Genomic DNA, 218,571 nt, shown 5'->3' on the forward strand with positions numbered 1-218,571 from the left:
ATATGACTTTAATAGGCATTTTATAGACTTAGCAGTAGATCCAGATGCTTTTCACCCGAGGGTGCTAAGGGAATTGGGGGGGTCATAGCGAGGCACTGGCCAGGTACCAGACAATTGAAAAAGGGCCAATGTGGTCCCCATTTACAAGAAGGAGAGAAAGGAGGACACCGGCAATTATAGGCCAGTCAGACTTACCTCGGTCCTTGGGAAGACCTTTGAGAAAATTATCAAGGAGCACATCTGCAAGGGCTCCGCAGGGGAGGTAATGCTCAGGGGCAACCAACATGGGTTCACTGAGGGCAGGTCCTGCCTGACCAACCTGGTTTCTGTTTATGAACAGGTCACAAAGTCCCTGGATGAGGGTGCTGGGGTAGATGTCATCTTCCTGGATGTTAAGAAGGCCTTTGACACAGTTTCCCACCGCATTCTCTTAAAAAAACTAAGTGATGGCGGCATTGATGCCTACACAGTCAGATGGGTGGCAAACTGGCTAGATGAGTGAGGGCGGGCAGGTCATTTTTGACCTGGAGGGATGTGGGCAGTGAGTCCCCCAGAGCTCGGTCCTGGGGCCTGTACTGTTCAACATCTTTATCAGCAATCTGGATGTGGGTGTGGAAAGTACGCTGTCCAGATTTGCTGACGACACCAAGTTGTGGGGCGGGGTGGGCAAGCTGGAGGGGATGGACAGAATCCAGCTAGATCTGGACAGGTTACAGAGGTGGGCGGATGAAAACAGGATGAAATTCAGTGCAGACAAGTGCAGGGTGCTGCATTTAGGGAAAGAACCAGCAACACACGTACAGGCTGGGGAACACAGTCAACACGGTGGCAGAAAGGGATCTTGGAGTCATTGCTGACTCCAAGATGAACATGGGTCACCAATGCGAGGAAGCGGCCAGGAAGGCCAACCGCACCTTGTCATGCACCCACAGATGCATCTCGAGCAGGTCCAGGGAGGTGATCCTCCCCCTGTATGCGGCACTGGTCAGGCCGCAGCTGGAGTACTGCGTCCAGTTCTGGGCGCCGCACTTCAGGAGGGATGTGGCCAGCATCCAGATGGTCCAGAGGAGGCCACTCGCATGGTTAAGGAGCAGCTGCGCAGGTCCTATGAAGAGAGGCTAAAGGGCCTGAACCTATTCAGCCTCCATCAGAGAAGGCTGAGAGGGGATCTGGTGGCCATTTACAAACTCACCGGGGGAACTAGAGGGAATTGGGGGAGGCTCTGTTCCCCCAGGCACCACCCAGGGTTGCTAGGAATAACAGCCACAAATTGTTAGAGAGAAGGTTCAGGCTGGACATCGGGAGACATTACTTGCAGTTCGGGCTGCCAGGCTCTGGAACGGGCTCCCAAGGGAGGTGGTGCTTGCTCCCACCTTGGGGGAGGAGGCTGGATAGATATTTGGCTGGGGTGATATGACCACCGCACCTGCTCCTGCCTGGGGCAGGGGGTCGGACCTGATGATCTGTTTAGGTCCCTTCTGACCTTAAGCACTATGAAACTATGTAAGCGATCTAGCAAGCAAATCCTTATGCACTTTACCCCCTGAGTTCACAACTCATAGGAAGCAAAATCTGGAAGACTGTGCCCCATAGTGTTATCGCTAATCACTACCATTTTTCTTTTAATTGATCAAATGCACACAGCGGTTGAAATTCACCCATATGCAGAAAGCCAACACAGGGGTGAAACACCTCTCTAATCAAAGTGGGACTTACCCAGTACACTGGCCCCTAGTACAGGGATGAATTTTGCCCACTTTGAACAGAGGGGCATGCCAGTCTTTGTGTAATAATAATATGTTGTTCTTTTTCAGCCCTGGCCTGCCAAGAGTCTTCAAGCACTTTAACTCATTTATTCACATTGCCTGCTTCATCCCCGGGCATTAGGGAAGTCTTCTACTGGTTGAGAAAATGAAAACAAGTGAAATTAAGTAACTTGCTCCAGACCACCCAGCAAGTCTAAGGCAGAAAAATTCAGGTTTCTCTGGATACAATTGCTCTCTATAAACCCAGGTTCTCTGCCTCCCAGACCTTCCTGCTTCATCTTACATGTTTGTACACTCCTACAAATTAATGAATTAAGCATTCCCTGTCCCCACTGAAATGTAACGCAGCCTTATGTCTTTACAAGATCGACTAATCGATCGCCTAAACCGCTTACTATCTGAGCCGAGCATCTAGTTAATTAACGCAAAAGGGGCATTCATCAGAGCCCAGATAATCGCCTCTTCCTTCACCGCAGGCTCCTGCCATTGGAATGAAAGATTCGAGCTGTCTGGTCAGCTCTTTGCTCATTCCAGTCTCAAGCTGCTAATTTGAGGCTTTAGTCTTTAGGGCCTGCTCCCGGCAGACTGCAGCCAGACCAGGTCTGAGGCAACCAGCTTCTGCAGTCTTGTTTTCTTTGCTAAAGGTTAAAGCATCCCAAAGACAAAAGAGCAGCCAAAAATAACAAGGAGCAGCACACAGCGCCTGCAGTGTCACGGGGAAATGGAGAGGCCTCTAGCCTGTGCTGCCGTCACTGGAGCTATCTCATTAAGGTCGGGGATACTGATGTGTGCTCAGCAAAACAGACAAATTCTGCTGTCAAGATAAGGAATTGCAGAGCTCTATCAGGATGTGGCATGAACCGGCAGGAGCCCTGGGGGAGGCAGGTACTTCCCCCGGGTAAAATGTTAGTCACCTTACTTCCCATGTATGAGAACAGACATTAATGCAAAGGAGAGGATGTAATTTTAACTCTTTCAAAGCCCAAAAAGGGAAAAGGCTGGAGCCTTACCACGTACAATTGGGCACACAGGCCCAAGAAATAAAGAAGTGGGGTCACTGAGGGTGATGACAGGGTCAAAACTAAAAGTCATCCAAGTACAGTGTGGCAATGCAACAGACACTTTGCCTCAGTTTCGGATCGCGAGGTTGAACATGGGCAGGGTGGCTATTTGGAACGAGGCTGGATTAGAGGAGTGGGAATAACAACAATCAAGACAAAAGCAAAGCTCAACCAAGTTGAGCTGTCATGTCAGGGGGGCTGGATAGATTTCATCCAGCTGTGCTGAAAGAACTGGCATGTGAAACTGCACATTTAGGAGCAAGGCTTTTTAATACATCTGTCACAGAGGTAGTGGTACCATCTAAACTGGAACACACCAAACAAAGTGCCTATATTTAAGACAGGAAGAAAAAAAAGAGGTGGACTAACGGATTTTCTAGAACCTCTGTTGGTCCAGGAGCAAGCATTTCTTTGGGCTAGAATCAGGGGCAGGCAATTATTTCGGGCAGAAGGCCACTTACTGTGTTTCGGCAAGCCATAGAGAGCTACATGACAGGCAGCCAGAGGCAGACAAATATTAATTTTCTAAATTTTTTAGGGGCCCCGCGGGCTGGATAAAATGACCTGGTGGGCTGCTTCCAGCCCACAGGCTGCATTTTGCCCACCCCGGGCTAGATCCTGGCTAGATTTCAGTAAAGTGTTTGGCTTGGTATCATATGGGAAATGACTTGTTAAGCTGTACAAGGTCATGATTAGTATAAACATTGGTACGTAAGTAAGGAACTGTCCTCAAAGGAGGTGACCACAGGGTTGTGCTGGAAGGGAAGCCATCAGGTCATAGAGAGATTCTAAGATACTCAAGGACTGATGTTAGGACCAGTTGTATTTAACATACTCATTAATGAGCTTGGCACAAGAGGTAGGAATGTGCTTATGAAATGTGCATGGCTTGAAGTTGGGAAGCATCATCAGTGCAAAAAAGGATCAGACTATTGCTGGGAAGCACCAGATGTCCTTGAGGACTGGAGTAACAGAAATGGGATGACATTTAATGATATACAGTGCAAAGTCTGATACTTGGGAACTGATATCAAGAATTTCCGCTTTCAGCTGGAGGTCTGCTACTCAGAAGGACAAAGAAGGAGAAAGGTGTCGGCATATTACTCAATCACTGGATGACTGGGAACCACCAATGTGATACATCTGCAACAAAGACCAGTGCAACCCAGGATGGATCAGTATTTCTGGAGGAGATAAAGTGGTCTAATGCTATTCTGCAAGTCACTGGTAAGACCCCAGCTGGAATACCATGCACAGTTGTGGAGAGAAGGGCTGTTGGAATGATCTGAGGAGATTAAAAAACAGGCTTGTTTGGCCAAAGGCTGAGAGGGGATATGATCGCTCCCTATAGACATATCAGGGAAGTGAGCACCAGGAAGGGAGAATTGCTATTTCAGCTGACAGATAATGTTGGCACAAAATTAGATGGGGTATAAACTGTTCATGAATAAACTGAGGCTAGAAATTAGAAGGTTTCTAACCCTTGGAGAGCATGGTGCTGGAACAGCCTTCCATTGGGAGTGGTGGGAGCAAGAAGCCAAAATGGTATTAAGATAGATCTTAACAAGTTAATGAACAAGATTATATGATGAAATTGCCTGCAATAGCTGGGCATTCGACTCAGTGGTCCAGGAAGTCCTGGGCCAGGGCATGTCCTGTGTCCCTGTACACCTTTGACTCCCTGCTTGCAGCACAGAAGCTGCTCTGCCTCCAGTGATTTTCCTGCTGAATTACATGGGGAGTTACTAGTCTCCAGCCTACATCTGAGCAACTTCCCAGTATCACCCAGAGCTGTGCGTGCAGATCAGAGGAGAAACTGAGCCCACTGACATGTAATGTTGTGACTACTAGTCCAAAATACTACATTCCCAAAATGCCAAGTCTTTGGTGCCTCAGCCTGTAGCACAACAGATGAAGGTGACTAGGGTAGATTTAGACTCTGCAATTCCTAACACGCCACCGTAACTCCACCATTACACTAACATGTGGTGGACTATTTGTCATGGAAGCAAAGTGGCCAACAACCAGTGCTGCTGTACTCAATACCTGCCTCCCTTGGGGCTTATGTCCTAATCCAATCACTCTGGGCACCAGACGGGGGATTGCCGGCAGTCACAGCAGCCATATGTTCAACCACTGCCTTTCTGTGAATCGGGGGTATTCGTGGGAGCAGGGAGTTGCTCACTTGACACAACTTCTCAGTATGAAAGGCCCCATTCAAGCAGCCAGGTGGATAAGGCCTGTGGGAAAACACCCTGCCTGTCCTACTTCTGCAAGGAAGTTGTAGGGACTGCTAACTCTGACATGGCTGCAACTGGAGAAGGCTGCAATTTGGGCAAGGAGGTGTATTGGAACGTGGGTGGGTGAGATGAAGCGAGGAGTTATTTAGAAAAAGGCTTATGAGGGGATGTAAAGCAACTGGGGGGAGCAGGAGAAGGAACTGGGTTCAGGTGACAGGATGGAGAAGAGAAAGAAAAGAGATGTGGCTGACATGACGAGTGAAAATGCTGGGTCCTTTGCTATCCTCTGACACATTCTGTCCCTCAATGGGCAGTCCCCATACATGACAGGCTGTTGCTAGCCATTTGAAGGTAGTGTAGCCCAGTGGACAAAACACTGAGATGAGACTTAGGAGACCTGACTGCCCCTGCCTCTGGCTTACTCAGTGGCCTTGGGCAAGCCATCTCCCTTCTCTGTGCCTTTGTTTTCCCACCTGTAAGATATAATCATGGTACTGATGACCTTTGCAGAGCACTCCGATCTCCCGATGTAAAGCAGGATGCAAGAACTAAGCGTTACTATTAATGTGCATTGCTTAGATGGTGCACGGTGTTCTTAGCCAACCAGAGAAGTTAACTCTAACTCAAGACCCCCGCTTCCTTTTATGAAGAAAAACTTATTTGTAGGAGAAAAAAAATACTTAATTAAACTCAGCTTCTGAAAAGACTTTCTAAGCTGCACCAGGGGATAACAAAGCAGAAGCCCTCTCTGCAATCCTGCTCTTTCATCTCTCAGGAACTCCTTCCTGTCCCTTCTCTTCCCATGTGTGTTGTGATTGTGAAGGGAAATGAGAAATAATTTCCACTTAAAAAAATAAAACAACTGATCGCTGCAGAAGCCAAGCTGGAGGGAGCTGAAAGGAAAGAGGTTTCAATGAAACCTCACTGTTGAGGTAGGGTTGGAGGCTGGAGCTCTTCCAGACACCATCATTAGTCCAAAGGATCCACTTTATATATATGTGCTCTGGGAAGAGGCAAGCAAAGCAGGGACCCCCTGCAAAGCTATTGACTTGGGGCTATATTCTACTGATCCATTGCACTAGATCAAAAGACTCCTACTGATCAGCACAGGCTTTAGATTGGGCTTCAGAGGCCAAAGCCCAATATTGACTGCATGACCCTCACTCTGCCGTCTTACCCTGCTTCTGTGGCGTGCAGCTAGTAAGGCTGGGTGCTTCAGAGACATACCTCTTGTATCCAGAACTCATGTGTATGCTATGAAGGAGCCAAATTCCAGAGGTGCGCCCCCGAGCCAGACCTGCGAGAAAGGGGGAGCCATCCCGATTCCTCAGGGAATGCAAATTGCCATGGGAGAGCTCTTCTCAGCAGGTTGTGCCCCATGCTGTACAGCTGTGGAGAATGAGCAGCAACATCACACTAGCAGTTTTCAGTCCGGGCTGAGATGCAGGCTGTGATCTGCCCAGAAGGCCCCTTTCCTGATGGCCCAGAGTTCTCAAAGTTTATGGGAGCAGTGGGCACATCCACAGGCCCTGATCCATGACACTGTCACCCCCTAGGAAAATGCTAGTGGGTTGGGATGACATTTAGTGTCTAATTCAAAGATCACCACACAGGGACCTCAGAAGAGAAGCTGTGTAGGGGAAGGGAGTGGGAAGAAAGGGTACTGCAGGGAAAGAGCATGAGCATGGGGACTGTGGGCAATGGGGACAGGGATGAATGCAGTGAGGGGAGAAGCAGAGATGGGAGCATGTAGGATAGGGGCACAGGAGATAGGAGCCAACAGAACAGGTGCACAACCGTGAGGTCCAGATGGTAGCACTTAGGCTGACATATGCAGAAATGACCTGTTTCTGCACTGAACATCTATATTTCTCTTCGTTGCAAGCTAGCTTGGATACTCACATTTCCTGGCCTGACAGATAAAAAAGGCTTCTCCATTAATCAGGAGGCCCGGAGAATGGGATCAACGTGAGGCGGGCACGCTGTGAGTTAATCTGCTTTACTCCACTGTGATAGATGGAGCTCATTTCAGGCACTAATCAAGCCTGTGTGAGTGCTGGGCAAAATGAATTACAGCCTACGTAGTTGCTAGAAGAGTTTGTGGAGCACTGGGGCTCTTTCCTCCATGGTCTGTGAATAGCCCTGGGAACATGGAGCTAAGTAAAACAATGCCAGCCAGTAGCAAGGAGCAGTGTCCTAGTGGAATGAGGCTGGACGGGTTAGCGCAGCCTAGGACAGAGGCAAATGGAAATGTGTAAGAGCCTTTTGGGGAATGTCCTTAAAGGAGCTCCTTTAAGCTAGGGCCACATGCACTCCCTCCAGAGCCAGTCACTAGAGTGGCAACATGTCTACCTGGAGGTGGGCACTATTTGGGACATGGCATATCAGGAGAAGGTGAGCACTATCTGGGATGTGACATATCCCTGAATGCTTTGGGGAAGAGCCCTTGCCTTATTCAGGAGGCCCTAAACATTATAGTTGGAATACTGGAATTCCCCAGGTGCTTCCTGGAAGCAGCACTCCCATCTCCAGCACTAGTCATGCTCAGGATGGAGTTGTTTGGGCTCTTATGGGAGGCCTGAATGCAAACTAGGCCTCCGTTTCTTGGGTGCAGCATATGTAGAGAGAACTACTAGCTGTGTTAGTTTGAAGTCAGGCAGAAGGCAGGGGAGAGGTGCACCTTATTGACTAACTCAATAAGTGTGAAAAGACCAAGAGTACTTACCAGGAGCGGGCCCCTAGCCAAGGAATTTGCCCAGCTGCAGCGGCAGGACCACGGTGCAACAGGATCTCCCTACCCACCCCAGCACCGCTTTATCACCTCGCCGGGTGAGATAGATTGGCTTAATTAAGTGGCCAGGGGGTATTTCCGGCCCCAGGAGTCTAGAGGAGAGGAGAAGAGGACAGCGAGAGGACAGCGCAGGCAGATAGGGTAGATACCCGTTTGCTGCCTGAAACTGAAGTCCCCAGGAATGGGGCAAGAGATCTGCTGGGTCTTGTGAGCTCGGAGGAGCTCACACCTAAAAACAAAGAAAAAGAGAGGAGAGAGAGATGTTTCTGTGGTAATCGATTGCCGCGGGCAGTCAGTTAAGCCGGCGTGGTGTCAATTATCACAAGTGAAAGGAGAAAAAAAACAACCCTGCTTGCTTGCAGCTCTGGCGATCAAGCACTTGTTGCTTGTAGGCAGGGGGCAAGAGAGAGGCTGCCTCTGAGTTCCCTGCAGCAGGAGAGGAAACACCATACAGACAGCAAGTTTTTTGTTAATTTTATTCTTTTTTGCAAAGAAGTTTGTTGCATACCTGGTCTGGTCCTGGGGCAAGTGCCAGTCAATGCTAGGTCGGGGAGTCATCCCCCCTCCCCACATTAATTAAGTCATCAAAGTCGTAGCAGACAAGATAAGAGCGAGGAAGACTGACCCAGCTGTGCCAACTGGCACCAGCCTTGGAAAAGAAGAAGGCTGCTGATCTTCCAACGTAAGATATATAGAAAGCATGTTTTTGTGAACTTGACCATGCCACAGCACCTGGTGATGTGAGTTCAAGTTCATGAAAGCTTATGCTTTATATAGGTCTTAGTTAGTCTGGAAGGTACACATTGACCCTGCCTTCTGCTCAATGTACATGTTAAAATAAATGGTACAGCTGTTCTTTATGGTAGTGAGAACAGGAGTGGGCTCACTCTAATCAAGTAAGAACCCACTGGAGACGTGTAGGGGGTGCATGTGGGCGCCTGTGCACTCCTTGAGATAAGCCGTGCACCCCCTGGAAGTGCTAGCCATGAAACTGGAAGTGCACTGGCTCCTTGATTGGCCGCTGGGGGACCCCGGCCCCCAGTCTGCTATTGCCCCCCCCATCGGCAATCTGGTGCCCCTCCAGACTTGGGAGGCCCCAGTTGTCCATGTAAGAACCTAGCAGATCTGCCCATGGCTTTCAACCTGTGATGGGGCCTCTTGCACCTACAGAAACTAAAGACTATCCTCCACCTTGGAAGGCAGGGTCTGGACTGTAGGGAAGTCAGGGCAGGGCAGGCTCAGTTATGAAATCTAAAAGAATGAAAACTTCCTTTGTGGTACTGAGGAAAGCAGCTCTTCCAGCCAGACCGAGGCCTAGAGTGCAAGATCTGACCATAACCCAGGGTGAGGGAGACACACAGCACAAGAGAATGAATCAAGGTATCATCCCCAGAAACAGGACCAAGGACATGCCAGACTGGAGTGGGCTGAAAATAAGTGACATCGCTCATGCCGAAGAGAGGATCTTCCCTCATCTCTAATCCTACTGGGCTGTGAGCTATTTCTGATATCACTGGCCCCAAGTGGACACCCCACAAGTGTTGGCTTGAGTGCAGGACCATCACATCATCACACCCAAACACTTTCTTACAGACAACGCAAGACAAAGCTCACACACAACTCCTCACAGTTGCCAGCCTACAGACTTCTTGTGGATTTACCCTGATACATGCAGGCTCAGTTATATGAACTAACAGGGCATTTAGGCCAGTGAGAATGATCCTAGCTGCATATTCCTAGTGGAAGGCCCTGAAGAGAAGTTCAGGCCTGATGTGAAGAGGTGTAACTACAGCTAGCTCCCAGCAGGCCTCTCCATGGGCAGTACCTGGCTTAGGAAAACCCAGATGTGCTCTTGCTTCTTAACTACCTTCCATGTGTAATCCCAGAATGCTTGCTCCTGTCTCTGCTTCTCTTGCAGAGGCCACAGGGTAAACCCTGGCATATATTGCCCGTACACGTCCCGAGGGGCAGCTCTTTCTGCCAAAAGTGACGTTTGGTGGTATTTTTGCACCCTGCTGGGTGGTGGCTGTAGCTTATAATATCCTCCGACAGTCCAACAAGTCATGTTTTCATATGATTAATTAAACTTCGCCTCCTAACAGGAGCTGATAAGCCCCCAAAGTACCTCATGAAAACAGAATTGGGAGTTGAAGCCAGCGGCTTACGGAATAACAAACAGCACGGGGATGGAGAGCGGCTCGCTGCCATGTCACGGGATCAGGGCAAGCTTCTCTGTCCCGCCTTCAGACTAATCCAAGTGGAAGGGGACCCTGCCTTTATTATCGGGGTTACAGATAATTGCCTCTGACCTTCACTTGGACAACCGGTGGAACTGGATGTGCAGAACCTGCGAGGCTCATTAATAGACATTTTCTCTCCCCCCGTCTCTGCCTTCAGTGCAAAACCCAACTGACATCAAAGCAACAGAATGTCTAATCCTGTTTTGAATCAGTGCAAGCACATGCAGGGAATGTTAAACAGGGAATCTGGCAGCAAAAAAAAGGGGGGGGGGATTATCTTTAATTTCCTGAGAGAGCGAGTGAGCAAGGGAGACAGAGGGAAAGAAAGGCAAGGAAAAAAAGGCATACGGAGAGAAGCAAACGACTGTCGACTCAGACAGACTGACAGATGAGTAGTGCAAGGAGAAAGCCAGGCAGAGAAGAACAGCAAAATCAGAGAGAAAGAAGTCCCAGAGATATGCTGTGATGGCAAGGTGAGTCTGAGCAGAGAGACTTGTAGAGCAACATGGAGCCAGCAGCTGCAGCGCGGGGGGTCTAGTCCATGCCCAAGGGACATGATCAATTGCCTGCCATACACTCGGGAGTGCCTGCGAGCAGTGCTTGGTTCCCTTGAGCAGAGCTGGGTTTCAGAATATACTTCCTGATGATCCTGGCCTGGTTTTCTTAATGCAAGTTTGGCCGGAGGAACCAGAATCCTGCCTGCAGCGAAGCAGAGGAAAAGTTCCAGATTGCTTTAGATCAGGGGCAGGCAATAATTTCGGGTGGAGGGCCGCTTACTGAGTTTTGGCAAGCCATCGAGGGCCACATGACAGGCAGCCAGGGGCAGATAAATATTAATTTTCTAAATTTTTTAGGAACCCCATGGGCCAGATAGAATGGCCAGGCGGGCCTCATCCAGCCCACGGGCTGCATTTTGCCCACCCCTGTTTTAGAGCATGACAAAGGGCAGACTACAGTGCTGGATCCAGAGGTGCAGTGGGTGGTGTGGGACGGGAATGACTTTTTGCTCTACAGGCCTTTAGTTGGGCACCAGTTTCCCGAGCAAAGCTTTCAACACCACTGTGAAGTGGATGGAAGCAGCTCCCTATCCTTGTCACCAAGATGACTGTCTAGTTATATTCTTCCATTAGTGCCCATCATTGCCATATTGCCTCAAGTTCCCCAGAGAGCAGTCGTCCAAACTTTGTGCAGTGGTTGGGGCTGAGTGGAGTCCTGCATGGCTGGAGCGAACAGGGCTATTTTTGGCCATCGGGAGAGCAGGACTGGCGCTGTGACTCACCCCCGTGCAATCTGCCCACCTGAGCTGTGAGAAGTGGCTGGAATGGATGTGGCTTGGTGGGGCGGGTGGGGGTCGCATCTACTGGATTAGCCCTAACACACATCTACAAACATTCAACTCCTGGAAATGCTTCCCCCACATGGGACTGAGAGCAATGAGCCAGCTCAGGGCTCATCGGGGATTAGAGCTTGGTGTGTCCACGTGGAAACCTGTTAAGCTGGGGAGAATTCCCGCCCGGGTTCCTTCCCTTGCAGTTGCTGGTTTTATCAGCTGTGGTTGGACTGACTCCCCAGGGAGCTGAGTTTTTTATCCACAGCTGCCAGGCAAGCTGTCCAACCAACATGACTCGCTTTTGTCCTGGACTCTTAACCAAGCCGAGACCTGAGAGAGGAGCTCAGTCTCCACTGCCCATTTAGACCTGGGCACCTCTGTCCATCAGTGCCTATTGCAGAGGGGCTTTTACAAATGACACTGGTGTAGCAAGTGCATCTGGGTGCCACACAAACAAGTCCTTCCCTGAAGACCTCAGAGCCTCAGGGCTGAGTCTTCATCCTTGCCTATCAATAAGGGATTTGCCATTGGCTTCATCAGGCGCAGGGCCAAACCCCAAATGAGATTAGAAACCCACACTGGTGGGACAGTTGGGAAGAAAAGGGTGGGGGAGATGGTTGGGGTGGGAAGGCAGGCTGAGCCCCTGCCAGACTTGAGGTTTTGCAGGGGGGTGAGGCCTTGATGAAGCCATAGGTATGGGGGCCACCATGAGTGAAAGCGTGCAGAGACAGGCGTACAGGGAGAGATGGTGGGAAGGGATCGTACAGGGCCTCACAGGCCAGTGAAGGGTTTGAATCTGTCTATTGAGACACTTGAACTGCCAGTCCATGGTTGTCTTCCTCTGGGACAGGGATTTTCAGAAAAGGAGCTTTCCTTCTGAACTTTACTCCCTCCTCTTGGTCAAGCCAAGCCCAGCTGGTCCCTTGCAGGCTCTATTATAATAGCTCCTCAATTAGGTTTTCACTGGGGCTGTTGGGAAGAGACAAGGTTTGCCAATTTAGGTGGAGTCAGGAGTGCTTTACTGCTGACAGGCCAGTTGATCTATCTTATACCATATCTTATGGTTCGACTGACAGGGCAGTTGACCATATCTTATGGTTCCTCTAGGAAATGTGAATTGTCTGCGTGCCTAGAGCTTTGCATGGGCTTCTTCTTTAAATCTGAGCAAATACATAGGACCAGTTGTCCACTGCAAGGCTGGCACCTCTCTCCTGCCTTTACCAAGGGCTTGAAGAGGTGTCAGGGCCCCAGTTTGACCCCAGCAGTGTCCCAGAGGGCTCTCTCCTCCCAACATTGCGCCGCCAAACTTAGGGAGAGGGCAGTGACTGTGTAGCGTGTCTGTCTCTAAAGCTCCCAAAGATGTATGTGGCAAGGAGGGGAGAGTCATAACAATACTGGTGAGGACACTTTTTGTCTTTGGAATGGACAAAAAGGCAGCAAATGGCAAGGATTTAAATAAAAACAAAGGTAGAAGTCCTCCTGGTTCCCGTAATGGCCTCTTTTTATCCCACCCACTCAATCTCTTCCTGGACTATGGCTGTTGTGACAGCTCATTGTGACACTGCAATGGGTTGTTTTCAGGGTGTTGAGGGGGGATCAGCATTTTCAGCTAGTGCCCTTAATCTGTCTGTTTGGCTGAGTGGTGCTCCTGCCTTCCCAGCCAGTCCTGGTTATAAGAAAGGATTTGATTTAAATGCGAAAATAAATGAATTCCCCAGTCCCTTCCTGCTCCCCTCTGAAGCACAGGTAGCCCTGGGGCTTACTGCAGGGCTTAGCTCACAGAGAGGTTTTTCTGAGAGCACGACTGTGTCTGAGCTGAACCTGAAAAAAAAATGTGTCTTTGTCAGGCTATTTCATAACATACTTAAAATGTTTTCAAAGTTTGCTCTCAGCCCTCATCCTAATCTCCTGGGCTCCTGCAGGCCGCTAGGCGGAGCTAAAATGGCCCAAGACATTGCACGTTTAGCAAACGGGAGAGATTTCTGAGCTTTGCACTTTGCACTTAAAGCTCGTTCTTGCTCGGTGCTCTCCCCTGGGGCCAGCTGTGACAGCTGGAGGTGATCTGCAGGGCCCTGGGCACCCTGCTCTTGGCTAGTAGGCCTGGCTTTTGTTTTCCGAGAGCAAATACATCATTTTCTTTTGACTGTAGGGAAAAAATAAAGTGTTAGGGAATAATCCCGGGAGAGGACAGAGCAATACGCAGCTACTGAGACCAATGGGGCAACAGGGATGAGTTAAGGGCATAAATCAGCTGCCAAAGTTGTGGGGCTATGGAAAAACTGATAAGCGTAGCTGGGCCGAGAGGAAATCTTGCAGCCCTCCGTATGGGCTGTTTGCTGCTTTTGGGACAGCTGAGGGTTGCATTAGCCAGTGACGGGGGTGGGTCAGATTAAAGGGCTGATGTCTTTAGCTCCTTTCATAGCTTCCTTTAATGGTTGGGAGGGGTATCTGCTTAGATTCACTCACGGGTGCTCAGCTCTGTGTCATGGGCCTTGTAGTGCTCATGGAGTTCCCTGTAGCGTCCACAGCAGGGTTGTGCTTCTAAGGTGTCCGGCATGGGAAGCGGAAATCTGTGGCCATGCTGACCCTGGGCAATGATGTTTGCTAACTTCAAGCTCCCATTCTTGGTTTGCAGATAGCAAAATATTGTGGGAAGTCCTATCTCCCTCAGAAAAGCCGGCCACAAGTGACTTCTAAACCCCTGGCATTATCCTGCAGCAAGGAGATAGTACTGGTACTCGCCCCTAGATGGCTGCATTGACCCAAATTAGCGAGAGCTTATGGAAGTCCTTGATTCAGTTTGAGCTGCACTGTCCCATACACCCAGAGCTCCCAGGAAGCCAAATTCTCAAAGGCATGGAGTAGCCACAGCTCTGGCCAAAGTCAGTGGGAGCTGCACCTCTAACATCCAAGCCCTGAGAAAGTGCAGACTCAGGCTGGGGTGAGCTCTTAGCTGGGTCCGGTATGTACTTTTCCTCCAGAAGCACAGGAGTGAGGTGCGTTCAGCTCTCACCTGCCACCCAGAAAGAACAAAAATGAGCTGACCATGCAGGAGAGGGAGTGCGTGGCTTGTCTTGACTGCTGATCGTCCCGGTTTGGAATCTGAACTATGGATGCTGTAAATCAGACATCATAATCCTATGTCCTCTGCGTGTAGAGAGTCCCATGTGCAGAAACAGCAACAGCTCTCTTCGCTAAATGATCACAAAATAGACAGATTTAATCCCCAAGGGTTAAGTGAAATTCTGTGTGGTTTACTAATAGGAAATCAGAACTACTGTCACCTAATCCCTGCTCTCCCCTGGAGCTGCTGTGGGCTTTGGGCAAGCAGCTCAAGTCCATTTTTTCAAACTTGGATACATGAAGTCAGGAACACAAAGACTTGGCCTTAGTGTTCAGAGACTTCACTGGGAATGGCTGAGGTTCAGCAAATCAGGCCAGGTACTTAATCAACAGCTTGCTTTAAAAATATAGCTCCCGATTTGGTGTGCTTTAGAATTTGTCTCCATGCAAAAGTTATATTGCTTTAAGCACAGTGGTATAAAGTGATGCATCCCTCTGGTGGGAGATGGGGGCACAGTTACACCGGTTTGAAGGTGGATTATACTAGCATAGCTTAGTCCCTAACAGGAAAGGAAATACACTGTCACAGCGTAAGATTCCCGTGTCCCCATATGACTGAATCTACAGAAGGGCTTGTTCCAGTTTAACTATAGTGGTAGAAACTTTCCTCACTGGTACAAACCCCACAAGTAAATCAGTACTCAGCATCCCCATTTGCAAAGCTGGTTTATCTGCTTCCCTGGAAGTTGTGAAGCTTAATTAAGATCCTGAAAAGGACAAAAGGTGCTACGTCAATTCAAGGGATTATTATAAATGTCAACGCGCTTTATACGCTCTGGCAAAATCACGCAAGGAATAATGAAACCTTTAAGTTCATGTTGCTCCCTAGCAAGATTCTTTATAGCGTCACGCTTCAGAATAGCAGCCATCAAGTGATGGCATTTATCATCAAACATGCATAATAATCTCCTTATTCAGAAGAAAGAGGCAGGGTGTATCCCAGAGCTCCTGATCCTCCTCCTCATCAAGCCCTGCCATTTTCCTCTCAATTTCAGATGCTGAATACACCATAATTGGTGTCATTTCACAGGGCCTGATCCTGAGGTCTCACGACTTCCCCAGAAGCCTCTGGGTTGAGCCATTAGAAACAGTGTATGTTTTGAATGTGATTGGGCATTAACAGTTTAATTGAATAGCAGCTTTTAACTCCCTGCAGTGGGGCTCCAAAGAGGATGGAGCTGGGCTGCTCTCAGTGGTGACAGGTGACAGAACAAGGAGCAACGGGCTCAGCTTGCAGCAAAGGGAAGTTTAGGTGAGATATTAGGAAGAACTTTCTCATGCGGAGGGTGCCAAAGCACTGGAACAGGTTACCCAGAGAAGTTGTGGACTCTCCATCCTAGGAGGTTTTCAAGCCCCGGCTAGACAAAGCTGTAGCTGGGATGGGATGGTTGGGGATGGTCCTGCTTTAGATGACCTCCCAAGGTTCCTCCCAGCTCTCATTTTCTACAATTCTGTCTATGGAGAGTCAGGGCTGTCCCACAAACTTCCTTGAAGTCCCTACAGCGCAGGGTCCGGGGCCATGAGTGATGGCAAGGGACTGGTACTATGAACTCTGCATCCTGCCAGGGCAGGGGTGGGCAAAATGAGACCCATGGGCTGGATGCGGCCCGCCAGGCCATTCTATCCAGCTCGCGGGGCACCCAAAAAGTGCAGGAAATTAATATTTACCTGCCCCTTGCTGCCTGTCATGCGACCCTCGATGGCTTGCCAAAACTCAGTAAGCGGCCCTCCGCCCGAAATAATTGCCCACCCCTGTGCCAGGGGCTCTGCCTATCCCAACAGCCGCTCCAGGATCGAGGCCCAAACCTCACACGCACGCACACAGTGCTGGGAGGCTGCTGGGGAAGGAGGCCAATGCCCTGCACTGCATGTACAGGGCAGGACAACTCCAGAGGCAAGGACAGCAGTTCAACCCCCCCCAGCTCCCCTGAGCCACGGCTCGGGAGTGCAGGTGGCCAGTGTTTAACCAAGGCAACCTAAAACCGAGCTGGCTCCAGCCAACCCCTCGGGGGGGGGGGGGGCGGGCAAGCAGCAGGAGCCCAGAGCTTCCAGCCGGGTTTCCAACCTGGCAGAGCGACAAGGCTGAAGCTGGTCCCGTCTTCCTGGGTCCCGGCTCCTTATTCCTGGATAAGGAGCCAAGTTCAGCCCGGTTACAGAGAGCGGGGCCGCTGCGGGAGAGGGGAGGGCAGGCAGCAGGGCGGCAAGGAGCCGTGCGGGGCCCGCCTGGGGGGAGAGCCCGGGCCCCGGGGGCGAGACCGGGCAGGTGGAGGCTGGAGCCGGCGGCCCTGCGCGGGAGCGGCGGGGCAGAGGAGCGGGCCCGGCCCGCACACACCTGTGCCCGGCCCGGCCCGGCCCCGGCCCCGCCCGCGGCTTGCAGAGGGCGGAGCGGGGCGGGTCTCCCGCGGGCCGGGGCGGCTCTTGGCGGGGAGTCGCGGCGCCCCGGGAGCCGGGCGGGCGCAGGGGCCGGCTCTGCTCTGCTCTGCTCTCGCTGCCTCCCCCGAGCCGCGCGATCAAAGGCATTGCGGTGCCTGCCCCGGCTCTTCTTGCACCAACTTCGCGGCGGGCGGGGAGACCCCGGCCCGGCCCGGCCCGGCCCGACCAGACCTGGCCGAGGAGGCACCGGGGTTGCAGCGCCGCCGGCCGGCCGGGGGAGCCGAGGAGGTGAGTGGGACCGAGCCCGAGAGGAAGGAGCCGGAGCGGGAGGCGCGGCCGCCCGAGCCCGACTTTCGTGCTTCTCCTTCTTGGGGCAGTCGCCTGGCGGGCGGGCGGGCGGCCCCTCCCCCGCGCCCAGCCCCGCGCGCTCCGGCTCAGCCTCCGGCGCCGCCGCGCGGGTTCGAGCCCAGGGAGCGCGACGTCGCGCCGCCGCCGCCTCAAGCCGGACTGAAGCGGTTCCAGTCACCCCTCAGGAGTCCCCTTTCCCTCCCAAAACCCGAGCCCGCTTCTTGGCCCCCGACTCCCTCATGGCCTCGAGCCAGGCGGCGCCTTGACCACCCCCACCTCCGCTTTCCCCCGCTGGGCAATGGGCTGAGGGCCTGCCCCGAAGAGGTCGGATGTGGCCTCCCGCCCGGTGCCTCTCTGCGAGGTGTTTGGGGCAATAGCTTCCATTTCTTTGCCTTTGTGAGGGCAGCTCCCCCCGCCTCCAGCAGGCTGGGCTGGCTTTATAGCTGTGCAGCATCCTTGTTCCCCCCTTCTGTAACTCAACTCCTCTCCGCCGCTCTTTGCTTCAAGTTATTTGGTGAAGGAATATTTGGGATACCTGCGTCCTCCAGGTGAATTCCTGAGCGGGCGGCCGGGGTCTCCCCGCGCGGCGGGGGCTGCTTGTTGCCGGCGATGCGGCAGCGGGACGCACACCAGGCCGCTGCCGGTGGGCACGACCTGGGCCGTGGAGGAGGGAGAGAGGAGGATTACCTCCGAGGCTGCTGGAGGCGCGGACGGTTAACGCTTCGTTGCGCAGCATGGCGGACGCTCGGGAGTTACTTGGCGGAGTCCTGCGTGCGAGCGGGGTCGGAAGCTGTGCTCGGGGATCAGGCAGTTCCCCCGTCTTGGTCGATCTGACTCTTGAACCGGCTCCAGCGCTCACGTTTTTGGTCTCTGAAGTGAGGCCGGAGAAAGTCAGTGAATGGTGGGAATGAAACAAAGCGGCTTTTACGCCGGTGCAGTCAGTGAGACTCCAGAAGGGGATTGCTCGAGTCACTGTAACGTTTGTGTGAGGCAGGTCTCCGGGAGGATGGACTCGAGCATTAGATTTGAGCCGAGCGGTTGTAGTTTGATTTTAACTTGGTAGCTAGGAGAGGCCTGGCTTGGCACTGATGGAAGTGGGGAAGCGACAGGAAACCTGAATGGATGCCATCTTCCCCACTTCTGGTGCGCAAATCCAGAGCAACCGGGCTGCCCAGAACCTCAGCAGCTCTGCTAAACCCAAGGCCTGCCCAGGGAGATCCCATGTCTTTCCCTGAGTGCCTGGGCAAATGTGGCCCCTTTGGCGCAAAAAAGTGAGTTGGCTTTCAAGTGGCAGCGACGGACATTGTCCTGTCTCCTAATCTTTGGGGTTTGGCAACTCAGCAGCTGTCCCTAGATAACTTTTTTCCAGGGATTATTTATCCTGTATGTATAAGGGGGCTGGGGCTAAGGTGCAAAATAGTTTCTCTCCCCGTCCTGCCTCTTCGGTGTGCAGGTCCTACTGCATCCAGGGAGCACCTGAGATGTGGCATGGCTCTGCAAAAGCCCTGGGAGGTGCCGTTCTGGAACTAAATGGACCCGAGGTGTCTGGGTCACTCCTGTGCAGTCCAGTTTCCAGCAGGATGGAGAAAAGAGATCATTCTGATAGTTCCCCTTTCTCTTCCCATGGTTTCAGCTTGTCTTGTCAAGCAGCGACCTCCAATTGCTTAGAGGAAACAACACCCAGCTCTGTATAAACAGCTGAGGATGCTTCTCAAGAGCTTTAGGAAAGGGAGATCAAGGAGGAGGGCATGGCCCAAGTGACTAGGGGTGGAAACCAGAGCCTTTTCCCCTAGATCGCGGGCTCTAATCTGGCCTAGATCAGAACTGCTGGAGAAGTGTTGCTATTTGATGTCAGCTTGTATGAAACTTCCTTATCTGCTCTTCCATGCTCTTTTTCTCATGGTTTTGTGCGGGGGGGAAAGAAACTGGAACCTGAGCAAGGTCTGGAAATGTCCAGAGTGCAATCCTAAAATCTTGGTGTTAAGCTAGTGCGAATTCAGAGAGAAGGAGAAGTGGGGAGGGCCTCTAGTGAGGCAATGTGCTAGGGGGTAAAAGTGAGTGTGGTGGGGCTCCCACAGTGGGAGGGTTTAGGGGGAAAGCCCAGCATGTGAAACGAGACCTCTGCCCTCTTTCCAAGGGCCCTCTGCAGCTGGATGGAGACCCAGTCAGCCAGCAGGCATCTGGCTTGCTGGGGGCTGAGTTAAGTTTGATCCCCCTTGCTCCTCTGGATACCATCATGCTGCCAGCTTGCGTTCAGCTCATTACCTGAGACAATGATCAGCCTGACAACGCTCGTGTGCTAATAACCTTAATCAGAAGCCCTCAAATCCCAGCGTGCTGGAGCTTCCCAATTAATTTTGAGGGCTAGTACATACATTGGCACAGCGCGAGGGGCGTGGAAACATTCAGCGTGGTCCAAGTGGGTCTAACTAGGACCCAGAGGCTGAAATGGATTCATTGTAAATGGCCCCTAACAACGGCTTCCCAAGGAAAGGGCTGGACGCTCCATAATTGGGAACATCTTAAAACTCAACTGGGCATTATGTCCTCTAAGCTGGGTCACAGCACCTATTATGAGGACGCTCCTGGTGCAGGTCCTTCCTCTAGCCCTGTTAATGTGGGGATGGCCCAGCTTCTGCTCCTACTAAATATAGTCCAAGTAGTTATTCTTCACCATGGATGCAAAAGCAGAGGGCTTTCACAGTCAGGCAAAGTAAATAGCCTTTGAAATCTGACTCTGTCGTTCACGTTTGCAGGTACTGGGAACGCTGCTCCAGCCTCTCCCCAAGGGCTCTGCCAGCGAGGCTCTGAGATTGCAGGCCAGAGAGCAGGGGCTGGCAGAGACGCAACGGTGAGGAATGCCGGAACGAGGGGGATAACGCAGACCAGCACGAGAGCGAGAGGATCTATAACTTCCAGCTGGAAAGGAGCCACTAATCCCTTCGGGAAGGGCTGGGGGCTTAGCAGCGCGGTCCGGCCTAGCGAGGGAAGCAAAACACGACACCTTTGTCTCTGTGAGCTTTACGCATGTTCAGTTAAGAGGGCAAACTCTCCTGGCCCCCTCCTCCGGGCTGCCTGGCTTTGTCTCACAGGGCCCTGTTGCTGCCGGGAGTCAGTCCCCAAGCTCTGAACTATTTTTTTGTTTAATTGATTGCTTGTTCCTGAACCAGACTGCATCTCGGTCTCTGTTCCCCTTAAAAGGAAAGTGACTCCTGGCTGCGGTTGTTGTCATTAGCAGAGCACTCTTCTTCAAGATTTCTTTTTCTTTTTTTTATGTCCCGTGGAAACTTTAACCAGCTCCTTTGCTGGGTTTTTCCCTCCATTCGAGTGTGCTTTGCAGAGTTGCGCACACACGCATGGCTGTATAAATCTGAGGGATTGGAGGACTTCTTCCTTTTGCTGTGCTGACGCTCTGACTTGTCCATGATGGGGCGAGAGCAGGAGATGATCCAGGCTGTGAAAAATGGGGATGTGCCTGGTGTGCAGAAACTGGTGGCCAAGGTCAAAGCCTCCAAGAGCAGTGAGTACCCTTGCCTGCCTCTTTACACAGCAGCGGGAAGCTAAGATTTGGGCACTGCTGCTTGCTGCCCCTCTTCCAAGCTGCTGTGAATTTAATGCTTGCTGAGGGGTCTTGGGGAGGGGGAGGAAGTGTAAATCCCAGTCCCAATCCTGGTGCCCTGGGCATGCATTGTACCCTGTTCACATGTTGGCATTGTGAATACTGGCTCTGGTATCCCAGCATGCTGGTTACTCGGTAGTTAGAGGCTGAGGATTTCGGATGAACTGATAAATGACACTGGTGGCAGCCTTTGGGCTGGAGGGTGGGGGGATAGTGAAAGGAAAGAAAGCAGCAGGGGAGTAGCAGGGGGGGCTGCTGCCATGAAGGGTCCTTCAGTTATTACCACTCATTCCTGGTTGTATTTATCTTGTGAAAAATTACCAGGCAAGCCAGTCAACTGGAACCAATTGTCAGGCCTTGAGATTCAGACTCTCAGTCTGGTAATGTTTAACCCTTCGGTCGGATCCTTCTCTTCCATGTATATTCTGAAAGATCAACTACAGGACTGAAGTCAGAATAGGCTTAAGGCCAGGTCTAGATTTAAGACTGGATACTGGCCAGGCTGTGATAAAAGGAGAGACCCTATCGCTGCGGTGAAGATATGTCGGGGTCGATGGAGGCAGCAGTTATGCGCGTGCATTGTTAGCTTGTTGCACAGGATCCTAGTGGGTGGGCCGTGCAGCCTTTGAGGGGTTGAAAAGCTCTGGGAGGAAATGTGGAGGTGGCAATGGAAAAAGCAGGTGAGAGCTGGGTTGCTGTGTGCAACCGAGGCACAGGAAAGCCAGATCGCTGGGAGAGGGAGGGATTTAGCCACGTCCCTTCATATGAAGGAAGGCATGATCCAGACACGGCAAAGGGATGGAGTGCCCCAGTCAGAACTGCTTTGACCATGTATAAACTCTGCAGAGACCAGGGCATGAGAGATCGTGACCTGGTGAGGAAAGGAGAACAGCCCTGTGAGTTCTGGCCCCCGTGATGTGGAGACAGACAGACTGGAAGTTTCTGATGTTTGAGGAACTGGAGAAATAAAGGGACAGGGTGGCAAGGGGATGCCTATTGGCTTCTCTAGATCAGAGATCTGGTAGGGAAAGAACTGGAGTAAAAGGCGTTGAGAGTGTGAGCTTCGTTAAAACAGCAACCCCTGTGATAAAGTTGAGGCCCTGAAGGTGTCTTATCCCTGATTCAGGTCCTTACTAGTTGTGAGGCTCTTCCTGAAGCAGATGGGACTTGAATGTGGGAGATGGGTCACATCCCAAGCATCTGAGGACACTGGTGTGTTAGATTAGGAGAAGAGAGATGGAGCTAGCTAAAGGAACAGCTTGCAGGAAAGTCAACAGAAGCCAGGGGAGGGAGAGTGGAAAACGACCCAAGCTAATCTACTGTGTGAATAAGGAAGCCATTAGTGCGAATAAGTAAAACACGACAGTCTAAAGAAAGCACGTGAGAGATCTGAGCCAATGCCTGACTTCTGGTGTCTCCGACTTCAATGGCCTGGGTTGATTGTGGAGTGGAAGGGGGTAAAGAAACTGCGCTGGATCTGCAGAGCCATCCTGCTGAAATCTTTCTTTAAGGTTCCTTTTAAAATGCTCCCCTTTTCCCGATCTGAAAGAATATGCATTTAAGCTGGATGCTGAGGTCATCTGAGGGGAATGGGAAAAGAAGAAAAGAGGAAAGTCGATACTGGGAAAGAAGGTCTTGGATCCGGTCCCCCTAGAAAGGGATTTGCATCAAAAACCCACCACCATCACCCGCACGCTACACAGCACTCTCTGCAGAGGAGCTGAGGATGGACCAGGCCAGGGATCTACAGCTGCCCGTTCAGTCCAGGAGGTAGTCTGCCCTAGACCAGGTCAAGGCACAGTGTGGAGGAAGCTCTCGCCCTCCTGCTGCCTGTGCTGTGAACACAAGACTCCAGCTGCCAGGTCTGTGCATTTGGCACTCCTTGCGCATGCAAAAGAATTCATGTGAAAGCTTCATAGGAGAAAAACTTTGTGGGGGGAGGGATAACGGAGAGTGACTTGGCAAGACGAGGAGCTGCTCAGGGCTGCATGCTCGGTGCCAGGAAATCCAGGGGAGTGAGGCTGGGGATTATAAAAACAAGGGGATCTACTTTGCTGGGTCAGACATTGCAAATCTGGAACTGGGAGAACGAGGCTGGGGGAGAACGAGGCCAAAACCCTTAGAATCCATAACACCGGGCTGAAGGGCCCAAAACATTTTTGCACCTTGCACGGTGGTATGGACTACAAGTGAGGGAGAACTTCCAGGCCAGGACAACATCTGAGCAGAGCCCCACGTGGGGCATCCTGATTTCAGGCCAACTCGTCTCAAGGAAAAGAAGAAGGTTGCATTGCAGGGATGACCTGAATGACACAGGTTATTCTGAGGGTTTGGAGAAACTAGGTCTGCGCTCTCAAGAGAGAGAGGCGAGAAAGATATCTGGCTTTCTGACAGAGCATCCCCCAGTAATGTGGAGATGAGGAAGGGCTGAGAATCGGGACAGCCCTGATTCCTGTACATAGAGCAAGCAGCATATGGAGAAAATGGTGAGGTAGGAACTGGTGCCGCTGGCTTTAAAGGGGTATAACGTGCGATGGAGCAAGAGCAGCCTCATGCTGGGAGGGGTGGAGTTAGGTTGGCTTGTCCTTCTCCACCCTAGTACCTGAGTCACCTGGTGACTCTGTCTCAATCCACTGTAATTGGAAAATGTTGTGTGCTAACCTTGCTCTGCCTTCGCCACTTCCCTTGCTGCCAGTCTGGGGGGAATCAGCCCCAAGCAAAGTTGCTGGCTGGATAGATTGGTAGGAAGTTCCCACAGCTACATGAAGCTCGACCCCTTCAGCAGAGAAGGCTTCTGCTCCCTATCGCTTGTGATTTCTCCCTTTCTCGCTTTCTTCCTGGCTACGACGCCATCTGAGCAGAACTTTCACTGCATTTGCTGCTCATTAAAGCGCCCTTCTGTATGACAGACTGAGATGCCGATTTTTTTTTTTTTTCTCTTTTAAATCCCTCTAAGAGTCCTTCTGCTGTCTCAGTGGATTCAGAGCTGCATCTCTGTGATTAGCCCTTGGGGATCTCCTGTGCCTAAAAAAAGTCACTGCACATAACCAAGAATCAAGCACAGTCCCAGCAGCAGGAACTTCAGGGACACGTCACTTAATATTCACCGTGCATCTTCTTGGTCGGTGCATGTCTTAGAAAATGTGGCTGCACAAATGGGTCACAGCACCTATTATTGAAAGGCCTTGGGAGGGCATTGGTAATGTTTCCCCTGCAAAAAAAAAAAAAAAAAAAGCAGAAGTGAGAGCACATCCATCCTGTGGCTAGACAGGGGAGGGCTCAGCAAGATATTATAAGGATGCCCTTTTCCATTGCTGCTTCTGCAGCGGGAGAGTTTCTCCCTCAAACCATACATGTCTGGGGAGAACCCAGGCCATGCTTTGTCAACCCCAGTGGGGTTGTCTGTCTAACCAGGAGTAGAAGAGTCCCTCTTTTTAATTTCCGTCTCCATCGCTGCCTCTCCTCCTCCAGCGTCTGAACAGTGCAGAGTTTAATTGAAATTGTTAAACGACCCGTCACGGCTTTGGCCTTTCTCCCTGGTGATCAATCACTTCCCTGGCTGGACGCGCTTGTTAACAATGAGCCAGTTGGTTGGGCTGGGGTGAGTGCCATAAAAAAAATAAAAATAAGGAGGCTGTGAGATTAGATTCCTAGGGGAGGAGATGGGCAGAACAGTCAGGACTGTAGTCATTGTCCCTTGGAAAGGGCAAAGTTTTACAAACTCTGCAAGCCCCTTTCTGAGGGGGAAGGGAGAAAGCAGGCCTCTGATTCCAGTGCCTGTGCCCAGGTTCGAAGGGCATAAAAGAATCCCACCCTGACTAGCAAAGTTTGCACTCGCATAGTCTTGCTAAAACACAGCCGCTTCTGAGATGAATCAGACAACTATAAGGCAGCAGGCTACCAAGCTGCAAGGCAGAGGAGCTGTTTTAGGCCAGGTCATGCTCTCAGGGAGACAGAACCTTAATATCCATGGGAAGTAGGCAGGACCCCACATTTCCACATGATGTCCAAAGGCATGAGGATTATAGATATTACTTACCTACTTCATGCGGGTGGGAGTGGAATCATGGGCACACAGTGCAGTGAGACCCTTGGTTGGAGGGGAGCAAGTTGGTATCAACTCTTAGGTATAAAGAGTTGAGTTGTCCCTGCTTGGATTGAACCCTTGGTTCCATGGGATCTGGATATTTTAAGCCCACTGGGACTTGCTGGGCTCTCAGACCTTGTGCGTTGCAAATGTTTCTAGCTAGGACACACAGCATCTCTTTCATCTTTCCTGGAGTCTTTCTCTGTTTTTTCCCCCTATCCTTGATATCCTGTGGCTGTGAGTTCCATGGTTTGTGGAAGCATCTCTTCTCAGTGGTTTTCAGCATTGTCACCTTGTCCTACCATCGTTTACAAGAGATGGGGAGAACAGAGCTCCCCGCCACCTTTTACCAAGCCATCCACTTTTGTACAGACTGGTGTTTCTCAGACTCGAGTCATGTAGCCTCTGTGTACCCCAGTCATTCCCTGGATAATAAAGCTGCAACGTTCATCTCTCCAGCCATGCTTAATCTCTGACTACCTATAGAACTTGTCTACATGTCTTCTTCCTCTTCCTCCACTTCTATTTTCTCTTTCCCTTCGGCTTTCCCATGCCTTCCTCTCACATGCTTTAGGAGTTGGCCTCCTGGGTTTCCTCCCTGGCTTTGGCATTGTGTGACCTTGGACAAGTCCCTTCAGATCCCCTGGCTTCAAGAGAAAACGCTTGACCTCCTCTGTGAAGTACTGATAGCCTTTCTTTCCGCAGGCTACAGCTGTGTGAAGCATTATTAAGTCACAGGGATCTCACTAATGTTTTGAGTGACTGTTTCCCAGTACACTGAAACTCCATTGCAGGAATGCACAGACCATGAATTCCCGTAGAAGGCTTGGGCTGGGTGGGAGGGGGAGAAATGAACTTTGCAGGCTTCTGTATTGGCTTCTTCCTGCTCATCACCCACTGCTTGCAGCAGAGTAAGTGCCTATGTGTGGCAAAGGGTGGTTAAATTTTAGTCCTCCTTTCACATCCACACCCCCCACCATCCCTCCATCCCATCCTAGCCCCGCGCCTGCCATGGAGTTTGCTTGGCACGTTCTCTCCGTGTCGGGATCTCTGGCATCCCAGCTGCCTCCTGCAGTGGGCAGGGTCTTGCCAACAGAAGGAATGTATTCATCACGCCTACTACTTGCTGGAGTTGAGAGTTCAGCTATTTGAGCTGGGGATAGTTTTTAGCCCTCCTTTCCAACCCCTTTCTGGCTGTCAGGACAGAGGTGCAGGGAGCAGCATCAGAGCCTGCAAAAGGAATCAGTTTACTGTGACTATGATTTGGTGGTTGTTTTTTTTCCAAAAGCTGGCCTCTGACAGTTGTTATGCTTGGGAAAGAGCCATCACTGTCCTTGGCTAGTGGTGCCCGCAGCTGGGCTGCCTTTGGACCTCAAGTTAGCAAAGCTGTAGTTGTGCTCTGTTAGCACAAGGAGATAAGCCTGAAGCAGCAAAAAATAGAGTGAAGAGCAATAAGGGTATGAGTTGGGAATAGCCCGGCTGCCTGGGAGAAACCCCTCTCAAGTGGTCAGCATGTCCCTGGGTGGTTGGTAAGGGAGATCTGTGCTGCAGGTACCTGAGGTGCAGGAGGGGGAGTGCACCCCTGGTTAAACGCTGCTGGGGTACATGTAGATGGGGAAGAGGCTGGCAACCCATACAGAGGCTTCCCTTCCTGTTAGTGCAGGAATTCAGCTGCCAGCAATGGAGGGCAGGAAAGGAGCAGCCTAACCTGGTGTCAAAAGTAGGACTGGAGCTTGACTTTGAGTAGGTCAGGCTGCACCTGGGCACCATGCCAGCCTGCCTGTGGCCCTGCAGGGGAGGAGCACGTCACTGGCACGTTCACACTGATTATAGTACTGCTGGGCCCCATCTAGATCCTGTCCACACTCCCATGAGGCAGCCAAGAGCTCCTCTCCCAGAGAGAGGGACCAGACCCCACTCTGTCACGAGCCCTTCTGCAACCTGCCCAGTGAATAAACAGGCCAGGGATGAGCAGCCAGCATCGCACTGCCCCAGACTAGGTGGTGGTGGGACTAATTTGGGCCACTGCAGTAGCCTGAACCCAGCATTTGCTATGTTTGGGGCAAGATCACTGTATGTCTCCTATATCCCATACGTGCTCTGCAGTGCCATCTCACTCCCCTCGATGGTTTCTCTTTCCCTGCACTGTTTATCAAATGCCAGAAGTCCTGGCTGATAAGGAAGGGCTAGTTCAGCGAAGCAGCTCTACAATGTGTCCCTGCCCTGATTCCTTATAATACCAGGATATGGGCTTCATCCTTCCCTTCACGGACCCAAGCCTTGCTGTGTGGCAGAGCCTGGGGGCCATGCATGGGCTGGCTGAGCTTCCTGGGGCCAGGGCAGGTGCACTCAATTAGAGCATGGGGTTAGCCAGTGGTGCAAAGAGATCAGGTGGCACAGCCCACGGCAGAGTCACATGTCCCTAAAAGTTGCATTGACACTAGCCTGCAAGCCTGGTCATTGATCTCTTGGAGGGGCTGTGCCAACGTGGGGGAGGCAGGAAGAGCTTATCCTGAGTGTGGGCAGCTACACAGGATCACTCGCTGGCCACGTTCTGCCTGGACTCTCTCTCTCTCTCAGCTGTGCTGGATCCCTGGTGTGAGCCAGTATCTAGCAGCACAATGCCACAGGCTGGGCTGGGGGGAAGTTGGGGGCTCCTGTCACTTGGGTGTTTCTAAGCACCTCCTGCAGACACAGCTACAGCCACTGGCTAAGCTGGACGGAAACCTTCCCTCCCTTTCCCCAAGAGCCAGGCCAACGGACGGGCCCCGAATGCAGTGTGGATGCTGATAGCTCAAAGTCAGGCTGAGGGGAAGGCTCGAGCCTGTCGGAGTCTCCTTGTGACAAGAACAGCCGCTCCTGTAATGAGGACAGACCTCCTGAGGCCTGAGCATGGAGGGATGGCAAGAACTAGATTGCTTCCTCTGTGCTCCCCATGACTGTCTGGTGGGCAAAGGGGTATGCGTGGGTAACCAGAGTGGGGTTTGCAGGTGATGTTGGCAAGGCTGCCAGCTAAATGCTGCTTAGGAGGACATGCAGCCTGTGAGCACCACAGACTTAACAGCATGCCCGGCCCAGCACAGGCAGGAGGCTGGCCATTGGGGTGGAAGGATGCAGTTTTCTCCAGGTACTTCAGCAGCCTGTAAGGCAGTGAAAGAAGGCAGAGAGGTCTGGGAAGATGAAGCAGCTAGGCTCACTAAGCCAGAAGTCTCCTGGGATGTTAGGCTTTTACCTGGCTGTTCCCTATCTCCCCAGTTCATTTGTAAGAGGGTGGGGCAGCGGGGCCAGGACTGAGTCATCTCTTTTCTGCAGAGTCCAATCACCTTTCCCCCATTGAGGGCTGGGGGCAGTTTGGAGGTCTGGGTACCCCTGAGAAAAGCATTTGCATAACAAAGCAGTTGTCCAAACCCCCCTGTGTTATCTGGTCCCCTCACCACAACCTCACCACGGCCCTGCTAGCCATCCCATGCATAGTGCTACTGCCCCTTTTCTTCCTGTAGCCTGGCCAGCTCACCCCCACTCCACCTGCAAAAAGCAGCGCTGGCTCCCAAACCCTTCCATGCCTTCACTCCAGCCCTCCAGACAGGCACGTGCAAGAAAAGTCAGCCTTGAAAAGTAGGTCCAATGTGACTTGTCCAAGGCCTGGCATGATGCAGTGGCAGAGCTAGGGGTAGAGCCCAGGTCTCCCAACGTGGGCAGTGCTCCATGTGCCAGTGTGCACAGGAGGAAGATCAGCAGGCCTCATCAGAGAGCTCCTCTTCCCTCCAGGTAGAGCTGCTCCCCTCAGCAGTTTTAGCTGCATCTCTAATATATGTTCCTCCCTGCCTATCTCAGCTAACACAAGCCCCAGTCTAGTGACTGCCAAGATGGCTAAAAACCACAAGAGTGGGGTTGACAGGCAGCTGCCAGACACTGACAGGGTTGGGGTGATGCAGCTGGAAGCCTTAATGATGGAGCTGTGTCCCTCATTCACATTTGTTATAGAAGCATCTCATGCCGGAGCCCCAGGCAGCAATCCAGGCAGCAATCCAAAGCTGTTGTAATGAGATCGGTATTTGGAAGCAGTGACCCTCAGACCACAGCTCCTGAGCCACAACTGGCCCTTCCACTTACTGCCCGTGACGTGTTAGCCAAGATTTTTATGCAAGGATTGAGTCTGTTGTTCCTGCAATCATGAATAATGCACTACCTGCCTTGCTCAGCCGTGGAACAAGCACGGTGTTTCCCAGCTGGAAGTGTTTTGCCACAGTTCACCTGGGTGGCTCTCGACTTAGTCCGGACTGAGTGTTACGGGCCTACTCTATCATCTAAGTTCATGAACTGTGCACGGATTCTCATGCGTGTTAAGTTTCCCCCCAGGGGACCATGGGCTGAATGCTGCTCACAGCTCCCCTGGTCTAATGCCAGAGATTTCAGATCAGAATTTGGCCTAAAGTCTTATCCAGGGAATAGGCTTGATATTCCAATGGGTCTTTTCCCATTCTAGTTCTCGTGCTCCTTGGTTAGGGATGTGGTTAGGCAGTGACAGCAGTCACTCCCTGATTAACATGCAACTGTGTTTCCATCGTAAGCTGTAATTTTTTGTCTTCAGCTCAGCCCAAAGAGGCTTATTCACCTCACAGTTGGTTTTTGAGATTTGAGGCTGAGAATTGACTCAGAAAAGGGATTTCTGATTCATGGGTTCTTGCTTGTGAAGTTCACCCTTAACTTTGCCCTTCATGGCTTTCTAAGGTACTTGAAAGGAAACGTTCACCCAAAGCACTGATCTGCAGCTGCAACCTTCTCTCCAATTAGCTAACAGTTTTATGTGTGGAAATAAGTATGCTTGCCATCGCTGGCCCTCAAGTGTGGGTTAGACCCTGCCGGGATAGCATCTGAAGCAATTTCCACACTGTGATGTCTCATCCTTCCAGACAGCGGTAAGCTGTTGATCCTTCTTTCTCACCTGGGCTCTGGAAGTCAGATTGCAGCCAACAGCCTTTGGGCTCCACTCAGATTTTGGTGTCTCCGCTGCTGTTGCAGCCTTGTGGCTTCTCAGAGTTTTTCCCTTCCTTTTTCTGAAGCTGCTCAGTCATCCACTGCATTTACTTTCTGCTAACCAAGAAAAAAAAGTCACTAGACACTCAAGAAACTTGCTTTCTTCTCTTCCCTGACAGTTGTGCAGATTTGGAGCTCTCCAGCAATGCCCTAGAAAGACTATCTAGGGCGCCCTCCCAGGATCATCCGCCTCTTACTCTGTTGGCGGAGGAGACCTCCTTCAAAGGGGCCTGTCTTCCAGCTCCCTCTGTGCCCCCAACCCCCCCCCACTTCCCATCATCATCTTTCTTCAATGGTTCAGTGGGACCTGCCAAGGGCACCTGCCCATGTGCATCTACAGCCTGATCCAAATCCCACTGGACTCAAAGGGAAATATTCCTATTGACTGCAGTGGGCTTTGGACCAGACTCTCCAACAGGATGCCTAACACAAGGTGCCTACAGGGGCAGGGGGAGTGGGACATGCATCGCAGGAAGAGGGTGCTGGACGGCAATGTCTTGGCCTTCATGCCTGTCCCAGCTCATAGATTCTCATAGTGGAGCTTCATGCTGCTCTGCACGTATGACCCCATCTTGGTTGCCTTGCGAGTCTTGGTGAGGCCAAAGAGAGTAGAGCGACCCAGACTTGTCCCTGCCTCCCCACGCACCTCCCCTCTCCTCCATGCCAGCATTTGGGGAGGGGAGTGGGGCCTCCGCTCTCACATCAGGTTCTATTTTATTATTGAATTCCAGACTTGATTGACAGCACCTCCTGAGGAAGATGGTTTCCATCTGGACCAGGGGGTCTGGAATGTGCTGGGCAGGGTCCCCAGCCCTCCTCCGGGGGAGCCTTGGAAGAGTTAAATACGCTGAGTCTTTTTTTTGTGCCGAGTTTTGTTTTTAAAAGAGCCCAGCCTGCCCTGGCCCGATGCCAGGCCTGGAGCCGCTGGCGGCAAAATCCAGCATGAAAGTATGAAAGCGCAAAAAAACACCTTCCCTGGCTCTCCAAGCCGGCCGGGGAGGGAGGGCAGGGGCTGCACCCCAGAGGTGCAGGACAGCCAAGCAGGGTCCCCCACGGCTGATCCCCACGGAGATCCAGGGGCTCGCTTAGAGTTGGGCTGCTCGTGCAGTATGGCTCTTGCCTGCCTCTGTAGGTGTCCCAGTGATTCACAGACCTGTCTGGAGATGCCCGATGCCTCCCGGCAATGACTCTGGTGGAGCAGCCTAATCTCCTGGCAGAGGGTTAGATTGTATCATCCTGATCCAGGGTTTACAGGGATGCCAAGTGATGGTGCGGCTCACGTGGCAAGCCAGGGTGTGTGCGCTCGGGGCTGTTGGCAGCCAGGCATAAAGGCTTGCATTGCAAGCCGACACCATTTGATGGAGAGATAAAGGAGCAGGACTTTCTACTGTGAATGCTTTGCCTGGGTACCAAGGATCCTACGGGTGCTAGGGCATCGTGCAGGTGCAGAGCTGTGGTCTGTAAAGTCCTGCCGCAGTCTCTGCTTCGCAGCCTTCAGTCGCTCTGTGTAGCTCATGTGCAGACGAACAGGCTGGTTGTTAGCCTGAGCTCTTGCCCGGCTGTCCCAGCAACTGTGCTATCAAGTGTGCAACTTTCTTCGAGACAGTGATGTCCTGAGTAGGGGCAGCAGCAGCTGCAGAGCAGGTGATAGGTCACGTAGTGACTGGCCCCTGAGGCAAAACCCTGCCTTTGGGGACGGAAGAGCTCCCGGGGTTTCCTAGCACTGCCCTTCACCTCCGCTTATGGGTGCTGTTATCTCGCGGGAGTTGCATCATGGGTTTTTGGCTCACTCCTCTGCTTTCGCAACAAGTCAACAAGCGTGTGGCATAATGCCTCCATGATTTTGCGAGGAGCTGCCTGTGTGTGTACACAACAGCGGGAGGGGAAGTGGGCCTCAAGGACTTCTGATCTGTAACCATGCAGGCTCCAACCCTTGAACTCCTGGGCAGTCTGGGAGCCTCGCACCCTCTTCCCCTGGCCTGCCTCGCACCCGCCTCCATGGTAGTGTGAGCCTGTGGGATGCCTCCTGCAGAGCAGGGGAGATGGGAGGCTGCCAGGCTGGCACTGCCACTGGTATTCCCTTCTCCTGTAGCAGCACCGACACGAGAAGGGAATACCAGTGGCAAGGAAGCCATCCTGGCCGATGTGCACAGGCTCTTACAAGGGGCACTCCCATCCTATTGCCTTGCTGTTCTCACCTCTGCTCTCTCCCTTGCTCCCTCCTCCAGAAACTCGGAGAGGTGGTTCCCAAGCCCATTTATCCTCTTTGCAGAGAGGCAGGAAGTGGACTGTGAATTGGGAAACCCGGGGTCTGCATCTCTGCCCCTGCCTGGCTTTGTGATGCAGCATGAGTCGCTTTTCCTCCAGTGGCCTCCCCATCCCCACCTGCATGCTCAGGGTGATGCTTAACGTGAGAGGCGGATTATGAAGCACCTTGAGGTCATCTGCTAGGAGATGCTATTGATGTGAAGAGCAGCGCAGGTTGCAGGACTTTGTTTCTGGCCTACTACGACTCCTTCCTCCCTTTCTGCTCCTCCGTCTGTGCCTCTTATCTCCTCTGAGCCACACCTGTCCAGTCCCTTCCCAATCCCTCTCTGCAGCTTCTTTTCTCCCTGTCCTGCTGGTGGCCCTCCAGTGTCTCAGCCCCCAGCACAGCCCTTTCATTTCAGCTTCTGCATCTAGGAGAAATCCCTAAGCCCTGCACGTGTCAGTCTCCCTGATTCTTGGCTCCGGTGCCGTGCCTCCAAGCATCCTGCTCCACCCTCCGGTTAGGCTATCCTGAGTCATCTGCTCTCCCGAAGGACGTGTGTGGGACATGCTCAGCGCTCACCAAAATTACTTTAATGCTGGGAGTGTCTCGTCACAAGGAGACAAGTAAACAGAGGGTGCTATTTGTGCGCCCTTGGTAGTGCACGCTCCTGCTTGCTGCTGTCCCGTAGGCTGAGAAGAGGCCTCGTGACCTTGAACTTGTGTACTGCTTCCCTCCGAAGTGGGCCAGAGTTCTCCTATGCGTGTTGACTAATGATTACCTAGGAAGGGAGCTGTTTATCCTCTGAACTGCATGTGCTCTCCATGGAGAAACACTGGTGCTACAGCAATCAGGGCAGAGAGAGCTGCTAACCGAGGCATTGTAACTTGGTCCTTTGGCTCTATCTGCAGTCACCTAAGTTAAAATGCCCTGGTGTTCCTGGCTTGGAAAGAGTTAAATGGGTTGATACGACACTGCAGGGCAGGGGGCTGGGTGTCCTCGCTGGACAAAAGGAAGGCAAGGAAGAGGAGAAGATCCAGGGTGTAGGCTGACTAGGGCGAGAGTCATAGGCCTGGCCAGTGCTGTTGGGAAAGCTGGAGCTGAACTCTACCACGCTGCTGTTTGGGCCCTTTGTTAATAGATCCAGGAAGGGGGCAAGGTACTTACCACGCATGATGCTTGGGCTTTGTATGAGGACAGTTTGGGAAAGGCTTCTGTATACAGCTTGGCTGTGGAGACATCACTCCTGGCACCAAACCTCTGGGTCCAGATGCTTTGGGCAAGACCCAGAGCTGCAGCCAGCTGCAGGAGCACATCTAGCTTTCAGTCTGTGCCAGCGTCACCTCTACTATGCTAAAGCCTTTCCAAAGAGACTTGCTGAGCCCCAGCTACTGCCAGAAAAGGACTAGCACAGAGAGTGTGGTCTCAGTGGGGTGCTGAAGCCTGGCCATGAAGTATCTGGAGCCATGTCGAGGCTTCTGCTTGTGGCACATTCCTCCCTGTGTGGTTATATCTTGTGTCTCGCAAGAGCCGATGGACCCAAGCCACATCCTTTTGACAGCCTCACAGCTCCTTCTGTAGCAGAGGCGGCTCAGCTGTAACCTCCCTGACCCCCATCCCTTTAGGTACAGACCTGATGTTTTGGCCCTCTAGCACAGGGGTAGGCAACCCCTGGCATGCAAAGGCATTTTGCTTGGCACATGCACCTTGGGATGGACAGCAGGGGAGCCACAAGGGGCCTGATCCTTGTTGTGGCAGTGCAACCCCAGCCCTTTCCCCACTGCCTGCCTCAAGGTGCACATGCACCCGCTGCCGGCAATGAGCCAGGCTGGGGTTCTGCAGGCAGCTTTTTGCAGCCTCCCTGTTACCTGCTACGAGCAGCCTGGGCTTCGTGGCAAGCAGCAAGGGCCTGCCCAGAGCCTGGGCTGGTTGTGGCAGGAAGCCAGGAGGCTGCAAGTGGCTGCACTGGGGTCCGTGGAGCCCTGGTCTCATTCATTGTAGGCAGCAGGTGCACATGTGCCTTGGGACGGATGTATGGGAAGGGGCCAGGGCTGCACTGCCACAACAAGCATCAGGGCCTTTACAGCTCCCCTGCCACCCAGCCCTGGCATGTCAACATGTTGCAAGTCGTTTTTGGCACTCTGCCCAAACATGTTGCTGACCTGTGGCCTAGCAGGAGCCAAGGTGACTAAGGCATACATAGCACTGGCCTATTTGCTGCATAGGTTTGCTGTCCATTTGGCAAGGGATAGGGTTTCAGAGGCAGATGCAGAAGAGGCTGCTCCCTAGACCAGACTCCCCACCCTTCAGGGCCCCTATGTTCTTGCAGTGCAGTGCAGCCCATTGTAGCATTGCCCTGCTCCAGTTGGAGCTCCAGTCCAGATGTGGAGCCCGGCTGTGAGGAGGTGCCGGTGCCCATTCGCACATGTCTGTGTGTGTGCCTAGAGACGCTCTCCTTTGAGCTTGAGCTCAGCCCCAGGAAGGGAGCGTGCCGTTTCCTTGTGTGCTGACAGCTCTCTGAGCTAATGCTCTATTTCTCCCCAGTAACCTCATAGCTCTGTGTCTCGGAGCATCTGTTTCCTTGTCTATATTTAGCTGCGCTCGCTGGGCCGCACATGGAGGGGTGTCTCGGAGTTACTGCTGTGTTCTTGTCACCCCGAGTCTGGACTCCAGGCAGGGAGTTTCTGGCCCCCGCCCCCATCCCATGTGTTATGTCTGTGCTCCATCCACGCTGCATCGCAGAAGCTTGGACCTCTCCGCTCCAAGCACCGCCAGCCTGAAGCCCTGAGAATCATGAGCCGGGTTTCTTTGTCTCCAGCTAGTTGTCTCTAAGCCGAACGCTAACTGCCTGCTCCTGGGTGTAGCCTGGGTCATGGCCTCAGTCTGACCGTGCTGGTGAATGGGAGATGGTGCTCTGCTCTGACCACTTCGTCGTTGCCCAGAGAGCCAGCCAGCAGCTCTGCTTGTGCTTCCTTCTGCAGATTGCTCATGCCCCATCCCAGCCTGCAGTGGGGGGGGGGGGGATTTGTGTAACTTCCAGTGCTTGGTCTGTGAAACCCCCTTTTTAGAGACATCCAAGAGAGCTTGGCCAGAGTGGGGACAGGCAGTCAGACGACCCCTCTGCCCGTGGGGCGGGTGTGAGTGCCCTCTGCTCACTGATGCCAGGTGGAAAGCAGCTTATTGGGTGAGCAGGACTGCAGAGCTGCGATTCTTACATGGTGCAGGGAGGTGAAAGGTAGGTACCCGATGGGCCCTGCTGGCTCCCTGCTGTCCCATCCCTGGTCCTCCCCACCCCCAGCCCAGAGGATGCCGCTCTTCTTTCCACTTGTACTCAGCAGTTTTGCCTTGCTAAGCTAGCAAACCCAGCCCCCTCATCCGACTCGACTCGGGCTTGCCGGGGCTGTTTTCAACAAGCACCTTCACTACTCCCCAAAAGTGTAAACAGATCAGGTTCCTGGCAGGGGAGCCAGACAGGCCTCAGCTTGAGTCCCGTTGCCTTTGTGTTGGGTTGGCGTAGGTGAGGTGGGAGGAAAGAGGGGCAGGGCTCCTTGAAACCCTCCTTGGGTGTTTGTAGCCCAGTGAGGGGATGCAGCCTTCAGGGGGGAGGACCTGGTCCAGACTTTCTGAGACCCACCTCCAGGCAGGGGTGGAGGAGGGTGCAATCACAGAGAGGGACTAGGGTTTGGGCCTGATCCTGCCACCAACTTGCCCAGTAACCGTGATTCAGTGGGTCGTGCCGACCAGTTCTGGGAGCCCCCGGGATCAAAAGGGCTGTGGAAGGGCAGGGCTTGCTTTGGGCCACAGTTTGGGAGAGAAAGGTTCAGCTTACTAAAGGGATTTATCCCGCCAGCGTGCTGGGCTGGATGAAAGGCAGGGCCACACTGACTAGCCAGTTATGCCTCACAGGCTCAGGACTTTTGTTGGCCTGGGCTGAGCTTGGGTCCGTTGTGTGCGGCTCTGCTGGTCTGCAGCTGGACTGGAGGGGAGGGTGCAGGGGCCAGGCACCTTCAAAGGGAGGTGTTGGGTTGCCACCAGCTGCTTCCCGGGAGCGCAGCAGAGTCCTCGCAGCTTCCCAGCTGCTGGCAGAGGACGAAGGCATGAGATGCTGTTTGCAGCTTAGGCCAAATTCTTCTTTACCTTTTGGTGCCAGCCTGCCCAGCCCTCCAGCGTGTTCACTTGGCTTGAACTCCTTCACACAGCAGGAACAAACAGATCCCTCCTTTTTCTTTCTGGTGGCTTTTCTTCCTCCTTTGCACTAAAGATTTTGAAAAGAGGTTCCCTCCTCCCCTGTCTGTCTGAGTCGGCATTTGCAGCATCTCCCAGGGTCCCACCTCCCGAGCCAGCCTGCTGCTGGTTGGGGAACCCTTGGCTGTTCCCAGAAACACTGCTGAGAAATGGGGATGTGCAGGGTCATTTGCCGAAGTGCATTTTTGGTATCAGGAAGGAATGTTACCCCTTGGCCAAGTTGGTATAGACTGGGGGATGATTGCCTGCCACTGTAGCAGGGGGCATAACCCTCTATCGGGGATCTCTTGACTGTAGATTAACAACCTGGGGTTTCCTGAGTGTCGGTACTCTGCTCTGAAGGGTGGTGAGGTGTTGTAGAAATACAGTTGCCCTAGTAGACCGTGTTCCCGTCTCTCTCCCTCCCCACAGCTGCATGTGAGTGGGTCTGGTGAGCTGCTGGGAATTAGTCAGATCTGAGTTTAGCGTGGGGTGGGGAGGGGTCCAGGCTCCCCCGTGTCCCACCAGAGCCATGTTCTGAAGTCTCCGACCTGCGTGTAAATCAGCAGCTGTCTATTATGTGGTATTCATTGGGGGTGGGGGTCCCCTCCCACTTCAGCTGGTCTCTCGGCAGCTGTCAGCCCTTCCTCATGCTTCCTACAGATGGCCGGCTCAGGATACAGCATATGGAACAGTAAAACTGGGGCTGGACAATGAGAGGAACCCAATAACATCTCTCTCCTCCCCCTCCCCAAGACAGCAGGTGTTTGGCAGGAAGGAGGAAGGGAGGCTCCGCGGGTCCCAGAATAACTCGGCCAATGCAGCGCCATGCCTTGAAGGTGCCGAGAGAGAAGGCTGCGGGGGAGTGTGAAAGCTGGGGGGTTGTGGAGAGATGGGAGGTAGAGCAGGACCATGGGGCCTGTCTGATCCATAGCCCATTGCAGCAGAGGGGAAGCCTTTCAACAGGCTCTGAGTCACGCCCTCGAGCTGGCAGGAGGGAGCTTCGCTCTCAGCCGGCCGTGAGCCGCATACGGGATGGTAACAAGGAGAAGTAAGTGGCACTTAGCTCCTTTCTTGGTGGTCCAGTCAGTTCTAGAGCCATCGCCGGTTCCACATCCCACCATGGTAAGAAAGAGGGTTCCTTGCCCCAAAACCCACTTCGCTGAGAAATCCCAGTCCTCTGGTGTTAATCAAATCCTACTTCTTTCCAAAACTCAGTCTCATCCAAAATCACTGCTGCCCCACCATAAGTGCAGAGGGTGGATCCAAGAGGCAGGAGTTCCAGCTGCGCATTTCCGAGCCAAAATTCCCCGGAGATTGGGGTGTTTAGATGTGGAGTTTTGCTTCATTCCAGGAGGGAGATAGGGGCCAAGGGATAAGAGCCTGGATCCAGATTTGCCCATGGAATGGAACCGCTGTGATCTGAGGTTTGGTTCAACCCGGTCACTAACTGCAGCCTGCGGCCCGTGGTTGCCTGAAGCTGGATACAGAAAATAAGCTGCCTGTTGTTTTATGTGGGTGCCACTAAGAAGAAGAGGGAGCAGCAGCCTCCCTGTTGCAGGTGAGTTTGCTAGGAAGGAAGAGGAATCCTACCTTTCACATGGGAGTCCCTTTGTAAACCGCCTTTCCCCAACACAGGAGGATCCTGGCTGCACATTCCTGAGCCAGGCTGGCTGCAAGGAGGATAAACCCCAGGGAAGTCAGAGTTCAGGAAAGGCATCTGTGAGGTATTTTTAAACACTTGTGACTTCAAACCCCGTCAGCAATGCTGCTGGCTGGGAGCAGTGGTTTGAGGTTAGCCCGCAGTCCCAGACACTGTGTTATGTGCAGGGCAGTGGCTGCTGAGAGGGGTGATTTCAGGAAAATTTGGCTCCTGGGTCCCAGGTGCTCCAGCACTCAGGCCAGGCACCCAAGAAAGAGAGAGATTTAATGCCAGTACTTAGCCACTGGCCTGTTGTGTGACCACAAACAAGTTGCTTCACCTCTCCATGCTTGTTCCCTTCGAATCCTGTGTCTGTCTTGCCTCTGTTTAAACTGCCCAGGACAGGAATGGTCTCCTACCCTGTGTATTCAATGCCCTGGCTCAGCAGAGCCCTGATCTCTGCCAGAGCTTCCAGAGGAGACTATACCATGGATGCTGCTGCTGATCATAGCTTCATCTGGGCAAAGCACGGGACATGCCAGGCAATCCTCCATGCACCACAGGGCAGCAGGTAAGGATCGGTGCCCTCCATCTATAAACTGGGAGGTACAGAGAAAGGTACCTGAGGCTGCATAGCAAGGTCGTGTCAGAGCTACAGTTAAAACTCTGAGGTCCTGGCTTCTAGTCTGGGAGCCTCTTTCCTTCTCTGGGAACGTTACCCTCTCGTCATGCGGATCTGGGCTGAGGTTCCCTGCTGCCAACAGGACCTTATGCTGATTTTGCAACCCCAGCTAGCAGATGCCAAGAGCTTCAGAGCCATGCCCACCCTGTCTGCCCTTAACTTCCTAGTGCTGTGCCTGGGGCCTGCTTACTTAAAGGTGCGACTACAGCTTGAGCTTTTGTCTTTTGTTTCATAGATATCAGCAATGGGATTAGGCCCAGAGCGCTCAGCAAAGCTGTCCTTGGGTTCAGCCTCAGTTTTTCCTGTTATAATTTTATCCATTGTTCCTGGCTAGACCCACAAAATAACAATCCCCCCCCTTTAAGTGTAAAAATCCTTCAGCTAACTACAGACCAGTGGTTCTCAACCTTGTAAGGCTCAAGGCAGCCCTCAGCAACAGCCAACCCTTCACTTTCCCTAATTGTTTTGACTGTGCAAAACTAATAGGGCAAATCTTCTGTTGCAAAGCACTCCCAAAGGCCACAGCAGGGCAGAATGGTTTTGACACGGTGGGTTTCTATTTAAAATCTGCAGATTTGTCTTGTGAATTATGTGTAGGTATGGCACCCTGGTTGAGAATCACTTCTATAAACTGTTATGTCCCCACACAGCCTTCCAAGGCATTACTTAGCCCCACTAGACTTATTGAATGCTCTTGATCTTCCCTAGTAAGCCAGTCTCTCCAGCTCCCTGCTATTTTCCGTTGCTCAGCTCTGAAATCCTTCCATATAGCCAGGCTCTTTCCAGCAACAAGGGTCCCCGAGCTGCGAATGCGATGACTCTGTGTGTGGTAGTAGCAGAGCTGTGTCTTTCCCTGTACCGGGCTGCTTAGCCTCTGTTTATGCAGCCCCGTCCTATGGTGGCCTTTTCTAAAATTGCTGATTTCATTGCTCACTCCTGCCACCTCTTCTGTTCCCCTCTCTGCAAAGCCTCTCAGCATCCTGCCTGCCCTGCTTCTTCCTCCCGTTGAATAGCGGCCTGTTGGATTAATTTTCCCCCCAGATGCTGTAGTTTGCAATTTTCCCAACCTGAATCTGCTTCTGTTTATTCTCTGCTGTGTTCCTAATCTCCCTAAGTCCCTTTGTATTATTTCTGTGGCCTCGTCAACGTCCCAATCGCCTCCCTGTTTAGCATCATCTGCTGATTATATTAACGCATCATTTACTCCGTCTCACATTAATGAAAACAAAATCAGCCCCAGCACTGACCCTTGCAGTGCCCCGCTGGACATAGCACCTGCACCTGGGTCCTTTGAGGCACAGCAGCACCCGAACCTCCCAGCCTGCTCTCTAAGCTGTTGGGCAGCTCAGATCCAAGCCAATCCAAATGGGTGTCAAGGGGTTTTGTTGAGGTCAAAGCTTTGTTACTGCTCTGTGCTACTTGTGGATTGTGGCTCTGCTGACCCTCAGGCTACCTGGGGATTTCTGTCTCTTGTGGCTGGGCCCTGGGGGGCACAGGGTGGACCAGATACGGGCAGGTAGCTTCTCACGCTGTATGTCCAGTGAAGTGGCCTTTAACCTGTGAGGAGGGAGTTGCGCTGGTTGTTAGATCCTTTGTCTTATCGCACTGATCTCTTCCTGCCCCGGGAGGTGTCCTGTCCTTTCAGAAGCATGGGGGAAATGGAAAAGACTCCACCTCTTCCCTGCGCAAATAAAGCTCCACTGAGTTCATATCCTGGAGAGGGGAATGGCCAGATCCCAGAAGAGCTGGTTACTTCACTGCCCGGTAACGTGTTTCCCTGGCCAGCTGGGAAAGGAGCTTTCCTATCTGTGAAGGAACCGCCTGACTTCCCCCATCCAAAGGCTTTAACAGCTGTTTCCAAATTGAAGAGGATGAGGAGTGAAGCTTTCAGCTTCCGTAGGGAATGGGAGTTTCCTCCAGCTCCTAGCAAGATGTCGTCAGCAGCCAGAGCCCTTGGCTGGGGGATCTTGTCTATTGTCAGTTTGTCAGGGAAGCTGTAGGGGCCAAATGCAGGGGACCTCTCCCTTCCTCTGCATGTCCTCTTGGTCTGGAGGTGAAGGGTTTTCACGTCATCCAGGATAATTCTGGAGCCTCGTGGCCAAGCAGTAACTCTAGCCCACTTCCTCCCCTCGGGGAATGTGGGACATGGTGCTCTAGATCGCTTTCTAGGTCCAAAAGGGTCTTAAGACTACGAGTGCTTTCCTAGTCTGTCTAGTCTGGTGTCTAGCAGGATCAGAGCAATGGTCCAGCTGCCTGAACCTCCAGACACCAGTGGGGCTATACTGTTTGTATGGGAAGAAGAAGATCCTCCTGTTGGGTTGCTCAGGTTCAGGCTAATCTCACAGACACACACCTTGATTCCTCCGACCACTGTGCAGACGGAGTGGAGCTGGAGAGGTTGAGGCTTAGAACCAGGGCGTCCCTTCTGGACACAGAGCAAAGAGAGAAATCCAGCCATTGTTGGTTGGCCTCCTGCCCCATCTTCAACAGCCAGGCTTGGGAAAAAGTATCAGCCCCCATCACGGCCTGCTCTGGCCAAGAAAATCACATTGTCCCTTTCTAATGACAATGATGCTTGAAATCTGTTCTCTGAGAAGGTTCTTGCTTGGTCTTCTTTACCAGCATTGGCTCGTGAAAGATAGTGGGCAGTGGTGCCATAATCGAACATGGCATTGTTTAGCCATTAAGACCAAAATCCAAGCAGAAGGGAGTTTGGGGACACAGTAAAAAGGAGCTAAACAGATTTTGTTTGACAATGAAACACCTAGAGCAGTGGCAAGCAATTATTTTGGACGGAGGGCCACTTACTGAGTTTTGGCAAGCCATCGAGGGCCGCATGACAGGCAGCCCAGGGCAGATTAATATTACTTTTCTGATTTTTTTAGGGGCCCCGCGGGCTGGATAGAATGGCTTGGTGGGCTGCATCCGTCCCGTCGGCCACATTTTGCCCACCCCTGAGCTAGAGTCAACCTTGCTGGTACAGTGGCTCTGCACTACTCAGTGCAGTCCTCCCCACGGGTAATGCCATCCAAGCCCCTTCTCTTCACATCCCTGTCCCTTGGCTGAGCTATTCCCATAATAGCACAGCAGGACCAGATTGAGACATGCAAGCTCTGTATTACCCACTGCAGGAACAGACAGGAATGGGGTTTCCAAGTTTCCTTTCCTTTCATTGTTCTGTTGTGTGTTAGTTTTAAGGATCTCTGTTTTTTTCTGCTCTGCTCTGCTCTGGGGGGTTTTCCTGGTGACAATTTGGTTTCTGCTGGGAATAGCTGAAGGACTGTGTTGCCAGCTGCATTTTAGCCAATACTGGAGTTGCCCAACACTTTGGTTTAATAATCACAGTGTGGCTGTGCAGATCAGCAGGGACCCATTGTTCCTTCCTTTATCTGACTTTCAGAAGGGCTGATGGAGGCAAAATAACCCAGAACAGCCCTCCGGCATCTGCCTCTTGTTTCTAATCTCTTTAAAAACTCAATTCTGTTTCACTGGTTTTCTTGTAAAAGCTGAAGGGGAAAAAACGTCCCAAAAGTTTCCACTGTCCACTGCCTTTGGTGCCGCACTCCATCTCCTCCTCCCAGCCCCAGCTCGCTTCAGAGATCAGGATGTCTCACTAAGCGCGCACATGCATCGCAAATCTACCACCTCTGTCCCCACCCAGGGCTAGCCAAAGGTGGAAGGCAAATGCTTTCAGTCTCACAAGGCCCTGTTCACCCCCAGAAAGCAGCACCTTCCCAGTGTCCTGGGGACCCAGTCCTAGTGCAGACTGGCCCAAGGGTAGGCAAGGAGTGTACCCCAGCCACTTTACATCCCTCTGGGAACAGATGAGCTGCTACTGTATTATTTATCAGTGGCTGCAAGCAAGATTAGTGCAGTCTAGGTGCTGTAGAAGCAAGCTGAGCAACGCCCATCTCTGCCCCAAACAACTCATGTCTTGTCTCTCCAAGTTGTAACAGGGAGAAAGAGGAGGCAGAGCGTGGGGGAAGCAGCAAAGCAGATACCCTGTGCAGGAAGCAGTGGTTAAGATCTGGCTGCCAGCTGGCCAAGCTCTGTAGGTATTACACAAAGGTTAGTGTTAAGGAGGGCAGGGGTGATGGCTTTGCAGAGCCAGTCTGGGCTCTTTCCCACATGGAAGGAGAAGCATTGTGCTTTTCCACACACTGCCTGTGAGAGAAGTGGATGTGGAGGTGATCAAAGATGCATTGTGCATAGGCTGGCACAGTACTGCTGTAAGCCAGTGGATTCAGTTGGTAGGGCAGGTCCAAATCCTGGAGGGCCTTGAAGGTTTAAATAAGGCAGTTGTTTGCAGTGGAGGATGGAGAGCGGGTGCCAATATACACAGGACATCAAGCCAGGAAGGTGAGCCTAGGTGTGGGTTTATTAATAACCATGATTGGAGCAGCATTGGAGCAGTCACAGCCAGAGATTCAAGGAGTCAGCTTGCAAGATGATGAGGCTAGCCAAGGGCAGGCAACTTGTATGGGCAGACAAGGACAAAGTGCTCCAGAGGCAGCAGTCTCTAGGTCTCAAATGTGATAGCTGGTGTCAGTGCAGAGCATCTGACCTGAGCAGAGTTACTGCAGCCTGACACCAGTGTCACTGAGGCCAAGAGCTGAGCTGGTGCCTGGTGGGCCTGGAGCAGCTCAAGAAGCACTGAGGCATGCACTTCCCTGCCCCGATCAGGTGCAGCACTGGATGGAAAGGCTCCTGTGCCATCAGCAGCTTCCTGGCAGGCTGATGCTGTCCGCAGAGCAGCCTGCATGCAGAGGTCCTGGACTCGTGCAAAGGGAAGATATAGACCAGCAGGAGATAGCTTCTAAAGAAATGGGAGCTTGCACTATGGGGAGCTTCTCTAGGTCCTCATCAAGTTCCTTTTTGGAAAGGACAGTGGCTGGAAACATGGGGGTGCTGGGACCCTGCCTCTTGAGGGTATGGGCAGGAGAGCACTAGTCCCATCGCTCTCTCCAGGTACTTGCTGCTCTTCTGGTCTGTGCCTCTCAGACTCTCCTGTGTTGCCTAGAGGTCACTACGGTGAACCCAAACCAGCATCCTGCCTGCCTAAGAGGCCTGACTTCCATTTAACACAGCAATGACCTTGTAGCGTGGCAGCTACCTCCAGCCATAATGACACCCACCCTTAATTGCCTCTGAGGCTGGACTCAGCAGCTGGGTTTGTGGGGGACATGTTTGTCAGTGTTTGTGGTGAGCAGGATGGTTTCACTTGTAGGGATGAACGGGATGGAAGAGACCTCAAGCCAAGGCACTGGCTGCTTGTGGTCAGTGTGGAGCCCATGGTACAAGAAGTGGCTGTGGTGTCCCGGTTTTAACAGCCTAAAGGAGATAATATTTCCCTAGCCCACAGGGTTGGGGAGGGGGTGCTCCAAAGCTTACTGTTAAGTACTAGAAGAGTCTGGGATATGTGAAGCTCCTTCTGTAGCCTGTGAAGTGCTTTGGGATGGGAGAGACGAAGGCTTTGCTCTTCCACAGCGTCCCCTCACCTGGCCTGCATGGCATCATCTTCTAATTCCTTATTTTCTGAGAGCCCCCCAGTCTCTCTTGGGTGTTCTTGGATTCCCCAGCCTTCATAGAGGATGAGCTTTTTCCTCCCTGTGTCCTAAAGCAACAGAGCAAATGGTCCTGCTGGGCATCCCCAGACCAAATCAAGGTATGACTCCCCCTCTGGGATTGTTCCTCTAAAGTGGAGGCTGCAAAGCAGAGTCAAGCTGACCCACCCTCTTGACTTCCCTGTCTCCGACTGCGGGCAAGCCACAGGCAGGCAAGGTGTAGCACAGAGCAGCTGTGTGTCCGTAGGATGGAAGATGATTAGCTCCTGCAGCCAGTTTATTGGCTTATCAGCAGCCTCCCCCTTGCTGTTTGCTTTCCCAGAGCCTGTGCACACAGCGTCTGTGCTCCCAGAAGCTCCATCCATCAGCCGGGAGCCTGGGTTCTTTCCCACACCAACTTTTTAACCCCTTCCCGCTGCCATCGCAACAGGCCTGTGTCCGGGCAACAGCTCCCCGTGGAATGTCCTGTCCGTCCAGCGGAAGAGACTGGGTCTATGCGTCCGCTCCTGAAGTGCGGCTCTGGGATGCAGTGCCTTGGGGAGGCCCCGTGATCCTGCATTCAGGGCCCCTGTGTCCTGGCACAGAGGAGAGGGGAGGGGGTTCCAGGCCATGAGGCACAAGTGATAGATTTGCCCTATAAAGGTGTTTCCCAGGCTGGGCATGCTTTTCAGTCTGTGCCTCATGTGAATAGTGGTGGTGAGAGAGTCCGCAGTGAAAGGGCCCTTTCCCCAATGCGCTGGATGCAAGGAAGGGCTACACTAACCAGGCACTTTTTGTGCAAGCCACTTATTTCCTGGGACACAGCAGAGGTTGCTTGTTTGGGACTCAGGACTTGTGTGCAGATGAGCATAACATGCTGCAGGGACCCCTTTCTCCGAAGGCGCCCGGTGTGTCGTCCAGTAGCCCAAGTTGATAGTTTGGAGCCGTTCTGAAGTCTTCACCTGACAGGTGGTGGCTAGGAGGGGAATTAACGTTCTCCCTGCTCCTTCCCAGTTGCTCATGGCTGGGGGGAAGCCACTGGCACCACCCAAGCTGTGGTTGTCTGCAAAAGTAGGCAAACCCCGTGAATGCTTCTCCCACGTATACCGCCTCTGCTGCCCAGGGGCTGCCTTGTTCAGCTCAAACTTCTTCCCAAGTTCAACTCCTCTTTCATCCAAACTTCTTGTGGGCCAAGTGCTGAAGTCATTGATGGGTTTATAACCCTGGAAGAGGGTAGAGGATGTCCTGTTTTCTGGACTCAAGGCTATAACACTCCCTTTTCCAAACTGGGGTGCTTTTAGCCCTTTGAGGCCACTGTTGGCCTTCCCCAAGGCCAGACAAGGGCTTGGCATTAGTCAGGACTTTTCTTGGGATGCCAGGGTGGGCAGGGTGGAGGACATCATGTCCCAGTGGGGGAAAAAAGAGAATCTTTTTAGAGCCAACCACAGGCATCGGTGAAAAAGCAGTTTGCGTAGGAGCTATTCTTTCCTGTTCAGGGTCACAAGTAAAAGGTGCTTGCAGATCGGTCTGACTGGGGGAGGGGGTGAAAATAAGATCTGGGAAACCTCTCTTTTTAAGACACTGTGCAGTAAGGACTGCAAGAAACCTGAGGAAAGGCACAAGTGGGCTGTGAGGGGTTAAATCGGGGCAGGTGGCAGGAGGTGACTCACTCACCTAGCGTGCCTGCTCAAAGACCAGCCTGCTCATCACGCCCATGGCACTAGGGCTAAGGCAGGGCACTCCTGTCTTTGGCAGCTGCCAGGAGGTGGCATGGCGCCGGCCCTGTGGGCGTAGTGCCGGAGGGAGGTAAATACGAGTTCATGGTGGCGCGCCTGCCAATAAACCAGAGTGAGGTGCTCCCCCGCCCCAGCTCCCCGCAGCCATCTACAACCCGGGGCACGCACGTAACTAACTGTCGTGTGATGACAGTACTGATATGCCGAGTGCCAGGTGCCTTTGGAAAGCCTGGGCTAGCTAGAGCCAGCGTGTGCAAAGCAGCCGGCAAGCATGAGCTCTGGCAGCATAGTGGTGCCCCCCATAGGGAGGGGACAGGATCCGCATTCCCATTTACCCATAGAGAAACTGAGGCACGAGTTGAAATGGGCTCCCCGAGCTTGTGGGTGGGTTGAGACGGGCCCATCGAGCTATGGCCGAGCATCCACAGCCTTCTTCCCTCACTCAGCCATTGATTCCCCTGTCCCAGCCAGATTCCTAGGAACCGCAATCTGCTCCATGTCCCCAAAAGAGCCCCATACCCCAGGAGAGGGGCCCTGGGAAATCTGCCAGCAAAACAGGACCCAGAACTTTTGCCTCCTGGGTGCTCCCGTAAGATAATGGGCAGGCAGCTGAGCTCCCTTTGAAAAGGCCACCCCATTGAGCACGCGAGCTACTGATTTGTAAGCAACCTGCAGGTACTCGGGGAAGGTTGGCAGTGAGTCTGACCCTACGCAAGGACTGGTCCTCCCCACCCCCAGCTCCCCAGGGCTTATCTAACCCGGGCACCTAGACAGGAATGGGAGGAGAGGCCAGCGGCTGCAGGGTTCAGAGCCGGGGCAGAACAGAGCACGTGAGCAGAGTAAAGGAGACGTTGCTTTGGAGCCGAGCCCCTGGGAAAGAGACTCCAGGGCCTGGCAGGGGAGTGGAAGGAGGAATCGAAGGCACCGAGCACTTGTAATGTGGAGGGGGAGCAGTGACACAAGTGTAGGAATAGCCCCTTGGGGCGGCCATGTGTCTGAGACTGGATTCTCGTTGGTGGGGTAGAGTCTTCTCGCGCAGCATCAAGAGAAAGTCCTCTCCAACCATCCCAAGACAGTCCTGGCTTCTCCCCAGACCTTTGCTTCACCCATTTCTAATGCCCCCTTGGCCTTTTATCCTGCCCTGTTTCATTCCCAGGTGCTTTTGGGGCGTGGGACAGAGCACAGGTCTCACGTACCTTTCCTATGCAGGTCTGTTTGGGGAGAGCATCGGGCAGCAGTGACCCTGCTGGTGGTGGCCTTCAGAGGCAGGCAAGCCCACGGCTCTGGGATTCCCAGTGGGTCTGACCTTGGTTTGGTCTGGACTGGACTGGAGTCTGTGCCCTGAGAGAGAAGGGAGCGGCGCAGCGTGAGAAAGTCTAGCCTGGAGGGCTTTCAGTCCTGGATGATGGCCTTGGGGAAGCCAGCGGCATGCCACCTAGGGCTCTCGTGTCCCTCGGAAAGGTCAGGCAACCACATCACAGCAAGCGGTCACTGGAACACGCGGCCTACAGCTCGGCAGACGTTTCCCCATGGAGAGCCTTGCCAGCTCTGTGGTCGTGGAGGCCAGTGCCGAGCCTCCCAAATAGCCGGGTCTGAGACATGAAAGGCCCTTGCTAAAACTCCCTCCACCACACTCCAAAATATCTCCATGGGAAGCAGCTCCGCGCCTGTCAGCACCGCAGGGAAAATGGGTCTCAGGAGAAGCAGGGCCATGGAGGCTGACAGGCCTCAGAGCCTGCAGCTTGGAAGGGTAGATGGGCAGAGCGGGAGGGAAGGGACACACGGAGACGGGGACAGAGCCAAGGGAAGGATGGGAAGGGAGAGGGTAGAGCTGTATGGTGGTGTATGTCCTGTGCCGTCTCATGTCTCTCGCAGGAGGAAGGTCTGAACTTTATACGGCGTCCCATCACCTCCCCCTGCAGCAGATACCAGGTTTGGGTTGCAAGCACCTGCAGACGGGCACCCCGGTGCCTGCCCCTCTCTGGGGCTCCAGTGATTGCTCTTTGAATGAAGGGCTGCAAAGACAATACAGCCCGCCTGGGACTCCTGAAAGGAAGCCCCCTCCCCCAACAGGCCCCTCTGTATGAGGCAGACCAGCGGGTGGGAGCTCAGCCCAGTGAGCGCCTCTCAGGCCTTTCCCTTCCCTGGCATGGCTATTGTTTGAGTCCATGACATCAGAGCCCTCCGAGTTGCTCCGGTGACATTTCTGCTGTGCTGCAATGAAAGGCAGCCAGGGAGAGGAGGGGGCGTTGGGGAGATCGCCGGCCTCCGTGTGCTGTTTTGCCAGTGCCTGGCAGACGCTGGGTGTTGCGGAGTCCGCTTGCTCGTTATCGGAGGCCTCTGACCAAACCTCAGGTCCCTTGGAGCCAGAGACTGCCCCAGACCGAACCCTCCCCACCTCAAAGTGAGGGGTAGCCGTGCTCACAGCTCACGGTGGTGGGGCCTTTCCTCCTCTGACTCCTATTTCATAGTTTCATAGATTTTAGGGGCTGGAAGGGACCTTACAGATCATCGGGTCCAGCCCCTCTGCACATGGGCAGGAAGGACTGCTGGGGTCAGATGACCCCAGTGAGATGGGCGTCAAGATGCTGGATTTCCTCCCCTCCCCTTTACAAGCAGCTCTGGCCCTCTTACTGGACCAAGCTGTAGGGTGAGCTCCCAGGCTACCTGAGTTAGCACGTATGCTTCTCATGGGAGGGACTAAGACAGAGTGCTCACCAAACAGCAGCAAAACCAGCAGCCATTTAGGATACGCTATAACCCAACGCCAGCTGTGCCGAGTCTACTCAACCCCCTACTCCCTGCTTCTGGGACTGCCCTTCTTGTATGTATGGGGGACAGCCATCCTGGGCCTTTGAGTTACAGCACAAATACCAGGAGGACGAGTTCTCGTGTTGGCCCAACTCAGCGTTGCCAAGTGCAATCTCCCGTCTCAGGATTGGGGCAGTGAGGGAGGGCTCTCACCCACCTCCCATCTAGCACAGTCCACACTCGGGGCTGGGAGCACACCCTAACCTTGCCTGGACTTTTGATTCAGCAGGACCTAGTCCCCTGGCTCCTACGGAGGCTGGAGGGTAGAAGGCTGCTGTGCATGTGGGGGTGGTATTTGATGCCGAGGGCTGTTGTATGCAATCAGGGAGCCCCTTACAGCTCCAGTTGTCCCTCTTTTCTGGCCTGGTTAATCCAAGGAGCCTTAGTTCCCAGGAGGTTTATTGTCAGGGATGCCGAAGGCTTGGAAAGCAGTGATAGATCTTTCCCCCACCCCCTCTCTTTCCTGCATCTGTCTGCACCCTAGCTTCCCCTAAGCACTGTGGTCTTTCGCAGGAGCTCCTAATCCCCGAGGTAGGGGAGAGCTAATCTTTTGAAAATGGGAACGAAATCTCCTGTAACCTGGCTGATTTATGTGGCAAGGGCAAACAGCCCTCTCTATCTGTTGTATGTCATCTCGGCCCATCGCACACTTGCATAAATAGGGACCCTCTCTCTCCTGGGAACATCCTTTGAACCAGCTGTTCATGAGGGAGCCAGCTCTGGCCATGGATGGTATAAGGCCTGAATGAAGAGGCAGAATATCTTTGACTGACCCTCTGGTATGCATCCCTCTCCTGTCTCTCTTTCCTTTGCTTCTTCAGCTCTTGCTGCTGCTTCCCCTCACCATTTTTCTGTCACTCCCCACAACCCCAAGAGTCAGGTTGCCTGCCTAGGTTGTCTACCAATCCTAGATCTGCCAGTGACTGTTCACATCACTAAAGCAAGTGGCTTTGCCTCCCTGCACCCCGGTTTACCAGTCCAGGCAGTCAAAATACATTCTTTTCCTGCTTCCCTGGAGAACGTGAGTCCAGCTTCACTAACGCTAAAGGAGTGTAAGTTATTAACACTTCTTTGTTTTGTCCCTCCTCTCCCAGCTGCGTTCCAGCTCCGGTGGCCTCCCCCCCATGCCCCAGGTCCCCGGTGCTGTTCTTAGCCCACATGTGTGCATTGCTGTGCTCGAGCAGGGAGGGAGCTTTGAGGAACTCTGGAATGAGGAACGAATTGAGGAATTCTCCTCTGTGCGGGGAGTTGAGACGTAGGAATTCTGCTTTACAGATGTTGACAGCTGCATCCCAGGGGAGTAGGGGAGAGAAGCTTGCATCATCTCAGCTCTGCTTTTCCAACCAGGCATCTCCTGGCCATTTTTCCTTGGAGCTGCTTTGGGAGTGGGATTTCAGGGGATGGGTCTGGCTGTCTGAGCTGGAGGGGATGCTGCTGCCCTCCATGCCATTGGGGTCTGCAGGCTCTTCCAGGTGGTTTCACCAGAGAAAGATGCAGCAGTGTCTTCCATAGTGTATAGATCATGTTGAACAGACTGTTACATTTGCTTGTGTGCTATGCTCTGCTCCATGGATCTGGCATCAGGTTGGCATGGGATCCCATTAGAAGAGTCGGTGGGCCTCCATGGATGTCTCAAAGCAGCTGAGTTTGAGATGAAGCTATTTTTCTATAGAGTTGGATGAAGAGCTTAGGGCTGAGGGAGAGAGAGCATCATTCTTCTTCTCTTGGATATTCTCTGTATCTTGCATTTCATGGCAGCTCCATATTTGTCTCAGTTCTGCTTCACTCACTCCTGGAGCAGCCTCCCAGTCTGTTTAGACCACCACCTCCTACCACTTCTAAGACAATGAACAACCCCACTGAGCACTCGCTTACGCTGTGAGCCTTTCCAGCGAGAGTCATTCTAGTGTGTGTAGAGTGCATAAAGATCCCACCTTCTGGCTGGGCTTTTCCTTCCATAACCCCGTTCTGGCATCAATTAGCACCTAGAGCTAGTGGGAATGTGCTCTCGTTGGGGTCGGGTTCCTATAATGTGGGGAATCTTAGCTCTGGAGGTTTGGACCATAAGCTTTGCACAAAACTCCAGGGCATAGCAAAGCACCCCACAGTATCAGATGAGCTGCATGCCCAAACTCAACAACAAGAGAACCAGAAATTGTCACTGACTTGCCTGGCTCCTCTGAGTGGCACGCTTCTCAAACTGGGGCCTGTGTACTTATGCATGCGAGTGGCAAACTTCTAGGAACAGGGGAATGGAAGAAGGGAAAGGGGAAATACAAGTAAAGGGAAAGGAAGGAAAAAAATGAAGAACAGCTGTATCATGTCTCCTAGTCTGTCAGCGAGGTTACAGCATGGTTGAGTGATAAAGAGTGTTACTTCTTCTGTATCCATAATACAGCATCTTAGGGGTGGCAAGCAGGATAACAGAAATAAAAGGGGGAACGCTGCCCAAAACAGTTTGAGAATGACAGTCCTACGGCAGAAGTAATCACACAGTATAACGCCTGATGCATCAGCATTTCTGTGGCACCAGTCAGCATAGGTTTCAAGTTGAGGCTGAGCCACTTAAGATCCTACTAAAACTGGTGAAAGAATCACCTATTTTCTGTGATTTTTTTTCTAATGTCTCCTCCACACCACCCAGATCCATCCCACTCCCTGGCCTGCTTTAGGAACCATTGCAGAAGTGGAAGATGGTCCAAGGGCTACTTGCTGTTTTCCTGGCTTCTTCTGCACTGCTAAAGCACTGGTCCGCTCCAACAGGGACTCTGTAAACCTGGCACCGCAGGGCCTCTGTTTATTGTCTCACAGTGATTCAGATCCAATGTGGCCAATTTACAAGTGGAACCTTATTTTGTCCTAAGTGGCGGTTGTGCAAACACAGCCTAACATCTTCGTGCCAAGCTGGATGTTCCTTCCCATGTTTCACTACCAGCAGTAAATGGTCCATGAGCCAAATGTCATGCCCACTGGTACTTGCAGAACCTGAGAGCCCTCCATGGGATTGCCGAGGTGCAGCCGATGGGAGCCTAGTCATTCTCCTGATGATGTACAAGAAGGTATAGACTTCAACTCCCTCTCTCTCAGCCCTGCTGGCTCTACAGAAATAACAGGATAAATCAGAACCAGGATAAATAAAACCATATTTTTGTCATTAACTTTGGCAGTTCTGAGTGAACATCCCTGGGGTGTAGGTCCCTGGAGTAGAGGAGAGGGCCTCACATACTCACTCTGAAATGTAGAGCTGCACATTAATGGTTGTCTAGCGCTTTGAAGATGAAAAGCCCCTAGAAGTGCTAATTATTATGCTTCCATCTAGGTCTCTCCTGCTTCTTCTGTGCTGGGGTGACTAGTCGCGCATCCTTTGCAAGCAGCCACTCAAAGACCATTTTGCATGAGTTAACCTGTTTACAGAACATTTTAAACTGCAATAATGACTCGAACGAAAACCACCATTCCACAGTTTCCTTTTAATTAAGTATTGGCAGAAGGAAAGGAGTCTGGCCCTTATTCAATTCTCTTGCTTCCTTTAGTAGGGGTCCCCTACCTTTCCTGTCACAGAGCATATGCTTATGGCATTGGCCATACAAACAGTGCAGAGAAACAAGGAGAGGAAGGGCGAGAAGGAGAGAGATCTTTAGTGATGGAAAGTCGAGAGGAACTTGAATACAAGGCAGCGGGGCCATGGAAGATGACCAAAGCTGCGAGGGCGAAGGTGCTTTCTCCCATAAGTAACCCAGCAAAATTTCAGCTGTGCTTTTTCCAATTATTGAATCCCAGCTTAAGAGTATGGCTCTTCTGGATCCAAACACCCTATATGAAACAAGGAACCTAATGAAAAATAACACATCATAGGCTTGAAGATGCAGCCACCTTGGATGAGAAATAGGTCCTCAGAGTGGCGGTATAGAGCAAAGAGTGATTCAGTCTGACATCTGCTTGCAGCAAAGTCAGGGGTAAAAATGAGCCTAGAAATAATTAATCCTTTGTCCCCCGTCCCCCACCTCCCAACCTTTAAATACATTGTCCTCTTTTTCTTGCCTTTTAGCAAATAAATTCCAGAGATTTTAATCTTCTCTCAAGCCCCCAGATGAGAAGACAATGTCCTTGCTCTTTGTGGGAGGAAAGAATTAATTTGAATTCATTGCTAGAGGGAGTTGGGATCTTACATGATCAGTCTTGTGTGTGCATGTGTATGTGCGTGTGCACACATTAGGAGGACGGGGTTCTGGTCTCCACATTTGTATGGTTCCCCACATCTCAGAGTCTCCAAGAAACAGCGGGGCGTGCGCAAGGGTAAAGGAATGCCGAGACAATGCAATTCCTACATTCACAACCGTGACCTCAGCCTCTGCCCAGGCAGCAAAAATGCCAACCATCTGGTCCGTGGGCCATCCCTTGGCACACTGAGTGGGGACAGAGCTCAGGGGTGGAAGCAAAATGTCCCATATCAGCACTCGTCAAGCACCAGCCCCTATAAATATGAGTGTCCCCACAGGAGAGCTGAACAGCAGTGCCATCCCGTTGGGCAAAGGCCATGGGACAGATCCTGCTGCTCCCTCCTTATGTAATGGGAGCTTGAGGGCTGCAGAGATGCTGGAAGTGGAGGCAGTTGGGCTGCGGTGGCAGGTGGAAAGCAGGAGGGTGGGTGAGATGCGCTAGAGTCTGCTGGGCTCTTTGGAAGAGGGTATGTGGAAGTGTGCGGAGAAGAAGCTGGAGTGAAAGACGGAGAGGACGACAAAGGGATGGGTCAGGTGCTAGTTTGCGCACTGGGAGGTCAGTATGGCAAGGCTGGGGCACAGGCAAAGCTTTGTTGTGTATAGGGCTGCCACCAAGGGGCTTCAGAGAGCTTGAATCTGAGTCTGGGGCTTGAGTCTGCCTGGGGTAACTTGAGGGGGAAAGCTAAGCACTATCCTGCCAGCCCTGAGTGGGGCAGAAAGGGAGGCAGGGCAGAAACCAAAGCAGAGTGGAGTCAATGGGGAGTCTCAGCAAGGTGCGGTGTTTCCCCTGGCCACCAACAGGACCTCTTCAAGTCTTGAGTCAGCCATCAGTGCCCTACTGCGCTCCTCTGTCTGATGGTGCTTCTTGTAGCATCGATCCAGCTGTGCAGGGGCAGTTGCGATCTCAGGGAGTCCTGGACAAGGCAGCATGTATCTGAAGTGCATGTACATGGGGGCAGTAGCTTTGTGTGTACAAAGTGTTCGTTACCTCCCAGCTGTCCGTTCTCCCATGGATCTGATGTTTCCTGGAGTTTCTCCTCGAACAGAAGGCTGCGAAGGGGAATCGCTGTTTCAGCGGATGCAGTATCCACTCAAGTAGCGCGTGTTTTTTGGTGCATCCTGTGTTCACCATGCAGCTTGCCATGGCTCTGCGGGCTCTGCACTGACAGTCTCTTCTCTCCTCTCCACAGAGCTCCTGGGATCAGCTAAGCGCCTGAATGTGAATTACCAGGACGCAGATGGGTGAGTGTTTCTCTGACCTTTCCGCTCCCTCCCAGTGGTGCGTTGGCACGTGCAGGTTATGCATCTGAGCCACTAACATCCCTGGCTAAATTTGAGAGCTACTGAACTTGCTATAGCACATTCATCTGGTGGGGATCCCGCTGGGTGTATTCTAGAGCTGGTTCAAGCTATCTTCTTGCCTTGAAAAGCCTGCCAAAGGCTAAGATGAGCACAATACCATTGCTTAAGTGAGCCCTACAGAATGGGCACAGGAGTCCATCAGACCTGGGATCAATGCTGTGCCAGGCCCATTCACGTTCCTCCCTTTATTCATGGTATAGTCTGCTTCATCCGTCACCCTCCATATACCCCCAAACAGGACAAGCTTCAGTCATGAAACAGGAAGGTTGCTAAATAACAACAGTCATCACTTATAAATGCAAGTGCTTAACAGCAAGGCTGTGAAAGGTTAGGGAACCACAGGTTTTACACTGCCCATCTCAAACAAACCCATTATCAAGGGCAAAAGATGCTTCATCTCTGCTTAACTCTGACCAAGAGTTGGCTGGTGCTCTGTATGTATTATTTTGCTACTTAATTTCAAGACAAGCATTTTTATTTAGGAGACTGTTAAATGGGAAACACTGATAGTATATTTATTGGACAGCAGAACTTTTTGATAAGAGGAAGTGAATATAGATAGTGTAGGAAGAATACTGCACATGTATTCACTTAATAGGAAAAGTGTTAGTAAAAGTGATAGTAATGGTAGTTTGTAGCGAAATGCTGCGTGCGTGCATGCGTGCATTTGAAGCTGATTGATTTGTCAGTGAAGTAAAGATGTGTAATGGGCATGTGCTTGCTTTCAGAAGGACTTTTGTGCTGCTTAAGTTTTTAAATTCCTGGGGAAAGGGTTGTGTTTCTTGGGTTGGAGGAAGGGAGCTGGTGTTGTGATGAGTCACACGTTTCTTTGCACTCAATAAGAATAGCGTGTGTGCACGCTGCTTGGGGGGGGCAGTTGGAAATGTATGATGTTTTTAACCCTGCATTTAGTTTGTAAATGATATGGTGAGCAAGTGTGTTTATTTAGCTAGGGATGAAGTTGTTTTGGCTTTCTGTCTTCCTTTACTTTCTACGTGTGCGGAGCTAAAGGGAGAGGGTTTCACCTTAGTAGTCAGCAAGGTGCTCAGCTCGCTTGCGTGGCTGGAGAGAGCTGTTCCCTTTGTGGATGAAACAAAGCGAAAGTGGTGCCAGTGAGGCATTGCTGCCGTCGGGGCACACCTACGGCGATCCGCCCATTCACCGCGTAGCGACACTCCCTGTGTCTGGCATGGCCCGACCTCTGAATGCAGTAAACGTGGCTCAGAGGTCAGCTGAGGTTAGTGTCCTGATCCCAAGCGAGATGCATGCTGCAGCCTGTGCCTCCCTCACGAAGCAGAAGTGCCCCCTGGCCAAGCCCATGGGTGCCAGGCTGGCTCCATTCCCTCAGATACAGCTGCGGGTAATGAGAGCGCACACAGCAATCCAAGATGGGGCATTGCAGAATACGAAGAGGCCCTACCTTCCTGCTCCTGGTACAAGGCAGTGGCAAAGTGATTGCCCGCTGGCAGGTTACTTGCGGCAGGTTGGGATTCACACGCGCTCCTGCGGAGCCCCAGGCCCGGCAAGCTCAGCTTCTTTTCCCGCCACGCTTGCCTCCGAGTGCTGAGTTCCCATGCTGGTTCCCGTCGGCCCTGCGCCTCCTTTGGTCAGACGCAGCCCTATGCATGAATGGAGCTGCCCCGAGCAGGGGGAGCGGCGGGAAGGAGAGAGCGCTCTAGACAAACAGGCCTCTTTCACAGCCCGGGAACACAGGGCTCATTCATTCTTGCTGGCCTCACACACTCTGCCGTGGGCTTCCGACAGGGGGAGAGTCGTCACGCTGGCACCAAGACTGACGGTCGGAGCAGGCGAGCGGGGTACAGCTGGCAGGGGTGGGGACAGGCCCAGGAACAGCCTGGAAAACTGGCCGAAAACCTGCCTTGGCTGCCGCTGCCCAGAGAGGAGAGACGACGCCTGCGGATGGCATCAGGGCTCTGATGCTCCCAGCCCTGCCTGCTCGATAAAGGGCAAAGGCAGTCCTGGAAAAGCGCAGGCTCGGGGGGGACCTGGTGGCTGCCTATGAGTCCATCAGGGGTGTGCATCAGGATCTGGGGGAACGTCTGTTCACCAGCGTGCCCCAAGGGATAACAAGGACCAACGGTCATAAACGCTTCTGAGACTGTTTTAGGCTGGATGTAAGGAAAAATGTCTTTACTGTCCAAGTCCCCAAGGCCTGGAATAGACTCCCTCCAGAAGTGGTGCAGGCACCTACTCTGGACTCAGTCAAGAAACGCTTGGATGCTTATCTTGCTGGGATCCTTTGACCCCAGCTGACTACCGCCCCTGGAGCAGGGGGACTCGATGATCTTTGAGGTCCCTTCCAGCCCTAATGTCTATGAAATGTATGAGTGTGGAGTGCTCCCATGCTAACAGGAATCCCTGGCACCTCTCCGGTGCAGCACTGATTCATCGCAAGGCCCTTGGCCAACCGCAGGGAGCCCATGCGGTGCCAGGCATGAGTTAGGTGGCTGCACTTCCCTTCTGCTGACAGGGAAACTGAGGCATGCTGACTCAAGGCTCAGCACGGGAGCTCGCCAGAGCCAGCAAGCACAACGGGGGCTCTGGCACGGGTCCCTTCAGAGCTGGGCTTGGAAGCTGGCACGTCCTGGACTGGGGAGTCCAGAGGAATTTAGCCAGAGCAGGGGGGTGCATCAGGCAGGCCAGCACCGAGAACAGAGATGGCTGGGGGGGCTGGATGCGGGAAGGAGGGCACACAGGTGGTGCTCTCTGAATTGGCCTGTCCTGCAGGAGCTCTCTGGACAGGGAAGAGTGGCGTAGAGCGTGCTTGAAAGATCAGGTCCATCTCCTCAAACTCAAAGGCATTTGGCTGAAGGCACAAGGGGCTTTCAGAGAAGAGGTGCCCCTTCCCAACAGCTTCATGCTCTGGCCAGGGTCAGATGTGGTAGTGGTGCTGTAGGAGAGAAAAGCTTGGATGATGCCATGAAGCACGCAGCTGTTGTGTCATGTCTTAGCCCTCATTTTCGGAGGAGGGCTGGTCCCTCATGTTTCAGGTGGCTGGGCCTCTGCGTGCAAGATGCGTGTTGGCGAAACGCGGTGAAAGCAACATTGCACCAGACTCCTCCTTGGCAGAACTTCCCTCCAGTGAGCGGTCATGGTGTTTAATTTGATTGATAATGGGGAGATCCTGGGAACAGCCTCAGCCACAGCAGCCGCATCTGGGCTGGGGCAATGCAGGGATGATGGACACCCAGCTCAGGAGACCTTCTGGTTTGTAGAGGAGAATAATGGCAACCACTACCCGCAGGTGGGACTGGGCTCTGGGAGGGAACGGACCCAGGGAGCTTGCCGCTTGTGACGCCCTTATCTTGTGGCTGTTCTCAGGTTCTCCGCCTTGCACCATGCGGCCCTGGGTGGGAGCCTGGAGCTCATCTCCCTGCTGCTGGAGGCACAGGCCACTGTTGACATCAAGGACAGCAACGGTAAGCAAGTAGCTTGTATCAGACCCAAGTCCTTGGCACTGCTGCTCCTCGCCCCATTCCAGCAAGGGGAGAGACCACCCCAGCCACAGCAACCCAAGGAAGGAGCAAGGCCTCCCTGCCTGCTGCTGCCTCAATGACAAGAACAACCCTTTCCCACCACTCCCCTATCCCTTCTGGGGACCAAGATCAGGCAGGAATTTGAAAGTGCCCTTCTCTCCCAACCTCAGAGGGTATCTGCTCCCCCCTACAACAGATGACCCCCCTACAGGCTGCACTGTGCCCCATTGGAGTACAACAGCTGTAGAAACACTCCCAACCCCTCACCTTGCGAGCTACTTTCAGTCTAGGATGAAGCAGCCTGTTTGACTGTTGATCTAGGGGCTGAGATGGGTCCATGTGGTGCCATCTCCTTGGCAGCCCCCAGCTGGATCTGAGCCCTCCAGGTTTGAGGTCTTGCCCCCTGCCGGGGGGCTCCCCCAGTGCCGGTGCAGGTGTCAGGCCAAGAGCCAGCCTGCCTCAGCCCACTCCTGGTGTGGTTTCCCATCAGGGATGCGCCCGCTGCACTATGCCGCCTGGCAGGGCAGGGTGGAGCCAGTCCGTGTGCTGCTGCGGGCATCAGCCACGGTCAACATGGCATCGCTGGATGGGCAGATCCCGCTGCACCTCTCTGCGCAATATGGGCACTACGAGGTGGTGAGTGAGTGGGCATGGGGCTGGAGGGAGGGGTTGGGAGTTGCGGGAGCCAAGTGCCCTCGGCAGCACTTACCTGCCCTCCACGGGCCACGTGTGATAGCACCATTGCAGATCCTAATGTGCGGTGGTCTCCTGCTTGGGCTTGTGTCAGGGAAGGCCAGGAGCCACTTGCCAGCTGGTGCCTTGTGGGAGCCCTTATGCCATTCCCTGTCAGGGCACCCCTGCCTGGTGAAACGCTGGAGGCAGTTTGCCATGTGGTTCCATGAAGGCCCTGGAAATCTGTGAAATGCCAGATGTGTGCTCCCCAGCACAGGTCACGGCCTGGGCAGGCTGCTGTCCCAGCAGGGCTCTCCCCAGCAGGAAGGTTGGAAGCCTGCTGGAGGAGTGGATGGGCGAGAGGGGCAAGGCGCGTGGCCAGCCTGCCTCACTTCCTCACGGGGCCCTGTCACTCTCCTGCAGTCGGAGATGCTGCTGCAGCACCAGTCCAACCCCTGCCTCATCAACAAGGCCAAGAAAACCCCCCTGGACCTGGCCTGCGAGTTCGGTCGGCTGAAGGTAAGGCCACAGCCACCCTCCTCCACACTGATGGGACTTGGTCCGCAATCAGTCATTAATGGATTTGCAATCAGAGAGCCTGAGTGGGGGCTGCCAGTTGGTCCTGGGGTGGAACCCAGACATCGGGACCCCCAGCCCTACCCCAGTCCACACTCCCACTGCAGGTGGTTCCCAGACAGGCTGAGCCTCCCTGATCTCCGCAGGCACTGAGGGGCACAGCTACGTCTGCAAGCCTCAACTTCCAGTCTGTCAGGGCTTGAAGGATTCCTGGGGCAGGTGCATGGACCCCGCTGTGGTCCTGGGAGCCTAGCAAGGTTGAAACCACACGCCTGGGCTGGGCAGTGTCATCTGTCCATCAGTGGAACTGCCACAGACTGTCCCACGTGCCCTTCTGGTTTGGATGGGGCCATCTTTCTATTTCTGAGTGTGAAAAGCTATAAATAGCGCAGCACAAATAAACCAGCCCAGTCCTGGGGCTGTCCCATGACACCCCCGCTTCTCTGTGTGTCATGAAGGCCAGGGTGGCACATGCCAGAGCCTTGGGCACTGTCTGAATGGGGGCCTTGTGGGAGCAGCTATTCCTGTCTGCTGTGACCTTCCCAGCTACCGCTCCAGGGCACCAGCAGTCAGGCCCCTGACGGTGGCTGGGGCAGTAGCCAAGCTTTGCCCTTCTCTGGCCCCTCCTGCTAAGGATGTATGTGGGCCTGGGGTAAGGGAGGGGCAGGTCAGGACAACCTGTGTGGAGGGGTAGCCACCTTGTCCCTTCTGAAGCCCCGGGAGCTGCCTGCCTGGGGGCAGTGGCAGGGAACATGATGTTCACACCCCTCCTTCCTCAGGCCCTCAGTTGCTCAGCCATCTCCTCCCACCCTAGGTGGCCCAGTTGCTGCTGAACAGTCACATGTGTGTCGCACTCCTGGAGGGACAGTCAAAAGACTCGAGCGACCCCAACTACACCACCCCTCTGCACCTAGCAGCCAAGAATGGGCACAAGGAGATCATCAGGTAACAGCCGGGGCTCCAGGAGCAGCCAGTTCCTGTCCCTTCCTCACCCACCTGGGCCCTTTAGCAGTGCCAGAGCCAGAGCGCAGTGCCCAAATGTCTCTCCTCCCTCCCTGCTCCCTAGAAGGTCCCCACCAGCTCCCCTCTGCTTGCTCCAGTCCTCACCTTGGAGGGCAGTTCCCATTGCTCCTCTGCTCCTTCCTTCTGCCCCAGACTCTCCAGTCCTCTTTCCACTATTAGCCTGGCTCCGTCCAGCCCCCACACGCCACAGCAAGAATCAGCATGTTCAGCTTTGGTCTCTGATGAACCCAAGACCATAGATTTGATTCAGAACTTATTGAGCCCAAGCTCTGCTGTACCAGCCCCACCTGCCCTGCCCCTGTGCCCACGCTGTCATCCCAGCTCTTGGTGCCCTCCCACTTCTGCACCATGGTGGCTGATTCTTTCCTTTCCTCCCACAGGCAGCTACTGAAAGCTGGGATCGAGATCAACAAGCAGACCAAGACAGGAACAGCCCTGCATGAGGCAGCACTGTACGGGAAGACGGAGGTGGTGCGCCTGCTGCTGGAAGTGAGCTGGAGGGCTGCTGCTGAGAGGAAGGGGAGAGAGTGGCTGGAGATGGAGAGAGTTTGTCGTGGGGGCTGATGGCAGAGGGGAGGTGTAGCTCTGGCTTGGTTCTGCAGTGGCCAAGGCAAGAAGCAGCCTAGGACCCAGCTGCAGGGGCTACAACAAAGCCAGTGTAGCAAGCGTGAGCCTCCCCAACTAGCGGCACTCTGGGATTTGCTCCTTACCCAGCCCCATTCCCACTCCACATCGATCCCCCGTGGCCTGAAGCAGCTGGAGGAGCAAGGCACTCTTCTTCCCAGGGTTTCTAAGAGCTGGGCTCCTTCTTTGCCCTTGGGAGGACTCTGGGCACAGGAGGTCCCACCTGGTCCCACAGCAGCAGTTCTAGCAGTTCATTGCTGGGGCAGCTACGGTCTGAGGTCCTGCACAAGACGAGAGCCCCCGGCCCTGGTGCTAAGGGGGCCTCTCACTGGATTTCTCATGGCAGGGTGGTGTGGACGTGAACATCCGCAACACCTACAACCAGACGGCCCTAGACATCGTGAACCAGTTCACCACCTCTCACGCCAGCAAGGACATCAAGCAGCTGCTGAGAGGTGAGCTGGCTCTGGGCCTAATGCCTCAACTTTGTTCCACGGGAGGCTGGTATCACAGTATCCTAGCCAGCCCCTGGCGGGGGGCTGCTTACCTAGCTTGGTCTGACCTGACGCTGGCAAAAGCCTCCTTGCAAGATGTGTATAGCACAGTCCCAACCCTCCTCCTACCCCAGCTAACCTGGCTTTGAGTGCTGAGGCCACAGACCTGCGTCTTCCATGGGGATACACCCCTGCCTGGGGCACACATCTGGGGGGATTGAGGAGGCCAGTGCCCAGCTGTGTCATTAATGTTCTCTTCTGTCTTGTTCTTGCTCTCTCTGCCTTCCATCCCTCTTTTCCCTTCTTTCGCTTCCCCTCCACCCACTCTCCACCATCCTCTTTCTTCCCTTCTTCCCTTGTCTTCAGAGGCATCAGGAATCCTGAAAGTCCGGGCGCTGAAGGATTTTTGGAACCTACACGACCCAACAGCTCTCAACATTCGGGCAGGAGATGTCATCACGGTGAGCAAATGCCCGCGGACCGGGACACCCCAGTAGCTGGGAGCCGCCCACAGCTGGGGGTCCTGTGCTGCCCCATGCGTTGGCTTCTACTGGAGCTGGAGCAGCTGTGGTGGGTGCATCCCTCCTTGCTCCTACCCTTGAAGACTCGCCCTCATCCCCCCCCGTCTCACCGGGCAGGTCCTGGAGCAGCACGCGGATGGGCGCTGGAAGGGGCACATCCACGATGCTCAGAAAGGCACGGACCGAGTGGGCTACTTCCCTCCCTCTATTGTCGAGGTCATCAGCAAGCGAGCAGGTGAGCACCGCCCCGGCAGGAGCACGGAGTGTGTGTGGGGGGCAGGAGTGTCTGTCTCTGTGTTTGCTCCCCGACATCCCTCTTTCCCACCAGTCAGCAGAGCCTGCACCTCCACCCCTACAGCAGCACAGTCAGGAGACAAGGTGGGGGGCCCAGAGCACCCCTTTCTAGCCTAGAGGGGTGTGGGTAGGGCCCGTACCTGCAGGTGGATCAGGCAGCAGCTGCCCCCAGCTGCGGCCTGGCATTCAGATCCTGCTCTCTGCAGGAGTCAGTTTGGTGTCAGCCTCAGTTCTGCAGAGGTTTGAGCCTAGCTCCTCCACCAGCCCCTCATTTCATCCCAGCGGGGCTGCTACCAGGTCAGGAAAGTGGAGCCAGGTCAGAGACACAGAGCCCAGGGCTTAGCAGAACTTAGGCCGGGCCGGGAAGGTCCTTCAGTCCCGACTGCACCAGGCTCACATGGCTGAGCCCCCTGCCCAGCCCCACAAGGTGCAGTGCCCTGTCCTGCCCCCATGCCCTGCCCTGATGCACCTGTTTTGTCTTTGGATGCAGGTGTGACTCTTCCCCGCGCAGCGCCCGTGCCCCAGCACCAGGGCCTCCCCGTGGGCCCACAGCCTGGCATTGCTGCCCCCCGGGGCGAGCTGCAGCCACTCCCAGACGATGCTCCGCAGCCAGCCCTCCTCAGCAGCCCGGCTGCCTACAGCCACCTCACCCTGCCCAGGACGGCCCCTGGGCCTGAGAGCTCAGGTCAGGGTCTCCGCTGGGGAGAAGACAACAGGGGTGGGATTGGAGCCCTTTCCCCCGCTGTCCTGGCCTTCGTGTGGGAGGGAGAACATCTGCCTCCAGCTCTGAGGGAGCCTGGCTGAGAGGGAAGCAAGTCTCAGGGGCAGTGTAGCTGAGGGGGCTGCAGCCAGCCATGCACGCACCCCTACCCCACCTACAGGCCTCTCCCACCCCCTCCCCTCTCCTCTCTTGCCCCTGTCTGTCCCGTGTGCTGAGTGATGCTGAAGGACTGAGTCTGTCAGGCCTGTAACTCAGCCTGGTGCAGGGTTGTGCCAGGCTCAGTCCCTGGCACGGGTGGCCACCTTCTGCCAATGCATATAGGTCTCTCTGCAAGGAGAGATCGGTGCCCTGTGCACCCGCCAGCTCCTTCGCTCCAGCCCAGAGCTTCCCTGCTGCACAAGATGGGAAGGGGGGCATTGCTAGCAAATATGCCGGTGGCTGCTGTGGGTACATGGGTTGCCCAGTGCTGCAGAGGCTACAGGGATGAGGCAGGTGCCTCCCCCAGCACCCGCTCACGTGCATCTCTCCTCACCCTGTGACAGCAGGAGACAGGAACAGTGTGGGCAGCGAGGGCAGCATTGGCAGCATCCGCAGTGCCGGCAGCGGGCAGAGCACCGAGGGCACCAGTGGGCAGAGCACCGGCCTCCTCATCGAGAACGCCAAGGTATGGGGCAGGGCCCGCCAGCACCCTGGGGCTGCCCTCAGCACCACCCTCCCTTGCTGGTCCCCAGAGCCCTCTTCTGCTGCTGCAGGGGGACACTGGAGGCTGGGACCCTCAGCATGAGGCAGCCCCGTTGCTGTCATTCCCCGATCCCCAGGGGAGCAGCCCTCGCCTGCTGCAGGTGCTGGGACAAGCCCCAGGGACCGGGGGGCAGCTCCAGGTTCACTGCTCACACACTTGTGATTCTCTTCGCACAGCCGCTGCCCCCTGGCGGTGAGGACCTGCCACAGCACCTCCTGGGAGCCGACCCCCGGAACGGGCAGCCCCACTCCGTGCTGGGTAAGGGACGGGCGGTGCAAGGGCTGGGAGTCTCCCTTCGCCCCCCCATTGCCCTTAGGGCCCTGCGTGACTACTGGCACCCAGCCCGAGGCAGGGGAACAGCTCCCAGTTTGCAGGTCCTCCCGCATGGCAAGACACGTGTAACCTGCTCAGCTGAGGTCACGTCACATCACTGCACGGCCAGGGCACAGCGCTGCCCGGCCAGCGGGCCTCGTGGCTGTGCCAGCACTTGCAGGGCATGACTCTGTACACGGCCCACTCAGGACGCCTGGGCTCTGGTCCCAGCTCTCCCTGTATGACCATTGCCAAGTCATGTGCACCCTCTGAGGAAGGGGTGGGACATGCCTGCCGCTCTCCCCGAGGGGCTCTGTGCAGGGCCAAGGAAGCCGTGAACCCCTTCCTGCCCTTGCATGGGTTTTGCTGTGCCTCTGTGGTATATTTTGCACCCTTCAAGCACACCCAGGAGCCTGATAGGGGGAGTTTGAGGGCTGCGAAGCCACAAGCAGGCCGTGCTGAATGCTGCCTCCCCCGTTGCTCCGGTCACTTGGGGAAGCACTGTCCCCGCTCCCTCCCGGCTTGCCCCAGGAGGGGATCAGCTCCTGAGGGCACACGCGGTTTGGAGGAGACATGGCTTGCGCTAGGCTGGCTCTGGGCTGCTGCCAGGCCCTGGGTCAGTGCTGGGAAGGCTTCTGCTTCCATCTCACAGACCTCGGGAGAGGGAGGAGCAGCCAGAGGCCTGGAAGCAGCTCTGCCCAGTGGCTGCAGCATGGGGCAAGGGACAGGAGGGTGACATTCAGGGTGGGTGGCAGAGTGAGGGGCAAAACCTTCCACCCCTTACATGCATGTCCCAACGTCCAGGCCGCACAGGGAAGGCGGGGGCCCCGAGGGTTGGCTGCAGCCTCGCGGGAAGTGGAGGCAGGGGCCCACTTTGCTCACTCTCCCCATCTCCGCTCAGGATCCCTGGGGCACCAGAACCTGGCCAACTGCACCCCCAGCGACAGGGGCTTCTCTCACCACTACCTCCGCCCCGACCAGCTCCTGGAGGGAAAGGTACGTGGATCCCTGAGCGCGGCACGGCACAGCAACACAGGGGCCTGGGGCTGGCTGAGCCGCAGGCTGACACTTCAAGCAGCTCCCGCCATCTGCCCACTGCTGCTGCATAAGCCACATCTTATACAAGCCCCAGCAGGGGCTGAGAGGTGCCATCACCCCAGTGTCACGCTCCTGGCCCTTCACGGGGCTTGCACCCAGCTCCCTTTGTCTGCCTGGGTTAAGATGGGGTAGAGGAAGGCGGTTCTCCTTGTCCACAGCCCAGAGGCACCTACTGCCTGGCATAGATTGGTCCAAAATATTCCTGCCGCTCCACACGGCTGCCCCCAGCCTGAGCCGCTCTGTGTTGGCTTCTCTCCCCAGGACGCAGAAGCAATTTACAACTGGCTGAGCGAGTTCCAGCTGGAGTCCTACACAACCAACTTCCTCAGCGCCGGCTATGACGTCCCCACCATCAGCCGCATGACTCCCGAGGTGAGGCCAGGCGGATGCGGGCAGTCAGGGGGCACCAGGGGAGAGTATGGCATGGGCACAACCGCTCAGCCTCTCCCGGGACCGGCAGCAGCCCAGAGATCCCTGCCACCCTGTCGCTCCCCGCACGGTATTTCTAGAGCTCTGAGTGCCCTGGATGAGAACTAGTCAGAGCGTCCCCTCACCCCGCATCTGTGGGATAAGCCAACTCTTCATACAGCGTTAACCTGAGCCGCACATCCTCACGAACCACTCTGCTGCTGCTTGTAGGACCTAACAGCCATTGGCGTGACCAAGCCTGGGCACCGCAAGAAGATCTCCACCGAAATCGGACAGCTCAGCATCGCCGAGTGGCTGCCTAATTACATTCCTGTGAGTACCAAGGGCGCAGCCACCCCCCAGGCTCTCCTGTCGGTCACTTCAGCATGCTGGACCCTGTTCCCAGCAGGGGTGGCTGGTGCTGGCTTCCCATCACACAGCGTCAGAAGGCCATGTGCATTGAAGCTTTTCTGGGCCCTTTACCTAGGGGTTGGTTTTCCCTCCAGCAAGGGGCGGGCTGAGGGAGCTGCCAGCTTGCTCATGTCCCCTGCAGTGCCTGCTGACCCTGTTCCTGATCAGAGCTTGCCCAGGCCAAACAGAGAGCAGCTCTGGCCTTGGCCTCTAGCTCACTGAGGAGACAACCAGCAAGTGCCCAGCTATGTCCCAGGCTGGGAGGAGGCAAGTCTGTGGGGGGAAGAGAGCCGCAGGTGGGGGCACCCCTTCCCTCACACGTCCCTGTGCCACTGCAGGTGGACCTGATGGAGTGGCTGAGCGCCATTGGCCTGCCCCAGTACCACAAGAAGCTGGTGAACAACGGCTATGACTCCATCACCATCCTGACAGAGCTGACGTGGGAGGACCTGCAGGAGATTGGCATCAACAAGCTGGGTGAGAACGGGGAGGGGTTCAAGAGTGGCTGGGGCAGAGGAGGGATGAATGGGGCAGAGCCTCTTGGTCCCTCACTTGCGGCCTTGAACCCAGCCCACACGGTCCAGACTCAAGGCAGCAGGAGTGTGGGGAGCTCCAGGTCCTGCCTGGAGCAGGGGTTGTTCTAGCTTTGGCCACTGGCTGTGACCGAATGGGACAGTGGGGATGAAGGTCTCCTGTCGCCCCCGTGCCCCCTACAGGCCACCAGAAGAAGATCATGTTGGCTGTCAAGAAACTGAGGGACCTCCGCAAGAGCCTGAACCAGGCTGAAGCCAACCCGGCCACACGCAAAATCCCCGGCACCCTGGACATCGTTACCATCGAGTCCATCGAGAACGGCGAGTGCCAGTCCCCGCACACCCCAAAGATGATCACCTTCCAGGACAGCGAGCTAAGCTACGAACTTCAGACCGCCATGTCCAACAGCTGCCAGGAAACACTCACCATTAAGAGCAGCCAGGGCATGTCTCGCAGCCAGGAGAGCATCGGGGTTCGCTCCAGGGGCTCGGGGCATTCCCAAGACAACATGCTGTCCAGGACTGCCCTCTCCAGCCACTCCCAGGAGAGCCTGGGCAGTGGGAGCAGCAGCAGCAGCAGCGGGCACTCATCCACGCAGTCTCAGCAGAAGGAGGGTGTGGGGCTGCCGTCTGGGAGGTCCACCCAGGAGAGTGGTGGGAAGCATGTCTCCCAGCCACCTGCTGTGGAGGGGCTGAATGGCTATGCCCATGGGGCTGGGGGAAGCCCCTTGAAAGAGAGGAACCTGCCTGAAGGCACAGACCAGTACCAGCGTCCTGTGGCTCCAAAGGGAAACGGGCTTCCCATGCCACCCTGCACCCCACCACCCTGCACCCCGCCCCAAACACCCAGCAAGGGCTCTGCTCCCTATGTCTTCATGTACCCTCACATCTCCTTGAAATCCCACCCTGGCTCTTCTCCACTGGCGCCTGAGCACCCGAAGACCCCAGCACACCTGCCCCCCCATTTCTTGCCCACCCAGAAGAGCTCGCTGCAGTCCTCAGCTCAGAAAGCCTTCTCCTATCTCCATGCCCGCTGCACTGGCACGGAGGCCCCTCACGTGCCCCCAAAGCCTGGTACCACCCCAGGCCCCTGGCGGCCTGGGGACCAGCCCAACGGTGACATCTTCAAGCACAAGAAGCGATCACACAGCCTGAACCGCTACGCACTGTCAGACGGTGAGCACGAGGATGAAGATGCACCCACCAGCACCCTGGGCTCTTACGCCACCCTCACCCGGCGTCCTGGGCGGAGCCAGGTCCCACGCACCTGCGTGCAGACCGACTCCAAGGTCAGCCGCAGCCAGTCCTTCGCCATCCGGGCCAAGAGGAAAGGGCCCCCACCACCCCCGCCCAAGCGCCTGAGCTCCGTCTCCAGCACCCAGGCCCTGGAGGCAGGGAGTGAGCAGGGTCCAGAGGCTGACAGGAGGCCACTCTCCTCCCCAGATGTGGTGGACATCGGTCACTTATCCAGACTGGATACCAGTGAGGTCAGCGGCAGCCAGACTGTGAAGAGCCTTGCTGCCATGCTGGAGGGGGCTCCAGCAGGTGGGAGTCCCCCCAAGCCGCCCCTGTTCCACAAGCCCCCGAATCCTGACCAGAGCTCCACACCTAGAGCAACACCGGACGACCAGGAGACTGGGAGTGCAGGAGATGCCTGCAGCTTCTGGCTGGTAGCAAGTGAACGGGACAGTGTTGAGGGCAACAAGCCCCGGAGACGGACGCTGAGCGAGCCCAGTGCGCCTCTGACCGAGGCCCTGCAGGGCAGCCTGGAGGACGTCCGGTCGGACACGGAGGAAGAGCCACATGCTGGTGGGGAGGAGGGTGGGGTCTCCTCATCCTCCCAGAACAGCTCCAGCGAGTGCATCCCTTTTGCAGAGGAAGGCAACCTGACCATCAAACAGCGGCCAAAGCCCACAGGGCAGCTCCGTGCAGATGCTGCCACACCGGACTCGGAGCCTCCATGCGCCTCCCCTGGGATGGCACCGGGAGTAGCCAGGGAGCCGGAGATGCCCGAGTTCAACCTCACGGAGTCAGACACAGTGAAGCGCCGGCCCCGGTGCAGAGAGCGGGAGCCACTCCAGGCCGTGCTCAAGGCATTCAGCTTGGCTGGCCAAAGCGAAGACCTGGGCAGCCCTGGCCCGCAGTACGCTCAGGCCCAGGCTGTGAGCATCACGGGCCCAGCCTCCCCTACACCGGGGACACCGCCGCCACCCACAGACGTGCTGGATGACGACAGCGTGGAGTTCCGCATCGCTGAGATCGAGAAGAGCATCCTGTCCCTGGAGAAGGGCATCCGGAAACGCCCCGTCCCCCTGAGAGCCGCCAGCCCAGCAGAGATGCATGGGGCAGCCGTCCTGAGGACGCCGACCACAGGAGCAGGTACGTGCAGCCCCTGCCCCAACCCCCACCTTGTGCGGGTCCGGGCTGAGTTATTGGCCTCATGCAGCACGGCGTGGTGCTGGGCATGGCGCAGGGGACCAGCCCAATGCTGGCCTCACTTCAGGGGCCCTGGAGGAGGTGGCTTCTGCTCTGTGCACAGCCCCCCTCAGCAGCAGCCAGGCTGCAAGCCTCACACCTGCCAGCTTGGCACTTGCTCTGCCCTGGCTGCCTGCAACGAGCATTGCCTCCCCAGCCAGGGCCAGGCACTGCCCAGGACAGCTGCGGCTCAGCTGCTTTATCTGTTCCCTTGCAGATGCCTCAGCCAAGCACACGTCTGTGGCCTCCACCAAGCTGGTGTTTTCTGGGCCAAAAACCATCTACCAGCAGGTCCAACAGATGCCCCGCAGTACTGTTGGCCCCTGGGCAGCCACCAACATGGCATTGGATGCAGCTGTAGCACCCTGCCCAGGCACCAAGGGTGCTGGGAACAGCGGGGATCCCATCATGGCAAAGCCTCTGGATGCAGCCTGGGCCCAGCAGAGGTTGGAACAAACCAGCTCCTCCCTGAGGGCTGCCCTGCAGGTGGCGGAGAAGATAACGGCGGAGGAGGCAGACAGGTGAGGGGTGCTGTGGGCGGGCAGAACCAGGGGGCGAGCAGTGGGGTATCAGCAGGGTGCTTAGCCCGGGTTGGCTGCTGAGGGCCTGGTAACAGGGGAGCCGTGCAGCTCCATCACAGAGGTGCCACGAATTCCAGGAGCTGGGAGCCTGAGCACTGCTGCCACCTCCCGCAGCACAGGGCTGAAGTGGGGGGCTGGGGTGGCAACCTGCTCCCAGCATGGGGGGTATGGGTCACGGTAGCTGCGGGACCAGCCTAGACTGACCATCACCTCTCCTGCCCTTCCAGCCACTATGGGGCCGAGCCCTTGGCTAAGAACATCCTGGAGGACATCAGCAACATGTTCGATGACCTGGCTGACCAGCTGGATGCCATGCTGGAATGAGATGCCCACCCAAACCCTCCCCCACCCACCAGCCCCAGCTATGGCTTGTTCTGCCGTGGGACTCAGGCGCTACCCATGGATCAGCGCAGCTGCCCCCCAGCACTTCCTACCATGCCAGGGGACGTGCCCAGCCTCGCCTTGCCCACCTGCAGTGTCACAGCTGTGCGCAGATCAGATGCAGCCCACCACAAAGGGAGCTGGAGTCCTGGCTGCCATGTTGCCCAGCAGCTTTTGGCAGTACCGTTTCCACCACTCAGTGCCAGCTCTCCAGGCCGTCATGTGAACTGAGTTTATCCCGAGAGTACACAGCTGCCACCCTTAGTTGGTTCTGGGGTGGCCAAGAGCTGCTCTGGCACCAACCACCTTGCCCAAAACAAGGGAGCTTTTGCAAGGGCCCTTTCCCTTCACTCCCCACAAGACCCAGGCCTGCCTCCTGTTATTTATACCTTGCCAACAATGTGTCAGGGGCGAGGAGCTCCCTGAGCAGCCCCCCAGCTTAGCAGGGCCCAGCAGCAGCTGAAATGAGATGGGATGTGTTGGAGCTTGACCGCTGTTGGGGCGAGGGGAACCCTTTTTGCTTTGTGCGCTGCTTTACAAGCACATCAGCTCACAGCAGCGTGTAATCCAAGGGGACTGAAATCCCCCCAGAGCCCCAGCCTCAGGGACGGGCTGGCTCAGCCTGGATCCCACCAAGGAGGAAACGGGTCTGGCATGTCAGTAGCAGCCTTGGCAAAGGCCGAGGTCCCCCTGCCCCGTCTCTGTGCTCGTTGTGAATATTCAGTGTTCATGTCAATAGAGCAGGCGGCTGGGCTGATGCCAGGCTGGCTGGGTGGTGATGCCAACATGGAGGGGCCCCGCTCCTGGCTCTGACTGGAAGGTGCCCCTACCCCCAGGAAGTAGGTTTGGGCTTGAGGGCAAAGGTGTACTTCCAAACCCCACCTCTCGCCCATCCCCCAGCAGGGAGATTACCTGGGAGATGCTCATGGCTGGCTGGTAGCAAAGCTGTGCATTTAGATGCTTCCAGCAAGCAGGGACCTGAGGAAGTGCCTCCTCCCCTGCTGAACACTGACCCACGCGGAGCTGAGCACCACCTCATCGCTCTCCACCGACTTAGCCTGCGGCAGCTGCTCACCACTCTGCCATGGACTAGCAGCCACACCTCGCTCTGCTCCCCAAGGGCCGAGCGGCTCCGAGAACAAACGTCTCTCACCAGATTCGGGTGGCTCTTGTGTCCCAGTACATCTGGCTGCTCTGAACTTGGCACTGGCCTGAAACTCCAAGGTGAGAAAAGCCTCAGGGCCATGGAAAGCAAATGCTGCGTGTTCAGGCCTGAAGAGCTATTTGATGAAAAGACCCCTTCTTTACAAAACCAAACTGCCATCGTGAGGGCGACCAAAGAGGCTGCTAGAAACACGAGACTGCTGAGAGCATCAGCCCCCAGCTCCAACAGGGGAGTCCCTTGGAGACCCACACATGCCACAGGGGCGCAGCTCATGCCAACCTCGCCCCGTGGCCTGGGCCAGAGGCAGCACGTGAGCCGGCCGGTCGCATTGTGCTTTCCATGCTGGCGGTGGGGGGAGACAGCAGCAGCAGCATCACTGTCTGGCAAGTGCTACAAGGGGGACTGACTTGCTCTTTTGAAATTGCTGAAACCAGTGGCACTTTATGGAAGGGTTTAAAGGAGCCTTTTTAAAAGGGTTTTAATGTCCGGTTTTTTCAATGTTGATAAACTGTACATGTTTTTTTAAAGAGAAGTCTATATATATATTATATATATATATATATATATATATTTTAAATGTGATTTATTATATATTTACTAACCAGAGTTCAGAGTCCCCGTATTCTAGGTTCAGGGATAAAAAAAAAGGACACTGGGGCGGAGCTACGGTATTATCTGAGCCACCAGAGGGCAGCCACGCACTGTCTAGAAGGGACGCCGAGCATCTGCTGCTGGAGGAAAGCTGGATTTGGACCCTCTAGGTCTCTGTTGAAGAAGCCGTGCGCCACGTAAGGGATGTACAGGCACGGCCGCATCTCACCAGCCCCCGACGGCACCTGCCAGCAGATTTCAAACCATCTGCTCTAGTTGCGTTAATCCTGCGTTCTGTTTTCCACTAACATCGACTACAACTTAATTCTATTAAACACTGGGGCATTTCCCCCCTTTGATAGTTCTGCCCTCTCGTCTCTGTCGTGTTGGGCACTGGCTCTGCGGAGAAAGGCATGCTCCCGGGGAAGCAGGAGGTTCCTGCTGTGGGGCTGAGATTTACCTCTCTCTAACCAGCACCAGTGAAGAGCAGCACCAGTCCTCTCAGCGTGGCAGGCCTCTACATAAAACACACTTCCACTTCTCTGTGCTGCTCTGCAGGCAAAAGCAACCTCTTCCCTCCCCCCTGGAGACCAGAGCCCTGAGCTAGTACCGCAGAGGCCTGCACACAGCCATGCCTAGAGCCAGCCCAGCTGCACTAGCTCACCCCCTGCTGCCGTTCACCTTCTCAGCTGCAACCACAACGCAGCTGCTCCTCTTGGAGCCTTGCAATACCCCAGCCTCATGTGAACCATGCCCGCGTGCTCCGGGGACTGCAGGTGTCATTCGGACAGAGCCCTGGCTCCAGCCGACAGGGAGGCAGACAGGCTGCCCTCCCTGCCACCAATGCCCACACCAGCCGGATAAGCACAGGCTGCCTCTCCCTGGGGCACAGTATCAAAGACCATCATTTATTGCCATTCATCCATCGGGGCTTGCGGCCTCTATACAGTTTACAAGGTTTCATACAAATCAGGATTTAGTTGTTTGTTTGTTTTTTTACACACAGCCCCAAAAAAAGGCGTAGAAAATGTACACTGCTAAAAACCTGAACCAGGGAGGGTGCTCACAGCCAGCCCCCATGTCCCCCGACTGGCTAAGGGAGGGGAGGAGGAGCAAGGAACAAGGCCTGTAGAGTCCCAGCGACTGCTGGAACGGTGTGAGGTTGCTACCGCTTTGGCGGGGGCTGGCGTGAGGGCAGCAAGGGCGCAATGGTTCAGTGGGAGGGCGCCTACAGGGAGGAGAGGAACCAGCTACCTCCCGTCACTGGCAGCTGCCACTTTTAAATCACACCATGTCACTCCAGGAACAGGAAGCCCACATCGAGGCCTCCGATCAACCACTGAGGCAGCTGAGCCTGCAAAGAGCTTGCTCCTACCTGCCCTCTGGTTCTGCGCTCTCAGGGAAATCCTGCGAGTGCGAGTGAGTTAATGAGCGTGGCAGGTGGGCTGTCTTGCTCTCCCACAGCCGGGGCAGCTCTGCAGAGCTAGGAGAAGCAAAGAGGCAGAGTTTAATCAGCAACAGGTGTGGGTCCAACAGACCGGCCAGGGGCAGAGAGGCTGAGAGGCTGCAGGATGGAGGCACCGCTCAGGCCAGGCTCCCACTAGACAAGCCTACTTTGCCCAGCAAGAGGCGAGAGGTCCAGGCAGGCCAGGGCTGCAGAGAGCATGTGCTATGAGGTCCTTGACAGCCGCTGATGCTGCCTTCCTGCCTCTTCACCCCTGCCCCAGGGAAGATTCTCACTGTGCCCCTTTGCCCAAGCTGGGAAACACTACTCAGCCTCCAGCCTGCGTGGGTACAGCACCAAATGCCCATGAGCCCCGGGACAGGCACTGGTGGTCTATTACCCCTGCTTACGCCAGGGGCTGAGCCCTGCTTAGCATCAGTCTGGTCCCACACTAAGGTGTCTGCTGCAGCTGGTTCCCCAGGGAAGAGGGGTGAGTAGACCCCATCAAAGGTGCTGGAGGGTCAGCACCGTCATGGTAGAGAGGCAGAGCAGGTTCACACCATCAATCTCACACCCATGGAGCAGAGCCCAGGGCACCTCCCCCACCCTGACCTGCGTCAGCTGCTCCACCCGTCTCTCCCAACGCCCCACAGGCTCTGTGGGGGGAACTGGGATGCTGCTTAGAGGCGCCAGCAGTGGGGCTGAGCCATACCCTCAGAGAGACGAGGAAGACAAGGCAGAGCAACAGAGAAGTAGTCGGAGTATCCCTAACCCTTTCCCTGCCTCCCAGGGAACAGCTGACAGCCACAGGGCAGAGGCCAAAGGGGAGGTGTCCATGCCGTGATGGCAAAGGCCTCCATTTCCCTGACCCCTGTGGTTGCAGAGTACAGGGCAGGGAGCAAGATCCATGGCTGCCGAGAACAGCCTGTGGCTCTTGCTTGCAGGGATGCAGCTTACGTAGGACCTCCCTGGCAGTGAATGAGGGAGGCACAAGGAGCAGCAGGGCAGAGAGAGATGCCCCAAGGGAAACAGCTGCCTGCCACCAGGAGCTGTCAGAGCCATGGGAGGGGCACCGGAGCAGAGCTAGGGCCCCCCCAGAGAACTACCACAGAAGGATGGGAGGGAACTGAGGGGGCGGCACCTGGTGGAGGGCTCACAGCTGCAAGCACCATGCTCGGCACAGCCTGAGCCCTGGGAAGGGCAATATGGCTAGACCTACTCATCGCAGCACTGCCAGGCAGGGGTGAGCCTGCTGCTGGCCTTGCCTGAACATCCCCCCCACCCCGCCACAGAGGTAGGGAGCCTAGGGGGGCCTGTCTGTGCCTCCCCTTCAGCCAAGGGCAGCGCCAGCCTCTGTTCTCTCACCAGGCTACCCAAGCAACAGCTGTTGGGGCGGGTCTCACTGGGGCAGGCCAGGGACAAGGCCCCACTCGTGGGAGACAACCATCAAGTTGCCCTGTCTGGGGGCGATGCTATGGGGTCTCTGCCCAGAGGAACCAGAGCTGGCCAGGCCAAGGCCACAGTGGAAGGCAGGGCTCCTCTGACTCCTGCTTCAAGGGGCCTCCAACCCCCGGCGGGGTGGAGGAGGGACCCAGCTGCCTGCATCTGGACCTCTTCTGCCAGGCTGCCAGTATGCTCACTGGTTGTTAGGGGGGCAGGTGTGACACAGCCCCCAGATGCAGCGCTAGAGACCTCTCCTGGAGCCAGAGCCAGTGATGGACCCTGGTCCCTTCCTAGAGCTCAGGGCTCCAGGACTCAGCTCTGTGCAGCCACAACTGATGCAGGGGAAAGGCTCCACAGAGAGCAGTCGCTTCATTTCAGCATCATCATGATCCCAAAACAGAATAAATAAACGTGAGGCCTTGCTGCCACAGGACTCCTAGCCAGGCAGAGGCCTCCAACCTGCTCCAGCACTCCCAGCCAACCGAGGCTGCCTGTCCAGTTAGAGGTATGGGCATTGCTTTGCTGGGTCCCGGCCAAGTCCACGAGTGAGGGACATCTGCAGGCAGGCATCTCCCAGGGTGGGTTAAGGTCGAGCAGGCAGGGAGTGGGCACCCCTCCCCTCGCACAGCAGCTCCGTGGGACTTGTGTCACGCAGGGGTTAGAAGGGAGAATTCATCCCCAGCTTGGTTTCAAACTGTAGCTTCTGCCTCTTCTGGTAGCGGACACGGACCCTGGGGAGGGTGAAGGGGGGGAGCACCACGTAAGGCGGGTGTTGGGGGCAAGAAGACAAGGGCAGGCCCCTTGGCAGCTCAAAGAGCAGCCCTGGACCTGGGCAGCCCTATATACAGAGCCCAGGCACCCAAGCAGCCAGCCAAACCTGCACATAGCAGCCAGGCACCCAGGCCCTGTGGCACTCTAGTGCAGCTGCTGGGAAGTGCCTGGCCACTCCCTTCAAGTGCATGAAAGGAGGTTTTATCTGGATTCAGGAATTTCCCTGGGGGAACAGATCCTCCTCAGCTCTACCAGCACCCTCAGCTCTGAGTGAGCAGTCCCCATCAAACCAGCCCATCGCCAACTTGCCCTCACTGCCCTTCCACTTCAGTGACTGTTGGAAAGAGACTCTCTCCCACTGGCTGTGAAGGTAACTGGGGGGCCCACATTCTCCTAGGATGAGGTAGGGGAAGTTCAGAGGCACTTGTTCCATCTGAGGTACTGGGCTGCTGGGTCTCAAAGTACAGGCATCTCAGCCTCGTTTGATCTCTTCACAAGTGTTTCCAGGCCCCAGTCGCTCTCATTCCCCATCCCTGATCCCTCCAAGGGAGGGTCCAAACCTGCCTCCCAGGATCCCAGAGTGGTGTCACTGCTGATTTATGCCACAACATTTTCTATAGGCTCCACTCTGTTCCTTAAGCATTGGCTCAGCCCAGCCCAGGGGCAGACTGGGAGCTGGGGGGTGACCGGACTGTGAGGCTTCCTTCCTCCTGCCCCAGCTTTGGTGCCTTACCGGATTTCATGAAGCTTGACAATCTCGTTGATGATGACCACCAGGATGAGCGAGAGGAAGCCCAGCAGCCATGACACCGGGGAAACGTGCAAGGAGCTGAGGGGCAGTGGAGACTCCAGGTTCACCCAGAGGTTCAGGTCCAGAGCTGTCTGCACAACCTGACCCAGCAACCTAGGCCGGGCATGGGGAGAGGGCAGTGGCAATCAGCAGAGTGAGCAGGCTCCTAGGCTCAGCCCCCAATGCCCCTGCTTCTCCCCCTCTGGGGAATCCACCTGAGGCCTGCCCCCCTCCTGATGAAAGCATCTCCTACATACTTAAGGATCTTCTAGGAGCCTTCTGCCAGCAGCTCCCATACAGGGACAGGTGTGTGGAGCAGGCAGAATACAACCAAGCTCAGACCAACCCTGCTTTCCCACTCCCCTCCCCTGTGGGGGATGCCAGCCCTCTCCTCCCTGGTACATGTGGAGCCCAGAGTACTCACACAACAATCACAGTCATGGCCCACCAGCGGTTGGACAGGGGGCTCTTCTTCCACAATGGTTGCGTGCGATGGACGTGGGTGATGGATATGAACACTGAGAAGAAGCAAAGAGGGGTTACTCCCTGCTGCCTGCACATGCCCACGCTCCTTGCAGCCATGCAAGGGAAGGAGGGAGCCCCTAGCTCGAGCTGGTTGTGGCACCAGGCACTACCTTCCAGCCAGGGGTCTTGAGGCGCTTCACAGAACCACACCCCAACAAAGCAAGGCAGGAGACTGTGCTCTCCAGAGGGGGAAACCGAGACAGGGTTGGCCAAGGTTTTGAAGGGTAGCACAGTCAGAAGCAGGATCAGAAGTCAGGCCTCAATGAGGGACTATATAGTCCTCCACTGAGGCCTGGCTTCTGATCCTGCTTCTGACTGTGCCACACTGGAGACCAGCAACAACCTCCTGTGCTCAACAGGCCCCAGAGGCATAAGAGAAAAAAAACTTGAAGAGGTGCAAGCCACATGGGGCTTGACGAGAGCCACAGCCCAGGGCAGGGACAGCCAGCTGGACCCAGGACAGCCCAGAGAGGGCAAGGAATGTTGTGGAGCTCCCTGCAGTTACAGCCTCTCCGTTAGAGATTGGAGATCGCGAGGAGGCCACTCCCAGTTCTTGGTCATTCTCATCATGAGTGATTGAGGGTCTCAGCCACGTGGTCCCCAAAGCAGGACTGCCTTAGCACAGCTCCTAATGCTGACCCTTGCCCTGGGCACAGACACGCCACCCTGAGGGTTCCAGTCCCAGGAAGCCAGAACACCTGGACCAAGATGCAATGCTATGGCAAGAGTGGGCATTAATGAAGATGCGGGCGGAGACAATGGAGCCATTTTATCCAGTGTGGGGGCAGCTCTTGGCCAGAGGCTGGCTGAGCCCTCAGCTGCGGCAAGGAGCACACACAGCCATCTCATGTCAGGGGGAGAGAGAGGGACTTACCTGTGTGCAAAACAATCAGGCCAGCGGTGAGCTTCTGAGCCAGAAGAAGAGCATTGGAAAATATCCCAAACCAGTCAGTGGCATCGCTGGCATCACTGGGGAATTACAGCAGAGGCCAAAGAGTCATGGGACTGCGCTCCACGTGGGGGAGTACTCCCCAAATCCCAGTCACAAGGGCAGGCTACTCTGGTAGCCCAGGGGTACAGGGATGAGCTCTTCCTGTGGGGCACTCAGGAGGCAGAGGGGGCTAGAGATCCAAGTTGTTCCCTATGTCAGGGAGAGTCCCAGGAATCAGAGGCAGGAAGCCAGGGCCAGGCAGTCCTGAAGGACAGCAGGTGGTAGAGCAGGTAAGACAAGCCCCAGAGAACCACTGTCAGGGCTTCACTGCAGCCACGTGTGGTCGTCCCACCTTGAATGTGGCAGGCTCAGGGGTGGAACTGAGGCTGCTCCCATCACGGAGGGCCAGGAGAGAGGGGTGAGACCCACGTGGGACAGAGACTGGGCAGAAGGCAAGGTGCACGCTGCAACCCGGACCGTCCCTCACCTGGGCACCATGACGGAGCAGGAGGCATTGAGGCGGATGCTGGTGACGTTCACCTCCCTGCAGGACTCGTGCAGCGTGAAGCCAAAGCAGACGAGGCAGGAGCAGATGGTGAGGCTGAACTTCAGCAGGAAGCAGAGCAGGAAGTAGTGCTGAGTCTGCAGACACGGAGAGCAGTGCACGCCGGTCACTGGGGCATGAGCTGGAAGCCCCCTCTGGCCTCTCTTCCCTGCACTCTCAGGGACTGTCCCACCAAACACACTGCCAGTGGCAAGGGCCCACGCTGCAAGGGCATCACCAGCTCAGCTCCGGCCTCTAGGGCCCAGCGAGGACTCCGACTCCATCACTACTGCACAGCAATAGCACGGGCCAGGTTGATGGGTCACAGCCTGATTTAAGAGCTGAAGGCACATCTTCAGCAGGACTGCCAACCAGCCCAACCCCTGCCCCAGTGACCTCTGCTTCTGGGGAGGGGGGGAGCCATGCCCCTAACAGGCTACCTACCTTTTTAGGAATGGAGGTTAAGTTCTTCCCGGTGGCCACAGTCATGATAGAGCTGTGTGGGGGTTTGCCAAGGAGAGACACACTGGAAAACAGACATGAGAGAGTCCTGTCTACCCCAGAGCTGCAAACACATCATCTGAACCTGACAGCTCCAGCGCTTGGACTAAAGCAGCAACTCCAAGGCCCGACTGTAGCACAGACATTGAGCCTCTGCCCTTCCCACCACACCCCAGGGATGCTCAGCAACTCCACAGCTTTCCCCAGATGGCCGACCCAGCTCCTTGAAGGCCTGACATCACTGCTCTGGGTAGGCCAACCAGGAAAACTAGTGGCAAGAGCAGCACACAGCACAACAGCACAGATCATGGGGTCACCAGGCCATGGTGAGATCCTACCATGGACAATGCCACTACCCCATTTGTTTTCACAACCCCCTGGTGCAGAGACTGCTGTTCTTGGTAAAAGCCTGGTACAGCAAGGTGAACAGGGAAGGACAGGACCCATAAACCAGCACATAGGAAATTCTCCTCTGTGTTTTTAAACACCCCACCTCTCCAGCTCCTTCCTCTGAGGAGACTTGGCCAGACACGAGTTAACACTCCTAAGAAGCACGAAGTGCCTTTCAGTACTGGCAATGCAAAGCTGAGAGACTTGCCCACATATGACCAAGGGAAACGTCTCTAGCAAGACTCACCTGAGCAGTGGGTAACAGAAGCAGGAGAGCCACAGGATGTCTGTGGTGCTGAGGATGGGCGGAAGCTGCATCAGGCAGGAGAGGAACTGAACAGACAACATTCAGGGCAGACACCATGAGTGGCAAGAGGATGGACAAAAAGCATCCCAACAATGCCCCAAGTCTACTATAAGTTCCCAGACACTAGGACATCCAGGCTTCTTCACTGAGGCTGCAGCCGAGCCTCTGGCTGCTCTGGACCATGTGGCAGCAGAGGCTAGAGAAGGCCTCTTCCTGGAAGGGCAGGACCTGGCTAGTCCCCAGGCTACACCAGGCAAGAGGGGGCTGGAAATTGTTTCCTGTGGGAGGCTGGTTAATTCCTGCCTAGAGCAGAGGGACTGTCTAGGTCAGGAGGTGAGTGCATAGCCTTGACATGGCTAAAATAGTAACTGTCCTTAGAAGAACAGGATTATGTTCAGTCAGAGCTGGCCCACAAAGGAGACTAGCATAATTCCTGGCATACTAAACACTATCCTAAAGCCATGAATCCTTTAGAACACCAGGACCCTCCCTTGCAGGCTGCCCCAGCCCTCTAGGCCAACATCCTCACAGGCTCCCCTTTCTCTCCCTTATCTCCAGCCCTGTGAGCACTCACCTGAATGATGACCAGGGTGAGCTGGCACTGCAGCAGGAAAAGGAAACACTTGCGGATCCCGTAAGTTGCATGCCTTGCCTAGAAGGAAGCAAAGCACCCAGGAAATTGGGGAGGGGCTGGGATAGTACCGGCTCCAAGGGGTACAAGAGGAAAATGCACTCACATGACCAAGAAACCCCTGCCCAGGAAACATTCTAGAGTGGGGGAAGGAACCTCAGGGGAAGATAGGAGGGGAGAGGAGTCAGACCCAGTGCAGGGTCTCTTGCCCTCCACTTGGAAGTGCCCAGACACGTCCCTGATGCAGCCTTGCACTGTTCTGCAGTCACAACACACCCATCAGTGTGGCCCAAGGAGCAAAGCTCTTCCACACATACCCAAAGAGCTGGCTCTGGGGATTTAACTCAGACCAAGAGCTCTCTGTCAGACAGCCTCCTCTTGGACCAACTACCCAGCTCCTGACAAGTCTTCCCTGACTGTTCAGAGGCCAAGAAGGAAGATGTGCCCTGTGCTGAGTATGATCAGACAACTGCTAGCTGTAGCAAACCAGGGGGCTGAACCAGGGGATGGAAAGGCCCCACCTGCCTAGTTGTACAGAACAGACGGGCTGTGGTGCTGGGGCAAAGACAATGCATTCACCGAGGGGGCATAGGGAAGGAAGGACATGACAGACTCACCTGCTCAATAAGCCGGATGATGCTGATGCTCTCTTCCTGGCGGAAGGACATGGAACAAGGCAAGCTGTTCAGTTGACCTGAGAGCTGCAGAGGGCTGAGCTCGTCAGAGACATTCATCATGTTCGCACTCGTGGCATAGCCGAAAGTCTCCCAGGAGCAGCGGGAGGGGTAGAGGGGATCCAGGGCTATACTGTGCAGGCAGCACCGGATGTTAGCGAGACGGGGAGAAAACCATTGTGTGCCCCAAACACAAGTACATGACACATACAATTATATGCATGAGTGAGCCCCACCCTCCAATGCCTAGTGGTTGGCTGCTTGTCCACACCTGCATCTGTACATGTGAGCTGTGTCTGGCACACAGCTAAACATGCACCTTCAAATACATGGACCAGCACCCTCCCCAGACTAAGCTACAATGCTAAGCTAAGCCGTTACCAGTCACCCCAGCCAAAGACTTGTGGCTCCAAAAGCCTCCCAGGGAAAAATGCCACATCACAGAGCATGGGACACTAAGCAACGTGGCATGCTGGGTCCTCCCCAGTGCACAGGGCAAGGTGCTGCCAACAGCCAGGGGCTCCCCCTGCCAAGAGCGTGGCCTGCAGGATGGGGTTCACCTGATGTCGCTCTGCAGGAAGAGGCAGCTATTGCGCAGGTTGGCCGAGCTCCCCAGGCAACACGTCACCTCCCCATACTCCTGCATGATCTTGATCATCTCACACATGGCTGCAAGGGAGTGGGACAGCAGGGTTTAGCACCTGTGTGTCAATTCTGCAGAGTCACAAGTAGGCCTGCTGAAGGGAGGCCTTATGGCTGCCCACTGGAACACAGGCCCCTCCACTAACCAAGGCTGAGCCAGTCTGCTTCCTGACCTTTGAAATACGTGAACTAAGGTCAACAGATGCCAACTGGGATTTCCCTAAAGCATGAATTGCACATACAATAAAACAGTCCAAGAAAAGATCCCCCAGCAAAGACCCCAGACACATTCATACTCCCGTCTCTTAGGTGCAAACCCCTCTCCTTCCCAGACCCTGCCCCCATCAAGACTCAATCCTTCTGACTAGACAGTAACAGGCAGCAGTGTCCTACATGCCGACTCCTGCAGCTTGTATGAATGCTGATGGAGGTGGGGGGATTTCTTAGGGACTGGATCACTGCCACGGGCCACTCAGTAACTTAGTCCCACGTGGAACAGGACTGACATCTAGCCCTTAATGCCAAAGACTGTTGGGTAGGTCCCCAAAACCCCCTCCCCTGTTTTCTCTAGGGTCTCCCCCTCCACATCACTCTCTACCAAGCTGAGCCAGAGCAGACAAGTGGGCAGGTGTCTGGCAGTTGAGGGCCCAGCCCAGCTGCTCACTTACTCTCAGGAGTGCAGTCTGTAAAGAGAGGCACCAGCAAAGGCACATTGTCAATGTTCTGCAGGTGAGGCCTCACTTGGTGGATTCCCCGTGGAAGTTTGGCCTGAAAACAGCAAGCAGGAGGTGGGATTGGAATTAACATCACTGCAGAGTGCCGCCCCGACTGACCCAGCAAATCTATCCGCCCCAAGGAGATGAGGCTGTAGGACTGAGCTGAAGTCACTTTCCACTAAGGCAAGAGCCTGGCAGTCCTAGCAAACACTGCAAACCAACGGCTTCTGCTGAAGCACTGCACTGCTATTAACATGCCTGTCTGCCCACACTCCCCTCTGTGACTCACAGTCTGCAGGTTCAGGATGACCAAGCAGAGGTTGGGAATTTAACGAGCCAAAACACCAGCTCAGGCATGGCATCAGGAAAGAACAGATCTGCCAGTTTCACCTCCAGCCTCATTCTGGCCTAACCCAAGGAGCCCAAACAGGAAGCCAAGCTCAATCTGAGACTGGACCTAGCATTCCTCGGCAAAAGGAAAACCTTGCATAAAGGCTGCTCTGTTGCTGGGGTCACAGAGCACTCAAGGGACAGGAGGAAGGGGTTGTTTGGTAGTAAGACACAGCAGGGCGGAATGAACCTGAGCAAAGTGTTGAAGACAAATGTTTCAGAGATGAGGAATGGGATAAGGATGAGCTAGTGACAGAAAGCTAATGCAAGCTTCATGCTGTCTGAAGGGCATGCCTATTGGGACTCCATGCTGACTTGCAGTGTGTAATGTGTTTGGGAGCTATGTGAACTCCACAGCAAACCAGGTGAAGTTTACAAGACAGGCTTGCTTTCTCTCAGTGCTGGCCTACTGCAGATTTTTCTGAATCTCTGCTTCCAGCAAGGTACATAACTTCTGCCTTAGCACATCCCTGCATTTTGCCAGCTATCAACCTTCTGCTGCATAAAGCCCCATCTCCCAAGCCCCGAACTACTGGAGCTGAGCCACTGCGGTCTAAGCCTGGGGGAGGAGAGAAGATGCTTGTGCTAGCATGGAAACACCTGTGTATCCCAATGTCCCTCCCAACACCTGGGGTGAGGCTAGGCCCCCCCAGTGAAAAGAGATGAGCTTTGCTTCTCCTCTTGTATGCCTACAGACCTACATGCATGGCCTCTCACCTCTTCAGTCACCTGGCATATTTAATCCAGCTAATGCAAGTCCCTGAGAAAGCTAATAAGGAAAGGATGGCAAAGGGGGCAGACTCAAACCACTTGGGCAGGCCAGTCCTGCATGCTAACATGGGAGCTATCAAGCAGGGCATTCACTAATGAGCAAACGAGGCTTATGAGTAGGAGAAGCTCCTTGAGGGCAATGACCTTGTCAATCACAGAGACACTGTACAGTGGGCAAGGAAAAAGCCTCACCCTGTTGCAGTCCTCCAGGAAGCTGGGGATGTCACTGTCTGTTGGCTGAAAGCTGATGAGATCTGAGTGCCCTTCCTCTTCCATTAGCAGCAGCCCCTCCACATCATCTCGGGAGACTGGCATGAAGAGAAAAGCAGTATGAAAATAAGCAGGTGCCCACCTATGCCTACCCCATTCCCAGCCACATGCCCCTGCAACATGTTCTCATTGCCCAAGCACATGGCACTGCGGAAGCCTGGAAAACACAAGCCCTGATTTTCTAGGTTAGCTGCAGGCAGATCCCACTCAATCATCCCTAAAATAAAATGGGTTGGGATGACTAATCTGCTCACAAGCAGACGCACGAGCCATGTCTCTCAAGCCTTTTGATACACAACAGGATGCTGGCTCTGCCTCTGCCTCTTCTCACTGATCACAGACTTCTGGGGGCGGCGAGGGAGGAGGAGGGAAGAAATTCCAATTTAAAGTAAAGAAGAGCAGCTGCAGCAAAAATTGGAACTGCAAGTGAAGAGCTGCACAGCAGGTGACTGCAGGCACAGACGTGGGAACCATGTGCTCAGTAGCATGCATCACGATTACCATTATTATAATTACAAGGGAAGGGAGGATGGGCTCCTGGGCTCAACAGCTACACAGCACACTCACAGACCCCCACGCCAAGCCTAGTGGTGGGCTCAGAGTTCTGAGGGGTTTGGGGGCCTGGGTTTTCCTTCTTTTCACTCAAGAGGCCGTGTGTATTTTTAGTAAGCCACCAACATGGCTTTAGTGGGTATATGGGAAACTAGAGAATAGGTTAAACTGAACTGCCCTGAAAAATGCTGAGGGTTGCCAAAATGGCTGCCTATGGCCATAACCACCAGTTGACTTCAGCATAAATTGGTACAGGGATCAGGGCATTATCTATGTTACCACTTGTAATGAAAAGCAACTAAGACCATTCACTGTTGGCAGACACTTGGCTTTGCTCTTCATTGAGATCCAACTCAAACATACCCTAGAACTCTGACTTAACATTGGGAGAAGCCACTGAGTCACTGCTGGACCTTACTTCAAATCAACAGCCTTAACAATAAGCCCTGGCTAGAGCGTCCTGTCTTGCCTACCTTCTACCAAGTTTGTTAGCTGTAGGCTGACCCCCCTTACACCTTCCATCCTACATCCAGCTCCCCCCAAGGGCAATTCGCTCACCCTGATGCAGGTCATCATGCAGCGAGCCCGCGTGGCTGGGGCTGGAGGGGGGGATCTCTGAGCCAGGCACGTCTCCATTGGGTGTCAAGGATATGTGGCAATTCCAACCAGTCTCGAGACCCATCTTCTCCGCAAATACCTAGGGAAGATAAGACACGGATGATGCCAAGGGCAAGGCCTGGGAAGGCAACATGCAGGGGTGCCATGTGTACTTGAACATGTGCCTAGGGGACTCATGAGGTGGCTGAGCAAGTAACACTCAGACTGCGAGGGATGAACCCTTCATTTAGTCATGCAGGGGCCAGGCAAGTTCAGAGGAGGTGATTAAGACAGACTACCTTGCTCTTGAGCTCATCCTCCAAAGAAAAGTAGACAAAACGAATGCAGGCGTTGACCAGTCCATCAATAAGGCGCACAATGTCTAGCCGGGCCTGGTACTGGGAGGAGACCATTCCCATGAAGATTTGTCCGCTCAAAGCCTGGATACAATCCTCCTTCTCCATCACTTCCCCGATCCCTTCTTCGGGCAGGTGGATAACACATCATCACAAAGAGACACAAATGACCACATGTATGGGCAACACGCAAACATACATGGAGACAGACATCAAGGCAATATGGTGCCATGGAGCCAGTCACCCATATACACAGAAACATGAAGACACACATGTACAGATGGGTGAAAAGACGTGGAAGGGATTGCAAACACAGAATCAAGAAGGAAAGAAAAAACGAAAGAAAAGAAAAGAAGAAAATAAAACCCAGGGTGCCAATCAGTCACAACAAACCAGGAGCAGGTGGGGGCAAAGAAAATGGGCTGAGTCATGAACACATGTATTTAAACATCCCGCACTGTGCTTAAACAGCATGGTGAATCCAGCTGGAGCTCAATGCCATGAAAGCAAAGGGGAGCTGATCCAAAGTAATTGAATCAGCTGCACTCTCTCTGGTGACATTGTGCAGAAGGTTTAAACTGGGGAAGGTTCCTTTACCCCCCTTGGATCAGACTATGATGAACATGACTTCAATGAAGCACACAGCAAGAGGTGCTGCTGCAGCACGAGCAGGGGTATAATAAAGTATCACGCACAAAAGCTGAGATCTCCACCTGCAGGCACTCAGAGCATTCTACAAGCCCTCACTGATTATACCTCCCTTCTCCCCCATGAAGCCATGTTGCCCCCACATTAAAGAACAGGGAAGAGGGGCACAGAAGGGTTCGGGCAGAAATTTTTCATAAGAGCCTCTGGGAGTTGGGGACTTAATGTCAGACTCCTGTGAACATCCTAAAAGATGTGACTTCCAAAAGAGTATAAGCACAAAGGCAGGCCTGGAACGCAGGAGCCCTAAATCTCAGTTCCCTGAGACCAGACCACCGTCCAACATAACTATTGTCTTGTAAATTTAGCTAACTTAAACAGAAGCACACTTGTGAGCAGTATAAGTGATTCTTTCCTTTGCAGTGGTAGCTACATCCAAAATGTTGAGTTCTCAGCTTCCACAACCACTACTGGGAAAAGAGGTTGCTACTACTCTAGACAGGCTGAGAAGCTGCCACCCAGCAGCAGAGCCTGTGGAAAGTGAGGAGACACCTACCATCAGAGCTCCAGCTGTTCCTCCGGCTACTCTGTTTGATGGGTATAGTCCCAGGAAGTTCACAGGATGTGAAGATGGCATTCTGTCCAGGAACCTGTACCAGTTCTATGCACTTGCCATTCAGCTGGGAGGACAAGGCACAGTGCATTGGCTTGTAGGCAAAGGCAGAACAATATCCTGAGAGACAGGCTCGCTGGTAAAAATCCAAGACTTTCTTCCTATATGGAAGAGACGAGACAAAATAGCAGAAGCTATAAGAATGGTGCTATCATTCTAGCACTACTCAGAAAGCTCATTTCTAGAGGAAGTCACTCGTGCATGGCTTTTGCACCAGTCCCTGCTGGACACAGGTCAGAAGTTCCAAGAAGTCTTTTACTTGTAACTTTGGTCTCTAAGCTGCAGGGGACAGAGGGTAACATGAGCAGGTCTGATCTTCCACAAGGGGCAGCGATGCACACTGTGGGGGGCTTGGAAATCTGTCTTACTCAACACAGCTGTGAAGCATTTGGAGCTGCCTATGGACATACCAATTCTTTATATGCCTGTCCGATTACTGTAAGGAGCCTCCCCTTATGACTACTACACATGATTAAATCACCTGCAAGCAGACACAGGATGCTTATCAGCTTACACTCAAGGGTCAATGGCACAGCCACTGACCACAATGCTCTGGACTGGCCTCTAACTGGGTTTGCTAAGCAGTTTTCTCCAGAAATGGCTCAGCCACTGTAAGGGGTGAGGGAAGAGCAAGGAGCTAATTAGGACTTAGTCACAGCTCTTTGATAGGAGAATCCAGGTTTCCAAACACATACACAGAGGGATAAGACAGGCCTAACTAAGCCTTTCAGTAAAGTAGACAGTTTCTTTTAAAGATCCTTTTTCTTGCTACGCTCTATCCTGTTCTCAAGAGTATACAGTGCTTTGCTCTGAGAAGGCTGTCGTGGGTCACCATGTTCGCTACTGGTTACAGCTCCCAAAGGGAGGAAGAACAGGCAGCCAGCCAGACCCAGCCAGCAACTAAGCAACCAAAAATGTCTCACAGGGTACTGCCACCTACCACCTGGGCTGGGAGGGAAAAAAAAGTCACCAGATTTCACCCGAAGGATATAAAGGCACAGACACCGAAGCAGTCAGAGGTGCAAATGCTCTTGAACTGTGACAATATGAATGATCTGAACAGTGTAGTGACATCAAACCAACACTGTTAGCAGAGAATCCCCTTCAGGGCACTGGATCCACAGCGGTATTTAAAGTTACCCTGTCAACATGCAGTCATGGGAGCAGTTCAGAATTCCTTCTCTATTTCCAATTGGCAGCAATAATGTTAAGCCAGGCCAGAAACGCTTTTAGCACAGATTTTCAATGAGGTCCTAGGAAAACATACATCTAAAGCAGCAGCAGGTCTTTCCTGCAGCCTGAGGATAACCAGATGCAGTAGGGCAATGCAATGCAGTAAAACAAAGTCACCTCTGGTCTGTTACTCTAGAAGGAAAGAGAAATGTAACCTGTAGATTAGGATGTGATAAATACTGGTATTTGACGTTATTTGAATTCTTGGTCAGACTGTTAGAAGGTTTCATTTATAAGAAAACCAGAAAGGACTAATAAACAAGGATACATTTTTAAATGGGTAACTCTTAAGAGTCCCACAGGTCCCTTATAAACATCCAACATCTTTTACTGTTTGCTTATAACCAGCTCTAAAAACAGAGCATTTATGTTGATACTGAGTCTATATAATCTATGAATACCTATAAAGTATTGGTAAATAGAATCTGAACACAGAGTCACCACATTTTTTCTGGCCATTCATTTTGAAACAACAACTCAGGCACGCCTCAAGATAAAGCCCCCTACCTGTCAGAGCCAGAGAGGGGGTAGATATCGGTACCATCCCAGAAGTCTGTGCAGGCTTCAAGGATGATGTCAGCTGTCCCATGAGAAAACATCTGCTCAGTGCCTAGGGGAAGAAAGAGTCACTTTTTCACTTTTTGCAAGTTCTGAATCAAAAAGTTTCCTACCAGCCTCTCAAATGGCAGTTAAAACAGAGTATTCCACAATAAGGCAGACTGCTCCAATCTACTCCATTCCTCCCCACTGGCCACATCGGGAGGTTTTCAGCTGCTGAATAGGGACATTTTAAGATGGGATGATGACTGCGAGGCCATGCAGTTGGTTCCAGGAAGCTGGTTCCCTGTAAAGGCCCTCCCTTTACAGTGCTCAGTAATCTTCCCCCTGCAGTAGATAAGGATCCAGCTTGCTTCTGAGTCCAGTGCAGGAGTAGGGAAACCATTCTTATACCTGGGTCTGGGGAAGTGTGTAACTGGCAGTAATGAAGTACTGGGATGAAGTCAATAGCCTAAGGGCTTGTTTACCCTCAAAAATTAATCCAAATGAAAGCGGATTGTCAATTAAAAGTGAATAATTGACTAACTCTGTGTTTAAACAAGTCTTAAGGAACTGGAAAGTTAAGTTGAACAGTGAAAGGCAATTTGATAGCGAGAGCCATATAACCAGAGCCTGTTCCACACAGGATGATGAAATCTGATTGCCGGGGGCATTTCAGACAGTGCTAGACAGAAGTTCTAGAAGATGTATAGTAGGAAACAACCCCTGCAAGGAAGCAACTAAGATTCCAGTGGGTCCAAGATAATCCATGTCATTGTGGCTTTTTCACGCCTGATCCACTGTATATAGTAAGCTCTACTGGGCCTGGGTGTCACAGGGTGCCTCAGATCACTATGGTGTCAGTTATCTAGTGCAAGACCAAGGCCCAAAGGATCAGAAGACAAGGAAGGAGGGGCTGCCTTCCCTCCAGTTCCCACTTCCCATTCTCTTGTACTGAAATGCTAACATTATATGTAGCTTTCCCTGTTCCCTCCTTCAGCAGCTCATTGACTCTTGCCTGCCTGCTCCCTGCTCTCCTCCGATAGCTTCAAAACTGATCTAATGAAAAAAAAAATCACTCTCAAAAGAAAGAGACCAAGACTCTTTGCAGGCACTGCTGCTGAGTGCAAATACTTGTGCTAGCTGGTGAAGTCAGGAACCAAGAATAGGCACATGTACAGATCAAGTAGGAGGCCTTCGTGTCCACTGGAAGATTTTCCAAAACATACCAGTGCTCTCCTTTCTACCATAAATAGCTGCCACATGCCAACTGGAGCAGCATAACAAACCTCCAAGGCCAAAAGGAGCTGCAAGTGAAAGAGAGGCTTGTCCCAGAGACACAATGCAGTGCTTGTGTGCAGCTTTGGTCTATTTTCTTATGTAAACCTTCAATCCTGCCCACCTGGCAGATATCCCTGCTGTGAAAGAGGAGAAAGGAGATGCCCACTAATCCCTGCAAAATCTATACACAGTGTAGGGACTTGTGGGTAAGCAAGTGCACATATACATTCTCATTCACACAGACTAGCAGCTATATTCCTGCTTCCCTAGGTTACCTTCCAGCATTTACAGGGCCTTTGCAGCCTATGGCACTGTCTCTCCATGGAGGTTAATGCCAGAGACAGAGCATGTGCACACCACTCTGAGAGACACTAGGTGGAACAGATTCAAATACCACTGATGGCTAAGCCCCCACCCCTTCACCTTCCCAGCCTGGATTAGTAAACTACAAAGTTAAATAACAGGGATGGGATTAGGCTAAAAATAAGGGCTACTGCTCACTGTTGCTTTCTTGCTTTAGTTTTAGATACACAATATCTTCCACTCAACTCTGAGAATAAGATTCAAAGGCTATTCACAAATCCCATCTTCTGTAAGTGAAACGGGACCAGAAACAAACCCCCCAGCATGCTACTGCATTGTACAATGGGTTTGGTTTTTTTTAAAGTTCACACATTCCTCTGGGGCATCTTGTATTGGTTGTGGGCAGAGACAGGAAATCCATCTACAGGTCTGTACGAGCTGGCAATTGCTAGCCTGCTTTTGCAAAACACTCCCCATCTCTCCCTCACCAAGTTGAACCTCTGCAGAGGGGAGGCAGCCTTACTGGTCGTGGTGTCCTTAACAAAAAGGTTGATCATGTGACTCAAGGGCGGTCTCCTCTTGGTGATGGAAGAGAGTTTCCCCAGCATTGTCTCCTTCACCACCTCATCACTTGGCAAACGGTACATGGCTAAGTAGTTCTCCTGCTTGAAAAGGTCTTTGGCACCAGGTGTGAAACCTGAAATGTGACCACAAGGGTGTGAAGGATTAGACACAACCCACTGCAAACCAGAGATCTCTCCTTACCACTCCACCATCCCTTCTGCCTCTCCTGACCCTTCCCCAGTATAAAATATACTAAAATCCATGACCTACCCCACAATTTAGGCCAGCACTAGTCTGACGCCAGCATGAGCCAAGAAATGGGGGTCAGAAGGGAGGTTTACCTAATCAACATGCTTCTATCCTCACCTTGTGCTTGTACACCCAAATACTCTGAAATCTACTGATGAAAGCCCAACAGAGGAGCTGGATAGTGGTAGTGCTGAAGTCTTCAGTGTTTCCAGTTCATCTGGGAGAGACAACATAGCCCAGAAAGGAGGAACCTGGGACACTGGGTTTTGGTTATAGCCGTGTTGGTCTACGGACATAGGACAGGAAATTGAGAGCTCTCTAATTCTAATCTCAGCTCTGCCACTGACCTGTTGCATAACCTTAGGGAAGTCGCTTAATGACCCTGTGCCATCTGTGAAACAAGGACAAAGATACCACTCCTCCTCACAGGCTTAGGATCCCAGTTACCACTGCCTGTTTCTCTGTAAAACTCAAGTCTAAAGAGTAGTCTCAAGACAAATATCAGGAGGGACAATACTCTCATTCTCACTGATTTTTCTTTACCTAGGGAAAACGCTTATTCAGCTCTGCTGCTGTGCATTACAAGGAGTGGCATGAATCAGAACAGTACCAAGTTTGGTTGTTACTGATTGGAAATACTCTTAGCCATTTCTGTTTCTCAAGGCCTCAGCACTGCATGCAAACCTACCAGTGGTGCCCTCTCCACTGACAGCAGCAACAAGTCTGATAACAAACCTCTGCACTATGACTGAGGATAGGACGATCTAAGTCAGATCTGCACGTCTCCTGTCCCAGCTAACAGGTTTTGGTACACTTCAACAAGCCAGCTGGCTCAATAAGAACAACCCCAATGCTTTGTTCCCATTTCTCTGCTGTCTTCTCCTTTGGTTCTCCCTTACCTATTAGCCTAGCAAGCTCACAGAGCCCCCAGGGCACATGGACAGGCAGCACAGCATTGTGGGTTTCCTGCAGGGCAATGTTGCAGAGGTGGTCAGAGAAGCGACACAGGCGCTCTGTCACACTGGCATTGCAGAGGTTGAGCAGCACATTCAGGCCCAGAGGCTTAAGGGAGTTCAGGTGCATCTGCCAGTTGGATTCATCAAACTGGATGCAGGAGGGGTTCTGCTGGTCCTGGGACAGGCTGAGCATCTCAAGATGATAGTCACACACAAAGTCTTCGGCCTCACAGACCAGACCCTCGGTGTCACCCCCCGCCTGACGGGACACACGAGGAAAACCTGGTTAATTATAGAATCTCCAATTCCCTTCAGGCCCCTTAGCATGTCAGCCTCAGACACAAACAGAGAGGAAGAGTTCAGCCCCTCCTCCCCTTATCAACTGGGACAGCCTCTTTCCTTCTGTCCTCCAGCTCTGAGCTAAAGGAGGGAATCTCTTTTAGTGCTCAATGCAGACGGCTCAGCTAATGGCATCCTGCTTTTATAAGCTTTACCTGGGCTGGCTCCTCCTCTCCACCCTCCGTGTCCTTGCTGAAGCTCACGTTGGACCCTGACGGATGCTTGCTTCTGCTGGTTGGCTTTCTATGCATATGGGCATCAGAAGCCTTTGGAGTGTCACCAGACCAGTTGTTTCTCTCCTGCTCGTTGGTAACGTGGACCGCATCTGTCCTGGAGCCCGAGAGCAAAGCATCCCTTTCATGGGGCTGCAAGAGATGAGGAGACGAATGGGAGTCAGGTGCCAACTGGCTGATATGTGAAATGTCCACTGCTGGCCAACATCCTAAGCCTGTTTTAAACCAGGATATATTGGGTTGGGGATGGCCTCTGGGCCACTACTGATGTAAAGTCAATTCTTGCCAGGACTGAATGTCTTTAGGCATTCAAGCAGAGGAGTACCCACCAGGGAGTCTCCTCCAGGAGTTCAACACCTCAGACAGGCAACATTGTTCAAGATATTCACCCCACCTGTGAGAACCCTGCTTCGGCACCATGCACTGCTTGTTACACACCTGCAAGCCCTGTCAGATCATGAACCACAGCTAGTTATAACACCAGGCTCGAAGCAAATCCAGTGACCCCCAGCCTCACCTCCTCTTCCATCTCCGGGTGGCAGAAGGAGCGCGTGGACAGCTCATCTGTCAGGTCTTCGTGGCTATCGTGAGGGGGCTCCACCTTCCCACTGAAGAACAAAACGGTCTCCGGACTGGGATTTGGCCAGGACAGAATCCCTTGCTTGTCTACACAGCAAAGTACCTAGAACATGCCAAGACATCCCACAACACCCCAAACATGCAAACTCAACAAATTGTGTCAAATGTCTAATCACCCATATAAACAGCACAAAGCTCAAGTGGGTTTACAAACACAATGAAAGATAGACAAGACACCCCCTGTCAAGCAACATCCTGGCTTAAGAGACCACTCTGAATGTTCGCTCAAGTGATCAGAGCACAGCTCTGCTCCATCTGGGTTAGGGGGTCACTTACTATCGATTCATTTGTAACCCTTTTAGAACTAACCATAATAACCAGGAACAAGAAGCAAAAGTTGTACCTACTTCACCAGCTGGCTCAATGAGACTTGCATGAAGCTACTGGCAGAGCCAAAATTACAACCAAGGAGTCTCGACTCCCTGCCAGGATAAATCCTGGATCCTCAATGATCATCTAAGCATTGCTTTTGTCAAAGTGTGCGCGGCAAGAATAGGGGCTCCATGTTATTTAAAGACAGTTATAAATGTTCCAGAAGGAAAATAAAACCCCAGGAGAACCTTACTCAGCACTGAACTGATTGCCCACCGCCTTGTTTCTCCAAGGGAAGAGTGATGTACCAGAGTGACTGAAGACAGTGATGTGTCCACTTTAAGGTGCCCTTTTTTGATACTCACGGTGACAGATCCCAGACTGTGAAGCAAGCTGGAGGTAAAGCTCAGCGTTGGAGATTTGCCTTTTAAAACACACAGGAAGTGGCTCCAGATGCAACGTATCATTTCCTGTCAGAGAAGCAGAGAACATGTGACAATTAACTGATTCACTAGGGAAGGATGGGCAGAAAAAGTTGTCAGAAAAAGATGTAAAGTTACACATGCATGGCTACAGGTTCAGCCAGCAGAGACACTTCCAGACAATCTGCTCCTAGGAAGACAGGACCACAAGTGACAGTGAGTTAAAGTTCTCAAAGTGAAGGACATTCCCCTAGGTGGGATTCAAATAGCAAGCTTATTCCTTCGATAAGGACTCTGTTGGGGCTATCACAGTTCTTCCAAAAACACAACTGGGTGGGTGAAGCTGGTGTTGCCTCTTAGAATCTTTTTTTCTAACAATTTAAGATGAGTGCTCATGAGTTTTCACCTTGCATTATTACCCATCTGCAAAACACTGAGTCACTCAGGTGAAGTAACTTGCCTGAGCTCACCCAGTGAGAGTCAGCAACAGATCTGGGAATAGAACCCAAGGTCTTCCAACCCCGTCTCTTGCTACAGGCATGAAAGGCCAGTCCAATCAAAATGTGATCAGTCTGGTGGGCAACTGAAGTAAGGGATCTCTGGAGGTCATCTAATTCAACCCCACCTGCTCAAGGTTTGGATAAGAATCATCCTGGTATCCCATACAAGTCTTCACCTAACCTATTCCTAAAACCACAGAGTCAACCCCACTACACACCTACAAAGCACGTTGCCCAAGGACATTGAAAGCACCCTCGCGTGCTGCAGGGCGAAGAGGGCTGTTAGTGTCCTGCTACTGCAAGGGCTGTTTATGTTACACTGCAGACTTTAAAATGCACTTCTGTAATGCTACCACCTGCAGCACTGCCCCCAGGCCTGAACCCACTATGACTTAAATGCTGTGGTATAGAGGCCATATAGAAACATAGAAAAATTAAATCCCTCCCCAGCCTTAGCTGCAAATGCAAATAGAAAAGCTTGTGATTAATTCAGATGCTTTTTTTGCAGCCAGTGTGTTCGCAAAGAAGAGGAGGAAGGAAATGGGTCTGTGAAGGCAGGACAGTATGCTCAAGCCACTACCAGGTCACTGCTTAAGCTCCAAAATCCACAGGTCAGTTGAACTGAGGCAGGCTGGTAAGGAAGTGTTCCAGCAATGAGGACAGGAGGGCATGGATACACAGGGCAGGCTGTATGTATCAGCAGCAAGGGGACAACAAGTAATTCTGGTGGTATCTAGGGATTTCTAATTACTCTTGGAGTCCACCTGCTTCCTCAGAAGAGTGAGAATCCTAGTGCCAGACTAGAAAGCACAGTATCTGTCCCACTTACCTGTTTAATAGAGGCAACATGGTTTATAGAAGGGCTAGATCCAGGCCCCCAGAGAACAGCTCCTTTCAAAGTCTGCCTGCTCTGGCTTGGAAGTGTTAGTGAAGGACATCAGCCCACTAAGAAGCTGGTGAAACAGGATCAGAATTTTATGCTAAATGCCCCACACCCCACTCTTCACAATTAGCCTCTGGCAGAGCTCCTCGTGTCTTGCTGTTGCTGAACAACCCCTCTGTTCATTAGCTTGATTTGATGAGGCTTTTTCACACAATCTACATTCTGCGCCAGCCTCCTGACACATACCAGTACATCTTGTCCAGCTACTTCACCAGTGAGAAGCAGCAATTCACAGGACTTGAAACAGCAGCTTTCTCCAAGACAGGAAGCTTGATTTCAAAACATCAGTACTCTAATTCATGGCCATTTGAAGGGTGCAACCTGAGTTCAGATCAGTTTATCTGACCCCTGGCCTGGAGTGCAGTCATTACATTGGAGGAGGTGTGGGAAAGACATGCAACCTGCATGCAGAGCAAAATAAAGCAGCAAACAAGAGCACCAACAGGCATCTGACACCAACTGTGGGGATTCAGTGACAGAGGGATGGCAAAGGGTTTATAGAGCTCTGCAGTGAAGATGGAAGAGAATGCAAAGCTGGTTAGACATACAATGATAATACTAATAGTACCTGAGAAGATACCATCTCTGTGTAGCTACTGAGAGTGTCCTCTGAAAACTTAGCCAGCTGCAGCAAAAGAAGAGATCAGTTACTATAAGTATGGTCAGAAATGGTACGTGAGAAACCCCTCCCCACCCAACACTGCACCTTCTAAGAAGAGCAGAAGGAAGGGGGACTCTACTTGATAGGAATGGTTATACCAGTGCAGATCATATGTCCACCAAACCCAGCACCATCTCCAGCAGCTTATGTCATTACGTGTTTGTTAGGCACAAGCCAAATGATTGGGGCTGTATCTAACAGAGGAAGGTATGGTTCTTCACCCAAAGGGTTAAGAGTCTAGAGACAGACACTGGCACTTAGACCCAGAGAAGGCCCACTCGTAACACGAGTATTTTGGGGCAGAAGGAGGCAGTGTTCAAACTGACAGAGGGCAGAAATTATGGGGTTGGTGAAAACAGGGAGTTCAAGAAGTGATTTTAAAAGGTGGGTACCCAGAACACAGGGGACAAGGTAGGAGGAGGGAGAATGAATGGGCTGCAAGGGTAGAAAATTAAGGCAGTGATGTAGACAGGGAGAAGCTGTGCAGAACTCAGAAGGGGCAAATATTTTAAATAACAAACTTCCTAACTCAAGTTATTGCATCCACGGGAATTCAACACCAGACCTCACCCTGACAGAAAAAGTGATCACAGAACTAAAAATTAGTGAATGCTTATAGGTCAAAGTGGTCATGTCTTGACTATACCACTTATGTGTAAACAGAGTAAAATCATAACCAATTACATACATACTCAGTGCTTTAAAAAGAAAGTGTTTCAGAAAGCTGAAAACAGCTATGTGGCAAAGCTGGGAGAAAGAATTAAAATCAGATAAATGAATGATAACTGGGAACAATTTTTGAACATATCAGATGTCCAACAAACCACCATTAAGAAACCCTAGCTTAGGGTAGAAATCAAACCAATAATAAAAATGAGAGAATGGAAAAATGGAAAAAAAGAGAGACAGAGCAGTGGATGTAAGTTAGAATCTAGAAATTATACAAAACAGATAAGGAAAGAAAAAGGACACACAGAAATATTTACAATCAGAGTTAAGGGCAACTAGGAGACCTTTTAGTTAGTTTGTGTAAAAATCCATCAGAAATAAAAGAATCTCTATCAATAGTATTTTCTCACTGCTAGATGGAACTAGGACTACTGTCAATAATAACACAGAAAAAGCAGAAGTGTTAAATAAATAGTCCTGTTCCATATTCATATCATATTCAAATGAAGAAATACTTTCTATTCCAAGAGCAGCTACTAATTATCTTTAAAATCAGCAGGTCTGGATAAATTGCACCCAAGTTCTGAAAAACAAGCTGCCTGAGGAACTCTCTAGACTGTTATTGGCGATTTTCAACAAGTCTTGGAACAGTGGAAAAGTTTTAAAGGGATAATAAACAACGTACACTGTGCCAAGGTAATTAAAAAGGGTGAGCAGGATGGCCTAAATAATTATAGGCCTGTCACCCAGAGTTAGATAGTGTAAAATGGATCAAATAATGAAATGGTTGATATAAGAATGGATTTTTTTTAAAGCTAACTAAGGGTAAGATACCCTCAATCAACCCAGTTTCATGGAAAATAGACCTTGTAAAATTAACTTGATATTTTTGACGTGATAAAAGGTAGTAGTACTAGAATGCTACAAAACCCAATATGGCCTGTACTAAACGTACAAAAAGCCTGACTAAATGATATGTCTTACAATGTAACTGGAAACGAGGAATCATCATTGAACAAGCATGTTTCTACTAGAGGCCTGAACAAGGAGCAGTTCTTGTCCCTATATTATTTAATATTTTTAGCAGTGACCTGAAAGAAAACAAGACATGGCAGATAAAGGTTGCAGGTATACTGGAAGAATAGTAAATAACGTAAAAGGCAGATCACTAAGCCAGAGCCACCTACATCACTAGGTAAATTGGGTGCAAGCATGCAATCTGCATTTCAATATGACCATACGTAGAAAAACAAAAAATGCAAGATGTACTTATAGGAAGGGGGACTATTTCAGGAAACAGTGACTGGAGGCAGGGGTCACTGTGGATATTCAGCTCAACCTAAACTGACCCTGCAACACAGTCTTAAAGGTCCAATGTGATCCTTGGATGTATTAACTAAGAAATGACAAGTAGGAGTTGGAAGGTTATATTATTCTGAATTTAGCACTGGCATGAACATTACTGATTAATATGTGGTCCCATCCTGGTACTCAATTCTAGAATGATGATAAAAATGGGTAGATGCATAGAAAAGTCAATAAAATTATTAAAAGATTGGAAAATATATCTACTACTGAAGGAGTCAGTGTCCAAGCTATTTAGCGCAAAGAGAAGGTTATGAAGTGATTTGATCACAGGCTATAATTAGGTACTCAGGGAACCAGAATATGATAAAGTACTCTTCAATCTGGCAGAAAAAGGCATAACAAGAATTCAATGGCTGGAAACTGAAGTCAAACGCATCCAGACTAGAAATATGGTGCAATCTTTTAACGGAGAAGAGAAATAAATAGCTATTGGAATAACTTACCACAATTGTGCTAGATTCTCTGTCCTTGAACATTTTTTAACTCAAGATTGGATTCTTTTAGAAGAGATGTGCTCAAAATTCAACCACATTTATTGGCTGCAAAGCTGAAATTCATTCAGCAAACTCCTATAATTTGCACTCTCCACAAGGTCTGACAAAGTGATCTCAATAGTCCCTTCAAGCCTTAAAAGTCTACAAATCAAGAGCTTGGACTAGATAAGGGTAGAGGAAGGCTGTGGGAGATGAGGGGAGGAGAATAACATGGTACTGATGACTGGAGAGGAAGAAGATCTTACCTGCTACATTCTGAACCAAGTGGAAGAAAGGAAGGTGGAAAATGAAGAAGCCAAAGAGAAGACTGCCCTAGTCAAGGTGCAAGTGACCAAGGAACACCACAAAGCTTGTTCTGTGGGACAAGGAGGAAGGACCATGTGTAAGAAACCACGGAGAAAGAACTGGCTGAAGTGGATGGACTGCTTGGACACATGGGAAGAAGGGAAGAGATGGAAAAGAGCACACTCATGATGCAAGCATGGGTGATGGATGAAAGCAGCATCAATGGCAATGGAGAAGGGAAGACAAGGAGCTCCAATATCACTCTGCCAAAGGGCAGATCCAGGGAGAGAAGCTGAGTGGGCAAAGGGCAAGAGGGGGAACCACTCAAAGGAGATGAATCAGCAGGCTAGTGCTACTGAGGGATGTAATCTCTGTCCCACTCCAACCTACAGGATACAAGTAACTCCCATGGATGTGACTGAAACTGATGCTCAAGGGAGAGAGTAGGCACCATAGACTAATGCCATGGCATCCAAGGAAGGACAAAGTGTCAGGGAAGTGAGGAACTGTGTCTAAGGCAGATACTTCATAACAGAGGTTAGAGGAAGGCAAGACCACTGTAATGCACCTGACCAGTACCACCACTGGGAGTGGATAGGTAGGTTTCTGATGCCTATCACGTCATCAGCTTCTGCCTGACGAAGTTCATGATTTGAACCCCACCAGGCTCTACAAGAAAAAAAGAGTCCCATTAACACCCATCCTCCAGAATGAATCATCTCCTCCACAAGAGACTTCACTTAGTCCTAACTTGCTGCACTAAATCACACCCATCTCACAAGCCCCAGGACCTCAAGAAATGGCTCCCACCCTACATGGAAGAGCAGCACCTTAAAGAGGAACTTGGAGCACTCAGCCACTTCCACCAAGTAAATTATCCTTAATTATAACCACTACATTGCATTTATTTTCATTTAGATTTGCATGATAAGGTACACAGCTCTCTACTCGTCCATAGAATATATTTGTCTTCTGTGGATCTCTTGAACTGTGTAATCATCTCCCAGGAAAACAAGCTGAAGCCTCCCATCCTCCTTGGGTCATTTGGGACTAAGCAGAAGACCTGAGTGTGGTCTGTAGGAGATCATGCTGCACTTTTCCCTAGGGAGATAAACTAAACAGAACCCAGGCACTGCTCATCCGTATTATTTTTAATCATTCTGTGGATTCACCCACTAAACAAACAGCCCACTGAGCCTCTCTCTCAAACTTTCACCACCCTGAACCCAACAGCTTGATGTAAGAAGATACTTACCAGTGAGGTGGGTGAGGCTTTGCTCATCTGTGCCAAGACTCTGGCTTCTCCACAGGCAGTAGCAAGAACCCACAGGACAGGAAAGAGCAGCGGCAGGATGGGCAGGACACCATTCACCTGAAAATCCATCCCAGGTCACCACCGAGGCAGAGAAAAGGCACAACTAGACCTCAGCCATGCCATGTGACCTCCTCTTTGATGTTTCAGGAGGATAGATGGAGGCAATAACAGGAACAAAGGAGCAAGATATTAAGGACCAAAAAGGAGTGCAAAGCAGTGAGGAGCACAGAAGTTAAAGATACACATGTCATTTGGGGATTTGCCACCAAGAAGGCAGCCAGAAATTAATATGTACTTGCAATCACTTTTCACACTGGACTTGGCATCAAGCCTTTAATATGGAAAAGAAAAATTCTTGAGCAAACAGCGTACAGCCCACCCTGAGGGCAACTGTAGGCAGAAGGTGCTGTTGTGCTCACTGCTCCTCAGAGAGCTTACCTGTGACCTGGATGAACAAGGAAGAAGATGCTGGAGGACAAAGGGAAGTGTACTCTGGTTGGGGAGGGAGTGGGGTTGGGCTCAATATGATCTTCCTTTACCTGCAGCTGAAGAAGGGTGTACCGCCAGGAAGCAATTCCAGGAGCCTTGAAAATGAAGCGCACAGCATTGGTGATCAAGAAGCCAGCCTGTCATTCCAACAGAGAGACCATCAGCAAATCACTCCACTTGGAACAAGAGAGTCCCTGATCCCTGTAACATTTCCTGGTCTAGAAAAAGCCTGTAAGACACAGTGGATTTGATGCTATATTTCCAGTCTTCACCCCCATTCTCACAGCTAGATAAAGGCTGTTCACCTATTTTTCACTGTACTTCTCTAAGCAATATAAAGTAAATGTAAGGCCAGCTGTAAGAGTTGTAACTTCCCATAAAGGCTGGAACTTCTCATTGAAGGCCAGAGGTTCTTAACTTCTAATTGAGCTAGTCCTGACTTGCTTATTTGCCAACTCTGGAACAACACTGTCAAAAGCAATAGGGACCTTAAAAATCAGACTTACCAATACAATAGGAACAGCATACTTCAGCATCACTGACTGCACTGTGAACCGCTCATTATCCAGAGCTGTCACAGGACGGGACAAAGCCATATCCAGGCACCATCTGAAACAGAGACTAGTTAGGAATCCCAGCCAACAGTCTCAAAGCCCTAACACTGCATCTTTCAACACTGTAATCCACTTAGTTGATCTTGATCAGAATAGTGTCTCCATTCTCCAGGACTGGGAAAAGGTTGATGTCCCAGAGACCCAAAGCCAGGTATTCCATTTCATTTAATGCTGGGAAACATTTAAATGTTAGTCAGCAGGCTCTCTGTGGCTACTAAGCAGGTGAACTGCAGCTTTCAAACTCTAATCTACACTTCTGATAAGAGAGGAAGTGCCAGCTGTTAAGCCAGGCAGTCAGAAGCCAGCTGGCCAGAAAGGTGCTGGGTGACAGATTAAATCCCAAGGATGAATTAGTTTATTCTAAAACAAGAGGCAAGGATTTCTTAGGGTGATAACTTCTAGTGCAGTGGTTCCCAACCTTTTTAGACCGCAGGCCGGAAGTGACCCCGGACCAGCAAACTGCAGGCTGGAAGTGACCAGCATACTGCAGACCGGCAGCCAACGTTTTTTTTAAACTAGGCAATGTTAAGATGCAATGTTAGGGCTTTTATATACAGTATGAAAAAGAGTTGACTGCCGGTCTGCAGTATGCCAGTCACTTCCGGACTCCCAGTCTGGCCGCTAACTCTCCTGTGGACCGGCAGCCAACCCTTCACGGCCTGGTACCGGGCCGCGGCCCAGGCGTTGGAAACCTCTGTTCTATTGGACCAACTAGGTACTTGGGATAGTTTTAGACAAGCTCTTGAATGCAAGACATTCTTCCTCAGGTCACCTAAAACATCATCCACAAAAGACCTACCCTTTTGTAGCTGAAAGGTCAGTAGTGTTACAGAATAGATCATTTCCCACACAGTTTCTCAAATTGCACTTAGGCTCACTGCTGAAGCAAACTCAGTAATAATGATACTCTGCCTCATTGCCAACTGCAGCCTGTCCTCACTTCTTCCTTTTCTCATCCAGTAGCTAGCATTCCCTTTCTTGTAGATCCTCTCCTTTTGATGGTGGTGGAGGTTAACATTTTCTACAGATCCACACCCAAGAACCCATGGTTCAGAGATGCCACCCTTGGTTAGAGGGTTGACAGATACTTTTAGTGTGATCGCCAAGTCTGAAATGGAAATTTAAAATAATAATAAAATTCTAGAACATCATATATAAAAGTAGGGCCAATGGTAAGGCTAGCCATCAAAAACATGAATTCTTAAATCTCCCTGCCAACATCCCAAATTTCAACCTGCAAATGAAGAGCTGAACTAGGAATTTCAAAAGCACGGCTTTGTGCTTCTACCTGGCTTAACAGCTGCTGAGAATAAGTGAAGATGTCCAGCAGAAGTCATAGCCCCAGAGGTCCAAGAATTTAATGGAAAAAAGAGGTAACGTTGTCTGTTGAAAGGTACCCGGACGGGACTGGGAAAAACTGATGTAAAGCTACAGCTCGAATCAAGGCAAGCTGCATAGACCTTTGGAACAGTGTTTAGCCTACCGGACATTATCTATCACTGGGGTCTTCAAGACACGGAAGAGACGATACAGCTGAGGATTCTGAGGTCCTTTCTTCACTCCTCCTCTTGGGGAAGGTGGAGGAGAGAAAGGGGGAAACAGGTCTCCTGGCTCCAGAACAATGTGCTCATCATCCTGTTAGTAAATGAAAGAAAGGGAGAAAGAGGGCCCCAAGGCTGCACCATCATTGCCTCAATGGAAACCTCCTGAAAGGTACTGGTATTCTGATGCAGCAAGATTATTCTCACCGTAAGTGACCCCCCCATTCCTCCTACAGTTCACTCTCCCAGTGCCTTACAATATGGTCACAAAATGCAGCACTTACCCAAGAACCTAACTATTGCACACAGCTATTTCATATGGAGTGGAGTGGAAGTTACAACAAAAAGCAATGAAAATAACTTAAATAATTTCTAAATCTTTCTTGCAAAACAAAGCACTCCATCTTCCCAAGGGGTTAGTACTTTACTTCCAGACTTAGAGGGTTCTTATGTTTTATTGCTTGTACAAAAAACTAAATCCTGCTCTTTGTGCCCATGGAAGATTCCCAGAGTGCTTTTATGCAAGAGCAACAAGTTAATTCTCATGCCATAGCCAAATCTCAGTTCTCTAACTATAGTAATTCCTCAGTCTAAACAAGATATGACATTTTTTCCCTTACCTCCTATACTAAACTGGTATGGACGAACAGCTACTGTATTCCCATCCAGATGCAAATGCTTATATGCAGAGGCTGAGAATCCATGCTAACTCCCTTACCTACCACCTCACTGGAGTTCAGGAGCTTAATTATTTAAATGTTTGTGAAAACTATGTGAGCTCCTTGACTAAAAGATGCTTCAGAAGCATCAAATGGGTTTTTTAATCTTTTTTCCCTCCAACACATCTATTTAGGAATGTTCCCCATATACCATTACACATTTCTAATCTAAGCCTTCTCTTTGTTATGTCAAAAGTTTCTGTTTGTACCATCAAATGCATCCTGTTCAGTAAACGCATCTTCCCTTAAGTTTCCATTCTCCAAGAACAGCTTTCAGAGCAAAAAAGGAAAACTAGACCTCATTGCCTCTTTTGCAACATTATTGCTAAGGGCAAAACAGAGCATATCCAAGCATGATGAAGGAGAGGTTTATAAAGCAAGAGGATGTTTTTAGTTTGTTGTTATCCAGGGCTAATTATGGAAGCTAAAATGTTGCCCAATGTATATTCCCTCCAGTACTGGCCATTCCCCCACCTTTCAAGATTCCCTAAAATGATTATGGAGCCTGAAGATTTTATCAGCAGCAGCTGCAAGATTTTATAATGATCACTCTAGACAAGAGATCACTTGTCCAACCTAAAAGCCTAAAAACATTTCCCCCTGCTCAAAAATCATTTTTTTCCTTAGATCATAATTCCAATGCTCTGCATCCACTTTGACTCCACATATCCTGTACTTTCTAAAATAAGAGAGCAGTGGGGTGAGGGCCAATACAGACAAGTCTGTATTTCTCCATATCAAACACAAAATAAAATTTCCCCTTTTTCATCCAAAGGGCATGCTCTCCACACCTAGTACTGTGTTAAATTCTCATTGATCTCATCCCGAGTTCTGTCCGCAAAGCAAGAACAGCAAATCCACAGAGAGGAGTGCTTGGAACAAAGTCTCCTTTAGTGACAGTGATTTTTCTGCCTCAGGTCCATTTTCTAGAACAACAGCAACACCAAATGTTTTCAAATAGGAAGGTACAAATCCATTCACGTGGGTTTGCAATGATCAAAACATAATACACACCCTCCTGTCCTGGGGGAGATAAGTATCGTGCTCTGGTATTATTTGTGTGTCTGTGCTGTTGGATTTTTGGCAGGGCTGAGGAGGCAAAGTAGGAAGAAATCAAATGCACACCAAGAAAACTGCATGCCTAGTCAACTGGCTACCTGCACAAACATCCATGGAAACAATGGTGACAGATGAGAAAAAACAGGACAGTCGAGTTACCTTAATGCCCCTCAGAGAGGCAAAGGATTCCTGTCCTGGTCTCAAGGCAATGATGTCTCCCTCTACCAACAGGTTGACAGGTAGGTTGACAAGATGACCATCTCTATAAGCCCAGTGGAGGGACCAAGATGGGGCATAAGGCATGTGAAGGTCGGGGTACATGGAATCTGGCCACTTTACCTCCTTGCCATCTGTCAGCATATCTGAAAGTGTATGGAATGGAGAAGCACATAAGGGAAGAGCCCTGTTGGAGAAGACTGGTGAGCATCAAGGGATTTGCATCTCACTGTGGTAAGCAAGCTCTTCAGTACTAATCCCATACAGTCCTCACAACCCTCTGTCATTACCTTTTTCTACAGTCCATCTCCTACAACTATCCACAGCCCATTTCCACCACAAAACAGACCCCAGGTAATGCTAAGTTAAACCTAAACTAGTCAAAGCTTAAGAGCACGTCCCAGAAGTCCCCATGCTGAAAGGACTGCTTTGTCCCTTTGCCAGGCACAGACTCCTCAGGGCTCTTGCCCTGGTTAAAAGGGTTCCCATCTCCCTATCTCCTGTGGGGAAGGGGTTGTCCATAAATCTCTCTTCTCTCACCATTTGCTGGAAGGAAGATATATTTATGGAAGGCTCTGGGTCTGAATTATTCCAGTGCAAAGACATAATGGCCATCTGCCTTACAATGTGAAGGTTTGCAGCACATGGCGATATCATGGCTCAAAATTCCCCATCTAAAGGGTGCAAGATGGGACAAAACTAAACACAGGTAACAGAAGTCCTCAACTTTGGACAAACGTCTAAGAAAGGAAGAAGCTATAGCTGACAATACAAATGGGAAGTGAAGGAGAGAAATTTCACCGTTTATCTTATCAATGATGGTCTGAAGCCTCCTTTCAACCTCTCTGCACTTCAGCCTTTCTTGCCGCCCAATCAGGAAGAGGTCCAGGAGGAGGAGGAGGAAGAGAGCCAGGGCATTCACGATCTCAGCACCTTGGCTTTGTGGGGCGAATGGAAAGAAACCAAAAGACTGTTGAGCAAAGGTGCTAAATACATTCCCCACACTTCCTAAGTGAAGATGCACATGGTATTGATCTTTTTATCTCCCAGACTTAGCTCTTCAAAAAGAACAGAGGCACAAAGGCGTGCTTTGGTTTCCATCAGAGAGATCCAGGATCACTTACTTCAATTAAAAAAAAAAAAAAAACCCTTACAAAAATGCCACCAGGGAATGGTAAGGCCCTGGTGACTGGACTCTGCACTTTTCCACAAGACAGCGCCAGCCCCAGTGCAGCTCCAGAATTGTCTCATCGCTCCAAACCCAGGGCATTAGAAGAATTAGTAAACTGCAGGAGGGGCACGTAACTCCTAGCATGAAGGGCTCGTTGTCCTGTTGGGAACATCTATGGAACTGAAGGGCAGTTGCATCTCCAAGTACAGGGGAGATTAACCAACTCCCAACAGGAGTCTTTGCTGTAGACTTCTTCGCAGAAGTCAACTACAGGCACCAACTCTACAGTTTAAAACCAGCCCCTTTCAGTCCACTAGGAAAGGCTTTTTGCTTACCTCCCTTGTGGCTGGCTCCCATAGCAGCATAGTAGCAACACCGCTGCCAGCAGCATTAGAGATGCACCCGGCCAATGGAAACAGGAGCAACGGTTACCATGGTACAGGAAACTGCTCCTCCACACCTCCTACAAAAGGAAAGAGCCTCAAAGAGAGTTGGCGTGAAGAAAACGCAGATGCAGCTCTTTAAAAAGCAGAATATACAAGTGAGAGGAAGGCAGCAGTCAGCAAGAATCACTGGGGAGTGCAGCAAAGTTTGCAAAAAACCCTCAAAAGAAGAAAGCTTCCCCAGACAGCGCTCATCTGAATTCGAAAGCACCAGCAGTTGTTTGGATGCCTGGTCTGCCTGAACACTGGCCGCCTTGCAGCACTGAAACAATGAAAAAGCATCTGTGCCAGGCTGCCCTGTTTTCACTGATCCAGAGGAGAGAACAGCAATATTTTCAACTGTAATTATTACAAACAAAAACACTGGAGTTTTGTATTCAATGGATAGGCCACCCAGGACATTGTGCTAGGCTTCCCAAGCCTTTCACACCCCCTGCCCCATGCCAACAACCCCATTCACCTACTGCAGAAATGATTTTAGAGCCTTCTTCTATAGGCATCATTTTCAAACACAGCCAAGCCCTAATTTTACAAATGTCTTGAAGGCAGGGGCAAGGGGTAGCCCACATCCAAGATCTTCCTAACACTAGCAGGAAAGACTGACTGACCAGAAGCACCAGCATTTGCAACTCTTGAGCATCTTAGGGTTGAAGTTAAGCTCCTGTAAAACTCCACAAGAGTCCAGCTGCAGAGGAGATCCATGCTCCCCCAATTCCAACCACCAACCGCCCTACTCCCACCCCTTGAAAAGTGCTAGGACAGTAGGGAACAACATTTTTGGCAGACGTGACACAAATTAACATCCTCCCCACGTGCCACCCCTGATCCTCGTCCTGATCTGCTGCTCTGCTTTCTGTTCATTTACTCTGTAGTCCCTGCCTGATCTCCTGCTCTACCTGCCAGTTCCCTTCCTGTTCTGTTGTGTGCCACACTAAAACTGCCCAGACCACTGGCGGCACTCATGCCACAGTCTGGCCACCCCTCTTCTCAGAGCTGCAACTGCCTTTCAGTCAACCCAGAGTCATAGTCTGAGTACGGGAATAACGCATAACATTGTGATTTCTTTGTGCTTTACCTTCCATGAAGTCACCTTCTTCCTCTCCTTCTGATGTCCCTCCAGCAGTGCTGACAACTGGTCTCGCAGGACAGTGAGGGCTTTCTTTGTGGTCAGGCCCAAACTTGAGGTGATCTCATTCTGGGCAGCAGAAAACAGTCCATTTAGCGCTTCACTCATCTTTCTTGGTTTGTTCCTGATGCCAAGCATGCCATCTCTGGAATGCTTTGAAGTCCCCTACAATAATCTTCTCACCCTCCCATGAACTGCTGACTAACCAGCTGTGCGCTGCTTGCCTGCTCGACTCACTAAAGCCAAGCCAACTAAAGCACACTGCTGAACCCTCAAGCAAATACTCCAGCACAGCAGATCTGCACAACCAATCAAGGAGTCAAAAGCATCTGACTGGAAAAGGTTTGAATTGCTAGGACTTGGTAAGGAACTACATGTAGTTAACCAAGAGCAGGTTACCAATGATCTCCAGGCAGCTAGCCACCCTAGGTGAGATAACCTCTCTGGGGTGATAGACATGCAAGCCCTCAAGTCCTCTCCATGCCATTTTCAATCAGATATAAAAACTGTCCACTTACCCACAGAATCCCAAATCTGAGACAAAACCAAAAAGAGCAACACATGATAGACAACTGTGTTAGAATCTGTGTCACATGTGATGCGTTTCTTTAGCATGAATATGCTTTAGCACCTCCATGTTATTACCCCCAGTTGTATAAATCAAGAAAGGGATGAAGAATTCGGGGAGATGAACAAGAGGAAGCATGGAAAGACATGAGTGGGAGGAAAATGGAGAAGGGGGAACTGAGAAGTTCTGGCTACACCCCAGAAAGATTAGGATGACCATATGACTCTGCAGCAGCAGGCTACTGAAAGTGGCTACAGAAAGAGAGGACAAGGGGCCATTTGATGACAACAGACCTCATGTCACTCCTAATTAAAAGCTCACACTTCCCTGCCACATTCCATGACTGTTACAATCAAGCCTTAAGGAATCTGAGGTTGTTTAGTTTCAGATCCTGGACAGTGGGTTTGTGAAGAAACTGTTGGATCAGGAAATAGCCGTGCTGTTGTAGCTTTTCTCCATTAGATATCCAGGCAGCTCTGCAAACTGGACAACTGAATTGACAATTTGAGAGCTGATTTAGCAGTGTATAGGAATTCAGTAGCAAAAGGGGATACAGAACTGGTAGACAACACAAAGCACAATGGAGCAACAGAAAAGAAAACTCTTCAGGAGTGCATGTAGAAGGGCTGGTGCAAATGCACTGGAGGCACTAACATGCACTACAGCACGTGGTGCCCCTCACCTTGAAAAAGCTTAGGTGAATTTCACTGCTTACAAGAATAAAAGAGTACTTACATCATTGGCCTGAACCCATCTCAATGGAGATAGGCACCATGCAAATTCCCTCTCCCGCTCCAGAGCTCTGCCAATGCAGCTCCACCGAGAGCTCAGTTTCTCCTGTCACTGCAGTCACAGGCTCAGCAGGTAGCTGTGCCAATGGACCTCTGCCTCAACCTGCAGCCCTCCCACTGTTCAAGATTCAAATGCACATGCTCACAGCTCCACAAGGGCACCTCAACTCTGATCTGCACCACTCTTCCTATTCCAGACCGGGATGATTCTGTGATGTGCATTAACCTTTCCAGAAAACTAAACCCGAACTATTAGGGTAACTTATAACCCAATCTACAATTTGAACCTGGGTCTGAAAAGATGACATCCTAATGCTCCAACCTAGGTCCCCTCCACCACCCAGCTACCTCATCTCTCCTGCCCTCTTTTAAGAAGGTGAAGACTCATAAAGCATTTTGCAACAAGCAAAGCAGAAAGTTCATACAAGAGTGAGACAGATGATGTGGCTTCAGTCACAGCTTTGATAGAACTAAAAATAGTCCTGCCATAATTTTCATTCGCTCTGGAATTCATTTTCATTCACTGGTTCTAGGGATTAGAGGAACCGGTTCCACGTCTCTCTTGGAGGTGGCTCGGGTAACATTAATGCAGGGCTAAACAGAGGAGTCTCACAAAGATTCCCAGAGGGGAAGAAGGCAGGCAGCTCAGCTGGCCTTACACGTGCTATGACTCCAAGGGAATGCTGAAAACAGGAGTGCCGGAGAAAGGAGGAAGTGTGGGGATAAGTTTCTTGTTTGGGGCACACCAATGCCTTCACAGAGAGGGGTACTCATTTTCCCAGCCACAGGGCAAAGACTGACAGCGCTGCCTGCCACTATACAGAATAAAAAGTAGCACCAACGACACCAGCACAACCAGGCACATTCCAACAGATACATCCATAGGTTTGGGAGAAGACCGGGACCTTAGTGCTAACGGGTGCTGTCCATGCTTCAGTCTAGTATGGACACAGCTTTTCTCTCTATGGAGAGAAAAGGTCTATGCTGTGAAGGAGAGGTGGGCGTAAACTTGACTGGGTGGATCCCTGAGCTACCTGCAGCCCCTTCCAAGCGTGGAGGGTGAACACTTCTATTGCTTTGCCTCTAGAGCAGTGCATATGTGGTGCAGGGCAGGGGTACAGAAGGAAGAGGACCTCTGAGGCGAAGTCAGGAGGCTGTAAAAATTGATAAAAGGAAATAGCATTATGATGTAGGAGAGTGGGGATGAAGAATAAGAGAGAAGGATCATAAAATATACATTCCCCCACCTCAGGGAGATGCTGAAAAACACAGAGCACTCAGGAGAATGTAGAGCACTTTGCTGATGCAGTGACACAGTTACACTTAGGGAAAGGCTCCCTGCAGACGCACAGACAGCATATTGGGATCTCAAGGCAGAAACAGCAAATAAAGCTTGGAGTCAAGAAATGAAGGAGATGAGTAAGAATAGCCATCCCAAGCTCATGGTATAGGTCACTCTAGGTTTCCACAGTAAGATCTGCATACTCTGACCATCCACCAGCTGTGCTACTAACCACTAACGGCCAGATCTCAAGTATTTTGAAACAAACCTTTACACTTGTCACGTGGCAAACCTGGCAGCCCTTAAGCTCTTTAGAGAAATGGCCTCAGCCTTTCAGTATTGGCAAGTGTTTTTCCAGCACGAATGGGCCGAGAACCCATCTGTGAGGAAGCAAATGCAGTAGCAACAGGCTCATTGCCTCTCCAAACACATTAGTGTGCATGTCCTCAACTGCATCTTGAAGAATATCCTGTTGAGATTCAGGCCAAACGGTCACAGGAGCATGAATGACATCTAAGCCATCCTCCTCCACCACCTGTGTCCAGCCTAGGGCTTCCTCTGCTGAAAGAAAAGGCTGGATTCCAAGTCATGCCAAAAGAAGTAGCAGTACCATATCACCAGACTCCATCCGGAGGCTGCACTTTCCCTCTACTCCTGCCTAGGTAAATTTAGAAGGGAAAATACAACAGAGAAAATAATCAGCGACTTCCTTCGTTGGCCCAAGAGGCCTGGGGAGTTTGCGAGCCATTATAAAGCACTTATGTGCCTCTCTAGAGCAGACCCCTTGCTGTCTCTCATTCTTGCTCATTCCAACAGGAATGACAGGAGCCAGGTAAGCAGGGAATGATTACAGCCTGCTGCCCCGAGGATGATGTTCTGTCTGGCCCCAAGCTATAATCTGCAGAGCAGCTATTAAGAAAAAGCACAGGAGGCAGGCAAAGGAAAGCTTTTGTGATTTTACTTGCTAAAGTAAACTACCAGGCATAGCTGGGACTGAAAGCAAGAGCAAGGGAGTTCATCTTTCGTCTTCTTTCAGCAAATATCCTCACCTGTTAAATTACAGGTCGACTCAGCCACAAATATAAGCACCGGAGGGGAGGAACTGGAGTTAAACAGAGCCACTGCCCAGTTTGAGAGGTTTGCTGGGGTCTACAGGAAGGAGATGGGGGTTGCACAGAGATGAAGGTAGCTCAATGCTGCAGAAGCAGCAGCCACAGGACCAATAAATCTTTCTTGGCCTTCTCCAGTCAATTGACCTGTCCTGGCTTGGGGAGGGGAAGTGAGGAAGGAGTCCCGCTGCTGCAGTGGGGCTCCCTGCCTGCATCGTCTGGCAGATCCCCAAGTACAGGCTGCTCCATGGGTCAGGTGAAGTCTGAGGGGCTGCTGAGTATCTGCTGGATTCTCGAAGGAGGAATACCTGGTGCAGAGCAACTACTCTGGCTCTCAGAGAAGGAACTCCTTTGCCCCTTACAACCTCCTTTATGGGCCTCAAGAGGCATTCCAGATGGAGAGACAGGAAGAAAAAACAGCCTTGTTCTATCTCCCCCTAAAATGTCAACTTACCCCTGAGCATCCCTGCTGGCTGTCTGCTCTCTCCAGACCATGGTGATTGTCATCTGTGGATGTCCACAGTTCCAGCTCCTTCCTTCAGCCCCTGGAGACTTATCTCCCCACAGAGGAAAACAAGGTTTCCACACTACAGCTTCCAAGAGGCTGCAGGACAGCTCAGGTAAACAAAGGTGAAAGTTGACCTGTCCCACAGTGAACTAATTTTGTTTTAAGAAAATAAAATGCTTGCATTCGGGTTGACTTGGAAATAAAATATTTAATTTCAATCAGCCTATGGGTAGAAAAAAAATGAATTCTCAATTTCGTGGAAGCAACATTTAAAAAAAAAAAAAAGTCAAAAGACGGATCGATGGAAAATTCCTAACCACGTCTAATACATACTGAGCCACCCAAGAATGCCATGACAGTTTACCAGCCAAAGTACTACCTTCCCACCATCTGCTATTTTGATGTTGGATGTTACTAGTTCATTTGAAAATAAAAAGGTACCCTAGGCAAGCTGAGGCTTGCAAGTTCACAGGGTGCACACACACACAAATTAGTATGCCATCCTGTTGCACTCCAAAAATTTCCTTCCACTCTTTCCATTAAGAGACAGTCAGAAATAGCAGTGTACTTAGCCAAGTTCACCCAAGAAAAAAACCCTTTGGCTTTCCTGTAACTATTAAAGATGTCCACATGGGTAGAACTAGCTGTTGCATCAATGACTTGTGTATCCAAATGCATTTAATAACACTGAAGCAAAACACATGGCCATTAATTTGTAATATTCACTTCTCCATCTGCTTCCGCATATGCATGTGCATGACTTCCTAGAGCCAGATATCAGAGGGTCCCCTCCCTTTTCAATATAACAGGAGCTATGGGTACTCTCCCCTGAACAGGATAAGAAGTTTGCTATGCACCCAACTATAAATCTTGAAAATACAGAGTTAAAAGGAAGAGGAAATGACAGAAAACTTGCTAGGAACTTCACTTTCCACAAGCTGTAGTAATTCCGTGTCTAAAATTCACTCAAGCATGGGAGCTTGTTCTAGTAACATGACGCCTAGTGCACCCGTTACATTTCATTTCCACGACGCTTCGGTTTGTTTGTTTTCCAGATTAAAACGGTGGAGACCAGAAATGGGGTCACTGGGTATTTCCTCCTTTTTTCTGAGGCTGCTTTCCATTCTTCTGATGAAAACAGAGAGGCTGTTTATCACTTAATGCGATATTTTGCAAACTCTTAATCTATTTAATGGATCAGACCTTTCTGAAACAGGTGCTATTCAGTTTCAGAAGCACATGAGGAGGAGTGACTTTACCAGACATTTGCATTCAGAATTGTAAATAAGATCCTTGATGAGGATAAGGCACCACACAACCTATTTGTATTGTTCCCATCACAGAGGAAGGCAGCTACAGCATACAATTTCCTGGGGTAATATTTCTTGTTGCAAACTAGCACCAACAAAGGGATTTCTGTTGTTGTTCCAAATCAAACATCACATCAGCACACTAGATCTCTCAAACTGTGGTTGTTGCCTTAATAATCAGATTGTGTGCAAGGGCAGGTCTGCCCTGCAGGTTTATGTGGTGGGCATAGCTAGTGGCTGGGCTGCGCTGTGCAAAAGTTCACTACTGCTACCTATACCTTTGGCCTCTGCTGCAATCCTGCTCACTCTTCATGAATGCTCAGTGCCTGCTCGGATGAGGTCTGATTGCTGACACCTGGCAGCATGATGCTGGCTTGGTGACCCAGGCATTACGCATCTAAGGGTTTGTCTACACCAGTGGTTCTCAACCTTTCTTGTACCAGGACCCATTTATAGATATCTATGGTCAGTCCTGACCCAGTGCCCCTCACTCCCGACCTGTTTTTCCCTGGCCCAGGCCCCAGTCCCCCAGAGTGTGGGGGAGGAAGGCTGTAAGCAGCTAGTCGCACGCTGAACTCTGCCAGCCTGCAAGGGAAAATCCAGTTTCCCCATTTTTCTCCTTTAAAGGAATACTAATTTTTTAAGTTTGTTGATCCATTTTTAAAGTTTGTTCACAACCCTTTCACATATTCTTGCAACCCACTTTTGGGTTATGACTCGTGGGTTGAAAAACACTGGTCTACACTAGGGGTGCCCCCAACCTTCAATCCACAGGCTAAATACAGGCCACAGACCCTTGGGATCCAGCCTGCAGGGCTCCCCACAAGTCAAGAAATTCAGCAGTGGGAGAGCAGTGGCAGTACTACTACCACTCCCTGCTGCCAAAATCCCCAACTCCATGGGGCAGATGGGGCCAAGCTGGGCCACAAGCCTCCCTCCATAGAACTGGATCAGGGCTGGACCACACCCCCTCCATTCTGCCTGACCAGACTGGGGCCAGGCCAGGCCCCCTCTGTCAGTGGGGCCAGGCTGGGGCCAGGTCATATCCCCTTCCCCTGCACAGCTGGATCAGAGCCGGGCCAAGCCTGCCCTGGGCACCACATGGGGTCCACTGGCTAGATCCAGCCCACAGAGGAACTGAGTACTGCCCATCCAGCCCCCAACCAAAGAAGCTGGGTGCCACTGGTCTACACTACTACAGAAGCATCCCTGGCGAGTGGTGCTTTCAGGCCTGCCCTGCCTCCCCAGTCCCATATACAAAGCTTGGAAACAAGGTGGTAAAGCCCTGTTCCCCACCCCCACCCCCACCCTGGTTGCTCTTGAGCATGCTGGAGACAGAGATCATGCCAGCACAGTTGCTTTGCACTGCAATTTCCTCTCTGTGAGGCAGAGAGAATAATGCCTGCCTACCTTGCAGGGCTATAGTGATTAACAGGTTCGCTTAGCAGGGTGCTCTCACACAACACCCCCGAATGCCAGGACAATGTCAGCATCTTGGAAAGGCAGGCAAACCCAGGAACCCCATCATCACCCCTGCAAGGACCCCTGCCTGCCTTCCACATCTTCCATAAACTGAAGGACACAAGGGAGAGCACTGGCAGCAGCTATTCAACATCATTTAGATGTCACATGTCATGAGTTCAGCAGCCCTGACTCAGCTGCCAGGGGACTCCAATTAGACAAGGGCAAAGCCCATGCATCCTGGTTTGGTCTGTGGGTTTTTATGACCCTCAGCACAGCATGGTCTAAATTAATGGGAAGGACACCCAACAACTCCATTTCCCTTCTTCACCTGCAATACCAGCTTGAAAGGCAGCCTCAACCACCCCCACTCCCTGACAAAGGAGCTCCAAGAACCTGATAAGTGGGTGACTGCAGGAGCTCCGATTTGAAGCAGGCTCCGAGGCCCCCTGCCATTCAGCACAAACAGGGCAAACAGATTCCTGCTGTGAACAGACTCAGCAGCATCAGCAGGGGCTATGAAGCTACAGAAGCCTTAGCCAGAGCAGCAGTACAACAGGACCAGCAAACCAGAGTTGGATCTTGGTGCAAACACATTCAAGCTGCACAGAGATAATGACATTCCAACAATGGTTTTTCAAAAGCTCGCTCTAAAGCAGAGAGTTGGATGCAAACAGCTACTGCAAGCCAGTCAGCATGGATAATGCAAAGCCCAGCGCTTTCTGGTTCATTCAACCACACAGTCTCTCTCTCTTTGGTACAGCAAAAGGGAAAAGAGACAACTCTCCAGGTAACATCCCCATGTTCATCTGTGTCTTGCTCAGTCCACCCCTTAGGTCCTGTTTGCAGCAGCAAATCCTCCACCCTGGTTACCTCAGCACTCCCCAAGGGTCCTGGTAGGATTCATTAGTGTTTGTAGAGGTCTCTGAAGCTGTACTGCACCATGTAATTGTTGTGAGTTAATTATGATCATTTACTTATATACAGGATTTCCCTGGCTCCAAAGGGAGAAAGGGGTCTACATTTATTCTGCCTTCAAAGGGAATGCCACTTCCTTATGCCAGTGTGGAATTCACACCAGGGGACTGTTAATCAGCCTTCCTGGGGTACAGGATGCCAGTAATCTTTCAAACTTTGGTGCATCTTTCATTCCCTCATTCATTACCGAAAGACCTTGCGAACAGAGGTTCTGACACAATCTAGCAGGTGAACTACTAGCCACACTTGCAGCCACACTTGCCAGGGGCAGGAGCACAGCACAGAAAAGAAATGGCTAAACTTGAGTCACTGGACATAGGAGTAGCAAAGCAAGACTCAGCAGCTGCAATTGTGTTCGAGCCCTTCCATAAGTCTAATGATAATAGTCTCGGTTTAATGAAAAGCTTCTTCACCCCATCCTCACCTACCACAAGCCCCACCACATCTGAAGCCACCATTCACTATTCCACATCCTGCCCAAAACTCTTTCCCCAGACCCTGCAAACCCTTCATGCACTATCGGATTGGGAAGGATGCAGAAGGAAAGCCATTTTGAATTGAAATGTTAAGGGAGAGAAACTTACTTTGCGGCATTTGCCCTGGTGGGACATCCACAGATCTGCCTGTTTAAACAGCATCTGGGCTAAATTCCTCCACCACTTCAAACCTTCAACAGCAACTTCCAATGTTGCTGCACTCGGAAAAAGAGAGAGGGAGGGAGAGAGAGTGAGCGCGTAAAGCCCAGCGCTGCAGAGAAAGAGACAGAAGCAGCAGAGTGAAGCACCAATCTGCTGATTAATTCAGCCTGTTCCCAGTCACGCTGCAGATCCAGCGAGGAGGCAGCGGATGGGGGTGGGGGAAAGGGATGGGAGGGTGGGGGAAGACAGAGAAGAAAGTTTGTACAGGATTGCACCAGATGTCTGCAAGAAAGGTCCATTCATCAGATGGAGATGACACAGTCAGATACCCCATGACCCATGTGCAGAAAGATGTGCATGCGTGTGCGGTGTGGGATGAAGCTGGTGGACAGGGAGCTGTGGAAAAGCAGATGGCAAATTAAACAGGATAAAGTGCTGACAAAAAAAAAGGCTACTACAGGGTAGGGTGGAAGAACTGCACAGTCCAGGGGAGTAGATTAGGTAGAGACAGGAAAGACCTACCAAGTCCTAAGCCCCCTGAGCACATCCCTGGGAGACAGCAGCACAGATGACTTAATTTTGGGGGTTTCAATCTTGATATTTTACAATTATCTAAATGGTGCAGGAAGGTTACAGCTCCAAATTGCCAAGTTCTCAACCCCACCTCTTGCTGCCAACAGGGCTTCTCAGCCTCACTCAGGGTGCAGAAGGCAGCAAGTATCCTTCTAAGCATCAAATATTCATAAGAGCCAGAGCCTTACAAGCTAAGGTGCACTACAGGTTATTAAGAACAGCACCATCCCTGGGGCTAGCCACTTACTGAAATTTAGGAAGCAACCTATGGAAGGTAGAGATTAAGCAGAGACAGAACAAGCTTACAAGAAAAAGGACAACAGACTTTCAGGATGATGAGAAGGAACCAATCCCACTGCCTTGTTCTGATGCCATCACAGAGAAGCTCCCTGTGATGGAGAAGACTTCATCTTTACCTCCCCTGAGGCAGGCAACAAGCTCCTGTAAGCATGCATCTGTGCAGTTCTTGTTTTCTTGGGGTCCCAAACCCAACTGGAATCTCTGAGTTTTATCACAACATTAATAAGAAACAATGACCCTGACCTAAAGACCCTGAAGGCACCCAAACCTAGCCCTGCCAAGGCCATGCTGACAGTTTGACAAGATCCTTAGGGCTTTATCCAATCTGTCTACAGTGAAACAGGTGGCAGCCTTCCTCATCTGCTACAAATGGTGCCATTTCCAAGGACTACCCACTGCAGCACAGTGTGGCTTGGCTAGTCAGACAACGCTGGAAGACCATATGCAGGTAACAATACTTGCACCAGCTGTGCCTTTACATTCAAGGTAAGGACCCCCAACAGCAAACTTCGCAGGTGGCATTTCCTACCCTGGGGTCAGCCATGTGTTATGCACCTCACATCAATGCCAGAGATCAGTAATGACCAAATTCTGGTGTGCTACTGTCATTCTGTTCCCCAGAAGCCTAAATCACCATAATCAAAGCCCTACTTTTAATAACATGAGCACAGAGGATATGTTTCCCACATTGAAAAAGGAACCAGATCTACAGCCAGAGATTCAAGGCAACCATGACAGTAAGTAGATGTCAGTTCCTCTCTCCACAGCTGCACACACACATGCATATTTGGATGCAGCCTTAAAAATCCCTTCAGGCTTGAAGTTGAAGGAAAGCAGAAAGTGCAGCTAATGTCACTGCAAAGGGGTGGGGGAGGAGGAGAAGAAAATGCCTGCATCCTTCTCTAGGGCATTTTGTTTCCTAGACGACAATTTTAAAGTGTGCAAAGAACTAGTGTCTTGCACAAGACAATTCTCCCTCCCTTCCTCTTTTCTAAACATGGTTTCTAGCAAGTAAGAAGCTAAACTCAGCTGCTTACTTTTAATGCCAGAAAAGTTGGAGAGGAAATAAGAAGAACAGGCCATTAGGACTGAAAAACAGGCTGTTGGATCTGCAAAATTCTCATACTCCCACAATGTGCTGCCCCCTCCAGTATAAGGGTTGCCAGGCAAAGTCTAATTCTGACACCTATAGGCTTCCTTTAAACCACTGATTTTCCAACTGGGGTGCCAGGATAACCTGGGGTGCCACAAGATCTTTCTAAGGGTGTTGCAGGATGCCATGAAATATAAGTATGACTAAGCGTACAAACACTTTCACAGGTTAAACCCAGAGATTTCCAATATGAAACTATAGTGGGAAAACATTCTTATCTGTTGTGGTCTGAGTTCTCTGCAACGGAAGAATTACTCTATTGTCTTTCAACAGTTAAAAAACTAGTGAAATTCGTTTTTGGAATGGGGTGCCACTGAATTCAGAAAGGTTATGGGGGGGGTGCCTTGCATCCAAAAAGGTAAAGAATCACTGCTTTAAATTGTCACCAACATTTTTCACAAGCACTTGCTGGTACCCAGTACCACTACAAGCAGAACAAATCAGTGTAGGGGAAGAAACTTTTATATATTTCAACTTGTATAGGAGGTCTTAATACAACTTTCTCCCAGCTCTGCTTGGCTCCTCCATGACAGCTTGAGCCACAAAGGCAAGATTATACAAATAAATGGGATCTGCTATTCCTTACACACTACATATGTAGTAGGCACTGTGCAATGGCATGGCATGAAGTACAAACATCCATAATACACAAGCATCCCTCTGCTGTTGGGTAGATGCCAAAAGATGCTATCAGTCTGCATCACAAGTAGCATCTGGGTTTGCATGCGTGCACTGAAGAAAACTGTGTGGTATCAACAATACAAAAGAAGCATGGGAACCAGATATGAGGATAAACTGTGGGTTGGAGCTGAGGATAAAGAGCTAAGGCAGAGAGATGAGAAATGTGAGCCACACTAAAGTTGCAATGTATGAGAGAAGGGCCGCCTGTGGAACAAGGGTTGGCTTGCAAAGAGTCCCTAGGAGAAAGACAGCGGTTCTAAAGAAACTGCAGAGCAGGGCTGAAAAATAAGAAACGTAGCTGATGGCAAGAGGAGGAGAAGCAGAGGAGGGTACATCTACACTGCAGTTCAAAGGTACAACTGCACCTCAAATAAACATTTAAGCAAGCTTTAAATTAGGTAGCTCAGGGAATGAGAGCAACATGGAACTCAGTAGAGAGTAGGCACCCAAGAGATCACTTGGGTCCTATGCAGCTGTCACAGTTAAAACAGGACCTTGTATTACAACAGCTAGTTAGCTTAAGGCAAGCTAAGGTAGGTTTCAGGATTGCAATGCAGACATTTCAAGAGTAGCACAGTGTATGAAAGCACTAGCTGTGGATGCAGATGATCTAGGTTCCAGAGATGGCTTTCCTACTAGCCTGTAGAAGGACCTACTGTAAACTACTTGTCATCTGCCTCATTTCTTGTACCATGCAGGTAAAGACACCAACCTCCTCTGACAAGTGCTGTGAGATCTACTAATGAAAAGCTTAGGGGTTGGATATTGTTATTTTAGTTATACTATTCAGGTGCAAAGACACTAATGTGTAGACAGTAGATAAGTAAAGCACTGACACACCTACTTAGAGAGGAGCCAAGAGCTTTTTAGGGGGGGAAAAGGTGGAATGAGAAGGATATGGGAAATGCCAGCCAGGAGGGTAGAATGATATGGTCCCAAGGAGGAGTAATCTTTGCTTAAAAGTATAGGTTTGAATCCAGCCCAAACCTACCGTACCTCAAACTCATTGCTATCAACCAGTTGTTCATGATGATTTCACTAAGACTACAGCAAGGACGGCAGCTGTAATGTAAGGATGGACATGCCCTCATCCTTTGAACTAGGCCCACCTGGTCAGGATTGAGGCATGCTGCCAGGGGCTGAGGGAAACTTCTAACACAACGTATGGGCCTTAAAACTGAGACTCCAGGCACCTTTCACCAGCATTACGTTCACTTTTAAAAAAGCATATAGAAAATGTACAAGTCAGAAGGAGGGGGAATAATGGGTAATCAGCACATTTAATTGAAGAGGTTTTTGGTTTTTGGAAGAGGTTTTTGCAGTGCCTGGATTCTGGCATGGGATAGAAGCCAGCCTAAACTGCACCTAAGAAACTATGATCCTCAGTCATTCTTGATGATGGAACTGTATTAACAAGCTGAAGGTAAAAGATGAAGCTCTCATTATCTTAAGCGACAGGCATCCATACAGTGGTGCTCAGAGGACATTTATATGGCTGGATTAACGCATAGGCAAACTAAGCATATGCCTAGGTCCCTGAGTTGGGGGGTGGGGGGAAGGAGGGGAGGAGCACTCCTTCCTTCTGCAGCGGCACAAATGGCCTTGTCTGCCTCCCCTTCCCTTCCGCCGCCCTCCTTCCTAGCAACGGCCCCAAGCCCCTCTCCCCACAGGGGTCTCAACTGGCCCAGGGCCTAGGGCCCACTAAAGGGTTGATCCTTGTCCTGGACATTCCTGGCATTCCAGGAGCCCTCAAGTCTACATCATACGCAGAGAATGTGTCTACACAAGATGCTTTACTGTACATTAGACCAATCTAATGCACAGCAAAATGCCATCATCTACACATGTGCTGGACCTACTACTGTGCATTAAATTAGTCTAATGCACCATTTGCTAGTATCAACACATGTAAACGTTGACCAGAAGCAATTATGCTCCCTGGTCAGCCCCAGCAGCAGGGGACCACTGCTGCCTGGCTAAGCCCTGGTGCAAGGGGAGCTGTCTCCCAGCACCACGCACACTGAGATGGGTCCCAATGTGCACAGGACTAGGAGAGCTGTGCCAGCTGCAGGGCCGGTGGTCTCCCTCCTGATGTGCATGGGATCAGGAGACAGCTGCCCCTACAACTGGCACAGCTCTCCTGGCCCCATGCACATTGGGACTGGCCCCTGTGCCCCCTGGCTGCTGCAGGGGGCAGAGCAGGGCAGGAGCAGCCCTGGACTGGGCTGCTCCCATTGGGCACGAATCTGTGCCCAACAGGGCACACATGTAGGCACACTCCTGGTCACATCTTACTGTGCCTTATTTTACTACGCAGTAACCATACTGAGCATTAGCTGCACATGTAGAAATACCCAGAGATGGGTAAAAGTAACGCCAACAACTAGATTCAGGGTTGAAAACAAACTTTAAATTTCAACATTTACAAAACAGCATAGCAAGCCAAATGTCACTAGAATAACACCACAGCATAACCCTGTCTCCTATCAACTGAAATGTTTGCGAATCTGTATTTTAATTGAAGTCTTCTGCTTTAAAGGATTGAAGCACAGGCCTGCGGTGCTGCAAATGCAAAGAAAAAAAAAACAGCAGCAAAGAAATTCAGCCAAACTAGAAAATAAAATGACGGTGGACAGAAGTGAGATGTCAGATTCTTCTCAGTGTCCAAGCTGAATGAAATGCAAACCCAGTGTGAAAGCACCAAGGGTAGACCTTTCATTTTAAACTGATATTAAATGCATGTTTATCCAAGTTTGTTTGTTTTTTTTAACAATACCTGTAAAAACCAAGAGAGAATTTTTTTTAAGAATCAGGAATGGAGCATAGCCTTTCAGAGACACAGGGTTGGTTTTTGGGGGGAGTATTTGTTTTTGGTTTGTGTGTTTTTTGTTTGTTTGTTGTTGTTTTGGTTTTTTTTTACAGGGGAGAAAGCCTACATCAATGAGTCTCAACCAGGGGTGGCACTAGTCTCTTCCCAGTGTGGGGGCTGACGTGGGCTAGACATAAAATTGGGGGGCTGCGCTACACAAAAGGCAGGACACAGGACCTGTGGGCCGGCCAGGAGCACCACACCTCTGTGGCAAGGAGCGGGGCAGTCTCAGCTGAACGGGACAGGTGTCTTGGACAGGGGTGGTGCTGGAAGGGGTGCCTACAGTGAATTTTGGGGTGGCTATCACCCCCCTGTGAGGGGGTGCTGTGAGATCCTTTTAAGGGTGCCACAGGATGCTGTGCAATATTAGCACTGTTAGCTGCACAAACACCTACATAGGATTCACAAGGTAAACCCAGAGATTTCAAATAGGAATCCAGAGTGTCAGAATAAACCATTCTGACCTGTTTACGTCTTTTTGAGTTCTTTGTAAAAGGAGAATTGCTCTGTTATTTTTCCGTAGTCAAAAAGCAAGTGAAAGCTAAGAGCTGGCATTTTTTGAGGGGTTCCTTAAGTCTAAACCAGGCAGAGAACCGCCGGTCTACACTGTGGTAACACAGTGCCCAGTCATGCTTCAGAGACAGTAAGTCCCACTCACCCACGCCCACTTCATGTGCTTCAGAAACAAGGCAGTGAGGACACCCTTGCAGCACTGCTGGCACTGCCCTCAAGACCTGGTTTCCACCATGCTCAAGATCAGCAGTTTGGTGCCACCCCGAGAATACCCACCACCTTGTTTCCAAGAACGAAGCACATGGAGGTGGGAGTGAGTGGGTGGTGCTTACTGCCCTGGTGGCATGACTGAATTCCCTGCTTCATGCTGTAGGCAATGGAGGACATCCTCCTAATCCAGCAACAATGGAGGGAAAAGGCCTTTCAAAAGTACATTACTGTACCATCTGTTTGGCTCACTGCCTGCTGATTTGATATGCTCGTCCTATCTGGGGGCACTGAAGAACAGCCCAAGCAGGACGGAAAAGATTGGTAAACCTTTCTGTGAATTGGTGTGAGCTTCTGCATTTGTATCTCACTAAAGATGAGTATAGAGCAGGGTGGACAAAACATAGCCCACAGGCTGCCAGGCCATTCCATCCGGCCCATGGGGCCCCTAAAAAATTTAGAAAAATTAATATTTATCTGCCCCGGTTGCCTGTCATGAGGCCCTTGATGGCTTGCCAAAATTCAGTAAGTGGCCCTCCACCCAAAATAATTGCCCACCCCTGGTATAGAGAATCAGCAACTGAGTACCATGATCACAAACACATGTGCTGCCTACAAGAGTGGACCACATTAGCATCTGTGCAGAATACATGGGCAGGTCCAGATCCTGGTCAGATCACTTTGGAATGACAAGGATTTAAGCAGGGAGGAGATAACAAGAACCTTGAAGGCACCAAGTGCATGGAAGACCTTGGGGTGAAATCAAGCACTCCTTGAAAGCTTTGATGGAGCAGAGCAATGGACCGTTCTCTTTGCAGCAAGCTGTCCACTTCAGAAGCAGAAAGGACAGGGGGCAAGGAGGAGCTGAAAACCTGTAAGATCTGAATCGCAAGAAGAACTTCAGTTAAACTGCCCTGTGCCAAGCAACAAAGGGCTGTGTTACTACAAAAGAACATCATGTGCATCGAGTCTGGATGTGATGTTTGGAAGCCCAGCAAGCATGTGCATTCACAAACAGCACCAAAATGCACTTCCAGTGCTCATCCTTTCCATGGCTGTACTGGTGTTGGAGCTCTGAAAACAGCCTGACAGGGTGCAGCATAACTGCACAGACAAAGTCTATTTCTGCACAGAATAGAAATTGCCCCAGCTCTTGAACTGATCAATACCAGAGCAGCCCAGCACACCACTAATGACAGAACAAAAAGATAATTATCTCCATTGCAATATCACCTCCATAATCTCACAGACGTTTAAACAGAAACATCAGTTTGATAACTTCACAACGCCAAATGTATTGTAAGTCAAAAGGTCCAGACGTGAACGAGGCCTCTCCTAGCCTCAAAAAATGCAAAACAGCCTACTCCAACTAGCCAGGAGTTCAGTAACCTCAAGCCAGCAAGTGCAAGAGAGAGTAAGAGACATTGCCATTTCCTTCAGTTGCATCTCTGTATTGATGCTGGAAAGCAGGGCTGCATCTAGGATTATCATTTAACATGGCAATCTGCACTAATGAGCTAAAGCATTCCACAGATTTAGAAATGCTGGAGACTTGCTCAGCAAGGAAGAGGAGTGCAGACGAATACAAGAAAGGTCCTTAACGTGATCTGGTAATGAAAAGCTTACAGTGGTTGTAGAGGGAGGGACACAATGGGCGCATCCACCCATGGTGTGGACATTTGGTTCCCCAGGGAGAACTAGCAGTGACACACCTTGCACTGTCACTACTTGTCCTTCGGGAATGCCTATGTCATGCATGCTTTGCCGTGCGGCAAGTTAGCCCCAGGTGGGATAGGGGAGGCTGGGACCAGTACTGCCCCTTTGTGCACCACTCTACTTTCCCACCCACACACAAGTTTTTTTGACCCCCAGGATACCCAGTGCGGAGAACACCTGAATGTGCGGTATGTGGCACCGCAGATGTGTCTGTGGTACCACATACCCCACATCCATGCTTGTCTGGACACGGCCAACAAGGGTGAAGTTGCAAGCATTCTCTCCCAGTGGTTCTAGTCCAGACCACAGTTGCAGAATCTGCTCCAGAAATGGCCTCCAACTCAATCACATTCCCTAGCCATGACCCAGCATGGGGAATACATCTGTTCACTGCCTTGAGTGACAAACATGTGATATTCAGGTGATTAGAGAAAGGTATATAAAGAAAATGGTCAAGCCAACAGTCTGCTGTTCTCTCCTTTCCCTCAGTGCAAATCCAAGATCATATAAAAGTAGGGCAGGAAAGGATCTCATGAGGTCATCTAGTCCAGCCCCCTGATCGAGGCAGTATCATTCCTGCCTAAACCAGTCTTGTCAAGTGGGTCTAACCTGTTCTTGAAAATGTTCAGGGATGGAAATTCCACAACCTCTCTACGTAGCCTGTTCTAAGATGGCAATGCCAAGAAGGAGGTAGTATGTAGAAGGCCAATAGTTTTCCAGGAACCACAACAGATATCCCTTTATATCTTGTATTCCAATTTGGAAGCTTTCTCCCTCTTATTTCTTTAGGATTGGAACCACGCAGGGTAATAAGCAGCTGGTTTCCTCTCCACTCTACTCATACAGATACTAGTGTATAAGAGATCTAGAACTGACGCTCCCCAGCCACCACTGTCCAAGAAATGCATGCAGTGGACAAATTTAAAGAAAAATGTAACTAAGTGAAGCAAAAGAGACACTTCTCCACATCTCCCTGCCCCACTTATTTCTCAGTGAATTCAGCACTCAGCAAAGAAGCATGATTAAATGCCCAGGAGACCCATTTATCATCAGAAAAAGCAGAGCATAAACAGCAGCATCCTCCTAGGCTGTCCCCTCACTGTGTTTCAATCCTGGCCTTGGGAGGACCAGATCTAGGGATAGCAAGGTAAGTCACTTGCCACTTCCTAGCACTGCTAATCTCCCAAAACAAATTTATGACCATTAAAGTCAGCAAGTCACCCATAAGCTAACAAAGAGATGAGAGCACCTTTCTAGCCCTCTACTCAGCAGGTCTCCTAGCTCCATAGATCAACAGCCCAAATCACACTGGATGTCAGCCACATAAGGGAAAAAAAAAAGGCTGCTGGTATGACACAGACGTCCTACTGGGGTCTCTGGGTCATTTGCAGAGGTGGTTAGCCATGTTAGTCTGGAGTCATGCAGAAGGTAGGGCAGGATAGCACCTTAGAAACTATCTGATTCAGAAAGGCATGAGCTTATGTAGGCAACAACCTGCTTTGGCAGAAGCTATGAATGAACGATCCAGTCTATTCACAGTAACTGATGACGTAGGTTGTTACCTACAAAACCTCATGCCTCTCTGAATCAGTTAGCCTCTCAGATGCCACCCCACCCTATTTTTTTTTGTTAGTGGTAGATCCTAGTTAGACACAAGCAAACACATTATTTAAAAAGCTTCCCGTATTAGCAACAATCGCACACTGTGTGTTTCATGGGAAACGGGTCGACTAAAGACAAAGATACAGACCAAAGAGAACTCCAACAATCAAAGTGTTTAGGGAGGGATCCCCAAGCTGGGAACCTACCTGACACTTCTCCTTCATGTCCATGGCTGCAACGTGCTGTGAGCATGCCCAGCAGATGGTAATCACCCCTCTGGGGGAGAACCTCTAGATGACTACAAGCCCCGGTTACTCTGTTATCGCAGCAGCATCTGTGGAAACAAATGGGACAAGAATGACATTTGGTCATGCAAATCTCTGACAGAAAGTGGGTACACGTGAGAGAGAGAAGCAGAGGACAGAGGTTAGTGTTAATCGTGTCCCATTAGTGTGCAGTCCCACTCCCATACCAGGTAGGATCCATCGATTTAACTTCCAAAAGAGCTAGCAGCCCTGGACGAATTAAGCTCTCTGCAGAGCGTAAGAAGATGAATACAGCAGCCGTGACACATGCTGGCATGCATCCAGGGGAGCTGACAAATTCTGCCCCTAGCAAGGAACTAGATTCCACCAGGTGCTCTGAAGACACCAGGCTGAAATGCCAGCCAACGAACGTGTGATCATACCGGGATGTCACCAGCGGCCATTTGTCTTGCTATTTTTATCTAGCTGGGGCTCTGTCCAGCTAATCTCTAATGGAGCCTGCAGTAATTACTCTTCCATTTGCTGAAACAACACATCAAATCCTCTTTGACAAAGCTAAGCTCCAAGGCTGAGCTCAAACCTAGCCCTCCATTAAGCAGACCAGAAGCCTAAGAAAAGGTCCAGATCACTAGGGAACAGGCTAGCACATTTTATTTTAACAAGTCTGGAATTAGCAGTGTTAGAGTAGGAGACTACTGTGGAACATCTTCCCCCGTACCCTTCCCTGACACACCCTGAACATGCTGATCTTCAGGATATGCAGCAAGACTCATCTATTGCCTTAGGCTTTGCAGGGAGGGGGCAAGTTGAAGGATACCTTAGCCCCTTCTGCACAGCGCACAGACTCTGCAGATCCAACCTCACTGTCTCCTTGTTCTCTGTGATCTTCGTGTATGGCAGCATTCTCTGGGGAAATGCTGTAACCAATTACACTGAGAAAAAAAAGATTTCTCAGTTTCCTTAGAAAAACACTCCTCCTCTACGCCTAACTAGGACCACACGCTGATCTGCATATTACAGCTAAGTATTCCCTCCCAGACAGGTGTCTGCTACACCTGCATTTCAGGCTGCAAGTCCTGAGTTCACTTGCTCAGCAGGAAGGGTGGGGAGTACTCAAGACTGCAACCACCACCTGCAGGTTTTTTTTCGCTGTCTGCTTTCTGCCTGAAGTATCAACAGATTTAGCCAGCAGTCTGGACTTTGCCTCTGTTTTCTGTTCTGTGACCCTCACAGGCATGCACACAGCATGAGAATGAAGCAATCTTCAACAGCTTAGTCAGCCCTGCCAGGCCAATTAACAAATGCAAGGAGATGATCAGAGAAAGTTATTGGAGTGAAGCTGACGGAGGCCAAGAACAGGAAGGAGACCAGTACAACACCTTATTATGCTGTTAAGCCAAAATGTAGAGCCACATCGCACCCTTAATCAGGGATCACTTCAGCGCAAAGGACGGGGAAAAGGGATGGAGTAAAAAGACAGAGAGAGAAACAACAACAAATACAGACTGGGGAATGATTGGTAACACTGGAGTACTGCAGACAAGGACCAGAGGGTTACAGTGGACCATAAGCTTAATGTGAGCCAATAGTGTGCACTTGTTGCAAAAAAAGCCAACAGCTTACTGGGTTGTATCAACAGGAGTTTTGCTTGCAAATCGGGGGCAGTGATTCTTCCACTATCTGGCATTGGCAAGGCCTCCCTTAGAGTACTGTGTCCAGTTCTGGGCCCCACGCTTCAAGAAAGATGTGGACAGATTGAAAAGAGTCTAGCAGAGAACAACAAAAAATTATTAGGGAATGCGACTCATGAGGAAAGGCTGAAAGCAGTAGGATTATTTAGTCTGAAGAGAAGACTGAGGAGGGATTTGGTAACAGTCAAATACCTGAAGGGCGATTATCATGGCGAGAAATTTTAAATACATATTACTTTTCTCTGTGGCTGTAGAGACAGGACTAAGAGCAAAGGCCTCACACTGTAGCATGGGAAATTTAGGTTGGGGATTATAAAGGACTTTCTACAAGGGTGGAACAGGCTACCGAGAGAAATGGTGCAATCTCCATCCCTGGATACAGCAGGTTAGACAGACACTTGGCTGGGTTAGTTTTTTGTCAGAGATAATCCTGCCTTGAGCAGGGGGCTGGTCTAAATGACCTTGTAAGATCCCTCCAGCCATACTCTTCTATGATCCTATGAACTTAGAAAGAAGTGTGAGACACTTTGTGATTCTTCTTTGTATTGGCTCAAATAGAAGACTTGCAGCCTTGACTATTAATCACATACGCAGGTACTGAGAGGCCAAAGCCAAAAAAAGAGGACAAAAAAGCCTCCCAAATGATCTCCTTAATGATTCAGCCCCAAACACTGGCAACAGTGACTTTGCTCTGGTCCCCTTTCCAGTACCGTTTGAGAAAAAGGTCACAAGCGAGGCAGGTGTGCAAGTGGTGGTCTTGCTCCACATTGCAGTGATGCTCTCTTTCAGACACCAAGCTCAAGCACAAGTATTCTCAGATAGCAACACTACCCCACTTCTGCAAGTTCAAAGCAGCCACCTGCACATTTAGGAGAATCGTTCCATGATCAGTACAAACATCAATAATGTTATGTTAGGAAAAGGACCCGCTGCTGGTGTTCAAAATACCTCAGACTGGTCTGAAAGAGGAAATACATAACCAACAGAAATATGAATGGCTAAACAATGCGTAATAACAACTTGCAAGACAGCTTCAAGTGGTACATCAATAAATGAGTTAATCATCACACAAAGGGAACTGGTGCCACTTTGGGCCAGGTCCTATTCCACCTATATGCATCTAAGTGCTACTCTGCATCCAAATGTAGTTGCAAAAGTGTGAGTTTTGGCACTTGCACAGATTTTCTATTGTATTTTCACCTACAGGGAAGAAGAAGAGCACCCAGGCAGGTGAGCATCAGAATGAAGGTCCAAGAAGGCATAGGTGAGAAAAACGTAGAAGTAACAACAGGAGAAAGGAAGTCAGCAACCCCCCCCAGTCCCATCTTTTGCCCCATAACCCAGCAATCAAGGTACCAGCCCAGGGATAGAAGACCCCAGGGTCTAAACTTCTTTCACCAAGAAGGTACATAAACCTGCATTTTCCAGTTCGCAGCACAGTACTTTAACTACCTAAACACTAGCCACAGGCCTCTGCAGCCCTCCTCTTGAAGCTGACCCACTTGGCAGCCAAGAACAGAAGACAGGAGACCAGGAGGAGAGCAAGATGGAGGAAGCATAGCTTTGCAAAGTAGATGCCAGCATTACAAGGCAAGGGCCCTGGATTCTCAACCTCAATGGTTTTTTCTCCCTCTCATATTTACCAGACAATAAACAGCTGTGGAACAAATCCCTACTGAGGACTAGGGCAGAAGGACTACAACATGCCCCACATAATACCTAACCTGCAAGTTCAAAACCCATCTTGGCCTCCTTCTCCCAGCATCAAAGTGTTCCTCATCAGGATTTTACTCTGACTCCACAGTTACACACCTACCCAGGCAAGTCTGCTCCACCACAGATAACATGCCTCCACAACAGAGGCCTTCTATGCATGCTCGAAGAAGCAAGTGTAGCTGCACAGTTTGAAAGAGAATCTAAAATCTATGCAAGCACCAAACTTCCATCCGCCCAGCTATGCAGCAGCCTTTGGACGTATAAAACTTAAACAGGGTTTGGCCACTATGGTCGCCCTGAAGTCTGAACTAACTAGAAATCGCTCTCTTCCCAAACTGAAGTGGAGAGAACAGTCCATTACTAAAGCCTTTTAAGGCAAAGCAAAGCAGGCCCATTTGGCCCAAGCCATAAGCAGACAGCAGATCTGTTCACTTTTCAGAGCAGATTTCTTCTTTCAAGAGTTTCCATAAAGGCTGAAATTGTCAGGCATGGCTAGTTGTTAGTTTTTATTATTTAGACAACTGAAACCAAGGGCAAAGATAAAAGCTGGTAAGTGGGAAACAATCTCTTCTGACCTCCCTGGCTACAATCAGTGCTGGGATCATCTAAAATGTAACTCCCCTACCTTGTTTTACAAAGGTGTACTCTATGACCTTAAAAAGTCCTGATTTGTTTGCTAGATTCATAGGTGATAACAGCTGAGAAAAAGCAACATGTATGCTCCATAGGGATCCCAAGATACAACTAATAAATAAGGCTTTAGAGTTAAGGAGCTTCACATTTTAAAGCTTCAGCAGGCCAAGCACACTACACAGATCTGGACTTCCCTGCTTTCCTCCGTTCAACTCTGCACAAGCTCCCTATGTGGCCCATACCTCCACTTCAGTGCAATTCTCCTCATTAGCATGTACCTGGGATCCATGCTTCCCTCTGCTCCCACCCTATGATATGCCTCAGCAGCTCTATTCCTACTCCCCACACCACTGCCCCATCTCCCCCTCTATATGAACCTCCCTTTCCTTCCATAACATGATCCCCCCGTGGGATTTTATAGGGTCTTCACTGATCTCGCCGTCATAGTATTGTCCATATTCTGCCCCCGCACTGAGGGTTCTTCATGGACCCCTCAGTCTCCCCAATGCAACCCAGGTCAGGAGCCCCACATGGTCTCCCTACCATCACTCTCTCTGCTTGGAGAGAAGTCTGCAAGCTGTCAACATATTATGCTCACCTGGGAGGATTAGAGCCAATGAGGTGGGTGCTATGCTGGAAGAAATTTCATAGTTGTTAGAGGCTGGAAGGGACCTTACAGATCATCAGGTCCAAAGTATCATCAACCAAATCATTGATCTATTGACAATTACAGAGAAGCTCGAAGCTGGGGCTGTACTAAAGAGATACCAGGAGCCCTATATGTCACTCCTTTCCTCCTCCTAGTTTTCCAATTCTAGCCTCCTCCCCACCCCCCAGAAAAAACACCCAATAAAAATATACCCATCAATGCCTAGACTATTACCTGAAGTTCTGTAACCAACTGGTTGCAGAATTGAAAGCTGAGGGCACTGTATCCAAACAGGGTCTAAGCACACTTAAGCAGATAATACAGCCAGTGCAGCTACCATCTTTAGACTTAAGTATTTCCCTCAATAAATTACTTCAGTCAGCAGCAATAAGGTAAATCTTCACATAGGGTCATTTCTGTAAAAATGCTGCAGGCAGAACAGCTGCAGCATTTACCCAGTAATTAACCTACAGGAAGAGCACTGTTTTTCATGATGTTTTCATTTTATTTAGATTTATATTAATGCATGTATCCAGAGCTTTGGCTTCCACGAACACTCGATATGGAAGAACAAGGATCAGATCCAGTATCCAGCATGCTGGTCACCTTCCCAGTCTAAAACAAAACTTTCCAACTGCTGTTAATTCATTCCTCCCAGCCAGAAAAGGCCTGGGAGTACAAGTGACTTTTAGGTCCAATAAGTTTCCAGCAATCAGCCAAGTGGTGTTTGAAACATCTGTCTGAACACCAGAACTGGAGTCTCTGAAGGGTTCAAATCAGTACATTATAATAACCACTTAGAGCAAAAACATTTTCTCATCTGCTCTGGAAATTATTGATAAAGGTGTCAATGAAGATATTCTGTTAGTATTACTAATCTTTTTTTTAAAAAGCAAAAAAGCTATGCAACCTTTATTTAATATCTATCAGAGGATTTTAAACTATGGCAGAAATATACACTAAGTCAGTCTCACAGCGTTAACTTGAGGCATTTATGTTGTAATCCAATTTTTTTTAAAAACGCATTGTGGTATTCTATACCCAACACAACTAATGTCAGCAACAGAATTTTCAATAAAAGGAGATGTATACAACATAAACAGCAGGGAAAAGCTAGACTACAAGAACTCCCCAAAATGCAAATCTTCCAGGGGAGGGAAACAAAACAAACACAACAGAGAAATGTACCTGTCCTGTGCGTTTCCACTGGAGGGTTCAATTATTAATGTTTTCACCTTATTTATCAGTTGTTTCCAGTTTAAATTAGAGCCAAAGAGTCTGAATATCTGTTGCTGCCAAAAGCGAATCCCACAAGAAAAGAAGTCTGATCTACCATCTAGAATAGAAATGCAGGGGAACAGTTAATAAGAGAAAAGCAGCTGCCTTGGAAGAATGGCTTAGATTAGATCTGATTGTTTTGCTGTTACCAACGCCATGCGGCCGTCTTACTCCAGAGTATTTGACGTCTGTCTGATCATTTATAACACAGGTGCATCTGCTGACAGACAGGCTTCATAAGGTGCTTAAAGGGACACAGTCAACTGAGTTCAGCCCTAGCAACTGCATGCGATAATTAGAGGATGGAGACTAGCACCCGTGACTTGTGGGTCCAATTTCCACCTGAAAAAAGAGACCAACTCACTGTCTGAAATCAGACAAGCCACCCCTTCGTCTCTATATTCATAAATGTGGAAAATATCCACCTACTTTGAAGGAAGCTGGGAAACATAGTTCATTAATAAGTGTAAAGCTGGTAAGATCCTCTGAAGGAATTTACTATGCAAGTGTGAGGGGTATTATGATTTTAAAAACTAAGCAAGGGTAATCAAGGAATAGTCTACCATCCCATGCTGTGGATCAGCCTCAGTTTATTCACTAGAGGCTTCACTTTTCCTGCTGACAGGAAGAAAATGAGAGTACAGGAACAGACTCATTCAGCCTTGAAGCCAGTGAGGGAACTGCTGCACTCAGAAAGCATTTCAAATTCATGTTAATGTATATTTTAAAACACGTTCTGGTTAAAGTCATTGGTGTTTGCATTGCACTTATATTTTTCTATCTCGGTGGTTTTCAGCCTCGTTAGACTGAAGGCACCCCTTGGAAAATGCCAGCTTAGTTTTCACTTCTATTTTTGACGGCAGAAAAATAATAGAGCAGCTCTTCTATTGAAAAAAAACTCAAAGACTACAACAGGGCAGAATGCTTTTAAAGCTATGAATTCCTATTTGACATCTATGGGTTTACCTCATGAACTGTGTATACACCTAACAGGTCAACATAGTGAGGGCACCCTGTGGCACCTTTAAAAGGATCTCAAGGCACCCTGGTTGAGAATCACTGCTCCCCCTTATTGACGGAGAGGTAGAAAATGAACCTCTGACCCTTTCCATCTTCTTTCAGCACAACGTTCTCAGTTCAGACCACTGCCCAGAGGATGGCTGGCAGTCTAGAGTGGAAGCCAGGCATCAGGAAAGGGACTGTGGAGAGAGGGGTAATATGCAAAAGGTCTCAGCAAATGGCCTGCCCTTAGACAAATAATGGGTTTGTCTGCAAGACTAAGACGAAGCCTGGTACAGTTAAATACTCTGATTGTTCTTTTAATTTTATTCTACTTACTGAAGTGATAGCTGCCAACCTCCATCAGAACAGCGGTCCATCTAATCTAATCCAGTATCCTGTCTCCAACAGAGCCCAGTCTCTGTTGTTTCAGAGGATGGTACAAGAAAGCTGAAGTGGACAATTATGGAATAAGATGCCCACAGATTACATTTCATCCTAATACCTGTCAATTAGAGCTTGATTCATAACCTGAGATAGAAAGATTCCTCTCCTTTCAACACTTTTTTTTTTTCACATCACCACTGCATATTATGGAACTGTGGATGTTCAGATTACCCAGAGAGAGGGTTAATCTTTGTTATATTTTAACAAATTCTCAGTTGGGTAAGGCTGTCTTCATGGATTACTGTTCTGCTGCAGCACCTGGAGTGACAGTTGGGACTCGACTTATTGACTCCTGTGAGCAATGGACATCTAACTCAACAGGCTGAGGATCTGCTTCTGCTAGGTCTGACCCAAGAAGTATAATGTTTCAATAAATAAAATATCAGATTCACCCAAAGAATTTTTTCTGTCAATAAATAAGAGGTAGTCTTATTTAAAACAAAAATCAATGGGAGGCTTAGGTAATAAGTGAGTGCTTTTCTAAAAGCAAGAATGAAAGATCATCATATAGTAGGCTCAGATTAACAAAGCCAGTCCTGCAAGCAAGGGATGTCACAAGACTACGAGTAAGTAAAGATGTTAATTATGATTATACTTCATATTATACTGAAGATGATCGTTTCCCATCTCACTAAGATACGTCAAACTTGAAGCAAGGAGATTAATATTTTCCTTTCCAAAACATTTTATTACTCTCACTCCTTTGAAAGAAGTTAAAACGAATCTCCAGAGATTCTTTGTCTATTCTATTCCTGTTACTCCAGTCCCATCCCCACAGCGCTACTGTTTGGTCTGACTTACAAAGTAGTAGTATTTGCAAAAATGAGAAGCTCAAGTGTTGAACGTTCTCCAGTCCCATCAGTTTCCACACTAGTGGCAAGAGCTCAGTTATATATACAGATAATGCCGACAAACAGCAAGTGTAATGCTAAATTATTTCAATGTATATAAACAATACGCAGTATCAAAGACATGATAGCTGTCACTCAACATAACACTCGGTTGCTATGGTGACAGGGGCCAAATAATGATTTCACTTAAAATTACCTTAGAAAGCCAATAATTGTTAGCTGCATTCAGCGATTCTTTTACCCAATTCATTTTTACTTCTCTGGCTACAAGTACAGCCAACACTCCTATGTGCCAGCCTAACAAGAAGTTTGTAGAGTGCAGAAATAGATGCACAAAGAACCACTCTCACTGCAGTATTTGTACACATGTAACAAATGCAATATCATTGGGGTTTGTTCTCCAGAAGTCTTCCAGAACCAGCACCAACAAGGTCAAATTTCTCATTACAGTCATTCAAAATCCTTACATAGAAAAGGACTGAAAGGAACCAGTTAAGCCAATGGCTTAAACATTTTGTTACTGCTGCAACAAGCGTCCACAACAATGATTAGGAATGTAATACGTGCCACTCCAACACCAAAAATATATAGAAAAGAGGAGAAATCAGTAAATTTCTCTAGATACAGGTCGGAAGTTGACTGTTCAGTACCATTCCCAGCTCTGCTATTGACTTGCCATGTGATCTAAACCAAGACACTTAACCTCTCTCCCTCGCTCCACTTTCCCCAACAGTAAGAATGTGGATACTACAGTCTTGCAAAAGGGTGCTGTGAGGTTTATCTGTCTATAAAGCGCTTTCATGTTTACTGGATTTTGTCTAAGAATAAGTCTGAAGCATTAGTGTAGAGAACAAAAACCATTTTATCCAGAAATAAGAATGCCAACTACTTGTACACATCAGAGTCCTGCTTTGAACACAGTAATCCAACACATGGCTCAGACTCAAGCTACTGTTCTTTGGCAGGCACCTTGAGTCAAGGTAGGTCAGTAGCCATTAAGGAATGTTAATTATTTTTTCATTTATGAAAACTTCCATCCTGGACATCTCAAAACACTCCAGGAACAATATATACCACACAACTGCTATTCACCCACAAGACAATGTTGACCAAGGACACCTGGGGAATTGCCAAATTTTACAAAAAATGTGATCGGAATATAATTCTAAGGTGGATGCTTGCTCTCTCTACTTAGCCGACTGAATGAGCTAGGGTGATTCAATCACTCTTCATTGTAAAGAACGTTGCCCAGCCTCAACTAATTCAGAATTCACATTTTAGCAAAGATGATCATGAGGCAGCTATTTAAAGGCTCTCTGTGCTAACGAGAAAAGTATGTTTTATGGAGATATTTAAAGTCTCCATCATGTTTTCAAAATCTCCTCATATGCTACTACATTATAGTGCTTCCTCCCCATTGCTCCCTAAGGTATTTAGATTGCAAGCATTTCAAGGCAGGGGCTCGCTTTACTCCTTATTTGTACATGCTCAACAAAACAGGCCTTGATCACTCTTGGGGTGCCTGGGCTCCAGCATTAAAGAAAATAACTTGGATTTCTCCTGTTGGGGAAAAAAGTATCGTGGAGGAAGAAAAGGATATGTAGCCTGGGACACTAGAATGGTCAAATGCCTCAGAAGGAAAATAAGAAGGGAAAGCTGAAACAATACAAGCAGAGTGGAAATGAGTCACCAGAATACCAAAAAAAAGCTTGCAAATACATAGAAGCTGCAAGTGAGCAAGGGAATGAAGCAGTGATAAATCCTAACTGCTGTTGCAGGGTCCAGGCCTACAAGTCCTATACCCCAGGGCTTTACTAGAAGACCAGGGCAAGCTTGCTGAAGATTAGACTTGGAGCTAATCCTGGAAAGCTTTGTCCGTGGCATAAAACCGCACCACTGCAACAGACAACAACGCAACCGGCCCAGCGCAAGTTGACAAGGCGCAGCATCCATGCCAGCTGGGCTGTCTTCACGCAGTCCTTCTCTTGTGCTCAAAAGACAAGACCACTGTAGTTCCCAGGCTATGTGTCCCCTTATTCCCCCCAGATAACTTGGATTCCTCCTGCTGGAGAAAAAACTATTTTCTTTAGTGCTGGAGCCCAGGCACCCCAACAGAGATCCAGCCCCATTTTACTGAGCATGTACAAAAGAGGAGTAAAGTAAGCCCCTGCCTTGAAACGCTTGCAGTCTAAATACCCGAAAGGCCCTTATCCCACAGCCTCCGGCAGAGCATCCAGCTGGGTGTTCAGTGGATCACAGTGACATGATCTTCCACCCCATGGAGCCAGCAAAAACATCGTGGGTCTGCAACAAGTGTCCCCTTGGCTCCAACAGAGCAGACAGGCGACACTTTCGGTCCGTCCCGCAGCTCCTCCCATGCACAGCCTGCGACGGGGGATACGGCGGTCGCAAGCCCGGCTCAGAGGTCAACACCGCAATCTGGGAACGCAGTGCAGCCCCGCGCCTCTCGCACACGGGCTGGAGGGGAGACATGTCGCCGAGGTGGGCGCAAGTCACAGGCGCCCCGGTGAACCCCGCTGCACGAAGCAGAGGCCAAATCGTCAGGAGGTACCATCCTATTGAGGGCTCTAGCTGAGCTCTCTGGCTCCTTTTCACTCTCTGAGCTGGGGGCAGAGCAGGGTGGAAGCATAATCACAGGACTCAAGGAGCTGGGGGGTTAGGGCGGATTTATTAAACTCCCAGCTCCTGGAGTCCTGCGACTCTGCTGACACCTCGCAGCCTTGGGACGGCCCAGAAGCCCAACCCTGAGGGCGGCAGCGCCCCCACAGGCCCAGGCACCGCCGCCTACCCAGGCTGCAGGGAGCCCCAGGGCCAGCCACGGGCCCTTCCCCCGCGGCACTTACCCGCCTGCCCCCGCCGGCGGCCTGAGCGGCGCCTCCGGCCTCCCCCGCGCACGACGCCCCGAGAATCCCTCACTCCATCGCCCACGGCACCACCATCTTTGGTCCTGGCACCTCCCCCCCAGCCTTCCACTATCTCCAGGGACGAAGCAGGAGGGTACTTCAGGCACGGCGCAAGAAGCCAGCACCTGATTGGCCGGTTCTCAAACAGACCGCGCGGTGATAGGTCAGGCAAGGGTGAGGGGTGAAACTGCATGTCCGCCCTTGCTTCAGGCAGGCAGGGCTGTTGCGTTTTGTCAGGCTCCAGGCTGCTGCCGGTGGCGGGAAAGGGCTTTTTTCCGCAGGGCTTTTGCCAGCGGCCCCTCCGGGACCTGAAGGCTGCCACCTGCTGAGCCCTTGGCGAGGCACAGCCCTACCACTGCACGAGCTAGGCAGCCACGCAGGGCAGCTGGGAAGGGCTTTGCAGGGTGAGGAAACACGATTCAGCCCTCGCCAAAGCTGCTAGGGGCTGGGAAAGGGGACAGAGGAGCTGCAATAAAATCTGGTGGGTTTAAGGAACATGAGGACAAAGCGGGTGGAAAACATCATCTCTTCAAAAACATAAGCCTATAAGCAAGCGGGGGGGGGGGGTCTAGAATTTAGGGCAGGGGGTGAGGCCTATGCTTGCATAGAATAAAATACATCTAGAAGCTTTGCTAACATGCTAGATCAGCATTTCTCAACCCATGGGTCACAAGAATATATGAAAGGGTTGCAAACAAACTTTAAAAAATGGATCAACAAACTAAAAATGGGTTCTCCTTTCAAGGAGAAAAAGGTAACTTTTTCCCTTGCAGGATGGCACCCTGCAAAGGGCTGCCTGGGGACCCCCCTGCCCTACACCCTGGGGGGCTGAGGCCTGGGGGTGGAGGGGCACTGGCCCTCAATGTTTACAAATGGGTCCTGGTACCAAAAACGTTGAGAACTATTGCATAAGGGAGCTTGGGCTGTTTTGTTCGGTTTAAGCTTGAAGCAAAAGCAAACCTAACTTCCTTGGAATTTGTTAAACTTCGTAGACATTAGAGCTGGAAGGGACCTCGGAAGATTATTGAGTCCCACCCCCTGCCCAAGGGGCAGGAAGTCAGCTGCGGTCAAAGGATCCCAGCAAGATAAACATCCAGATGTCTTCTGAAGGCATTCAAAGTAGGTGCTTGAACCACCTCCGGCAGCAGGCTATTCCAAATCTTGGGGGCTCAGACAGTAAAGAAGTTCTTCCTTATGTCCAGACTGAAACAGTCATGGAGGAGTTCGTGACCATTCAATCTTGTCATCCTTTGGGGTGCTCTGGTAAACAAACCTTCCGCCAGATCCTGATGAGCACCCCGATGAACTTACGGGTGGCCATCAAATCACCCAAGCCTGCGCTTTTCCAGGCTGAAGAGCCCCATGGTGCTCAGCCTCTCATCATAAGATCTGCTTTCCTGACCTCTGATCATGCGCATGGGTCTCTTCTGTACCCTCTCAAGCTTCTCCACATCCTTTTTGAATTGTGGAGCCTAAAACTGGACCCAGTACTCCAGCTGCAGCCTCACCAAGGCCAAGTACAAGGGAAGAACGATGTCCTGGGATTTACTTGAGAAGCATCTGCAGATGCAAGCAAGCATTTTGCTTGCTTTACTAGCATCAGTATCACATTGCAGGCTCATATTCATCTTGTAGTCAATCATGACTCCCAAGTCCCTTTCATCCGTAGTGCTAGCCAGCGTAGCACTGCCGAGCCTATAAGGATGCTGCAGGTTTTTCCTCCCAAGGTGGAGAACCTTGCATTTTTCGGTGTTAAACACCATCAGGTTCTTGTCCACCCATTTCCTGAGCCTGTCAAGGTCAGCCTGGATCACCCTCCTGTCCTCAGGTGTGGACAGTTTACCCCAGAGTTTGGTGTCATCAGCAAACTTGGCCAGTCCGCTTCTGAAAAAATAATCTGCAGAGTTGGGAAGTAGGAGCTTCATGACCAGGAGCAGCTACAGACAGCAGAATGGCAGCACAAAGGCGAGTTTGATGGGTAGAACATCAAGACTATTCAAAAGGAGAGGGTTGTTAACACCTATGGTAGGAAGAGTTTAGAAGGGATCAGGTAGATGACAGTAAGCCATGAAGTCAAATGACTCCCTCAGCACTGCCTGACTAGAAATGCTGCTGCCACTACCAGGCCATTGGTTTTAAACTTTGGGTGGAGCAGGAATAAAAGAGTTCAAGCGCACCAGTGTATGCTGCCCCCACCTCCTCCCTGGGAAGTAAGGGGTGGAGTAGGGGGAGAAACAATACCTCAGGAGTTCTCAACCTTTTTAGACTCAAATCACCCCTTGGCGAATGTCAGTCTCAGTTTTTGCTCAGTTTTTTGACTGTGGAAAAATACTAGAGCAATTCTCCGCTTCCAAAGACCTCAGAAGGCTCAAAGCAGGACAGAAATGTTTTTTAACATACTGAACTCCTATTTGAAGTCTCTGGGTTTATCTTGTGAATCGTGTTTCCACACCTAACAGTGCTAGCATTGTACACTACCCTGCAGCACCCTTGAAAGGATCTCAAGGTAACCTGGTTGAGAATAACCACAATAGGTTTTGTCTGTCTTTTATTCCAGGAAGTTTGCCCTATGCATCATTTGAAATACATATATGCTGCTTTGAACACATACAAACTCTTCTTGCTTCTACATCTCTCTCACAGACTTTGTGATCCCCACTCTTTAGATACCACAGATCCCCCATCCTGTTTGTAGAAAAAGCTGGGAGGTATGTTCACAAATCTAATTAGCTTGGACCAATCAATTGCTAAAACCAGGTGGATTACTTATTACAGCAGAATCCTGATTTGCTGAGGCCTGATGGTTTAAACTTCCTGCATCAAACTATTAGTGCACAGTCCACTAAAGAAAACATTTCGGATAGGAGTACAGTTAAATTGGAAGCATCCATCTTGCTGACCAAAAATCTGCAGGGCTTAAAAGAGTTCCATAAGGGCTGCTTAGGCTCTTGGCTAAACTAGAAATCTGTAGCATGAGGTCCCCCAAACTCCCAGTTTGCTCAGTTCTGTTTACCCAGTTCAATTTGGTGCAGCCGAAGCAGGGGGAAAAGCTATCAGCGTTCTAACATACTTATGCAGCATACTAAATGCTTGTGGTGCTTTAGAGGCAGATAAAATGATAGCTCTCTAGTGAGTTTATAATCTAATTTCGATATAACAGCAGGGGATGACAAGCACAAAGAAGAGCAGAAGGGTTTAGGAAGATGAGCTGTAACAATATAAAATGAGTGGCACTTAATGCTGCAAGTGCATTTTTTTAATTCTTTGGCTTTTTAATGCCTATGGGACATAGATAGTTTCCAAAGGAAGGTGAAAATGAACATGGATTCTGAGCAAAGGACTTGAGTGAGTCTTCCTGTTCCACTGTGAATCTCGAGGGACTCACAGAAAGAGTCTGCTTCCACATGTACATTTTTTTGATAGGAATGAGGATGTTGCACCCTTAACCACTTTGTCCCCCTGTCTCCCCATTAGCCAGATGCGCCTAAATAATCTTCCCATGACAGGGTGGTTCAGGAGGCTTAATCCAATCAAACCTGCAAAGTTTTTTAAATTCTTTATCTGGAAGGCACTACAGAATATAATATCTTTATAGGGATGCTCTGAAGGACAGGAACTGTCAGGAATTTTTAACCCACCCTTATTTCTGCAGATACAGGACTGAAGTGCTGAAACAGGCCATTTCTCCATTAGTTTCTGGATTGTGGCACAGAACAAAAAACTAAACAGGAAAACATTTAATAAAGAATTATTTCTGATTAAAAGTAAAATAAACAACAATTATACCAGTTGTTTAGAGTATTTGATAAGTCCTGCAAAGATCGGCACTGATTTATTTGTAGCTCAGGCTCAGCTTCAAAGCAGCAATCTTCATAATTTTATCTTTATTTAAAAAAAAAACAACCCCCCCCCACCATAATCTGGAGTCATGGTTTAAAGTAAATGGTTTGCAATAGTAGTTTGAGCTGTTTATAGCATTACAACATTTGAATAAGGATATCAAATGAGTGGGCAAACATGTTCCTAGCACTTTGTAGATTAGCCATAGAGACGCTCCTGAAGCTATTCACTAAAATACTGCTTCTTTGCAGATCATTGTTCTTTTGTTCACTACATACAAGCCTCAATGCCATCCTGGCAAAGAAGGTGCATAATAGGAATCTGTAGTGGCTGATTTAATGTCTATAAACCCATATGTACAGTTTGAAAATATTTAATGTTATGTTCCCAGTACTTTAGTGCAGGGATATGCTGTCTTCTCTTGGGATGACAACATATGTGCTTGCAGTGCTATAGCTTCATTTTCAGTAACCTTCCGCCTCTTGAATGGTTTGCAATAGGCAACAGTTCCAAGGGAACTACTTGACCTCTCTGCATGTGCCTTTCAGTCAGCCCCAGTCAGAAATGTGCTGCAGCTCTTAGTGCAGACATGAAAATTTGAGTAGGAGCCCTTTAAAGCAGGTACAGTATGCAAAATCTCCTTTCCTTTGCTGTGTTGGTGTGGCTTGAGCTCTGTAATAAGTCACTGAAGTTAGAGATTTTAAATCAAATGATTTGCGCAGTGCTAGGAAGCAAATGAGGCAAACTAATTTAAAATTAATTGGAAATAGTGCTTGGGGAAAGTTCTTAAATTACAAAAAGAGAATTAATCGCTGTACATACATTTGTGACTCATTCTCCCGTGTATTTAATGTCAGATGCTAGGAACTAATCAAATTTCTAATGCTTGTATGATGATGACGAGGGAGAAATGAAACGGGGGAAGGGGAGGAAGCAACTGAAAAGGGGTTCCTTATGGGAAAAGCATGTTCTTACCTAAAACAAAACCTTTAAACAAAGGAAAAAGAACATACAAGACTTGAACATCAACAGCAAAGACGGACTGTGGGAAGAATATGGAATACTATTTTTAAATGAGAAATATGTTTATTATAGGGTTCAGGGATTTATTTATTGCAAATTGATATTTAGTTTGATAAGTACTTGCAGAAAATATGTATATATCACATGTTCCATAAGAAATGCACATTCTGCTTTTTTTATTGTTATACCCATAACAGGATCTGCTTTGTTTCTCTCCTGATTGAAAAGTAATTGAACTGACAATTCCAAGCTGCATTGAAAGTGACAGATGATTGAACTGGGTAATAGGAGGAAAGCTGAGGCCCTTTTGTACTAAGGGAAGGGAGATGGCATGCTATAGTTCTACCCTTTTCCAGGTTCTCCTCAGAGCTATAGGCAGCCCTGGCTGGCGCTGGCCAACTCCTGTTTCATTGTTTAATTTCTTAAGGTCAGTAATGGCTATCATTGTGCATTCTAGTTCCCAGGTAGAGCAGAATTGGCTACACAGCCCTCATTTTCACAGCAATTATGTCCTTTCTTCCTTTTGTGACCATAGAAACATGTGTGGCAAGGCAGAGAATCTCCTTTATTACATTCTTCCCAGCTCCCTCAGCTTCACTGCAAGCTTCGTGATTTTTTTGCTGATTGAGAGGTCTGGCTAACTTTTGTTTCCTGGCCAGTTGAAGTCAGAACAATTCCTGTTTATTTCAGCTGATGCTGAAGCTGCTTTTGGTATGAGGTCCTGAGATCTGTAACCGTTAACTTGTAGAAGCATGATCTTGGCAGATTGGCTGCTCTTTCTGGTTTGCAAGCACTGATATTTGTTCTAACATTACTTGGGTGGACCCATAACAACAGACGGCTGTAATGTCTTTGTGTAAAAAACAGCTGAAATACGTACAGAAACAAGCCAGAGCAGTGGGTTAGGAAGATTTCCAAAGGGAAAGTGTTTAAATGGTTAGAGCAAGGAACTGGAAGTCAATAATTCTGTCAATGATAACAACACTGGGCAAGCCACTTGCACGCTTTCTGCCTTGATTTCCCCATGTGAACACTAAAGATTAAAATTATTATAGAGCCAATACCAGATTACTCATGTCACACACACAAATAATGAAAAAATGCCCTTATCTGTTACTATGGACATAAATACTATGGATTACTAAAAAATGAGGAAACAAAATCAATTTTGCAGCTCAGCAGTTGTGCTGTTTACTGTTTTCCTTTTCTCAGCAGGGAAAACCAAGAGACTAGCTGATTTATGTTTCTCTGGTGACAGTTTTCATTGTCCAATTCTCCTGCTAGCACTACCCTGCAATGTCCTGACTGAAGATGGGGAAAGGAATGGTTTAAATCCAGACCCCAAAACTATTTTGATGGTGGTTCCAAACAAATCTTGGTAACATTTCTCTTAACATTTGCAGAACATTTGCACAAAAGCTAAGTATCAAGCTTCAATGACTGGACAGCTATTGTCTGTAAGATGGAATGGATAAAAGGGACTTTTAGAAGGGTGAAGTGTCAGTGTTACCTGATGTATATGTCCCATTGAGCAACCAGCCTCCCCAGGGCATATGCCCTGATCCTCAGAGGCTGAACATCTACAACTCATATTATTTTCACTGGCTGCTGTGGGTACTTAGTGCTTCTCAGGAGCAGGCCAGTGGCATGGAAAGTAATAGGCAACTGCAGCTTCAAATGAACTCAAAAAGCAAAACAGCCAAATCAATTAATAGGAGAGCCTGAGACTTGGAATATCAGCCAGAAGAGCTTGTGAGCGAGTGTCAGTGCGACAGACAGATTGAAGTGGCAGGCAGGAGGCAAAGAGGTGACATTCTCATGGCAAGAATCTCAACTGCCCCAGTCTGAGCCTACCCTGTTTGCTATCTACATTCCCAGCATTCCCATATTGCCGCACCCTCTTTATTTCTGCTTCTGCCCTGGATGGAGAAATTATATGGCAGGTCGCAGCTTCTCCAGCAGCTGCCAAAATAATCTTATGGCATGAAACCTTCAGCTTGCAAGAAAAATGATCAGGGTTATATCAAGGGGTGAGACACACCCACTCCTTGACATTCCCCATAGCAGCTTGCCTGAATCACTTTCTATTTAAGGGAAATTCAAAAGATCTGATATTTGGACTTATTCTCCCACAAAATAGCAATTTTGGGGGTGAAGAATCCCATGGTTTTAAATCTTCCAATGCAGGGAATTAGTATTTACTTGTATTGCTGTTATTTGTACAGGCCACTTGTGTGCCAGGTACTTTTAAGATCCTGCTCTAGTTGATGCAATGCCACAGTCAGTGCTTTAAGGAGCCTTTTGTCTTTTAGGTCACCTGTGCCATAGTTTCTGGCAGTGGCAGATTCTCCCCTGGGAGGAGACGCACCTCACTTGTGGGATAAACAGCTTCAATATTGGGGATGAGGGGAGAGATGACAGAAAGGGCAAATTGGGTGATTTGATAGGGAATACAGGGCTCTCACCCTGTATTTGGGAAGGAGAACATATTTCAGGTTGAAACATCTGTGAGAGAAATATCTAGCCCACTTTAGCATTGAGAAACCTGAGAATTCAAATGCTGTAACCAGGGCCACAGAGAGAATGTAGTGTCAGAGCTGGGATTAGAAGTCAGATTCCAAGCCTCTCAGTAGCTCAAATGAAGCAGTCAGGAACTATATATTCCCCAAGATAGTATACTTCAGTGTCTGGAAAAATGGGAAACCATTCAGACCATGCTATATCTAGCAGGAATGAATGTCATTGCCATAGATGAGTCATAAATTTAAACATATAAACCCAAGAAGCTCAAGATAAAAGAGACCATTGAGATCATCAGAGCCATCCCTCTTCCAAAGCAGATAACCCCCTGACAGAGGTCTCACTGAAGACTGCACTATTCCTACATATTTAGAATGCATCTATGCCAGAGAAATACCCCAAACTCCTTCTTACCAACTGTTTCTTTTTTCTTTACATTTGCTTATTGGTGGAAAACTAAACCTTGCTCCCACCTACTGCTACTGCAACTTCCTCTAAGGAAAGTTTAATTGATATCAGTAACACTTAAAGCCGCAGAACAGATTCCCATCAGGTTACTAGCTCTGCAGGTGCACAAAGCACCGCCTATACCAGGTTATGACGGAAACAGGACAGCAGAAAATAAAATACACAGAAAACACTGATTCATCAGAACCAACATGTTTCACAGAATCATCTCCATTTTGACAAACTTCCTCTGAAACATCAAGCCAACTTCCTAACAGTGAGTTTGGCAAACTGCTGGAAAGCACAGGCTTTCAAAGACTAGCTTCAGGGTAACTGCACCGCGTTGAGTGACTCTCTTAGGACATCAGTGTCCCAGGGATCCCTGGATCCATGCCATGATGTTGGGAGCATGGCAGTCCCAGCTAGAGATGGGATTCTTAGGGTTTCTCACAGAACATAAATTCTGAGTCTTCAGCAGCTATAAATTTCAACTATCTAGTTTAAGCTTGTGGCTAGCAGTGTTTTAATGAGTTTTAATTTGGGTAATCTATGTGACAGACAACGTAAATGGGGAAGTCTATTTGCTAATTCAGCTCTCAGGGGAAGTCTCTCTACTATTCATGGAAATTATACCCACAGCATATCATCTTTTGATGTAATCAGTGCCTAAAGGGCCCTTGAAGAAGCTGGATCTTCTCTCTCAAAGATCAAAAGCCTTAAAGACTCTGGGGGCAATTTGGTGTCAACATAAATGGGAGTTGGGGGAGGTGTCACGCAACATGTTGAGGTAAGTAGCAAAACAGTGCAATTTGGAGTAAGGCAGCATTTAGGATTGCGGGGTTGAGGGGAGATACAAAACCAGAAGTGTCACTCACTCAAGCCTCATAGTCAAATTCAGCCCCTAGTACAAGTGAATGCAACTTCCATTGTAGACAATGAGAACTGCAGCTACTTGTAAAAGCCAAGTGTGTTGAGAATGGTTTGGACACAAAGCACGTGAACATGAGTTATGAGGTCAATGCAAGCTGGGGGCTCTTTTTATCATCCATTAATCTGATCTATTTTTCCTGTTACCATTCCTTTAATCTCTCAGGCTCTCATTTTGTGAGTCTGCTGAGTGTTAAATTCCTGTATTCACCCCTTATACATTTACTCTGATAGACCTACCTAGGTTCCAATTGCTGCATTGGTTGTTGGTGAGCATCTTCTATTGCTGATATTTAACTTCAGTCACAGCTTCTAACATTACTAAAGTTGACCCAGAGACTTTCTTAGGGTTTGCATCTGTTTATTAGTGTCCAAGAGGGAGGAGTAATAGAACAAGGAATAAAATAAGCAATGACAGTGCCTCTGCAGATGAAACTGAGCAACAATTTCTAATATAATCCTTCATTTTCACAATTGTCCCAAACCTTTATTCTTGGGGATGTAACGTGAAGAGCTTGACCTCTGTCTAAATGTATCATTATTTAAAGCTTGATTAGAATTCCTTGGTTTTGTGTCCCCTTGAGGCAGAAGAAATCTAATTGTAACATATTTTAATCACCACTGCATTTTAAAAGCTATAGCCAAAAGCAGCTGAGGCTCGAGACCCAGTATAGATATAATGCTCACAGAGCAATGGTGCCTTTATTAAGGCTACAAAAGATCTTACAAATTAAATCACTGTTGATTCTGTCCTTCAGGTCTTTGCTAAGATATTTTGGCAGCACTCCATGAAGGGGCAGCAGTTGAAAACTGCAAAGCAACCACTCAAAAGTTCTGACCTGGAACTACAGTAAACAGGAATGAAGAAAAAGACATGGAATCAACCCAAAATTAAATGCCTTTGATTCCAACCACTGACTGCCCAAAGCTTCAGATCTGCCTTGCCATATTTATTTGTATTACAGTAAAACCTAGAGGGCCCAGCTAAGGTCAGAGGCACAGCATACTGATTGTGCATGCAAGATTATCATGGAAACAAGCACAAAAAAAAAAAAAAAAAAAAGTCCCTGTCCCAGGGAGCAACTGAACAAAGATGACAGACTAAAGGTTGGGTGGAAAGATACCGAAATGCCAAAGAACTTGCCTTAGGACACACAGCAGGTCAATGGGAAAGATGGAAACAGAACCAGGTCTCTTGGATCCCAGGCCAGTGCCTTATCTCAGGACACTGAAACACATTTTTTCCTGAGGAGTTATCTCACTCTGACAGCAAGTGTTTGCAAGCCTCTGATCTAGTTCCAGATAGGGCTAGTTCTTTCTTTTTCAATATTTTCAGACTATGAGAACTGCAGACCCAGGCAGAATTTGATCTAGCCCCAGCTCTGCTACTTACTCCTCATGTGACCTAGGACAAGTCACTTACCAGCATTGTGCCCTGCTTCTACAGTCCTTATAATGGGTCTGTGAATACCTAAAGCATGTGAGACTTGAGACTGAATTGATGTTTGTTATTTGTGATACCTGTAGAGTAACTTTCACACCTATGCGTGAAAAGCATTAAGATCACAAGCACCAAATTTACCTCGTTAAAAATAAAGTTAGAAATCATCACTACCCTGTCATCACCCTATATGAAATTCTCCTCCCAACCTCAACTTTTGCTTGTGATCACAGTTCTTGTAAGCCCCTTTACAATCAAATGGGCAAGTTTCCATTAATTTATCATCCAGTTTAGCTGATGGCAGCTTTCATCCCACCTTGAACTTACTTTTCTTCTTCAAAGACAGAACATTTCCTAATCAAGTAATGACTTAGCAAATGGATAAAGTCCAAGATACCCAACTCTGAAATACAAGGCATCTCCAAAGAGTTAGGACTGCATAATTCTCTCTTCCATGGCACCATATAGCATCTTCAATTAAATAATTGGTTTCAGAAGAGATTTTCCAGAGGAGGAAGTCCCTGGTACTCACATATCCCAATATAAAGCGCAGATCCATTTTGACAAAGACTGTACAAATAGTATCCTTGTTGACAAGCTTGGCCCCACCAATGAATCCCACCTGACCACTCCTCTGGTGGTCTTTTCTATGCTTATTACCATGCCTTCTTCTATAATGACCCCTAAACCAAGAACTCCTTTCCCTTTACAATGATGTATGTGCCCTTCCAAACCCTTCTTTCAAAAAATACAAAACTCCTACAAAGGGCAACAATGTTGATGGACAAAATGCTGCTGCATATTAACTTGAAGAAAACTAACAGGCCCATGACTGGAACCCAAAAGAGTCAAATGCCTTCAATTTCCACAAGAAGTAAGGGGTTTAGAGTGGTATCTTTTATTGGACCAGCTGTATAGTTGGGAGAGATGTTAGAGAAGCTTTCAGGCACACCATACCCCTCCTTAGGTCTGGAAAAGAAGCAAAAACATTAGGAAATATAGCTTGGACTTTTTCTGCTTCTTTCCCAGACCTGAGGAAGGACATATTTTGTACCTGAAAGCTTCTCTAACATCTCTCCCAACTACACATTTGGTTTAATAAAAGATATCACCAAAACAAGCCTTGCTTCTTGTATATACTAGGAACATTATGGCTATAACACTCCAACCCTACCTCAGCTCCCACTGAAGTCAACAGAAGTTCAAGACACCAGCACTTCACAGGATCAGTGGGAGCTGAGGTAGGGTTGGAGTGTTATAGCCATAATGTTCCTAGTATATACAAGAAGCAAGGCTATATGTCTCACGCATGAGAGAAGATTTCAAAGTGACCTAGTGTTTAGATTGTGATATTTCCATTCAGATTGTTCAATTCAGAAATGGAGATATAATCTCCTGGCCTGAGGTGAACACACAGACACCATCTAACAAATATCAGTGACATATAAGGGGTTCAAAATCCATTTTCCTAAATGGCTATTTCCAGAACAGTTTTGCTTAGTTTTAAAATCAGACTAGGACTTCTCTGACTGCAGCCTTACATGTTCTACCTGAAGGATCGGACAACCCCCATGGGAGCTTTCTGCTGCTTTCATCACTGCCAGTAAAAAACTCTGCCGTAACCACCTTGTCAAGAATTTTGCTGACAGTGCAAGAGGTAGAACAGATCAGTTTGCTCTTTCATAACCAAAACAGTTCCATGGGCCTAAAACCTTGTGTTTGGCTATAGAGAGTGTAAATATTAATCAGAGGCAGAAAAATGTTATATGCAGTATACTGTATTATATACTATAACATAGACTATAAATATAATATATAAGGGTATATACATAATAAAATTATATATTTCTGACCACAACTCCCTTTAGTTGCAATACTTTTCACAACAATGGCAGGCAAAAAAATCCTAGTTGCTGTTCTGTTTAGGGTGGAGGCTTCTGGGCTCCTGTTCAAGCGCTAACACTCCTGGACTAGCTTCCAACAGTCTTTGAAGTTTTACAAGTTGCCATATCTCAGCACGAGGGAGCAAGAGGTCACTTCTCCATCATTTTGAAAGAGAAGAAACATGGAGCTTGAATGTTTTCCTAGTTAGTTTTAACCTGTTATATCAGTGCTCCAAGGAAGTATATTTATTGTACTTGCAGCACTGAAGCAGTGGCAAAACTTGGGGGCATCTACTGTCTGTCTTCTACAGACCGCTGTGGAAATGCACCCAAAAAATGGGTGTATTAAGAAAGGCCCTAAGCTAAGTCTACATTTGCTGCAATGCTAGAAACTCTTACTTTCTTAATGACAAAGAGTAGGAGTTCTGACTCATAGTATAGAAGACACTGCATCAGTTATCACCCAAGTGACCAGAATCATCGTATAACATTGTACTGTAACTGCATCTAAAATCATTAGCTTCTATTACATGAGCTGAAGAACAAGTTCAAAGATCGCAGCAGACATGAATCACAATCTGTGGCCTAGCCCCTAGCCAGGGACAAAGCCACACTGGGCTACACTGGTTTGCAACTGTTATCTTTTGAAGTGTGGTACTCAGAAGCATTTCTCAGACATTTAGCAAGATTAGGGCAAACATGGTGTCAAGATTGCATTAATACTCTCACGGTGGCTTGCGTCTTCAGTCATACTGTATCAACATAAATCCTACACCACTGTTACATTTTATGGCATTATAACAGTTTTGACTTTGATCAGTAACACTGTGTAGATACAGACATTCAAAGACATTTTAAATCTTCAATAGCTGTTCATACAAAATACATTGCAAGCCGTCTTCCAACCTATTCTTAGCAAAGAACCACACATTCAATCTCATACTTCAGACTGCTCCAGGACATTTTAAAAGGGACCCAAAGGAAATGTCAGACACTAGAAAAATTTTACTCACTTGCCACTGCTTAAAATAGTTGGAACTAATCTTAGATTTCACTTTACAACCACAAATGACCAAAGAAAATTCGAACTATTCGTAGACTACAATAAGGATTTGAAATTAATCCTCAGACTCAAAACACAGACTCTTTGTAGTCTTTTTTTTTTTTAAACTCCTGTTAAAGTTGTGCATCAGGGTTTACATTTCTATGATAGGACTTTCATCCCACTATATTTCTAAGAAAATATGTAGTTATTTTGTTAACATTAATTGATTTGTATACAGCCTAAAGATATGTATTTAATTAGTCCATAATAATAACACCCCAGTAACATCTATAAACTTTTTGCTCACAAACAATTAATCAAAAGGTCTGCTCTCTCATATAAGATTTATTTCCCAGTATGGTGACTTTAAAAGGCAGTTTCAAATAAGCGAAGTCAGTCAAGCAGCTGCAACTTTAAAGCAGCTATTTTACAACTGACAGCTGTAGTCTATATCTATCTTTTTTCCAGACCAGCTAGTAAGTACCTGCTATATACTTTTTCCTTTGCTAAAACTGATACGGCCCTTCTTGTGTGGTTTCTTAAGAATTCCCAAATTGTCCCTCTGAATACACAAAGCCAGAGACCCTAGCACCTGCTCTAGTGACTAGCCCTGGGGACTAAGAGCTCAGGGTCTTGAATTCTATTTCTCATTCTGGCACTGAGTCACTATGGGATCTTGGATGATTCACTTAACTTCTTTGTCCACCATATGTAGAATAGATGATAATTACTGCATCATTTCCAACATCCTCAGCCCCCTTAACACTCTTTTCTCCCACCCTCACTCAATTTTTGAATAATTCAGAGGTGAAATAGCATGTGTAGCAGTGGGAAGGTGTGAATTTTACCCCAACCAAGATGAAAGTAAAACCTGTGAAGCATACTGTTATTATGTGCAGGAAATTATCTTGGTGATAATGGAAGGTACAAAACTTCATTTCCAAACAGCTTAAGAAAAAAAACAAACGTATCCAATGGTTCTGACACATTAGCAAACCAGATCTTTACAGACGCCCAAATTAGGGGAGAACCCTACATGAGCCATTAGCGCAGGGGTAGGCAATGTTTTTTGGCCAGAGTGCCAAAAAAAACACAATGTCTACCTTGGAAGGTGCTGAAGTGCCAACATGCCAGAGCCCAGGGCAGCTGTTTGCAGGCTCCCAGCTGCAGCCGGCCCATGGAGCCCAGTCTGCTTGCAGCAGGGCTTGCAGGCTCCCAGCCACCTGCTGGGAGCAGCCTGGGTTCTGTGGCTGGCACCAGCTGCTTAGAGCCCAGGCTGGTGGTGGTGTGCCGAGCAAAATGGCCTTGGATGCCATGCTCAACATGTGTGCCAGGGGTTGCTGACCCCTGCATTAGTGGAATCATCATGTCTTTAAGATGTATATTTTGTGCTGCTCCTGCTGCATAGATTTTTTTTCCCCACAACGGTCATGGAGAGGCTAACTGACCTATTGATATAAACGGCCAATATTGTCCAGTCTCATTGTAAATTAAGACTAAGTGACTTCAGACTCATGGTGCCCAAACTTTTGGCTGTGCAGACAGATATGGAGACTAGTCCCTGGTCTGGATCCTGCAGGTAGGGTCTAGAATGCTCCCCCAGCACCAAATGTCTGGACCAGGGTTGGCCTGTCCTATCCTGCAAAACCTGCAGCCACAGGGGGCCCCACAGCCAAGGGGCCCCCTGTGTCTGGCCACCCCTCCTCCTGTCAATGCTGGCTTCTTCATGTCGGAGGCCCCAAAACTATATTTTGCAGGGGGCCCCCAAAAATTGCGGGCCAGCCCTGGTCTGGACCCAGTGGGCAGGAGGTTGAACACTACTGTTTTACACGGCAATAAATTCAGATGCTTTGCTATTCCCATGAGTGATAGGCCTGGGTCACCTCTTACATACAGACCATCTGGGTAAGCCTAGATCTGAACTTTGCAACTGAGTCTCATCTTTAATTAGCACAATATATGCACTTCCTACACTCCACAGTTACAGACCTGACATCGCTAAAAAGTCCTCTATATAATTGGCCTGTCGTTAATAACTACCCCCAAGAAGCTAACTGATAAGAGCCTGTGGGCTGTGACAGCCTTTAGGCACCAGCATCCTGGGAGTGGGTGGGTAGCCATAGAAAAAGCTTCTATTTTTGAAATCAGCCTTCTTATTGGAAAGCAAGATTAGGAGTTACTCTTTAAATAGGCCTTGGGTTTGTCAAGGAATCAGAGCCAGATGTTTACCTAGGAAACCGCTTGAGATTATATTGTAATTACTTTTAAGAATAGTTAAAGGAATGTCAGGGGGGTCAGAGCCGAGCTCATGCTTAACAAAAAAATCAGGAAATACTAGAATTACAGTTGCTCACGAAACCTTAATTCTTTGCTCTATGCACACACATAAGCAAGCAGTCTGTAATTACGCATGTAAAGGCATCCACTAAGTTTGGATGCCCAGCTCGAGGCACCTGGGGCATTATTATGCAGAGCCCTTAATCTTATGTAGCACTTTCAGGATTCAAAGCATTGCACCTATATTAACAATTTATCCTCTGAGCATTCCTGGGACCTTGATAGAGAAAGAGAGGAGGAAAAAGGGCAGGGACTTGCCCAGAGCTCTCTATCCACAGCTACATGCTTCCCCTTCTTCACCAACCAAATCAAAGTGGTCCTCCAGGGCTTTCACAACCTGGATGTGTTTCAGCTGTCGGCCTGCCAGCTCCCTACAGCGCCAGCCCCCTTGCACCCATTTCTCAGCTTCTCATGCGAGCAGTGCTCTCAGGAAGGCTCCTCCCTAAGCATGCCCAAATGACACCTGCACCCGCCTCCCCATCCCACCCTAGGCATCCCTGGCGCCCGCACACGCGAGATGCTACAGGCTGCCAAACCCACCATAAGGCCCCGTTTTAACCCCCTCGGTTCCACGCATGCGCACCGGCAGTGTAAGGAGCCGACCGGAGAGGCCGCGCAAGCGCCCGGCGCAGACTCGCTAGGGGCTCAGATTGCTCATGCGCATGGGTGGGGCGAGCTGTCCTGACAGCGCGAAGCCTGGCGGGTGGTGCTCTCGCGAGACTTCGCGGTAGCGGAAGCCAGGCGGCGGCGGCGGCGGCGGCGGCGGCGGCGGCGGGAGGGGCAGCCGGGAGAGGCAGCGTCGCGGGGCCGCTCGGAGCGGAGCGGACCTCCATCGCCACACGGTGAGGGCGGGCGGGGCCTGGGGGCAGTGCGGGGCCCTCCCCGGTGCCCACTGCAGGGCCGCTCCACGGGTGGGGCCGGGCGCTGCTGCCCCGGGGCCGGTGGGGACCTTTGTGCCGCGCGTCCTGGTGGAGCTCCGCTCCTCGCCTCGCGGGACCGGAAGGAGGCACCTGAGCAGAGGCCTGGGGGCTGGGCCGGGAGCGTGCACGGGCAGGGCCAGGGGGTCTCCGGCTCCGCACTTCGGGGGGGCCCGCGGGTCAGCCCCGATAGCTGTGCAAACACGAATCAACCGTGCCCAGACTTCAAACCGGCATCCCAGTGAGTGACCCACGCTTTGCCCTGCTGTGAGCTCTCCGAGGCCTCTCTTCCTGCGGTCCAGCCCCCTTCTCCGGGGGCTGCTTTGAGCCTGAAAGGGTTGAGAAGGACCGAGGTGTCGTTCCTCTTTCTGCTCTGCCCCGCACATTCCCTTTTTTTCTGATGTAAACCATTACATTTATAATGGTGTATAGATGCTTGTGTGTTTGTGTTGAATGTGGTTTGTGTGATAAGTGCGGGGACTTTGAATAAGAAGCCACAACGTTAAAAAAACAACCTCCCCCCACCCTGCCAAATCTTGACCTGGTGTGATCTTTCTGTGTTCATTGCAACAGAAGAATTGCTCTAGTGTTTTCTCCATAGTCAAAAATGGAGTGAAAACCAAGAGCTGGCATTTTCCAAGGGCTGCCTGGAGCCTGACAAAGGGTGCCTTGAGTCTAAAAAGGTTAAGGACCGCTGATTGGGAGCCAGGGAATACTGTTTGGAAAATCAGGGTTAGGAAACACTTCTTCTTTCTTTTATGAATAAATTGCTACCCATATTCACTCACTCCTAAGTTAACTTCTTGGCATGCGAAACTTTGCCCAAAACAAATGGTCTTTGGGTTATTTTTTTAATGGTCTCTTAAGAAGGTGACATCATCTTGCATTAAAGCCTTTCACAATAGTAGCAGATTCCGAAATAGAACTTTTGTATTAGATTTTAAGAAGTCATTCCCGTAGGAAAGAAAGTGGCAGCTAGAAAGCAGCGGTCTCAGTAAAGCCAAAGCGGTTGTGTTCCCTGATAAGATGATCGTGTTCCTAACAAAGTCTGGCCAAAGAATATTGACTATTGGGAAACACCCCAGAGGCTGAAAGTCTGGTGCTGATTGTTTCTTGTCTTGTTCTCGAGCCAGCCACGTTTAGACCAGTGGAAGTACAAAATGAAGGATGAGAGCTGTGGAATTGTTGATAGGTTGGGGTATCATAACTGACCCTGGCTGTCCCTGTTTTTACTTGTTTTCAAGTTGAATTTGCACCATGCTATACATGCTGTACCCACCTGTATAGGTAACTGGGATCAGTGCATGGGTTCTCTACATTGACTTCTTTCAATCTACCTTCCTTTGTTTGCAGCCTCTCTTATTTTTGTCTTCCAGATGACAAAACCTATACTGTTCATTGGAACATGGGATGCACTCCTTACCGCCACTGAACCTTTCTTTCTTCCGTTACTCCCGCTGTCCAAAGCTGTCTGTTCTTTTTCTGCCCTTGCCTCTTTTTTTTCCAGGACAGCAAGAGTGCAGAGTTAAATCAAGAGAGCCCTCATTTACTGATGGAAGCCATATCAAAATAGTCTTCATCCCCTGTGTATTTGTGAAATCTCAGGGAAGGGGGTCATAGGAATAGTGATTTATGTTGGACATCAGGGGCTGGTGCATTACAAATACTTGCATTCTGTCTCAAATTTAAACTCTCTGCTATTAAATGAAAAGTTACCCAGGTAGTACACTTGGTGCTTTCTTCTTTTCCCCTCCCATTGTTTTGTTTTTTAAACAAGTAAGCACCATGCATTAAACTGAATGTAAGAATTAAGAACCATACCAGTTTCTTCTGAGATATCTTAGTTGCTTCTCTAGTCAATGCTTCATTCTTGTAACATGTATTCTTATTTTGGGTGTGTGTATCTCACTCTTATCTGTCTGCCTGGAGAGTTAAAGTATACTCTCTGTAAAATGGCCTCTTTAATTGCTGTACCAGTCTTAATCTGAAATAAGTACTTGCAACTCACTTAGAGTGGGCAGTGTGGCAAAGGACTAGCACAAGCCACTTCCTACACAAGACAGATTTTTTCACTGTACTGGGTTTATTTTTCTTTTGAATTATTTTCCCGATTCAGTTTGTTGTCAAAGGTGTTTGGCAGTCCCACTTCCTTAATTAGGCTGTTTACCTGTGCTGCTATGTGTTTTTTATGTGGTTTTTTTTTGTTGTGCAAGGTATTACCAACAATATACTGTACTGATAAGAGTAGTACACAGCTAAAGCTTTCTGAGCGGTTTAAATTGTGTGATACATTTCTGATTTTGTTTTCCTTTCCTTAGCTGACATCAGCTATATAGTAGTCTAAGTAGAAGTGTGTGTGTGTTTGTGTGTAGCCTGGATACCTGAACTTCAGTGATCTTTTGCCAACAATTATGAATGTTACATAGCAAAAGCTTGTTCTCCTAGGCAAGTATTGCTAATTAGTGTGGTTACCTAAAAACCTAATTCTTTTAAGTACTGAAGATCAAAATAAAGGTGGTGTCTTTGCGCTTGTTAGATTTAAATAAATCTCTACTTAGACTGCTTTTTCATCTTGTACTTTGAAAAAGGTTGTTGGCTTGGTAGGAAACTTGCTAGTTCAGGGTATCAGCAGAATGGTTCTTGGAAACATTGTATTATCTTTCTTTCTAAGAAACTGGTGTTTTTACATTTGTAACAGTTTTCCCCTATACTACACATGCAGTGATGCACCTCCAAGAAATATTTACTCATAGGTTTTGTGTCTTTTGTTTAAAAAATTGGATACACTAGCAATCTTCAATAAATATCTTATTTGGGTTGCATAGTTAGATTTTGAATTCCTAGAGTAATTTTAAGCGTTTGACAGAACTAGCCTTGTGCTGTATAGTACATTTTGACTATATGGTGGGATATATTTAAAACATAATATTTTAAGGTGTGTATTTAAGAAAAGTAAGAATAAAGTTCAGTACATTTGTAACACTGCCAAGTAAATGTTGCAGTTATCTTTAACAGGAATGGAAGCATTATATCTTAATATTGCTATTTGAAATATATACCACAAAATATAGGCTATGCTAGCAATGTGGCTGAGTTAACGTGAAGGTTTGCATTTTCCAGCTTGAGGTCAAAATTAAGTGTTTTATAATAACTGTGCAACAGTAACAGCATTACCATCAGTCTTTCTTTTACCATTAAGAGCTATCATTCAGCAAAGAAGCCAAGGATTGAAAGGGCTTGGAGACCCTCCCAAACGCTAGAATGTAGTCTTTATAGTCCGGAGTTCATTGAAGTATGGTTGGTGAGAATGGTTGCATGGCTACTGCCTGTGCTTTCTCTGCCTGTCAGTGCAGCACAGAACATGGCAACAGCATATTTTAATCTAGCCTTTGGCACCAAAGGTAACTCTTGAAACATCTTTCTTTAAGCATAATGAAAGCTGCCTAAGGCCTTTGCAGTGAAGAAAGTTTCCATCTCTAATAAGTATTAAAATCTTACCCTGTGCTTCTTTCTCTCACTAACCTCAGTACATTTGACAGGTAGTTTAGTTAACTTGATGAGGAGAACTAAAGTGGAATCTCCTCAGGCCCCTGGCACCTTTCATCAACTTTGATGTCTCTTGATTATTCCTTGCAGAAGAACAAAAGACCGCACTAGTGCAAAGATTTCCCATAGTTGTTCCTTCCCTGATCAAGGTGTTACTGTAAATGTCTGTTCCCATTCTTCCAGGCTGCTGATTGAGGAAATAGTAGCACTGATATCTGCCTCTAGTTTTGTGAAGCTTTGTGGAAAGGAAATGGAAGATTGATTGCAAATGAGACACAACACACAACCATGTTTTATTGCTTCACTGCAATTATATTGCACTGTTTGCTAAATGAGAAAACAATATTGCCATCTTGTCTGTTTGCATGCCCAGTGGTTCCATGGCTGTATCTCCCATGGTGGGTCTGGCTGGTCAAAATCCCAAGGGCAGCTTGTTTCCATGTCTGCCTCTCCTCTTCTTCTTGGAGGGAAGGATCTTCTTAAGTTCATGCACTTCGAGGTGGTTTCTGTTCTGTAACCAAAGGAACTGAATTAAAAAGATGTGGGTTAACTGATATTTATCAGACCTCTTGGCTTACAAATATTGGTGCTGCAGTGTTGTGTGAACTGGGCCTCAATGGGTTTTGAATCTAAGGGATATGGTCTTAGAGATTGTGCTGGTTCCTTGACTCCTCTGCCATCAGATGAACTTGGAGAGTGTTAACCCGGGCCTGTTAGTTGGTGCCTCTGATTCCAGGGTTCCTCTAGTTATAAGAAGGCGACTATTACTGAAAAGTTATAAATGCATCTCGATGGCATGTCATATTTGGGGTTGTGGACTGTACTTCACCAACTAGTCCCCTCCTGCCCCGCCCCCCCCATTAGAAACTGGGCTGGCTACACCTACAGAGAACCTCCCATTTTCTACACTCCTGGCTTAAATCTATGCTCCAAATTGTATTGCAAGTGCATGCCTAGCATGTGCGCACATTTTTGGTTTGCACATGTTGCTTTTGGATAGGTTATTCATTTATTTATTTTAAATAAATTTCTATTCCAGCAAGGGGCCTAAGCGAAGAAGCACTTAGGTTAGCAAAGAATAAATGCTTTTGCTGGTTCAGCTCATTCAGGGAACCAGTGTAAACCATGCTGCCAGTAACACCCTTTTTTTTTTTTACCATGACGATCTTCATCTCCGCTGGGAGGGTTTGCAGCACTGCTTTGTGGGCAGATCTGCTGGAAACTGGGGTCTTCTGTGGGGGAGAGAGGAGGCTGCGCTGTAGACTCCCTCAGCCTGCCTGTCCTGCCCCCTTTGCAAAGCGAGTCTGGGTTTGAAAAACAGGAGCCTGTGCCTGTCTCTTTTGACTCAGTAGGTGGCTCTGCTGCCATGCCAGGGAGGGCAGAGCAAGCCCTGGAGCAACTTAACAGGCGGAGGGGAAAGAAGCAGGTGGCAGGTGGAGGGACTGGGGGAATGAGAGCAGGTCTTGGGGATGGTGGGTTGTTTTGGCCGAGGGGAGAGAAGCTGCTGCCCTGCATCAGAGTGAAGATTGCAGCTGGGTAGGGGGCGATCCCAGGGCCCAGTGCAGAAAAAGGAAGCTGGGGCCAGACTGGGAGGAGGGAGGCACTGGGTGCGGCCCCCGCCACACCTCCCTAATGGGCCGTCTCCTCCCCTCCCTTCCCTAGGGCGGATCGTCCCTTGCCGTCCCCCGTATGTGAGAGCAGGAGCCGGAGCAGCCGCAGCCACCGGGCCGAGCCGGGAGCCCCCGGAGGAGGAGCAGAGCTTCCTTCCCTGTGAGCGCCGAGCTGCCCAGCATGGAAGCCATCGCCAAGTACGACTTCAAAGCCACAGCGGATGACGAGCTCAGCTTCAAACGCGGGGATATCCTCAAGGTAAGTGCCGGGCTGCCAGGATCTCCCTGCTGCTCTCTCTCTCCGATTGCAGGAGGCCCGGCTCTGGCTCCTTGCTGGGTCAGAGCATCTTCTCGGAGTGTTAGGACATCGCTGGGAGCAGGCATGAAGATGTGAAGGGGGGGGGTTATGAATGGGATTCCTTTATTCAAGAGAAACCATTTAAGTCATCAAGACCAATTTAACATGCATTTCCTCCTCCTCCTCCTGCCAAAGAGTCTTGCATCAAAGAACAGCGATTAGATTATTCCTTGGGAGAGAGTCTTCTCGCATTAGGCTTTCAGATACAGTATTGCTGCTGAGTTCTGTGTTCAGGCTTCATGATTGTGAGCCTGTAATGCTGAATATTTAATGGACCTGTGGAGAGGGCTGCGATTGCTTGGGGTGCATTAGAGGAATGTTGGCTTGGAGAGATCTCGATATATCAAGGGCTTTTGTGTTAGCAGCATAAAGAAATGTGTTTATTGAAAAACATTTGTATGCCTAAAAGCGGGGGGGCGGGGAATCCGGAAAGAGCTGATCATATATCAAACCAAAGTTAGATATTTATTTTGTAATGGGTTTAGAGTCTTTGTTTAATTTTTCAATGAACATAATAAAATAGGCTTCTGAAGTATACCTTTTCTGACCAATTAAAAAGAGCTAGGTCATGTCACGCGCCTCTCTCTCTCTCATATCAATATGTAGATATGTCAATGTCTATCTAGCTATTTATAGATGCACATAATGTTTTTCTGTTGTCAAATATTTTATATGTTTGCTACCTCTATTAAACAGCAACATGTATCCTATTTCTGACAGTATGAAGCAATTGAGTTGAAGCAGTTAAATCCATCTTTTTTTGACACCCCAATTTTTTTTACTCTCCAAAATTACCTTGATACAGAAAATGTTGAATTAAAACATATTCTCACTAAGCTCCCTACCCCACAAAGACTTAAGTCTCTAAGTAATTGTGTGCCTGGGAATAGTATTAATGATGCTGAGTAGCACTGCTTGTATGAATAAAATATATGTGCTTAAATTTTTGAATGCATTTCCGTAAATATGCCCCTATCATGCAAGAAGTGGTAAAGGGTAGTGTCACGCACAAACAAACTTTGGGGGATTCTTAAGTAACTGGTATTTAGATAATGAACATCTCATCAAGGTGGCTGAATAACTTGAATGCTTTTCTATTTTCATCATAAGCCCTGATATTTTTGCTGTTAGTAGTTAGTGATATGAGCTGAAATTTAGTATATGGTATTTCCAGTCTTTTGCCTATTTCTAGTGGGGAGGATGAGAGGAAGGGATAACTGATTTTTTTTCAAAGTATGATTGCTACTAACACATCCCATTTTGACTTTGTTGCCTTGCAGTCAGGTAAACAGATGACTTGGACATTTTAACATAAGTAAATCTGCTTCTTTCCACTTGCAACTTGTCTCTTCCTCACAGTTGGCATTAGAATATACACTAAAAATGACATGTCTTAATGATATTATTTACACAAGCACTGGTTTCACCTGGTATTTTTACACCTAAGTTTAAGACAGTGTCAACTTTAACTTTCTTAGACGTAAGTGTAAATATCCAATTTTTACATGCATATGTTGTCTGTAATTTTGACCTTTTACTAACCTGAGTTTTTTAGTTTGTGTAGGTAACTTACCTCAGCTTCATGAGTTGTATTTGAAATAGAGGACCATTGAGGTATTCTTGCAGAAAGTACTGAATAGGAAGGACTACTGGTTTCTGTACATTTACAGTACTTAAATATCTTTAGCTTGAAATGTACATTTGGTTATTTTAACCTGGCTCAATCTAGGTGTTTTTGTAAGTGGCTTGAAGGATGGCTGGTATAGAGGGTTAGTTTATTTGGAAGAGTGTTTGTAAGAAAGCACCACTGGGAAGAGATTTAGCAGGAGTTTTTAGGGTTGGGTTTTATTTTGCTTAGGGTTATGTGGACGCTAAAAACCGTAGCATCTGTACTGGAACTACCAGCAATGATACAGCTTCACTGAGGAAAAGTGCTGGTGTAGACAAGGCTCTACTTGTATACCTTCGCACAATGACACAATGGCATCTTACATATGTTGCTACTACCTGTCATGCTTTTGGTGGAATATGGCTACTGTATTTTCTAGTATTGGAAAGGCTTAAGTTGACAATCCTCGCAGTCTTCAGTCTGTAGGATGAAGCTATGTGACCAGGGACAGTGTGGCCTTGATCATTCAGGTGCAGAAGAAATTGTGAACTTTTGAGCGAAGAAATCTTGCTGTATCTTTGTCCTAAGAAATGTATTTTTCACAGTTTATTTTTTATTACATAAAGAGAAATAAGCAATACTTTTTACTATTTCCTTTCATCTGAGATTTTGAAATTAAGAGTTGAATTGATTAACAGTGGGGGGAACTGTATTCATTTCACAGATGAGAAAACTGGAGTGCAGAGACGCTGATTATGTTTATACTGCTACTTAGGGCTACCTAAAGGAAGTCCACAAAGCCCCTACCAGCTGACTCTACACTGAATCTCTATTTTTGACCCCTAGTGACAGTCTAGTCTGGCCTCAGAAGCTTTTCTGGACTTCAGGGTCTGAATTGGAGTGCCTGCCACCTGGTTTGAAGCTTCTTGCAGCATATCTGAGATTAGCCTGGGTGCTATAGGACGCAAGCACAAGAAGTCCAACAGCCATCCCACAATTTCCTGTTCCTGGCTGCTGGCCCTCTGCACCCCGCTTCCTGTCCCTCCTTCCTGCAAATAGAGACAGGCACAAAGAGAGGCTGATTCCTAAAAAGGCTGTATTCAAGGAACAGGAAATGCAATGTGGACTGTTCTGACACGGGTCACAATATAAGATAGCAACAGGTAGGGGTGGCTCACGTGACTTAAACTGGCTGTTGGTGACCCTTAGGGATGACCCTAAATATCTCCTGCAACTTGCTTAAAGTCACAGCTAAAACTAATGGCTAATGAAGGAGTAGGACACGGGAGTTGTGTTTCCTACTCTACAGTTTTGACAGTAAAAACTTCCAAGAGCGCCAAAGAAAATAATTCTTAGTTACCAGGAGCTGTGACAGATGATATAGTTCATTTTATTCAGAACAGGAAGCATTTGTGGCACATCTGGAGTGAGCTAGATTTTGAAAATGGTGAACACATTTGGGTTGTGGAAGTTGAATTATGATGGGCACAGTCACCCTACTTGGTTAGCACTTCCATCTTGTTTGAGAAATCTCTTGGAATCCCACCTGCTTGTGATGGGCCTCACAGGGATCTCTCCTATAAACCAGATCAATACTAGGTGCATATAAATGGGCAAACTGCTAAGTGGAATGAACCACAATACTTGATACAAACATGCACTCCCAGGATCAGGTATTCTTGTTTCTGAACAACATTGGGTATTGCCTATTCTTAACCTCGTTTTATTGCAGCTTCCATGTCTAGCTATAATTAATTCCCATCTTGAAGCAATGGTGAGCATATCATTTGGTTTTATGGCATGCATGAGTTTAGGTTTTCTGTTTGCTTGTTTCAATGTACAGAGAGCTCTTAGAAATCTTTGTACTATGTTAAGGCACAGAACTACATTTAAAACATTTAATTACCACAACTTATCTTCTCTGTGGGGAGTGGAGGAATAGATGCATGCTGTCTGACTCCATCTGATTTCAGCAGATAACTTGCCTATGATGTCATGGTGCCATTACTGCGGCATACCCACATATTCCAATCCTGACTGAATAGCATTTGAACTGTAGCCATTAAGCTGCTTGTTAGTAATCTTGTGGCTGTGCTCCAAAAGTGAGTGAAGATAGCTGACCCTTGACTCACAACTCTGCAGAACAGCTGAGTGAAGAGGAAGAGTGCTTGGCTTTTTTGTGAGCACTGAAATAAAAGCTGCTTCTACGATTGTGCAACCCTGGCAGAACACTGGATTCTCAAGTCTTTTGTCTAGTGGCTCTGCAACAGTGTATGGCATGACTGTGCAAAAGATGAAAGTAGTTATCTCTTATATCTGAATCAACTCGGTCTCTTTTTGCAGTATCCTTCCTCAGAGGGAAAGGATGCAGTTTTCACTCTGCATCCATTCATTGTTGATTGCTATGTATTTCTGCATGTTATAGCTTATGACTGTATAAGACCACCTTTCTGTTTGTATGCTTGATCTTGCATATGTTGGGTGGGAAAAGTGTTAGTAAAGAGTGCCTTTAGAAGAAGAGAACTAAATGATTTGCATCCTCCAAAAAGAGCCTGCATTCAGATGAAGGTGCCTCTGACCTCCAAAAGCATTAATTTGGCTCTTTCACACTTAGAGTGTTAGGTACTTGTCATGATACATTCAGATTTTGGTCCCCCCACTGTCTGGTGTTGGAATGACTTGCTTTCAATCTGTGCTTGTGCTCATTATGAGTCTAGATCTTATGTTCCTGAGAAACTAATGTATTTCTGGCAGCTCCTGGTTTTGTTGGTCTGTGCGCCAGCTGGCAAGTGTCCAGACATGAAGTGTGCTGATACTTGCTTTTGGTTTACTAGGAGGGATGGAGGGAGGGGAGAAGGAAAATCACGTTTCTTTTCCCCACCTTCTCCTCTACCTATTTGGAATGTACAGATACTTCAGAGTTCACTGTTCTGTACAAATGGGGAACCAATTCTTCAATATATGGAAAAGGCACGTGGAATAAATCTGTGCAAAATAATGCAAAAGAATGGTCCATATTGATCCATTTCCTCACCCCCCACCCCTTCCTTGTCGCCAAAAGATATTCTTCGCAACAGCTCTAGGGTGGGAGGGAAGTGAGTTTTGTGGTATCTGGAGAGTCTTCAGAAAATCAGTGGTTTTGTTCCATGTAGATGTCAGTGAATTTTCTGGGCAGCTTAAGGAAGACTTAAGAGTATGGAATATAAAATTGCATCGTAGTATGTTAAAGTGGCTTGGGTCCTCTTGCATTTGAGACTTCTGCTGCTTTTTCTTTGTTGTTCTTTTTACTTTAATGATCTGTTAAGGCTGTCCTTTCAATATGTTCAACTCCCTGCATGTTGGAAAGGGAACTTCACTAATCGTCTAAAAAATATATATACATATATTTTACTTTGCAGTTTTGAGCTCTTGGATGTGCTTAATTGGGTCATCAAGATTTCTTCCTGTTCTGAACAGTAATGCCAGCCTGTCAACTCAGCTCCACAATGATCTGTTCATGTGATTGTTTTCTACTAAGTTCATTTTCTTTCTCTTCAAACTTGAACAGGATCAAATGTTTCCAAATAGCTGATGCTGAGACTGCATTTTCAGTTCCTGCATGGGAACCATCTTTGGTGCCTGACTATAGAGTAGCACTTTTGTGCAGGCAAGGGGGTGAGCTGAGCAAAGGGCAGCAAGTCCTTCCTTCTGCACTTCCTTCTCCCACCCCTTCAGTGATCTCACCTGTGTTAGCCATTCTGTAGTAGTGTTTGTACTGGCAAAGAGCAACAGATGGCTTGCTGCGGGAGGTGCAAAGACAAAGTGTTCCTCTGTTTTTATTTGAAACCTTGTTTTTCTGTATGGAGGGACTATATCCTGCCCTTGTGAGAGGATGTACTTGGTGATTTAGCAAATCTTTCCCGTCCATCTTTTCTGGTCTTTTATGATTCTAACTTACAGGAAGCTTTCCTAGTCAACAGAGAATACATAATGCAGTCACCAGCTTTGTCTGATTCACTCCAAACCCTACTGTCTAAGCGTAAAGGTCTACAGTGAAGAGGCACTTAACATAGAGCTCTTGAGAGAGCTTGACTGCTATGCCAGCAAACTGGAGAGACAGCAGTTTCCTTCAGGAGGTTTAAGTTGGGGGACCAGACCGGTAAGTTAGTGCAGTAGTCTTTTACAAGAAGGCAAAGCTGTCAGTAAGCCACTTAAAACCCATATAGATATTACACTAAATTGTAATGACTTAAAAATCGGGAGGGTGTCATTTCGGAAGGAGACTGTGGAGATTTGTTTGAACAGATTGGTGGCTTGCTACTTCAGGGGGTTATACTCTGTCTTGTACTGCTCTAAATGTCAGAGTACCTTCCCAACAACTGTGCCACATATGGCAGCAGCTTGAGAATAAGATGCGTTTTTATTAACAGGCCTCCCTTAAGCATCTCTCCTCTCTGTATCTCTGAGGCACATTCCCAAAATGGTAGTTTAACATTTATTTTGTGTTTCTGGACCAGTATTGGGAAGAGACCTTTCAGCTACATTATTTTTGTTACTGGGTGTGGGGGAGGTGTGTGTGTGTGTGTGTTTGTTCATGCACATCTTCACAGCAAGAGCAAAATTCACATGTGGACTGTTCCAGGTTGGAGCTGTAAACCAACTTTTGCCAGCATCTAGAGCAAGAGGAGTAACTAAAATCCTCTTTTAAATAATGGTTTCTTTGTCTGTTGCTTTAGTAGCCAGCTGTGGTTGCCTTCCAGGGTTGTCACTGAAAGCAGAACTAATTAATTCTCGCTAGTATACAATACCCAAAACATAGTGGCTTGAGAGATGTGCAATTTAGGATGGCAGTTATTCCCTTATGGCTAAGTGAGTTCCTGATGAAAATCAGCGGACAAGTCAGCTTCTAAGTTTGTAATATACAGAACTGCACACACTGCAGTCTGGTATGATTATCAGGATAAAAAACAGTAATCTGAAGTTGTAACAATTTACCAACCAACTTTAGTGGAAATCATATAGCTATGCCTGCTGGCTTGTCTGTGAAGCCCATCTTTTTCTATGGCCACTTCAGTTCTCTCAGCTTTTTAATGATGGTCCTTTACTACAAAAATCTGTCCACAGAACAGCTTTTGGCACTTCCATTGATCTGATATGGCTTCTTCAACCTGCATGTCAAGCTGCGACAAAGGGTAGGGTGCCTGTGTGCAATTTATTGACTGGCTGAGTGATCAGAGGGCCTGTACTCCATTCAGTGGCATTTTTCTTTTTGTCTTTATCCAGTGCTACACCTTTTGAAAAACCTGATATGGTCCAAAAGTTCAGGGGAGATTTTGCACATGCTGGGAAAACAGATACGTTTTCCAGCTGTCAAAATCTCCCCAGTTTTAAATCACGATTTGGTCGCTCTGAATACAGAGGAGGAAAAATGGGGAAGAGCTTTGGAGTATCCAGAGGGTTAATGTACTCTTTGCCCTTGCCCCTCCCCACAGGTCAGATGCACATTACTTTTGGCAGAAATGGGAAAAGACTGATTTTAATGGCATTCATGATTGCTTGGTCAGGACCCTGTGGTTTGGGTGAAGACTGGAAAACCAGAATACAAGAAATAGAAAATTAATGGCTCAGCTGTGTGTTTAGCTCTGCCTACATAAGCAATGAAGTGTGTGGCCTTTTTAGTATAAATCTCTTGGTTTAAAGCTAACATCAACTGGTAGCTGTAATCAGAGGTCAGGAACTTCAGTCTGATCAAGCAAAAAGCAATGGAAACTAATTCTGTTATGTCAAAACCAAATTACTTCATTATTACAATGTTAGGTATTACTCTTCTTAACCTCAAAGCTAAAAACTTTAATTTGACATTTAGCGGAAAGGAAATGGCGTATTGTAAAGTTACTTCTAGCTGATGCATTAATCTGAGCTGGAAGAGGTACAAACTACAACATTACAGCAATTACAAAAGTTCTGGCTCAGAACGTTTTTCTATTATTTTAAGGCTCTAACATAAAATAGTGAACCTTCCAGCTTTCCATATTTAATTCACTAGCTACGTCTGAATTTAAAGCAACCTGTAGTTGGTTGTTTTTTTTTTTTTATTTGAATTCCCAAAAGTGGATGGATGGCTTGAAAACTGAGTTGATGAAACTCCTAAGGCCAAAGCAAAAAAATTAAATAAGCTTAATACCACTTCCATCCTGAACAAGGATTAGTACACAACTCTGGCATTGCAGGAAATTAATTGCAAGTTAACTTTTGCTAGGCTTGCTAGTATGCAATGCGGAGAGCAGTATGGGTGGCTTGACATCTTTTCTGGTGTTGATGACAAAATGCTTTTCGTGGTTTGACCGTTAAAACCCTGCTGTTAAAGTAAAAACGGAATTGTAAACAGCCTGTCAACACAAGCAACCCTCTGCAAAATTGTGAAGGATATATCTTCTTTGCAGTCAAAAGTGTGACTATGCTTGTCTAGATATACCCTCAACCAGCTCCTCCTGAGAACCAAGAACAGCGTACCTGCCACAGTGGTATTGGCATGAATTGCAAAACTTATCCAAGATGCTAAGTAAATACAGCTGAGCTGCCCTACCTGAGCTGTTACAGTTATTGAAGCTAGTGAGCGAAGTTAAGAATTCTTCATTGCTATGGTTAAATATATTGACATAACGTAGATCCACATCAAGAGGCACAAATTGTCGCCTCCTGTGCAATTTCTATCACCTAGGAGTTCACTTGCTAACCAGTGAAAACTATTTATGATTTTTTTTTTTTTTTATTTTGCATACCATGGTGACCCAGCAACCAGTTTTATGTTTTCTGTAGTCTAGAAATTAATTCTCCCACTAATCCTTCTCCTTTGAGATTCCTAATAGGGTCCAGCATTCTTGTGAATCGCTTTTCTTTGCTGTCTGAGTTGTTATGAGAGTGTGTACGACTCTTATGCTTTTTATATTTTGTTTTTGGTTTCTCCTGTTGAATTTGAAATGCGCAAATTCGGTGACTTGTATGCCATCTGCATTTCTGCACAGATCAGCACTGTGATAGTACTGTACAATTTGGTACACAGGTTCTTATCTATAGCTTTATCCCACAACAGCTCTTGTTCTTTCGTTTCCTCTGCTGGCTGTGCAGCAGCGGTTAACATTATCTCCGAAGTTGGGCCAACATCTGAGTTGGGGTGTAAATGAGGAAGTAAATTAATTTTAAATTTCTTTAGAAACTGGGAAAGGGAATCAAAATGAGAGACTTCTTTAAGGAGGGAGATGGGGAATTTACATTTTCAACGTTCTTCTTTGCTTATGGTATAAGGAAAACAAAATACTGTTTTCCGTTTTATTTTTAAATGTTAACTTCCCTTTTAAGTGGAACGGTAGCACTGGCCATATTTTAAAAGCTGTGTTTCAAGCTTCTGCTTCCATTGTTTAAGTTTTAGCTGATCATTTCTGCTTCAGTCCCAAGCCCTATTGTTACCTGTTAATTCTTAATGGTTTCATCTTGCAAGTTAGTGTGTTAACTTCAATAGATGAAATCTTGTAGCATCTTGCAAGATCAGGTATTAAGTATGGAAGGAAAATGTGAACTTAACAGTGGTGTGTAGTGGATCATGGGCTCATTTTCCATGTCTTATGAAGGTATGCAGTGCTATAATTGGACAATTCCAGTGAATGGTTTCACGGATTTTTTTTTTTATACTGGTTTTGTATACGACAAGCCAAACCCATGCATGAAAATAGAAATACCAAATATGCCAGCAGTGTGAAGAGTACACTGAATGGTCTTCAAAATGGTACGTAATAGGAATATAATGGCCAGCATGTAATCTGAAACAAAGATGCTAGCCAAACATGCTTTCTGAGTTTCCAGATATAATTGAAAATTGCATTTTTAATCCATGTGTTGATAATTTTCCTCTGCTTGTAGCCTTTTTTTATGGGTAATGGTTGAAGCACTGACCAATGCATTTAAAATCCTATTTTAATTCCTTTTAAAATCTAAATGATGAGGAAAACGCAGGGGGAAAAAAATTGTTAACTGAAGATTATTATTTCTCTCTAAAGGTATGTACCTGTTCTTGGTTCCTCTTCCTTTCTAAGCATTGGTGCTGTGAAAGCTGTTTCCTGTTGAAACCTAGGAAATCAGTCCATCTTTAGACTTGCACTGGGACAAGTAATAATGAATTTGAGGGGAAAAAAATACAGAATTTTTGGACCCCTATCTTTGTCACTAACCCCCGAATTCATTTTTATAAATATTTCCAGTGTTCAGGTAGTACTAACCTGTGTACGTAAAATGTGGGAGGGGAACATTCAGATTTACCCTCCTGGTTTCTGCTGAATTTTTGGTTTGCTTCTGATGTTCATGTCAGCGAGCACAGCGTCATTGTGAACTGCATGTTCTTTCCCTGGCTGCAGCTGGAGCTCGTGCAGCAAACAGACAGCATTTCTTTCAGTTCAGCTAAACTATAATTACACTGTTACTCTAAAACCTCTCATTTAAATAATTTGTCCCTGGAATTCATACTTTCTGCAGTGAGCCAAGCTACTTCTTGTCTCAACTTGTACTAAAACTTTACAGGTTTAATTGTTATGAGGGGGTGTGGAATCCAAACTGCTCAGTTAGGAACAAATACTTGCTTTGAGGCAAAATGAAATGACTTCATGAGTAGGTGAACCTGTTGGGTCATACACAAATAATAGCATCTAAGTTAGTCTAGAAGACTTGTGGTAGAAGCTAGTCAGCTCTTTGGTTTGTATGAGATCAGCCCCATGCCATTCTTACTGAGCTTGGGTAGGTTTTTCCATTGGAAGTCCTTCTGCACTGGGACATTTTTTGGATGCTGCATGCTGTTGGGTTCTTGACTTTGACGCTAGTAAATGTGAAACTGGCATTTTAGTAACTCGGTCTGCTTTTCAGTTACTGCATTACAAATGAGTTTAAGGTCCAGTTGAGTTACAAACAGGTATTTTCTGCATCTTTGTTATCGGATAAATCAAATGTCTAACCATACAGTTTAAACGAACTGATATCCAGTATCAAGGTACCTCAGGAAGGAAGTTAAATTGAGCATAAGATTGCAGGACATTCTCTATTTTCTTTTATATAGTGTCCCTGGAAAGCATCACAAAATGATGGATTGTCCCTGTGCACTCATACAGTGCGTGTATTGTGCGAGTCTCATTCTCTGTGGTGGTCTTAATAGCCCTGCTTGGGGAACAGTTCTGTTTAGGAGTATATCCTAGGGTCAGTCAGTGAACAAAATAGGCATATGGAGGGTGGTAGAGAATCAGAAGCACATACAGAAGTTGTGCACAGGAAGAAAGAGCTAGAGAAGCACGGAGATGATAATGGAAGGGAAGTCATAATAATGACAACTGGTAACTAAAGCTGTGTACGTAAGTTCTCACTGTCTTTTTTTCCAGCCACCTGCACTCCACCATTATGATTTATTTTTCCCCTATAACCTTGTATTCGCATATGTTAGTCTTTGTGAAATGAGGTTCACTGTAATTACTTTACCAAGGTTTGACTCTTGAGACGGAATATTTACATGTATGTTGTTTAAAGTTCATGAAGCTGATTCTAAAAACAAAGAAAGGAAAACAATAGCTTTTTAGTGTTCATGAAAAGAATCACAGTGAACTGAAACCCAGCCACAGAAGAGATGCAGTGTAGATTTTGCCGTCCTTCCCTCTTTTTTTTTTCCACCCCCCCTTCCTCAAACGCGTGCCTGTTTACACTGAAGCTTCTTTTTTACCTGTAGTAAAACAGTATTTTTGCCAAAACCATGGTTTTCTTGCTAACACATTTGGTTTCTGAACAGTTTTTAAACTGGCAAGTTTCTAAACTCAGTGTAAATGCATATTGGCTCTATCTGTTCTATCTGTTTGAATGGAGTTCAAACAGGCTGAACCAATTTTAAACTTTTTTGTCAAACATTTTTTCTTCCCATTGCATACAGGGCCTGGTATGTCTCGGCCCACTTCTGTGACTGCTTCTCAGGTTGAGAAAATAGCTTTCTCTCCCTGCTTGCTCAGTCCTTTAGTTTTTGCTACCACGGAGGATGCACACTTCTATAACATGGAGACTTATTGACTAGGAATTGGACTGAAGCCACTGAAAGCGGGTTTTTTTAGGATTGCTCATTGCTGACTGGGCTTTACTTACAGCAGTGATATAAAAGGGAAATGCTCTGTTTCCCATTACTGTTCCTTTAGCCACCCAATCTCTGGTAAGATCCTAATTTGATGTTCAAAAAAAAATCTTTAACCCTGCCAACTACACTTCACACTCACCAGACTGTCATGAAGCACACACTCCCACAGAGTCCACCCTTTCCCCACTGTCTTTCCAGCAATTACATTCACTCAATGCATTAAAAGAAAAGGTTAAAAGGAACCTACAATGAAAGTTATAACTCTTATTTTTCTGTGAAGTTTCTTGCTTCTTTATGTTCTCTATTCTTTCATTGTCACGTCACTTTTCTCCTTTGCATAGGGAGCACGTCTTTCATTTCTGCAAAACTTCATGTACACAGGGGACGAGCTTTAAATAGTAATGTTATGTAGTATTAACACCTCATGGAGATTGAATCTTTGTGGTGGGGAAAGAAACTGGACAATTTCTTATTTTGTCAAAGCTGGAAGCTCTCAAGTATAAAAAAAGCAAATATACTGACACTGCAGCTTCTGCAGTCTGTAGCATTGGAGCAGCATCTAGTGTTTTCTTTGAGCGCCTTGCACTGAGGCTCTGGATTTTGGTCTTCGTATTCTTCCTGTGCTGTCCAATTTTGATACATCTGACCTAGGAGCAGATTATACCTGAACGTACAGCCAAGGGTGAAGCAAATTTATTTGCAGGGTTTGTGGCAGAGAGAGAGCTCTTTGATCTTTGCATTGTATTTGCATTAGCTGCTCTCCCCACATCGTTTTTAAATAGTGCACTTGTAAAGATGGGTAGCCCAAGACTCTGCAAAGATCCTTAGTTAGATAATCCCCTGTAAAACCTAGAGGCATGAAATGCAGCCCTGTAAACCACTCTAGTTTGTCTCCGTTAATAGAATCATCTGTCTTCTACAGCAGGATGACTTTTTGTTCTGTTTTGCCACTGATTAAATGGAGGTCTGAGGTGAAGACTGCTTTTTGCTTTTATAGCTTTGCCAGAAGAGCCCAGCTTCCAAACAGCTGTTTGAAATTCCAATTAATTGGATAGCTGTATTTTCAGGGAGGTTTTATGGATGCATATTAGCGATGTTGCTGGAAACCAGCTGGGCCCAAATGGCATCCTGTTGTAGTGCCAGATTTGGGCTGTCTTTATCTAGAAATAGGACAGAGCCTTCCATTGGTGAGTTACAACAGTGAGAATCTTTGCTTGTTTGAGCTCTTCCCAGAATTCAGTCTTGTGAAACTGTCCCCACGGTAGCCTTGGAAAATGAGGGCTTGCAAGCATATCCACATGATGGCCTATTTTGTTGTTCAGGAGCTATTGATTATGACCCCATTCAGGCCTTCTGGAGGGCCTGCAGCAATTTAAACTATTGATCTTCTGATCAGAATCTGCCAGTAGGGCAGAGCTTAGTGCCTTCATGTTGCTTGGGCTTACAGTGGAAATACTGTGCTACTGTTAAGTGTTCAGGAGCTTAAAATTAGTCTGTAGCTGAGTAATATACCCTAGGGTGTCAGTGACCTGCATTAAGAGAACTCTTCCAGGTTATTGCAGCGTGGCCATGAAGAGATCTATTCTTGTGTGTTAATTGGTTCTTGAACTGGAACAGTTTCACTAATTTGAGATGCTAATTAGGAGATGGTTTTAGCTTTGATCTTTTCCATAGGAATGGTTACTTCGGCTGTCTAACTTTAATATTCTGGGACATGTTAGTGCTCTTGGGTATTTCATGTCTTCATTTCTGCATTGTTCATGTAAGGAGACTTTTTGACTCTTGTCCACATGTTTTGTGGTCCCAGACCTCTCTAGAACAAGTGACAGCTTTTCTCTTAAAGATTTGTGGTGCTGCTAATAATGTGAAACTTAACAGTGCATGTAAATGTTATGTTCTAAATATTGACATTCTGGGATTGTGTTCTAGTTTCACATGCGTGACTGAATAGTTTAAGAAAATTATTTCTGCAGTGAGAGAAGAAAATTTCCCTTCTCTTCCACACTTTTGTTCACTGTTTTTTCTAAGTCTAAGGAAAGTAAGGCAATTTTTATTAGGGGTGCACCAATAGAGATTTTGGAGGCCGATACAGATAGCTGATACTTAAGGAGGCATATTGGCCAATACCGATTCAATTTCTGATGCAGCTGCCTCCAGCTGGTCAGTCCATTATGGTGGAAGGGGTGTGGGGAGGGCGGATCAACACCCCTCGCTGTGAGAGAGGGGGCAGGGGCAGGAGCTGCTCAGCCGGGGCAGGGTGTGGGAAGGAGCCGCGGCTCCCACCGCTGCTTGCACCCTGGAGGGGGGCGGGGGGGCGGGCTGAAGCCAGCGCTGCATGGGACTCTTCTTGGCAGGTCTGGGTTTGGAGCAGGCACCGGCACACTGGGAAGGGGCTGCAGCCACCCTGGATTTCGCCATATCTCTGCTCCCAGTGCTGCTGCCGTGGGCCATGCAGCGCAGCCGCAGCTCAATGCCCTGCCTCCACCCATGTGCCAGGAAGAGCCAGGGCTGTATTGCGGGGCTGCCAGTGGCAGCACTGGGAGCAGAGCTGCAGTGAAATTTGGGGTGGCTGCAGCCCCCTCTCAGTGCTGCCCGTGCCCATTCCAAACCCAGCCCCCACTGAGAAGAGCCCTGCACAACACCAGCTGCAGCCCGCCCCACTCCATGCAGATCCAGGGGTACATGTGCCCCTCTTCCCCCTCCTTTCGCCCTCCCGGGGTGCAAGCAGCAGCAGGAGCTGCCCCCTCCCACAAGCCACGGGTCTGTCCTGCACCTACCCCCTCCCTCACTGGGGGCACTGATCTGCTCTCCCACACCCCTTCCTTCCCCCTTACTCTTCTGACTTACCAGGGAGAGGCAGCTCTGCTCCTTGCTGCCTGAGTGCTGGGCTGCAGCTGTGTGCAGCACGGGCATTTATTGGCCCCATCGGGCCAATATCCAATACAACCAATTTTCTTTGTCGGTACTGATCCAATATCAGGTGCACCTCTAACTCTTATCCTTCTTAACTTTTTTTTTTTTCCCCTTCACCCTATCATAGTGAGTGCCTGTGACTATCTTGGCTCAATCAGCAAGCAGCATGACCTGAGTTCTGCTGCCTGCATTAATGGTAACCCAGTGGGCAGGTTCCATATTAATGTTTCTTACTTATAGAGAATTTTTGTTCATGTCCAGCTATATCTTATTTCTCTTGAAATGAAAGCAGAACTGTAACATAAGGGAAATTTTTACAGGCATCTGCTTTAACATGTGAGTGTCAATCATTTCTAGCCCTCTTTTCCTTCTTCCCTCTCCTGAATGTAGTGCATTCAGAAGCTCCTGTGCTATAAATTTTCTTTATTTTTTTTTAAGTGGATCTGATGTTCAGTTGATATGCTGGAGTCCTAGTCTTTTCATTTTCCTGGTTTAATATGTGGACACTTGCACACTTTATACTGGGGGCACTACACATCACAACAACATGTTGATGTGTATAGGCTTAACGTTATCAATGTCTGGAGAGAATTTCTCCTGCACAGTTCTCTGTCTCTGGAGTGGGAGGGCAGTGGCATAAAACCTCTGTTCTCCTGGACTTCCAGCTCTTTTCTGTACCTCCAGCCCCTTTTCTCTGTTACCTTTAAAGGAAGTCCTTATTGCTCTTGTAAGTGCTTCTTGGTTGCTTTAAACTTTGTTTGAAAAAGGGGTTATTTAGGGTCTTTGGTATCCAGTTTCTTGTTTGGGCCCTCCCATTCCTTCTCTTCACAAACCATGCATGGTGTTTCCCAGGCTACAAAGAGGTATGTCCTTTTTTTTATACGATCTGATCTTTCAACATTTGTTGGAGGTTACTGCGGTTTAATACTTAAACTGAGACTTCTGTACCCCACCTCTTTTCTCCTGTGCACACTCAGAAGCCGGTTATATTCATAGGATGTGCTACTGGGTCTCCAGGTGGAATGAAACCACAGCCCATTGTCTAGAAAAGGAACAAATTAATTGGTGTTTGTGCTAGTGCCTGTGTTTCTTTCTGTAGGTTTGACTAAATCCACATTTCTAACTAAGGCCCGGTATATAATTCAACCTAAACTGTGCCAGAAGATCATAGGACTCTGCAAGGTCTTTTTTGTGTAGCAAGTTGGAAAGCTGCTGTGGCAGCTTCTTCTAAATTTAAAATGGAATTTTTTTTATTAATTCAAGATTAAAATAAATAATTGACCCGGTAGTCTTCATACATGTGCGTTGGATATTGAGTACAGTGTATGCATCTTGCCTCTTGCTTTTGACCTCAAGTTGCTAAAGACCTGGATCAACAGCACATGATTGCCGTATAGAAGGTGTTATGGTGAGGGATGCTGGAAGCTTTAGCAAATACATAGGCCTCTGAGAGACACAGCTAACAATATTGTTTGCTAAATTTGTCCTGCTCAGGTTTCATAGATTCATAGATGCTAGCGTTGGAAGGGACCTCAACAGATCGTACAGTCCAATTCCCTGCCCAGGCAGGAAGAGTGCTGGGGTCAGATGACCCCAGCCAGATACCTATCCAGCCTTCTCTTAAAGACCCCCAAGATAGGGGAGAGCCCCACCTCCCTTGGAAAAAGAGTCTGGACCTCACTGAGAGGAAATGCACACGTCGGAGGTCCGATTTAGTTATTCTGACACTCCATAGACTTGGGAAGATGCTTGCACTGGTTGTGCTTTGCATAGACTTGGGAAGATGGCCTTTTCTTTGAAATCAAAAACGCTAAAAACAGTTCTTATACCCAGAGCACATTTCTGTGGCAAGAGGTAGATTTCCCAGTAAGTTCTTTAGTTACAGAATATGCAGGGGTCCTGATTTTGATTTTTTTACATTCTGGATCTAACCACTTAAAACTTGCTGATTATATATTTTTTTTAATTGCAGGGTTTCAGCATGTTGCCTTTAGAGAGACAGACTGTGTGTGCACGTGTGTGTGCGCACGCACGCACGCTAAATTTGGATGTGGAAGACTTTCACTGTATCCTGCATATTTAGGGTTTTATCGTAACAAAATTTTTGCCATGTGCAGAGGGCTTTGGAAGCTGAGGGGTAAGCAAGAAAAGCACATTCCTAGTATCTCTTTAGTGGTACCTTGAACTTCAGACTTGTAGTACTGTGATCAACTTGTAGTAAGTAAGTGGGACTGCAGGCTTGTTGCTTTATAGTTCTATCCATCTCTTAAAGCTGTGGCACAAGAATGTGGCAGCATTACCATCTCCTTTGAAAGTAAACCCTCACAACGCCTTTTTCCATTAGGGCATCCATCTCTTACTCTCTTTTGCTTATGCAGTATAATATTAGCAGACAAGTCATTGGTATTTTACAGTAAAGTGTTCTCAGTTCTTCCAGGTTGTATCTCATTCCCAGTGTAGGGAGCTAGTATTCTGTAGCTGATTTATGTGAACAGCCCCTTCCTGTGTTATTAGATGCATACAACTATCCTCCCTTGTAAAGATTTGGGAGCTCTCTTGTTATGTCCAGGCCTATCAGTACAGTGTTAGAAATGAGTCATAATGATTATATTTGAGCTAATCCCCTTGTATGCATCTTGATTTTTGTGTGAATTTGGCTGAAGAGGAAGTGGAAATAGTTCTATGGTGACTGGGTAAGACGGACAGGAACTTTGCTTCAACTGTTCTGTCATGCTCTGAAGAGCTGCCAGGACAAGTGGCAGTATGCTTCAGCTTCTACTTCACATTGCTAGACATAAATCAGCCAGTAACTGCTTTAGCGGAGATGTTTTTGCTACATATAATGCATGAACTTGCACCCTACAGGACAGGAGCCAAAATGAGATGTTCTGCTGTGGTTACTCATTGGCCCCTGGGCTTCAAATTGAGGATGTATTTATTTGTGCATGCTGGAAAGCTGGGTTTGTCACACCAAGGTTTCACATTAACAGTCTGCAGGTAGTATTAATAATATTCTTGTCTTTCATGGATTTCCCACTTTGTGACCTATTCACATTACAACTAGTGACATTTTGTAACCAGTTATGAACATTTCTGGCTCTGAACAAATGTGGTTCACATACAACATGGTTAAAAATTAATTGGGATAAAAGCCCTAAGACGTTATTGCCCCACGTTAGTAGCCTAAACTGGCATATTTTACCATACTGATTACAGGGAGATACTCTGGTAGCATGGCTGGGATACTTTGACAGAACCGGTAAAACTGGTCTGACCACCACTTCCCCTCCACTGCGCTGTCCTGCAGTGGGGCTTCCCAAAATGCATTGCTTTGTTTGCAGTTTTACATATTTTTCTGGTGGAGGGAGCAAGGATAACTGTCTAGAACACACTGCTGCAAGGGTAGCAAGGCAGTGGGCTGTGATGGCTTAAAAAAAAAATCTGCTTTTGGTTACAAACCCAATTTGTTAGTTGAGGTTGTGCCTGCAGCTGGTTACTAAATGGCTGTGGCCATACCATGAGTGGGCTCTGTGGGTTGAGACATGCATGGAATGAAACTGCTTGTGCAAAGCAGGTCTGTGAATGTGGCTAACTTCTATTCCTGTTCAAGATGAGGAGATAAGTAAGAAGTTTGCCTTTCAGTTTTTGTTTTTTCTTTATTAAAACATGACGATCACGAGGCTACTTACCTTTTTCTTCATTCCTCCATAGTGAACTGTGGAGTACACGTTACAGGCTGCAGTAGCAAGAGCATTGTGGCTACTCTCAACCACACACAGTATACAGGCTTTCGGGGTGGGGTGGGGAGCTGTGATTACTTAGCTAGCTGAACAGTTTCCTTTGAATAGTGTCATTTGACCAGAGATCTTGTTTGAAGTCTGTATGCAGCGAATTAACTCCGGTTTCCCTCAGTGAATTTCTTTAGCCTAAAGGCATCTCGGTGTTTGTTTAGCACTATAATATAACCTTGTTTTTATCGTTTTTTCCCCTAGTTGCAAGTTTCTCTAACTAATAGCCAGATTGTTTTCATCGAGGGAGCTGAGAACCATCATTCAATATGTGAGGTCATTTTATGCGACTTTTGTTTTGGCAAAAAAAAAAAAAGCCAGCCTTCTCATGTGGAACAGATAAGACCTAGGTGGTGCCACCCTGCCTCTTTTTTTCTCTTATTTTAAATAACAATCCCCAAAATAGCCATTTGGTGAAAGAGAATGAACTGCCACCTGTTCTGCTTGATCACTTTGTCATTGGTGGCCACAAGTACACATTCAGTGGTGACGATGATTATTTTAGTGTTGCTTACCTGCTTTGTAGTGAGAATTGGTAAACAGTGTCCAGATGGGTAAAGCCAGGTTGTGATGTCTTAGTTCACTGAGCTATGATAATGATAAAATACTGATTTTTTTTTTTCTCTGTTTCCAATTAAAGAGGAGGGATGTTGATAGGGTTGCCAACTCCCTGTAAATTTACAGACCCTCTCCTTTTATTTAAAAAAAAAAAAAAAAAGGCTAAAAATACCTGTCTGTGAAGGCCTTTTAAAAGAATGGAGCCATTGGTAACAAACTAAACCATGAGCTCTGTTGCAGATCTGTCATCTGAACAAGGCTAGATGTTAAAGGACAGACATCAGAGCAGTGCCACCTAGTACCTGAGTGGGAGTGCAGCTCAGCATTCTGCAAAGACCTTTCCCTCAGGGCCTTGGGGTCCACAGGAGCATCCATAGGGCATCCCGTACCCATATGCTGTTGCTGCTGTCCCATCGTCCTCTTGAAACACTGCTGGATCGCTCTAAGCAGGGCCATGTGGCCCTGGGCGGGACTGGGAGAAGGTGGTGTAACTGGGATGGAACTGTAGGGCTGGGCTGGTAGGGGGAAGGGAGAGGTGTCAAGTGGCGGTCCATGCTTGGATGGGAGCATCAGGGCTGAGGGGCAGCACATGCAGGGTCAGAGGGTACCAAACTGGGAGTGAAGTGGGGACAGCTTGGTATAAAACCATTACTGCAGTAGAGGAGGGTTGCCCACCCAACCAATATATGCATGTACTGACAACCAAACTTTTTTTTTTTTTTACTATGGTTGATGTTAAACCCCTAAATTTAAATCTGGCTCTTATTACTGCAGTCTAGGGTCTGGCAGAAAAATTACATTTCCATTGTGCAAAATCTGTCAACAAAAAAAAAAAAAGAAAGTGTTTCAGTAAAAAGTTTGCAGATTGTCAGTGAAAAAGTTATCTGTGGTTGACAACCCTGGGTGTTGGGTAGAGCAGAAAAGGATGTCATCTGTGTTTTTGTCTGACATTTTCCAGCATGTGATTTTTTTTTTTCTTTTAATTTAATACAAAGCCAATGAGAAATGTTGTTGTGTAATGTGGAATTGGAGATGCCTGGCTCCATCAGGCAATGACTTCTGTCAGAATTAATCAGACAGGCAAGGATCTAGCAAAATATTGATTTACTCAGGGTAAACTTTGAAAAGCTACCTGTTCTAGGAGACTGGCCTCCTGATCTTTCTGTTTTCATGCTTTTCCATCTCTCTTGAAGTGAAAAGATTAGAGCTGATTTAGCTGTGTGTGGGGGGCAGATTACACACAATCTTATTATTTTGATCTCATTACATTTAGGCTCCTATATCGGAAAATGGCCCTGTATTTAACCCGTTCCTCAACTGCAACGAGCAATTACTTTCCCCTTACATAATGTGGCTCACGTTAAAGAAAAAAAGTCATATTTCCAAAGTGAAAAGCTTCTTCAAACACTCTTCAGTGAGCAGGGCATCTGAAGGTAACTTGTTATTAACTCCATATAACCCAAAATAGTGCAATAAATAGTCGGGGGGTGCTAAAGGGATGGCATAACCTTTCAGTGTAGTCACTTTCTTTCTTCTATAACACTCGTTTCAAATATCAGCATGTTTCTGTCAAATCTGAAAACTCTGAACATCAGAATTTTGTTGGACAATTTTCAAATTTAGGTCTAAAATAAGTGGTGCATTTGGTCTTCAGGTCAAAGAGATGGCAGACCAGAGATCTTTTGCTTGAGACTGGTACTTTCATTTGCTGGATCATTCTCCTGCTATTGGATGAAAAAGTGGGTATACTTCAGACTTCACAATGAAATAATAATGTAATCTCACTTCAGTATATCCTGAACCACTAATTCATCAATTCTAGCCTGTTTCATTTTGGTACTTGGGGAAAAAAAGGTAGACTTGTAATTGGGGGTGGAGAGAGATGTCTGAATGAATACTGTTTAAAAAAAAAAAAAAAATGCAGTCCTTCCAAGTGCGCTCATGCTCTTCCATGCCTGCTGCATAACTACTTTAATGTGACTCTGACATCTCCTTTAGCAGGGTTAACTACTAGGGCTTGATTTGAGAGAAAAATAACTTAACTTTTGTTTTGGGCTACTGTGTTTTACTGCAAACACTCTAGTGCAGACATTATCACGTGGACTTCCAATTTACAAGAAGTCTTTGTCTCAAACCTTTGAAAAAAATTCTGTTCTTTCTGGACAGTCCCAGGTATTGGTTATGGAACAAAGCTGTCTTGTACTCAGTCGGACCTGAATATAGAAGGAAGGCAATTTAACAAAATGAGGATTGACTAATGAAGTCTGTAGCTGGGGGTAAAAGTAACACTAAGATTCCTTGATTGCTTCAGAAGTCTGCTTTTTACTGTAACATTAAAGCATACACAGGGAACTTGTTTAGCATCAGGTATCCTTATAGATTTCCAACTCATTTCAATCTGGATTCTTTTGGAAGAGTAGTAGTTGCTTTTTCATGGTCTATTTCTATTGTCAAGGAGCTGCTGATGGATATGTTTATAGGCTTTGGATATGTTTGCCTGTATGTTTATAGGTTTTGGATATAGGCTGATGGATATGTTTATCTTTAGGCTTAAGATTTAAAACAAAATGCAGGGTTGTAGGGGACGGAGGAGCTTTCTCTTTTTCACCACCTTGGTTCTCTCTTTCTTGTAGGCCAAGTTCATTCTAAATTAAAAAGTTCATCTTATTACATACATTAAAACCCGTTTTTCCCATTGAATATAAAACAGTTCTTCCTTACTATTGCTCACTAGATGATCTTTGAATTCCCGTTCAACCCTATGGTTGAACAACTTCCAAGCCACGTTTTGCCTGGAGTCCACTGTTAAGTTAGCTTTTGGTACCATAGAGTTAAATATTCTGGCTTGGGGTGCACGGGAGTAAGAGCCTAGTTTAGTCCAATGGCAGGGCAAGGTTCTCCAGAGATGCCTGGGACAGCCCTTTGTTTTCATAACTTGAACTGTGTTTTCCTACTGTTTAGAATAACTTTAAAAACTTGTTTTCTCACAAAAAATGTTGCTTCTATTGTGCATTCACACTGGGTGGTGGTGATTTTTTTGCTTGTGTGAGTGGAGCTGTTGGCAAGGTTTTTAACTTGTTCTTGGATAACAGTAAAGTATTTGTTTTTTAAATGAGAGGTAGGAAATTGCAAAGAATAAAGAATTGCCTACTAGCCTACTGATAGTGTGCCTGTTCCATTCTGCAGCTAGCAGAGGCAGATGAGATAGTGATGTATGGGGACTTGACATGAAACAATTTACCGAGCAGCTCTGAAATGTCACAGGAGAAATAAGATTTGAGTGCTTCACTAATTTTGGTATCACTTGAAATAAATAAATCAAAGCCTTACCTCTTAAAAAATGAACAATCGTGCAAAACTCTTAATGTAGCTTATTTATTACTACAGAAAAATCATAAGTTGTCATGTCCTGCTCGCAAAGGCAGGAGATGATGGTCTGCAGCCAGTTTGCCTAGAAATTGTGCCTTTAGAGGACAAATATAGGGATCCTGCTGCATTTGGAAGTTCAGTGCCCAAGAAGGCAAGTAACCACTTTAATTTGCCGAATTATGTGGCTTTTTCAACTAACCGGCATAAATTTTGCAGCAAGAACATCCACGTAATCATTAATTTTATAAGATTGTTTTAGTTAAGGTATCTTTTCACCTGTATGTTGATTATGATTTAAGATCTAATCCTTAGTAGTTAGTGTCTCCAGTGTGTCTGTTGCTAGTATGTTAGGTCAGATTATTGCTCATCTGTCTGGCTCTTCTCCATTTTTTTTTTTTTTTGCTAATCATGCGGCTGATGCTAGTCTGTTTCACAGTTCCCCAAATGCTTCAGATATAGTTGGTGCAGCACTTTCTGACAGCAGTGGTGCTGCTTACTGGGTTAATTGTTCATGGAGGAACTTCTTAGTTCCCTTTTGATATTGCTCTGCAGGGATTGCCTGGAAAATCTTGTATAGCCTAATTTTAACAAAAAATGTAGCTTGCCATTCTCTCTCAAACGAAGTGATCTTTCAGCCAGGCTTCACTGAGCTTGATTGGAAAGGAAATCTGAAATACATTGGGGGGATTTTTAGAGACTGCAGGTCAGGGAATGCAGTTCCAGTGGCAATAGCTGTATTTAGAGTTATTAAAGCTGTAAATCCTTTTTGGTGCTAACAGGAAATGGCAGGCTTCATTTTTATTGGCCAGAATGATCCACGTTCTCAGCTGGGATAACTGAGGAGAATAGTGATGACACTTGGGGCGGCTGTCTCTAGGTAGTGGAACATGGGCTTTTCCTTCCTGAATGCTTTCAAATGCTGTATGTGCAATTGTGCATGCTGTAGGGATTGATCAAAAAACATGCCTGGTATTAAACATGCAGGAGAATAAGAAAGCTCCAGTGTTTAATTGCAGCTGAAAGTCTCATCTCAAAACCCTCTGCTTTGATAAGTTGGAGTGTTATGGTCTATGTCTAACGAAGTCTAGTTTTTAGCCATTGAAACGATAAAGTGCTGGTCTTCCCCATCTGTGCATAGCTGCGAATCATCAGCGTGTGAGGAGAAGCGGGGGTTACTGATTTACCATGCCTGTTGATGAGGTGTCATTTAGAGCAGTGGTTCCCAAACTCTGGCAGATAAACCCATTGCCAATTTAAAATGATACAACCTTAAGTACCACCAGCAAACTTTTGTTGTGTAAAGTAATTATAATAAATATGTTAACACATACCACTGGTAGTACGTGTACCACAGATTGGGAATCTCTGGTAATTTAGAGAAACAAACTGATCGAGAGGACTGAGAGCAGGCCTATCATTTGCATTATAAACCAAAGCGAGGTGCTTTATCAGTCTACCCCTTCTAATTGTGATGAACTAGATTCCCCCCCCCCCCCCCAACATGATACATGTCTTGTGTGGAAGACAAACATTTTTGTTCTCCGTTCTGAGAGAGACCTTCAGCTGTCTGTCTTTGGGATCAGGACTGACCCAATTTGGTGGCTGACCTGGAAGGAAGTATCTTTCTTTCCTAGCAGCAATTGGAGGTCATGGCTTTCAGAAACCTATGAATTGCAGATCTCTGTGTGGTGCCTGGAAGAATCGTCTTGACACGCTCAGCCAAGCAATCAACCTATATCGGTCCAGAAGAAGAATGTGTGGGCTTTGGTTGACTTCCCCCCTCCTACCAATTATGTCAATATTTTCTTCCACCTCTCTTCCCCAGTCATAAATTCTCTGTGGAGTCCTGCCACTGGACAGTATGTTGAAAGTACTGGAGGCAGGTCCTTTTGTCTGTTATGCTTTCTCCCATTCTAATATTAGTGGGGGAGAAATCGGCGTCTGTCACATTCTGCCTCCATGCACCTTCCCTCTAAAAATTCCTGCTGTTTGGTCTATCCTCTTTTCTCTATTTTTGAAGCAGCAATACTTCCTCAGACCTCCCAACTGAAGACTTCTTATTTCATTCAGCTCAGTGCCTGAACAGAGCTTTTGCAAGTGCAACCGCTAAAGCCCTGCCTAGTCAAACATTTGTTTTATGGAGTCTTTGATGTCTAAGAGCTACAGAACAAGGCTTCAGCCTCTGCTTTCATTTTCTGAAAAGTTCAGCTTCAAAATCAGAACTATGTGCATGCCTGTGTGGCACAGTCACCCTGAGGACAGCCAACCTGGATCCATTTTAAGGAGGAAAAAGGGGGTTTCCTCCCTGGGAGCACACATCAGCTGTTCCAGTTTAGTTGTCCACTATTATACTGGTATAGATAGAGCCAAACTTCTGTGACACTAAACCTGTTTCACTGATGTTTCAGGATTTGTGCAGGCATGTTAGAGGTCCTTGAAACTAAAAGTTTTTAAAGGTAGAATACATGTTCAATTTAGGTCTTTGTTGGTTAAAACTGGGACCGTAGGGATATGCCAGTCACTTAGAACTTTTTTGGATCTACAAAATTGGAAAAAATGGCTAGAACAGACCTCCAGAGGTCATCTAGTCCAGCCCCCTGCTCAAGTCAGGATTATCCCTCCTTAAACCATCTCAGACAAATGTTTATCTAACCTGCACTTAAACTTCCAGTGTTGATTCCACAGCCTCTCTGGGTAAACTGTTGTAGGGTCTAAGCCAGGGGTGGGAAAAATACAGCCCATGGTCTGGATCTGGCCCCTGCCTGCCCCTGCTGCACTCAGCATGGGGTTGAGCCCTTTCCTCACCCACCAGGGCAGTGTACTGCACTCTCTGTGTTGGCCAGGGCCCTCCCACATGCTTCTGGGTGGGGGCCGCTGCTGCTGCCACCCGAGGAACTGCTCAACTCCTTGTGTCCCTGCTGCAGCACTCCGGGCAGCAGGTAAGGAAGCGGGGGTGGCAAGGGGAAGCTGCAGCTGGCGGCAGGGAGCAGGGCCAGGCTGCCTGCTCCATCACAGGGGGCTTCCCCCACCCCCACTGTGCGTAGCTCTGGCAGAGTCCTGAGAACTGTATGTTAACTGGCCCCACTTTCTGCTGCCACTTGCAGCTTCCAGAGCTGGCTGGAGCCACGTGCAGGCTGGGGGCTCTGCCTGTGCAGGCCATGAGTATCCTGAAGCCCCACTGCCTGCTGCTACTTACCCCACCATACCCACACACTCCCCCACACCTGATAACTACATCCTCTCCGACGCCCACCCATACACACCCCCACATGCCACAACCACACACTTCCCCACCCTCCACACACATACAATGTGCAAGAGTAAGACTATTTTGAGCTATAATGCAATTGCCTCTATGTACACTATGCAAACACACACAATTCAGGACAAAAATGTATATTTTAAATAACATTGAAATACTAAAAGTAAAACATCTACTACAACATATGATTTGGTATTTTTCCAGTTCCAAGATGGTAATCCCCCCCCCCCCCAGAGTACTTTTGGGGACATGGGGAAGAACTTCTGGTGGCAAAGGTCAGAGGTGTGGGAACTTCCAATCCCAAGATGGTGATAAGGGAGTGGGGCTACCCTTGCAGCCCTCCAGCTGAAATAATTGCCTACCCCGGTCTAAGCACCCTCACAGTTAGATAATAGAAAGAACTTTCCAACTTTTAAACATTCTTTGTTGCAATTTATAGAACTATAGGGTTGAACAAGTTCAAGGATCATCTAGTCCAGTGGTCACCAGCTAATGGATCTCAATCCACTGGTAGATCTTGCAGTCGATCCAAGGCTAGGGGGAGTGCCTGCGTGCATGCACACATACACCCCAGCCAAGCAGGTCAGTCTGTGGGGAAGGGAAGGGGTGGGGGCCAGTGCTGCAGAGGCAGGAGTAGGGGTAAGTTGAATGGGGCCCCAGCTAGGTGGCACTTGCCTGCTGGGGAGGTACACCTCCAAATAATATTTTCTCCCTCTGCCTTGATTTGCACCCCCCTTCTCTACCCACAGACTTGCCTGCGAGGGGGTGGTGAATCAGGGCGACTGCCCCGGGCCCTGTGCTTTGGGTGGGGGGGCCTCATGGAGCCGGGCGGAGTGGTAGCTCCATGTCCAGCTGCTTGCTACACTCCCCTCCCCAACCGGGCCGATGCTGCGCCAATGGCGGAGGCAGCTTCTTGGGGTCCAGGGCCTGTGGGATCAGAGCTGAGGCAGGGCCGTGCATGGGCTGATTTGCCCTGGGCCCCACACCCCGCTTGGATCACCTCTGCTGTTAGGCAGGGGAGGGGGGGGGGGTGATGGCAGTGTATGGTAGATCTTGGGTTGCTTTTAAATGCCAGAGGTGATCTCCTACTTAAAAGGGTTGGAGACCACTAATCTAGTCCAGCCCTTTGCACAAAAACAGGATTCACCATTCCTAAACCAGGGCAAATTAGAAGCTTGTCTAGACACTGCTTGAACAACTAATTTCCTGTCCTGTCTCTTACAGCTGCAGAGCAATTGATCACCCTCCTCTTTAAAGCCAGCCTTCTGGCATTTGTATTTTGCATTTTGCACCCTCTTTTCTAGACTGAATAATTTTAATTCATCCAGCCTTTCCTTATGTCTGTCTTGAAGCACCGTGCCCAAAATAGGGCTCAGTCTTCCAAGTGCAGGTCTCACCAGTGCTGAATGAAGTGGAAGAATCACTTCCCATAACTTGCATATGACATTCCAGTAAGCTAATGTGTGTGTGTGTGTGTGTGTGTGAGAGAGAGAGAGAGAGAGAGAGAGAGAGAGAAGTGTTGACTCATTTAACTTGTGGTCCACTATATCTCCCGGTCCTGTTCTGCAGTACTGCAGCCTAGCCAGTTGTTCCCCATTTTGTATTTGATTGTTCCTTCCCAAATGTAGTACTTCACATGTATTGAACTTCATTCCATTTCAGACCCTTTTTCCCAATTGATTAAAGTCATTACTCTAGACACTTCAAAAACCAAGAATGCAAGCCTTATTGGCCTATTAAAATTGTGAACTAGCTCAAAGAAGCATTTTGCACATATAGCATCAAACAGTGGTTATGAGGAAGAGAAGGGGACTAAAGCAATTGGTCAATGATTGTGGTTAGATTACATTTCAAACTTTTCCTGAAAGTCTCTCCTCTGCATGTACTTACATGTGAATGCATGAACAAACTTGGACTTTAATATTATATTGCATGTGTGGAGTAATGTTTTAAATGTTTACAAGCAGCTGGAGCATGGTTACTAGGAAGCACCTTTCAGGGAGCCTGATGTCATTCAATCATAACCCTCTCCAGCTGAACAGGAATTTTCCTTGTAGCCATCATTCAGCCCTTCCCTAGAAAGAGGCTGACCGACAGAATAGGGAAGCAAGTAGAGCAGGGCTGTCCAACTTTTTTGAATGTGGGGCTGGATCATGAACTTTTTATCACCCAGTGGGCCAGTGAGCCATATTCAAACACCCTCTGTCCTGGGCCAGAGAGACCCTGCCTGTGCAGCCCTACTGCACCTGTCTGTTACTACAAGGTTCATGGTAGCTGCTGGTGGTCAGGGGCAGGAGGGAGCCATTCTGCATCCAGCCAGCTACTGCCCCAGAGACTGAAGGGGAGAAATAAATAGCTCCACATCTGCATCCCTCAAGCAGCACAGCCCCATGAGCCGACGCTACCCGAGGGAGGCTGGAGCAAGGCGGCCACTTCACCGCAGCCCTGCATACCATGGTGCCTGGCCACCCACACATGCAGCCCCGGTGGCCTCAGCGCTGCAAGCCCATAGCACAGGGTCTGGCAGACACTGGCTCCTGCCGCCTTGCCCCCGCAGAGGTCATGCCAGCACCCCACCTGCTGAGGGCCCCCCCCCCCCCCCCCGGGGCTGCCCTGCTGACTGTCCGCACCAGGCGCTGCGCCCCGTTCCTGCCCCGCAGCCGCCGAGCCTGGTGGGTCCCCAGGGGTGGGCAGGACCTCAGGGGCAAGGGGCTGAGCTTTAGAGAAGTAAAAGCAGGTGCTATCCCCAGCTCATCTAGTCAGATGCAGCTGGGGCAGCCCTGCGCTGCACAGCTCTTGGGGCAGTGGTGGCAGGACCTGGCTCATGTCACAAGCCTGACCCTGTGGGGGTGAGCAGCTCCCCTCCCCTCCCCCACCTGCCTGTCCCCAGCAAGGGACCTCAGGCCTCAGAAAATGGCTTGGCAGGCTGTATGGCGGACCACGGGCTGTATACTGGATGAGCCTGAAGTAGAGGGCAAGTGTTTCCCTGGAACATCAGGTGCGAAGGCTTACTGGGTTGTTTTGAATAAACGCCATTTGAAATGCACTTGTGCCACAGACCCACGTTTCTTAACATGTGGAATGAAAGAGAAACATATCTTGATCCCCGTATTTTTTTGGGGCAGATCAGCCTGGGAAGAGGAATGCTAGGATATGTGAAAAGACATTTGAAGCACTAAATGATGTTTTAAGGGATATTGGCCACTGCTATATCTGTATTTTTCTAACTGGAACACAGGCGTGGTTTAATTTGTTATTTAACCATGTGACTGCTTCTCACGCATAAGAAACGTGGTTTAGTGAGTGTGAGGACCTGTAACTAGGAATTTCCAAGTTTTCGTTTTGGTTTTGCCAGTCACTAAATGACTTTAGGCAAATTGCTTAACTTGCATCTTCCTCCACTTTGTAAAATAGGGACTTCTGGTTTGCTGAGGTGTTTAAGGAGTGTAAGAACATGGCATTAGGCCAAAATCCCAGAGGATTGTCAATAAAGTGGTAAATTCTTAAGTGTTTTTTATCCTGCATAATGAGGATGGGCTTTTTTCCACTTCATAAATCTAGCATCAGAACTTGGGTATGATTTGTGGACAACAATGCATGTATGTATGCCCATGTACACTTCTGGGCTAGGTACAGTCAGTCAAAAAGCCTGAGGCTGAATCGATTCAGTCTTTGTAGGTTAGTCTATGATGCACAGATTAAATTGAAACAGAAGTGAACAGACACTTACTTTTGATTCAGGAAATGCAGCCATAGGCCTGCAGTGGCTCAAGCCAGAAGCTGGGGGGTGCTCAAGCATGGCTCTCTGGTTATATGTTCACTTCCTCTTTCTGCTGCCCCTGAGGTCTCTGGGATTTGCAGGCCAGAATTACAGGAGCAGGACTCTGCAGGGTTGCTCATCCCTTTCTCTTCCTGCTTCCAGATGCTTCTGGGATTTGTAGTACACAGTTGCAGCCAGCAGTAAGTTTGAGTGGGGGAAAGGGTATTTAACCCCCCACTCCCTGGAGTTTGCCTGGGGAGGGGACAGTTCTTCCCCCACTGTAGACTGCCTGCATCTCCAGCCAAACTTCCCCCCTCCCCTCTTGTCAGCCAGTCCTCACTGCTCTAGCTAGGGAGCAGAGGGGTGGGGCCAGCCCTGGCCTTTGGAGCAGACAGCCCAGCCCAGCCCAGGTCTGGAAAGCATGCTGGGATGCTGGGGGACTGTGATTTAACTTGAACTAAGAAGGGATCTGGGACAGAAGTTTCATAAACCAGTTTGACCCAAATCAGTTAAATCTGATACTACATTCAACTAGGTTTATCTTAAAGCAGTTTCATCCATTTTGAAACTGGTTTATGGGCACTGAACTTCTGTTTTGTTACCTACAGAAGATGGACAGTGTGCTTTTTTTTGTTTTTGTTTTTTGTTTCCCATTTGTGACCTGTTTCATTTGTATTGCAGTGTAGTAAGAGGCCAGGTACTAAGACTGAATTGCCACTGTAGCCTTCCTATGCTGATCGTAGACCTATGTCCCCCCACTGTCTGTCTCAACTGTCCTATTTCTGACGCATGCCACCAAGTGTTGGTTTTTGTGACAGCCGATACAATTGCTTTTGCTAAATGGATATTGCAAAATGGAAGATTCCTTAACTCTTGTGAGTTGCCACAAGACTACTGTTAGGATTCTTGCAGTCTTGCCTCATGAACTGGAATGGAAATGTAAAACATGCTTGCTGGAATGTTTTTGATAGCTGTTTCTTTTTTCTTTTTTTCCCCTTTTGGCAGAGTGACTTTCATCCTCCATTCCTCAGAGGTTTTGCCAAGAGCGTTTTACAAAAGCATTGCCATTTCATTAGAGGCTGTTCTAAGAAGTTATGGTCAGTTGTGCTTGTTTAAATATTCTAAGAACATGTGATAGCAAATATGTTGTCTTTGTGCTTGGTATCCATGCCTCTGAAGTTAAAGGGACAGCTGGATGCAGCTTGCACATTCTGGAAGGCACAGAAATTTACTGGGTCATTGTGCAAGTAGCAGGTATGTTCTCTTCTGGAAACCTGCTTTTAAATCAGTTAAGTTTTACCGATTTGGTTTGAAATCTCAGTGTAGGGAGAGGTACTGCATATGTTAGACAAGTGATCCTCTGACAAGGATCCGAGTCTACTATAATCCACTCTGCATAACAGCAAACTAGGGAAATGCTGCAGTCTTCAATGGTTCCACAATTAAATGTGGATTGGGTTTGAGATTAAGGAAGGACGTTTTGTCTTCTGCTTCTGTGATAACATCCTGAAGACTGAGTTAGTTATAAAAGGCAGCTGATCCAGGACTTTAGTCACAGTAAATCAGCTTTTAGCCTCTAGAGAGAAACAATATTCTCCTTCCTTTTTTTAAAGGGATCATTCTTGTTAGCACAGTGATATGGGGCTTTGCATGCATAGGAACCAAGCTATTGGAGGTAAAGAATCTCTTATGTGTTTATTTTATACCTAATCAAATCACTAATGAAACATCACTTTTCACTGCAGCCAAGAGCTAGTTGTTTCTGAAAATCATAGAAATTATAACAATTATGCATAGTATTTTATCTCTGGTACTTAGCTTGAAAATTATTTTAGGGTTTTCTTAGTTTGAGGACAATTTTGGGAACCTTTAGAGTACAAGAAAAACTCGTTTGGAGAAAATGGACTAGTGGCTACTACTGCAGAGCTCTGTGGAGGGTGTTTTTATTTTAGTTTGCCATATTAATCCTTGTTTTACTGCATGCTAGCAGCCTTGCCAGCTTCCCTGCTGACTCTGTTTACTCTCACCTTTCTTTTCTAATATTTCTCATTCTTGGACCCTCCACCCGTGCCTTGAAGCATAAACATATAACGTCTGCAACCACTGATGTCTCTGCCACTCTGTCCAGATTCTGTAAGGGGTCGACTACTTATGTAAGTGCAGATAAAATGCTAAGCTGCATTGATGGTAGCAACAGGATGAAACATGTTAATGAAGGACTGGTGTAGGCTAAACCTGTGGTAGAGCTTCTGGACAACATCTATTTCCGTTCCACACTTTACCACTGAAATTGTGGAAATGTGTTTGCAACTTGGTCTTTTTAACTGTGTGAATTAGGAACATATTTTCTACAGAATTACAAAACTGCCTCCCATTTTTCCTTTGGTTCAGGTCATTATTTCAGCATATTCACAAGTATTCTTACAGAGCATTTTATGCTTATACTTGGGTGGGGAAGAGGGTCCCTGGAAGTAATTTTTGGAGAAATCTGTAACTTCTACTTTCTCTTGTTTTTCCCTCTGGGTTTACAGCAGGGGTGGGCAAAATGCGGGCCAGGGTCCGGATGTGGCCTGCCAGGCCATTCTATCTGGCCTGCGGGGCCCCTAAAAAATTTAGAAAATAAATATTTATCTGCCCCTGGCTGCCTGTCATGCGGCCCTTGGTGGCTTGCCAAAACTCAGTTAGCGGCCCTCTGCCCAAAATAGCCTGCCCCTGGTTTACAGTAACTTTCAGCTTTGTTTTATATATTACTGCTGACCAGTATAATGGGCTTCTTCAGAGGAGAGAGTTGGCTAGGTTCTGAGATGAGGAAGATGTCGAGAGGCAGTGCCAGCTAATCAAGGCAGTTGCTTCAAAAGGTACAGTGTAAAATTAAAATGAGTTTTTTGGCTATTGCAAGTGGTTTAACTTGGACTTCACTGCTGTAAATGGTGCTGACATGAGAACTGAACTGTGCGCCATGTAGAACAGTCCTCACTTAAGATTCATCAGAAAGCAGCAAGGCTTCTCATGCCCACGATTCACATAGCAATGCTGTCCTCTTTGCTTACAAAGAGTGTGGGGGGGGGGGTTTGGGGGCCTAAACTTTTGGGCCAGGAAGGTGGAAGAAGTGCATGAAGAAGTGGACAGGAAGATATTGGGGTGAGGGAGACTGACATTTTGTTGTTCATACTGATCGGTCTCTGATTTATTTATTTATTTATTTATTTTAAGACGGTCAACAATGCTACTTGAAGGTATTGCAGTTTGATAGGAAAAGCCTTTACTTTTTGAAGGCTGTGTCAGGTCTCCTTTGCATTGTTGTCCATTTTGCAACTGTTAGCAGCAGATGCAAAGTCTTCCTGTTAGCTGGCAGCATCCAAGCTTAGTGACTGCTCTTGGGTAACATGGGACTATTCCAGGGGCGGGCAGTTATTTTGGGTGGAGGGCCACTTACTGAGTTTTGGCAAGTCATCGAGGGCCGCATGATAGGCAGCCAGGGGCATATAAATATTCATTTTCTAAATTTTTTTAGGGGCCCCGCGGGCCAGATAGAATGGCCTGGCAGGCCGCATCCAGCCCCCAGGCTGCATTTTGCCCACCCCTGGACTATTCCCTTCTCCAGTAGGTTGTAGTATGGTTTAAACTGTTTTGAGATGCTTAGAAAGGCCTAAAACATATAAAACGTATGCAGGAAGTTGCACGCTGCTGAGCCATCTTTCTCTTATTGACTGTTTAGTTCTCTCCTTATGTTGTGGACATTCAGTCTCACTTGATTGGCATCAACCACATTTGAGTGTGTCACAGTGAAAAGGAATTAAAGGATGGGGAAGTTGTCTGTTTCTTGGTTAAAGCATGATTGGTCTTGCTTAGAATTGGCATACGGTTTTGACGTGCTCTTTGCCCTTTGTACTGACAAGGCACTGTTTCCTCCTGTGCCGTGTTCTCTTACTGTCAGTTTAAATGCTGACAGATTTAGAAACTTGGAATGAAGAGGATTAGTTTAGAGACTTTGCTGTCCATAATATCCTCCGTAGAAGGTTGGATTGACATGTACATGAATAGTTTTCCATCACCAGGTAATGTCTGTCGTCTTTTTTTATAGAAAGGCCTTAATAAAGGTAAATCTTGGTATGCTGAGAAGTTAGTTGTGTGGCACCTAGTTTTGGAGAAGAAAACTGTATTTAGCTCTGTCGTATTCAGGTGCCATTCCCCATAAAGTTATTGGAAATTGTGCTCACTTGTGTCAGTGCTGATTTGAACCAGCCTTTTTTGGACTGCGCCCCTCTCTGTAACAAAAGCTTTACATGTCAACTCTCCTGCATAGGACTGAGCCTGTCCTTGTCTCTGGATCTTCCCAGCACACCAGAAGTCACCTGGTTTGACAGTCCCTTCCTACACATGATTCCACAGGAGAATGAGTGGCTTGGGTTAAAAATTCAGTCGTGTGTGACATGGCTGGGATTATCTGTAACAATTGCTTGCTCCCCTGGACTTGGAAGAACTGTCTTTTTGACTGTTGTGGGCTTTCTTTTTAGATCTCTTCTTTTTTTTAATCAGGTGAGAGTTCTTAATATGCTGCCTTGTCACTGTACTCAGACTAGGCAACATCACTGTAAAGGAGGGGTAACCATAAACACATGTGATGAATAAATGTGGTATGTACAAGCTTTTCAGTTGCTCTCTGCTTTTCTTTCCACAGTCTTGAACCCGGAGAGCAGTAGATCTGTAGCCGGACCTCTGAGTTCTTTGTATTTAGTGACGCTCTTGGGCAGCACCTGGAGCTATCGCAGGAGCTCAGATTAACGTCAAAATGCAAATCAAGCTTTATTGAACTAACAAATATTAATAGTTCCATGTGCTTTAATCTCTGGCCTGCCCCAAATCTTTAGTTAGCTATGGGAATTCTCAGTACAAAATACTAATGCTGTAATAGAAGTTGACAAGGGAAAGTGGGTAGTTTAAATATTGGGTAGGGTTTTTGCCTGGGCTCTACGAACCCAGGGAAGTAGAGAAAGATGGTTCACAGCTATTTCAGAGACACTAACGAGGCAGTCATTCCTGCTTCCTCTGAGTCACTGAGGCTTAATGTTTCATGTTGATGAAAAATACCCTTTCTGTGAAGGAATTGAGTAGTTTGGAAAATTCATTGCTTACTATTGCAGGCTGTTTGCAAGTCCAGGAATTGGTTACTTTTCATGGTTGGGAAACCTCCTTATTCATAAGGCCACTTTTTTTCCTTTCTTTAAGGAAACTGAAGTTCTGAACATTGAATGTGCAGTAGAACATTGAATGTGCAGAATAATTAGTGTTGCTATCGTTCTGGATAATCAATTTTTTTCAAATAATCAAACACCTACGGCATGAAGTACTGAATACTGTCATTACTGTGCAGTACAGCAAATAGTAAAAGTAAATGTATGGTACTGTAATGTTTTATAATTTCAAAGCACTGGTAAATAAACAGTGGACAGTTTTCTTGCCATTGAGCAAAAACCCAACTGCAGGCTGGTGGTTTTAATACAAAGCCTTCCAGTTAATTGACTTTCTACATAATTGACTCTACTATACAATTCTGTAGCAAGCTGGGGAGTTGACTCACTTGTGGCCTGTTATAAACTAGTCGGGGGATCAGCAGGCATTGGGGAAGTCACTATTTCCCCGAGCACCGCCAGGAGCGACCAGGAATAACGGTCACAAGCTGGCAGAGGGTAGGTTTAGGTTAGATATCAGGAGGCGCTACTTCACGGTCAGGGCGGCTAGGGTCTGGAACCAGCTTCCAAGAGAAGTGGTGCAGGCTGCTACCCTGGGGGTGTTTAAGAGGAGGTTAGATGAACATCTTGCTGGGGTCATTTGACCCCAGTACTCTTTCCTGCCATGGCAGGGGGTCGGACTAGATGATCTGCTCAGGTCCCTTCCGACCCTAGAAACTATGAAACTATACAATTCCATGTGGTTTTGAAGCAGTAAAATACATCCTATTATTCTGCTAAGTCAGTAGGTTCTTGCATTTTGACTTGTATCCTAGTTTCAGCTACTGTCTTTTCCCAGTAAGGCTGTGGGATAAACTCACTTTGCAGAGCTTCCAGTGAGGGGGGCGACACATTCTGTGCCTTTATGAAGAATAAATGCTCAGTGTCAATCCACCAGTAGTTCTTTGTAGAAGATGCAGTGGAAAACTTCTTGCTTCGTCCTGATCTTAAGGCTAAGTACAGACACAAAAAGCCTTAGGCTGAATCAATTCAAAGTGCAAAGATTAAACCAATAAGCAAATGAACAGATATTCACTTTTGATTAAGGAAATACGTCCACGTGCCGGCAGTGGCTCAAGCCAGAAGTCAGGGGTGCTAGAGGATGGCTGTCTGGCATGTAGCCAGCATGGGCTGTGTGTTCATTACTTCTTCCCACTGCACCTGAGGTCTCTGGGATTTTCAGTCCAGAGTCATGTTAGTGGGATTCTGCAGGGTTGCTAATCAGTTCCTCTTCCTGCTTCCAGGTGCTTCTGGGATTTGTAGTCCACAGTCACAGCCAGCAGTAAGCAAGCGGGGCAGGGCATCTCCATATGTGGGGGAAGGGGAGTTTAACCCCTCTTCCGAGCCCAAGGCGCTATCCAGGGTTTGCCTGGGGAGGGCCAGTGAGCCCTCAGCTAGTGAGCAGAAGGGCAGGGCCAGCCCTGCTGTCTGGAGCAGATGACACAGCCTAGCCCAGGGCTGCAAATAATCCTGGGATGCTAGGAAACTGATTTAATCTGAACCAGGAAGGGGTCTGGACAGAAGTTTCGTAAACCGGTTTGACCAAAATTAGTTAAGTCTGATACTAGATTAACCAGGTTTATCCTAAACCAGTTTCAGCCGTTTTGAAACTGGTTTATGTGCACTGAACTTCTGTTCTGTTACAGGTTTAAACCAGTTTACTTCATTTAAACTGGTTTATGTGTAACTTCTGTCCCTAGCCTAAATGAGCCTTGCAGTGTGGTTTAAATTTGTTATAGTAACATTCTTGATGACCTCAATTAAAACAGGCTGGGACACTAGTATTTTGGGGGGCAACTAATATTTGCATCCATGTTTTCTTACTATTCCCAATTTACCTTTTGTACATGAGCATGAGCAATCCCTGGCAAGACCAAAATTGCAGTTGTATTGTCATAGTCACTTTTTTGCACCCCCAGGCAGTGTATCCTCACGTTGGAGTCTGGGAACGTTTAAAATGCCTGTTCTGACTTGTACAGCAGCTAGAGGGTTGGTCGTTACTGTGCATGCACCTCCCAATTCAGATTGCGTTTTGTGACTGTTGGAGGTTGGTGTCCAGTGGATTGTCAAAAAGTTTCCTTTCCGCAATTCCATAATTCTTGGGAATATTCACTGGGTGTAGGAGTGGGGATCTTGCAGAGCATTTTCCTCAAGCTGTTAAAGTAGGAACGTCATCAGGGCTTTCTTGTCATGCAGCCATTCAGCAAAGCTTTTTTTCTGTTTCCATGGGGACAGATGGGCTTCTGATAAGAGATCTATTATCACACTGGGAAAGTAACAGGCAGCAGTTGAGCCGGTGTGGCAGTAATGCAAGGCTGACTACAGAATGAGGCCATCACATGGCAGTGTTCAAATGTAATGGCTAAAAATATTCTTCCTCCTCCTCCCTTATGCACAAATGCTCCAGCATAAAAGGCACAGCTACTTTATTTCTCAAATTCAACTAGATCAATAGTAGACTTGCAGTTTTGACTGTGAAGTAATCTTGGTTTTGCATTGAACTTGCACAAAAAGCAGGAATTCTCTGTGCGACCTGTGGGGATTTGCAGGGGTTGGGCTTCCCGTTTTTGCAGGTTCCCAGTGCCACATTCACGTAGAGCAGCAAAGCTTATGGATTTCTTTTAGTTTAACATCTTTATCTGCAAAAATAAACTTTTCTGTACGTGTTGCTTGGTTGACTTGTGCAAGCTGTTAGGAGGAGTCGGGAAGCACTGTTTGCAATTCTAAGGTGCTGGAAAGCGGAGAGAAGAATCTTACGACAGCTTTGCTTACAATTTTCAAAATGAGAACTTTTAATAAATGGTATTGTAAGAAATATAGCCTACAGCAATGCCTCTGTGTTCATTTTGAGAGGCAGTGGAGGGGACTTAAAAGTGTTCGGTGTTGTGGGATAACCAGTTGCCAGTTTATTTCTCTTAACTATTTTGCATAAGATTTTTTTTTAGTGATGTTTCTGTTGTTACCCTTCAAAGCCCATCCCATTCAGACTAGTGGGAGTTAGTTCATATTTCTCAGAGCTGCTGTTTTTTAGGTTGTCTGCGGCCTCAAATGTGGACAGCACAGTTCAGCCTTTTCTTGGTTCAAGGCTTTACTGTCTTCGCATTTGCAAAGGGTACAGCTTTGCACAACTTACTTTAAATGAAAGCTGAAACTTCGCACCACCACTCTGTGATAAGGGAATTGTCTATGGCTGCAAAATTCTGGGATGCATTGGGCCTAGCTAGAGGTGCTGTTTTTAGGTGAGTGGAGGGCAGTAGTTGGCCAGCCAGGAATTGCATGGGTCTGCCCATAGACTATTCGTATGTTGGGACTTGCCTCGGTTAGTATTGTCCCAGGAGACACAGAAGGGTCTTGTTCAAAGAGCTGGTGAGAGAACCAGAGTGTTGTAGGCAGCGGTTGTTTACAAGGAGGTGCTCGCTGCAGATGTAAGAGGGGAAGAAAAACACTAGCTCTGTGGGCAGTCCCGAGACAGCTGCTTTGCATTGCATTGTGCATGCCAAAATGGCATCATTTCTTTGCCTTTGGTTTCTTCTGTGCTGCCACAGATGAGCCTGCAGGATACTGCAAAACAACCAGAGTTGTGCAATCAGAGTCTAAAGCAACATGCAGAAAGATGAAGGCACTAAGGCGTTTTGAAATCTTTCTCTAGCTTGTGTGGGCTCTTTAACCCTGTGACATCTCAGTTTTATTAAAAGTTTAAGGGTAGATATGGAACTAAGTTAGTTTCCAGCAACTTAATTCTGTAACTTGTGCAATAAAAGTACTTATTTCCAACTCCTTTGGTACCAGCATCTTGGGGGTGAGGGGGTTGTATGGTGAGAGAGATTTTGCGGGGGAGAGATCAGCATGAGTCCTTGGTTTCTCCCAGGTAGGTTTAGCACACCCTTTCTCAGAATCCCACTGGGACTTCTGGTTTACAGCTTAACTCTTTGGAGATAGTGATAACTCTTCGTGATTAATGTAAGCCATAGTTTCTCAGCCTGTGGTACGCGTACCCCTGGGGGTACGTAAGACACAAACGGGATACGCGGGTACCCTAATGCTTGCGCTCTCTTGCCTTTTCCTCTGTCTCTTGCCCCTTCCTTCTCTCAACTATGGCAAAAAATTTGGTGCAATTTAAAAAATTTAATTCCCCAGTAATAGTTTGGTGTGCTGTGCTTTGCATGGCACCGGGTTCAGCTCTCCTTTGGAAACATCACCTCTAGCCCACGTACATACTTGAGTTGAGCATCCCTGGTGTAAAAGGTGGCAACCCTACCCACACCAAAGCAGACATCTGTCATATCACAGCCGTATATACACAGCCCTTCTTCCAACATATAGCACACATTAGTATGTAAATATAAAATCCCCTGGAAAATTGTGTGTTGGGGTACTTACTAAAATTTTGAGAAGTTGGGGGGAATTGCTACTTACATCAGTGTTTCTCAACCTTTTAAGCAAACTGATACAGAAACAACTGCTGCACGCAACTTCTGAACGCAGCACAGCACAGCTCGGTACAGCATTCCCTGTAATAGCATAAACACCATTCTAGACAAAAATAATTTAATCCTGCATCCTGGCTTTTTTCCTGCTTCCATTGCTTCACTGCTCTGTCCTCTTAGGGTGAGGCCAGAAACTGGTTTGATTCTGAAATGGGAAGTTCTGCAGCTCTACTTCCAGACGGGTCCTGGGTTGGATCTCTCTCTCTGTCTGCCTCCCTCTCTCTCCCTCCACTCTTACTTAAAACCTGCCTGTTTCTTCTTTCCTGCTTCATGCTTCCTGTGCGTCTCACTGAAGCTCCCTTCCCTGCCCCCCTCCCCCTTAACACCTGGCTGCTTTGTTCAGCGTGTGGTAACTTTCCATTGCTGCAAAACTCCAGCCCCTTGCAGATTAATCTGGCACAACTGGTTCACTTAGGTCTGGGCTAGTACATTGTCCCAGGCTGTTTCCATCTCAGTAACTGGCCTTTGCAATTTAACAGCATATTTCTCCCCCTCACCTGGGAGGGACCTGACACAGACCTTGCCCAAAAAGGGGATAGATACATCCTCACAGAGGCATCTGTAGTGTTACCATAATAACTGAATAATAGATTTGGATTATCAGCCACCATTCAGAATTTATGCATAGGATCCCCCAGATTGGGACAATTTATCTTTGGGTACTTCAGAAGCTCTTTGCTGGGAGACCAGCTCTGAAAGTGCCCGCTTATTTGATGACCTTTTGGATTGCAGTGTCTCTTCCAGATTGAACAGAGTATGCAGCTCTCCAGTGAGGGCAGTCAAGTCCAGGATCTCTGAAACGGTCTGTGTAGAAGAAGAGAGTTCAGGGGGTATGGCTGCTTTAGTGGGTATGCAAGTTAACTGCAGCATGGTATCAAGAAGGGGTTTTCTTGACTATCTGCTAGCATCTAATGATGAGATGACATCTGCTGAAGATGACTTTTGAAGCGTACATAACACATATATACGAAGACAGGTTGGTTCAGGTGAAGCATTGCAACGTGCTATAGTTACTGGAGTGCCAAAAGCAGGATGGGGCAACAATGCTGGTTAAGCAAGCATATTAACTGAAGTTACTCCTGTTCCAAAGGGGATGAATTATTGCAACATAAATGGCAGATAGTTTGGCTTAAAAACAGGTAGTGTATGCAAGCAAGGCACTTTAAGCTAAACTAACCGCAGTTATATTGTCTAAACAGGTGATACAAAACTTAAATGCCCCTTACTAATGTCCCCAGGCTGGCATTTGGTATATAGTGTAAGTACCCACAGCCATCTACCCTTTGCATCTCCAGCTATTATTGCATCTTAAGAGCAAGATCAAGCTCAGTCAAATTGTGTGCATGGGGAGTTACAATTGCATAATGGTTAATTTATTCTCACAGTTGTCAAATTAAGACCCACCTGTGCATTCTCAGTTTTATTCGAGAGGGAAGGGAAGGGAAGGCAAGCATTTTCCCTTTACTACAGACCATTAAACTTGAAAGCAAACTAAATTAATGTAAGGGGATTTTTAACAATGATCTTAATAGAGTTTTGATGTATGTTGTATACTTTTTATGATGAAAAAATAATGTTCCCACAAAGGTAAGCCTGCCTCAGTTGCCCGGCCTGTGCGGCCTGTGTAGAGCCATGTCACATACACTGCCAGACAGTTACCTTGGTGTATTTGCTTTCTGCTGGCTGATGTATAGCAACTGGAGTCTAACAAACACTAAGATAGCGCTTCGGAAACAAAGGAGTAGCTGCACAAAAAGACAGCTAAAGTTTGAAGGATCTTTATTTTAAGAAATCTTAAAGTAAAAAATATAAATATTTTTTTGGAAGCTGGGGCTAAAGGTGCAATCGCTTGTTGTCTTTGAGAGTATCCTAAAGAGAGCGCTGCCAGATCTGAGTAGTTTGCCCTGCGTGGTGTAGGGCTAACACAGGGGGAATCATTCTTGGTATTTAGGTGCTCATCCACTATCGCTGGGGAACAGTTCAGTCAATAAGTTGCGTTTATTCAATGTCTGTTGTTTCTTCGCTTTATCATGGCGCAGTTCTACCCACAATGAAGTTGTCTTTGTATCTAGATCTAACTGTTGCTGATGGGGAGTTTTTGATAGTGAAACTTCACACAATCATTGCAAGTGAGCAGTAGTTACATTTTGGTATAGCCTCCTCCATCGGTAATGAGCTCCTGGCTGTGGTATGTGTTGATGGCTTTTCTTTGAATGTCAGCTTCCCCTTTGTCACCTCTTTTTTGGAGAGGGAAAGATGTGTGATGTGACCAGAACTTCAGAAGTGGAAATAATTACCAGTGATCACCACTTCATTTGCACAGAAAGTTTCTCCATTATAGAAATGACTAACTGCACAGATGTAACTTGTGAACTGTGTAGCTATTTCTCTGTTTTGTGAGTGCATTAGAGAGGAGACGTTATATTGCGTGCGTTTGGGGACTGGAAAGTTAATACAGCTTGTTCCTCTTTTTGTCTTTCCTCATTTTCATCCACCTGGTCTCATGTGGCTTGTGCTATATGGGGTCGAAACCATTTCTTAATCTTCCATTTTAGACTGACAGCTTTCTGTTAGTCAAACTGTTTCCCAGGAGAAAACAATTAGCGAAAGGTGACTGAAAAAGGAATAGGTGTGGTGCTGGCTGGAAAGTAAAAGCAACATGCCAAAGTCTGGTAGGTCTGTAATAACACTCTCATGCTGCTTTCTGAAATAAAGTAACTCCACTTCAGTAGAACTGGTGTCAAAGTACAGTTATATTTTGTTGTGTGGAGAAATGGGTCAACAATTACTTCTTCCATATGGTAGCAAGTGCTTAGGTCAGTGGTTCTCAACCTTGTTGGACTCAAGGTAGGTTTTGGAAAATGCCAACTGCTAGTTTTCACTTTTTTTTTTTGACTGCAGAAAACTGCAGGTCTTTTGTTGCAAAGAACTCGGAAAGACTCCCAAAGGTCAGAATGGCTTTGATATTATGGATTCCTGGCTGAATTTGCTGGGGCACATCCAGACGAGTGTGGATATGGGGTATGTGGCATCGCAGAGCTCTCTGCGGCGCCACGCATCGCATGTTCAGGTGTTCCCCATGCTGCTACTTCCTGGGGGCGAGGGTTGACCCCAGGAGATCCCAGGGTCAAAAAAACCCACACCCAAAAAAGTGGGGTGGCACACATGGCAGCAGCGCGCACGGCCCAAAACCAGAGCCTGGTTGGCGGGAGCCACACTCTGGCTGCCGGCCAGGCTTTATGCTGCAGGAGCACCATGGCTGCAGCTCCTGGAGGACCCCAGGTAAGGCTGCTGGGGTCACCACCATTGCTGGCCCCAGCCTCCCCTACCCCGCCCAGGGTAACCTGCCACACACCAGAGCGTGCATGGCACAAGCGTTCCCCGGGGACACACAGCCATGGCACAAGGCATGCTGCTGTTGCTCGTTCCTAGGGGGACTCACATTCCTGCTCATCTGGACATGCCCTTTTGGCTTGCATGCACAAACATGGTTCACAACAGAAGCACTGCATTATGTAGCATCTTGCAGCACCTTCGAAAGGATCTCGGGGCATACTAGAGTGCTGTGGCACTCTAGCTAGGAATACCTGGCTTAGGTGTTGCTTTTGTCTTGCCCACTGTACGAAACAATGGCCATATAGCCAAGGCATGTATGCTGAAAAATCATGCTTCCCCTGATGCTCTCTAATGTTCCAGCACTAACAGAGTTTCATCCTTTGTGACTTCTGTCTCTTGTGCTTGTTTTTAAAATAGTTATCCTCAGAAAAGTTCACCTTGAACCTCATGATCCTGTGTTTCCTTGTTTAGTATCTGGGTTCTGTTTGCACCTTTTGCCTGTGATCTGCTATGCCTGATTCCTGTGATCAGAGAGACCTGACAAGAAATGTCTTGCATTCAAAAGCTTGTCTAACTTTATCCTAACTATATCGGTGGTCCAATAAAAGATATCGCCCTACTTGCCTCTCAGGGAATTTAACAAAACACCATTGCTGTCCCTTAATAATCTGGATTTAATTTAGAGTGGTAAAAAACCCCTGAAGCTCCCAGTCTTGTCTTTTATACTTGGGTTCCCACCCATACTATCATAGGGAAATTTCTGCCAAATTCCATAATATAGTGCTTAAAACTTGTGCAAGTACAAGAGAATTGGGTGGAATCCTGTTTTTACACTGTACTCAGAAGAATTATTCAGAACTTAGTTGACTACTACTGATGGTAAGAAGCAGAGTACAGCTTGTCTTTCAGAGCTCAGCTTGCATTTGGGGTTTTGGAAAGTAAGTAAATGCGCTCTATCTAAACTCCGAACATGATCTAGAAAAGTGGTTGTGGGTAAATGTAAAACGTACATACTTTGACTTTTTCTGCTACAGTTTCTGGTGACTTAGTTCCATCTGCCTGTCTGCCATAGCTCTCAAATCTCTCGGGTACTGGAGAAGATTAGCTGGTTTAACTTGCTTAAAATCAGTTTGTGTTGACAGAATGGTCTTTGAAACTGATATAATACATGCACATTTTCTTAAGTAAAGTTTTGTCAGTTCTGACACTTCGAAGAGAACATTGAAATATTTTAGTCTTCTGAACGTTAAGGGTTTTTTCTTTTGTTATCTGCAGGTTTTGAACGAAGAATGCGATCAAAATTGGTACAAGGCAGAACTCAATGGGAAGGATGGCTTCATTCCCAAGAACTACATAGAAATGAAACCACACCCGTAAGTAGAACATCACTAATCTGCTTCCCGTCTCTGGCCTTAATATAAAAATGTGCCTTTGAAATATCAGGGAGGATTGCCGTGTACTTTTGTCAAGTACAGAATCTTGATCACCTATGAACTTCATAAAATACGAGGGAGCAAGCTGCTGCATAACTGCTAAGAGCTCTGCATTTCCTGTGGCTGGCAAAACTGCACAAGCACTATGGAAGAGGAGTTTTGGTGGAGTCTTCCTAAAAAATTGTCTGGAAGCTCGCACTGCTTTCAAATCAGGCAAGCAGGAAGAATGGCAAAACCTTAATACAGCTTTCTATGTATTTTTTTTCTGTGTATTTGAGGAGTGTAAGTCCTCTATGATAAGAAAATGTGTCAAAAATTAGATGCTTACATTTTTAGATGGTGGGAACTGGACCTTACCTCTTGTATTACTATACATGCCATTTATATGCACTGCATACATTCACGGTTACAATGCAACAGTGAGAATTTATTGAACTTTCTCACCAAAACTTGTGGCTGTTAACCTGTTTTATAGCTAGATAGATGTACAGTATTGCAACCTAAATGTAGCGGTGTAGTTGCGCTGCTTTCATTGCCAGTTTCCAGGAACCCAGTTTGGGTAGCTTCTTAGCACACTTCCTTTCTTACGGGAACAAGCATCTGAGCACAATATTGTTTCAGGGTTTTGGCTTTTAACCATTTGGTTCAGATTTTCCTCCATCTTATCTGCTCCCTAGCGTTCCTAAAATGTTAATTAGTTCTTGACAAGAAAATAGCAGTTCTGCACAGTACAGTTCTGAAGTCTTCTGGGAGACGCAACAAAACCTGTCATTGGGGTTTCCAGCAGCTGCTGCAATACTGCAGTTACTCGCAGACGCTGGCATTGGCTAGTTACCTGTAACACTTAAATAGCAGAGAAGTTGAACTTAACTACTGAGCACTGCAGGGATTTTCCCTGGACAGTACTTCCAAAATGGAGGAGCCAAAGGCTTTTGCTAACCGTACCTAGAAGGTTGGGAGGAACATTGTGTTAATGATCAATCCAGATCTATCCAGCTGGGAGGCACAGCAGAAAGACAAGCAAACAGTTTAAAATGGTTTCTGCAGTAGGTGTCCTACTCTTAATACTTATTCAGGTCAGTATTAGGAGCCCTTAATGTTCATGGGCTACTGATGGTTGTTCAGCATTGGTCATTTTCCCTTCCTTGATCATCTCTCTGAAAGGCTAGGGACAGAAGTTGCACATAAACTGGTTTGTGTCTTCAGAAACCGGTTTAAACCTGTAACAGAACCAGAAGTTCAGAGCATGTAAACCAGTTTCAAAATGGCTGAAACTGGTTTAAGATAAGTCTGATCCTACGTTAACCAGATTTAACTGATTTAGGTCAAACTGGTTGATGAAACTTCTGACCCAGACCCCTTCCTATTTCAAGTTAAATCAGTGTCTCCCAGCATCCCAGGATTCTTTGCAGCCCTGGGCTGGCCTGTGCTGTCTGCTCCAGAGAGCAGGTTTGCCTCCACCCTTTGCTCCTAGCCTGAGCAGTGACGACGTGGAGGGGGTGAGGGAGGCAGCCACTGCCAGGCTATTACCTGCTTTAAGTTGGAGCAGAGGGGGTGGGAGGTGGGGCAGGGCTTGGCGTGATGGGGGTGGGAAGGAAATAGTCTGAGAGGGACTGCCCATCAGTGTTTGCTCCCAGAAGGCAGCTGCTTTGCAGAGGCTTCCATCGAGCTCCATTCAGCCCAACTTTCTAGCACATAGTCAGCATCAGCTGTGTGTTTGCTTCTTCCTGTTGCGCCTGAGATCTCTGGGATTTGCAGTCCAGACCCACAACAGCAGGATTCTGCAGGGTTGCTCATCACCTCTTCCTGCTTTCAAGTGCCCCTGGGATTTGTAGTCCAGGATCACAGCCATCAGAACTCCTAAGGGTTGTGTTCCCTTCTGTTCAATTCACACTCACTTCAGAGAGAGGATTATTTTTGTTTTAAGTGTTTGTGAATTCAGTGCCACTGCCTCTCTTTCCCACCAACCTACCTCCTCCTCAGCCTGGCAGGTGCAGCCACCTTCTCCCCACTCCCACCCTCAGCCCAGGTAGACCCCAGCTAGCCTGAGGCTGGGTCTGGCCATGCCCCCTTCTCTTGAGCAGGGAGAGGGGAAAAGCCTGGAAGCTGGTAGGCTGGGATGTGTGCTCTGGTGCTCCCTGGCTTCTGGCTTGAGCCACTGCAGACATGTGCCTGCATTTCCCGAATGAAAAGTGAATGCCTGTTCACTTTTTCATCAGTTTGGGCTCTGCAGCTTAGTTTAACTTGCCAAGACTGAATTGATTCAGCCTTGGGGTTTTTGACTATTAGTACTTAGCCAAAGCGTTTGAAACTACTGACAGCAACCAATGGCCCATCTACACTAAAGGCTCCCGGCATTGCTAAACCAGTGTATCAACAACCCTTTGAAATTATGCAAAAGTTCTAGTGGAGTTTGCTTATCAGTAGTGCAGGTCTGTAGATATAAATAGCTTTCCAGTTTTGCACAAACAACAGTTAGCGGACAGGTGAAGAAGGGCTAGAAATTGAGATTTTTTTGTTTGGAACTAGCATTTCAAAGCATGTTGTGATAATAGTGAGTTAGCGCTTACTTCACTGTAGAGGATTTGGAAAGCAAGAGCTGTCTACAGAAATTGAGACCTGTGTTGTAGGGCTGCTTTAAATCTTCCAACCTTTAGTTTAGTCTTCAGATACTGTGTTTCGTTTTTCAAGATCATGTGATAAAAAACTTCCAACCTGCTTTGAAGTTAACAGAATAAAGCCTGTAAGAAATTTCTACTGTCAGGCCCCAAGTTGAGATCTTTTGTAGTAAAGGGTTAATCTGCAGTGCACAACAGCTGGTAAAACAGATGTAAGCAGAGAGTGGGATACTTCCGGCCAAGCCCTGCTCTGCATTTCATTGGCAAAGCTTTCTTTATTAGGTGGCTCTGTGGGGCAGTTTGTATTAGGCTCTTGAGACATAATAGATGTATGCATACTGGGCTGTTTGCATGTTTTACTGGACCATTGTTTTGCCACACAGCATCCTAAATGGAGGAAATGTAGTCGAGCTAAATGGCATTGCTGGCACAGTCCAAAAGAACTGCCAAATAGCTAATTAACCTAGCAAGAAATTAGCTTGAATGCAATGTGAACTTGATGTTTCACTAAACATCTACTTTCAGCTTTGCAGCCTCAGCTGTAATATTTGTTTTTGCAGTCCTGAGGGGACTGAGTGCAACATTTCATCTCCAACTGGTTTTATAACTTCCCAGCCCAAGAGTTTGTTGGGAACTGTTCATGCTTTTTGTCTTAAATTTTTGGTCACTTTGGGATATCTACTAGCTCGATAACTGACTTGCAGGAAAGATTTTTAGTTTATAGTAGTTATAGTAGTAGTTTTAATCTCTGGGTGCATATTCCAGAGCAGTCAAAGTCTCCTTAAAAGCAAAACAAATGTTCTTTCTAGTTCTTTATGATGCATGAAAGCCTTAAAAAAAATTGTATGTTTCTCCTGCTTGTTTCTTCATTAGAAAGTAAAGTCCTGTCTGTCCTAGGAACTCTGTGGATAACTGAAGAACTAGTAGAATTTTGACCTCATTTTTTTTTCGCCCTTTATAATTCAAACACTTGAAAGTAGATTAATAGTAGATGTTTTTGAGGGCTCCTCACACTTGGATGTCAGTTAATGGGAGCTGGAACTTGCAGTATTTTCACCTGATGTTCTCTGCTGTTGCAAGGGCCCAAGGCGCTTTTTTCTTTGCTCTTGCTGCAGTGCACAATAGCTTTTGGTCGTTGGGACAAAGGACTCAAGTTTGGTAAAAGTTGCTCTGTGACTTCGCAGCATTTAAGGTAGCATTGGCCTAAAGTTGATATTCTCATGGAGGCTTCTGGATCTAGCCCTACCTCCAAATGGCTGCTTGCGATTACAGGAGATAGGACTTAATGTGCTATTAGGTCTCTTTCCATCCTATGTTCCACTGCACACCATCAGTCTGTTATGATCTGGCAAACCAGCTATGATTATTCCTAATTCATAGAAACATGAGTAGGAAAGAACATTTTAGAAAAATCTTTCATGCTTCCGTGTAGGCATGCATTTGATTTCTATACCGTTCTTCCCAGGAAAGGTTCGGGGCAGCTTACAATAAAGACAAAACATCAGGAACAAAATAAAATATAAGCCAGATGTGCAGCAACTCCCTTCCCCCCAAAAAACAAAACAAAACAAACCCCAAAATGCATGCAAAATGATTATTCTGCAGGTCAATTTTAACATAATGAAGAAAATCAATTTGACCTGAGCAGGAATGATTTTTGTTCTGTTTAAATCACCCAAAACCACCAATGAATAGTAGGCAGGCACTTAAGGAAATAAGTTCCTAATATAAAACTTGTATTAGGCGGTATTCAGCCAAGGTAAAAAGATGATGCTTATTTTCAGGAAATAAACCATCTGCATTTGCAGTGAATTCTGTAGGAATCTCAAAAAAAAGACTGACTGAGTGGTGGGTGCAATGAATGGCAAACTAACAATGTGTTTCTATAAATAAAGTAATCGTGTTAGTGGCCTTGCTGTTGGAAATAGGATGGTAGTGAGGATTAGCATGTCCTTTCCATTTGGAAACATGTGAAACAAATTTTAAAATGCAATAAACCACAAGACATTAATAAAATGTATCTAGAGTGAAATGAGGATGTGTTTTCTAATCTGAAAGCACTCTTCATTTAATGGAACCACTTGAAGGAGAGTTAAAACTTTCTCTGTATGGTTTCAGTAGTCAAAAAGCTTTATCAAACATGCCACATACGGTTATATACCCCTGTGAGCACATCAAGGATTTGCATCACTGATGAAATGATACCATTAGTCTTGCTATGCATTATAACAGTTACTCTGAGCTGCTGGTGAAAGAGGAGCTGGGGATACCTGTTATTGCACAATCTGCTCACAGGGTAGTGAAGCCCTTCTCTACTGTTGATGGCATCTGTTCCTGGAGAGCAGAATTAGTTCTGTCACTGATGGAGATCTCATTGTTGCAGGCCCTTAAACTCTGCATCTTTACAGATTTGTGGCAGTGAGTACCATCTCAAACCAGATCACAAGGCCAGCTATAAGCATCTTAGTCATTCTCTCTGGTTCTGAAAATGGTTCTGGTTTTCCCAGCACAGTACATGACCCACATCTCAAACCATTTGTTTTGGAGTTGAATCTGGAGGTCTAGGCATGGTTCTGCCTTAGAATCCTGTAATTCCTTAGTCTGGTCAGCATTTTATATGGTAGGTTCATGACTTTGTTTTGAACCAGGTTAGTCATCTTCTGACTGAACCTAGTTGCTCTGCTCATTGCAGCCGTGTATGAATTATGCATAATTGTCCAATCTGGAACAGGAGGGAAATTGTGCTTTGGCACAAAATGCATTTTTCATTTATGCAGAAGAGGTGCAGGGCCCTAAAAAATTGTGAAAAGCTCTTGTTTTTTTCCCCAACTGATCACAGCTGTTGTGTGAAGAGCAACCATTTAAAGAAACTTGTGGTTGAAGTCTGTCTCTGTGTAATGACAGAAGGAATCTTAGTTCCCTCCAAGTTCCACTGGAATGGTAGTAGCCATTTGTATTATCTGTTAAAAATTATGGAATTGATTTTCTCACTCAAGTATAACATCTTCCAAAACTTTGCAAATCAGTACAGAGCCAGTGGATGGTTTAGAAGGTGCAGGTAATAAAGGAGCCTATATAAATAACTGCTTACTGATCACCTTCGGTCACTGGGGCGCAGTTTTTCCATAATAACCAGCCATGCACCAGCAGTTTGCTTTATAGGAGGGGATGGCGATTATTTGGGCCATGGGCCACATAGGCAATTTTGGGGAGCTTTTGCAGGCCAGTCAGCATACTTCTTCCCCCCCCACTTTGCCAACAGCTCACCAGGCCTGGAGCCTATGTGCCCTGCGTCTCCTCCCTGCCACTGCTGCTGCCACCAGCACCCAGCAGCAGCTGAACACACAGCCCACCCCATGCCTGCTCTGGACTTGCCCAGGCTGGAACAGACTAGCTGGGACCCATGCGGACAGCCCTGACCCTGGTTCTCCCCACGCCTTTTCCAAACCGGCCCATCCACGATGAGCAGTGATGGCAGCTGGGCAGAAGCTGCTGCTGGGTGCAGGGGAAAAACAGCCACCTTCCCTTGCCTCTGCCTAGCCCCTCTTGCTGTGGCTGCCTAGAGCCTACCCCTGGGCAGCCCTGCAGCTCCTCCCTACTGCCATTGCTGCCCCACTGAGCAGCCCGGAGGCTATACTGGTGGTGGGGAGCTGCAGGGCAGCCCAGGCGCAGGTTCTGGGCAGTTGCAGCAAGAAGGTCCCAGCAGCGGTAAGGAAGAGGTGCCTGCTTTTCCCTCTCACCCAGCAGCAGCTTCTGCCTGGCCACCACTGCTGCCACCACTTTCATTGTAAGCGGGCCAGTCCAGAGTGGACGCAGGGTGGCCTGGGGCCGGGGCTGTGGGCACAGATTCCAGCTGGTCTGGAACTGATCCTTTCTGGTCAGGGCAGATCCAGAGCAGGCATGAGGCAAGCCAGACCAGGGCCGGGACTGTGCGTGCGGGTTCCTACCAGTTTCCATGCGGTTGGGGACAGCAGCAGCAGCTAGAAGGAGCTACCGTCACCTGGGTTGCCTAGAAATGGAGTCCAGTCGCAGTCACCCCAGCCCCTCTGCATACCAGTTTGGCACCATGGGCCAAACGATGCCTGGGCCACGCAGGACCAAGGGACCCACCATAAGCCAGACAAAGTCCTCTGCAGACCATATTTTGCCCACCCCTGTTTTATAGTCACTGATTAAAGTTTGTGTCTGCAACCTGCGCAGGAGGGAACTCTTTTATGTCTTCTGTTACAGAAACACAGGCCTCTACCCCATGAACTGTAGAGGAAGATTTTCACTATGACTTGTTCCTTTCTTGGACTAGCCATTTAGTCTACTTTGTCATGGGCATAATTAACAATTTTGTCCTGAACCATTCTACAGGCTTTAGTTTGTTTAAGGCTACAGTGATTTTTGAGGATATAATTAAATCACATCTGTACTGAAAGGTTAAACCAAACTGGAAAGTAGACTTTAATCTACATTTCTGTAAATGTGATTTCTCTACTAGAATAGTAAAGAGAGGCTGGGAAAACAGATGAATGTACAGGCAGTCCTTGACTTGCAAAGTGTTGAGTTAAGTTTATAAATCGATACTGTGTTTCAACTTTCTGACCTTGGTTTCAACTTTACAACCCTTGATCCAATGTGATGCCATGCCAGCAAACAAGCTTGCTGTGTCGCCCGTCTCCCTGGAGAACAGCCTTCCTTGGATGGAACAAACTACCTTGGACACTTTCTTTAAGAAAGCAGACTATATTCCAGAAAAACCTGCAGCCAGGACTCCTGAGAAGACTCCAGCCAAGAACCCTTGAAGAAGTCCAGCAAAGACACCTGAAAGAAGTCCGTCCAAATCAATATGATTGCTATTTACAATATAAATACGTTAATGTAGCTTTATTACTCATCTGTAATTGATTTGAGTACAAAATTCTGGGGTATTTTTGGTGAAAATAGGGTATCGGGCCTTGGTTCAGGAACCAATCCCCGACTTACAACATTTTCTTATGAGAAAATTGGTTCTGAGTTGCAACGTTTCAACTTAAGATGCTGTTTTCAGGAACCAATTGTGTTGCAAGTCCGAGGACTGCCTGTATTCACCTTCCTCCATAGGGGTGAAGTGCTGCTCATTTCCCTTCAGTAGCTTCTCTTTTTGTTCTTACTGTAAATGCTGAGTTTTGGAGGGATTTAATTTAGAAACATGGCAAGTGATCCTAATGAGGCTAATTCAATGTCCTTTTGATGGAGTCGCAGTGGTATTTATTCACAGCATAAAGGGATTTGGACCAAAATAACAAGTCTAACACACCAAAGGTTCTGTGGAGCAGTATCAGGGTGCAGTTCAGTCCATTACTACTTCTGTTGAAATTGCTTTGTCTTTGGGTAAATGTCCAGTTATGCACCTTTCATGGGAAAGGGCCAATGTGTAATTTCTCTCTTTTTTTTTCTCCCACAGATGGTTTTTTGGGAAGATCCCTAGAGCAAAGGCTGAGGAGATGTTGGGTAAACAGAGACATGACGGTGCCTTTCTCATCAGGGAGAGTGAGAGCGCTCCTGGGGACTTCTCGCTCTCAGTCAAGTGAGTAATGCCCTGAAGCAACCAGCGTGCAAAGAGGTCATTCCATGCTCATTTGGGTTCTGTCCGATGTCTTTCACAACTGCCCCTTTGTCTTGAATGCCCAACAACTCTGTTCTTTCATTTATTAGTGATGCAGATGCATGTTAGTAAGAAAACGTATGTGCTGTGGCCTGTCGGGTGTTACATTATTGAGCTGATGTTTCACTAAAACTGAGTTGGTGGCAACAAGTTTAGTGAGTTCACACTAAACTGGGCATCTATTGGATTGGACTACCATGACAGGAGTCATAAGTGGCCATTCCTTCCTTGTTGGCACAGGCCTAAACTCCATTCTAGGAATGGATCTGGTTTTGCTGGGAGTTATTACTTAATATTGTAATTACAGTAATACCCAGAGGTGCTGTCTTAACAAAGCAGTTGTCACCGGGTGGTGGTTGACATGTGATAATTAATATAGTCCCACACCAGCTGCTTGAGCCCTGGGACAGCACTGTAAAACTATCTGACAGTTTGACTTGCCTGTGTATGGTTTATGTGCTTAAAAGATCTCCCTTCCTCCTTGCAGTTAATTTCCTCCTTTCTCTCCACCTACTGGCAGGCTCCCCTCATCCAACAGTTTTGAGCAATACCTTCTTTAGAACCTAAGCATTACATCCTGTTTATCCACCTGAGGTTGCTGGAGAGTGTTGAATTTTCCATGCCTGTATATTTGTTTTTGGGCACAATCTGATGGATTAGCAAAGATCAAGGGTTATATGAATGACCAGAAACAAAAGAAAAAGGGGGACCTTCATTCCAGAAAACTTATTTCTTTACAAACTACTACATATTTGTCTTAAATGCTGGGGTCCACTAACCCACTGCTGCCTGCCTGATGGCTCAGTGTGGCCACCTCCTGGTAATTTTCTCAGATTTGTGATTGATTTTTTTTTTCTTTCACATTTTTTTTTAACCTCTTTCAAAGCTTTCAGATTATACAGTAAATGGGTTTATTAACCTCCTCTGCAGCATCTGAAATAGAAACTTTCTCAGGCTGAGGAAAGAATCGAAGCATTAAGCATACATATTTGATGCTTGCTTTTTGGAATAGTAGTGTACTAGCTGGTAATGATGAACTGTGCTAATACCAAATAGCCATTAGTTTGTCTTTCCAATGTTTGGGATTATGGAGGCAAAACATTGTAACGCTGTCTCCAGGTACCACCCTGCAGTAGCCCATTCATGTCTCCACTTCCATTAGAACAAAATGGCTGCAAAAAGGAACAGTTTTTATTGAAGGCGAAAACTAGTTGGCCTCTTCACACGTTGAATAAAGTGCTTAAAATGGGGCAAAAGTTGCAGTTGTGTAGGGGCAATAGCACCATAACTGTGTATTTCCAAATTTCACTGAATTGCATAGACATTTTTTTTTGGACAGATCTTACCGGAGTGCTCGCCTCGTGATATTTGAATTGCGGATTTTGAATCTTTATGCTCCAAAGGGAGAGGAGGCATAAAGCACCATGGTGTGTCAGGGTATCAGTTTTAGCTCCACCTTAACAAAGATTTTTTGTGAGTTTCCATCCAGAATGCAGTGGCAGAATGGCTTTGTAACCCAGTAGTTGGGACATCAAACCGATTGAGACAGTATTAGTAGTTGCTCTGCTTTTAGTCGGGGGTAATTCAGCTAGAAACAGGCACCTCCAGAAAACACACTGTAGCTCTTGAGTTATCACTTCAAAAGAAATTAGCTACTCGCCACAGACCATTAAAGTGCCCTGGTGCACCACATGGGGTCCTGGCCTACACCCTCTCCCAAACACCCCACCTGCTCTTCCCAAATACACACATGTGCTAAGGGATGCCCACTCACATCCCAGCTCTCTTGCCGTATGGAATGGCAGCATAGGAAAGTTGAAATTTAGTATTAAAGTTCATTTGTACTGAGCACCATATCTTTGGAATATATGATCAAATTACCCCGTATTTTGAATGTAAATGTCTAAAATTCCAAGAGGCTTGATGAGCTTGTTTTTCTTTCAAAACGTACCTTGGACACTGAACCGATCTACAGTACATTTTTACCTGGACAGTGTATCTTCCTAGTTGCTTCCCCCCCAACTTTTAGCTTTATAGGCGGTAGTGGGTTACTCTGTATACTCTTCAGTATAAGGATCTTGCAGTCGTTAACAAAGAAACTATCCTCCTTATGCTAAGAAGTATCTTTCTATGTTTCTTTTTTTCATTTCTGTCCCCCTAGGAAGGGAAATGCAATGTGATCATGTATGCTCATTCTTTTTTCTCCCCCTCCAGGTTTGGAAATGATGTGCAGCATTTCAAGGTGCTTAGAGATGGGGCTGGCAAGTATTTCCTCTGGGTGGTGAAGTTCAATTCTCTGAACGAGCTGGTAGACTATCACAGATCCACCTCTGTCTCCAGAAATCAGCAGATATTCCTCAGAGACATTGAGCAGGTGCCACAGGTAAGGTGGAAGGATAGGAGCATTGCCCTCAACCTAAATGGGGAGCTGTCAGGAGCCTAGAGTAGAAAGGGCTCCTGGGCCTTTCAACTTGTTCTACAGAGAGAAAAAGATTAGTTACTTCATTATATGGTTCTGACCCTTGGATCCTGCAGACAGTCCCTGTAAAGAGAAATAGATTCTGTTCCTGTGCCCCTCTTTTTCTGGAAGAGCTTTCTATCACTGGTAAGCACCCGTGTGTCCCTATGACTTCCTGATATCATGGTCCGTTTTTAAGGTTGACCCTGGATGATCTCTGTCTAAGGCTTTCTGGTAAGCTCCATGAATAAAACATGGCTTTAATCATGTCTTTAACCAGTGGGCCCCAACATCCAGCTTGGGGGCAGCATGCTGCCCACAAGATCCTTTAATATTGTTCACAGCCAAAGGAAAATCCGAAGTCCAAAACTGAAGTTGACAAGGAAACTGTAATGTTGCCCACAGCACTGCCTGTTGGTCATTGAAAGTTGGGGACCCCTGAAATAGGCCTTTCCTTCTCCACATGTTTCAAGGAGATTTCTTTACTGTTTTTCCTATATTTTTAGGCAGAATTGGGTTCTCACTTGTACACTGCCTCCCTTTCTTCTCAAGGCATGTAGCTGAGGGACTGGATGGTTAAGAATAATGGTATATGAAGTTTCTCTGGGATGCTGGTTTGAATCCATCCCATGTTGTTAGTGATTGAAAGTTACTGCTTAATGGCTCTTGGGTGAGCTGTATGCTACAGTATTTGAAAAGCAAACTGAAATAATCAGATCAGGTCATTATGTGGCATTTTTGCCTTAGCAGAAAGATAATCTTGCTGTTAGATATGGTTTCTTCAGCCATGACGACATAGAAGGTGGTGGGAGCTTATGCTACACTACTTATTTGCCTCTGCTATACTTACCAATGGATAACAGGACACCAGTTTTTCAGGGCTGCCAGACAAGTGCTAAATTAGCAGAGAAATTTAAAAGAAATACAACTGAAAATTTAACCTTCCTGGTGTCTTAATTTTAACTGTAGAATGTGCTTTTAGTTTCCACAAATACAGTAGGTAAAACTGTCCAGCTGAATTTTTTCATATTCTGTCCAACAGAACCTCACAGTGAATTGAACTACAGTTAGAGAACATCAAAGAAATATTTTAAAACCTCAGTAAGGTCCTAGTGCATCCCTCTTTAGGGGAAACCGTAGCTTCATGGTGACGGCTGGGCTTATCAATATTGATCAGCTTTGCAAACTCTGAGGACATCTTTACATGTGCTCCATGGTGGGGGTGGGGTGCTTTAGTTAGAGTGACTCTCAGGAGGCACCCTAATTAAAGCGCCAGCAGTGTCCTCGTGTATTCAGTGTCCCACAATTCAAAACGGCAGAGGGGGCACTTTAACTAAAGCTTGTTTGACAGGCTTTAATTAAAGTGCTTCTGCTGCCATTTAAAGTGTTGGGACACTGAATACATGTAACGCCGAGACAGCTGGAGTGTGCTAATTAGCCAAGGGTGCTAGTTAGCATGCTCTGGCAGACTTGATTAATCGAGTCTGCTCTGATGCATGCTAATTAGCGCATGTCAGAGCAGGCATCCGGCCTTCATATATGTGCCCTGAGATGCAAACTGAGGGAGAAGAGAGGCGAAGCTTTGGGATGCAAAGGAGAAGAACCAAAGTCACACTGATGCAGAAGTGAAAGTGTCTGTATTGGGACTCCAGTAGCCCTTAAAGTATGGCCACCTGATAAATATATGAACCCAGTGGGACTTTTAGAATAAAGACACCCAAGATCTTTCTTATAGCTGTTTTAATCTGCTCTGTTTGACCATTTTCAAAGTCTATATTCTAAATTCACCAACTGAAGATGGTGATGATGCGCAGAGAACTGAAACAGCCCAGCTGTTTGCTGGCAGACCCTGAACTCTGATGCAGGGCTGAGACCTAGTCTGTAATGCTGAGGTAGCCAGGGAACTTGTGCTTTTTTTTTACCCTCACCTTTGTTTTCTTTTTTTTCCATGCAGCAACCTACATATGTTCAGGCCCTTTTCGATTTCGACCCCCAGGAGGAAGGCGAGCTGGGCTTCCGCCGGGGAGACTTTATCCAGGTCCTTGACAACTCTGATCCCAACTGGTGGAAGGGAGCATGCCACGGACAGACAGGCATGTTTCCGCGCAACTACGTGACCCCAGTGAACCGGAACATCTAGAGATAAATATTAGAGATTATTTAAAGAAATCGGAGAAACAGTAAATACACATACAGAATCTAACTGCAGCCGGTGATCTAGTGTCACAAGGCGGTAAAGCTGAGTCACCTAGTACCATGAGGTGATCCTCCTTCACTCGGTATGGAACTTTGGGGGTGGGAGGGAGAGCAACTTACACGCCAAAACTTATCTTTAAATTAAAAAAAAAATTAACAGATTTTTCTCAGCTGCTCCTGGGTTTACCCCCTTTTCACTCTTCCTTTTCCCCTATCCTCTGTCCATCAGTGCATGAAGTTTTAATGCCATGTAAAGTCCTAGCCATGCTGATAAAGGAAAAGGGAGAAACTCTGCTGGTATTTTCTCTCTGCACACAGTCTTCATTTGACCTGGAGGGAGAAGAGAGAAGAGCCAAATCCACTGTCCTGCCTTGTAAAAAAACAAAACAAAACAAAAAACACAACAACAAAAAATCAGCCAGTCTCTGCTTTTTTGCCTTCAACGGTCAGCTCCTTCAGTCTGGGGAAGACTAAGTGTTTTCGTTCCCGCCCCCCCCCCCCCTTTAGACCCTCTTCCCTCTGAAGCTCAGCAGCTTCAGACTGGAGGAGACGAGGTTTCTTTTAAAGTTGCGGAGCTGCTTTTGAGAAACTTCAAACTACAACCGAAGTCTGTTCTCTCATGTGGTGACAGCTTTTTGGGTTTTTTTCTTAAAGGTGTATTATCGAGCACATTCTGTAACTGTTTTCCATAGTGCCTTTTCCCTTATTTTCTTTCCTTAAGTTAAAAGGACAGTCCAGAGCTTTTCAGAGAAGTTTTTTTTGTTCCTGCTTCTGTGTAAATAATTATTTTTAGGGGGAAGGGAGTGAAGGGGTGGGTAGTCTATATCAATGAATATAAAAACATCCACAGACAAGGATGGAGCTTTAATTTTAATGTCTTACCGTGTGACTTTCCTTATTCCAAGGGAAAATACAAGGCAGACAGTGTTGTAGGAAGCAGCCTAGGCTGCTCAGGGTGGGGAGTTGCAGCCAAGAGCCTCAGGAGATGGGGGAGGCACTCGTTCCATTATGGTTGATGGGAATGAGCAAAAAATATTTTGGGGCGGAGATGAGAGAAGTAGCACCAGATTACTATTATGGAAGAGACTAGTCCTGAGAGATCCTATGAAATGTACATTCCTTTCGACAGGAAGCTTTACAATGCAAAGAAACCTCAAGAACTAGCGCTTGAAAACACTTTTAAGCTTTTAGTGAATGTTCATACGTGAATCACGTAATCAGTCTGGCTCCTTTTTGGGCTAGGTAGGAAATATTTGCAGTCATGTCTTGCTCTTGAAAGAGGAAGTTTGCACTGCTGCTCTCCTGTTTCTCTCTACCCCTTCTTCCTCATGCCAGTGTTAAACTGTTTTAAGAAGCCAGTTCTGTCGTCTTCACTCCCATTTCACAGCAGGCTGTGCGGTGACAGTGTCCCCTCTTCTCCACCATGATGGCATTTTGTTAAGGCCATTTGCTCCTCTGCCAGAGCAGTTTGATTTGGACAAAAAAGAGAGGAATCAAACTCTGGAGCTTTTTGTGCCAATCTTCAGTTACGCTGTTCCTTTTTGGTGGCCATGCGACTGAACCCCTTTACCCCAACAACGAACCCAAAAACTGCAACGGAGATCTCCCACCTTGCTCAAGTGGAGAAGTTCCTTTGTTGGCGGGTGCCTTTTTGTACTAAGTGTTACAAACATTTTCTTCCTGAGATGGACTCTGCCTTACACTTTAATTCTCCAGCAGATGAAAGAGAGAACTACCCTGTAGAGTATTAATTTCTCCCCACTCCTTGCTAGCTGTCATTCACTTTTTCCTCCTTTCTAAAGTGATTGGAAAAGGAATCTATGGCATTCTACACCTGGACCATTTGATTGTTTCCTTATTTTGGAATTGGTGTATATCATGCAGCCTTGCAGACATATGTCTTGTGTGTGTATATATATTAAAAAAGAATCAATGTTTAAATAAAAGGCCTATGTACTTTAATCCTTTAACTCTGCAGCAGCATTTGGTAGATAGTAATTAACTGTGAATAATAAATATACAGTGAATTCTTCACTTGAGCATCTGTCTGTTATTTCTGTTTAAATAAGTGCTACATCAGCTGGTCAAACTACTTTATAAAGTGCTGACTCAGTGGAGGAGACGGATTTATCTCAGTAGCCAAACTGGCTTGAAACGCCTGGAGTCCCAGGAAACAAGGGCAAGTCCCAGGAAAAATTGACTGAATCTTTTTCCTTCTTTCAAGCATGAGAAATAGAGAAGCATGATTTGGTGTGCACAGCCCTCCAGATTAAGAGAAAAGATCCTGTCTGCTGCTTGTTGGCACTGAAAATCAAATGTCAACCGTTTGAAGAGTTGGATGGTGCTTAAATGGTTTTCAGTGCATCCTACACCACATCCTTTTTTTTCTCAAAAATTTCCCTCAACTTTCCCAGGTAAGCTTGAACTAGTGAAGAGTTATGGAAGATGTATAGGATATGCCAAAGCTTCTGATGATCCCACCATAGTTCTGTCCCACTGAAGCACAGTGGGGAGAGAGGGTGAAAACTGACATCTGTGTTGCATAAAAACAGCAGCCTTATTTCTAATAAATTATCAATGAGCTTTTCCCTTGCTTCCCCCTGCCATGTCCTGGCCTACAACTGAATGTAATTCACAGGGCAGCAGGTGTTTGTTGGTCATCTGACAATGATCAGAATGTATTGTCTGGGGATGCAAATGAGTGCTATTAATGTAACAGTAGAAATATTCCTTGAAAGTCTGTTTTGGATCAAATGTCAACTGTGCAGCTGCTTCTCAGTCCCATTGCTTTGTACAGATTGTCACAAATTCCACAATAGGATTTACAGCATGATCATGAAAGGCTGACTGACACACAAGCTGCTTTGAACAGTCCTGGAAAATGCGTGTACTTGGTTAAGAGTATTGTCAGCACGTCTGCCCTGGAGCCTTATAGTTATATCTGTAGCTGTATTTAAGTTATCCAGTGGAAATTTCTTCATTGTTTTTTTTTCTCTGCACCATCTGTGCTGGCCAGCATTAAAAACAAACTTGCAATGATTTGTCTTGTGGGTTTACTTGGGCTTTTCATAATGCTATAACTGGGATTATGTTGCTTTAATCTCTGAATGGTCTTGATGTCTTGATCTTGTATTGGAGGTTTCTCTTAACTTCTTTATTGTTTGTAGAGGACAAGACATCTGTTGCCTGTGTTTTAATGCCTTAGTTCTTAGTTGTGATAGATAATCTCTTCAAGAAGCAGATTACTTGGAAGGTCCAATTTCTGTGGCCATAAGGAGCATCGCATGTACATAAATACTCTTCTTCTGTCAATGTAAATGTCATTTGAGGATAGGTATC

General features: G+C 48.2%; 3 protein-coding genes across 16 annotated transcripts; 2 read left to right on the forward strand and 1 right to left on the reverse strand.

Moving 5' to 3' along the window:
- Positions 1 to 16,454: 16,454 nt before the first annotated feature.
- On the forward strand, positions 16,455 to 71,963 carry CASKIN2 (CASK interacting protein 2). 6 transcript variants are annotated; one of them, XM_090061142.1, is made up of 21 exons: positions 16,455 to 17,212; positions 20,029 to 20,792; positions 54,312 to 54,363; positions 57,826 to 57,923; positions 58,471 to 58,616; positions 59,076 to 59,171; positions 60,043 to 60,173; positions 60,632 to 60,740; positions 61,222 to 61,330; positions 61,745 to 61,830; positions 62,008 to 62,125; positions 62,675 to 62,869; positions 63,448 to 63,569; positions 63,824 to 63,905; positions 64,861 to 64,955; positions 65,319 to 65,429; positions 65,697 to 65,798; positions 66,215 to 66,353; positions 66,593 to 68,788; positions 69,102 to 69,405; positions 69,693 to 71,963. In XM_090061142.1, exons 2-21 carry the CDS (start codon positions 20,696 to 20,698, stop codon positions 69,787 to 69,789), a joined length of 4,485 nt encoding a protein of 1,494 aa, XP_089917268.1. In that variant the 5' UTR covers positions 16,455 to 17,212; positions 20,029 to 20,695; the 3' UTR covers positions 69,790 to 71,963. The 6 variants fall into 6 exon arrangements, with proteins under 6 accessions (XP_089917268.1, XP_089917265.1, XP_089917267.1 ...); XM_090061139.1 differs by having other exon boundaries at positions 16,457 to 17,212; positions 61,736 to 61,830; XM_090061141.1 differs by having other exon boundaries at positions 16,458 to 17,212; positions 61,736 to 61,830; positions 63,451 to 63,569.
- Positions 71,964 to 72,489: 526 nt separating this feature from the next.
- TMEM94 (transmembrane protein 94) lies at positions 72,490 to 136,633 on the reverse strand. Of its 7 annotated transcripts, none has more exons than XM_090061148.1 (32): positions 136,500 to 136,633; positions 125,312 to 125,439; positions 106,796 to 106,915; positions 105,613 to 105,740; positions 104,908 to 105,044; positions 104,050 to 104,252; positions 102,055 to 102,206; positions 100,464 to 100,566; positions 100,008 to 100,094; positions 99,409 to 99,525; positions 95,245 to 95,301; positions 93,177 to 93,281; positions 92,378 to 92,542; positions 91,783 to 91,992; positions 91,232 to 91,547; positions 90,043 to 90,216; positions 87,906 to 88,008; positions 86,049 to 86,266; positions 84,791 to 84,969; positions 84,453 to 84,591; positions 83,265 to 83,380; positions 81,864 to 81,963; positions 81,114 to 81,222; positions 80,497 to 80,686; positions 79,823 to 79,900; positions 79,189 to 79,274; positions 78,495 to 78,576; positions 77,994 to 78,148; positions 77,450 to 77,544; positions 76,475 to 76,568; positions 75,994 to 76,164; positions 72,490 to 75,220 (listed from the first exon to the last, which is right to left on the reverse strand). In XM_090061148.1, exons 2-32 carry the CDS (start codon positions 125,333 to 125,335, stop codon positions 75,148 to 75,150), a joined length of 4,086 nt encoding a protein of 1,361 aa, XP_089917274.1. In that variant the 5' UTR covers positions 125,336 to 125,439; positions 136,500 to 136,633; the 3' UTR covers positions 72,490 to 75,147. The 7 variants fall into 7 exon arrangements, with proteins under 7 accessions (XP_089917274.1, XP_089917272.1, XP_089917273.1 ...); XM_090061146.1 differs by having other exon boundaries at positions 84,791 to 84,972; XM_090061147.1 differs by lacking the exon at positions 136,500 to 136,633 and adding an exon at positions 126,995 to 127,100 and having other exon boundaries at positions 84,791 to 84,972.
- A 4,282-nt stretch (positions 136,634 to 140,915) lies between these two features.
- GRB2 (growth factor receptor bound protein 2) lies at positions 140,916 to 217,264 on the forward strand. Of its 3 annotated transcripts, none has more exons than XM_090060280.1 (6): positions 140,916 to 141,020; positions 158,148 to 158,354; positions 202,171 to 202,268; positions 210,378 to 210,500; positions 212,793 to 212,961; positions 214,991 to 217,264. In XM_090060280.1, exons 2-6 carry the CDS (start codon positions 158,277 to 158,279, stop codon positions 215,174 to 215,176), a joined length of 654 nt encoding a protein of 217 aa, XP_089916406.1. In that variant the 5' UTR covers positions 140,916 to 141,020; positions 158,148 to 158,276; the 3' UTR covers positions 215,177 to 217,264. The 3 variants fall into 3 exon arrangements, with proteins under 3 accessions (XP_089916406.1, XP_089916405.1, XP_089916407.1); XM_090060279.1 differs by lacking the exon at positions 140,916 to 141,020 and adding an exon at positions 152,736 to 152,864; XM_090060281.1 differs by lacking the exons at positions 140,916 to 141,020; positions 158,148 to 158,354 and adding an exon at positions 188,873 to 188,938.
- The last annotated feature ends 1,307 nt before the right edge of the window (positions 217,265 to 218,571 follow it).

This window comes from Crocodylus siamensis, chromosome 8 (genome assembly GCF_052110815.1).
Source record: "Crocodylus siamensis isolate JL-2025a chromosome 8, ASM5211081v1, whole genome shotgun sequence".
NCBI classification, from domain to species: Eukaryota; Metazoa; Chordata; order Crocodylia; family Crocodylidae; genus Crocodylus; species Crocodylus siamensis.

Excerpts from the sequence above, each read along its gene's own strand:
- CASKIN2 (XM_090061139.1), top strand. The coding sequence starts at position 20,696 with ATGATGGGGCGAGAGCAGGAGATGATCCAGGCTGTGAAAAATGGGGAT. Across the intron at positions 20,793-54,311 it reads GGTCAAAGCCTCCAAGAGCA|AGCTCCTGGGATCAGCTAAG; the intron begins GTGAGTACCCTT and ends TCCTCTCCACAG. Across the intron at positions 59,172-60,042 it reads GCGAGTTCGGTCGGCTGAAG|GTGGCCCAGTTGCTGCTGAA; the intron begins GTAAGGCCACAG and ends CTCCCACCCTAG.
- TMEM94 (XM_090061152.1), bottom strand. The coding sequence starts at position 115,491 with ATGCTGTTTAAACAGGCAGATCTGTGGATGTCCCACCAGGGCAAATGC. Across the intron at positions 88,009-90,042 it reads TGTTAAGGACACCACGACCA|GCACTGAGCAGATGTTTTCT; the intron begins GTAAGGCTGCCT and ends TTCTTCCCCTAG. Across the intron at positions 84,973-86,048 it reads GAACAGCTGGAGCTCTGATG|AAGGGATCGGGGAAGTGATG; the intron begins GTAGGTGTCTCC and ends ACCTGCCCGAAG.
- GRB2 (XM_090060280.1), top strand. The coding sequence starts at position 158,277 with ATGGAAGCCATCGCCAAGTACGACTTCAAAGCCACAGCGGATGACGAG. Across the intron at positions 158,355-202,170 it reads AACGCGGGGATATCCTCAAG|GTTTTGAACGAAGAATGCGA; the intron begins GTAAGTGCCGGG and ends TGTTATCTGCAG. Across the intron at positions 212,962-214,990 it reads ACATTGAGCAGGTGCCACAG|CAACCTACATATGTTCAGGC; the intron begins GTAAGGTGGAAG and ends TTTTCCATGCAG.